The sequence below is a fragment of the Cygnus atratus genome, chromosome 1 (genome assembly GCF_013377495.2).
Source record: "Cygnus atratus isolate AKBS03 ecotype Queensland, Australia chromosome 1, CAtr_DNAZoo_HiC_assembly, whole genome shotgun sequence".
NCBI classification, from domain to species: Eukaryota; Metazoa; Chordata; class Aves; order Anseriformes; family Anatidae; genus Cygnus; species Cygnus atratus.
Genome location: NC_066362.1, coordinates 128,360,014 through 128,599,370, shown reverse-complemented (window position 1 = coordinate 128,599,370; position 239,357 = coordinate 128,360,014). Strand labels below are relative to the sequence as shown.

At 40.4% G+C, this 239,357-nt stretch overlaps 5 protein-coding genes across 13 annotated transcripts; 2 read left to right on the top strand and 3 right to left on the bottom strand.

The window, feature by feature from the left end:
• Positions 1 to 62,362: 62,362 nt before the first annotated feature.
• On the top strand, positions 62,363 to 90,410 carry BMX (BMX non-receptor tyrosine kinase). 2 transcript variants are annotated; one of them, XM_035542115.2, is made up of 17 exons: positions 62,363 to 62,500; positions 63,528 to 63,632; positions 65,776 to 65,857; positions 67,618 to 67,737; positions 69,531 to 69,592; positions 74,270 to 74,448; positions 77,625 to 77,684; positions 78,235 to 78,289; positions 79,828 to 79,910; positions 80,686 to 80,813; positions 81,224 to 81,298; positions 82,065 to 82,236; positions 83,153 to 83,369; positions 84,958 to 85,022; positions 86,042 to 86,160; positions 88,099 to 88,256; positions 89,273 to 90,390. In XM_035542115.2, exons 1-17 carry the CDS (start codon positions 62,363 to 62,365, stop codon positions 89,345 to 89,347), a joined length of 1,893 nt encoding a protein of 630 aa, XP_035398008.1. In that variant the 3' UTR covers positions 89,348 to 90,390. The 2 variants fall into 2 exon arrangements, with proteins under 2 accessions (XP_035398008.1, XP_035398009.1); XM_035542116.2 differs by lacking the exons at positions 62,363 to 62,500; positions 63,528 to 63,632; positions 65,776 to 65,857; positions 67,618 to 67,737; positions 69,531 to 69,592 and adding exons at positions 72,967 to 73,202; positions 76,507 to 76,569 and having other exon boundaries at positions 89,273 to 90,410.
• Positions 90,411 to 94,745: 4,335 nt separating this feature from the next.
• Positions 94,746 to 118,274, bottom strand: ACE2 (angiotensin converting enzyme 2). The gene is made up of 18 exons (XM_035542223.1): positions 118,092 to 118,274; positions 115,328 to 115,486; positions 113,369 to 113,462; positions 112,621 to 112,764; positions 111,462 to 111,574; positions 110,854 to 110,962; positions 110,005 to 110,102; positions 108,343 to 108,512; positions 107,079 to 107,305; positions 106,118 to 106,262; positions 104,417 to 104,515; positions 103,632 to 103,754; positions 103,083 to 103,255; positions 102,292 to 102,350; positions 98,111 to 98,211; positions 96,991 to 97,107; positions 95,551 to 95,745; positions 94,746 to 94,893 (listed from the first exon to the last, which is right to left on the bottom strand). Exons 1-18 carry the CDS (start codon positions 118,272 to 118,274, stop codon positions 94,776 to 94,778), a joined length of 2,427 nt encoding a protein of 808 aa, XP_035398116.1. The 3' UTR covers positions 94,746 to 94,775.
• Positions 118,275 to 127,892: 9,618 nt separating this feature from the next.
• Positions 127,893 to 148,266, bottom strand: CLTRN (collectrin, amino acid transport regulator). The gene is made up of 6 exons (XM_035542208.2): positions 148,200 to 148,266; positions 147,749 to 147,807; positions 142,867 to 142,952; positions 136,634 to 136,750; positions 133,674 to 133,868; positions 127,893 to 129,495 (listed from the first exon to the last, which is right to left on the bottom strand). Exons 1-6 carry the CDS (start codon positions 148,264 to 148,266, stop codon positions 129,339 to 129,341), a joined length of 681 nt encoding a protein of 226 aa, XP_035398101.1. The 3' UTR covers positions 127,893 to 129,338.
• A 6,137-nt stretch (positions 148,267 to 154,403) lies between these two features.
• ZRSR2 (zinc finger CCCH-type, RNA binding motif and serine/arginine rich 2) lies at positions 154,404 to 168,455 on the top strand. Of its 2 annotated transcripts, none has more exons than XM_035542024.2 (11): positions 154,404 to 154,492; positions 155,965 to 156,044; positions 156,132 to 156,228; positions 156,513 to 156,621; positions 156,965 to 157,051; positions 159,175 to 159,213; positions 161,034 to 161,149; positions 164,088 to 164,301; positions 166,644 to 166,699; positions 166,885 to 166,994; positions 167,666 to 168,455. In XM_035542024.2, the coding sequence occupies exons 1-11, from the start codon at positions 154,446 to 154,448 to the stop codon at positions 168,145 to 168,147; spliced, it is 1,437 nt and encodes a 478-aa protein (XP_035397917.1). In that variant the 5' UTR covers positions 154,404 to 154,445; the 3' UTR covers positions 168,148 to 168,455. The 2 variants fall into 2 exon arrangements, with proteins under 2 accessions (XP_035397917.1, XP_035397916.1); XM_035542023.2 differs by having other exon boundaries at positions 161,019 to 161,149.
• A 4,624-nt stretch (positions 168,456 to 173,079) lies between these two features.
• On the bottom strand, positions 173,080 to 203,461 carry AP1S2 (adaptor related protein complex 1 subunit sigma 2). Of its 7 annotated transcripts, none has more exons than XM_035542029.2 (6): positions 203,283 to 203,434; positions 202,101 to 202,279; positions 194,776 to 194,884; positions 193,695 to 193,832; positions 185,412 to 185,506; positions 173,080 to 175,100 (listed from the first exon to the last, which is right to left on the bottom strand). In XM_035542029.2, exons 2-5 carry the CDS (start codon positions 202,277 to 202,279, stop codon positions 185,462 to 185,464), a joined length of 471 nt encoding a protein of 156 aa, XP_035397922.1. In that variant the 5' UTR covers positions 203,283 to 203,434; the 3' UTR covers positions 173,080 to 175,100; positions 185,412 to 185,461. The 7 variants fall into 7 exon arrangements, with proteins under 7 accessions (XP_035397922.1, XP_035397925.1, XP_035397926.1 ...); XM_035542032.2 differs by lacking the exon at positions 185,412 to 185,506 and adding an exon at positions 178,709 to 178,824; XM_035542033.2 differs by lacking the exon at positions 185,412 to 185,506 and adding an exon at positions 178,709 to 178,824 and having other exon boundaries at positions 202,911 to 203,410.
• Between the last annotated feature and the right edge of the window lie 35,896 nt (positions 203,462 to 239,357).

Sequence of the window (239,357 nt, the reverse complement as noted above, 5' to 3'; positions counted from 1 at the left end):
TATAAAGATATAAAAGGAATAAATCTTTTTTTTTTCCCCATTTTCAGCAAAATAGAATCTCTCTTTCTGCCCCAAGATAAAAAGATCTGCTTGAATTCTCTCTGCACTTTTCCACAGTTTAAAACCAAAATAGATAACAAGCAATTAAACTTATAACATAGACAAAGGCTCTGATAATTACACATGTTAAATCTTTATTTCTGTACTCATGTAATATTTTATATTCAGGAGACTAGCTCCACTCTCACAGAGCTTAGGGTTTGCAGAGCTACAGTTGTTACCATAAAACAGTCTCATAGCTAATACTTCACAGCACTGCTTTCCTACCTTTGACTTCCAAGCAGTAGCTCTCTTAAATACAAGCCACATTTCTGTTGCTATCAGTAAGGTTGCAAAATTTCTTCCTAAGTGTTCATCACAAATGGATATCTTAGAGAAAATTATTTGAATCTGTTTTCTCCAGTTGTTGCCAGTCAACTGTGCCATTATATTTTAAAAACATATATGTGACTGTGTAATTTTTAGCGTTGTCTTTCACCATTTGTTTTGTGAAAGCAATTTATTCTCCCTTTTTTCTAGCTGGTGGCTTCCTCCCCCACCTACCCCGCACTGGTTCGTGTAAGGACAGCAGGAGTTTCACTCTCTGAGCTATGTGAGAAAGCTCCTGTGCTCTGCGGACCTGCTTCTCCCCCTCCCATCTTGCCCCCCACCACACTTCCAGCTGTGTTCATGCAGTTTCACTGGCCCCATGCCACTGGGGACATTCTGTGTCAATGCTGTAGTTTGCCATTGAAAGACATCAACTATTTCATTCATCATTTCAAAGGAGCATGTTATGTTTTGCTTATGTACGGTCACTCTGACCTCATTTAGTTTCCCCATTTCCCTTCTGATGCTGATAGCTATCTGCTTGCAGGAACTGAAACCCTGCGGAACAAAATGAATGCTCCTTAGCCTTGAGCGCACTGCTTCAGTGCAAGGGACCAAACCCAGAATAGTCACTACAAGGTCAGGACTGCATGATAATAACTCTCTATTGACCTGTAGTTATCTGGAGGGGGTATCTGCCTACAAGCTTCTCTCATTTATGGGGATCATTAATTGAACACAGACCCAGATTCACAACACAGGCAAGAAGCAATATATCCTTTGTGCCCTGAAGCCTGGTCACCAGGGTATTACTTACACAGTCTGTCTCCACCATGGTTCATGGATGAGCGTCTCCGTTCCCCTGGAAGGGCTGATGAAAAATTTCACCTTTTCTTCAGCTAGACCAGGTACCTGGAGCAAGCTTTCCTTCCAGCCACTAGTCAGGCTGCTTCTGGCTGGTGCCCTCACACAACGTCACTACTCTGCTTCGTAAGGGGGCAGAAGCAAGGGACAACCCAGCAACAGCACAGAGGGTCTTGAACACCAGCTGTGGAATTCCTCCTGCAACCCAGTGGAGGTTTAACTGCTTATAGGAGGTGAAAGGGCTTGGAGGGATGGAGAGTGAAAAGGCCTTGTGGTGATATGTTCTGCAAACCAGTAAGGAAAACACGTCTGAGAATGAGAGCGCAGCTCTTCAAAATGGGAAGAGATACAAACCCAAGGGCTCTCACACCCTCAGCCTCACGGTGAGAATGGCAGCGGCCTTTCCGCCCTTGTGGGACCCACAAAACCTACTTCAGGGACTATTAAGAAACTAGCACTAGAAAATCAAGGCTGTTTGTTTTGGAAACACTGGAAGGAAACACCTCAATAATGTTTTGTTTGTGTTTTAGTTCGTCACTGCTATTTACCAAATTCAATTCTGAATCACAAAAACATTTGGAAAGACCAAAATTACGTCTTTCTGGAAGCAAAATGTTCATCACAACTGTCTGCCCAGCTCTGGCTTCAGTGGACTTCTTGGCAGGAATACCGAACTGAACCTCTGGCAGTGAATCAAATCCATTTAAAAGAGCAAGTTAGATGCTGCAGGCAGAAGATACACAATACTTAATCTCTCCCTCAGGGCTCAGACACAAAGACTTGAAAAGGAAGAAAAACACCTTTTTTAAACTGCCTGGACTTCAAATCTAGCTCAAAGCTGTTAGTGAAAGCACAGGCAAAGCAAGAGAAAACAGTTGTTAGGACAGCAGAGCAACTCTGATGATGGACTTTTGGGAACAGCTTCCTTTCACTATCTGCCCTGCAGTCCCTATGACTTCCCCTATTCCTCTTGTCTCTCCTCTCCAATGTGGGATGTGAATAGGGGCTCTCTCCAGCAGGGCAACCAGGCAATCAGGCCCAGTCAGCATGAGTTTATGAAAGGCAGGTCCTGCTTGATGAACCTGATCTCCTTCTATGACAAAGTGACGCGCTTGGTGGATGAGGGAAAGGCTGTGGATGTGGTCTACCTTGACTTCAGTAAGGCTTTTGACACCGTTTCCCACAGCATTCTCCTCAAGAAACTGGCTGCTCTTGGCTTGGACTGGCGTACACTTCATTAGGTTAGAAACTGGCTGGGTAGCTCGACCCAAAGAGTTGTGGTGAATGGAGTTAAATCCAGTTGGAGGCCGGTCACTAGTGGAGTCCCCCAGGGCTCAGTGCTGGGGCCAGTTCTCTTTATTATCTTTATCAATGATCTGGATGAGGGGATCGAGTGCACCCTCAGTAAGTTTGCAGATGACACCAAGTTAGGTGCGTGTGTCGATCTGCTCGAGGGTAGGAAGGTTCTGCAGGAGGATCTGGATAGGCTGGACCGATGGGCTGAGGCCAACTGTATGAAGTTCAACAAGGCCAAGCGCCGGGTCCTGCACCTGGGGCGCAACAACCCCAAGCAGAGCTACAGGCTGGGAGACGAGTGGTTGGAAAGCTGCCTGGCAGAGAAGGACATGGGAGTACTGGTTGATAGTCGGCTGAATATGAGCCAGCAGTGTGCTCAGGTGGCCAAGAAGGCCAACAGCATCCTGGCTTGCATAAGAAACAGTGTGGCCAGCAGGGCTAGGGAAGTGATTGTCCCCCTGTACTCGGCTCTGGTGAGGCCGCACCTCGAGTACTGTGTTCAGTTTTGGGCCCCTCGCTACAAGAAGGACATGGACGTGCTCGAGCGAGTCCAGAGAAGGGCAACGAAGCTGGTGAGGGGTCTGGAGAACAAGTCTTACGAGGAGCAGCTGAGGGAGCTGGGATTGTTCAGCCTGGAGAAGAGGAGGCTCAGGGGTGACCTTATCACTCTCTATAGGTACCTTAAAGGAGGCTGTAGGGAGGTGGGGGTTGGTCTATTCTCCCACATGCCCGGTGACAGAACAAGGGGGAAGGGGCTAAAGTTGTGCCAGGGGAGGTTTAGGTTGGATATTAGGAAGAACTTCTTCGCTGAAAGGGTTGTTAGGCATTGGAATAGGCTGCCCAGGGAAGTGGTTCAGTCACTATCCCTGGAGGTCTTTAAAAGACGTTTAGATGTAGAGCTTAGTGATACGGTTTAGTGGAGGACTTGTTAGTGTTAGGTCAGAGGTTGGACCCGGTGATCTTGGAGGTCTCTTCCAACCTAGATGACTCTGTGATTCTGTGATCATCTCAAGCCTACTCTTCACACACCTTTCTAACAATTTTTTCTGCCTACTGCTGCACTGATAACAGTGTAAATAGTTCTCTAATGCTAACTCAGAAGTATTTTGAGATTATACTGCAGGTTGCCTGCAAGAGCAGTGAACAAACTTGCTGTCCGACCGGATGCCTCCTACGACTATGACCTATGTTTTCTTTTACTATCTAAACACGAATTAACACTACTAGCTTTTGTTTTTATCTCCATTTGCTATTGTAAAACCACCTGCTTAGTTCTGTGCATGGCTCTGCTCTGCATTTTTTTAAAGCTAGCACTGTAGAATGAAGTACTTCAATAAATTTTACGTGACTATTTGCATTACGGCACTTTGGTAGCTGAATATACAGCTCCATTGACACCAACAAAGCTAAATTCTGTTAAATGAAATGAGACTTCATACTTTATCACTTGTGGCTAAGCAGTTGTTTCATACTATGGCAACGAGTAAGCTCTTTGCAGGAAAAACTTAAAATATTTGTTTTAGTCTATTTCAAATATTGACCAATGCTGAAGTCTCAAATGATGAACAATACTTATGAAAACAAGTTTAAATTTCTATCTATAAATATTATATATTATTTATTCAATATTATTGCATATGAGCATATGAGTCTTAATTCCAAAGTAACAGTTTCACATACATTGCACAGAAACCCCAGTTCACTGATTGTCATAAATTGTTTTTTTGATGGAAGAGAACATAAAAAAAATAAATAAATAATAAGGTACATATACCTAGAAACAGACTAATCATATTTTACTGATACTTTTCTCTAATTTGTAAGATAGAATATGCAGATCAAGTACAGCTTACTTACCAGGACTGCTTATTGAGTTGCATAGCAGGTTCGGCTTTAGAAAAAAAAAAAAATAACAATAATACTAGTGAATGGAAAAAAAAATAACACCATACTTAGCTTATAAATTTATTGCATGCTTGCATACCCAAAGAACAGAAGAATTTATTGGCAATACTGAACAGCCTATATTCTTTAAGCTGAAGTTCTTTCATCTGATAAAATAAATTCCTTTTGTTATCTGAAAATAGCATACCTGCAGATAGGTCCAGACCTGTGTCACTATTTGCCAGACAGAACTACTAGGGAAACACCCCCAAAAATGTCTTTACTGGGAGAAATGTAGCAAAACACACACACACACACAAAAAAAAAAAAGGTACTTCAGACCTTTTAACACAAGAGTAAACCATGAATCAATAGGAATACTCAGATAACATAACATTTGTGAGGATATGTCCTAAATAAACTCCAATTTAATTGATCAGTCTCAGATAGCAAAATTTAAATTGGAGATCAATAAAGGTAATTCATTGCCTTTACTTCAAATACTGTATTATTCCATTAGATACTTTGCACTTGAGAACTCCGCACAGCTTCAAGTCTCAGCATGGAGTAATGTTCGTGGAACTACTATAATTCCCAGTGAAGGTCATTAAGTAAGTATTTGTAAGATGATTCTATGAGCAGATCTGTAGATTCCCTCTAAATAATCCTTACACAGAGGAACTTTTGTTTTCTTGAAAATTACATAAAAAAAGAAAAAGTGGGTCAATTATCTCAAATACCGCAAGCAAGAATCTAACTTATACTTAATATAACACTCATGATGCAGCAATTTGAGGCCACTGACTTAGTACAAATTACTAAATTAATTATAAATTGGTAAGTAGTTATTAAAAACATGTTTAAATAACGCAAAGATTAATAAAACAGCTACTGGAATCAGAAATTTCTGCCAAATACCAGAGTGTTCAGAATATTGCACTAAATGCTAAGCTGGATTGATAGAATTAATTTAGAGAAACACGCAAAATCTAATAGCCAGATTCATGACTAGGTGCTGCTGAAGTTGTACTAGTGCGGTGGTGGGACAGCGCCCACCGGGCAGCCCCAGGACCAGCCCCACACACCATCCAGGTGGCTGTGGCACCCCATGAGGTTATGCTTTAGCTACTCTTCAGTAAGACAGCCTCGTCAGCTACTTGCTGCTGTGAACCTGGAGCTCAGTGCAGGCTGAAAAACCTGCCTGAAAAGTGGTCCGTGTAATTGGGCATTGGGCATCCACTGCGCCCCAGGCTGAGGTGGCTAAACCACTATCAATAGCCAATCTAGCTAGATTAAAAGTTGGTAGGGAATGCCTGCACAAGCTACAAACACACCCGCGACTAAAGGGTAGACACGCTCTCAGATTTAATGAAGGCAAACCACAATATCCATGGGTTCAGTTCTCCAATGCGCCGCACCGAGGCCTAGCTCGGAGGAGGGACTCTGCTGTTAACTGCGTGCAGCAGCACGAGAGCTGTCAACACCAGGCAGATGAAAACTACAGACATTTGGGGCTGAGCTTCTGAGTGACGAACACACCTTTAAACTGCTCTGTCTTTGAAAGGCTCTACCCCAGCCTCACGAAGGGCATGGCTGCCTTGTCACCCTTTTCTAGTTCACATTTCTAACTTCATAGTGGGCATGGCTGCAGTGATGAGTGACAGCTTTACCTAGGCACAGTATGAAGAAATCAGTGTTTCCTTGGTGTCTGTTTGTGTAACTCCAACTTCTAAGGAACCTAAACTACGTTGTCCCTAACCCAGAGAGCCTAATTTATCTCTGGATTCCTGCAACCCAGTATCTACAACAACGGGAGCTTGGCTTGTCTTCACCTCCATCTGTATTTACATAACTGTTAATGAGGGCACAACTGGAACAATAATCAGACTTTAATTACAGAAGCATGTAACACCCCTGATTTCACTTGTGACTTATTCTAAGTCCTCACTATTTTTTCTATAAAAGAGTGAGGCAAGCTAAACAGGAAGGTTAAAGAGTTCTCAAAGTTAAGGAGAAGAAAGGAAAAGAAAAGAAAAAGGAGCGAGGGGAGAAGGGAAGAAGAGGTAGAGCTCTAACCAGGGAGCAAATGCCATCCTTTACACCTATCGTAACAAGGGTTGTGACTCCAAATTGACTGTGAAATGCTCACTGACAGTGGGGGTTGAGTACATCAAAGGATCCCTAACTTTACAAGTAAGGTGCCTAAAAATGTTCGCAAAGCCAAGAAAGGAGGCAGATACCAAGAGGATGAATTCAAAGTCAATAGTTCAATATCTACCTTTAATCTGAAGCAATAGACAAGTGAGGTACAACTGCAAAACACAATGAGTATCTAGACAGATGAATTCTGGCTGGATTGTGAGCAAAAATAGATTAACACTTGTGTGCTTAGACAGAAGAAAATGGTAACAACAGTCATTTTCTCCAGTATGCATATCACTGTTGCTAAATCATTCTTGGTCTTCAGGGTATGCACAGCTTGCACCAACTTGTATAACTGAATAGACAATTGTTGTACTATACATATCAAGCCTAGAATTTCTCAAGAGAAAGATGTGACTACAGGTGACGTCAACATCTTTAACCTTTCAAACTCTGGGAAATGTCTTAGTGAGTGAAAGAACCTTATCTGCTCCTCCTGCACACCAGGAAAAAGTCTCTAGTGTGGCTGAGTACAAGGTAGCATCAGCTGACTCTTCAGTCAGAACAAAATGTTAGATATTTCCACACGGAATAGAAACAATGCAGCCTGTACTTTAAAACTTTCCATTTGCTCATCCAGCACAGTAGAGTTCTATGACAACAAAACTGAAGTGGCTGCAAGCTAGATGGTGGCAGCAGAGCATCTAGAAGACATCCTTCTTATGACCACAGTTGCATCATAATACATCAATTAGCTGAGAAAATGATCATTTAATCTAGTGACTGTTACATTCTCAGAGACTGAAGAAGAAATACATGTTACAGACCTTGTCAGTTGAAGCTAAATTCATACAAGGTTATTTTCTGAAGTGGTCTTACCACAGGAGTTATCCTTCAAGTCCTCCTGGAGATCTTCATCCAACACATCATGACACTTCTTTGAGGTAAGCAGGCTTTGTGAGAAAAGTAGAAAATGCAAGATTAATTTCATCTTTGCATTTCAGACAACAGGCTAGACTTTGCCAACATAAGCAGTCAGTGGAACTGTAGTCATGACTTAATCTATCATAATAGGGCCACAGGAAAAAAAAAAAAAAAAAGTTTCCGAACTGATCATATTTACCTAAAGAATAAATTAGCCATTGTCCTTTTTTCTGGACATTTTAATTTTATCCAGTCAAAAAGAAATGTTCTTAGTCAAAAGTAATATAAAATACCTCAAATTCAAGCACCTGCCTAATTCTGTTGTCCAGTCAAGAAGATGATGCCTTGGAATAAGCAGAAACAACCCCTTGGGAACATTTTCTGTGCACAAGTCCCAAACTCTTGACCCACTAGGTAAGGCCAGAGTATACTGTGACAACATGCCTACTTCTCAAGGCCAGCAAGAAACTCAGAGAAGTCTTAAAAGATGCCAAGTCATAAAAACAAATAGCTTAATGTTGCCTAATCCCCCTTCCCTGACTCTCCCTGTCTTCATCCAAAAAAAAAAAAAAAAGCAAAAAAAAAAAAAAAAGCATTTTTTCCAGGATCTTTTAGCAGTAAAAATCCATCAGAACAACTATTTTGACCCAGCATTTCTCCCAAATTAAGACTCCACTCCTAATACAGACATTTCCACAAATAAGAGCAACTAATAGATGAGAGAGAACATACAGAGAAGTAGAAGCTTGGAGGTTCAGAAGGAGAAAATTTTGCTACAAGTCCTAGACAAAATGAAGTTAGTTTGTGGGACGTATGACAGCAAGAAGGTGCCAATAGAAGGGTTTATACATTTATTTTCTACAAGTGATTTCCCTGCTTACTTTGTAACACCCTGAAGCAACATCCTTGAAGTAATATAAATACATATAATAGATGGTCTGAGAACAAGTACAAGGATCATCGTAACTGACCTTGCACCCTGAGAACATGACATAGTGGTTTACAATGACAGCTGAGTCCCCACAAGTTAATCTCAGGACTCGTATCCATTTGAGGGCACTTTACAGTCACACTCGGTAATCTGAAAATAAAGCCCATCTGGTGCAACTTAAAGTTTGGGGATTAAATATTTATTATTTACTTTTGGTTTAACTCCTTTAATATTCACAAACACTAGGCCTATAAAAGGATAAATCAGCTCCCTGACGTCAGCAGCAAAGAATTAATGATCTCTCTCTTGAGGATGTTTAGAGAAGTAAATGTATACTTTGAAGTGTATATATTACAAAGTTCATCTCTGGCTCTAACAGGATGATTTTTTTTTCACACTTAAAACACAAAAGTACTTCTACCCTTTTCCAAAAAAAAGTGCTTCCTGTCTTTATTACTTCCTATTGCTATCAATAATGTATACTGACATAAAAATAGTTTTTTAACCTCACCTTTCATTTCCTATTGAAAATGCAATAAAAGATGGTCTGCCAAGTGGCTTTTGTGAAGAGTTTTATACCCAAATTGATAGTTCTACTCCAGCTCAATCTGCCTGTTGAACCATGGTCAAATGAACACTTCATATCCATCATCATCTGTTCAGTGACCTACATGAAATGATCTATTTATCTCTAATTTCCCATTATTGACATCAGGATTCAGAAGACCAGGTACCATCAAGGCTTCTCAAAGGACAGGAAGAATCCTGAAGAGGCACAGAGGGTGCCCCAACTTTCTTTCACCTTTTTGTCTACTGTTTTCAGACCTAATTTAACATACACACACACTTTATTTGTTTATTTATTTATTTATTTATTTATTTATTGAGGATCAAACCCCTGACTGCTGTTACCCTGGTCTGCTACCAAGTGTAAGATTCTGCAGCTGTGTTCAGATAACACAAAAGGCCTGATGTATCACCTACCAGTCATGGTGTTCTGGAGTAGACGAGCTCACTTGGCCATACAAAATATGAGATTTTACAAAGAGTATTTTACAATGTCACAACAGCTCTGAGTGTTAAATTCAGACCTCCTCATCTGTTTGAGAAATACTTTGTTGGTGGCATTTGATGAATACGCTATGAACTTAAGCCTCTAGCACAGTCTTTTGGCAAGGCAGTTAATAACAAAATTGTCTAGGCTTAGGAGGGCTGTCAGGGAATTGGAAAGCAATTTTATGTTCTTTAAAAGAAAAAAAAAGGAAAAGACAAGAGACAAGTAAAATGATGAGATATTCTTAAATTCACATAAACTGCTAGGTTAATTTTTAAATGCAGTGAAGAAATTTGATAGGCAAATTTATAATATAAAAAGTGAACATAATTTAGATTCTGAAATAGTGCTTACAAAAAGTACAAAAGTGGAAAAAAAAAAAAAAAGACATAAGTCCAAAAGAAATTAAACCTAAAGAATCAAAAATCTCCCAGGAATGCGTCACTCCTGTAGCAGGCTAGATAAAGGTAGCTGAAAATATAATATTTTTGACAAGATTTAAAACACTGAAAAAAAAAATACGTGATCTTCTTTCTGTACCTAAATCTTCAAGTCTTGCTCTTGTGATGCTTTATGTTTGACGGAATATTCTTCAGGAATAAGATTGCTAAATATAAGAGAGAGATAGTAAAGAGGCTGTTGAGTATGGGACCTCTGCTCCTCTTCTCTGGTTCATGACTGCTTTGCTCCCTGGCCCTGTTTTAGATCACTCTGGTTAGCTCACTTCAAGGCAACACAGGCGTGGTTCTGGCAATAGTTCATTTCAGAGATCTCTTCATCAGTGAACAAGACCATAGCAAGAGGATTCTCTGGTTCCCCTCACCCAGAGCTTTACGACCTCTCCAAGAAGGGTTTGCTTCTTCAAACATGCACAAGTGTCTTCCTGCCATGGCCCATGTTATGCCATATACATAATTATGATCTAATAAATAAGTCATTAAAGTTAATGATGTTGAAAAAGTCATAAAAATGATTGTTAATTGTGACTTAAAAGCACAAGAACATCACGTGGAGCTCAGACAAGATGCCTGGCCAACTATTATATAGCTTGGTTTCAGCCAACTGCTCAAAAATATTAGTCTGATGTGTTGGCCTGAAGCAATCTGGGCATGAGTTTCTTGGACTCAGGGAGAGGTCCTGTCAGCGTTACACAGATAGTCCAAGCGACTACCAGAAACTTAGACAATGTATGCAATTAAGAATGTTTTTTGCAGACTGACATTTCCTATGACCTATGATGCAATCAACAGTGACTATGGATTTTAGTTGTCTTCTGACACTGAGGGACCAAAGCAAATACAGTAAATGTATTTCAACAGATAATTACTTATGAATCTTTCTTCCAAGCTGGACTCCATGTTAAGAATATTTATTTGGCATGCATACCACCCCACCCACCATTGTTCCAAATACAATAAAGGGCACTCAAGAGAAAGCAGGACACAGCAAAAGAGCAGATGATACAGAAAGGGAATGAGAGGATAACAACATGATGTAGATTCATCAAGACTCAAAGTGAGTTAGGGTCACTACTTTGCTTCTCCTAAGAAAGACTCTATCGTCTCACCAGTCTTGGGGTACAGGAAAAGTAGGCAATATACAAGGCAAACTCTTCTGGAAATCAGTTAGCTTGTTAAGTGTAACTGCAGGCCTATTATTGTTCTCCTATTATTCTATTTGGGGAACAAGAATAACTTTATTCTGGCTACTTAAATTTTCAGATTTTCAAAAGAGATTTAAAAGGAATGATCAGAGTTAATCTGTTCCTGCTGATGTACATGGAAAGGCCCCCTTTCCAGTGCTGACTTCAAAATTAATGAGGAGGTTGAGAGATCGATATGTATCATGAAAATTAAGAAAACAATGAGCAATTAGTAAAAGCACAGCAATTCAGGAATATTTAGGAAATTTTTGTTCCAAAAATTCTGAGAGCATGTTTATAAATGTATGTATTAAAGGTTGCAAGAAGATACATGGAAGGTGATGAGCCCACAGTTACGGCTTATGGCAACAATGTCAACAACTCTCATCTCAGTTTTATCAAGAAATGTCCTTCAGGCTGCAATTATTAGGGCAGAGCTACCTTGTTTTCAGAGTGAACAGTTACCATCAGTCAATACATTATGTGATGAAGTTCTGGTTTTTGTTTAGCATCATCAGGATCTTTGAAGAAAACAGACATTTAAATATGAAAATAAATTATAGGAACTGAGTTGTAAGTTATGAAACTATTTTTTCAAAAATCTGCAGAAAATGATTTTGCTCAGAAATATTATTTTTTATAATCAGTTTAAAATCTTAACAAGATTTTTTTTTCTCAAATATGTTCAAATTCACGGTTTCTCAAAGTCAACCCAAAATGTTTCAATAATGAAAGAAGGCCATTTTGCCTCTGCTTGCAAGCTAGCTCTGTGCAGCCAACATTTTTGTCCAAAACTGGAAATGAAGGATGACCCAAAATCTTTTGCTGTTTAATGGACTATGGGTAAGAAATGACTGAAATACTCTAATAAATACTTAAAAAGTCATGAGAAGATGATACAAATCAGAGGAGGTTGTAAAAAGTGTATAGTCTTACTCAAATAAGACCTTATGTTCTTAGGGCATACATTGTCAACACAGAACTGTTCACAAGGTCCTCATTGTTACTCTGGATTCATTTCATACCATTTGAATACCTTTTTCCAAAGTGGCGCATATGATTTTATGTGAAGTAATCTGCAATTTGGGTATATCAGCAGTTCCCTCTTAATAAAGAATATATATACTTCCTGGACATCTCATTTTCTCAGATCCTTCCAGAGAATTCTGAAACACCTAGCTATATAAACCCAGATAATACATGTAAAATGCATTACCATTCATACATAAAGTACTTACAAAAGACCACAGAGACCAAATCAAAACCAAATCAAAAGACCAAAAATCAAAAGACCAAAAAAAATCAAATCAAAAGACCAAATCAAAACAATTACAGAAATGTTCACAGGCAATTTTTATGATACTTTATGAATTTGATTATTTTTTGTAAATCAAAAATGTTTTGAAAGACATTTTACATGTCTTTCACTTATAGATACAGCCAAATCAGATAAGAAATATTTTCCATTGCTTGACCTGTGCCAAGAATGCTAACACTACAGTTCATAAGGGTCTCTACTGAAAATAGCTCTTCTAAATATGTGGTTAAATTACAACATCTAAACATCAGCAAAAGCATGCAGAAAGCTACCTGGAAAGGCTGCTTTTCATTTATAATTGTAATATTTTCATAGAGTATGACAATTATTGGTTAGTTCCCATTGGGTCTGCTTCCCTCCAAGGCTGAGGATTAAGCAGTAATTCACAACATTTTGAGGCATACAGACCAGATCAATTAAACAACAGCATATGTATTAAAACTCTGATGACTGTTTCTTGGTTGGAAGTACTGACCAGACTTAGAGATTGTCCTACATCTCTTAGCAAGAAATTTAGGATTAAATACACTAATAGGGAAAAAATAGAAATAAAAATAAAAACGTCCCTGTGTTTGAATCACCCTGGTTATTCATCTAGCGCATAGATAACCAAAGTTTTCATGAAGATGTTGCTTCCTTTCATGCATTTGTAGGTATGAAACAGGACCTCAGATATCCTTGCCATGGCCACATGCTGCCTTACTGTATGCTGGAGGGTATATCCCCAGAAGGAAACTGCAGCACCAAAATGGGCAGAAGACCATCCCTGTTCTCAAACAAGTCAGAAATGAGTCAGGAATTCTCCACCCTGATCTGATTTCCACCCTCTGAGATATCAGAAAGCTTACAGCACAGTGATCTACATCAGCAATGCTCTCCACAGCAGGCTGTGAAAACCACATAGTTAGTCACAATTTACAGCTGAAATCACCACCTGCAAGCGACTGATTTTTGTCAAATAGCAAAACAGTGGGATGCTGCAACACACTGCCGAGGCCATTCGGCTGGAAAGCTGCTTGCACGGCTTTTCTCCATCAGGTTGCTTGCCAGGGGTGGTCCTGCAACAGTGTGCAGGCAGGGGCACCCACTGAGATGAAAGGGTGTAGAGCGGTGGGTCCGAAACAGCTCCAGCATGTGGTAAAACAGATCTGATAGATGACATGGAGCATGTAAATAATGATCTCTTGACATAAGCCTGTTCTGTGCACATTTGTGTTTAAAACTCAGCAGTATCAACAATGTTCTGAGGCTGAGGAGGAAATGAAAGCAGTGAGCTGTCAATCCACCAACACATTTTTCTGCTCAGCCACAGACTGTTGTTATTTTTATTAAGAGCAGCATCTTACATATTTGTAAATCTTGTCATCTCATCTTTTGCCAGGAAGTCATGTTTGGAGAGCTGAACAGAAGCTCTGGGGAGAGTTCAATACAGAGATTTACCAACATACCCACCATCGGGTTTGGTATGAATAGAGGGTGTCAGCACTGAGATACAGTGAGATGCGAAAATCAAGGTTAGTGTACAGAGTTTTAAAAAGCTTACAGAGAGGTCAGCACTGGAGTGGGCTGACTTATTTCACAGGCTTGGACAGTGAGCTGCCCAGGCACAGGTGGTCTCTTTGGTTACTGTCTGCAAGCCTTTGGGTACTGCTGCCATGTGAGTGATGGGTAGTAAGAGCAGATTTGCAGAGGTGTCTTTTTTCCTAATTCCCAACATCACAGACACAAATGAGGCTATGTGACAGACTGAGGGAATTATTAATGCTACCTTATAACTTGCTTGCACTGAGCAAGATATTTTTTGCCAATGACCAGCTTCCCCAGGAGAGTCCAGCACCTCCCTCAAAGGCAGTGCTAAGGGTGCATTTGTGTGTGTGAGTAGACCCTATCAGACACATCTGTATATGCTGTTTCTCTCATCTTTGTGCATATTTGTGTTTGTGCACCTGTGAAGTCTAGCCTAACCTCTGAAACTCCTTGCACTGAGCCCAATCGTGCTGTGTCAAAGGGAATTATTGGTAGCCATGGCTGGGTTCATTTCATCTAACTTTAGACTTCTACAAACAAGTATGTAGACTTATATCCAATTTTGTCACTCTGAACTCCCTTTCTAATGGAGAGAAACAGAAAGTTTCAGGATGCTATTTACCTGACCAAGTACATGCACATCCTTTAAAATGAGGACTGTGCCCTCCACTTATTTCCCTCCACTGACTCTAAAGTGACTGTAGTAGGACCAGCTCAAGTGCTGTAAGCATCTCCTGCAGATGTATAGCCATGTAGTAGAATCAGGGTGTTTTCCAGAAGCATTTTTTCTTCTCCTCTTATACTGTCTGGAAAACGTCAGTTTCCTGGAAATATTTTAAATTATTTTTCCACATAACCCAAAAGATCACTTATCATTTCTTACAGAATTCGCAAAGTATCCCATCTGGGTTTGTTGCTTCATCTGAATAAAAATATTTCAGCCTCATGTCCTTCTTTCCCCAAAGGTGAAACGAGGTCTTCCAAAATTTTCTGCAGGTCCCTTAGGATTTTAGACATGTTGTCTGTTTCCTAAATATCTTTTAGTAACCCTACTTTTATTTTTATTGTTATTTTTTTTTAAATACAAAAATTCCATGTAACTCTCCTTGGGGTAAAAATGTTTAAATCTGCCCTGTTTCTCCTCATAGTAGATATTTATCAGTTTACTTTCCTGGCTGTAAAATATAATCACCACAATTCTATGCACTTTATCGCTCCCCTCACAGAGATTCTATTGTATTAGTGCCAGAGCTTGCTTGGTTTTCTCTTTTAGGAGCACATTTTTTCCCACCTATGGTGATACCTTCCTTTGTGAAATGCTTTACAACACCATGAGGCAGGTCTCCCGTTGATATAGTTTCAATATAGGTAACTTAATGCACCCTTGTTTTCCAAGAATTTCCACCCATGTCTGTCTCTTCTGAGATCTATCAGATAGCATTAACCTCTAGCAAAGGATTTCCCTGTAGATCATTTTACTCTCTGTTTGATTTGATCTCTTTCTTTTGGCAAGACATATTGCTTTCATCTTTAGAAGCTTAACCTCCATCGTTATTTCCCCTTGTTTCCCAGTCACAATTTAACCATGCAGGCTGTGGGGGGGACTACTTTAAACTGAGAAAACAATTTTGTTCTGTATTGAACTATGCTGCTGTACTGCTGGGAGAAGTGATTACATTTAATAGAAGCTGTGGCTTGCTATTTGAGATGTATAGTAGTCTCACTGGAGATATTATACTGGATCTTACACACATATCTGTTATATGCCAAAAGTCCACAACTGGTATATGTTTCCTAATGTTAAGAGGTGTTAGAAGGAACTTCTTTTTAATTATTAATCAAATTCTGAAATGTGGTGTGCCCTTTGCACATTGAACTATGCTTTACTCTTTAATGCAGCCAAGTTAATATTGCTATCAAAATTCTAACTTTGCACCAAAGGGATTTCTGATGTGTCAATTTTTCAATAGTACAAGAGTGAGAAACATTCATATGTCTATAATATGTAAACATTCACTAACTACTAACAAGCTAACAAACACCACCTTTTCTTTTTCAGGGCTACTACTGTATCAGAAGTAAATCTGCATTAAATCAGCTGATAGGAATCCCACTAAATTACACCGACCACATTTCCTGCATTCCCTCCATGTGCTGTGTACAAGGAATCATTTCAATCCCCGGTGAACAGCTCTGACAGTGGGATATGGAGGCAAAGAACGCAAGCTCTGAAGTTCTTAAAAATGTCATCTCTTTTATTCTATGCCTTCCAAGTCCCCATTTTCCTCTTCTCCCTATTCTTTTATGCTTCTATATTTTTTTATTATTATTTTTTATGAAGGGCATATCTTGGTAATTTTCTTTTGCCTTTTGCTCCATCTCCCATACTTTTATTTCTAGAAATACATACTTTTGGAAAACCCCTATGACCCTTTCAAAATAACTTATTTCCACCCACCATTAGCTCCCAAATCATGGTCTGATTCCTAAGTAACACTAGACTCCAAATTCCTCATCCGATCCTTCCTTTATGAACATCTGTTTACACCAGTTCTAACCCACTTCTGTTCTTACCTTGCAAATTGATTTTGGATGCCAGACAATCTGCTCCTCAAGCCAAATTACAGACTGTTGGTTTTGGCTCAGTACTGTTGCCTGATACAGTTCTCCAGAATGACCGAAAAGTGTTAAGTCAGTTCAGATCTCCAGAGATGGCATTACCACAGAGAACAATGCTGCATGCTCCTGAAGAATTTGTTCTTAGAAAGGCACTTCAGGTTAAAGAAACATCTTCCAGCTTCCCTGTCAGATGAACAGCCCTGTTGATTATGAAAACTGAAAGGATTTCACATACTTGTTTTGCAAGGGACTGGTTAATGGTTTTGAATTTCTCTTACATTAAGCAATAAAAATATATCAGCCTTATTTGATTTTCCTTATATCTGTGTTTTTGTCATTTGCAATTTTACATCATCACCATTTAACTAAACACTATGATATTTTGTCTGTGAAGATGTAGGAAAGTCTTCTCACCATATTTAAAAATAGATAAATAAATAAACATGGGAGCATTTTCTTTTTTCTTTTTTTTTTGGTTTTAGAAGTATTTTTAAAAACTCTCAAATGCTGGAACAAGATTTACAGGACATTGTTCACTGAAGGGTGCTCATGGCAAAGAGAAAGCTAAATGCTTCTCGCCTTCAGTACACCAAGTCCGCCATCAAAGCAACAAACATGCTGAAAGCACTGCAAGAGTGATAAAACACCCAGGGAAAACATAGACAAAATGAAACAAACAAACACTGTGCTGTGAATACAAATACAAAGAACAATTAGGATGAAATTTCTTTTTAAGACATTTGCAAACAAAATAACAATAGTTTTAGCTGGAATACGCAAAATAATTTCAAAAGAAACTATCATTTAAATTAAACCTTACTCTACTTTTAGGTCTCCCTAAGGATATCTCATTGCATTATTTCTCCTCCAGATTTTTTTTAAGCAATTATGTTTTGTGAATATGGGGATGGGCAGAGGAAAAAGCAACACAGGGTGGCTATTTTAAAAAATGGGGACTATCCATGTATTATTAAGTTCGCAGACATAATGATATTGAATTTATCTCAAAAGCAACAGGTCAAAAGTAACTTATTTTATGGCAACTAGAGTACTACTCTATTACCTCCACTTATTGCACTCATACATTCACAGAGAGCTGTGTTAGAAACTCCAATTCTGTATAAAAATGTGCATGGGAGCTTCATTATGCAAGAAGGAGAAAAGTGAGTATATTTGTGATCGAAGGGATCTGCCAAATCAGAGCCACCAACTCCTAACTCATCCATAACCAGGAGGTTATTCAAGAATAGCTAATTTATTCTGACCCTTTGCTAAATTTGTCATATTTGCTCACTAGGTTCCTGTTACTTCATGTGCCATGACCACCTGCAGTCATTCCGCTAGCAATTCAAAGCCAAGATCTGGTACGCTGATTACAGCAATTGAATATAGTCTTGACCACTCAACTACAAATCTATTCATATACACCTGTATGATGCATATAATGTATAATTTTGGGTGATTCACTTCCCAACTTTATTATTGTTCTAATACGTAATTTGTGATCTGTGCCCATAAAGGCAAAAGAGCTCACTGGTGGTGTTACACACTTGTAATACTTGATATAATCTTGTTCCTCCTCTGCTCTTTTTATGTGAAAGCAGCTAACAACTGTATCTTGTATGGCAAATAAGATCAATTTTTTATGCAAATCAAAACCACGGTAGTGGATAATAAAGAATTCCCTTTTATACAGCTAGCAGGGAAAAACGTGTTACAAATGTGAAAGAATTATGTGGTGCTGAGATTCTGCTAATCCTGAGGGCAATCTTTGACTGACATAACTAGTACATGGTCTGTGGAGACCTGTTCCCAAGAGGGAAGCTATCAGGCACATGAAGGCTGCAGAATGTGGCCCCGGCTTCTTTCCAAGCCATGTGGAATGCACTGCTTCCAAACCCACAGCCTTGCTTCAGCTGCCTTGTACCATGCAAAAACATCTGTTTTGTGTGACAGTACAGGCACTGACCAGCTGCTTAACTCTTATATGTGCCTGTTTTAAATGAATCACTCATGTAATTAAAGCAACTAGGTCCCTGAAAAGTCATCTCTAATGCGTCTGTGGTGTTCTTCTTTTTTTGTTTCCTTTCACTCCTGTGTGAATTCTCTGATGAGAATTGTGCATGAAATTTTCCCTGATTTTAAGCCACCTGCAGCACCCTCTCTCATGGGATAGTAAGAGTGGAGTTCATACTGCAGTCTTCCTCAGTAGAGGGCTCTAATAGGATCCCCATGCCTGTTTGCAGGAAATTTGCATTTCCACTTGTGTAATTGTTTGTGAGCAACCTCCTTCAGTCCCTCTATTTGAAACTAGCCAGTGTGTACTGTACTTCTGAAACTGATCCTGCGGGTGCTGCCCCCAGGCAGCAGCTCTTCAAGCACTGCTCCCACATGGCTCCGTACCACAGGGTCCATCCATCCCCCAGAAGCAAACTGCTCCAGCATAGGTCCCCCACGGACGGCAGCTCCCCCCACACCCCCTGCTCCTGCGTGGGCTCCTCTCCACGGGCTGCAGCTCCGGCCCGGGGCCTGCTCCTGCGGGGGCTCTCCGTGGGCCGCAGCCTCCTCCAGGCCACATCCACCTGCTCCACCGGGGGCTCCTCCACGGGGGGGCTGCAGCGTGGAGATCTGCTCCATGTGGGACCCATGGGCTGCAGGGGGACAGCCTGCTCCACCAGGGGCCTCTCCACAGGCCACAGGGGAACTGCTGCTGCCTGCCTGGAGCACCAGCTGCCCTCCTGCTGCACCAACCTTGGGGGCTGCAGGGCTGCTTCTCTCACATTTTCTCTCTCCTCTCTCCCAGAGTTGTCCAACAGTTTGTTCCTTTCCTTAAATCTGCTCTCCCAGAGGCCCAACCAGCATCACTCCCTGCCTCAGCTCTGGCCAGTGGTGGGTCCCTTTTGGAGCTGGCTCTGGTCTGACATGGGGCAGCTGCTGGGTTCTGCTCACAGAGGCCACCCCTGCACCACCCCAGCTACCAAAACTTTGCCACATAAACCCAATACACAAATGGAGATATTCAGTTCCCATCTACAGGAATCCAGCTCCCACCAAGCACTGTGCTACTCTGTACCTGAAGCAGAATTTGGCACAAGTAACTGCCTTTTTTGATTTGTTTTCAAACAATGGAGATGAAGAACATTGCAAAAATAAGGTGTTTCTCACCCCATAAAGTTGAAATTCTTCACCCTGCTATGACTCAAACCGAGGTCATTACATTCCTCTTCTTCTCCTACTTTCCTACTCCCAAAAAAGTATTAAGCTTCTTACCTTTTGGACAGCTGCACAACCTTAGCTTTTTTTTGTCCATCCTGAATCTCAGTTATGCATTTTGTGTTTGCATGTGGCTAAGGAAGAAGTAGGGAAGAAAGATGTTATTTACATTCATGGAAGCTATTTTTAACAAGGTATACTGATCAGGTAAGACACTAAATTATTTTTCAAAATGTACCATTTAATTGGAGAAGGAAAAAAAATACTAGTTATGTTCTACAAATATCATTCCTCAATGACAATATGAGTGAATTTTCATACGTAGTGTATTTTAAAGAGCTTGCGCGATATGAATTTTTTCATTACATAAGTAAAAGACAGATATATTAGAGAGAAAAGGGAGAGATCAAAAGGTACAAACAGAGCTCTACATCAGACTTGAAACACTTGTAGAGGTACAGGTTAGCTACTCCACCACATACAGTATCCACAGAGGAATGTCTTTTGCAGAGGGAAGGGTCAGTTTGGAAGAACGTAGAAGAGCTAGAAGGCACACTCTCTTAACTGTCATGTGCCTACTAAAATACACATACCAAAGAATATTACTGTGATACAAAGTGACTAGCTTGTAAGAGGAGGTGTAGGACAACTGTTCAAAAACATTTTGCTTTCCTTTGTTCCTCATAAGAATGCTCCAATATCCTAGATAGATGGAATAATAGTTGAAGAAGAATTTCACATTAGTATCATTACAGCTGTGGTAATAGTAACTACAATGGCAGCTGCATAAACATAATGTGGAAATGGAAAAAGAAAAATTCCTAGTAAAACCGGAAGCCAAGACATCAAACAAACAAACAAGCAAACAAATAAAACAGATGGGAAATTTGGCCGACATAGAAAATTTTTAGGTTAATATTTAGAACATTTCCTCACTCTGCATGTTTCAGAGGTGTCTCTTTTCCTTCAGATGGGTACACTGAGCAGAACTATGTAATGTCCCTCACAAAAGGAAAAAGTCATGGACAGCAGTTGCATCTCCTTTCTGCTCAACAGCTCCAGCACATCATTTTTCTCTATATTCTTGACCTATTTATGTATCTATGAACTCTTCAGAAAAGCAACAGGGAATTTGAAACAGGAGGGAAATTGATAGCATGTATAGAGACATGACTTGTTGCTGTCACCATTCACATAGTGAAGTAAATTAAGGGAAACTTAGAAGAAATGCAATTTTAAGCACCATTACTTTTCATGGGATATTCCACACTTGACTTCATAGATTACAGGCAAACTAGAGGAGTGACCACCCTTGGCCTGATACTCATTGGCAAATGCTGGTGGTGGTCAATGGTTTACCTCACATCGGTTGTCCTTTTAGAAATCAATAGTAACTATGACACCTCATCCATGCAAGTGATGTGACCAGAACTTGAATAAATAAAACCAATGAAAATATCCACTAGGAATAGCAAAGCAGTAAAAAAGTTTTTTCCAATGGGTGTTTACTTGGCTTACTCTTATTTGGAAGTATTTCTTGTTAAGAGGCAGTTCCAAATGTACATAAGAAAATCCTTTCATTTCCTCCTTCCCACTCCCCCCACCCAGCTAAATAAAAAGAGTGTGTAAGTCCATTTAAGTTAGATGCTTATGTTTTCCAAAATATACATCAGTCCTCCCAAAAAGAAAAGCAATGAAGATTCTTTGGAACTTCCTGAAGTATTGTATAACAGCCCTGAGGTGCTCCTAAATTCATCTCTCTACCACAGAATAAAAGAAGCCCAGCTTGTTCCTGTGAGGGACTGTCACATTATTAAGCCATTCAGCTGCAATGAAGAGGGTTAAGAGGTCAACAGAAGACTGCCCAGGTTTAAATGCTGACAGACATTTTCTACCACGTCAGTGGAATTCTGCTCTTGGATTTGATCACCTTGCAATTTTGGTAGAACTTCTTCTTTTCAAAATGAACAATTTAGGGATTATTCCTGGAAAAAAATGCTGCTGAGCTCATGTCCTTTTTTGCAGGCCAACTGAATTTAACAGACAAAGCAAAAGAAAAAAAAATTAAATCCTTGTGACAGGTTTAACTGATTTTAGTAGAGAACCACATTTCTTCTTCAGGAATCCTAAAAAAGTCTAAAAGTCTATTCAAAATTAATGCAGATTTTCAGGTGAAGTCATTGTGGCTAAGTCATTATTAAGTGTATTTTATTCATTGAATTCCTTAAAGACCACAGGAAGCTTTACAGTATTACATGATGTTCACATGCAGAACCAACCATAAACTGACACTGAACTGGCTACAAAAGCCTGGACAACAGTAAGAAGAAACACTTTCTTCCTCTTCCTCAGTGCTAACAGAGCCTATTCAAATACAACACATGATCATAGACATGATCTTTCCTGGTCTCTGAGGACTGATTTCAGCTACTTATGTTTGACAAATTGAGTACCCATAAAAAGACCAAATGTATCTCAATGTGTAATGAGCTGCATAGTGGTCACTGGACATTTACAAGAGACTATCAACAGAGACTCTGTGGTCTGCCTGGACAGAACATCATGGACTCTCTGGCCAAGCGGTGACAACTTTCAGAAGTGACATACATATTTGAAATTACCAAACCAAACCAACAAAACACGTCTTATAGATAACTTCTTGTAGGCCTTTGCAGCAGTACATTTTTTATTCATACACATAGAATAAGAATTAAGTAAATTGAGTCCAGTCAGGTTTTGAGTTTCTTCAAGAATGGAGACTCCATCGCCTCTCTGGGCAACCTGTTCCAGTTCATACAACGGTCATTTACATCAAGGCATCAAACTAAGACAAGACAGGATACAGAACAGTTCCTCACTCTGCGGAGAAAAGCATTAGAGATTACTCAAAAATATCAGGTTTGAAAAAGTGTCAGGAGAAGTAGTCTGATGTTTTCTTTTTCTTTTTTTTTTTTTCTTACAGAGAATTTCTAGAGTTTGTGATATTATTAATTTCTGTTTCCCATTACATGTGGCAATCATGAAATCAATATGCCTTTATCATTCATATTTAAAATAGACATAGCCTATTTTGAGTATTATTTAATGCACATGCAGCCTGCCTAGTCAGATCTAAACTGCTTGCTGGTTAACATATTTTAGTATACACCCTAAGATTTAATTCTAACTGTGGATCAAAGAAAGGCAGCTGTATTTTTTTAAGAGTGAAAGCTTCTATAGCAAAACCACCAAAAGTCTAAGCTGTAGTTTCATCAGTCTCTTTACATGCAGAGGGTCATATTTCCTTCTCCTGTGGCTCACACAAACTTCCCAGATCTTTTATTCTGGAATGGGGATGGTGGTCAGGATTTTCACTACTAATAAACCCCCTGGTCAGCCTTGGTCTTTGGCCACCAATCCAAAATGGTGAATCTGCCAGGGAACAGAGGAGTTCACAGATCACCCTGGGACCAGGTGGATAATGAGTGAGCTGTCTAACTCCTAATAAAGCATTAAATGAGATTAAAAATTGGAACTCTTTGATATTCCTTCTTTTTGTTCTTGCTATTTTACTCATACAATTGCTATCACCTCCACTAGATAGTTCCCTAACTAAGGACCGAACCATTTCAGGAAGGGGCCCTTAGAAAGCAGTCTCACATAGTAACCAAAAGCACACTCTCAATACAGAAAATGCACATATCAGAAATGGACTAAATATATAAATTCCCTTTCTGAAATGAAGAATTACCTATATTGTATTCCCTTCAAAGAGTTTCTTTTCAGAAGTCTTTAATTTTATCACCCCTAACAGTCTTTCCTTCCTTTCCTGGGTTTTATTTGTAAAGGTGTTCTTAATTATAAGAAGAAAGACATTGCCACACGTAAGCTCTGCAGCCTATTGAAATCACAGCTGCTCCAACAGAGAAACACTGGAGTTCCCAGCATAAATATGAGCACACTAAATTCCCCTTCTGGATATCAGAACTGATTTACAAACCTTTTTCAATATGTCCATTTTATTGCCAAACTGAACCAAAATAAAATTTAAAAAGTGAAGGAAAAAGAGATGATAAAATGTAGTGGGGTTTGCATACCAGAGCAGTCATAAATTTTTCAACATGTGGCTTCAAATGTACCCATAAGTATTTTACAATCATATTTTAAAGACATTTTTATTTAATTTGTTTTTTCTTTAAGCTTACTCCATTTTTAACTTATATAGCATATTGTGTTTAATTTCCTGACCTAATTATAATTTGCAACACCATGTCTTATGACATTATAAAAAAATGACTGTCTTCCTCTCAATTCTTTTTCTTCCTGTATTACTTACTTCCTGACAGACTCAATAAATTTAGTGATTTGCATCCAGATACCATATTAGATTCAGTTATCAATAATTCCACAAATACATAGACTCTGTATTCAAAGAGAAATTCAGGTGGAAATCAGCCAAAATTTTCTCTATGCTTGCTTCTGTAAATGCAGTGTATTGGGCAGATCCATTCTTCTAACAGCTGCTTCTATAGGCCTTATTCGGATCTAGCCACCAAATCTTCTAGAATACTTATTGTTTTAAGTAAACAATCTGTTGATAATCACCTGTGCTTTTGTTTTGATCCACATATTGGAGCACTAACTCTATTTTACCTGACCTCTTGCTTCACCTACATTTATTTTTCTGTTCTACATCTCCTCCTTCCAGTTTTTCCCCTTCTCCCCTTTGCCCTCCCCTCTCCTCAGTGTCAATGAATCATAACACAAAGATGGCATTCCACAACAATTTTCTCTTTTTAATTCATCTTTGCTTTCTCCCTAAATATTTGAAGTCTCAGACCCAACTTCACTCAGGCAGCTGTGCAGTAACCTAACATCTGGTTCCTCGCATATCAACCACATGCAATTTTGCCACGTTTCCTGTACATTTGCCACATTTCCTGTACAAATGCAAATGCAAATTCAAATGAACAACAACAACAGCAAACAAACTAACACATCTTTATGGGTCCTAGAGAGCTTACAGTATGACTTCATCTTACTTTAGGGCAAAGATCAGCATAGACAAATGGGGGAGTAAAGGAACCAGCAAGGCAGTCCTGTTATGCTAAACAGTGGGCTCACCACAACCTCAAGTTATTGTTGCAGAAAACCAGCAAGGCAAGCTCCTGTAGAGAGGTTTGGAAATACAGGTTTCCCTCCATGTCTGTCATAATAAACAAAGATAAATTTTAAAATGTCACACTCTTATGTATTTAAACATATAGCAGAAAAAGAAAGAAATGTGGGGAGAAGACAAAGATGGCCAAGACAATTCATAGTTTTATTCATATTCAATTTTACTTCACCTAACACAGGAAATAATTTTAACCATGATTTCCCTATCATTCTTCTATTGCTTACTGCTTAGTTCTTTTTCAACAGATATCATTTCTGTCACACTCACAGTCTATCAGTTGTATGTGAAAGACCAAAACTTCTCTTTGTATGTAGAACTCCCTTCAGTTAAACAGAATTTCATGACTTCAAGATTCTTCCTATGTAGATACAAATGCAAAATTGTAACCTTAAATTACAGACTTTCAGGTAGTGATCGTACTTGTCTGATTCTATCAAGTGCATAAAACATTTCGGACAGCTAAAAACTTCACAATCAATAAAAAAATGCTCATGGGAGACAGCATTTAAGGACTGCAAGCCAGTGGTATGATGGTGCAGAGACTGAGAAGGAAAAAAATATCTCTTTTTTTTTTTTTAAGAGTCCTAATGACCTCCAAGTCAATCATTTCCTGACAGTTAACGACCAGATGGATTAAGACCTCCTCCAGATGGCCATTAACTGCCAGGAAATAGCCGACTGATTGGCCATTAGTGCTTTAAACACCATTAGGATACTGCTCTTCATTAGTCCCATTCACATGATGTTGCTATGCACTGAGTATATGAATGCAGCAGAAAACCTTAGTTTCAAAAGACACCAGAACAGAGTGCACGTATGAAAACAGCATAAGCAGATGTGTTTAGCTTACACAGAGCTGTATTGCTGGTAGAACCATAAGAATGTGATGCTCATGGAAATCATTGAAGAGAGAGTCATCACTGCAAGCTTCCACACACTAATCCACTTATGTGCCGTCTCTTATGTCCTGACAGGACTACCCCAAGGGGTGAAAGGTTAGTCTCCATGCCAAATCAACTCATGGTTTTCCTGCTAAGATGTCCAAAAAAGTATGTGACTATTGAGATTAGGTTACACGATCAGTATTAACAGGACTAAGACAAAAATTCTAAAGCTCAAAAAACACAACCATTTAGTTTTAGGGTACACACACACATTAACATATTCAAAGAGAGACCAAAATATCTCTTCCAAGCAATCTCTAGAAACAGAGAACTATATATTTTTTAATCATGTGTGGTATATACACATAACTACTTTTAGCTATTGACACAAAAAAATGCACAGTAAAACTAACTGGACAACCCCTAATTAATCTGAGCCTGATTTATCGTAAAATCTCCAAAGTTAAAGATAGATCATTAATCTATATTCAAAAATATTTTTTTCTGATTCTCTTTATATATATATATACATATATATATCAATAAACATATGAACATTTATGAAGTGAAAATTGGACTATTTGTGAAATTATAGGTAAAACAGTTTTGGAAAAATAACCTGCCAATGTTATTATGTAATCTAAGGTAACTAAAGAGCAGTGGAGCTGAGAAGGACTACCTTCAAAAGAGCAGTGAGCACACCTAAAGCTATATTCCTTCTATTATTTTTGACAAAAGCTACAAATACTCCTGCTCAAAATCATCAGCCAATCCTTGGCAGAAAGAGATAGAAAAACACTCTCACTACGTTTGCCACATTTAGATATCATTTTTTGTAACATATTTTACACAAAGGGCATGTTAACCCTCAGCTTGGAAAGATAGAACTAGTGAAGAAATTGTTTGTTTGTTTCTGCAAAATTAATCAGTGATTTTGTACTTGGTGCTGGTGCTTTAAGGCCATACCATTACAATTTACAGGTCTGAAGATAAGCCCAAGTTTTTATGAGAAATCTACAAAACACAATATGAGCTAAAATTATTACAACACTTAGGTCCTCTGAAGGTCCTTGGTGCCAGCAAGGCCTTCATAACAAGCTCCCACATGCTGCATATTTCATTTTCCTGAGATTTGTGTCCCAAATATGCCAAAATTAGTTTCCATCACATGCTGCAGATGTGTTAAATTCTTGGAGAGGTCTTATTTGCACTGGGGCAAAGCTGTTTTCTTGGAAAAGAGAAGACGACTTTCTTATTACTTTCTTCCCCATTTTTTCTGCATTATTTTACTACAGTAGAATATATTTTTGATATGTTTGCTGAAGTCTTCATAGCAGGGAGATGCAATTAAAAATAAACCAATACATTTTTTTTTTTTAATTTAAGTTGATTAAATGAGTATCTCAAAAACTGCCAGAGGTTCTGTGGTGCTTTCTGAAATACAGAAAAACACAGAGAAATCCAGCACCCCCAGAAGGAACCATTCTAATTGTGCCTGAAAATAGATTATTTATAAAGGAGAGGAGAATAAATCTTTAGTAATGTCAACGTGTATACATTACTAATTCCATATATGACTATTGTGAGCTATTAAGCTAATCCATCAGTGAATTGGGGAGGTCTATTCAAAGAGTACATGAACAACTGGGGCTCGCAAGCAGGCTGGATAGTCATGAAGCATAATCCTAACACCTCTTCACAGACCTCCTGAAACACCCATACAACAGTGACAATGCACTATTGTAGACCAGAGCTCTACTGACACAACACTGCCTCTGACTGGCACTTACCAGTCTGTGGTGAATGATGGAGTCCGGGTTGCCTCCTCCACACATAGAGAGACGTTCCTTAGCACATGAGAGAAAAACCTGGATGATGTGCTAAAGGCAAAATGGCACAGTTGGAAGAGTTAGGATTCCTTTTAATCCATGCACTCATGCATTGGTATCAGAACTATTTCAGATAGCTGAAGCTCAGAACAGGCTTCCTATATAGCAATGACTTATCTATCCCAGATGTACTATATAATTTTTCATATAGTTACTTGTTCTAGTGACTTATAAGCTTTTCTTCTTTACGTTCCCTGCTAGGCCTGTTCTGGTGAGCAGTCAACTGGTTTACTCAGTTCTTGATTACCTCATCCCTTTTTTAGCAAACAAGAGTCCCTGCCAATTACAGGGTGCAGATGTCTTACAGAGTTTAATGCCAAAGAAGTAGAAAATGCTCCTCTGTGTACAGGCAAATAATTGCCAGAAACTTATTTATAATGAGGATCCATGACTTTATTTCCAAATTTGAACAAGTTAGACATAATGCAGTCAAGTTATATCTGAATCTCGCCTGGTTCTGGCAGACAGTATACACAGAATATTTTCTTACTTCACCTGGTGATGACAAAATAACTACTGACTTTAGTATGAATGTAATTTCACTCATGCTTTTCAGGTAAAGTAATCTATACCCTTAGGAATGCTAATATGGGGAAAACCTGACAATTATATTTTCCCAGTTAATTTTATTGACAATAACATAAGCACTGATTTGTGTCACTGTGTGATTGAATATATCTTCAGAAGGCTTGTGTGAGGATTTTTTATAAAACAGCAATCTGCAATAATAGTGCAATAAAAGAGTGGTTTTGAAGAGAGCATTGTGGAACAACAAACTGGGAGACTGGGCTCTATGTCCAGCCCTCCAGGTAAGTATCTGTGTTGGTAGACACTTCCTTATCTATAAACAGACCTAGTAATTGGTGGAGCGTCCCTTATTTTCCCCATTTTATGATATTTTCTAAACATCTTTCCCCATTTACTGGCTGAAGATATGCAAAAGCGAAAGACAAACAAATAGTAACAGGGGAAAAAAAAAAAGTAATTCTTTTTTGTTAAAGAGAAACAAAAAATCAAACCTACCACATGGACCTACTACGTTCCTGCTAGAGGGCAGTAAATGTCAACACTGTCATATACTTCCTGCTTCTAAAATGAACTGCTTTTAATTCAGAACCATTAAACTTCACAGCAGTGGTAACCCCTTCCTGTGTGTTGTCTTTGCTTTGGGCCAGTCTCTTAAATCATTCAACTCTGCTGCATGCTAGAGACTGAATCCTCAACAAATGAAACTGTCCTTGCAGTCAGATTTCTGCAATAAGGCAGTGCTTTGATCAGAGCCTTCCTTCTTTCCCCAAGGATGAGTTAACCTAATAAAAATGCATATCCTGCCCAAATGTTCATTTGCTCTCATTTATTCATTCCTTAATACTAATAGCAAGATCACTGAACAAACTAACAACTGAGCCTGGGTATAAATATCCACCCTTCAATGGCCATTTGTCAAAGATGATCAAGGCCATACCACAATTCATGCTGTACTTGTAGACTGGGCAGCTGCTGTTTTTCTTGCGTTGGTTCAAAGGCACCCATTAAGAACAAGCATCTGGTCTTAGAGAGGGAGCAAGGGCATGAAATCTGAGCAGTATGAGCAGATACAAGTCCAAGTTATTCTATCTAGCTACAGATTCTCTTGTGCTCTGTCCCAGTATAGATGGTAAAATCTTCATTGGAAATGTAGCTATGTTTGTAGCTACAACTGCCAACCACTAAAGCCTTTGTTCAACAGCCACTTGAATTAAGATCCAGTAGTGCAGGTTCTGATTTTCTTTTATACCCCACTCATCAACATCCAAGGGACTGTGGAACAAAATAGTGAAAGGTCATCCATAAATGAGCTTGGTACAAAATAAAGGTCTTATTCTCTATTTTATTATATAAAGCAATAGACAAAGTTAGATGCTGTCTAGAGAGGTAGGCAGCCACAGTGCTCTTCCTCAAAGTCAAAACAAGCAACCTAGTAGAGGGTACAGAAGACAGCCACTAAGTGTTTAACATACTGTAGCTGCACACAGGTACTTTCACCTGATGAAAGACCAAGAGAAAATGTACCTGACCACTATCTTGGGAAAAAAAAAAAAAAAAAGAAAAGAAAAAAAAAGGGAGGGTCATAGCTGTAAAAGCAAAGATATAAGGCAAATATAAGGCAAACAAATTCATGTTATCTTTGCATCCTAGCTTCTGGATTTACTTTTACCCTTAAAGTATCTCTAACACAGAGCTTATGTTTTCTTTCATAATAAGTGGTTTAGATTTACACTGGCTCAATCAGTGATGCTGGGATTTATTTATTTTTGTCTGTTTTGCTTGCATTTGATAACATATTTTTAAAAGATATTAAATCATAAAAGACAAAAGTTTAAAATCACTTTAAAGAATTATTTAAATTATTATTTAAAGAGCAGGGAACTTTCTTATTTTTATGTAATACCTGTTACACATGAACACTGAAATCTGTCCAAGGTTTCTATGCAGAAATCCAGCTAAAGTAATAACAAAAGACTACTAATGTTCTATCACCTTGGTCATAAAATGTTTCAAGTAACTTAAAAAATAGAACATTTGGGGTAATCAGAAGTCTCAGTCACAGCAGAAAAGGCCCCTATCGCAGCTGTGAATGGGCTGCCAGTTTGAAAAAGATGATCAAGAGGCTTGAGCTGTTCCCATACCCTATATGTTTTTCTCATAGATAAGGGAAGCATCACAGCTGCAGAGCAATGAAAAGCTTGTGTTCAAATTTCTTACGTAAGAGAACCCAAGGAAAACTGAAAGGCGTCTGATTGCAATGTTAGTAGTAGACTTGTTATTTCAGTATGCATTCATCTTCTCTTTCCCCTATAAAGGTTATTCGTAATAAAGACAATGAAGCCACAGAGCTGTATATCTCTGCAAAGCAGATAAACATGGATGAAAATGAAGGAGCTGTCTATGACTGCCTTTTGTCATGCAGCAAGGGTGCCAGGAATGAGCTTATGTCAAAGGTAATGCGATGTTCAATTTTAGGGAGTTATTAAATAGTGATGACTAGTTAATAAACATCAATTCAGTCCTTCCATTGAGTTGACAGTTTAAATTGCAATGGCCTTACCAAGTATGAAAAATGCAAAAAGCCACGTGCACTTGTATAAAGAGTCAAAGCAACAATTATCATCTGGCAAAGAAAGTCTCCCATGACACTTGTACTGAAAAAGATGACTACATTATTTTGGAAACAAATAGTTGACTCTTATCTCGATTTGATCAAATATTTATAACCTTCGGAACATTTCTCTGTGACCCAAAAAAAGCTGGCACAGCAGTCAGAAAGCAGTGAGATTTTGTTTTGGATGCGCAAAACAGCATCATAAGTTTGGCTTTAAAAGAAAAATCAGGTACTCTTCACTCCCATGTTAAACCTACAGGGCATGAAGTGAGGTGGCAACACTGTTTTCAGAAGGGAAGGGGCTGGAGAAGAAAATGGCATTCTCCTTGGTGATGATGCTGTCTTCAAACTCTTTTTAGTCCTGTCCAACAAATCAGTGAGGAATGGGAGTTCACAAGCTTATGTGAATATGCCATCCTCATGAGATATATTTTTAATTACGTTCATAGTAGGGGCAACTGCAGCTCCAGTTCTGTGTCAGGGCCTGCAAAAGAGTGTGGGAAGACAGGTTTCCAGCCTTATCTGAAACTCAGATGTGAAGAAGGAGATGGCAGCAGCAGCCCCTCCAGGCCATGCATCATTCATGAGCACAGGAAGAGGCATTTGACTGTAGTTCATCTCTCGCATGAAACATGACAGGATGAATTGGTTTGGGTAGCATTTTGAAGCAACTTCTGTAATATCACCAACAGAAATACCTAATGTGGAAAGTGACCTGTGGAAAGTTACACCTTGGCCCTAAGAGCTGAGAGCCTGCCTGTCCTCTCTGCTGTTCTGGCACAGCACAGGGTAAAAAAGGCTACTAAAGCTCCTCCTCTCTAATAACATCAGAAAGCAGCTTCATTTGATCAAAAGCAGACATCTGCATCTAAGCTACTTCCTGAGGTCAACAGGCCTGATTCAGCTTGAGATGAAGCGGAAATCTAAATACCAAAAAAAAAAATAAAAAAAAAAATCTTCTCCAGTGGCAGCTGTGACCTTTAAAGTCAGGTGAAATAATTTCACTTTCCACCTTTCCAAAAAACCTTTCATACAGCATCAAGTCCAGATTTATCCTAATCGACACCCATCTGTGATCTTTGAAAATTCAATTACATCATTTTCTTCCCCTTTCTGTAAACATATTCTTGCTCCATCTGGCAACGGGAACCATAAATCACCCCAGACTCTACTGGCTATTCTGGCATATTTGCGGTAGTTCACACTGACAGAGAGTATTTATACAAATGGCAAAAGGAAAACACTTCTGGATGCATTAAGTGGAAGCATCAGCTACGAACAGTGTTTCTACTGTATTACTCTGAGTTCCTGATTCTGTACATCTTGAACTCAGCTGCACCTTCTGTCCTCCAGCACTACGTTCATCGTATCTTCATGACGGCTTTCTGTCAGAAACGCAAGATTAGTGGATCAAGAGAATGCAGCAAATGTCAGCCTTGTGTTACAGCAAACCCTTCATTCTCCATCTTACGTCTCACTTGCAAAAATAATGTGAACCAGCTAGCATGAAAACAGTCATGGAGACTGAAAAACTCCATGAACATAAACAGAGGGCAGTGATAAATAGCTAAATACAGAGGTTAGGGGAGAAATCTAATGGAGGATTTAAGGATCAGAGTAAATTTGGTTTTATTTAAAATATGCATTTAGGATCAGGAAAAGTACCTGGATACCACATTCATGCAATTTTTAGATGTTCCTAAACTGGGAGGAATAACAACCACCAGTCAAAAGGGAGGAATAATGCAAAAAGCCTTTGATCAAAAGAAAATTATAATAGCTTGGTGAAACCATGTCACAGAGGATTATACATCTGGAGGAAAGGAAGTACTCTGAAACGCTGATGCATACAGTAAGAAGGAAACAGGGTAACCATGGTGCTGAATGGCACAAATTTGTAGTAGGAACAGCAAAGTAGAGAGCCCTTGACAGTACTATGTGGTACCCAAGATAACCAATTCAATTAAGAGCTCCATAAGCAGAAAGGTCACCTAACAAGGACACCTGCCCTCACCTTGATGACTGGGGTACTGCTGAGGGTCCCGAGGGCAGGGAGGGGGAGGGAGGTGAAGGAGGCTGGTTCCTGAAGTTTCCTTTCCCTCCACATCCAACAGCACCAGCACTATCATGCACATCCTGTCTCTGGATGGGACAAAAACCACAACGCTTTGTGGCCCAGGCTCATGCACGTGGCTTCCTTTGCTGCAGGCTGCCCTCAGTTCTGGGCCTCAGATTTCCTGAGCTACAGGTCAGAGTGTCCAGCAGGAAAAAGAACTGGGGACAGAAAGTGGACTGCACTGGTAGAAAAAGCATGGTGCTAAAACTGTTGAGTCTTTGTGTACATAACAAAGGAAGAAATATTTGTATTTGCTAGTAAGAGATGCATCATTTCAGTGCTGTTATCCCTCATAGCATTTTCAGCTTTCTAATGCTCTGGGTGCTGAAATCATAGTTATACAGCAATCTATCTTTTTTTGTTGTATTTTTTTTGTTTGTTTGTTTTGTTTTCATTTTAGGTAACTTTCTTTCAACACAATAACACAATTTAGGAGAAACATTTGTATGCAAACTGCAACTTTTTTTTGGGGGGTGGGGGTTAGGGGGTTGTTTGTTTGTTTGTTTTTAAAGAATCTGCCTGAAGGCCAGGTTCCAAATTTCTGTTGGCAATACTGTTATTTAAGTTCTTAAAACAGTTGTAGATGCTGGGACTAAGAGAACAAGATCAGAAAACAAATTGTAATGGTATTTGGAAGGTGAGAGTGTCTGCTTCATGAAGCTTATCTGATCAAGGATGTTGTCAGTACAAAAGGTGATAATACATATAGGGGAAAGCAGTGAATGAGAACACATAGAGACATAAACCTGGTAAACAAGGAATAACAGAGACAATGCCAAAGTCTCTTGTCAGTAATGGGCTACTAATGATGGGCTAATAAGAAACTGGAGGTACAGATTTGGAAAAGGCCAACGCAGACTTTGCAACCACCAAGAAGATAGAAACAAGAGGAACATACAGATTTGGGATATTCAAACAGGGTCAGTGGGACAATACCAGACATAAGGAATATTTAGGGAAGGAGTTTGGGGAGGAACAAAGAGGGACTGGACAGAAAGGTGTGTAGAATGGGCCAGCCAGTTAGGAGAATCAGTATGGCCAGATACCAGACTAGCATCTCGGGTCATACCGGGACCTTGCTGTTGCGCATGTCCTGGAAGTGTTATATGGGGTTATATGCCTGCATTATCTCATTATTTCTTAACAGATATCCTGTGAAAATATGTGAATTATACAACGTTAGAAAGCCCTTGGCACAGAAGACATGCAAACAAGAAGCAGTATATCCCACACTTCCTGCTCCCGTCAGCCTAATAGGCAGGCAATAATTTTGTATTTTTAATAATCCAGGACTGATGAAGTCTAAGCTTAATTTGAAAAATGGGCTGCAGAGGATGCTAACTACCCCACTGACACAGCTGATGTGGAGGTACAAATGTGTTATTAGAGTCCACAGAAGTGAAGCCTGCTTCAAATACATGAACTTGGGCACGGTTATTCATAGGATTTTAAAGCTATGAAAATGTTGAGAACAATTTGAAGGGTAAGCTTGCACCTGAGTCTTCAGTCAGAAATCTCCAGTCTTGGAAATCAAATCAATTATTAAAGCCTTTTATGCTCTTGGTCAAATTGTTCTCATCACTATTTTCATTACTGAGAAACTGCTTCAAATAACAGTTGGGGATCTACAAGATAATTGAATGCATACAATCAATTATCTCTCAGGAATATGGTAGAAGTGGAGACAAAAAAAATGAGAGGCTGAAGAAATTCAGACAGACATCTGGGTTTTGCACTGCTGTATGCTTTGTATTTGAGATGAGCTCTGCTTTTTGTTTTCCTGTGTCAGTGGTCTGGCAAAGAACAGTATGCTAACAGGAACACCACATGTTAGGCATTACATACTCATGTATAAATCCCCACAAAAGAAGAAGGACTTAGACCTTCTGCCTTGAACTGTTTTGGAGATCATTTTAAATAGATGTATGTGGGAATTATACAATGCGTAGAGACACAGGGAAAAAGAATTGTTAAATCAATTGGTCCAGTGTCTATCCAATTGGACAACATCATTTTTTTTCAAGCACCAACAAGCTTTACATACTTCAGAGGAAAAGTAAGAAATCCCACATCAGACAGAGGAAGTGTCTTTTTGTTTTATAATAGAGACTGTCTCAAATGCAGAAGGATTCAGTTTAATAGCATTCTCACTTTTGTAATATATTTTTCTAATCCAATATCATCTACAACCTTAAATATTTTTATTAACCCTCTAATTCTGTTAAATGGTTTATGAATCTTGTTGTATTCTGAACAAAACCAACCTTCTATGTCAATGAGTTCCAAAGACTAAATAAATTTTTGGTAGAAAAAGCATTAGCTTTCATCAATCTTTAATTAGCAAACTTTACACACGCATTTGAGTGCCCCCTTCTTGTCTGTTAACATCAGAAAAGCAATTGTTCCTGAATCTGCTTAGGTGTTATACTTTATTTTGAAAAACAAAAGTTTGCCCACTTCTAATAGTTCTGTATATGGTTTGTTAAGCCTCCATAATTCTTTTAATCTTTCATTTACTCTTTTCTGTTGAAATGAAACGAGACATTTAGTGAGACATCTGGGAGATGCCAGTGGTACTAAACAACAACCAAAAGGTGTACCTGAACAATCCTCTTTAAACAAAAACAACAAAAAACAACAACAAAAGGCTAAAATTTATCATGAATTAGATTATAATTTAAACACAGTGGCTTATCAGTTCCCAGGCTTCTGCCCTCACTCAGGGACACTCCCAGCAGTTGGAACTTCCCTTTCGTCAAAAAAAAAAAAAAAAAAGTTTTGGCAAGGAATCACTCATCTATCTCCCCAGCATTCTGAATGTATCTATAGATCCAAATCCTATAACTTGCCTTTTTAGCTACCATTTGTCTCTTGCCTCCACTAATGAGGTGATCTTTACATATTCCCTACATCTTTGCTAGAAGACATTTAACTGCTTAGAATTTTAAGCAATTACAATGCTGTCTTTAGCTTTTCTTACCTATCTTTAGAACTTAAAAACACTTTCACAGATTGTGTCAGTTAAAACTGTGGCAAACAATTGCCTTGTTTTGGTTATAACCATTTCCCTGTATCATATATGCTGTCCAGTCTATTCAATACCTCTTCTAGTGAAATTGTTGCTTCAGAAAGGGTGTCATCAAATGTGGTTTTGTAAGCACGAAGCCAGCAACAGCGAAACTTGTCTTGCAGAAAAAGTATAGGCATGGATTGGCAGCAGTTCTTAGGGCAGCAGTTCTCTGTCTGTTCCTAAAATCCTGGTCCTTTCTAAATGTTTTAGTTTCTCTGTGGTCAAGTCTTATGTTGTTAAAAGTATCCACACTAATTACCTACCCATAGAACAGAAGACATCAAATACTTCCTCTAGATAGCTTGATTATTTCTAAAGGCATCATTTTTGAAAAAAAAAAAAAATCAATCACAGCATTTCATATGACCTGCATATGTGCAAGTCACAGACTTGTTACGTACCCAGCTGAGGTTTTAAAATGAGGAGCCTTGTAACTTCAACCAGAGAACTCTAAATCTAGGCAAAAAAGAAATACTGCTCAGTGTGATCAAGGTTGCACTGCATCTTGGAGGTGCCTATTTCTCTTCATTGAGAAAGGCTATGATGAGTACAGCCTGGAAAGAATCCAAGCCTATCTTTTATTACATTTTAAGAGAAACTTTCAAATTCTTTCAGTTAGAAGTAATCCAACATCCACTACAACATCTCTCAAAAGTGTTCTGGCTTCTGCTGTTTTGATGGCTTGACCTTACTACAAATTCATATTTGTTGCAGCACCAGATACAAATGTCTCCACATTTGCAGCAGAGATAGGTCTATTTTCATTATTCCTAACATTTCTCAATATGCTGCAGGCAGGTAAATAATCTATTTGGGACTGAGGAAAAAAATCAGGATATAGTTCTCAGACAAAAGTTAAGTATCTTTGTATCTAGCAATTCTTCTGCACGTGAAGGAATTTCTAGCTGCATTGTTTTATAGTTGCAGAATGATGCTCTTTGGTCTTTTCTTAGGTAAGGCCAACCTCACTACAGGTGGAGATCATGGGATAGCATAAGCTCTGTGCTCTGAAGCAATGCTCTATATTTCTGAGTTCCTGTTTTTAGTGATTGCGCTAACATGTTGTTGAATTGGTATGAAACAACTGGACTTCAGGATAAAGTTGTGTTGTTGAGACAGCATCCACTAGCAGATAGAAAGAGGTCTACAGAAAGAAGAAATGTAAAACAAAACAAAACAAAAAGTAATAATTTGTAAAAGACAAACCAGGAGACACCTCATTCATAAGATGAATGTCCCTGATGGGATTCCTAACACTTTCTTTAAAGTTGTTCCAAAAATCTCTTCCATCATCCATAATACTCTTCATGTCCAATGGAAAAAGCCTGGTTTTTGTTGTTGTTGATATTGTCTTTGTTTTACTGTTTGTTTTTTTGTTTTGTTTTGTTTTTGCTTTGTTCACATTCTTACTATGCCTCACAGGGTGCTTGGAGAAGAAAAGATTTCCTGTGCCAAGCTATAGTTTGCAGCAGAAAAATTGGATCCCTTCTGATGCGCAGTCCCCAGCATACTAGTTCATATCTGCCTATCAGAAACAAATTAGAACAGCCAAAAAAAGCGAAACATTCCTGAAACTGTTGATGCTTTTTCTTCTCTTCATTTATCTGTCCTCAGCTCCAGATGGAACCCATTATCCCCTACTTCCGCAGTTAGGAAATGGTTCCTTTGTACATGCTGTACTGCTGCTCCGTTGCTCCGGGTGCATTCATGCAGCCAGCGATGAATGAACGCTGTCCCTGCTGCAAGTGAGTCAAATGTAAGCCAGTAAGAAACCAGATGCCTTATGAACAAAAAGGATAAAATGAAAAATAGCTTACCTGAGCGTAAGCATAGCACTGTGCTGCACAGGAAGGCTACCCTGTTCCTGACCTGATTTAACTCCCATGGACAAAGAAACCTGCACCAGTCTGCAACCACTATGTAGACCTGGCCCTCTATATCAATCACTTGTAAGCAGAGATTTGCTAGAAGACACAGTTAGGTTACCCTTTTACTTATATGTCCACAATTTTCTTCCTTCAGCACTGTTTTGTTTACAATGAGATGCAGTTAGCTTGCCTTGAGTGTAGTTTTTAACTACACATCAGGCATACACTTTGTGTAAAAGTTTTGCTGCCTAACTTTTTGTAAATGCAGTGAAGAAAATGAAACACCTGGACAGATAGTTAATCCTCTCTGAAGAACATCCATAAAGCAGAGGGAAATTCTTTTTCCATCAATTGACCTCAATCCCCAGATGTTCAGCTACTTTCTACAGAACCCTACAAGCTTTACAGGAAAAGTAGGAAAATACAAGTACAAAAGTACAAGCTTTCTGATTAAAAATGTTGCGTCCTAGAGAGAGTCATTATTTATCTGTCTAGTGCCTCTTATTCATCCTCACTGAACTGGAAGCAGAACAGTAAGATCTAGGTAGTAGTTTAGGGCACCAAAAGTTATCATAGGAAGTTTCAACTTGCTGCAGTGCAAAGGAGGAAAGCAAAGAGATTTACTAGAGAGAGTATTCATTATGCATATTGTCTGTTTTGCCCAGATCTTCTTTCTAACCCTGCAGGCTCTCTCCTCTAAAGCCATTCCTTGACTGGGCACGTGGACTGAACTCGCCTTGGACTGGGGACCACCACATAGGCATGAACGTCTGACAGAGGTGTTTACATGCTCTTGATTTGCTACAGAGCTGTCTGGCATGTTGAAAGAAGGAGATGAATGCCAAGGCTGATGTAGGGCTGAAGCTGAGAGCAGGAGGGTGTGCTCCCCAGATTCCTGCATGGACTCCTCAGATCCCTGTGTGGGCACCAGGAACCTGCCTTGCATGCTGTGCTGCTTCGTTGCCCCTTCTAACCTTCTCTGATGAAAACATCCTGCTGGTTCACAGCACAGACAAAAGCTCAGTCTTATTTGACAAGCCACATTCCTGTAGATGACAAAGGCGCTCTTATCTAAACCTTGTATCTGAGAAACCCACTCCTTTTTCCACTTACTTCTAGATCTGTTTGCAATCAAACCCTAATAAAAATTTACATTGTAATACCAAAATGGTGAGTGAAAATAAGCAGCTTGCCTCATACATGTTCAGAACCTCTTACTTGCCACAAAGACAGGAAAGATTGAATTATTTCTCTATTTATATTGTTCTGAAAGAGAAGGTAAAGAAGGCAAAATATGAAACAAAACAGTTTCATTGAACTGTCATTCTTACAAAGCAAGGCACAATTTGCTACAAAATAAATAAAATAAGTAAATAAATAAAATTAAATGCAATTACTAGGATAGAAAATTACATGTGGGAGAACTTAAATACTGTTTTAAAATATTTTTTATATTTAAATTTTACCATTTCATACTACAGTAAAACTCCATAAAAATTGTTCCAAAACAAGTTCTTATTCATCAGACATTTGGAAAAAAATGTGGTTTATACTTTTTTTTCCCCTCTTTTTAACGCTAATATCTTAACACTGTCTATAGAACAACTTTATACTTTCTAAAGAAACATTAGAGGAGTATTTGACACCAGAGGGTGGTGCTGCTGTTCAGGGGGACCTGGACAGGCTGGAGAAATGGGCTGGCAGAAACCTCACAAAGTTCAACAAGGGAAGGTGCAAAGTCCTGCATCTGGGGAGAAACAACCCCAGGCACCAGCATATGCTGGGGACTACCCAGAGGGAAAGCAGCTTTGCACGGAAAGATGTGGGGATCCTGGTGGACACCAGGTTGAATGTGAACCAGCAATGTGCCCTTGTGGCAAAGACAGCCCCAGTATCTTTGGGCTGCATTAAAAAAAAAAGCATTGCCCACAGGCCCCTCTGCTCAGCACCGGTGAGATATGTCTGAGTGCTGGGTCTACTTCTGGGCTCCCTGATACAAAAGACAGAGACGCATACTGGAGAGAGGCCAGGAAAAAGTGTCAAAGGTGATTAACGTATTGGAGCATCTGACATAGAAGAAGCTGAGAGAGCTAGAATCATTTAGCCTGGAGAAGTGAAAATTCAGAATCACACCAACGTGTACAAATACCTGACAAGAGCATGCAAAGACTAGTCAAAACCTTTTCACTGTTATATAGTGACAGGACGAGAAGCAATCGGCACAAACTGAAATGCAAGAAATACTGTTTAAACATAACAAAAAATGTTTTACTGTCAGGGTTATAGAACACTGGGGCAGGTTTTGTAGGGATGTTTTGGAGTCCCCGTCATTGGAGTTATTCAACCCCCCCCCCAGGACACAACCCTAGCAGCTTGCTGTACATGACTGTGTTTTGAGCATCAGGTTGTTCTCAACAGTCTTCAGTGAGGCCTTCCAACCTGAACCATTCTCCGACTGTAAGCGGCAGTGTGCTACCCTGCTATTAGTGCTAAAATATCAAATATAAAGTCACACCCATCTGGATTTTCATTAGTGTAAAAACTGTGGTGATCAGTTCTATCTTTACAAGCTGCAGAACAGCTTGCTTACCACAGGCAAAAAATGCATGTGTCAAGTTGAAGGTATTAAGGGCAGCATGCCTTAAAGTAGATTGAATGCAATGCTTCTCTTCATACAGCTATGCCAGCAGGCCAGAACCTTTGGTGTTACAGCACCAACAAGAGGTCACCTCCCTCTGGGCTTCCTAATGGTCTCTGCCATCAGCTCTCACACAAGGAGCAGGACTGAAAGACTGTTATTCTACCCCCTCTTGCTTGGATTTAAGTGCCAGAAGAACACAGCCACTCCAGGGCCAGCGACAGGCAAATGCCCAGCTTTGCTGTTCTGGCACTCAGTTCCTACAGCACAAACAATCTAGGATCAATGCTACAGGGTGGAAAGAATGAGTTTTCTAGGAACAAGTGCAGCACAAAGCCTTTTTCACCCTGCCTGTCTTGGCTTGGTAGTTCCTACTATTCTTTCCACAAACTATTAAGCATATCCTATAAAAGCTGTATCAAAGGACCCTCTGACAACAAGACTGGACACCCTCCCCCAACAGGATGTTTTGCTGTTTCAAAGAAACACTGGTAACCTTTTTAAAATATTACGTTTAAGGATTTGTAATCTGACAACTAGTCCTCAGACAGGCATCTACAGTGGATTTCAAATATTCTTGCAAGTCAGAGTTGTACAGACAAGCCCTGTGCAATGAAACGTTGATGATTTTCTTTCCCTAACACATATACATAATACTTTTTTCCTTCTGAGTGGAGAACTGTGCCACAAACATGATTTATACTGTATCATATGAAGGAATGATTGCAATAAAATGAGGCATTACAAGAAATATATCTTGCTAATTAGAAATGACAAGATGGAACATTTACTGTGTAACTGCAACCCTCAAAATTTATTTATAAAATCCAGAGAATCTTGACTCTTAAAGTATAAGGAAGATGAGAAAAGAGTTATGTTTGAACTTGTCTACAGACGTATGATAAATAAAGCTCCACAGCACACAATTCACTAGCATACACTTACCAACTGTCCCACTGCTCTGAAGAATTTACCTTTGCCCCCAGCATCTCTCCTGAAATGATGGATGGGATTGCACCATTCTTGCAGGGTTTTGGCATTTTCATTTCATGGCAATGAGTCCTCACTGTTTTCTCTGAACTTCTCACATTGATTCAGATTTGGAGGCCATGCTCTGGTTTCTCTGAGTAAGACATCTCTGCATGAAGACCTGTCCATCTCGTTCATTAAAGAAAAAGAAAAGGCTGACAAATTACATGAAAAAAAAAATCAGAAGTCAGACACCAAATTTTAGAAGCCAGGACCACAGAGGCAGAGCAAAACATTTCCCAGTGTAAGAAAGACCCAAAGCAAAAGACCAGAAGACAAAGTAAAAGGTGACACAGATGGAAAACATACAGCATGAAGGGCATCCTAAATATCCTGTGCTCCTTCAACAGGAGAAACCATGTTAGAGGAAGCATGGGTGGAGAAAAAAAAAATAGAATTGCATGTTATGGGATGAACTGATATGGCTGAAGCTTTCATCTGATTTGAAGATAAGTTAGGCAAAAAAAAATATATATATCTATTTTATCTGTTGATTTTCCTGTGTTGAAGTGTTGCATGGAAAAAATGCCACTAAAATGTTAATCAGCTTTAGCAGATCAAGAAAGCATGACCATTCACTGTTGGTGGAGATTCAAGCAGCTCCAATCTAAAGATTCTCAGTAAAGCATGGCATGTTCAGAATTCATCTGGAATGTGAACATGTTACATTTATGAAGGCAGAGTACAGTGCTTTGGCTGACTTCAACAGCTGGTTGCAAAATAACCAAGAGATGCAGTAATGAAGAAGTAGTAATTCTGGGCTGCAGAGTCTTCATCACTGCATATGAGAAGGCAGAAGGAGCTCTTAAAATATGAGTACTCTTTTTTGTGAAGATTGTCTTAGCTGTAAATGGCTTGGCTTCGGTTTACTTTCATGTCTACAGGAATCTTCATAAACCATAAAATCTCAATCTGCTGGATAAGTTACCTTGAAGAACAAGGGATACACACTAATTCAACAAGTGTTAGCTACATTTAAAATAAACACAAACCCAAAAACTTTACACTAAAAGTAAAAATACACACTCTAATAGGCAGTTGTGTAAGAAAAATATTTCATTCCACTACAGAAAACAGCTGTGTGGCTTTTATACCTGATGTGAAAATTACACTTTTTTGTTGTTGCTTTCTTCATTCCTCTCCTTTCCTCACTTTTTTTTTATTGAGCCTTTCCACCATTTCTGCCTTCTCCATTTTTGTTTTCTTTTGTTTCTAGGACAGAAGGAAGAGCAGAAGAAATAAGCTAAGACTTTAAACCTGCACACCACAGGTTTTGCTACAATGGTAACAGAAATAAACACATTTCACTAACATGATCATCAGTGAGGAAACCAGGAGGAAACACAGCAGCACAAGCCATGGTCAATTTTTCCTGCAATAACATATGGAGGAAAGCACTGCCAAGACATCTGCAGATGTCTTGTGCAGGTTTGGCCACTTCTACCAGCTCATAATACTTGCTTTGAGGCTTTCAAAGAACTGCAAATTAGACCTGGGTGAACCAGCTGCTGAACTCCCTGGCTAGCTGCGCTGCAAATGCTGAGGCCAGAAGGAATAACTTCCACTGGCTGAACACCTCTGTGTCTCAATCACTTTCAGCTGCCTTCAGGGCATAGGCTAGAGCATTTCTCCACCTGCTTTTGCTCACCTCAGATGAGCCTCCAGATCTGAAACTACAAAATGTTGCTGTGCTATCTTCTCTGTGGCTCAGCATTGCCAAAAGGAACTATAGTTTGAGCAGAACTTCAGCCAAGCCAGTTACAAGCCTGGGACAATAAAGCCAAGAATCCAGAAGGGCTAGGCGTGTATCACATGAGAGAGGGCTAGAAGTCAAATACAAAGCAGTGTTGGGGCATCTAAAATAAAATAATAATAATAATAAAATCAATCATATATGATATCCCACACAAGGACTGACAGAGACAGTTATTACCAAAAAGCCTCTACCTCCTACTCCAAGTTAAAGCCTCAGTATAGCCTAAGCATTTATAAATCACTAGTCAGCACTCCAGAAATCATGCTGCTTTATAAATATGTATTATTTTTTAAAGATTGCCTACTGTATCTGTGCTGTTTTATTTTTTGTTCCTCCTCCCTCCAAGGAAGCTTCCTAAATTCAGGATGTGACAAAGCTATTCAACTTTAACAGTTATTATGAAAGATTCAACTTTAATAGTTACCATGAAAGGGTGGCAGCAAATAGCAGCCTCCTTCCCTCTGCATGAAGGAGGCTCAATCTGTTGCATCAAAGTACCCTGCTCCAGGCAGGTGGGTGCTTTAGCCACCCCTTCCTGTCACTTCTAGTTTCTTCTGTACTACCCATCTCTTAGGCCTTCTTGGGCCTTTTTCCAGACCATCTCCTTTGTCTATGCACTGCACTGCACTGCACTGCACTGCACCGCACCGCACCGCACCGCACCGCACCGCACCGCACCGCACCAACCCCACCCCACCCCACCCCCCAATCCAGGCCCATTATATCTACACAAAACAGATTTTATTTATTTATTTATTTATTTAAGAAAACGGGTTGCACTTGTCTTTAAATGAGTAATAAAGATGGAAGTCATTTTGCTCCCTTTTGACTCCACTGAAAGTGATGGGAAACTACAGCTGTGGAAGTTAGGGGCTCATCACAGTATCACAAGAATAAACTCAGAGCTATATGAATTTATGAAGCTATTTCAAAATATTAAAAATCCTCTATTTTTTTTTTCCAGAATGTCTGCAGCCATGGATTTCCTAACATGCTACAGTGAGGCAGGATCTTATAAAGTTATGACTTTATTTCACCATTTGCATAAAAAGATTGCTGAAAATCAAATTTTAAGGACAGCTAATCCATCTCCAGAATTATACCTGCATTAATATTCTAACTCAACTCACGTATGAAGTTAAAGTGAAACGACCTCCCCTTTTCATCAAAAAGCTTCAAACTGAGTTTTTTCTAACATTTATTATGGATATATAACAAGTTACTTCAATGTATAACTCAATTACAGGGGCTTTGCTAACATTTTTAGCTTTTTATAGTTAGATTTTTTGTGGTTTATGATGTTTGTACTGCACTATGCATCAAGAGAAATGCAATCTCTGCAGGATATTTGTTATTTTACATAGAATCTGGTGATTTCCATCTAATCCTTCCACTGTTTTCAGTACAACCCAGTTATTCACCTTAAACTTCTGGAATTACATAGTAAGACCTAACAATATTTCAAAACAAAAACCTGTGGTTATAATTTTCCAGTTAAAACTTTCAATAACAATGACTTCTGATAACAATTATAATCCACAATGTTGCATCTTTATTTAATGCCACCCCAGTAATCCAAATGCAGCATTTGCCCACTGATTTTCCACCTCTTCATTCAGTAAACTTTGGGTGCCTTGTCTGCTCCTCTCTTTAAAAAACTTGTTTGCCCTTAAGTTTCCTGGCACTATAAGTTAATATATTCTTCCTCTGATGTTGGATGGCTTAATCATCAGCAGTTAACTAAAATCTACACCTCGTTTATTTGCCTTAATGCACAAAGAGAGCTATTCTTTTAAAAAGCAGGTTTAAACAAATACTTCCACACTTAGTTTTATGCCTCTTAAACTTCACAGGGAGAAAAAGTCAGCAGTGTTACATTGCTACAAAACTGATATTGTATCAAGCCCTGAGATCTACAAGAGAAAAGTTTTATGGATAAATACATGCTGAGTGCTTTTGTACAGATTACATTTCACCCTTTAATTCTGTTTTCTTGTGAAAAGGTCCAAAACAGTAAAAACTGCCTTAGGCTGTGTTACCACACCTCTATACAGCCTTTCCTCTAAAATACCTAGCTTGGATTTTGCTAAACCTATCTATCAATCTACAGATAATGTACATAAATTCAGGAGAAAGCAACCACCAGATATTTGAGCTTTGGGAAGAGGTAATACAGTTACCCTTGGATCATCTGGTTAAGGAGAGTTTCAAAGAGCTGCTGTTGGCAGAGAGACCTCTTATCTGAGTATGAAAGCCACCAAAAGTACAGAAAAGAGGAAAGTATCATGCTTACTATATCTAGGTGACTCTGGATCTCTTGCTGAAATGAAATGTTACTGAGATAAAACACTGGTGAAGACAACCAACAGTTAGAAGCAAGCACTACCTCTAATTTATCAGAGACCCTCAAAACTTATTTTTCTGAGGAGGAAGACATCAAGGACCCATTGCTCCTTCATTATTATTAACTCCACAGCAGCATTGATACTGGCTGTTCTTAGGTAATTTAAAATGCAATGTACAAATAGAACAATTTACGGATGTATTAATCATCACTTAGTCATGTTAATGAAGTATGTGTGAAGAATCTTCCATCTTTAAGGCAAGTGCCATATAAAGTTCATCACATAGAGCCAATTCTTCATCCAGAAACGGTATTTGTTTTTAATTTTAGTATTAACTGCAGTGAATGAAAGTTTCGTCTCAAAAGAGAGCTTACCACTCAAGAAATAGCTGGAGAAAGTTTTACATACAAAATGTGTTTCATAATAGCCAAATCTAAAACAAATAAGATAACAGTCTCTCCAGCAGCTTGGATACTGAGTGGTCTGCCCACATCAATATTTGTAGATTTAACTGGGTCATCATTTCCAGTCTAGGGGATTCTGCCAGGTTGAAAAAGGGGCAGAAGAGGGAACAAAAAACACTTTAACAGTAACTGAAGAACGAGGAGTGTTTTTGCCAGTGGAACATATTTGTTTGGGGCAATGTTAGGGAAAAAAAAAAAAAAAAAGGAAGAAAAAAAAAAAAGAAGCCCTAAGTTTTTCAATATAATTTGATACCAGATTCTCCTCAGAGGAATGGAAAGAAAAAAAGCTGTTGTCCTGAGGATAAGGATGAAGGCACACTGGGACATTTCTAGCTAAAGGTCACTGCCCCCAGAGCCACCCTCCTACATACACACATACTGCTATGCTGAAACAGCACAGGGCTCAGGCTACCAATGAAATGAGACTACTTTGTTATGTTTCTTTTTACATAGAGGAATCCAGTAAATGTGTCTAACACTAATGCTCTTTTGAAATTATTTTAAAAATTTTAATTTTTTCAAAATTAATCAAAACTTTCACTGAGAAGAGTAAGTTAAATCAGCAATTGAACCCAGGCAAAGAAGTTGGCCAGCACCGGGCAGAAGTGGCTTTCTATCAGCCCAGCACCTCAATTCCCAGTTTGCCCACTCTGTGCTTCCTGTAAGAAACGGGGGAAAGGAAGACAGGCAGGCAGCAACTAGTTACAAAGGTCTATTTCAGTTCCCTCCAAAATTTTTTTTATCTCTAAACCTTTGGTGGGTGTAGTTGAATTATTTGTTTTCTTTCGTGGCAATCCTGGCATTTGAAGATCCCATCTCATTCCCATCTCCTCCTTTCTTGGTTCTTTATTCCTGACCATGCATCCCAATTCCCTGTCCGCATAATGAAAATGTTCATTCTTTTTAACACATATCAATGAGTTTATAGCACAGACCACAAACAATTATGCTAGCACAACTGAGAGGGTTGCAGGAATAGGAAAGAGCAGCCAGGAGAATGGAAAGGGCAAGAACTTCTTGTCTCCAAAGAAAACAAGCTGCAGAACAGCCTCCCAAGAGCTCAGCTGGCTTCAGCCAGGCTTCTGGCTATCCAGAACTACTCCCCAGGCCTTGGCCCAGCACATCTGCTCCCTCTCAGTATCTGCTGCATTTGCCACATTAATGAGAATTTCACAATACTAGCTGTTTTCTGGTAGCCCTTCTGCTCTGGAGTCAAGAAAATATTAATTACATTTAAAAAAAAAAAAAAAACACTTTTTATTTGAAAGATAAATATGCTAATGTGAACCCCAACAACTCAACACATCTAGAAGGTAAAGAGTTGCATGAAATTAGTAATCTGCTAATGCCTTGATTTCATGACTTCCTGGTCTGCCTCATGAGTGTAAGGCTCAACACCTGCAACAGAGCATTCCCATACGCATCTGACAAAGTAGGACACAGGGTTGCTTTCCCTCAGTTTGTCCATGTTTCCTACAAAATCAAGTTCCCAATGCCTGTATAATACGAATGCAACTATAATTAGAAGTTATTTTCTCTATACATAAACATAAATGCCCACAATATAGCAAAAGATTACAAAATTCGAAGAGAAGACATTGGCTTTATCCATGTCCAGATGGAACAAACAAACTGTGGAAGGAAGGAAGGAAGGAAGGAAGGAAGGAAGGAAGGAAGGAAGGAGGGAAGGAAGGAGGGAAGGAAGGAAGGAAGTCCTAAATCATATTTTGAAGTTTGAGCTTTTTTGGTACATAAACCACTAACCAACTGCCTCAGCCAAGGAAAAAGCGTTGAGTGACCTTGATCATTTACTCCTTTACCTCAGCTTGCTCCTGTAAAAGAGAGACATGCAGAAAAAGGCATGCAGAAAAGGCATGCAGAAGAAGGAAATGGTGTTTATCTCCACAATGATCATGAACTTCATCCAACTGTTTTGGCCAGACTTGTTTCTGTTTTCTGAGATTTTGAGTTGTCCTGTAGTTAACCAGGAGCTAGTTATGTGGTAATTGGAGGATAAATAAACACAAAAATGTGTTTATCAGTCTCTTTCTAGCCTTGCACCCACTGTTCATAACTAGTAGTAAGCTACGCCAGTATTCAGGGCTCTAGCTAGTATCGCATAACCATGTGCTCTGGAGGCATATCAGCCTCAGCACAGCTAGCTTCAGTTCTTCCAAGACAGAGCTATGTCTCTGCTGCGGAAATACACAAAAGGCTTGGGTACAGCATTGCTTCAGGAGGCAGGAAGCTGACAACCAGCTTGGCATCCTTCAGTAGTTCATATTCAAGACCTTGACCTAGATTTTGAATGTAAATAAATTTTGCCTTTAAGCTGCCGTGTAAACAGACGTGTTGCCTACAGAACTGACACTTTGACAAAGATCTAAACTAGCATTCAGATCTTTGGTGATGGGATAGTTGTAGGAGAGGAATCCAGCTTCTGGCCTGGCATTCTGCACCTTCCTTGGGGTCCCCTTGCTTAAATTGAAAGCCTGATACACTGAGAAAATCCCCATTTGAAACAACCATTTCCTGAAAAATATAAAACCTTTCAGATTCTGGGAATTATTATCAATATCCTTGGTAGCTACAAACAAGGCTATTGCCTCCCTCCAGTATTTCTGTATATGTTCCCAGGAGGCATTGGCATCAGAAATTGTTTAGATACACCTACAATGAAGGCTTCTGTCTCCACAGACTCTTGATTTCATCTCGTAAGTGGAAAAAAAAAATCCATTTAAGTGAAATCTGAATTTAAGTGAAAATTTTAGATACAAAGGTATCAAGGAACTACAATTTTTGTTCTGTAAGAAGTGCAGTTTGAAAACTTACTAATAAGCTGGTCTTGTGAAGAGATCACAAAAGTCCAATACAGTTTCTGCTAGTTAAAAATAAACCCAAGCAACCCTTTCCAGAATTTTTCTTGCTCTTATCTCTGAATCTTGACATTTAACATTTAGCCTCACTGCAGCTCTTCTCATAAAGCAGACCTATTGGATAACAAAAGCTCTCTCAAGTACAAAGAATGCAAGGCCTGAAACATTAGTGGTTGGCCCCTTGCTCAGTATATCTGCTCACAGTTTCACTGTTCTGTGTCTTCAAGGTTCAGATTTATGGCACACAATATGCCATAAAGGTCCTTATTATCTTAAGCACTAACTCTGTACATTTAAGCATTTTGATTGGAACATCTGCAACACAGAATATGCCAGGAGTCCTTTCAGAGGATGATTTTACAAATGCAAACATAATTTTGGTTAGACAAAGCCATTATGCAACACAGTCTCAATTCACAAACACAATTCAAGTTCAGCTAGAGGGATGTTGCACTTTCTTTTAAACCTCGTCAACAAAAACAACAATGTGCAGCACTTTGTAATTTTAATTTGCATGAGATTCAGCACATTTTTTTGGTCTCAGCTTTATATGGGTTTGTACTTAACGAGTCTCATTTGGAGTTTAAGCCTAATGGCAGAACTGCTTCCCACATCAGCTGCACAGGCCGCAAAAATTGAACCCTATATAATATACAAACATACCCAGCATCTGGGTGTGAGGCAGACTTATGAAACCATCAACACCAACAAATGTCTACAAATAAACAAGAAGGCAGAAGTAAATCTTGTTCTTTTAAAACATTTATAAACCTCTGCATTTGGCACCCTGATAGAGAAAGGACATTGACATAGTCCAGAGAAGTAAACAAGAATGATAAAATTTGATTGCTAACATGCACAGAAAGTCTGGAAAAACAGGAATACAGTAAAACGAAATCTAAGCTTTTAAACTCTTGAAATGGTGTTTCATAAAGGAGTAGAGCAAAACCAGCAGAATCACCCAAGTAACAAGACAGTACATTTTATAGAGCAATATCAGAGTTCCTTAAATAGTATAAAACTGACTGTAGTTTTAGGAGTAAGAGCTCTGTTAGCCTGCCTCTGTGGTTATACAGTGTTTAGCACTTAAGGACCTCCAACACAACTCTGAGTTCCTTGGACATTTTTATTTAGAAAAAGTCAGTGTTCCATCATTTATTGCAGATTATTATACAGGTAATAATAATAAATAAAATAAATAAAATAATAATAAATAGTTATTATACAGATAATACCAATATCCCAACCTCTCCAAATCCAGATGCAAAGATCCTGTTCAGTAAACGGGGAGAACATCCAGGCTTGTCAACTGATTTGTTATTTCACACATTTTAAAGATCAAAAAACATAGGTAAGTGAAAGGCCAAATGACAATTTTAGTTCTTCTTCTAGAAAGTGTGGCTGTTGTGCACATGCATTTACATCTTTACACAAGGGCGAAAGGATGGACATTTATACCACAGGAAAAGCTTGTATATTTACAGTGAGTGTGTTTTCTGTGTATTGCATCACATTTCTGAGGATGTATGCTATTTCCCCTCCTATTTTTCTGTTCTCATGCTGGGAATTATTTGATGGCACTATTTTTATATGAAAGGGAATTAAGCTGAAAATAACCGTATGTTATTCTGCATGACTGGGTGCTGGTGTCAGAGTGCTCACGTTATCAGACTGAGGACAAACATACATCCTGAAATTCCAACACTCCTGGGGCAAAGAGCTCCATAGCTCAGGATATGCTTGTGAGTGACCTGACAGACCCCAGCCGCCTGATGAAGCTTTGCTGAAATGTTCTGTCTGTCTCTTTCTGGCCTTCTTTTCTGGATGCTGCACCACCTCCACGGCTGTAGATTTCCACCAACACATTTGACCGACCCCATTTTGAAACCACACCTTGTCTGCCTACTTCAGAATGTGCTCAACATTGAGAGGAAATGGAGTAGTGTTTTTTTTTTTTTTCAAAAAGTGAAAGCATGAGTGACACCTAAAGAAGAGATTAAGATGACTGAGGGCACCTTAACACTGTGCAGTGGATTATGGCACAGAGATCCCCAAACTATCCTGCAAAAAATGAGATACAGAATAAGCAGCAACTTAATTATACCAGCACTGCTCCATGAGCTATTTAATCTTGCTGAGAAGCACCCTACAAATGTTGGTTTCCAAGACTCAAGATCCCTGGTTTTGTGGCTAAATTGAAATAAAAGCTCATTTTTTCTAATCCGAAGATGAAAAACAGTGATTTTAGCAAAAAAAAAAAATAACATTCAAAAGAAAACAATCTGTTTAAGCAGCCATTGTGGGCATTTTTATAACACAGAAGACTAAACTCGTAAATGCAGAGAAACAGCCCCCAAATCCTTCTCCTGTCTTCCACAGCACAATCTTAGCACACTTGCAGAGAATGAAGCTCTTTTTTTTCTTCTCTGCTTCACTGTAAGCCAAAGTTTGATCTAAAGGTTTTGTCTCCTGCTCTAAGCAAGGGTGGAGACCCACTACATCTGTCCTTTTCCACTAGTTCCAGTACCCAAAAATATGTAGATAACTACTGACTGCAGAGAAAGAGATTGACACTGTGATGGTGATTAAGGAGTTCTTTGGGGAGGTTTCGATTTCATCTCTTAATCCAGTAAATATTTCAGAGGAGCAGTTTCAAAGACCAGAGCAAACCACCCTGAATCCCCTGCAGCCCACAGCAAAACAAATTCCCTTGGAAACAAAGGGCTACGGTTCAAATTCCTCTCCCAAATCTGGCAAAGAAACTACTTGAGGAAAGGTGTTCTTTCTCCTTCTCCACTTCAGAATGGATACTCTGACCTCTCTGCTGTAAGGGAAGGCTTCTGGGACTAGATCTAAATCCTGTGAGTATTGTTTCCGAGTCTGTTAAAACAAGTTTCATCAAATTCACCCACTATCACCAGACAGTCAAATGCCCCTTTCTGTCAATTCAGTCTGTCCCTGCAAACATTTATAAAAATATATTTCTAATACACCATATTAAGCATCTTCAAACCATTCAGTTTGGATCTACATGTTTATCCCGTAATTAGGAAAGAAGTGGCATTTCAGTGTTAAGTCTAATACTAAAAAGATAAGCAAGCTTTTACTCCAAGCACACAGTTAAAATCTCTAAACTGACAGTAATCACAAAGCTTTCAGATACAAGTAGCCATCAGCTTATAAAAACTGTTTATATTGTATAGCCTCTCATTTCCTTGTGCTTCTCCCTAAGGTTAAGGTAATGCACACGTACGAGGAAAACCTTTCAGCTGCACATTCACTTGTGCCAGATATACCTAAGCATAGTATATTAGAATTACTCACTTTCTCGTCCGTATATGTTTACCAATGCAAATATTACCTAACCAAAAGTCTTTTGCATCAACAGAAATAGTTTATTTTATATCTCTTTTTATATATTCATGGCTTGTGTCAGAGTACAGTATCACCAACAGCACAATAAATCAACAGTGGAATGAGACTGAGCCTAATCACCTCTAACAACCACTTCTGTTCACATGAAAGTGGTCACAAACACAGTGCAAACTGCTCCCTGACACTGTGTTCCCCAAGGACTCACATGCTCACCAGGAATGGTATACAGGCTAAAATGGTAAACAGCTAAACATGGCCTTGCTGCTGCCTGGCAATACATCTTCTGGGGGCTGAACTCTAATATCTTAGCTGTGTTGGAAGGTCCACGTCTGCCATTCATCCAACAAGTTTGTATATGAACATGAAGTCACGAGACTGCCTACCTGCAAAGCACCTATAAGATGCTCCTTTGCAGGTCAATGGTTTTTCCAGTCAGAAGGGGACAGCCAGGGGAGACCACCATTAATCTATGAGAATGACTTTACTCCAGGAAGGCATATTGGAACAGGTTAGTGTTACCTGGCTTGGAAACTACACCTTTAATACAAAAGCAAACACGAAATTAACTTTGATATTATTATTATTTACTATGTTGAAGACCTCTGCCTGAAGTAGCAGTGGTTCTTATTAAACCCTTTTTCCTAAATCGTCATGAATTTATCCCAGGAAGAAACACATTTTACTGCCTTTTTTTTTTTTTTTTTTTTTTTTCTCGCTGTTGAACCATGCCATCTACTGGCTTTCCGGACAAAGACAGACTGATGAGAGCTCAAAACACGGGCTGCTTCGGAAGTTGAAAGGGACATCCAGAGATTATTCCATCCACTGTCCTGAGGGAAAGGATGGCCTCAGATTAGGTAACCCAAAGCCCTACGTATGTCAGATTGAGTGACGATTAATTCCAGTAAAACAGATTCCACCATGTCTCTGGACAACTTATTTCAATATTTAACTGTTTTCTCAGTGAAGCATTTTTCCCTTCTATTCAGACAGAATTCCCCAGGGCAATTTGTCTGCTGCCATTTGCCCTCTCATTGTGCGTGCCTGTGAAGCGTGCCTCCATCTGCTCTAGAAATACCTTGTAAGTATTTAAAGAATGTGACTAGTTCCCACCAAGCCTTTTCTTCCCTAGGCTCTGCAAACCCAACGCCTCAGTCTTTGTACATCTAGTTCTTCCACACTCTAACCATCCTGGTGGTCCTGTCCCAGTTCTCAGTGTCTCTCACTGTCAGGGTCTGCTGCTGGTTCGTGTTCATCGCTGCCCACCAGGACCTCCAGGGCCCTGGTCATGGAGCTGCTTCCCAGCCAGCCCACCCCCAGGCTGTTCTGCTGCCCCTGGTCATGGAGCTGCTTCCCAGCCAGCCCACCCCCAGGCTGTTCTGCTGCCTGGGCTTGTTCCATCCCACACACAGCACTTCACGTCTCTCTGTGTTGAACATCATGCAATTCTTGTTGGCCCTGAGGTATGCTGACATCTCACTGTGTGGTGACTCTTCCTTCCTGGCTATTTATTTACCTCTCCTCCTTGTTTGGCTTCATACACCACCTTGCTGAGGGCACATTCAATCTCCTCACCTGGACTGTTACAGTAATATAAAAAATATACTATCAGACTCTGTATCAACCCTTGTGGAATTCCACATGTGACCAGCTCTATAAGTTCAACTTTGAGCCTTTTGCGCTCTATTGAACCAGTTTCCTACCAAATTTGTGGTCCATCTGCCCTGTCCATATCTTACCAGATCATCAGCAAGGCTGTTGGGGAGCACTGTGTCAAACACCTTGCTATGCATCAAGTTTTGGCACCCAAAGGTCTCCCTGTCTCCACCCAAAGGGCCCTCCCACCACAAAGAGCCCCTTGCTTCCACTAAAACTCTACCACAGGAGGCAGTAAGGTTAGTTATTCACATGTAAGCCAATAGTTTCCGTGAGGACATGTGACATTTTTTACAGGGTCTGCTGACTGGTCTACAGCTTCCCGTTTCTTTCTTTTTATAGTCACAGATAATACTTGTCTTTTTCCTGTTGTCTGGGATCTTCCTCTGATCTCTGTGACCTCTCAAAGATGATAGAGTAGCTTTGCAATGACACAGCAGGCTCTCTTAGCACCCTCATCCCAGAAATCCCACAGACTTATTTAAAAAAGTGTCTCTTATTTGTACAGATAGTCCCTACTTGACTTGATATTACTCTTGGTAGGGCACAGTTTCATTCTTTGATTTTGATGCAGAACCAGTGCTGGTGGCTACATGTGTATATGGGTCTATCATAAACACCTTATTTAAAAACTATGTAGAACGATGCCAGGTTATTTGCTTAAGTCTTCAACTACTGAAACCAAGCCTATATGTGAAAATAATCACTTCTGACTGAAGATAAAACTAGCTTCCAAGCTGGTGGTAAAAAAAGTGAGGAAGAGGTGAACCACCACCACTGCCTAAAAAAGACTTACAAACATACCATTTTTTAAAATCTCACAGTCATTTGGAACCTGACTGACACTTTTTGATTGCTTGGCAATATGAAACTATTATCTATATTATTTTATACTTGATACATATATTACAAACATATATAATTTACATTTTTAGTGTTATTTGTCTAGGAAAGTGATCACTGCTAAGAAAATACTGCAAACCCTCAGCTTTCTACAGATGTTGTTGGGCTAACAAACCATCCTCTTTACATATACTAACTCTATACATGCTTTCAGAGCAAGGTCACCAAAACAATAAAGTAGCATTCATAGGAGTCTAATAGAGGACTTCCTTTAAGGGACGTAATGCTAGTAAAGGCTCTGTAAGCCACGTCTTGCCCTCAGCTACAGCTTTATGCCAACGGTGCTCTGAAATCTGCAAAACACCAGTGCACACACTGGTGTGTGTGACCAGTGCACAGGGTTTATGAGAACTTCGCACCTCTTCCAGAGAGATGTACTGTTTGCATAATATTAGCAGCAATCAAAACCAGACACAGAATACTCCAGTTTGAAAGGGACCTTCAGGGGGTCCTACTCAAAGTATAGTTCAAGTATGACATCTGCATCATAATATGAACAATTAAAAACACTATTTGTCATCCTATGGAATAATCTTAGGTAAGGAAGATGTACCCTTGATGATCAGGAATTACTGAAGCAAACTGGTCACACGAGAGTCCATGGGTCCTGATGGGCTGCACCCGTGAGTGCTGAGGGAGCTGGCAGATGTCATTGTGAGGCCACTCAAAAATCTTTGATCAATGATGGTGACTGGGAGAAGTGCCCAAAGACTGGAGGAAAGCAAATGTCACTCCTGTCTTCAAGAGGGGCAGGAAGAAGGACCCAGGGAACTACAAGCCAAACAACCTTGTCTTGATCCCTGTGAAAGAAGATGGATCAGCTAATTCTGAAAACTATTTCTAAATATATGAAGGACATGAAAATCACCAGGACTAGTCAGCAAATAGCTGACTGCAGCTTCACAGAAAAGAACCTGGGAGGTCCTGGTAGACACCAAGTTGAACAATGAGGCAGCAGTGTGCCCTTGCCACAAAGAAGGCTGATTGTATTCTTGGCTGCACTAGGCAAAGTATCACCAGCAGGACAAGGGAGGTGATCCTTCTCTGCTACTGGGTGTTGGCGAGGCCACATCTGGAGTACTGGATCCAGTACAAGAGAGACATGGACATACGGGAGAGTCCAGCAAAGGTCTGTGAAAATGATGAAGTGTTTGGAGCGCCTTTCCTATGAAAAGATGCTGAGAGAGCTGGGACTGTTCAGCCTGGAGAAGAGGATTCTCAGGAGGGATCTCATCAATGTCTATAGATACCTCTAGGGAGGGTGCAGGATGAAGGCAGGCTGTCCTGGTTTCAGCTGGGGTAGAGTTAATTTTCTTCCTAGTAACTGGTATGGTGCTGTGTTTTAGACTTAGGATGAGAATAATGCTGGTAACACACTGACATTGTATTTGTTTCAGAGAAGCACTTACACAGAGCGAAGGACTTTTCTGCTCCTCACGCTGCCCTGCCAGTGAGGAGGCTGGGGATGCCCCAGGAGCTGGGGGGGACACAACCAGGACAGCTGGCCCAAATTGATCAAAGAGGTATCCCGCACCACATAGTGTCATGCTGAACAATAAAACTGGGAGGAAATTGGCCAGGGGTGGCAACAGCTCCTCAGGGTCTGGCTGTGCATCAGTCAGCGGGTGCAGAGCAGTTCCATTGTGCATCGCTTATTTTGTATATTCCTTTATCATAATTATTATCATTATTTTCCATTCCTTTTCTGTCCTACTAAGCTGTCTTTTTCTCAACCCGTGAGTTTTACCTTTTTTTTTTTTTTTTTTTCCCTGATTTTCTCCCCCATCCCACTGGTGGTGGGAGGGAGGAAGCGAATGGCTGTGTGGTGCTTAGCTGCCTGCCAGGTGAAACCACAACACAGGCTCCTTTCAGTGCTGCCCAGTGCCAGGACAAGAAGCACTGGGCACAGACTGGGGCACAGGAGCTCCCTCCGAGCACCAGGCAGCACTTCTGTGCTGTGTGGGTGACGGAGCCCTGGCACAGGCTGCCCAGAGAGGCTGTGGAGTCTCCTCCTTGGACGTCTTCAAAAGCTGCATGGACATGGGCCTGTGCAGCCTGCTCTGGGTGTCCCTGCTTGGGCAGGGCTTGGAGCAGGTGAGTCCAGAGGGCCCTGCCAGCCTCAGCCACACTGTGAGTCTGTGAATATATTATATTTAATACAAGTCAGCTGGTAAGTTATAAACAAATAGCTAATACTAAATAAGAATAAGTGAAATGCATATGTTTAAATATACATCTGTGATAATATTATAAGGGACTTGAGGCTGCAGCCCACTAATATCCCTTTTAATAATGGACAATTGTGACATGCCTCCCCAAAAGTAGCTTTGTTTGTATATCCTGCATACAAATTGTTCTGATCCTCAGTAATTTTCAACTATACAGCAAAAGTATTCAGGGAACAAGAGGTCTTCTGCTTAGGGCGGACAAGTTTGCTATATGTAGTGAAAGTAGACTGCTGCATAACATAAAAAGAAGTAAATATAACATTGGAAATATTTTACATGTCTTGTAATGTGAGGAAAAATACACAAGACCAAACAGTTCACTTTCACTGAAAAGTGAAGAATACATGAAGGATAATTAAACTGCCATGTTAAATTAACTTTTAAAATTAAAAGACAGGAAAGCTTAAGACTCGGGGCTATTTTCCATATGCACTTGAGTTGTCTCCTTCACCAGTTTTCATTACACCAGGATAAGGAAACAGTTCCATCCCTTACCCTAAATATGACTTGCTAAAATGAGTGCCTAGAGGATGCATCTCAAATATCTATATTTAAATAGCATCATGTCTTAATTGAATTCTGTTCTGTTTTTATGTTTACATTCTTATCTTATTAAAACTAAATTGCTTGTCTCACTACAGACAGCTTTTTATTCACTGTTTGTGTTAGACTCACCTTAATCATAAGTTGTCAACACCAAGGTAGTGTTTTTCAACCAGTTTAATTAACTAAAATGCATTTCAAGTGTGGTGGATTAGAAAAAGTTCAGTTTATCGAAATATGCAAATGTAAGAACTTGATGCTTCCCTAGCAAGGCTGACGTAATTCGTAAGAAACTAGAGATGATTGTTTTTGTATGTCTTCCCAGGTCTTGAAAGTTTTAGAATTAGTAGTTATAGTACTTTACATCTACTTTAATTGGAGGAACGGAATAAACTTTGTGTTATTCCAAACCCTTGGTTGTTTGCCTGCTTGCTCTGAGTGAACAGCTTACTGAGCTGAAGTAGTTAACTTGAAATGAAGGAAAGGACTCCCTCTGAACCTGCAGGACAGAACACCTGCAAAAGGTCCAGTATTTCTATGAAGTGGAGTGATGCTTTTCCACCTTTTGTATAGTAAACCTGCAAAACCTGCTGCCCTGTGGTGGGGATGAGGAGCAGATGCACAAGAAGTGCTGCTCATCATGTGCAGACACCAGGTTCCTTAGTGACCCAGCACCCCATGCAGTGGGTGTTCTTGTTCACGGAATCACAGACTCACAGCGTGGCTGAGGCTGGCAGGGACCTCTGGGCTCACCTGCTTCAACCCCTGCCCAAGCAGGGACACCCAGAGCAGTTTGCTCAGGCCTATCTCCAGCAGCTCTGGAGATCTCCAAGGAGGAGACCCCACAGCCTCTCTGTGCAGCCTGTGCCAGTTTTCTGTCTTATTCTGTCAAACATTGGAAACCAGAACCTGGGAAAAACACAGAATTACTTGACTATTAAGCTTTTAAGTAAGTCTGCTTACTTCATCCAGCGAAAAGGACACATTTCTACTTGGCTGGGAGTCAGGAACCTCACTTTGCCATCATTTCTGAGCCAGGAACCATGCTTCTAACGTGTCTGTTTCCCCAGCCAACATAGCTTAGCCAGCTTTTTCTCCAAGCTTGTCCTGTCACAATTGCTATTCCTTTGCCTCTTAGTTTTCCAGCTGCTCACTTGTCTCTTCTGAAGTTAAAGGATACCAAGAGGGAAAAAGCAGCAGCAGTGGCTGAGCCTGAGTACTCTGTGGCTTGCATATTGCATTAAAGCCTACCATTAGAAAATGCTTGTCAGTGACCACCATTTCCAAAACACTTCAACAGGAAAGAAAACAGAAAAAAAATGCTAGAGGACATCACTCCAGTATATCCTGGCCCCTTTTGCTTGATCGTTGCTGAGTCCAGTTCTTATAACGTCTTATAATGTCTCAAGACAGCAGTCTTCTTTCTTGAGAGAGTGTTGCTTCTAAGACTAAAAATATGTTGGTGGAACAAACCTGTTATCTTTGTCACTATGTAAAGCAAAGTACAGGCAAGTGCCCTCACATGCAAATGCAACTATCTTGAACTTAAACCACAAATTTCAAGCAAGAAAATAATTAAATAAATAAATAAAAATCCCCAAATCCTTCACATCTCTTCAAACCATACAGAACAAAGCTTTACATCTAATTCCATATAGCTTTTTATCTTATTCCACAGTGAAATTAGATTTCACAGTTCGAGGATATGAGCTCCATCCACCAAAGCAGGACGATGCCACACCTCGCAGCTCTCCAGGTAAGCAGACGTTTGGACACAGCACTGACCCCTCTGGGCACTTTCTGCACTGAAGCATCCTCCTTCAGCATGACGGAGTGGTTAGTGCAAGCGAGTTCTAACTCAGCACAAAAGAGTCTGTTCACAGAGGAGGGGCAGCCTGGAAAGGGAAAAGGCAGCACAACATAAACACATTTTATTTTTCCAGCCATACTCTTGTTTTAAAAAAGTATTGACTGTTTAATTTGGCATAATTTTAGCTATTGCAATTTGTCTTCTGTGAACAGAAAGAAGAGCATTGTGCAGTGAATCTGGGCAGGAAGTTGTTTAGCTGCCAAGACTTTCTGTTTAGAGTTTGAAATTGTTTTCTATTTCAAATTTTAATGAGAATTCAGAATCTGGAAATATTTATTTATTTATTTATTAATAGAGCCAATGCACTCCAATAAGGAAATGCCTTCCATATACTGCAACGTAAGGCTGAATACACAATGTTATTGTTTAGAGAAACCAGAGGATATAGAAATTTTATAGGCTTTTTCATGTCTTACAGGTGCTTTGCTCAACATATTCAAACTTTAATTCAAAAATTTTAACTTCAAACTTTAATTGCATTCTTAGAACTATGTCATGGGCTTGCTACAGGTCCACAGACAGCAAGGTGGAATTCATGTTATTGGATTACAAAGTGATCCATTGACTACGGGGACATACCCAGAGCTACTGAATTCTTAAATTTAACAGGTTGTTATTTTCAGCTAATTACTACAGGAAGAAGAGTGCTTTTTTCCATATCAAAAAAACAAAAATATAACTATTATAAATATTTTTGTTTAATTAATCTCTGTTTACTATTTAATAAATTGTATTTTATATATTTAATACATTATTTTTAACACTGCTTACAAATAAGTATACCAAAGGTACATTTTACTGAACATAAACTTCTAATATTTAAACCAAATTACATATGATAAATCCTTTTGCTTCTTCTCATTTCTTGGTGTTCAGACATGGGACAGCTTTTTCAAAACCAGAAGTAGTTTTGTTAGTGTTTCTACAAATAGCAATGTAGGTACTCAGGGTTTTTTTCTAAGCCACAGCAAGTCACTCCATGTGGCTACAGTCACCCTGTATGGTTTCAGATGACATTCTTGGGGCTCTCAGTGGTCATAGTGTTATAGCTAACCTGGATTGGACTTTTCTCACATAAGCAATGTTATCATTCCCGGTTGTTCAGGAAATTGTTCAGATTAATTCAAGCAGCAGTTACCTAAGAAATGTTGTAAAGACCACACAGCAGCAATTTCACAAAAATGATCTGCAAGTAAAGCTTTAAAAGAAAGTAGCTGAAATTCCATTTCACTGTTTTGTGGCCTCCAGTATCCTGTGGCTTCCTGTGACCTCCATGAACTTCTATGGGTCAGACTTGAATATTAGGTATTTCCCAGCATAAGGAAACACAACCAACATTTCCCAGCATAAGGAAACACGACCAACATAGTGTTACAAAAAGCAGAAGTTATTACTATACCACAGTAGGAATTACAAGATTTTTAGGTCTTCTATCAAACCTAATATTTTCATTGCAAAGAGCTTCTCTAAGCTATGTTGAACTAACTTCTAACTTTGAACTACTTACTCATTCAGTCAGGGCAAGTGCCTACACTTTAACACCAACAAAATCCCTAAAGTGGGTTGGATGCTCTCCCTCTCCCCTACATCAGAGCAGACATTTCTATCGAATCTTTTCAATAGAAAGATTTCAGCCCCAACTCCTCCTTTATCTAACCCAGCTCATATCTCCTTCCGATGTCACACATCATGGTAAGATTGCCATTAAACTGACCCACCAGTAGCACTAACATGCATAACCCCATCCAAAAGGGAGTTGATGAAGGTGTTTTTAGTCCTCCTCCCCACAGGGGGGTAGCCAGATGTACGGAGCAATGTCTAGTGAAGCTCCCCTTTTCCTCCTCAGAACGCTCCTGCTAGATATGTGTTGCTTTCTGGGCTCAGTTAGGATTCAGTGGAAATATCATGTGGGTGTGATGAACATCATGCAAATATTCTCTTTCTGCTGGGCTCTCTGTGGTGAACAGGAACATAACAAACTGCATAGCTTAGCAGAACACTTTCCTTTTGAGCTCCAGAACACACAGGGCAAAGGACATTCTGTCTTTACATCTTGGTAAGATAAGCTGAATCCATACTAAACTTGTAGAAATATTATGGACCTCATTCTTCTTAGCATTTGCTACTGTATGATTATCAGGGCTAAGAGAAAAATACATTGATATATGTATTTATAAGTGGTGCAAGAACATTTTTACTTTTTGATCTTCTCTACATGTCTTTGTTCCATAAATGTGTATTTGTTTCAGCTGAAAGAAAAAAATGGGAAATTTCCAGTTCAGGAAACACACTTGTTAACACTAGGTCTGTTTTTCTAGTCTGTAAATACAGTTTTCTATTTTGTTGTTGTTGTTCTCTTTGTTGCTGTAATGATTTCCGTATTATGCTGCAGATGTAATACATTTGTGCATAAAGTAGACTGTGCTCTTTGCCAGAAAGTGTGCATGGCTTTTAAAGAAGAGATACTCAGACAGTAAAGTCACAGAGGTGCCTTGTTTAGAACTACAGTAGATCTGTATCTTAATTTTCCTGTAATGTGACCTTTTTCCCTGAAAGAATAAGTTAATCAACTTCATTTGCTCATGCAATATTAAATGCACACTTTGTAACCATGTATTTCATAAAATTAAAAAAAAAAAAAGCCTTGAAATTTCAAAACATACAGAAGACTCAATATATTCGTGATTACAGTTTTTATAGTTGGTGTTGTTATGTTTGTTAACAGTATTAATAATAAAAGTTACTATGGTATTCTTTTAGGGAAACAAAATGGAGAATAAAACAATTCTAGAAGAACTTCTTCTAAAGAAGTCACAACAGAAGAAAAAAATATCACCAGTTAATTACAAGAAAAGGTTGTTCGTTCTGACAAAAGCAAGCCTTTCGTATTATGAATATGGCAAAGAGGTAAAAACTCATTTTCTAAAGTTAACTGTTCTGAGATATTCTGGTACCACCTAATTCTTCTGGTTTTCTTCTGTGAAACTTGATTAGATGCTAAGAATTAGAACAACAGGTGTACTTTGTTTTGAGTAGATCAAAAAATTACAGAATATCAAATTTTATTTTCATTTTGGGAAAGCACTTAGCCACAGGCTTAATAGTGTCTCTGTTCACAACATCTCTTACAGTTATGCTTGCCATTGAGCATCTGTTTGTGTCCTTCCAAAGACAACAAAACTTAAGCAAGTAATTAACAGTGGCATATGTTTACACTTTGTCTTGAATAGGGATGTTTTCCTTGTTCAGGCCTCCCTCTGAACTGACGTAAATAACTGTCTTCAGAAATTACTTGTTTGAGGCATAATTAGTTCACAATCTTATCCTTCAACTGCACAAAGCAGATGGTTAAGCCATCATTTTCTAAAGACTGACTGTGCGTCACACAAGGATAGCTTTTCACTCAGAAGATCTCCTATTGGCAATGCAAATATAGGTCCCAGGCAACTTATTTCAAAGTTTTTGCTCCTTCAGCACATTTAGACCCCTCCTGTGAGCTACATTCCATTAGGACCCTGTGTGGAAGCTCAGTGCGAACAAGCTCCACCACCCTAACAAAAATATGAATGCTGCAGCTGGGCTTCTGTTTTGCACTTAAGGTGTTTTTTTTTCCTCTTAATTCCTCCTTCTTCTTTCCTCCTCTCCCCATCTTCTGCCTTGTCCTCCTACAGCTGCATCAGATGTTTTCTCAGATATAGGGCTGTGTCCTGTAGCTCTTGCAACTGACTTAAAAAGGCATTTGATTGATAAATTGGATGTGGGTAGGGCACTGGGGAGGGTTGTTGTTTTTTATTACCTTTCTTTTAAACTTTAACAAAAACAAAGCAATGGCTTTTCCAGCTTGAAACATGGAATTGTGCAGAATAGTCAAACTGGAATAGTCCATACTGTGTTGACAATGGATTACAATCTGCTGTGTTTTTTTATCTCTTAGAAAAGAGGAAGAAAAAAGGGGTCTATTGAGATTGAGAAAATCCGATGTGTTGAGACAGTGAATCTTGAAGAATTAACGCCTGTTGCAAGACAATATCCTTTTCAGGTTAGTCACAAAATCTGTTAATATACATTTCATGTCAGCCATCCTAGGGTTACACTGATCATTCCTGCCCCAAGTGCTGATACCTGCTATTGCTAAGTTTATTACAGATATTTGTAAAAAGTAGAAAATTGGCCCCTATAAGTGATGTTGTGACTTTGCTAAAATGTTTTTACCTGACTGGGGTATAATTTGGATTAATTCTTGATTCCTTTATGTTTAAATTTCTATCAGATATTTGCTTAAATAGGGTCTGAAATATATAGATTAGTACACTTATGTGATTATCACTTTTTTAAGGCAGAATTAAACACTTAAAAATTCTTATTTTAATTCTCAATATCTCTTTCCACTTCTGCTTTTTTGCCTGAATACCGAGTTCAGAATTTGACCCCAGATTGCCCGATTACCATTCAAATGTGCCACAGTCAGGGAAACCAATGCTACACATACAGCTGCAAAATGCACAACACATGTTCAGGAATTAAATGGGATGAGAGAAACATAACTTCAAATGTTCTGCCTTCCATCTTTTTCAGTTCCCCAGCTCAGGTTCCTCCCTGAGCCTCCATCAGTCCCAATTCTATGAGCAGTGGGGCATGCAGGTCATAGATCCCCCTTGGAATGTCACCTCCAAACAGCGCAGGCTGCTCAAGGAAGTGACTAACAGCTGCTGAACAGTGTGTTAATCCATGACCCTGCAATAATTGCCATGGGCAAGGGCAACCTCATGAGAGATGCTTAGTATTTCACCACCTGCCTAATCCTAGGTGTCATTCCTAGCTTCCTTTCCCTTCTCCCTCCCCAGCATTGTGGCACTGAATGGCATGTTTACGTTAAATCGTTGTGTTTATCTCAGGAGTTCATGATTCAGTTAAGTGGAAAAAAGTACGTATGCATGTATGCTGCAGTCCCAGGAAGGGGAACTGTGTTCTGGGAAACAGTACCTCTAAAAAGGGCTTTAGGATCATGATAGCTGATTCCCATCAATTCCAGTGTGATGCTGTGGCCAAAGGAGCTAATGGCATCCTTGGACATGGAAGCAGGCACACATTCAGTAAAATCAGGAAGGCTGTGTTTGTTTTGACACTACTGTGATCAGCAGGAGAATATTGTCTCTAGTTCTGGTGACTATAATTCAAGAAAGATGTTGTAAACTGAAGAGGGGTCAGAGGAGAGACTTGAGAGTGCCTAATAGATTGGATAACATGCCTTAAAGAGAAAAGCTCGCAAAGCTCCACCATTTGACTAAATAAAGAGACGGGAAGCAGATTGATCAGTCACATATGCATACCAGTGGGAGTACACATTTAATAACAAGGGCTCTTCAGTGTAACAAACAAAGCAATAAAGTGATACTTGAAATTCATTGCAGATGACTGAAAAGCAATGTACACAAGGGAAACAAAGCCCTGGACTTAATACACACATGCAGTCAGCCCAGTATTAAGCATGATCCAAAAAGCAAAGCAGATGTTAGTAATTATTAGGTAGGCATCAGATGAAGCTTGCAGAAGATTGGTTGAAAACAAGAAAAAGAAGCTTGTTCACAATGTTTAATTTAGCTAAGCTGTAGGACTACTGACTGCAGGACGTTGTAGATACTAGTTATTTGCTTTAAAAGGCAGCTGAACTAATTTGCAGAAAAATATCTATCCAAGGTGATGAGGTAAGAATGCATCACCTTTGGACCAGGATTCCCTGATTACGGTGCAGCTCCCCTGAGCTTACACTCTGCCTCAATATTTGTTACTGAACACTGTTGGAGATGTGTTGTGGCCTGCGTAACAACAACAAAAAGCTGGAAGATGCATCTGGAAAAAAATGGAATGGAAAGAATGAGTTTACGTGTGGGCTATAAGGTGTTTTGTACCCAGAAGACAGTTATATCTAGAAATATTCTATGCTGTCCTTTGTTCCTGCAACTGTTCTTTCAGACACAAAACACTGCGGTCAAGGTACTACATGCAAGGCTTGTATTTATATAAGATGGCAGTGCTTACAGGTGACCTTGGCAAAACATTACTAAATTGTAGGAGTTTGATGTCAGTAGGTCTGTAAAACCTATTTTTTTGATTCCCAAGCTTTGGTATGAAACTTTTAGGCAGCACACTCTCACCATGCTGTCTTTCTCAACCTCTTCCAGATTGTGTACAAGGGTGGCCTACTTTATGTCTATGCAGCTAATGAAGAGAGACGGAAGCAGTGGCTTGCAGCTTTGCATAAAGGTAACACTAGACCTTTGTCTGCCAACGTATTCAAATAACTTGAGGGGGGTAGGAAAATGATCCTGCTCCCTCATTTTGTGCCATTCTTTGTCACCTGCTTTTAGTCTCATTCATACAGCTCTGACTGGTTGAAATGTATTGATATTTTCAAGAATGAATTAGAAAATGTAAAGGATGAAAAATGCAGTGAAAAATAAACCAAAATAAATCTTCTTTTTGTATTTTTCATGAGCATTTTCTAATTTTCTAATCTTTGTCATATGTTCGCCCTTTACCAATGCAAGTTAATAGAGAACAATAATTTATGGTTCAGCTAGTGTAGCACTTACCTTCCTAAAGCCACTTTGCTAACCCATACTGCTAGCTTTTGTCCCTATTTCCCCCTCCCGCCCCCCCTTTTTTTTCCAATGAAATTTCTGTTTTATTCAATGAAGCAAATTCATAGTTATGTAAATATTGAATTTTAGGCAGAAAATTTATTCTTCAGTGGAGGCAAAAACCTCACATTGAATAGGGCAACTCTCACACATGCTTGTCATTGTGGAAACAGTAGACAATCTATAGTTGGCTGTGAATAAATATCCTCTGCAATTTTACTTCTAAACCTGTGTATGAGATACCTCTTTGTTTGTGACTGTTTTCACACACAGAGTAAGAGTATGTCAATTACTTTAGCAGGGTTATGGAGAATGTTGACCAGGAGCAGAATAGGAAAGACTAACTACATTGGATCTTTTAGAAAGAAAGATATTGTCAAGAAATCATTAAGGAAAGTTTTGGTGTACTGCAAAATGACTTTGTGAATAAAAAGATTGCATTAATGATATAGTTTGTAATGGTAATCAGGTAAACAATAGCACAAATATTCTAGCTGCCTACAAGCCTCTTAAAAAGTGTATAAAAGTACTGGTCACCAAGGGATGTGCTGATCCTTTTGGCGCTCTCTTGTATGTTCAGGAGTCTTAGGCTTAGAATGGGTCATCTCAGAAGGTCTGAAACCCTGTCCTGAAGGAGTCAGCTTTTAAAGCCTCACACTATACATCCTACATTTCTTTTAGGTGCTTTGTGAATCCAAAAGTGCTATTATGGTTTGCAGAACTAATATATCACTAGCACAGTAATAGTACTGGGACCACTTAAAGCAGTTCTTTGAGTATAAAATGTGTCTGTGATAGTGTTCCTCTTTGCTATGCTTAAATAACAAATTTATTTTAGCAGACAAACATTAGTTTGGATTTGCCATATGAGGTATTAGGTATCTGTTCTGATATTGAGTATGAATTATTATCATTTTCTTGCAATATATAGTTCTAGGAAAATATTCAGCATATTTTGATATACAAAAATATTTTCTTTTAATTAGTTTCACTATTGCATGTGAAATCTTTATAACATACATGATTTTAAATCATAACTGTTGGATTCTACTTTGTTTGTTGATTGATAGGACTGTACTGTGTCGTTCTTGACACCCAGTTTTCTTTCTCAAAAAAGAGGTAACTGGTGGGTAGGGAATTCAGACTTGGTTTGTATAGAGAGATAAAATATAGACAAAATAGTATGGATGACAAAATGTGACCAAGATATTTGTCTACAGCTAGGAGTCAATAAACTCTCTGGGGTTCCACAGTTTACTGCAGCAACTATATTAATCATAAGGAACATTCCAGTTACGCAGTCTTTCATGTTCTTTTCTTTTTTTTTTTTACCTTTTTTTTTCTTTTTTTTTCTTTTTTCTTTTTTTTTTTTTATTTCCCCAGAAATTAAAGACAATAATGATTTACTAAGCAAGTATCATAGAAGATTCTTCACCAATGGGAGGTTTCTCTGTTGCAACCAGACTTGTAAAGCGGCCCCTGGATGTACAGTTTGGGAGAAATGTAATATCTTCTTTCACTTCTATTTGCTTAGTCTCAGTGATGCTTTTCACAATATTGCCAAATCCACATGGACATTTAAGGCAGTGTAATAAATATACAAGTTGATCTTCTAATACCTTTCTATGTATGTGCTAAGCTCCTTTTAACATCATAGCTACTATACATTGTATCTCATAGTATAGTTGAGGAGTATAATACCCCAAAATGATACCTGTTGAGTTTGAGCTAAAAGGATAGTGACATTTTTGAAATATTTTTCTCTTTATGCTTAAGAACTCCAGCTAAATTGTAGCATTGTGCTCTTAAGACCTTCTTAGTGATGAGGTCCCAATAGTTCAAGAGGTAGGAACAATAGAAGTTCAGCACAAGAGTGTATGAATGAGTGTAAAACAAACCATCTTCATAACTGAACAAAAGTAAAACTATTATATTAATATACAATTATGTACATATATGATGGAAATTTTTCTAAACAATGTGATTTAATTTGCAACATATATACATTTTTTTTTAACATGCTTTTCAAATGCATTTTTGTGGAACTTAGTTGGATTTTTTATTTTTGTTTTTTAACCTATAAAGACTGACAGGGGAAAATCTGTAAAATGGTACTCTCTCAGGTTTCACGTTTTTCAGAAGGGAATTCCCTCATGTCTGTGTACATGCTTAACAGAAAATCCCACATTAAGGAAAGGGAATAGCAGATTAAGAGTATTTGGATTTCTGCCTTTTAAAGCTTGATTACCTGGAAGTGTAGAGCACTGATAGAGATGCTGATTTCAATCATGATTGAAATTTGCTCTTGAGCATTTACTGTCACAGTCAAAAATCTAAGACCCCAAATTCAAAGAGAAATCAAGAAATGTAGGTGTGAGTAGTTGGGAACCTGATTTATATCTGTGAGACTCCTTGTAACAATGAAGCGTTTGCTTTTGAAAATTGAAATTAATGACCTAGGCTTATCTACTATTAATACAGGTTTCATGATTATAGAACACCAAATAATATAAAGAGTTGTCAGCTCTTTTGTAACAGTAATTTGAATAGCTTCATATAGCTTCACAACTATTTGTTACATGAGCCAATGAGTCTGTGAAACCCCTGGACAGCTGCAAGGGCAAGGAAATATCTCATTGTCAGCCATGGATGACCTAGCCAAAAGAAGAACTGCAAAGAGAAATTTGGTATATTGAATGCTTCATTTCTGCCCGATATAATAATGAATGCATGCAAGATATTGTGCTTTGTCTACACTATATTTGTTCCTAAATAAGTTCCTGAGGTTGCTAGTGGAGATGCGTGGAGCACAGGGACACGGCCTGCATAGGGAAGACTCCAGACAGCCTCAGTCTTGTAGCCACTGGGTAATTGAAAGCAGTATTTCTTAACTACTACTTCATAGACTATAAGCGTCCATGAAACTATTTAAAAAAAAAAAAAAGGAATAAAAATAAGTTCTCTGTCTCCCTTTGTATGCAACCAAATAAGCTAATACAGCTGAGAAAACTAAAGAGCTAAATACAACTTCAAATTTCCCTGAACCTTTATTTTGGCATAGATGAAAGCAATGATTGATGGACTTTTAAAATATATTGATATGGTGCTTGAATTAAGAGAAGGTCAGAAAATACAGAGATAAACAGGTCTATACCACAGTGAGGTGAAATGTCAGCTGTCACAAATATTTATGTTTACAATGCTGTTGCTGCCACTGTATAGATCTGCAAGTGAGAAAGCCTCAAGAGACAAATCCTTACTTAATTCATGGTATGTTTTTAATCCCTCTCTTTCAGATGTGACTCTATGTTGCACAACCTGGTCTGTGAAACCACTGCCTCCAGTTCCTCAAACACTGGTAGGTCAAAATTTCGAGTATCATCCTACAGAAAAAGACCCAGCATCCAGGTGATGGGAAGTGCTGTAGGGTGGGAGAGAGAATTGCAAACAGCATCTCACTGGAAGCTGGTCTCAGCTTCTCATGTGCAGTCAGACTACAGCATCCTTCTGTCCAGCAGCGCGGTGAAGGGAAGGACATAGCTCCCTCTTCAGTGTGTTGTAAATGGCAAACTGGGAAAGTCTCAGCCACTTTTAGTTCACTTAACAGGCTGGTGACAGTAGAGGCTACAGTCCTTGCAGTGACATCTTTAACTTTACACACATTTCTAGTGGGATCAGGGAATACCATCAAAACTAGCTCTCTAGTGTGTAGGAGGTCCTAGAGATGCCCAAAACTCCCCTCTACCATTGTCACCAGAGGAAAATGGTGCTCGCAGTGCTTGGAGAAGACATAGCAACTGAAGATGTGAACAAATATGCCACTGTTTGGGTGAGAAGTGGTGGATGGACTGCACTTTTCTCACTCAAATCCCAAGTTGTGCTGGTCTGAGGTTGGGTCAGGTGTAGAGGTGCCTCACTAGGAATGTCTGTTTAGTCCAGCTCTACAGAGACAACCTCTAAGTTAATGAATTTGGAAGAGCTTCTGGACACTCCTGCCTTTATCTTGACTTTATATCAGACAGAAACCCAGGAGTGAGTTGTCCCACCAGCACCTTCTGGGCCTTGCTGTCCATCTGAGAAAGCTAGGCATACAGACCCAAAAAGACAAACAGGACAACAGGACACCAAAAAAAAAAAAAAAAAGCTGCTTGCAGCAGTTTAGCAAGGTGCTTGATGAGAAAGGACAATAACTGGCAGAGATAAGAATAAAAGCAAAACTGGAAGAACTGCTTCTATGTTTATTTCCTCTTCTCTCTCCTCCTATACAAATGAAAGGGCAATAGTGCTATCTTTGACCTTAGTTTCACTGCCCAGCCTCATTATTGAGGTTTGTAGGTGGGAAGGAGGTAAAAATGGCAAGAGAATAGAACAGAATGAAGTTGCATGAGTTATGATGTTTTTATCTGTTTAAAAAAAAGACTAGCAGCATAGTCTGTGTATTCACAGATCGCTACTCCAGCCTTCTCCAAATTAAACTAGTTTGGGTTTTAAATCATGGGATATTAAAAACTGTTTCCTGCCTTATTTTCATTTGTCTTCTGTATCTTTAGGATACACTCTGGGTCCATTTCCTTGCTTTTCTTTGTTAATCAGAAAGTAATTTTAAAAAAGAATGGAATTCTTATGTACACAATTGACATGAACAACCAGGGCTTTAAGAAACACATAAGAGTATCAAGAGAGAAAAGATAAAAACACAAGCTGTAAAATGAAGCTCTATAATAATAATAATAATAATAATAATAATAATAATAATAATAAGCCTTGAAAATAGGCTTTATCAAAGAAGCTTTTGACATTTTTTTTTTTCTGATAATGAGATTTGAAAACAATGGCATTGTGAACATGCAGCAGTGTAACTTGTTTTGAATACTGTGGTCTGCTTTGCCTGGCTTCCATCAAGAGATGCTTTGTCTATCTGGAGAGAACATCAGTCATGCAAATCTGCTGCTGAACAGACTGGCTTCTGCTAGACCTTTACGATTTATTTTCATTGTCTGCTCAATTTCAGAGATGATATTTTGAAAAGAAAATTTAAAAAGCAGGATCATGACAGTATTTAGATTGATTCTTCCAAAACAGTTTCAGTAAACGCAGATATAACAACTACCACATCTACTTACAACTTGACTTAATTTCCCCAAAATGTATCATATAGATCAGGTTAAGAAGGCTGAATTCTCATGGCAAGAAACAGTCTATATTTAATTCCAGAGCTACTTCTATAAGTTTTAGCACATTTTTGCTTTGCCATCTCATCTACACAATTCAGTTGTTCAAGGTCCCACTTGAACCTCCAGCCTTCGTTCCATCTACCTCCTAGTTCATGTCCCTCACCTTTCCAGCCCCTGCAAGTCTTGCTCCCTTGCTCTCTCCTCAATTGACCAGAGGCACTTCTGTGTTTCCTTACATCTTTCACCTTTGATGTGTCTATCCCTTTCATCAGTTCAACATTGTACCACTAGTCTCCCACAGAGGAGCTGGTTCCTGAAGAGTGATGCCATTACAGAGATTAAAGGTCACAAACATGCCTTCATGGGGAGCACTGGGCACTTCCCCTGTGCTGTGATAACAGCAGGAAGCAGGAGCTTCCTGTCTTAGAAATACTTTCATCTCTGCTTGTGCCTGGCAGCCACTGTCTTTTCAATGGCAAATGTTTCATGTAGGTCAGATAGAAATTCACTGAGTGCACACGCATATCTTCTCATGCTAATGTATCGAACAAAGTTTATGGAAGCTTAAAGGATGCATCACATGCCTCCAGTTGCACAGTGGTAGCACAGTTTTTCAGACAGTAGCCATACCCCTGTACCTATCACACCTGAATCTCAGACTGTTACCTACAGCTCTCTCTAGATAGTGGTGGTAAAGTCCTCAATATGGAAATCACAATAATATCACTGCCAGCATAAAGGAAATAACAAAGTCCATTCAGTTACTACTAGAAAGTTACATGCTCTGGGTCTTTCAGCCAGTTCCAGAAATGGAAAGCTATATACAAGGACACAAACTAAGACATTAATCTGTACCAGGTTACAGATGAAGTCCATCCAGAATATTGCAACAGTCAAGTACACATCCAGCAGCAAAATACAAAGGGATACAAATCTGATGTGCTCATCTTTGGCTGGTTCTGTCCCCTGGCTGTTTGGACAAAACAAAACTCCTTGCTGTGATCATAATTCTTTCTGCCATTTACTCTGGCCAATGCCTTGCTCTTTCCTGGGATCACACAGCAAGATGAAATCTCCATCAAAGCATGACACCCTGATCATTCCATAAGCAAAAGAGAGGAAATGAAGAAAGAAAAAATTAATTTCTAAAGGTTACCAACTCCAAATCTCAGAGCTGCACATGAGTTTATAAGTACTTTTACTTGGTCTAAGCATCAGCTTGCTTTAACATCGCTACATGTTTTTATGGGAAAAAAAAAAAAGCAAACAAACAGTTAAATCTCTGTATTATAAATTTATCCATCTTTCTGACAGCTGCGGGCAATTCTAGTTCTGTCATTTTCCACAAAACCTACAGGAAGTCTAGGATTTGAGTCCTGCCTAACACAGGCCCTCAAGCTATAATCTCTGTTCCACTGAAGTCGGATATGACGAACAGGAGCCAGCTTTCCTGGGTTCAAGTAGTAGCACTTGATGAGTAATATATCTAAGTCTAGGCAAATGAGGAGGATTCTACTGTGAGTGATTCCTCTTTAAAAAAAAAAAAAAAAAAAAGATCACAGGAACTTAGTGAGATCAGACTGAGGCTCATTGTGTTTACAGGAAGAGGTACTTTGTGTCTTCTTGCTTAGTGGACTCAGTCATGCATTCACTTGGCTCTTTGGTTTCTTCTTGCTTAAATAAAGTAAAGAAATGTCAGTAAAGAGGAGACAAGCAAATATACGATGCCATGTTTTTTTGGACTTAACTTCAAAGAACCACAGCCTGCTTCAGGACATTTGGCATTCCTCCCTGGTATTGTATTACAGAGCTTTTCAATTCTAAAATAATAATATAAAATAAATAGTTGGCATCTGGAGTCCCTTCTAAGTCTTTGTTATTTTCCCCCATCCTTTTCTGTCAGTGTTCTGCATGTAGTTTTTCCTGCTCTTAAAGGGTTGTGATATCTGGATTTTCTCAGTTATGACATTTCTCCAATTTCTAAATGCATTTCAGTACCTAAATTTTATATGCTCCTTTGCCTATGGCTTTTAGATTGACATAACCTAACTTTAATGACCGTCTTCAAATCCAAGTTATTTGTGTAGACCTCCTGATGACAGAGACTTCTGTAGGAAGACACATTTCACCTGAAGACAAAGATGAATGAATCCCAAAGTTACATACCTACACTTGTTTAGCTTGCATAGGGAAAATTAGCCACCAAGAACTGGAGTTCCTTATGTCGAATGTGCTTAGCAGAGAAACATCCAAGCTAGTCAATAACGATGATAAGAAAAGGCAACAATTTATAATTCATATAGCTTTTTGTATTCATTGATTAGTAGTAACAATTGACTAATGCTTGTTGTGCTTCATGCTAAGATTACTATTGATCAACAGACATTTAAAAAAAAAAAAAGTTGTTTTATAATACTGTAATGGGATTTTCTGATTCAACAGGACATCATCTCACCTTGTTATAGGTAAACACAACTTAGTCACGTGGTTTCTAGCTCATGAATTGCAACTGTTCAATAAACATTATCAGCTTCAGATAGGTGGTAAGCTTTTGATATGAGTCCAGTCTATTATGTCATCATGTTAATTAGAGCTTCCTATTACAGCCGTGTCAGCCTCCACTCAATGTAATGCCTCTGGTGTCATGATGGAACTTGGCTCTCTTCTCACCTGTCTCACAAATGTGGACAATTAATGAGGGAAAAGGTGCTTGCCTGTGCCCACATTCTTAGTTTTGATTAATTTGCTTAATATCATTGTACATGCTGAAGATATAAGTGATAGCATACATGCTGTGTGGTATTTCTTACTGTACCCTGTGATGCATCTGCTTGTCTTTTTATTTCCTCTGTCTTCAAAAGTTGAGACGTAGAAGCCTGCCTCAGGTACTATCACCAAGCAAGTCAGTCCTGAATATGGCTGTGGCCCAATGCAACTATGAACCCTTAGGAGATTCAGCTATCCGGCTTGTCAAATGCAATAAATACCACGTATTGCAAGAGGAAGATTTTGCCTGGTGGAAAGTGAGAGATTTGGAAGGGTAAGTATGCACTGCAGAATACTTTTTTTTCGTGATCATGACCTTCCACATGCCTTATCCTCATTGGCAACACTTCAGGCAGTCCTGGTACCTTACAGGGTCTTTAAAATTAGCCTTAGGTTGGAACTATGTTAGTAGCTATTACACCTTTTTGGAGAAGCCTCATTTTCTCATGTACAACTCCATTTTCATTACCATCCTTGGCTACCAGACTGGGTGCAATTCACAATAGTCACTGCCTGTATACCAGCTAAAATAGTATCCTTAGTGGCACTAATTCTGATATGTGCCTGAAGAAGGGCTTGTGAACTCAGAAGCTGCCCATTTTAGTTTAGTTTAGTTTAGTGAATAAAAGATAAAAACTCTGCTCACAAACTTTGCCTCTTGAGTTTGCACAAATAAACCTTAGACCAGCACCATCACTGTTGTAATAGCAGTGAGAACACAGGAGACCAGTGAGAACTGCTGCAGCAGGAATAATTTCTCACTTCAGTCTCTCACCGGCTTTAGCAATACTTTCCCAAAGAGACAGAGCACCCCCATCCTGCACAGGACAGAAGCATTCAATTATTCCCTTTGAGGTTCACAAGTGGAGGAATCCCCTTCAACTACTTAAAATAAGACATTTTTCATTAATATCCAGCTAGTGTAGAAAAGAGAATCTCTTCCCAAGTCATTAAATAAGAAACAGCTTTCAGAGTACACTGGAGACAGAGGCAGTACAGCAAACAGGAGCTGCCTGGAAGAGATACGATTCCTTGTCTGTCTCATGATGGATACTAGCTGAGTTTGACTTTATGTACATGATAGAAATGTGGAAGAGAAGAATTTTGAGCTAGGGGATTTCCAAACTAGTTTGGAAGAAAATGAAATGACTTGATCCACTCATAATTCATTGATTAAGTTTACATTTGCAAGTAAGCAAACAAATAAATCAACATTAAGTAAAACTCACAGGATTGGCATACTGCTCTGGATGAAGAAAGCAGCACACAACTCTGGCAACACTAAGACAATAATAACTGAGTAATCTGAGACATGCTTTTAAAGGCCATCATTGGAATGATGATGATGATGGCTATGTAAAAGCATATGATACAGGCAGCTTTGCATATGGAGGTTGAACAAAGTGTTCTGAGATGAATGAAGGAGCAGAAAGAAATCAAGAGAAAGGAGGACATTTAAAGTTATAGATATATAGATTTATAGACATACACATTTTTCTCTTTGGCTTGAGAAACTGAGACTTGCAGTATTGATTCTGCAAGGACAAACCCCACCCATATATATCATAACAAAACCTTAAAGTTCTGCTTGGAAATACTGAAGATCTTGGTGTTTCAAATGTAGTATAAAAAAACAGAAGTTACCTGTTTCAGATTTCACACCCTCTCAGATTTCTTCTTGTTCTATTGAGATCTGTGGTGGAGAAACCCTTCTCTTCTGTCTTCACCCATGTTCAAATGTATATTAATTCCCCCTATTTATTTTTCTGATGAGCGCAGCATACAGTCCACCCTGTTACCACAGAGTGGATGACTACAGGTCCCCATAACTTAGTTCAACATGTCATGCCACCTGCTGCTTTAAGTGGTAGCTCAGCTGTCCACCTTCCCTTAGCTTAGCTTCTCAATTGCGTCTGGCATTGTGTGGGGAAGAGTGCTGAGCCTACCTATTGACTTTCTGTGTTTGACCTTGGATACTCTGATGGCACCCATTAGTCACTGGCATCTTTCATCACAGCAACTGAAATGGCATGTAATGATATTGTTGAACAGCTGCTCCAATCTTCCATATGATGAAGCCAATCACTGAGGAAGAAGCCTTTTCAGTGACTAGCAAAAAGGATAATTCATTGAAATGTAGCCTTCTAAAGTAAAATTACCTCTGCATTTTCCTCCATATCATACAAAAAGCATAAATGCTTTAACCATGAGCATTTCTGTTAGTGGCATTCTAGAGAGCAACTGTCTGATTAATCCCTTTTCTTATTTTAAGTGACCAATTTTAAGAAGCAATCATGTATGATAGCTGAACTGTGAACTGTTTATTTTGCAGGAATGAAGGTTTTGTACCGAGCACTTGCTTGAGAAAGTTATCCCTGAATGATGATGAGCCAAGGTGAATCAATATGCAGCCATCCACTGCTTAAATGTTCTCCTCACTACTCTAGAAAAGATCAGGCAACATTTTTGGAATATTTTTCTTCTCAAGTAACTTTCTGAGTACTAAGCATAACATTTACTGCAAGTTGTAGAATCAAGTACAATTTGTCTTCTTGACTCATACATTAATGCAAAAAACATCAGTTGAAAATCTTGGTTTCATTTAAATCAGGAGGATTTTGCCACTGTCTTCAATATGCTGGGATTTCAGTCTTTGTAGTCTTATTTCAGCATTAAAATGTCAGCTTTGCTAGCACTCTCGTGCGTCTATATATAAGGGAGCATTCCAGTACAGGGTAAAGTGACTCCAGGTCTGTCAAAGTGATATATCAGATCTGACTTTTTAGTAAGATGATATGACATTGTAAGTACTAAGTGTATGCCAAAATGTTTGAATGAAAGTCTTACAGTAGCTTAGCAGATTTTCTCGTAGTAAACCATACTGGAAAAGATTCAAAGGTTTCCTTTTTTTTAAAAAAAAATAAAAAATTAACAACAACAACAAAATGCAACCACTGTAATAGTAACCTGTAAAAATCCAGAATTAATTAGAATCACTATTATTTTTGCACAAAAGATTATTTTAGAGGCCTCTTTTTCTGTCACATTAACTCTATCTATTGTCTGTCATGCTAAGAATATTTATTTGGGAAGTATATGGTTGTACGGGTTTGGAAATCTTCCATGTAAATTTTGAAAAGGTAGATGCAATCTCTTCAAGAGGTCAGTGAAGGCATATGTAGTCTCATTGCCTGCTACAACATGCACAGAGCATATTTGTCTTTCCAACACATTGCATAGTGTGGAGAGGAAAGGCCATGCAAGTGTTTACCAAGTTGGGAAAAAAAAAAAAAAAGAGGAAAATTAAATATGTCTCAACATTTTAAATGTTCACTGTGGACCATGGCATAACAGCAGCAATTGCTCAAAAAATATATACAGTATGACCTGAGGAAAGCAATTTCCATAACTAGTTTTTCACAATTTCAGTATATTGTTTTGTCTTTGTAGGGAAAACTCAAGTGTCAATGAGCACACATCATCAGAAGAGCAGAGTATTGCACAGCACAAGTGAGTATGTAGGATATGTCTTTGTGAGAACTGAAAGATTCTTTGGGCAGAGACTCCACTTTATGCAACTTCCTAGAACAATGGAATTCTATACACTGATGTTATATTAATGGTAATAACTATATATATAGTCATCAGCTTTGAGGTCATCAGCAGCATCACTGCCCACAGACTTCCAAAAGCAGGAATGTATTTGGTTTTGGAAAAAAAAAAAAAAAAGGCATTTGACGTTTAGACAAATCAGTCTCCTACACTAGTAAGGAGTAAGGAGTTACTCTCCTACACTGTAACGAGTTACTGTAAAAAGTTGGAGTCACAGAGTAGGCCCAGATATTTCAGAATGAAGAGACACATCAGAAGCATGTGGGAACTAGCAGTTTCCTTCTTATAATGGCCCAAACTCACAAATGCGGGACAAGTCCCAACTCTAATCTCTGGCTTTTCAAAGCAGTTTTGAAAATGTTTACATTGTATGGCATTTTTCATGAATCTGCTGTGCCTTATCCAGAAATCAGCCTATCAATAACAAGCCCCATATTTCTCCTTGCAGTTGGTATGCTGGTGGTATCTCCCGTGCCCAGTCTGAGCAGCTGCTCCGTCAGAAGGTCCTGCATATCTTTTATTGCTTGTATATGAACAACCGTGTAAATGTTTCTGTGCCAGTTGTCTTTGCTATACTGTGTAGCTAGAGGATGCTGATGCTCTTCAAATAGCTGTCGTATTACACAGTGCTGGAAACTCTTGTGCTAATTTGGTACTGACAAACAGATCTCTAAAAATGTCCAGATGTGTTGACGGCTCTTACGCAGACAAACAAATGATACGCTTCAAAAATAGGCCTGGAGCAAAGCCATAATGCGTGCATTTTGCCCCAGGGCTCTGCGTATTGGTTTTAGCTCTAAGCCTGTGTTGTTTGCTCCAGTGTGGCTCTTCCTGCAGGTCAGTCTAGAGGAGTTCTTTGCGCTGGTTTTATAATACATGGATGTGAAGTAAAACTTCACCCAGACAAACAGGGAACCTGGAGCAAACCAGTGCTATGCCTGCTGATTGAGAGCAAAGACTAGAACTAGGGGTGACTCAGGTGTACCGGCCATCACAAAAGACAACTGCAGAAGGACTTGTCCATGCACCTTTCTGCAGGAGATCTAGCCTCAGCCATGCTTTGGTTTAGGTGTCCAGTGTAGACAAGTTATTGTCTTTTCCTGTGGCAGCTGGCTGCTTTCTCACAGCCTCACTAATTGGCACTCAACCCCTCACCACTTTGAGAAAACCCAACTCTTTGTGAGCCTTGTCTCAATGTCCTTTCCCTTAGGCCTGTGCCATTGGTTCAGGAATGAAATGCAAGAGTGGCAAATCAATGGGGAAAAGGGGCTATGTCTCAGTCCCAAGAGGTGCTGGTACTCCTGAATCCAGTTAACTTAAAGAAGTTTCCTTTAACATGAAGTTTCCTCTGAATTTTACAACAATGAAGCTTGGCCTCTATGTGAAGTTCTGGATGTCTTCTTTCCTCACTGCACTAGCCATTTCTAGCACATCAGAGGTGTAGCTGTAAGATGAACTCTGAAAACCAGAATATCCAGCCCAGTATGGTAAACTGTTAATAGATTAAAAAACAAACAAACAAAAAAAAAAAACTTTGGCAATAGAAAATGACAACAGTTTAATGCATTTAGTTTAATGTAAAGTTTACAGTTTAATGTGAAGGAACTGAGAGAGAGTTCTTACTCAGATAGGATGTACGTGGCTTTGCTTGGGTCACACAACACTCACTGCCTCTGGCGGTAACAGGAGGATTGAGAAGGTGTTAGAAATTTTTCATCTCCCCTGCAATAAATCTGTATCGACGCACCACACAAAAATGGCACACTACTTGCTTCACGTCTGGACTGAGGCACAACTCACCTGGTTTTAAACATCTACAGTGAAATACCACAGCCAGTTACCTAGATACCCTTTTTAGTGGATAGAAATACGTATTTCTAAGGCATAATTTATCTTGTCCTAATGTAGTACTTAAAGGATGTCATATGAGTTATGTCTCCTTCTCTTGTATGTGGACATTACAGTATAGAAATCTAAAGTTCACTGGGATGAATCCCAACTTCAATGTTTCTTGTATTATTATTATTTTTTTAATAATTAGGGAAAAGAAGGTGCTTTTATGGTGCGGAAATCTTCTAGCCAGGCAGGAACATTTACTGTGTCTGTATTCAGCAAATTTCATGAGTGAGTATCCAAAGAATGTATATCATTTCTGTGAGCATGCTATGGGCATATTACTTGGTATGACTGGTTATGAACAAAATCTCTGCAGCATTGTGTTAAAGGGGGAAGGGAAGGGAAGGGAAGGGAAGGGAAGGGAAGGGAAGGGAAGGGAAGGGAAGGGAAGGGAAGGGAAGGGAAGGGAAGGGAAGGGAAGGGAAGGGAAGGGAAGGGAAGGGAAGGGAAGGGAAGGGAAGGGAAGGGAAGGGAAGGGAAGGGAAGGGAAGGGAAGGGAAGGGAAGGGAAGGGAAGGGAAGGGAAGGGAAGGGAAAGGAAGGGAAGGGAAGGGAAGGGAAGGGAAGGGAAGGGAAGGGAAGGGAAGGGAAGGGAAGGGAAGGGAAGGGAAGGGAAGGGAAGGGAAGGGAAGGGAAGGGAAGGGAAGGGAAGGGAAGGGAAGGGAAGGGAAGGGAAGGGAAGGGAAGGGAAGGGAAGGGAAGGGAAGGGAAGGGAAGGGAAGGGAAGGGAAGGGAAGGGAAGGGAAGGGAAGGGAAGGGAAGGGAAGGGAAGGGAAGGGAAGGGAAGGGAAGGGAAGGGAAGGGAAGGGAAGGGAAGGGAAGGGAAGGGAAGGGAAGGGAAGGGAAGGGAAGGGAAGGGAAGGGAAGGGAAGGGAAGGGAAGGGAAGGGAAGGGAAGGGAGAGAGTGTTGCAGTTCATTCAGCAGCTAACTAATCTATTCATGCGTGGTCTGGAAGGCACTTTGTAACACTCGAACATACACAGCACTTTGTTTTGTTTTTCAGAAGTAAAAAAGGAACAGTCAAACATTACCATGTGCACAAAACCCCTCAGAACAAGTATTACCTTGCTGAAAATTACTGTTTTGAATCAATTCCCAAACTTATACACTATCACCAGCACAACTCAGCAGGTAATCCTGTGTGCTCTTTCTACTTGAATGGATTTGGCTTAGGCTTCTGGGCTTCTCAGAGTTATCATGAATCACTTCCAATACTGAATCTTCTAAATATCAAAACATCTTTTGGGAGAATTTAGGTGTAACTTGATCTACTATGTTCACAATCAAAATAGTTGCTTTGCTTTTCTGTACAGTGCTTTTGGGTATTGTACTACCTCTTCTTGCAATACCTCTGCTGGAATAGCTCTTAAGCACAGAAAATACTCAGTCTTGTGAAGTGATGCATCTGCTAAACATTGTCCTCTGTCATTACCTGGATGGTTGTAATATGGTGTGTGTGTGTTTGTGTTAATTCCCCTGTATTTTCTTTGATTCAGAGAAGTCATTTATATATTGTCAACTTTAAGAGGTTTTCTTTGTAGGTATGGTGACAAGGCTCCGGCATGCAGTATCTATGCAAGTAAATAAAGTCCCAGACACAGCTTCACTGGGAAATGGTAGGAAGATAACTTTCCTTTTTGAATCTGGTGTCAGTCTTGGCCACCAAGAAATGAATAACCAGAAAACTGTGACTCTTACTGTGTTCAGGCTTGTAAGAGGTTGCAGAATCCTTGAGCTCACTGTCTGGTGGCCCTTTAAGTTTGTCCATGCAGACAATGCAGAGCCTCCTACCCTGTGAGAATTTGGGAACAATGGTCTCTCAGTCACCCAGCCCCTTCCATAGCTTCCTCTTGTACAGAATAGCATTGAGACTCTATGGTTCTATGAAATAGGGTATCCCTTCCTTCATGTGTATCTTGTCTACGTCCAGGGCAAAGTGAATGCAAAGGTGTTTTATGTCAACTTTTATGTTGTGCCTTTTTAAGGGGCCCTAAGTCAAATTTTGTATCAACTGTGAAAGGCTTTGTGTGCTTTCTTCCCCAGTACATCTGAGTCAAGGCCATTTCTTCCCTCTGCCACATTACCTGGCACAGTAATACTTGTTTTCCAGTCCCCTACATAAATATATACCATCATTTGATACTTAAAACTGTCTCAAATCTGTTTATAAGGCAAAAATCCAGGTAGTAGCAAACAACACTTTTAGGAATTGTAGTGTCCTTCTATAACTCAAACACAAAGCTGAGATGAGAAACAGGTATGTTGCCTCAGTGCAGTGTGGTTCTGCAACCCTTCAGAGAAAACAAAACCATTGCATGTGGTAGATGCCATGCCTGCACTTGCCCATTTTTTTGTTAAAGGGAATTTCTTGTGTCCCAATAGGAATATGGGAGCTGAAGCGAGAAGAAATTGTCCTGTTGAGAGAGCTAGGAAGTGGTCAGTTTGGAGAGGTGCATCTGGGAAAGTGGAAGGGACGATATGATGTGGCTGTAAAGATGGTTAAAGAGGGAACAATGTCAGAAGATGAATTCACAGAAGAAGCTCAGACCATGATGTAAGCTGTGCCATTGCTTAATTATTTGGAAGCAATGATCTCTCCATTCATTAATCAGTAATACATAGCAGACACAGGAAAAAATAATTTCCTCTTAAAAATATAATTAAATAGTGTTGGGTACATTAGGCACAGGCTAAATATGTAGCCATGTAATATTACCAGAAGAAAAACACAGAGATTGATGGGGTCATCTACAAAAAAGTTTTCAATTAACATCTCTTCTACAAGTTAAGAGGTTCCACATACATCACTTAAAACTATGCTTCATTAGCATTTATACTGAAATGATTAGAAGGATGTTCCTGCCATCCTGCAGGTAGGAATGAGATGAATAACAGGAAAATGCCATCAATATGAACATGTGACTTGCAGCTTTAGTCTGTGACTCCAAAGAGGCAATCATGTTAGAATGTCCAATGAAATTTCATGAAATGATAATCGAAGTACATGAATTCAAGAATATTTCTGTTATCTCATATTTTAAATGTATGCACTACATTTCAGGCAGTCAACTAGCTGATAAAATCAGAATTCTAAGTCTTTAAATTTTGCAGCATGATTTTAGTAGAAATTTTTAAGGTAAAAGACCCACCATACCTGCTCATTTCTATTTTCTTCCACCAATAAGGCTGCACATTTGCACTGCTTAATCTTATTTCAGATTTCGACTATGAAGTTGTCATTTCATCTATTGAGTCTTTTTTTGGTTACCATCAATACTGAGTCTCCCAGTAATGAGCAGAAGGCGTCTCAGTTCTTCTTGAAAAGGAATAATTTACAGCCTGTGATAGGCCTGTACCCAGTCTCACAAATGTCTCAGAGTATGCTACATTAATATTTGAAGGACAAAACTTACAGAAATGCACAATCATAACTATTTATTCTTTAACTATTTTATTTTTATTTGTTTCAGGAAACTTAATCATCCCAAACTTGTTAGACTGTACGGTGTATGCTCAAAACTGTATCCCATCTATATAGTGATGGAATATATGTCAAACGGCAGTTTGCTTAGCTACTTACAGAGTCATGGGAAGGAGCTGCAACCCCTTCAGCTTCTGGAAATATGTTATGACGTTTGTGATGCTATGGCGTTTCTGGAGAGCTGCCAGTTCATACACAGAGACTTGGTAAGCTATCCCACAGGAGAACTGGAACAGGATAGGCAGAGGCAGTTCTGCCTTTAGGTTCAGCCACAGCTGCTCTGGCTCTGTAGGCATTCACCCCCAAAATCATCATAGTCTGCAGATCAGAGACACATAGTTGGCTCAGTACAAAGCAGCTCTGGCCTAGGGGCACTAAAGCCCCATGTAAACAGCACTGCCTACAAGCTGACCTGCTCTGTTTCAGAGCTGAGCTGGCAAGTCTACAGCACTGCATACTGTGCTGCCCACATTTATGGGTGCTAGCCTCAAGGGTTTATGCACCACTTGGCAGCAGAGATATCCAATTATAACATTAATAAAGCAAAGAGGTCTGTCCAGTGATAATTTAGTCCTCCAGGAGAAAGAGGTGAAGCGTTAAAGATGTGGGTTGTGTTTTAATGAGTTAAGGATTTGTTTAATTGGAAACTTTCTCTTATAAAACAGGTGTGACCACTATTAGGATAAACGGGAATTTACTCTGGTGCATTGCAAGCAGGAACAGAACTTGAAAGTCTGCAGTTGCCCTCTCCCTTAAATACATTTATCTGCCACTGCCTTCAAGCAATTTTTTCAAGTTCCTGCAAAACTTAGCTACCAAGAATGGTAGTATAAGTCTTTGGGGAAATAAGTGGTTATTTTATGGGCCTGTTAAAAGTGAACCTATCCAAATTTCTGGTATATTGTGCTTCACAGTCAATAGCAGCATTTTAAATTCTAATCCAGACAAAAATATGTTGGAATATTTGTGACAATATTTGTTATAGTCTTGCTTAACTTTCCAATAGGGATGCCATCTCCTCAGGTAGCATTTTAAATGCTGTCTTGTTGATGCTTTCAAAGATTTGTTTCTATTTGTAAACAAAGTTGTTAAATCCATAGCTCACTAATTTTCACACCTGATTCAGGAATCAGGAATGTCAGACAGTTTAGGTAGCAGAACTCAAGTTATAAATACAAAGTCAGATTCTGAAAACTGGCTCTACACCATGGGAAAACAGAAATAAATTTTGAGCTTGATTTCAGGTTGAGGACTGCAGATTCAAACTACATCACAAAAATTAATGAGCATGCAGGCAGAGAATATAGCCTTAGATAAGTGTTCTCTAGTGATCATTTGTAGAACTAGGTTCATGCTGAACTTTTCATAAAACAGACTGTTTATATCATCTTTTATTGTTCCACTCTGCTTATAATGCAATGCGAATAATCAAATCAATGTTTTCCTTCCTGCTTTTGATGCCTTGGTACATTCTGAGACTACACAAAAAGACCCTGGAGGATGGTGCAATTCTAAAGACAGGATTTAGTTTCTAGCTCTGTTGCTGTTTCTCCAAGTGAATGTGGGTTTCTCACCTCTGTTTACTCATCCCCCAATGTCATTATTACAGCCAAGGTAATGATAAGAGCTGCTTACCATTATCTTACAGTTCCCAACTTAATTGCTTTGATCAAAAAATATCATTATTTCTTGAAATGCTAGTGGACAGAAATGATGATTAGCAAACTACCAAGACATTATTTGCTCCTCTTTGGTCTTCTTCTACTCATCTATTTTCTCACTTTTCTACTAAAGGCTGCTAGAAACTGTTTGGTTGACAGCAATCTTACTGTGAAAGTATCTGACTTTGGAATGACAAGGTAAGTAAAAGAAATGGGAGCCTCGTGAAGCTATGTAGCTATAATTTACTGTCATAGTTCAGCTAGTAACTGGCTATTGGTAAATTTAAGCCACAACGTGTTACAGCTCTTTGTGTCTCCTATCCATTAATGACCATAAACCATCAGAATAAAGATAGTTTACTGTCTCAAAAAGTTATTGCTTAAAGCCCAGATGCAGCTGAGTGATTTCACATCTAATGCTTGTTAAGGAAATCTCATAGTTTGCTTTGTGTAGAGGATATGCAAATAATTTTGGGGGCTAAACATCTCCATCAGTGGCCTCAGTGGAGAGAAGTGGGAGAGGATGAGCATCCTAGAGTACACGTCCTCTGAGGAGAGCTGGGGGAGCATGGGCTGCTTAGTCTGGTGAAGAGGGGGAGGCTAAGAGGAAACCTGAAAGCTGCTTATGGCTACTTACAGTTATAAAGCTGATGGTGCCAAATTTGTCTCAGCAGTGCCAGGTGATATAACCACGAGCACTGGTCACATAGTGCAACTCAGGAAGTTCAGGTTTGGACAACAAGAAGCTTTTCACAAGGAGGTAGTGCAGCAGGCAACACGTTAGTTGGGGACACTATGAAATTGCCATTTCTGGAGGCTTTTAAGACTTGGCTACATAGAGCCATAGCTGACCTGATTTGGTGTAGGGAATAATCACATTTGAGCAGGGGACTGGACAAGATGGCCTGACAACATTCATCTTTTATTCTGCATTATTTATCTGATAAGTTGATAACAAGGACCTGGTCTATCAATTATAGATACCAGGTATCCTTTGGAAATTTGGAATTCTGTCCAGGGTGTTCCTAGGAACCCTCTGATGTGCAAGGAAGAAACAGTAAGCAGTATTTTACTGCAACTGAGAAACCTGTTCTCGTGGAAGGTGTCTCTGCCTATGGCAGGAGGTTGGAATTAGATGGTCTTTTCCAACCCAAACCATTCTGTGACTCTGTGATTCCATAACTCAGTCAGAACCAAGTTTGTTTCTTGCATTGTAGGTATGTTCTGGATGATCTGTATGTAAGCTCACTAGGAACCAAGTTTCCAGTGAAGTGGTCAGCACCAGAAGTTTTTCATTACACCAAATTTAGCAGCAAGTCAGATGTATGGGCCTTCGGTAAGTATGGAATTTGACATATAAATATGTATGCATATATGCAATCATGTTTGGCTTTCCTTAGCATACCACATGGAAATACTAGACATTTGCACACTGAAAGAATGTAAAAAGCAGTTACAGCTTATGATCTTGTTTATTAATTTTATGCATCAAAGCCTGTACTCTGGATTTTTTAGCTCGATTGTTTTTCTTATAGCCACACAGAAACCTTGGCCACTCCCCAGTTGCTTCATATGTGTTTAATAGGATGCACCAAATGGAACTGTTGGCAGTGGAGATCAAACAGTATCTTTGGCTGTAGACCATAAATCTGTGCTGCCCAACTCAAAAGAGTTTTTCTATTAGTCACAGAGGTCAGAACAGATTCTTTGCATGAGCCAGCTGTGGCAGAGAAACCGTGCTAATGGAGACTCTGTATCTTCGCAAAGAATACGATGCATTTGCAGACCACCTTCTACCCATGAATTTCAAACATTTGAACTTCTACTTCAGTGGTTCTCAAGCTATTATTTTAAAATCCCTGGAGTCTGTTCAGTGTTTCTGAAACTCTGCAAAAGGTAGCAAAGAAAGGGCAGCCTCTTGTGAATAGACTTAAATTCCACTTACACGGGTTTGCTCCTGCAGTAAGAAAATTTTAGCAGCTGTCAAATTGGTGAAAGATTGGCAACCTACTGTTCTTGACATTGAACAATGGTGAATAAAGCAGATGAAAGTGTTTCCAAATGCAGTGTTTCTTCTTATCTTTAACTTCAGCTAGTCTCCCAATATTGTTAATGACCTTTACAAGCTTTTTATAACATATACAATTCAATCAGAAGTTGGATTTTCTGGTGATAAATTTTCTTTTTGTTCTGATGGATGAAATCCTGACTCCAGGCATTATTGTCATTAACTTCAATATCGGCATTAACTTCAATGGGAAACACTATTTTTCCTTAGAAGGTCTTTTCTCATTTTACCACTATCCATTGATGCAGTGGAAGCAAAGGATGAGCTGAATCCATCAGTTCTTGTTTAGTTGTTTTAAACTCATGTGTCTTTGAAGGGCTAAAGAACTGAACTGATGCATTCATATCCCAAAAGTAGATGTCTGAGAACAAATAATCTTGGCTACTTAATGCTCTCATCAGGGAAAGCTGGAATTCAGATACAATTTTATTCTGATCTCACTGTGACACTACAATGCTTAAGTCTTCAAGCTGGAGGGAAGTTGAAAATCCAATAAATTTCTCAGTGGAAAAAAAAATCTTTACTGTCAGTCTTAATAATAAATATTGTGAATAAAATAAATATCTTCTTTTTTTATTTTATTTTACTGTTTGCATGATTATCAATCACACGTTTAGTTACAACAAAATAGTTCTAACAAAGCTGGCTGTTTTTATGAATTAATGATTATTCTATTATCCAGTGTTTGCATTGCTTCAGTAAAATCCAGTTTTTATAGGTATGTGGAGCAGAGACCTTAAAGCATTCAGAAATCTTTCTGTTACCAAACAAATATATGTCCCAATCCCTTCAAATGTATTTTTTTTATGATTTATTCTATAAAATATGGATAACTATAGCTGTCATTTTCTTTCTCCATTCTTCTTCCTCTCTCTGTGTACACACATATATATGAAAGGGGATGTTTTTATATATTTTGTAAAAAATAGACTCTGTGGATATATGTTTTGAGTTTTGTCCATTATTGTTCACATTAAATATATTTTATAGCTAACTTTTTCATCCAACTTCACCTTCTACTACAGTAGAAATTATTTTACATTTGAGTACAGAACCACAATTGTAAGTTATCTCTATACTTTTTTTTGGACAATATTCTCTGTGGAGTCGGTTACATGTTGCATGTGCATCTTGTTCTGGGAAAGGATTCCCTTGCCTTTCTTGACGTTCATTTCTTGTCTTCGATTGTTGTGAATATTTCGGCAGGTATCTTAATGTGGGAGGTGTTCACTTTGGGAAAGCAGCCATACGAGCTGTATGATAACATGCAGGTGATTGAGAAAGTTTCTCAGGGATACAGACTTTATAGACCACAACTGGTTTCAGACATCACCTACCAGATAATGTACAACTGCTGGCATGAGGTATGTATAACTGCATGTATTAACTGCAGAAAAAAAAGATTAGTAGGAGTTACTGGGATTCATAGTTGACAGGTGAACTAATGTTCTAAATGGTAAATCTCTCTTATAAAAGCCTTGCTTTGTATGTAGTACATTGCATATAACAGTCTAGTTCAGGACTTTGTTAGCAATAAGAGGAGAAAGCACAGGAAATAGGACATAAAGGAATATTCCTTCCCTTCTCCTCAGAACCACAAATTTAAGTAAATAACATTAAAATATGCTTGAATGTCAACATAATATGCAGGGTGAGATTATTCTCACCTAATTTTACTGTTTTAAAAATTGAGTCCTGAGCCAAGGTAATTGTCTAAATTCTTTCCATGATTACAGGACCATTACTGCTATACCTCCCTATGGTCATTTGTCCTTTCTATCTTAGCCATTATAGAATTAAATTATCTCTATTCATATACATGTGTCTTAAATAATTCAGATAGATCTCTACATTTTTAGATCACTAAAGCTGTGCAACCCCACTGGGGTTATTTTTTATGGAAAGGTTGTGTTATCCCATCTGTGATTCTTCTATGAGTTGTAAGTCAAATGCTGAACATGCTCATATTATTTTTAAGGATTTGTGTCTGCTATGCCAAGAATTAATCCTGATTTATTTTTCCTCCTCAACTAAATTTTAGTCTGTTCTCTATGAACCATGACTTGTTTATCACCAGCAACAAAGCACCATTTGGCATATTGTTGGTGATACCATGAAATGACAGTGATAATAGTTTTTTAAATATAACTGACAGAGAGAAAAAAAAAAAAAAAAAAGACAACTTATTTTGAGGACATGTTAATGCAAAGGAAGAATATTAACTATCACAACATAAGGAAAATATACAAAGTAACTTTAATTTTTTTTACCCTTTAAACATCATTGTCTCTCTGTTTTCTTCATGGAAAAAAAAGCAGAGTGCAGTTCCTGAATGATTTCAAAAGTAAATAACTGTATCTATCATCTTTGCTTCATTCAGCTACCAGAAAAGCGTCCTGCCTTTTTTCAGCTTCTATCGTTTTTCGAGGCACTGAGAGAAGACAGCAGGGCTTGAAAAAGAAGATTCATAGACTGATGACTGTGCATACTGGTTCCATATCACCTGTCTTCTGTGAGAGAATTAAATATGAACTCTTCCTGACATTAACCACCTCTATTATTCTGTATATTAGTCTTTTTCTGACTTAATCAGAGACCTGACCAAGAAGTGTATGGAGAAAGCTTTTATGATATGCTGCAGGTGATAGAATCTGGAAGGATGCTGTGGAAGAATATAATTCATTCTGTTAGCATTGTCTCAAAGGACTTCACAGACACTGAGGCATACAGCAACTGTGTATACACCTTCCTTGCTTCCAAGCTGTCATTGTTTGGCCTTAACTGGAAATGTAAATAGGGAAATTCATGCTTGTTAGGTTTTCTGATTATCATAACTCATCTGAATGTATTTTTTTCTTTGTAATCCCTTGAAGCTGACGCCTGAGGTCAAATTTAGAACTGCTGCAAGTAACAGTAACATAAGAAGTTATAGCCTCACTTTCAATTACTTAGAAATTTCTATTGGTAAAATATTTTATCAGTTTGTTTACTAGTAGTATTGATCTTAATTTTGGCCCTCAGGGTATGTGTTTGATTTGGAATTTATTCTAAACTACGTATCTAAGATATTTGCAGCTTAGCTACATACGAGGAGTTTTTTGGAGTGTTATTGCTTCCTGCTGCACTTAGAAAATGGAAAAAAAAATTTTTTTTTGCAGAATTTTGTAGTCATTACAATAGTAGGTGGTAAGTTACGCTGATCTCTATAAAACCTGAAGAGCCAAAATTTTAGAAGAACTGAAAATGTTATTAATATGATTGCTTAGCCAGATATTTTACTAGTGATGAGATGAAATGTGGTTCCTAATGTTAACACTGAGTTCTTAAATAAGAACACCCAACTTTCAAATGCTCATAGCACTATGCTAATTAACACTAACTTCATTCTGTCTAGAGATACCAAATACATCTGAAGTTACTTAACCATAACAGAGTAGTCTAAACTTAGACACTGACATTTGTAAAATGCTGATCTAATGTATATAAAAAGAAGGGTTATAAAATAAAGCAATTTCTGGAAAAAAAAAATAAAATAAAAAATCATCTCCTCTCTCCTTAGAGTTGAGCTAAGTCTTTGTGAGACCCCTCCAGGAGTCAGAGTGATTGCTGCCTACCAGCTGCCCTGGTGGAGCTGTCCCAGCCTTAATGGGGACACCTCTGCAGCTCAAGTCTGAGCTGGGGCCAGCACCTGTCCAGCTATAAACCGAGCCTAAGGAGTAAGAAATGCACGGTGCAGACATGTGGGGAGAGGGGAGAAAGAAATGAAGACCCAGGGCCTGTCTGGCTCTCTGGTGCCTGTGTTTCTTGTTGTTGCCTAGTCCCTCTGCTGGAAGCTCCCTTGCAGAGCATATGCCTGTCTACAATGGGAGCAGTGTGTCTTTCTGGGGAAATAGCATCTGGGAACATGAAAATGACGACGTGTGTGACTACACACAGCTGGGGGGGGTGTCATGGGAGGCTTGTATGGTCTGAGGGAGAGGTTGGGCATGGAATGATGTTGCCTGTGCCTCAAGTAAGAGGTGCAGACCCATTTAAAGGGCAGCATATGAGTGAAGGGTGGGTCCCAAGGACAGACAGGGTGAGGGAATGACATTGGGGCTGATGTATGGGGATGGTTTTTTAATATAAATGTCGTCTTTTTATTTCTGTCCTTCCAACATCCTGCTATATTTTTTAGTGGTTTTATATATTAACAATTCTGAATTGTGGTCTTTTGATTTATAGCACAGCTTTTAAAATTAATTGCTTTGAAATGAAAGCTTTGTCTTAATGGAAATGTTAATCTTAACAACAGATCTGAAGATGGCTGGCATGTCTAATTACATTATTTAATTTTTTTCAGATTTGTCATTCCCCATTTCTGTTGCTGCACTGTAAGTGAGAAAACCACATACAGTTGAATTATTAATCTTAAAGTTCAGCTAAAGTACTAAGGTTTAGGGATACTATGGCAATGAGATATGTGGTATAGACAACTCAAAGAAAAAAAAATATTTCCATTCCTTTAGATTCCTGTGTAATTTGCAGCTAACCAGTATCATCTGTCTACCATTTTGAATTGTCTTTAGTTGGTTCTTGTCTCTTAAATCAGTAGAGACCTACAAGGGACAGAATCGTGGAAATGCTGGCTGAAGGGACCTCTAGAGGTCATCTACCGAACTTCACACTCGGACTGGGACTGTCCCAACGACTGTCCCAACAAATCTTGTATCTACAGGAACCTTGAATGCTTTCCAGGAAGGTGATTCCACAGCCTTTCGTAGTATGGGATAGGCAACCTGTCCCAGCGCTGTACTACCCTCCTCATGAACAGCTTTTCCTTTCCAGGTGCAGACTGAACATCCTAAGCCTAAGCCTGCTGCCCCCCTGTTATATATATACACCCTGTCACTCCAGAGGACTGGGCCAAACGAGTAGCTGTAGGCAGTTACAAGGTTTCTCTGTAGCTTCTTCTTTGCCTTACTCAGCAAGGCCTGCTACCTCAGCCTCTCTTCATCGGACATGTACCGTAGGCCCTTTATCTTTGGGAGCTCTCTATAAAAGCTCTCTGGTTGCTCCATATCCTTCTTGAACTAGGAGCCCCCAAAACATTATTTCACTGTTGTCTCACTGGTGGCAAACAGAGGAAAATAATGACTTCCCTTGACAAGCTGGTCGTGCTCCTCCTAATGAATTCCAGTCTGCGATTTCCCTCACTCACAGCAGCCACACGCTGTTGGCTCATGTTCAGCCTGGTGTCATTCACAGTATTCGGACCCTTTTTGGCAGGGCTGCTACTCAGTCACTCAGCTCCCAGCCTGCATCAATACATAGGGTTATTCCACACCAAGTGCAGAACTTTGCACTTCCACTTCTTCATTTTCACGAGCTTTCTGCTGGCCCAGTGTCCTGGTTTCAGTTAGGACAGAGTTAATTTTCCTCCTAGTAGCTGGCAGGGTGCTATGTTTTGGATTAGGATGAGAAGAGCGCTGATAACATGCTGATGTTTTAATTGTTGTAGAGCAGTGCTTACACCAAGCCAAGGACTTTTCAGCTTCTCGCTCTGTCCTGCTAGCGAGCAGGCTAGGGGTGCAGCAGGAGCTGGGAGGGGACAGACCCAGGACAGCTGACCCAAACTGGCCAAAGGGGTATTCCATACCATCTGATGTCATGCTGAACAACATATAGGGGTGGCTAGCCGGGGTGGGGGGGCGGCTGCTCGGGGATAGGCTGGGCATCGGTCAACGGGTGGTGAGCAATTGCATTGTGCATCACTTATTTCGTACACATTATTATTATTAATACTATTATTATTATTATTGTTGTTGTTATTCTTTTCCCTGTCTTAATAAACTGTCTTTATCTCAACTCACAGACTTCACTTTCCCGTTTCTCTCCCCCATCCCGGAGAGGGAGGAGGGAGGGTGAGCGAACGGCTGTGTGGTGTTTGACTGCCAGCCGGGCTAAACCACAACACCCAGTCATCGAGTGTATTCATATCCCTTTGGACAGAAGCTCTGCCATTTGTCATATCAACACACCTGCTCCTTCTGCTGCCACTGCTCCAAGACAGCTGGAGACAGGGCAGTTTACCTTAGAGCATCTAAAGTGGTACTATGCATCTATCCTCAGGTATCTAAACTCCATCCAAGTTTCCACTGAAAATGCGTAGCAGAGGAGGGACGAATGGGTAGACCTTTTTCAGGATCTCACCATATAGCAGAAAGAGTCTGTATATAGGTTCTCAGAATTTAGTGATGTCATTTAATGGCCTAGCTTTTCGTCAATTTGGAGCTCTTATATTTAACATTAATAACATTTATTTTATGTGTGGTTACAGAGAGGTGCTGAGATTGCCTGTTTGCAATCTGCCAGTCTTAAAAATAACCCCATTGTTTTGTGAAGTGCATGCTACATGTCTGAGATTCTGCATAAAATATATCAGCTGATGAAAGTGAAGACTAGAGACAGATACAGGACAACAGTATTGGGTACAAAGATATCAAAAGGAGAATCTAGGGCAATTGACAAGGTCATGATACACTACTTCATAAAATACTACAGGGGATTCATCATATCTAACTTCAAGCATACAGAAACCAGGGCTTTTCCAAGTTCCCTATATAGTCAATGAAGGCAAGGAGAAGATGTCCTATTTTATTGGTTTGTTTTGTTATGCATTTTGAGAGCTCTGAGCTTTGTAACAGTGCAAACTGCTGAAATGTAGAAACTCTTCCATGAAATGGAGTTCTTATCTTCTGCACAGCTCCTGGCCTGGTTTCTTTTACTTTCATATATGTTTACATACATGAATGCATGCCTGCACATGCACACACACACACATTTAAGAAAATAAACTCCCAAAACTATGAAATAAAATTGTCAGAAATGGATCTGCAGACAGCAATTTATACACCCATGCATATACAGTGTAAATTCTTCTTGTGAGCTTACGACCATATCCATGAGATAATTATTTTTAATAATAATTACACAATGGTATGAATAATATATTATAGTATATAATAAATATAGTAAATTTACTATAGTAAGAAATATTATTTATGTAATAGTGCAATTTCTATTTGTAATATGCAGTATTTGTAATAGTGGAGGCAATGGCTGAAGTACTGATCATCTAGTATTAAAAATGTATTTCATGTTCAGATGACAATACAGAATGGATTTTTTCTTTTTATTTTTATTTTTTTGTTTTTGAGGGGTTATGTGCTAATTGGTCTCTACAATACATATCCATAAACCAGTTAGAAAAATAACTTATGTTACAGCTTCCTAAGTTCCAGTGCTGGTTAGTCTTCATTCTGTAACCATTTTACAATGATACAGATTTCCCGTAGGTGCAAAAAATGCATTTATTTCATATCAATTTGAGTACTTCATCACTAAGATTCTCGTGGTGGACAGTTGTTGTTTTTTCCTCACTGTCTATCAGATAGATTTCTGAGCTCTCCATCTGGAAAGATCATGATGTTCCTTATGGGCATCACAAGTATATGAGTTATTCTTGTCTGCCTTGATCTGTGTACAGCTCTACACTTCCAAGAGGTTATATCTCTTTACAGAGGAAACAAAGGCAAATTGGATGCAGCACATCTATGAAAAGCAGAAGAGAGAGTGTGTAATATGATGCACATATTTTGTAGAAAAGCCACAGGACATACACATCTTGCATTTTTGCATGTTTTTCAGTTACCACACAAATGGCAGAATTAGTTACTGTTGTCTAGGAACCAGTAGATTCAGGGTCTACCAGAAGTCATGATGTCTGACAACATCCATAGCGTTTTGGTCCTTGCTAGGCATCACTGCTACAAGTGAAGTGAAGAAAAAAGACACCAACCAAAACCAAACGAAAAACAGAAACCCTTATTGTCCCATGTCATCTAAAATGATGTTTGTGTCTCCTCAGATAACTCAAATCCCTTGTTGCTTTTTCCATCATCATCGTAAGGGTTCGCTTCACAGTTTGATTCTGCTTCTCTTGCTCTTCTTTTCGCTTGCCTGTAATAGAAATTATTTTTATATTACAAGACCCTGCTCTGTTCAAGTCCTTCTGGATCCACAGAATAAGCAATTGCAAATAATGTTGTTCTCAACTGGGAAAATTCATGCCAGAAGGAATTTTTCATTGTCTTTAAGGGGAACAGTAGCAAGCCCACTACATTCTCAGAAATCCCATTATCAGAGAGACATATAAGAACAACCCAACCATATTGGTGAAAATGCAATAATATTTAAGAGAAATGGCATTCCTGGACAACCCCCAACAAGACCACTGAAGACTGCAGGTGCTGACGAATGCGGGCAAATTCTTCCACTGACGAAGGCAGCACGCAACACACAGGCTGCTCCACCAGCCCTGCAGCAGGGCTGGCAGAAGCCTGGCTGTGCCACAGCTCTCTGCAGCCGCAGCATGTCCAGCTGCCTTGGCTAAACTGCTAATGAAAATGGACTTTCACTACGTTGCCAAAGCTGTCATGCACTGAAAGGCAGGGAGTTGAACCGTTAGCCACTACTGTTGAAGGGAGGGAGATGATAAGCAGTAATTCCCTGATTTGCTTCATTTAGATTTGGTGGCCCATCTGTAAGCACCCTGATGAGTCAACCATCGGGACTTCTCCCTCTAGTTGTGATTATAGTGTCAAAAATACTACTCACTTTTTTCGATCTCTCTGCCCACTGATGATCAAGACAATAACTCCAATGACAACCAGGCTAATGACCACTCCAAATATAATTAACCAGACGGTGACTGGTGGTTCATAAGGTGTGGCCAGGGTTGGAAGTATGCCCACAAACTCCAGCGTGTTATCGTCCAGCCTGAAAGCCTCACTGATTCGTCCCCGAGACATCCTGCCGTCAGGAGGAAATTAAAAGTTTCACACGTTTATTGGAAAGAAATAAACATTTCTCAGTTGCTTTGTAACTCTCCAGTATGCCAAGCTCCCACTGAACTGCTCAGTTGAACAGGCTGCACAGGAGGTACTGCTAAATCCATATTCCTTCTGTTACAGGGTGGCGGGTAACAAGCATGATAACTTAAGCCCTTAACATGTTGCAGCTTAAGTGACATGTTCAGACACTGTCTAAGCTCTTAAACCCAGTCTTAACAGGTTATCAAAATGCGGCAAGCAGACTTATGCCTTATGATCTCATTCTCTATTTGTGCTTTGCCTCTTATTCTCTTTATCCATAATTTTCTTGGTTATATGACAGAAAACCACAGCTTTGCCTTCTTCTCTTTCCCTCCTACAGCCTTCCACAACCTCGATTTGTGCTCTTTACTGCCCTGAAAATACCTTCCCTGTTGTCTTTTCTGTATCTTGTTTTCCTGAACCTCTGCTTCTGTCAGTTTGATCTGGACAATGACTTTCATAGTCATACCTCCCTCTTGGTTCACCAGTTTCTCTAACTGCTTTTTCAACCCCATCTCATGTTGCTGCTACTTTTAGATTTGTGCCCTCTTTTTTTCCCACTGCACATTATCCGTGACCATCTGCAGACTTGCAGTTTTACTTGCCATTTTTACAGTAATAACTGACAGTGGTTTCATACTGTGCTATAAAAGAGCTGTTCATTGACCCATAAGTGGGAATTAGCTCCTGCTCTGACTCCTTTTCTCTACAATCAAATACAACTGGCTTTCTTTCTAATGCATCATTCTGCAGTCGTCACTAACAATAATTCTCGCACTGAATTTTCTCTAATGAGAGAAAGAAAACACACGTGCTCTCATGCATGTACACACCATTACCATGCCTCGTATTTCAGAATATAGAATAGTTCCCGTTAAAGTTGAAGCAATGATATTTCCTGGCAAAGTATGATGCAATTAGGTGTGTTATGACAGTTTTACAAGCCCCCTGAAGCATTTTACATTGGCTGCTGTCCAAGACACCATCAGATAGATGGACTGTTTTCTTTCTATCATAACAGTTTCTCTCCTAGTATTTCCATTTTAACTGCAGAACTGACTTTCTTATCACCCTTTCTGTTTTAGCAGGCTTAAGCTCTGCTTTTCCTTCCATCCTTTCATACACTGTTTTTGTTTAGTTTTGTTTTGTTTTGTTTTGTTTTTCCCAGAAAGCAAAATCTCACCTGATGGCATCTTCCACGTCAGCTTTGGGCACAGTATTGCTGACATTACCTGGCATGCTGACAGTAATGTAGAAGGAGACCCTTTGCGTCTCTTCCCCAACATGAATGTCTGTCGCCCTGATTGAGAAACAGAAGAGAAAGGTTTCGTGGTTATTGAGATGACATTAGCTTTAAATTCAGGTAAGGGAATGGTTGCATTGAATAGCTAATGCTAGTCTGTGCTAAGAGAAAGCTTCCTAGTGACCTCAGCTTGGAAATTAAATTTATTATCCTGTTAGAAATTCTTTTTGTAAGTGCTAAGGAATAACCTCAGATGGAGAGGGTCTACTCTATACCTGGGACAATCCTTGGCATAATTTTCCAAAGCACATAATCAGCACACAGAACAAAGAGTGCTCAGGCTCTCTAAGGAGTGTTTAGGGCAATTCTCATGAGGGAAGTGATATATGAAATACCAAGTGGAAAAAAAAATAAAAAATCATTCTTATGCTCTGCTGGGAATAGGTCCTAGACGTTACATGACTGATGTTCTATAAAGTAATATCAAATATTTGAAATACATAGCTTCTGAAAATTTTCCAAGAGACCTAAAAAAATGGTGTTTCTTCTTACCAAAATCAATCTCAGATGATAGATTTTATGTTTGTAAGTAAACCCATATAAGATTAGTAAGTCTGCATGGAATTTTAGTGCATTATGATCAACAAGTTTATCTTTCCTGGGCTCAAAACCTCTTGGATATTCAGTATCGTACATGTATATAGTTGGAAATTTTTATTTCTAACCAATGTGTCTTCTCTGATATTTCCATGTATATATTGGGCAGAAATTCTCAAGGCTCACTTTCATCACTGATGAGCAGTGGGAGACAAAGCCTCTGCAGCCACTGAAGTTACCTAACTTTAGCACATTACTCCTGAACTTCGTGCTTCTTGGGGAAGAGAAAGAACGGCATGTAATGAAGCTGGCACCTTGCCTTTTACAACCAGCTGATGTTTAACATTGTTATCACCATTCCTCTTTGTATCTGACAGAAATCACAATTAATTCCACCAACCCATACCACTAGTGAGCAAGAAGTAATACAGGCATAGCCAGCACGGTTAGGCAAGCCACTCACTGGAAGTCAACGTTCTGTAGCTTCACCTCTGCGAAGTACTTCCTCATGGCATAGGCAATGGATGACTTGAACAAGAAGAGCTCACTTTTATCCCACTCATACTGCAAAAACAGCACAAGAGAGATTCACCGGAGGTGACAGATGTATGGCAAGTTAGCTGACACTAAGAAATCGTTCTAAAAAGAAATAGTAATTGCAATGCTTGGCATGCGCTTCTGTTTTATTTATTTGCACCATGACAGCACTTCAGGAACCTACTCAAACATTTTATCCCTGTTAATCTGGGCATTCTGCAGAAGAACAACCAAGCAGGCATCCCCACTGCCAGACAGCTCATCGTGCTATCCCTCTGCAATTATGTGGGGCTGCTGAAGATGTTGCAGTCCTGCCTTGCAGGATGCAAAGGCAGCAGAAGCAACATGTGCTCTGTCACAGTTACTGCAATTCATAGTCTGTGCTTTAGAGAGAGGATAATAAAGCAACCATAATGATGACAGCACTTCATGATTCAGATCAGCAGGTTAAGCTAGTAGTTGCATCTGCCAGGGCCAAAAGGGCTGAGCTGCTGGTGCTGATGCTTGTGGTACAGAAATGCAGCCCGAGTGGGAATTTCAAAAGCCCATGCTGGTTCCTATGCCCAGAGAGGTGGAAAGCTCTTTGCATCAGTATTTCTACTGTTCTTCCCTTAAGAACAAACAGGCAATATAAAAAATTCCTTGCTTATGTTCAGGCTCCTCCCAGCCTGCCTTATGAGTCCAAAGTTATCCTGGGGCACAGAAGTCAAACCCAGCTTCTCTGGAGCAGGAACTGGGAGCTTCACAGAGGGCAAAAACCTCCTCAAGAGCTGACAACGCACCCCGGCCCGTTACGCAATACCACGTGTGCACAAAGGGAAAATTCCTTTCAGAACTATCTGGTAATTTTTATTTTTTTTTTTTGTCCCCTGAAGGCTTGGATTTGATTGCATTGCAGGAATGCCTATAAATGCTGTCACTAATAGTTTTACACCGTTCCTGACTTTCTCAAGCATCATTCGGGAAGGTGCGGTAGAAGACAGCTCTGTTGTAACAGGGCTTTATAAAATCCAGCCACATTCTTCCACTCTGTCCTCCTGTCAACAGTGGCATAAAATGAAGACAAACACACCACAGGCAAGAACAGGAGGAGCCCACACGGCTACTGGTCCGTGCTGCATCATGCCCCAAGAAAGACACTGGTGACCCTGGCAGAGCAGCCCTCATTTCCCCCCATGGCAGGCTGGTTTCTCCTGCCAGCAAAGGCAGGAGCTGTTGTCTGCCCCTGCCCTGGCAAGGCACTGGTGTTCTCCTGTTCACCAGGAGCCAGGCGAAGCTCTGCCCTGGAGCGCTTCCCACTCGTTATTTCAGGCAGCTGGCAGCATTCACCATCACAGCTTGCCAGGCTGTTGGGGAGGGGTTCCTCTTATTTTTGTTTATCCCAATATCTTTAGGCTCCATAGTGATTTTATTATTATTATTATTATTTTTAACCAGGAGCTAATTGAGCTTGATTCCTCTACTGCTGCTTTCTGTACTTAGCACCTTTGCTTTTAATCATTTATTTTTTTTCTGTAGTATTTTGTCTTTTTAAGTCTAATGTACTTTAATTGCCAGTGTGCCTCTCAAGTGCCTTTATAAATAACATTACTGGCTGTGTGGAGGGAAGTACCTGGCTGGCTTCTGGTCTGTGTGTGAGCAATGACAGCCCGCACACTGTCCCTAGGCGTCTCAGAGATCTAGTCTGGTGCCTGCTGTTCGCCACAGGGGCTGCTTGGCTTTCAGAGTGAAGTGAATGTCCCGCGTTCCCTGCAGGACCCCCACATGTAGCTTGAAAGGCAGTGCGAGTCTGGCCTCTAATTCAAAAAGGCTTTTCCATGATAAAATACACGTAAATGCCTGCAGGATGACTGCTTTCCATTTCCAAACACCACCTTTGTGCCCACCTTTTACAACGTGACCACAGGTGTGACAGACACCCAGTGGAGAATTCTGAATTGATGTTTGAAGGCGAGTTTATTTTCAAATGGTGGTCAGGGGATTCCCATTCATGAAAGCCTTTATTTTAGATAAGACAGATGCAGAATGGTTTGGCAAGGGACTTTTAACGGTTTCCCTTGAGAGGGCCCTTGCTTAATGCCCCAGCTGGAACAAAGTTGTGGGTGTTTTCAGGCTCATCAGCTACACTGGTGATGCTGTGGCTGCAGCTTTAATCTCGTCAGCCTGAGAACAGTTAGCAGGGTAATTGCAGCCGAACACGCTCCGGCGTAGCTGGCATGGGCCCATCTGTGAGCCTGGGTGCTTAATTTGCCATCACTTTGTGCTATTGAACTTCCCTGCTGGTAACATCCAGGGTAGGTAGCTAAGGGCTGCAATACCGCCTGTGTGAGCCGTGGTTGCCTCCAGTGCCCCCATCCCCCAGTAGCACCCTCCCTCCCTCTGCCGAAGAGCAGGGGATCTCTCCTTTTGCATTCTAGCCAGTGCTAAAGAGCAGAAATGCAAAAAGATTTGCTGGCGTACTCAGAATGCCTTCTGCTGTCCTAATGGAGCAATATACCTCCAAATAATCTTAAACACTTGCGCCGTATTCCCGGCTTCTGTGTGCCGTGAGCTGCATAAAGCAGCCCAAACATATTGCTCTGTGTAGTGACAGTCCGTGTGTGTGGCACTGCCCACTTCTCCACACACCAGTGCCCAGAGACACGTCCCCAGGAGCCCCACAGAAGTGAAAATTGGGGCAAAGTATAAAGCTGCCGAATGGAGAAGGTTTCTTGCAAGTTGGTGATGTGGACTGGTTGTGAGAGGAAAATGCACGGCTTGTTCTTCAGAGCATAGGAACCTACTGTCCATACAATAATTCAAATTAAGTAATCTGTATGAGATTGTTTTACAGCTGCTCAATTGCACAACAAAAGGCTGTGATGGCAAAAGGCAGGCATAAAAATGGTATTAAGCTAAACATTAACCATAATGACTAATAAATGTGTTGTAATAGGGAACCTTTTCATGCTGCTGATATCAGTTTTGAATTGTATCTAACTCGACTCAGCGGTCTAGGAAGCAATAAAATTCCAGTGGGGCCTGCATGTGAGAGAGTGATAGAAGCGAGAGCATCAATTCATATGAAAAATGAGCCCAAGGTATTGCGTCCTTGCTAGTCCAATAGGCTCCGGCGTGCAGGTCTAAATGGCCTGCCTGATGACATGCTCCTTCTTGGAAAATTACTAACGCTCTGCAAGGTGAAAACAGCGATTAACAGGAGCAAAGTGTCTGCCCTGAAACCTTCTAGGATGCCTCCATGAGACTGGCACAAAGAGACACAGTGAGAATAAGGAGCAAATTTTCAGCCAGGTGTCTGGGTTAAACAAATGGGCCAAGCCAATGCTCTGCTTAAAATCTTGAAGAGCCCTCTTTTGCTTTGATGAGTTTTGTCAGTTGCTGTAATACATTTTATTGGGCCAGCTGGCGTAATCGGGGAGAGCAGACAACTCTCGTGGGAAGGAAAGCCCTTCTCTTCCCCTGAAACACAGCAGCTGCACTGCCCCTCCCAGTCTTTATAACAGAGCTTGTGCCTGCACAGGGGCAGCAGAATACCTCAGGGCTACAGCGAACAGGCAAACAAAGATCTACAAAGGAGCGGTGATAGGAGAGCTGCAGTGCGAAACCATTTGAGAATACAGGGTGGGATTTAACCCCTCTGTTTTAGTCTCATATTCAAATGTGAAGTAGCTATTCTGATAACTTTTGACTGTGGTCAAGATGATGGAAATTAGGAAAAAATGTGGGTAGAGGCTTTATCTTTTACTTAGCCACAGCAGCATAGCAGGGCAAAATATTGCAGTTTTTAGGTACGCAGGTCCCCCTATGCTAGCCGTCCAGGTAAAAAAAAAAAAAGATTGGTACCTCCATGGTGTAACTTAGCTCATCTAGCTGGGATGTCTTTCTTACTATGGGTGAGACCACTCCCAGTAGAGGTCCCACTGCTAACTGTAGAGGCAGTCTTGACCACAAACTCAGATAAGACATCTATGGAATAACCCCCCTTCTTAGCTGATGCCACTTTTCAGACCCAAAGCCAGGCAGACCCTGCCTTTCTTCCTGAGTGACCAGCACAGCATTCCTGTTGCCCAAGCAATACACAGAGCGTCCCAGTGCAAGCACACTTACCGCCTTGTCCCCCAGTGCTGCTTTCAGGCTGATGCGTACTTTGATGGCGTTTTCAGAATCTGATTGAAAAAGAAACAAGGACTGGGTCAGAGCTGCAGTGACATAAAGGTAGTCGCTGGGAAATGCTGGGATAGCTACAGTTTCCTTGCAGGTTCACCTGGCCAGCTTGGTGGGATTTATCTTGTTTCCCTTCAGCTGTCTCTAATGCCAACATCTGCATCTGAGCTGTCAGCCACCCGAGACTTGTTTTGTTGTAGATTGAAAGAAAGAGCACGTCTAGAGGACAGTCCTCCAGCCTTCTTTAGACATCTAATGAAGGAAACATGTCTTTCCCTCCACGGAGAATAGGCAGCTCAGAAGCAGGAACTGATGTTTGACTAGGTGAATCTCATCGCCAGAGACAGGCACAGCACTGTAAGAGTTACGGGGCTATCCAGTACTAGCGGTGATTACAGGTATACAGCATGGACTGTTCAACACTCAGTGTCATCACAACAGGCTGAAAAACACATTTTCCCACTCACTCCTCCTTTTCCTCCCCTTGAGCTCCCTTCTTTGAACAGCACATGACAGCAAACAAAATAGTAGCGTTTTGTACTGGTTTGTACAGAAATGGTAGCATTTCTGTACTGGTTTGCCTTGCTGTGAGTAAAACTTACTGCTCAGTGTATATTTCCCATAACCCTGTCTTCATATAACGAAGAGCCTTCAACAGCTACAATAGACAGGAACTTTGCTGGTCAAGGGCTGTGCGGACCAACTATTATCCTTAATTCGCAAGCAGTACGTACATGGAGTCCAGTCTGTATTCCAGCCAATGTATCTGCCAGAATTGTTTTTTTGCAGCCAGTTAAATAGAGGTTCGAAGTAATGGAGTAGAGGTGTTGCATTCATGTATTTCTCTCCTGTTAAGTTTTCCAGTGCTTGAGTCCAGGGCTTAGATCTGCCTAATTCAAGCAATCCTCTGTGTATGTGGAAGGAGAGACAATGTATGTTATTGCCACGTTCCGTCTAGGCACCTAGCAAAACAATCTGCAATCAATATCAAAGTTTTCTCTTTTTTTTTGGGGGAGGGGGCTTCTGAATCTTCTCCTTCCTCCCATCGTTCTTATTAACAAAAATAAATTATTTTTTCATTAACAGGAGATTAAATCTTTGAGGTTTGCTTCCTCAGCTGATATAAATTTAGCCAAATTGTCAAGATGAATTGACAAGATAAATGCTAAATTTTCAAGCTAAGTTCATTCTTGGTGTAACCTCAATGACTCTGGAAGCTTTCACGGGTGACTTAGGCTTTGCTATGCTCTGACTTATTACTTATGAGGAATTGTCTCTGTTACCTCAGATTCCCACCAGCTGCTGTGGAATTGGTGATGTCGCATGTGTGAAGCGGGCCGGTATGCTTGGCCGCTTTGCAAAGCGCCTCGTGGAACTGGAACTGGTAAATGGTCCGGGTGTAATACCTACAGGAAGGGCAGGGAGAAGGAAGGCACACTTTTTGTTAGTTGTCTGTCAAGAAAATCCCAAGTCCTTGGACTCTGTGAGGCTCTGCAGCTCCAGCTCTCTCTCCTGCTTGGGAAGAAGCACTGCAGTGATGGGAGGCCAGCTGGAATTTATAGGCTGTGCTAACTCTGATTTAACAAAATGCCAAGATCAAAGGTAGCAGAAATGCCCCAAACCTGTTTGCTGCCACATAGCTCAAGGTTTTTCCTTTCCCAGATCTCTGCTCCAGCTGAGCCTCTAGGATGAGGTGGCTGGGACACAGAGGGACCAGAGATAGTTTCTTCAGGGCTGCATGTGCATGGCCTGAGAGACAGTGGTATGAGGCAAGTCTCCCCATGAGACAGGCACATCATATAGATGTGATCCCACCAGTCTGATGGCAGCACAAAGCTGCTGTGCTTGGCAACACATCCAGCAGCTTCCCGGCCATTCAGAGACTGGCACAGTGAAGCTCCTGATGTCTACTGAAAAACCCCCACTGAAATCAGTTGCCTTCAGTCAGGATGTAAAACAAAATAAGATGGTGTCATAAAAATCTCCAGGATGTATTTTAGGTAATCAGAGCTTGTTCTGCACCCAAAACGTAAGTCATGAATTAAACATCGAGCAAGGTTGGAGCTACCTTATGAATGAGTAATCATTGGCCACGTGGAACAGTGCAGCAGGGTCGCAGTACGTCTCATCATGAGGGACTGGTTCGACAACACCAACTATGTCTCTCCTGGAGATGGAGGAAAGAAAAACCACGGGATTTTCATTAATAGTTAATAAGAAAGAAAAAAAAAAAAAAAAAAGATTCTTCTTTTCCTCTGTATTGTCAGATACCTACGGGTAGCTCTCTCCCTTCCAAACACAAGAGGTACGTACAGCTCTCAGTAACCCCAAAAGAATACTGCTCCACAGCTGGAGACCACAAAGAAGCTGCTTTGATACTGATGGCACAAGGAAAGGATTTGCAGAGTGTGCAGGGAGTAATTGGTGGTGTGAAATATCCTACAAGACATGCTTCACACACACCTCATACCCTGGGACACCCCAAGTTTTGTGCTGGGTAAGCGCATGCAGAGACTGGGTGGCCCAAAAGGTGAACGACCTGCTGTCCCACTGGGATGGAGGTGAGGGTTTTCTTCTTTTTTTCCTCTCCTGAGAGCATGCTTCCTGATCAGTACTATGGAAACAAGCCCATGCCCTAATTTCTGAAAATGGTAATAAACTTACACGGAAATATTTTATCTGTAAACCTGGATGACAAGGTCTTGTTTCAGCACAAAGCTTTGCAGTGTCATTACAACAGATGTGATAAGCTTCCCTGAACAATTTGTCACTCTCCATTTCTCTGACATCTCTGCTACTTTTGAATAAATCAAAGCTGATTGATTTTTTATGGTGGGTCAGGAGGCTTGCTGACATCAAGTTTTATTACAGATTTTGTTTGTTGATGAAGGCTCACTGTTTGTGTTCCTGTTAGAGTGTAGACTCCAATTTCAGTGTGGGGATTGTTTGGTTTCTTTGCAGTTTTCTGCCCCTATGTTAACCATCCTGGGAAATGATGGACTCCAGCCTGAATCAAGCCTCTTTTTAATCTTGAACTCCAGGGAGGTGGAAATAGATTGGCTGGTGGGGAACAACCTGAAAAGGCACCTCTGGCTGCTACTTACCAAGGGAAGTGTATTTTCTTGACTGAGAAAGGTGGTAGTTAGCAGGAATATCAATACATAGGAAAGAAGCAGTCTGGAGATTTTTGGACAATTTATATCCAAACACACTGTTAAGTGGGAAGGAAAAGCTAAGGAGAAAAGCATGCAGAGATGTTTGTTAGACTGATATCTGTATGCCTCTTGGATTGGCATGTGTGATGAACTTCACCTTCCACTTGTCCTTTGGGAGGTGGGGAGCAAACAGGAGCATGTGCCCAGTGAGACTCAGGGAAGAGAGCCGTACTTAAGCTAAGAAGATGTCCTGAGGTGTGTATCATGGGGAACAGCAATGCTGATCCTGGGATCTGGAACATCCCATGCAAAGGCCACAGGCTGTCTTTATCAGAGAAGCTGACATTAGAAATGAGGAGAAAGTCTGCTGAAAGGTAGGGAAGCTACCCAAAGCTGAGCACAGTGCGAATGGGGATAGACTGCTTGTGAGACCTTGCACCATGTTTTCACCACGTTGGGTGTTTCTACATGGCACTCTGCTGGGCTTTGTAGAAACATCCTGAGAAACAGATCCTGCACCGGGGGCTACAGGCATCTCAGTTGCGTTGAGTAACTGAGAAGGGATGGTTTTGCAGAGTCGATTGAAAAAAAAAATCCTCATTTCTCAAACTTACTTCATCTCCCACCACCGCTTCGTCCATTCCTGCTTTGTAATCTCGCCCCTAAAAACCATCCACCTCCACTTCTCCAGCATGTAAGTAAAAGGCATTGTTCCAACAATCGTTAGCGCTTGTTTGAGCAAAAAGTTGATTTCAGTTTCTGAAGAGAGAAGTATTTAAGGTAACGGTTATGTTAGCAGTTAGTATCCAATTAGGCAACTAAAGTTGCTTCCTATTACAGCTAATGCTTACAGATGTTTGAGTTAGAGGTTTTACTAAGAAAAAAGTGGAAGGAAGAATACTACTGGAAAAAAAAAACACATGAGGAAAGATCATTTAAATAATGTATACCATTCTGTATCTATTTGTCCACCACCATCACTTCTTAAATAATTTAACACCTTGGTATTTACATGCCATTCTCCGATGGGGAATTTTAAGTTGAAGATTTTAGTACATCTCCATCCTTATAATGCAATGCTCCAAGAAGGCAAACAAATTGCATTATAATGAGAGCTTACACCACCTATATTGTCCATTCAATATGCACATAAAAGAGGGATGTAAATCTCAAGGCTTCAGTTTCATTTTAACTGCTAAGTGCATACCTCTGTAGAGAAAGGTATGTCTTTATGCAATCAAGAAATTTTTTCAAGAAAATAGTCTTCGAGAAATTGAAAAGACTATTGGAGTCTCATCTAGGCGAGCTATGAAGATTTTGCAATTTGTTCAGTAATGAAGAGCTAGCTATTTGTTTCTAAATTATGTAGCTGCATTATAAAGTCATGTTCCTCGCTTCATGATGTGATCTGGGGGAAAAAATAGGATTGCTGATAAGTTGCTGGGGCAGAATCTGCAGAAGCCTCTGAGTTGCTCACTCAGCTTGCAGACAAAATACTTTGCTACAAAAAAAAAAAAAAAAAAAAGGTCTGTGAGTGTTTTCAGTTAAGTATATAGTTTTTATGCATTTATTTACCTTCATCCTCTTGGAAAGTTGGCTCTAGGAGGTCGAGGGATTTCAGGTGCTGTGGCGTAGCTGCAGAAAGTGACATAATTTCACCAACGGCTTCGTGGAAGCCCTCGTTGGCACCGTCCCGCAGCAGGAAGGGCTGTACAGAGTATGCCATGTCGTACTCGATGTGGCCCATCTCGTGGTGCGCTGTCAGGAAGTCATCCATGGTCACTTTGGTGCACATCTTGATCCTGCACACCAGGGCAAAGTGTTTGTGGTTAGAGATATGGTGGCTGGGCCACCGCTGCGGGGCAAAGCAGCCTCCAGAGCCAGCGAGCACCCCACGCCCCAAGCAATCCTAGCATGGCGTGAGGTTATCTTGCAAGGGTGAGGTCTGGAGAGGAACTCAGCAAAACACTTCCATCCATTCACCTAGTGAACCAGGAGTATGGGAAAATGGCTGCTTTGTAAGAAGCAGGTGTTCCCTGAAACTTGGCAATAAGTTTGCTGTGCATGTTGGAGTGAGCATCCGTCGTCAAATTTAAGCAGGTGGCAGCGTCAAAAAAAACTGTGTTGGTCACTCCTGCTTTCACTCATGGGGGTACCATTTAATAAAGGAAATTATTTCTTCCAAATGCAATTTCCTTTCTCCTCCCCCAGAGTGCTGAGGAGGGAGGCTGGCAGCTTTTATTACAGCCCTACTGGGGACCAGCCTCTTTCACCAGGGAGCTGCGGGGACTGCAAGAGGGGATGGATTTTGCTCCAGGACACTTCACTGTGTGGGAACTTGTAGTCTCTCTCCTTACCGGAATACAAAATTGACTGATGTTTTTCATGAAACTCTGGAAGTCTGCCTACCCATTCTGATCCATCAGCTAAAGGTAGCAGGTGGCGTCTCAGGAGGTTTTCTTTTGCTGCCCAGGGACCTGTGCCATTGCTGCAGAATGTGTAGGTGACCAGAAATCCCAATGGAACCAACAAGCACCTGCATTTGTGTTTATTCTTTAAGCCCTGGAACATAGTCATTATTTTTCTAGTTCATGTAAATAATAGTCACTTCCCTGCTTAAATTTGAGAGTAGTCCTTAGATCTTCACAGGAAAAGCTACACAGTAAGTTTTACAATCCCGCAGGCTCCCTGCTCCCTTGTTTTCCTTTCCTCTCTTATTAGACAGAATAAAAATAATGAATAAGGAACAATTAAATCTTAAAACAGCATGGTGCACCTTCAGTGAAAACATAAATGCTCTAGGAGATGGTATGAGAAAGGGCTACAGTAACTGCAGTACCTGTAGTCATTTTTGCCCATATCCCATGCCGTAGGATGGCAGACAACCTTCCTGTTGTCGGTCGGCTCTGTGAGCATGGAGTTTTTCCAGAAGCCCTCGGTCATGTTGTAGAGGCCAATGGAGCTGAAGAAGGCCTCAGCAGCTTTGAATATTTTCATTGCATCCCAGTTCTGAAAAAACAATGACACCATTGATCATTTCTTCTGCATGGAGCCCGTTCCCAACAGTCAACTTAAAACAGCACAGCTGACTTCACACTGGTCTGTCAGGGACTTCAGGTCAGCACCTGGCTTACTGAAAGTCAGGCAACAGTGTCCATCATTGGCACTTTCGTAAATTCTGCTGGGAACTGGAACTGTTTTCCCCACAAACAAAATAGGCTTCTGCACTCAGAGAGTCAGCAGATAGCACATGACCCAGACCAGAGAAGCCTTTAGTAAAAGATAAGGTGGTAGAGATAAAAAAGGTCAGAAGCACGACAGACCTGGGATCCATTTCTTCAGCCACTTCAGTCGGGAACAACTTGTTTGAGGGAGTGGAGCTGCGCTCGTAGCAAATGCGTGTGAGAGGGGGTCTTGGCCGGAACCATAAAACCTGGCAAATATATCTATGGGAGTTGTCTATCAGATTGTAACTGCACATTAATGACCAGACTATTTCCAAATGCCAGTCGGCAGTTTAATTATTCTCAATAGCAGGAGGTCTGCATTGGCTGGGATGGGTTTTTGCAGAGATTTACGTGGCAGATGGCTAAATTGGACAACAGTCCTAAATTAGGCATGAACAAGGATGAGTCCAGCCTTCATCCCTGAGTTTCTGTAAGCAATGCTTCTTTTCCTCATGGTGGTACTTTGGTATAAGTAATTTAAGACTACAGGGGGGGTCAGTTCTGTGAGATTCATACACACTTGTGCAAGCTGCTTATGAATCAAATGTAGCTATTCCTTCTCTTGCCAGTATAACATTTAAATGGAGCACTTCCTCTGTGAGGAGGGTAGAATTCAGGTAAATAATCACAATTCAAAAACTTCCATTTAACACCTTCATTTTCTATAAAAGGAACATGCTTTAGGCAAGCATACAGAGTTTTCTTCATCCACATTGTCGGTCTGGCAAAGGTGTCATGGTTGTTAACACTGCAGATCTCAAACACAGACCTTATGGTGCTATGCAGTTATCAAAAGATAACAGGCAGAATTGCAGTTTCCTAGCTGTACCCAAATAAACAAGAATGGCAAAAAAAAAAAAAAAAAAAAGAACTGCAACATACAAGCTATTTGATTATGGTAATGGCTGGCAAAGGTCATATTTGATAACAGCCAGTTCCATGAGTCCTAAAATATTTATATCAACAAAATATATCTCTTAATGGATAGGTGTCTCTGAGGAAAACAGACTCGGAGCCAAGATTAAGCCAGTCAAAGAGGGTGGGGAAGAAAGAGAGGAGAACAACTAAGGGAAAGAAAAAGTACAGTGGAAAATGAATGAACACATTAAGGTGAAGAGCAAAAAAGGATGCAGAAAGCAATTCTTTGCTGGTGGCATGGCTGCCTTTGGACAGCTATAGTTTTATAGACACCGGCTGACATGTTGTGTGTAATTTTTATGCTACCTAAACTCGTTACATAATGCATATTGCATAAAGAATTTATCATGTCTTACCTTTTGAACCATTGCATCAGTTACATCAATGTTTGGTTTGGCTGGATAGGGAACAGTCAAGGAATACAGATTTGTCCAAAATCTACCCCACATATCACCTTCAAAAGAGAAAGAAACATAGAAATACTTTAAATGGTTGACTATGTATTGTTTAAATTGTTAAAGACAGTTTTATAAATTGTGCGATATCATAAGACAGTTCTATAAATTGTGTGATATCGTAAGAAGGGACTCCTACATGCCTACATAGGTCTGATCCAGATGTGAAGTGGAGAGAAGCAGTTCTGGGAAGCCATGCATAAGTCAAAGTCAGATCAACAATCCTTTTATTTCCCAAAACTAGCTGTACAGTATAGTTTCAGGAATGATCACCTTCCAAAGGTCTGCTTAAAACTGAATGTCCATATTGTTTGCCCATGCGATTGCTGCTGTTGTGCTCGTATACATTACAATTACAGCAGCTTGATGCTGCTCACTTTGAAGGCAAAGTCATGAAATGCCACTGCTAAGGACAAGATTTGAAAGGAAAGAATACAAATCTCTCTGAAAGTCTCATTTCAGAGGAAGACAAGTGCCACCAAGGGGAGAGAAATGTCGCTGTGCTGTGCTGGAGTTTTGAGCTGGGTGCCCATGGCTCCAGCAGGCAGGATGCTTGCCTTCCCTACCTGCCTCTGCTGCTAAGCACCTCTGCCATCTCTCCCAGGGACTCCTTGTTTCTCCTCTCCCCTTCTCTTATCTGTACCCTGTTTGTTAATATTAAACAGGCAGATTACTCTGTTCCCATGTGCCTTGAAGATGGTCATCCTGTGTACAAGGCCAGGCTCACGCGACACAGCCGCGTTGTCATACCCAGCAAATGAGCGGGGAGGCATCCCGTGGAGCTGATGAACTGGGAGCCGTAGGCCTGCTCCAGACGGTGCCTCACGTAGGCATGTAGCTGCTGGTACAGAGGTTTTATCTGGAGGCAGAGAAGGAGAAGGAAGCACATTAATTTGTCTTGTCTCTACCCAATTTGTCCTTCCTGAGCAGAGAGCCTTGAAGGTGTCTCTGACAAAATTCTCCCCTCATGAACCTGCAGCCTTTGGCATGGAGCAGCAAAAAGGGACCAAGCTGCACTGTCCCTATGTGGTGTGTCTGTTTGGGGATGGTGGAAATGGGCGCCAGGCCCTAGTAGAGGCTGGCTGCAAAGTTTTTGCAACAAAAGGATCATGGGGAGAAGGACACTCCAGAAATTCATACAAGCCTATGTGCTCTCTGCGCCTTTCTTTTGGGCTTGTCCTGGCATGGCTGCAGAGGTAAAAATGGTCACCTATGACCCCCAACAGCTGTTAACCTCATGTAGACTGAGACCGGGCTGTCTACAGCAGGTCTAGTCTTCCTTCACAACATCAAAACGTGAGCCTACCCTCACAAAACACAATTCCCTGTACTTGGTAAAGGCATTTTCCTGCCCCTACCTGCTCAAATGTCTTCTCCACATCTTGAACAAGCTGGTCACGGCTGTATTTATACTCTTCTGGGTAATCTGCTTCATAATTTGCCCTCCAGTAATCTCCGTAGTCAGCATAACCTGTAAAGTGGGGAGGCGTTACTCCAGGACGCAGCACATGGCGTGGCTCAGCCAGCAGGAGCAACACAGCTCCCTGCTGACCCTGTGCAGGGCCACAGACTTTCCCCAAAACCAAAGCAACACCAGGACTGAAATTCAGCTTCCAGTGGCGCTACATCTTCCAGTCCACTGAGCTCCATCAAGCCTGGAGACAAAATGGTTCATAGCTGAGGTCTTTTCCCTAGTGATATAGGGGAAGGTCATAGTGATGCCTACGCCTGATTAAAATTTTCAATCTTTTTTTCCCCTGTCCAACTCTTTGGAGTATAATGTCTCAAAGCTGATCTCTAGCTGTAGATTAGCAGTTTTCAGGAAACAAGGTTTATAGGAAAGTAGGTGATCCAGCAGTAGTTTTGCCAAGAGGCAGATAATGTAACTGCTTCAGCAGCTATTTCAGAAGTCCTCCAAAGAAAAATAGCAGCAGCCTGCCATTGCTCCTTGAAAAGACAATACCCTGTGATTTGTGGGGAGATCTCTGACTGAAAGCACATTTCCCTTAGTGCAAAATCCTTTCAAAGCACCTGGCTGCATCTGCTGCCCCAGACCTGCAAAACCTGATCATTCCAATTGGGGCAGAACACTTTAAAATGTAACACTGCTTGTGGCTGGTGCAGGAAGGCCGAGAGGAAAGAAGAAAAATCACCAAGGACACACAGCAGCATTCAGAAGCCTTTTAAATTGAGCGTGTTTGCCCCCAAGTCACAAGCAGTGCAGTTCTGGAAAAGGCAGTGTCTAGTGAAGGGCTCTGATACATTATGGCATTTGGGAAAAGTGCCACTAAAGATATCCCCCTTTTGTTCCAGGCTAGTGACATAACTCTGATCTGGTCCTTGGCACCTGTCTGCACTACCTTTTATTTGGCATCATGCACACTCAGAGCAAAATATGCACAAAATGTTGATCATCAATGTGCAAAACAGGCTGGGCTGCGAATTCTGTGAAAAGTGTGCAAGATTGAGATATAATTCTTCATTTCTGGAAGCCATAAAAAAAAAAAAGCAACTTACTATTAAGCTTTGCAGCCTCATTTTTAAGTTCAACATACTCTTCATATAACGGTCTCATCATCCTGCCAACATCAGCTCTCCAGGCTTCCCATGCCCACAGTCTCTCGTGATAATCTATGCTGTAGGCCATAATAGAATCCAGACCTGTCAGAACAACAAATATATATATAAGTACTAGGCCTTGAAAAAGCAGAATCTCTTTATTTTCTTTCACAGCAGGCAAATGAGCCAAAGCCAAAGAAATTTCATGAGCTAAGAAGATAACGCTTTGTGTTTGATACATTAAAAAATCCCATTATTTTATTGCACCTTTTTTTGATTTAAGATTTTCCCCTTCTTATCTTTAAGAGACACAGAGCAGATCATGAGTCACTCAAATTAACCACGCTCTCTCCCTGCATCAGCTTCCCTTGCCTTGACAGTGTTCTTGAGACTGGCCTCAATGCGATGTTGAGCCCAGCAAGACTTGGATGCCAGGGGAGAAAATTATAGACTTTCCACAGCGTGGGCAAGCCCCGGGTGACAGGCAGGCTGTCACATAAGCTGAGCAGCCCTCTCCTGCTGCAGGCCTGCTGCAGGTCCCTGGACTCCAAGGTACAATGAAATTATGACTAAGCTTTAGATAGCAGGATATATCTGCGGGAACTACAGCCTGTTTTCTTGCAGTCAGGAGCCTTTCATGGGTTTCCTTCCTCTTTTTGAGATGGCGATATGAAGGGCACCATATGGGCAGCTGTTAATGCCATACCTGGCTCCAGCACCATGCAGTCGAATGGTTCGGTGGTTTTGCAGACGGTCCCAGTGCTGTAGATGGTACTCATTGTATTTAGCACGGTGCTCAGCTACAAATTAGATGTGAGACAGCCCATTAGAAACACACTCTGTGCAAAATAATAGCCATAATAATGCATAATAATGCTAATAATAGCCATAATAATGCTAATTCCTTAAGAGCTCGATTCAATGCCTCACCCACCAGCTTAACATTTAAGCTTATGTCTAAACTCAGCAGAGATTAATGAAAGAATTTGCCCGAATGTATTACTGAACCAGGACCTAACTGGAAAAGACAGATAATCTCTCGAATATATGATGTAATCTACAGGTCCTTAATATCCAGTCAGCAGATCTCTGCATTCGATGAACATGAACTGTCAATATACAGCAGCAATAAAGCAATAAAGTTTATCAACACGCTCCCATGAATGTGGACCCACCTAAAGCCTCCCAGTAGCTCATGTTCTGGAGCAAGAGCAAGAAGGGCCCCATCTGCAGAGGCTGTCAGGCTGACTGCTTGCCAGTGTGACATCACACCAATGCTTAAACTCCACCACAGAGAAGCTACTGCTTGTGTCTTGGGTCAGCTGAAGGCCAAGTGCATCTGAAATCACCCAGCTCAGAAGCTATGCTACACTGCTCTATCTTTTTTTTATTAATGTTTTCAAGTTTTCGTACCTCTTGAAAAGCACGCACCACTTTTAGCTTTTCCTTTAGGACTAGGCTTTTCTGCATTTAAAGCTTTAAACCAGAACCACTTAGAGCTGTCAGTGGGAGGGGTCGTTGACGACTAGCTCTAACTTTATCTCTGTCAGCTTTAAAATGAGTGGGGACCCTGGGAAATTTTTGTGTCAGTGAAAAATATTTAAATATTTCTGTGGAATCCCATCAGACTGTGCAAAAAGTCACTTTTCAAGTGAAAATCAATCATTTCAGCCCCAAACGCCATTTATCTAGGAACCTGCAAGTGTCTAAATGTGAAGAGTACTGAAGAAAATACCTCCTCAACAGAGACAACATTACCATCAGTGCACTGCTGTGCTCAAAAATAAAAACATATTTGTATGATCCTCCAGCATTTCCAGCAAGGCAATCTGTCTTTCCAGAGAGACATCTCATTTAGGCCAAACAGGATGTCCAGCCAGCCTGCTGCATTTCGTGTGCAGTGGTTAACACTGCTGATCTTAGCCAGAAAATCACAGGATCCTTCCATAATCAGGCCTGCAGGATCGCCTTTCTGAGCAATTTGTTTCAATTTGATCTCCAGCGATAAGAAACTAATTCAACCCTCAAGAGCTGGGCTATAGATCCCTTTTGAGTCTTCAGAGATGCTCAATCCAATTCCATGTATGCTCATTACCCATACACATGAGTTTTACGTGAACTTTACCGTGGAAATGTCAAACCTCATTCTGAATCTTGCTTAATGCTGGCCTTCAGCAGCTTGCTGTGGAAAGGGTCCATTGACCTTCACCAGTTTCAAGCATCCCAGGGCGCCTGCTGCATAGAAGCATCCCCGCTTCTTCACAGCCTGACAACGCAGCATGTGCAGGGAACAAAAGGTTGCCTCTGCCTCCACCTGTTTGGCTCGCTGAACATCCTTCCTCCCATCTCCTTCTGCTTATTGCCCTTGCTCTGGACTTGGCCATGCACTTGACACAGGTCCTCCTTTCCCTGTATGACTAACCTGGCCATTTGTGCAAGGGCAACTCTGAGGCGGGTGCGAGTTTGCAATTTATGGCATGGATTACACAGCAAGCTGATGACCTGAGAGGGAAGCAGCTTCCTAAGCCAGATGCCCCTCATATTGCTGAGGTCACCTAGCACAGGTACGTGCTCCTGTAAAAAGCATGATCCTCAGCCAAGCAGGGTGGTGACAGCACCGTGCCCTCGCTCACCTGGCGCAAACAAGCTGTGCTCAGCAACTTACCCTGCTGTATTTTTCCGGTGACAGCACAGAGGATCCCCTGTCCTGGAGAGACTGGATCTGGAGCCTGATGAGAGGATCCTGAATGTCAGATAGCAGGAAACTGCTGGCATTCCTGGAGGCCTCCTCATAAAACGCGGACCACTTGGCACCCGCCTCGTTCTGCAAGAGGTTCACATAAGCCCTGGGTTACTTCCCTGAAAGAGTGCAGAGCCTGATGTACTCAACAAGCAAAAGTATTTCTTCTGGGGAAGAGCTTTGTTTGTGGAGTCCACGTGTGGACTGTAGGTTTAGCACTTGCACTGTGCAGCTGGAGAACTTTCTGACTTCCATTTCCTGATAACAATTTTTCTTTGGTAATAGCAAAAAGCAGGACTGTCTCCTCATAACATATTTGTTATAATTGATCCTGCATCATCTAGCTGTGCTCCCTGCTAGTTTAAATCACCGTAAATTCTTCTTTTAGTGCTTCCTTTGGCTCACCTGGGCCTAACAAAGCACAGGTACAAGTCAGGGCGCAAAAGGGCTGTGACCTGATGTCATTGCCCATTTCTGCTTTAGTAGCAGTAACAGGCAGCAGCCAAGATATTGAGTCCTCTCATGCAAATATCACTTTCTCCTGAAGTTTTAATAAATAAAAAATTATACGTGGGCATGGGAGGCTCTAAACAGGTGCCTAAATCAGGCATGCAAAACCTGAATTTTCTACATGAGGTTGCTTTTTCCACTGTTGCAATTACATACATGTGAAATTCCCAAATTACAGTGCATGAAGCAACACCATACTGTTTGAACTTGAGACCATCTTTAAAAGGTCCATCTTATTCTTTTCATCTTTCTTTGTATATGTTTGTACATAGATTAGCACATCATCGCCTGTCCAAATTGGCAACTAGAGTAGTGCTAATCTGAGCCCTTGGGACAGTTTTATTAATTGTGCACATGACAGAACTTTCTGGGCTGTGAAGAGGGCATCTGCAATGCCTGTCCCACCCTGCTAAGGCATCAGGATGCAACAAATGAATGGTGAGGCCAACACTTTCTCCAGGGCTGTGCCCGAGTTGTCCAGCCCTGTGCAAGATGGACCAACCATTCCTGCTTCAGGCTCTGATGGAGAGAGGCAGCAACAGACATAACATGCCCATGCAGACTCCAGAAAGCTTTCCAAACACTCCTCCTTCACAGGAGCAAAGCAAACAGGTCCGCCCATTGCTCAGCAGCTTGCAAAACTCACTGGGCAAGAGCTTAATGAGCACCCAGAGGAAGAGCAGCGCTGTGCAAATCTGCATTTGAATTGCTCACTCGTCCTGAGCAGGGAAGGAGAGGTGCTCTAGGAGCAGTGGGGCAGGAGAGGGGGCTCTTTAGTTGCAAAAGCTGGGGGAAAACAGTTTGTGTCTGTTTTTTCCCTAATTAGAGAAACTGGTTGATAAGTCAGAGGAATAGTTATGAGGTTTGTGGCCCAATTTACAAGGAAAATGGATGGGAAGGAGCCAAAAGGGACAGTAGTCATTAACTCTGCTCCTCCAGCAGACAGGGAGGAGGGGAAGCAGTGGGTTTATTACCAGCACTACGAAAGAGATCAAGCGACAGAAAAACGTCCTCTCTGAGCACTGGACTAATTGGTTCTTATTGCTGGTATCTCCTCACGTATTTTATTATCATCTCATTAATGCTGAAAGTGCTGTATGGGGCTTTCATTTTACGTGTTTGGAAACGTTACAGTTTAAGTACCTGGTGCACTGGAAAACATTCCAGATTGACAATGATTAGTCATTAGGATTTCTTCCAGCAACCAGTCTCCTTGCTTTAATTAAGAAATACTATAATTAAACCATGCTTTAATTAAGCTATAAGACCAAGTGGAAGACTTGTACCGTTACACAAAAGTAGATGTAGGATGTTCACCTTCATTTTTATGCTCTGAATTGTTTTTCTCTAAAACTCAACTTAACTTTAAAATGTAAGTAGCTACAGAACTCAAGGTGGGTTTTTTTGTTTGGTTGGTTGGTTTTTTTTCTTCATTTTAGAGGTTCCAAGGTTATGAGATGCCAGGCTGCAGCACGGCTGTATTAGCAGCCAGTCAGATCATGGCTGAGTGCTCTAGACAAACACAGTACTTGCCAAAAGACCCAGTTGACTGGGACAGCAAGATGTTGGTGTTGGAAAGCAGGGCAAACTGTGCTGCAAGGTATTTCAAGTAAAAATGCTCTATTCCTTCCTCCAGATAGATATTTACTTTCAAAGCAATGTTCTAGAACACCATGGTGCAAACTCCACCGGTGGCTTTTCGAAATCTGTGATCTCACTTTTCCAGTTTAATACCCCCAGCCAGTCTACTAACAGCCAGGGCTATGAGATGAATGTGGTCAGAAGGTCTCCCACTCTATAAAGAATAGGGTCCCCTATACAAGACAGGGATAAGCTCAGGACAGCAGTGAATATGGAGGCAGGTGCCCCCCTCCATCCAGCTGATTTTGGGTCCAAACATTCAGCACTCCCTCACCTTTTCCCCCCACTTACTGGGGTGACTCAGGGTCATGGCTGAGGGCAAGTCCAGCCTCTGGCCATGCCCATGCAGTGTGAGGGCAGCCCTGTCACCAGCCCTAGGCTGCAGAGGCTGCTAATGGCCCAGGCACCTCCAGTGAGTGAAAGCAAGCTCCCAAAGCAGCACCCAAATTTCTGTCAACCATGGTGGAACCAAAACAAACTGTAAAGTAACCATCAGATTCCTAAAACACTATTAAAACCCGTAGAATGGAGCACTTACCATCTTCATGGCCGTCTCCTCGGTAATGTTGGTGTTGTAGTTCCATGAGGCAAGGGAGCTTTCATAGCTGATGTCTTCTGCCCTCACATTGAACTCTGCCAGAAACATTTGGGCTTGATTTGTGACATCCTGTGGGATCACAACAGCGCTCAGACCACAGAGAAGCAAGACGTGAGCCAACATGTTCGTGTCCAGGCTGAGAACCTCCGATGAAGTAGTTTTCCTCAGATGAGCTTCTCTACCTCCTTCTCATCAGCATTTATGCATGGCTAATGTGAACCAAAGAGGCTGAATCCAATTTTCCAGGCCTTTTATAGGTTTTATCCATTGAGGAGAGAAAGGAAAAAGTTTTTTATAAAAAGTCAAATAAACAGAAGTCAATGATTAACTTTGGAAAAACATAATTACTCCTACCATTTTATGGCCTTCTTATAAAAGGCTTTTACTTTTGGTTAATGTTTCCCAAATGCGCTGTCAATGATACAGCTGGTCACTTTATCTATAGCCTGCCAGTGTCTTTGGTAGCTCAGAATCTGTGAATCCTTTAACAGGTTGGTGATAAGCTGTAAAAATATTTAGAAACTTCACTGAAACACCAAGCCATGACCTTATTTCCCAGGCAGAAAGAAATTCCACTTAGCCCGACATAGGGTACGTGGTTAGATGTTCAGGCCCATGTTTTAAAAGTCTTTGCAAAGCCCAAGTAATTTGGAGACTCTTCCTCATTTTCAAAATGACTGGGGCATATAAAACTAGATTTTAAAGGTGTTTATGAACTATCAAAAAGGAGCAAGAGAAATGGTGGGATCACATCTTGTGCAGTGACCATAAATCAACTTGATTTAAGTACTAAGATAACTAAGACTACTAAGATGATTTCAGTTAAATATCTAAATACCTTTGCTAATCCAGCTAGGAACTGAGTGCTTACTGCAAATCAATGAGAAAATCAATGCGTGAATTAGCTCTGGAAATGCAGCTTGGGTTGAGTATTATTGATCAGACAATACCTTAGTACTTTTTAAATTAGCATATTTCTGCTTCAGGATCACTTGGACTGGGAGATGTGACTGTGCAGCCACATCCGTGGGGTTGATTTCCAGTTCCTAGAGGAGCTTCTCAGAAACCTTTACAAGCCTGTGTGGTGGTTTTATTCGGGTGGGCGGCTGAGCTCCACCACAACCGCTCTCTCACTCCCCCTCCTCAAAGAGGAACGGGGAGAAAATACGATGAAAAGGGCTCAACGGTTGAGATAAGGATGAGGAGATCGCACAGTAATTATCATGAAGGGCAAAATAAACTCAGCATAGGGAGATAGTAAGATTTATTACCTATTACTAACAAGCTAGAGAAGTGAAAAACAAAGGAAAGAAACCAAAAGCACCTTCCCCCCCATCCACCCTCTTCCACCTCCTCACCCCGAGTGGCACAGAGGAAGGGGGGAATGGGGGTTATGGTCAGTCTATAGTGCTTCTTTGCCGCCGCTCCTTCTCGGTCACTCTTGTCCCCTGTGCTGTGGGGTCCCTCCCACGGGACGCAGTCCTTGCTGAACTGATCCGGCGTGGGCTGCCCACAGGCAGCAGCTCTTCAAGAACTGCTCCAGATATGGGTCCATACCACAGGGTCCATCCCTCAGGAGCAAACTGCTCCAACTTGGGTCCCCCATGGGCAGCAGCTCCTGCCAGGTCACCTGCTCCTGTGTGGTCTCCTCTCCACGGGCTACAGCTCCGGCCCAGAATCTGCTCTGGCGGGGGGTCTTCCACAGGCCGCAGTCTCCATCGGTGCAGGTCCACCTGCTCCACCGTGGTCTCCTCCATGGGCTGCAGCGTGGAACCCTGCTCCACCGCGGTACTCCATGGGCTGCAGGGGGACAGCCTGCTTCACCACGGTCCTCACCACAGGGACTTCTGCTCCGGTGCCTGGAGCTCCTCTCCCCCTCCTTCTTCACTGACCTTGGCGCCTGCAAGGCTGTTCCTCACTCCTCTCACTCTCCCAGCTGCTGTGTGGCACAGCGTTTTTTTTTTTTTCCCCTGTCTTAAATATGCTCTTACAGAGGCGCAAAACAACATTGCTTATTGGCTCGGCTCTGGTCAGCAGTGGGGCCCTTACCAAACAAGTGGCAGCTTCTAGATCCTTCTCACAGAAGCCACCCCTATGGCCCCCTGCTACCGAAACCTTGCCACGTAAACCCACTACAGCCTGCCTACACAGGGGCAGCAGCGATCAGCCCCTTCATTGCCAAATCATGAGAGAGAAGCTGCAGCCCTCTTGTTTGTGAAGGGCAGAGCACAGCATGGCCACCACCAACAAGCAGCAGCTTGAAGGCCTCGAGAAGGCCTTGAGAAGACACCTCACCCAGGTGCTTGCTGGGAAGCAGCACCCATTACTCCTCAACTCTCCTTCCAGGCTGCTAGCTTAACCTGCTCTCACAGGCCTACACAAAGAGGAACTCATGGCCTCTCTTGGGCGGTGATTCTACATTCATGCAACCCTTCCTCTGAGGTCACATTCTCTAAATTGCATGTTATTCTTGCTGGTGCCATCCAGACTCTCCACAATTTGTGCTTCTTCAGAGATGACGTCCCAAACTGATCATACCTGACACCTTATCAATTATCAGTAATGCAGTCACTGCATCTGACACACTGTACCCACTGAGGTCCCTTCTGGTAGCACTGCTGCTTGTCCAGCCCTCCCTTTTTTGTCTCTGTACATCTGGCTCCAGGGTGGCACTAATTAGAGCATTTTGAATTTGTCTGGGCTGAAGTCCATCACACTTATTTCAGGCAATTTTTCCATTTTTTTAAGATGATTTGGAATTGTAATTCTTCAAAGGACTCACAGCTTGGCAATGACCATAAGCCTATTACCAGGTTTTCTATTCCTATTTCCAGATCATGCAGGATACAGCAGGGCCCAGGAGAGCTATCACTTTAAATAGCCCCTTTTCTTGATTGAGAACTATGGAGCCTGGTTTTTAAATAATTATGTGCATTTTGTGATTCTCCTCTGGTTCATTTTTCTTTAATTTGCCTATGAGAATGATCATGTGGTGAAATGTTGACAGATTTTTTTTGCCATTTTTTGCTGCAGCTTCTCCCTTAACCATGAGCTGTGTTGTCTTTCAAAGCAGAGAATTATATCTATTACCTTGATGTGATTTCTTCTTTTCCAGTAGAGAACAGGGACTATGATGATTATTTGCTTTAACCCTTTAATTTTCTCTTCTGTGCTGGTAAGGTAACCTTGCAATCATTGAGTCTGGTACCTTCTGGCATACTAAAACTAGGCTGACTGATTGAAAATTCCTGTTTTACATGCAGGTGCTATATTTTTTTTTTCCCTTTACAGTGCTCTAGCACCATCCTTGGAGCATCCCTTCTAGCCCGTATTTCCCTGACATGGTGCAGGAGTAACCCGTGCTCCTCACTCTGTCCTGGGCCTGCCACCTGCCCATTCATAGCCCAGAAATCCTGAGGGGTTCCTGCATGACCGAGGGGTCCCCCAGTAGTGGGATGCTTGGTAGGTACCTCAGGGGGGTTGAAGGGCATAATCTACTTTTGTATAGGGAGTGCACCTGCACCTGTGTTTAAGTGTCTGTAAATGTTGTGATGAGCCACCACTGAAATATGGAGAGTCATATTAAAATGCAGTGTGAAATTTCTGTCTTACTTCTAGATATGTTTTATTGTATGCCGGGTCCTGAGCTGGGATTGATTTGTGTAGCCTGAGATGGTAACAATAGGTCTATAGGCTGCCCATGTTGGGATGAGCTGGGAGCATGTCTTGGGGTGGGCCTTCTGGGTGCTCTGGAAAGCTGGCAAGAGCACCAAGACCATTTGTACCACAGTGAAAAGGAAACAACAAACTGAGAAAATGAAGTACCTGGAGCCTTTTCAGGACATCCAAGCCTTCATCAGAGGCGGTGAGGGAGCAGCCAGTGGGCTTCAGTGATACAAGAAGACCAACTGGGAGTTAAGTTCTGGTCTCAACCAAAGATGTTGTTACATGTGATTGTGGCTAGTCTGCTGGGCTCACTCTGAGACTATGACAGTTTGCTACCATTGTGGTGCAAAGGGTGAGGGTAACCTGACATGACAGCACAGGCTCATTCACCAGTTTGCCAGTTTTCCCCTCTGCCCCTTGGGTCTGCAGCACGAGCCGTGGCTCCCAGCTCCTCCCAGTCCCCTTGGTCTGTGTTGTCTGACATCTGCTTAAATAGCTGCCCACCGCTATGTTCAGCTGCATCCTGACTGTTAGAGCTGTTTCTGCCTCACCACTCGTGCTGCTGGCTGAGCTGTGCTGTGAAACTAGGGCTGACAACAGAAATGCATTTAGGGCATGCCTCAATAAGAAAGCACTGAGTTGCATATTGGGCAAAATAACATAAAATACCATTATCAGGCCATTTTTTTTTCCAGGCAGGAGTGCAGCTTAAGCTCTCTCCTATACTTCACCTTCTGCCTTTCTGCCCAATGCATAAGAGATGGACATAAGCATTACTCAGGGACTGATCTGCATAGAGGGGCTCTGAGGGTCTGGGTGCCTGGCCTGGAGCATCCCCTGGGAGGACGAGCAGCCATGGGAAAAGCTGTCCCACTGCCCACACAGGGCTGCAGCTGCCCTGCTTCTCTGCTGTTTGCCAAAGAGCAGTTCATGTCAGTTAAATACCTGGCAAATCCTTGCTCTGAGGAGTAAAGTAGCTTTGTAGAGGCAGAGATGGTCCGGATGCAGCAGCGGTGCTCGAAGAGGGGCTGTGCTGCCTCAGCGTCTCCTGGGCATTGCTCGGGAGCAATCCCACAGCCTATCCCTCATCCTCATGTTCCAACTTGGGGGCTGGGCAAATAGCCCTTTTAATCCCCAGAGCAGCCTGTTTCCCACATGAGTAACCCTTCTGCATGCATGGCATCAGACAGCTCTCAGACAAAAGCCCCTGCGGCCAAGCCAGGGGCAGGGTGCTGCATAGCCGAATCCCGGTGACTGCCTGAGGCTACACCTTGGATAACTGACTGTACCCCCGCAGCCTCCTGTCCCAAGACAGGCTGTTTCACTCCCTGGAGTTCAGACCTAAAGAAAAATTGTTGCTTCTGCCACTTCTCCTTCTTGTTCCAAGGGAGGCATGGGCTGATGGCTGTTTGAAGCGTGCTCAGCATCGCCAAGGAGGCAAGCACCTGGTGGGCAGGAGCACAGCCTGCATCTGAAAACATCAGGAGATGTGGAAAGATGCTGGCAGCTGCCTGAAGCATCAAGAAACTGAAGTGTTTTTGCAAGTTTTAGGACAAAGCATTGAAGCTGAGTGGCTTTCAGAAAGGCAGAGAATATCTTACAACTAGCCAGGTTGAATCAGGATGTTATGAAGTGTCCTGCTTTGTACTGGGAAAGGCCAGTCATATCGAGACCATACGTTAAGGAGACAGAGAAGCAACCATGAAGGATCACAGTATGCTGTAATCCTTACACCTTGCAATTACAGAAAGCCATCTTGCTGTAGCAATGAAGGGGAAGGTGTTGATCCTGTGATATGCAGCTTTCTCTCTAGGCAACCAGTGTTTCTCATTCCGTGCTCTCTAAGGAGGAGGTGAGTGGTCCCACTTCATTTTAAAATGCCCATGTGTCCATACATCAGCGTCTGCATTGTTGTTTAGATACAGCATTAGTCCAAAGTCTAAAAATCCCATTGGTCCACAACTGATAAAGGCTACATACGGTAATCAGTAGTAATTAAAATCTAAACGATAGGAGAGCAGCAGAAGCTGATGGAGGGATAATACCAGAACAGAAAGGAGCTCATGCCATTTCTCAGAATTAATGTTTTCTTTTTAACCATTGCTGAAGCTAATAAGATGCTTTGACAGCTTCATGTTGTCCTCTCTAAGGGAAAGGGAAACACAGCAGGAAGAAAGAGGACTGACTAGCAAAATCAAACTTTTCTGTATTATCTCAAGTCAAATCTGTTTACTACTAAAGCTGCTGACTTTGCTAAGAACAAGGTTGAACCCATATTGTAAAGATGTAAGTCCTCCACACCATTTTATCTTGGTCAGAAATGCAAACATCAATCCAGCCACAGAATATCAAGCTATAAATGCAAGTGCATTATGGTAAGTGCATCCACAGTGCTTAACATAATCACAAAACTGAGCATACCGACAAATTTCTGCTGGCAAGTGCGTGCCACTGATCGCTGTCGATGTACTTTAGCTTTATATAATTTGAAATCTGCCAAGTTTAGTCCTTCAAACTGGACATATCTAACAGTGCAAGTTTTCATTAGCAACTGTCCAGTAGCTTAGGAAGCTGCAGTGTCATTCTATTGCATACATCTCTTCTTGCATGCCACATTAAAAGGAAACAAAAACAATGAGAGGCCAAAAGAAACTGCTCATAGAAAACCAAGCACAGATTGCTCATTGCTAATGGATTGCTGACAGTTGGTCAATTTTCTATAAAAACCTGGCACATTTAAAAGAGGTAATTTCATAAGTCACAGGTTACTGTGTTGGTGAAATGACCAAATGTCTGAGGGCATCTGAGATGTGTTTTTAAGAGTATCTAGAAAAATAGACACCCACTTTTTATTTGGAGCAATTTTAGACCTGTTTCACTTCTGCCCTAAACTTTAAAGTAAGTCTTTTCTTCTTTCCTTTTTTCTTTTCTTTTCTTTTTTTCTCTTTTCTTTTTTCTTTTCTTTTCTTTTCTTTTCTTTTTTCTTTTCTTTTCTTTTCTTTTCTTTTCTTTTCTTTTCTTTTCTTTTCTTTTCTTTTCTTTTTCTTTTCTTTTTTCTTTTCTTTTCTTTTCTTTTCTTTTCTTTTCTTTTCTTTTCTTTTCTTTTCTTTTCTTTTTTCTCTTTTCTTTTCTTTTCTTTTCTTTTCTTTTCTTTTCTTTTCTTTTCTTTTCTTTTCTTTTCTTTTCTCTTTTCTTTTCTTTTCTTTTCTTTTCTTTTCTTTTCTTTTCTTTTCTTTTTTCTTCTTTACCTTTTTCTTCTTTTCTTTTTTCTTTTTCTTTTTCTTTTTCTTTTCTTTTTTTCTTTTTTTTCTTTTCATTTTTCCTTTCCTTTCCTTTCCTTTCCTTTCCTTTCCTTTCCTTTCCTTTCCTTTCCTTTCCTTTCCTTTCCTTTCCTTTCCTTTCTTCACTTTTACTTTCCTTTCTTTTCTTTGAAAAACTTTTATTTGAAAAAGAGTTTTTCATGGAAAACTCTTCCTGTCAAGATGTGATAATCTTGCTTGGTCAAAACAGACACACAAGTTGTCAAACGAGAAGCTCTAATGCTAATGCAGTCATTTGCATTCATTGTGGAAATATTTTATTCCAACAGTGATGAAGGAACAAGATCTGAGTCTTGCCCTGAGGCTCCTTGTGCCCACATCACCCTTCTTTTTCATGAACAGTGTCAGAAACAGTGAACTAGCTTCAGCTGTCTCCCCTCAAAATGCAGAACAAATGAGGCCCTTTGTGAAGGCATAGTCAGGAAAGTGTTCTTCATGGAGGCCAGTGTGACAGAAGCAAATGTCACACCTGGAAGAATAAATAGGAGCATACAGTCTGCAAGAGGGACATGAGGGAACCCCTCCAGGATCTTCAACACCAGCAGAGCCTCAGGAGGAATACTGCATCCAGGCTTGAGTACCAGAGTGCAAAGTGGGCTAGTAGGGAAACATTTAGAGAGGAGTGCTGCAGACAGGCCACACCTCCAAGGACTTTGTGGAGGATGAGAAGCAAATGCTGAGGTGGCAGGACAGGCTTCAACCTGTTTTTGTCCAACGCAGAGTGAGTGTCAGCTTGTGGGATAGAGTTAGATTTCCTTAAAGCAAGTGGCAGAATGGATCTGGTAAGGTATTTAGCACAGCTTGCACACAGCTTGTCATCTTCCCTAAATAACTGAGTAGATGAATAAGGACACTACTAATTTCATTCACACAGCCAGTCCATGGTCGATGCAATGCTCAAAGTTCTGCACAGGAAACAGACGTGTCTAAATTTACCCAGTCCCCAGTCTACGGGCAGCATTTTAGAGTTCCTGATGTCTCCAGTGCTCCAAGCATGTAGCTAATGAGTGGCAGTGCAAACAACTTACTTGTGCATGGTTTGTGTTTCTTCTAACCCACACATCAATACTGTCTCATAAGTAAGCTGAACAGAACTGCAACGTCTTTCCTAAAATGTCGACTCACTGGGGATGTGGAGCTAGTGATAAACATTGCAGATCTTCTTCAAACAGAACTTCTCTGCCTTTACTGCCTAATTTAACTGAATTTTCATTTTTTCTCTCCCTCTCTTCTCAAATGCAGCTCTTGAAAATAAAACAGTTCTGTCTGGGGCACACCACGTCCCTTTGAGGAAATTCATTGGCTCAGCACAAATGTAACTGAAAGCAGACTGACTCATTGCTTTCAGGAAGTATTTTACCATGTATTCTATGTTGCTTGTTTCTCACTTTTCTGTTTATTATCGGGCCTTTCGATGGCAGGTGATTTAGAGAAAAAAGCAAAACTTACAAACAGTGAAAGTTACATAAAACCTCTGGGCCAGATCCTCAGTGGATATAAATTGTCTTTGTACCATTTGCAGGTTCAGGAGAACAGGCTTTACCAAATCAAAGTGCTCTTTGTTTTCTAATAGGTTTCTGCTGCACAGGGAGAGTAGAAAAGAGATTTGTTTCTTCTGTAGCACTGTGCCCTTGATTAACCTCATTTGCAGGAGCTATTTCAGTTAAAAAGCTAATACCAACACTGACTTCTAAGTGTTGCTGTGTGATACCTGCCTGTTCATGTATCATTTACTTCTCTCAAGCCATTTTCTGTCAGCACAGATGCAAGCAAGATGTATGCTGTAGCTGAATTCCATACCATCATTAGCAGAAAATTACACCAAACTGCTATAAAGTAATTACACTCCTAAGAGGTGAGCCAGGAGGAAGTCAGTGATTAACTGTGTACCACCAGAGTCAGCCTACACCACTTGGTATTTTGTTCAGAGGCTTTCAATCTATTTTCCAATTGCTGGCTAGTGCCACGGGCTGAATCAAACCTTCAGTCGGGCCCTTCTTCATACCGAGTGAATTTTATTCCGGTCCCGTATAGCACAGCACAGGATAATAGTAATTTTTAAACGGTAGCTTGAGGTTGCTCTTGCACCACTAAGCTCTTCTTACTGAAATCTTTCAGAGGCTCTTGCAGAGGTGCTGCAGTTACAGCCATCCATTGTGGTCAGGCTGCAGCCTAGCTATCTGTCATACAAAGAATGTGAAAAGCGCAAAGGTTTAGAAATGATGTGATCTGAATTACCTACATAAAACTCTGCCTGAGTGAAAGACCTTGGAGCAATGACTGAGGAAGCAATAATAATACCATACTCTGTATCTTCCCTCCAAATGATCTCAAACACCGGTAAACTTAACCTTTGGCATTCCTGTGAGAAATACATCTCCATGTTGTTGACGGTAATTTGAAGCACCGAGATGTTACCATTAATAACTGAGGAGTGAGCGGCATACCCTCTGGGACACAGAGAAGGCATGGTCCTCGTCCAGAGGGGCCCGCTATCAGGACACTGAAGACAACAATCAGAAAGGAGACCAGGTGAGGCAATTGATCTGTGGGCTCCATAGTTTTATTTCACATTTTGCCCTCCTCTCCCCCTCCCTCTCCCAGCTTTGAGTTCCACCCTCTCAGTCTCCTCCCTTCTGCTCGCGGTTTCCCCGATCTCCTCCCCATTCCTCCCGTTCTGCTCACCCCGTTCCCAAGAGCCAGAGACAGGTCAAATGGACAAACAAAGATGATACAGCCAAAATGCCAAAGAATTTGAACCATGGGAGATGAAAAACCTTCTCACCCTTCAGGACACTGGAGGGTCCTTTACGAGGAGCTTTTACCCAGTTTTACCCTGTTCCTGCGGGTGAAGGATCCAGATGCACAGAATAACCTGAATAAATAAGTGGGCTTTCTAATATTGCCTCCAAACTTGACACTGAAAATGAGATGGTCAGATCCTACCTACAGTGGTGCGGGCAGCTCTTTGGTGACTGCAGATACCATATTTTTCTTAACACACTTCCATTCTTTGTGCAGTTACCCACACAGACAACTCTCCTTCACTCAGGCCTAATATTTCTGAAATCAGTAAGAAATTTATTACTGGTTTCAATGGGAACAGGCTTAGGGCACAGACAGCCTATTTTGCGTGCGTGACTGATGTCAAAGTAATCCAGCAATGCAATTTAAGGGCTGGTATTTGGTGCCTTCAGCTTCCAGCCACATAGGAAATCCAGGTCCGAATGCTCTCTGCTGACTTACCACAGCCTACACATTATCATCTGGGTAGGACGCATGAAGACCAGTAGCCGGTGTTACAGGTGCTGGACCTTTTCAAAAGCTACCCAGCTACCACATGAAGTGTTCAGCTGACCCTGGGTTCACTACGTCCCTTGGAAATCTGCTCTAGTTTTATTATTAAAAAGCTTAAAAAATTTTCAAAGAATTGCAACATGCCCTCATAAATTTAATGAGAGCCGGACCACTAACTACAGGCTACAACTTTGGAAAATCTCCCCTTTCTTCCAACTTTTAAGCTCAACAAATTTTAAACTTTTGCAACTTTTAATTTCCAGGTCATGTAATCTGTGACTTTGTAAAGTGAAAAACCTGTTTAGTACCAGATCTTTGCTAGTCCTAATGCTGTAGTTGACCCCACCGCTTTTTAACCTGCTCTTATGGAGGCTGTGAAAGCTTACTTTTTTGTCCCCAATAAACTTAAACTTTCATGCACTGATCACTATTCAATCCAAAAGCATACTGTGGATGAGCAAACAGAAGTCAGCTTACAGAGAAACTTTTGCATATGGCTTAAAAGAAAGCCCAGCAAGGATTGACAATGATAGATGATCTCCCCTGTGACATTCAAGAATAATGTAGTTTCACATTTACATTAGGGAAAAACAACTAACAGACACACTTAAATAATCATTAAAAATTAAACGCTTGACATAACGCAGATTTCAACCCTGTTTTGCCACACATCTTTTAGAAATCATTAATGGATATCATTTGAGGTCTTCTCATTTGCTTCGCTCATGAACAAAAGCTTTGTAATGGAGGTTCCTGTGTATCTGTTATCAGCAAAAGGTTCTCTCGAGGGAAATTAAGTGAAAGGACATTTTTCTTGTCTTCATGTTTGACATTCAGGAGTAGTGACGAGATAAGGTAGGCACGGGAGTCTTTCAAAAGAGCGCCAGATAGCAATGGCAGCATTTCATAAGGATGTGAACCGTTCATCATCTGCTGAAAAGACTCCGTTAATGTGGCCTGCTTTTAAATCCAGTGTTTCGCAAGGAATCCCATTTTCTATTGTTATTGTTACTTCGCCTTTCTCTTCTAAATTTTCTGTCTCTGTTGACTCTTTATTCTTTCTAAAAACAAGGAAGAGAAAATTGTCTTATTCTATTGACCTGCAGCACTCCACCAAGCTTTCACAGACAGAAAACAGCACATTTAGTTAGAAGGTCATTGTAGGTTACGTACTGAAAGGCATCGTCTGGCGCAGAGGCTCCCCAGTGTCATTTGCTCTTACATCAACTTTAGCTGTGTTAGCTCACAACCACTTTTACGTGCGAAAGCAGGCAGCTACCTGCACAGCCTCTGCTGCTGTAAATACACCACTGAAGGGGGGAGGCCTTCCCTTCCTGGGACTGGAAACTTTGGTTTAGTGGTTCAAGGTCAGGACTGGGAATCAGAAAACCTAGGGTAAATGCGTTTTAAATATGTTATACATATCACTTGGGCTCCTTGTTCTGTAAAATGACTGGAGGTTGCAGGAGCAAAAGCTGGTGCAAGAGAAAAATAGAAAAAAAAACAAACCTCTGAATCTGTTTTTTGCTTGAAGTCAGGAAGGACTGCGCTACACATCTACTCTGGCCCTGTTGTACATGTCATAGATTTCACCCAATGATGTGGATAAATTAAAATATACTTTAAGAAACAGATCAGCTTCTGACTAAAGCCTCTGCTGGTGGAGACTTGAGTGCCTTCAGACTCCTTGACAATCTTCTCCAGAAGTTAGGCACTCTTCCAACCTAGTGTCTTTTTATACTTTTGTTTTCTAGACTAAACAATTTCATGGGTTTCACTTTCCTGGCTACAGTTCTCATGACAACCATATTAAAATAATTAAATAAAATTATCTTAAAAAAAAAAAAGAAGAAGAAGATGTAATAGAGAAGTATCAGTCAACATGTCACAGTGTTCCTTCAATTCCAGATTTATTCTGACCTTGAAATCTACTAGTTCATAGTTGAAAAACCTGCTGTACTTTACAGCCTGCAGCATCAGCGGTTTCAGAGGATAAGAAACTCAAAGGTCAGCTCCACCACTTCTTCCTATCCCACAACACATACTGTAACAATCTGACTCAGGACAATCATAGCAGCCTGACTCAGTATAATTTCGAATAATAGTGATATTAAGAATAATAAAATGTTATTGGCCTTTGGCAGATTGTTGGCGTTACAGGCTTGCTAGAAATAAATGTAGGGATGGTACTGGAAGCCTCTGACCTCTGACTGACTTACCTGCTCTTACAGGGATGAGAGTTCTTTAATTCAAAAAGTGTGGGCACAGAACATAAAGAAAGATGGTTACTAGGGTGCACATTCAAAAGAAAAGAGAGGAATAGAAGAGGTGTGTAACTTGTTGCCATAGAAATTCAGAGAAGCTAAGAATTTCTTAGTCCAAGGAGAGACTCAACAAGTCAAGGGAAGATAAAACATTGTGGGTTACTCAGGACATGAAGACCAAATCCATCGCAGGAAGGCCCCCAGCTGCAAAATAGGTGCTGGGTGAGTAACAGAGGGAAGCGTTTGTGTGCTCACTCTGTCCTTACTCTTCCCAAGGCAAATGTTTTTGGTCTTTGCTGAAGATGGGATTTTGGAGGTAGGGCTGTCCTTCAGTCTAACACACCATACACAGTAAAGGATGAATAGAATAAAATAGAATAGAATAGAATAGAATAGAATAGAATAGAATAGAATAGAATAGAATAGAATAGAATAGAATAGAATAGTTCAGTTGGAAGGGACCTACAAAGACCATCAAGTCCAACTGCCTGACCACTTTGGGGCTGACCCAAAGTAGGGTCCTGCCCTGAGTAGACACCAAATCTATACTAGTAGAGAGGGAGGCGTCTTACTGCTATGATGACAGGAGAACAAACATAAAGTTGCAAGATAACGTGTCTGATCCAGTTCACTGTAAAGTAAATGGCTACAGTCACATGGAGCTCTGCTAATGATTGGAAACTGCAGGCAGCTGTGTGGCTTGGATTTTTACATGTTGGCAGTGATGCACAGTGAAAACCTAATTAAGAAAATCTTCCAGTTCAAGAAATGACACGTGAGTCTAACTCATTAAGGAAGCTCCATTAGAGGCCAATCATGTGCTTCCTTGATACCCTGTGTGTGAGCAGGCTGAAGCACTCCCTTTTGTGCTTATTTGAATTAAGGTATTTAACTGGTACTTTAAAGGCCAGTAAAGACAAAATGCCAGGTTTATGAGAAGTCAACATTGTCCTTGGGGCCAGATTTCCAACATAGCTTACTAGGCAACATAGCTGTCACTGTGTCAGGTCTGGTCAGGTTTCCAGGAAAACTCATTACTGGTTTTGCTGAAGTCTTTTCACGACTTATCACATACTTCAGTGCCTGAAGAAGAGATGAGCACTTTTGAAATTCTCTTCTCTAATGTCTGGCTCTTCTATCACGAAGCCAAATAGCTCAGACCATCCATTTTACCTCTCCAGTCTTTCCAACAGTAGACAGAAAAAATACATACTTGTTTTACTCTCTCACTCCCTCAGCTCTGCCTGCAGATGCCATTGAGTTGAAAGGAGGGTTAGAATTCAACCATGGATAACTCTGCTCTCAGGAAAGGCTATGCATAAAGACAAGGTAGGGAAACAGAGGAGGGAGTGAAAAGGCGCCTAACAGAACTGTTCAAGCTCAGCTGAGCTATTCTGTAAACAGGAGGGAAAAATGTTGTCTTTTAGCCTGATATAAAGTACAAAGGATTATTTTAGCTAGAAAAATCATGGCTATTTAGCATAATTTATTTATATTACACTCATCTGAAATGTTCAGTGACCCCCTTTGAGCTAGGTGTTTTATAGACTCACAGAGCCATGATACTACACAGATACACTGAGGGTAAGTATGGGCTTCAGGAACAAACAGTCCTCCAGTTTTACAGATGAGGTTGCCTAGGTTCAGGGGATAAAGTAACCTGAAGGTTATGGAAGGTTGTGACAAGGTTCAAACTACATGATCTCAAAGTGTCTGCCCTAACTCAAAGTACTGTTTGTTGAATTTTGCTTTTTGATAATAGAAAGGGGGGGGTCACAAATTCGTGCAACTTTTCTGAATGCAAAATATAACCGAAGGGATTCAGACTACCCATCTCTCTATGAAAACCACTTATCCCTCACAAAAAGTGCTGTTCCTCTGAGGTCTTTTAACGTTGCTTTTTGAGGTGATAAGGAGGCAGAAAGGAAAAAATCTCTGCAACATACTGCTTTTCACATGTGAATCCATTGCCCTGATATATCTGGGGATATAGTCCACCATACATTCAATAAGTTTAATATCATCTAGTTGTCAAAACAATTTACCTTTTTTCAGCTCATCTCCTGTTCCAGTATGATCCTCTTGCTGATGTCAGAACTTTACATTAACCTAACCTTCATGGCAGCCTAAGTCATGGTAGAAGCTCAACTATTTCTTACTTCCATGGCAGGATCTCAGCTCAGATGAGAAATTTCCATTCCTCATGCCCAGCTCTGAGCTAACAGCGATGGTGGGATCAAAACCTCAACTAATCTCTGACCCACTTCAACCCACTCGCACTAGGAAAGCATGAATAACCTTCTCTGTTTCACCACTGCTGCCAGAGGGCAGAAAATGAGTGACAAAGGGAGTATCTCTCTCTCTTACCCTACTGCCAAAGTTTAGGCACCTAGGCTGGTGAGATGTGGTCATGAACCTCTGAAGGGTTAGGTTGCTCAGACTCATCAGGATGTGAACAGAAGGTGAGATGAGGCACCATCTCATTGGGCAGGCCTTCTTCAGCCATACCTTAACCATTACTGTGTCCTCTACTTAGGCTTCTCAAATTGCAGCAGCACTTTTTCTACCCTTGTCAGTTTTTGACACTATGGCCTTGGAGGGGGCACAGTCACTGGCGGGCTTCTCTCCCTTGGTAGCTATTTGGCTACTCTGTGAGAGGAGATTCACCTACAGCACACTAAATCTTGAGAAAAATGACAACAAAAGTCTGTGTAAAGCTATTGTCTCTACTTAGATGACCTCCAGGATCAGGCTGTTGTCCTCCCTGTTTCCCATACCCCAGCATTACTAAGGCATTTAGTTCACAGTTAAAAAAATTTAAACCCTACCCTCAGAAAAGGACACAAAGGCTACCTTTACCTATGGATGGAGCAAGGACACAGCTATAATTTCTCTGAGGCAGATTTGAAAAGCACAACCAACCCAGCTAACTTAATTTGCCAGTATGTAGTTAGAAGAAAAGCTAAGCTGCTTACTTCTTGCGCTGTCGAATCCCTGCAACAACGAGGAAAACAATTCCAGCCACAATGAGACAAAGAACAACACCAAATACTATAAGCCAGACAGGTGTGGAGGGCTCAACAGGAGGTGCTAAAGTGGAGGATATCTTCAGGAACTGCAGCGTTTTGTCACTCAGTAGGAAGGCATTGTTGATTCTGTTCCGGTTCATCCTTCATAAAAACAAAAAGCATCACAGCTCTTTAAAAAGGTATTTTATAAATAAAGAGGATAGAAGAAAAAAAATATTTTCATGTGTGTGCTGCAAGTCTGTCAGGGTTGAATTTGATCCAGCATGATGTTGGTAGGATTACACAACCTTCACTTTAGCACAGATCCTGTCAGTAATCTATAGATACCCACATGCTTACAGGGTTTTGAATACCAGACTTCCTTATTTATTTATCTGAAAAATTGGAAAATACAGATGAGACTTGAAGTACAGTATTATTAATTGTTTCTGGTTTGGACCACATGCTGAAGATTTGGCAATCTAAAATGGTGGCTCTGTTGTCTTGTTTATGAGACATTCAAGGATAGCGTGGGACTGGTGGAGCCACTCTGCAATGCTCAGACGATTTTCTTATCAGAGCCCCTTGGTTCCACAAACTGAACTATCTTACATGTTATAGGCATGTACATCTGCTCTTGCTGCTGTAGATTTTCTTAGATCCACAAGGCACTGGTTATTATTTGGTCCAGAAGAATTCACCCCCATTGCCAATATACCTTTCTTCCCTGTAGGATGTATCTAATGAATTGGTACTTTGCACATGTTTTCTATTATGAGAAACAGTAAGTCTGAGAAATACATTTTTTCAAATGAATAGTACAACTGCTACCCTTGAATGGATATCTTCACCCACATTCATTACTTTTGAGCATTTGCAGTAATTTATGGATCTGAATCTAAGCAGTCTCAAAAGTATTTAGCAGTATCTTTCATTAGCTTTTGCAAAATATTTGAAAATGTTGAGAAAATTTATTACACATACTGGTGTTCAGAGATTTTGATTGCAGTTGTATGATTCACATCATCTCTTTCTTTCATACAATTAAATTAATTTACCATAGAGCAAGTATTTCCTAAGTAATATTTCCCATAAGATATATGGGAAACAAAGGTAAAATTTTGAAAACTACTCTTCTTGGAAATCATCATGTTGACTATCTCTTAAGCAGGAAGTTCTTACCCTTAACGGAAAGCTAGCATTCCTGGAGAGGACTGAAAGCCATGGCATATTATAAGACTCATTATATGGTAAGCCACCTGTGATTTAAAGAGATTTTCACCCTTATTGATATAAATGGTTCATTGCGAGCAGCTAAAGTAAGCATTGTTCTCCCTCCTCTAATGGCTGGAGTTACAGACTTATGTGCTGAAAGACATGTGGGTAACTACAGGTGCTTATTGTGTTATATATCCATGTATATTTGTGCAAGATCTTGGGAACCATACAGAGCTCTGAGAAGGTTTGCCTTCCTCTTTGTTCTTAGGTTCTGGAGAACCTCATACAATAAAATCCTGGTCCTCAGTAGCATTCTTACATGATGCTGTACTATACAAAGAATTAGAATAATGGTTTAGAATGGAAGCCTTCAATCAGAAGCAATTGAATTTTCAAATATGAAGCTTTATAGAACACTTTAATTCTTGTTTCTGTGTTAGGTAGGAATTACAACTTTTTAAAAATAGCATACTCTTTTTTGGGTGAGAGACAACAGCTAAAAAAACAAACATGCTAGAATAGTATCCAATTTCTCCTGCAAAGAGGGCATATAAAAGACTTAAGTAAACCAGCTTATGCTACTGAATGATTCAAAGAATAACAGAAATGAAAAGGAAAAAAAAAATCTGCATTCCAGCACTCTTAGAGAGCTTCAGTGAATAAATAATCTGCTTCCTCCACTAATGCTATGAAACTATTGTTTGGTGTCTCTGTAGGAAACAGTTTAATCTACTCATAAGCTTAAAAGTTAATCTTTCCAAAAGAATGCATACTCATTCATCAGGAATTAGGCATTACACCTCCATAGAGATAACGTGAATTTTCAAGACAAAGTACAGAATGTCTAAAAACAAAGAGGTCTGTTTTCCACTCAGTGCTTGAGAAAGATATGTGAGTTATGCTGCCTGTGGGAGTCATCCCCATAAACCCCTTTCGTAGTTTTAATAGACCATTGAAGTCAGTTTTTTCCCTCTTCAACTCCACACTCTTGCTTTTATTGGCTACAGAATGTGATATTGAGTAGAAAGTGAACTGATTTGTACCACACGGTATTTGTACAAGTAATGCTCAACTACTGTAGCAACTAGCATTCCAAAAAGAGCTGGAATGAGAATAATGTGAGTACAAGGTTACTTAAGCCAAGCTGGGACACAGCCAGCTCTTCTCATGAATAGCTCACATGAGCTCTTCTCATGTGAACATTGACTTCTACAGGAAGCCTGAAAAACTGTACTTGATGAGAACCTAAAGGGAGCCTGTGGTCACTAGTCCTGGTGCATGCAGATGGACGTATGACATGCAATGAGCATGAAATGATATAAATCCCTCACAAAAAGGATGGAATTCTGTCATCTGAGGAAGAAGGCTTTCTCACAAATGTAGCAGCCGGATGCCAGCAGTGCTTCTGCCATGCACGGGATACGAAATTACAGTTTGGGCTCTGGGAAGGGGTCTAGCTTTCATCCAAAGCTCCAGCATTAAGAGAGACTCCTTCCACAGTTATAATCCCAAGGTTCACATGCTTTGAATTCTGTGGGCCTTTTAAAAATCCTGCTAATCTTACACGCCTGAAAGAGTACTGACCCCTTGGTGTTTTAACTACTTCAATTAGTTCGTCCTTAAAGAGGCAGAGTGCTTATTCATGGCCCTGAGAGAGAAAGCATCCTCAGTCAGCAAGAAAGGAGAGACTGCAGAAGCAGTGACTGTACCTGATGGCTGCCTCTATCTCGCTTCCTGGAACAGTTGTTGTATTTTTGGAAGAATCCGTGACCACAAACCAAAATGACACCCGATCCGTCACATTGCAGAGCAGCACATTGGAAATTCTACAGATGGTTAAAAAAAAAAATTAAAGAAACATGGGATTAATTATTGAAATATTTCAGATTTTCCTGAAATATTGCTTTCATCTAAGGGGGAATAATCTTCTAAAAAATGTAACGGTTAATGCCCAAGGAAGAAACACCACCCACTGCATTTCCCATTTCCCGATATGATTGAAAATATGTAAGCTTATTGAAACCAAAGTTGAACCCGCAAATGAATTTCTGAATCTACTACAGACCTGTCTGGTCTTGGACATACATTTAGTGTAATAAAACAGAAAAATAAATATTTGTGTCTTAATCATCTGGGCTGTGAAAAAAAAAAAAAGCCATATAATGACATAAACACATTGATGAAATAAGAATTTTATTTTTGACAGCCAGTGCTACAGGAGCCAGACATGGGCGATTCCCCATACAATCTTCAAGTGTGTGCAGTCCTTCTACAGGGTACACTTTCAGGAGAGAGGAGAGGAGGTCAACAGGGAGGAAAGAGCAAAGAAATTGGTGTTATTCTTTTTAACATCTTTCTGCACTGTCAAGCACAGAGTGGAGGCAAAAAGCTGAATATAAACATCATACTGGCACTGATCTATGCCCTCTAGGATGTGCTACGGCATATTTACTTCATCTGTTTCAAAAGAAGATTACTTGGTTTTATGTGAAGTTAATAGTAGAAGGCTATAGGCATGCAGCTTCTCACAGCATACTATGTAAAAAGTGGGTGAAATGTCTTTAAAATGTCCTTTTTTCAGAACCTTATGAACTTGTAATCTACCACTGATACTAGTAAATGTACTAAATGAACTATAATTAGAAATACCTCGCAGAATGATATCATCATGAGTATTAAAAATAAAGAATTGAAGGCTAATACATGTATAACATAGGGACTGAGAATAGATGGTGCCCTCATGTTCTTCCATTTGTTCCTATTTTATTCACACAACTGAGAAACCAGCCAAACACGCATGCAATATACAGCAATTGCTGTAAATGTAGCATTTATTACAGCATGGCAAGGAATATGATATGCATCATAGAAGTACATCCAAAAACTTGAAAGACAGAGAGCTGGAGAAAGAAAAATAGAAAACAACAACAACAACAAAACATTCTGTATCATTAATAAATAACCCTTTGGCTCAGGATTCAGCTTTCCTGGTCATGCCCAAGCAGTGAGCAGATATTCCAAAAGCCCACGAGCAAGAGTTAGGACTACTTTTATTGCCAGGGAGCAGCCCAGCCTTGGTTCACCTTTGCATAAGGTCTGCCTGGCCACAAGCATAACAAAGCTGCCCTGTCCCTGTCTTGTTGGACCCCACTTGGGGCAACTGGACTTCAAATACTACCTGCTGTTCCGGAGAAGGAGACCCTGCTGTGGGCCAGCAAAGACGAACGCAGCCTCTCTCTTAATTAACTACACTGATGCCCATTATTATCACTGCTTTCAAGGTTTGGAGTGTCCATCATCAAAATGCAAATTTTAACATTTTCTTTCCAGCTTCTGCAATTTCCCAGGGTGACAAATCCCCCGCTGCAAGCAATGACCTGCCACAGAGCTCTGTTTTGTAGTGCCATCTTCTGGCTAATTACAAACTTAATTAAATGACTGCTAACAAGACTTCAGCAGTGGTCTGAGGAGCAGAAAGCACAAAGTAGGAAAGAATGTAAGGTAACAAATGCTGCCCTTAAGTGCATAGTCGCCAGCCAGAAAAAGAAAAAAAAAATAATTTAAAAAAAAAAACTGTTAAAGCAGGCATTGGCTTGTTCACAACAGTTTACTTTGGATATTTTGTAGAAATACTTATTGCTAAAAGCTTTTTTGGGTGGTGGGTGCTTTTTTGGTTCAGGTGCCAGACTGTTTGGATAGGGCAACCTTTAATTTTACAGAGAAGGTATATATTCCACAGAGACATGCAATAAAGTGGAAAGCAATGATTTTGCAGAGCTGGAATACCCACTTTTACCTCTCAGGAACAATGTCAATTTTGCAAATACAGAGAATTTTCTTGGATAAAAGAGGAAAGCCATCCTCTGGGATTTTAAAAGATGTTCACATCAGTTTGCTGGCAACAGTCAGAAGATGAAAGTAGATTTATTCCACTCAAAACAAAAGCAAAGCACAAAAATTACAGGAGGGGGAAAGAAAGTGTCTACTTTTGGCTGGTGGATGACAAACTCTTGCTGACTTCACAGAATATCTAAAAACGTATCTGTGGAGGAAGTTTTCCATCAGGAGAATTTATAACAGTAGGACCTAAATCTTCACGCTGCTGCAGTTCTTAAAACCAGAATTTCTGTGGTGCACTCAGAAACTGGTCCAGGCAGAAAATCTGAGTTCATATGGCTCTACAAATGTTCTCAAAATTTGGTGAGTGAGCAAAGCTCATTCCCCCAACAGAAAGACACATTTGGTGGGCAAAGACTGGCAGAACACCCTGGCATTCTCTACATCCTCAGAGACTCAAACGGACTCTTCATGCTGGGGTCTTCCGTACGTTGCCAAGGCTTTCAGCAGGAGATAGGGCAGTCAGACATCGCTGGGGGCAGTGTCTCCATCTCTGGATGGAACAGCACTGAATCAGTTGGGCAGCAAGACTCATGCTAAGTTACGGAAATTTTGCCTCCTTAATGCCCCCTGTTGTGTCTAAAATCCTTGCCTGATTATCAGCATCTAAAACCCAGCTTCACTGCTGCTTTTCACCAGCGGAATCTGAATGATGCAAATCCTTTCAGGCTCCAAAAAGAATAACACTGTTCACAAGAAGGTCAAAGAGGATTTCATAAACACCAAAATGGACTAGTTCAACAAGCACCAATGTGATCATTCCCTTGCAGCAGGTATGCCCTTTTTTTTTTCCAGCGCTATTTGCACATAGGTTTGATTTGCAGCATGCTGAAGTGTTCAAATCTCCTTATGGGGATTTAGAGGATTATTTAGGGATAAGAAGATCCATCAGAGACTCAAAGGGTGCTGGGTGCCTACAGTGGCTGTAAACTAGTGGGAGAAGCATGGGCCCTGAGTCCCAACTGTCTGTATCTGGCTATCTCTACAAGTTTATTTTGTTGTTCTAAGTGGTCAGAATATTTTTTAGTATCAAAAATGCCTGTCTTAAGAGGACAGATAATGTTGATGAATGTTTTCTGATTAGTTTGTTAGGAAAACTGTATCTTCCTTACATAGAAGTTGGGGGAAGATGTACCAAAAGTAGATCCTTTAATTTGAACATAGGCAAATGTGATCACATTCTTTCTACTCTAAAGATTAACCAGTGTCAGGCCAAAAATAAATGCATATTATTTCAAATGAGTGACAGATTAGGGAAAGCAGGATTGCTAACACAGGCTGTGGACAATTATCTTCTAACACTGGCAGATCAAAGGTTGGCTTATGTAATTCATGAATGTATGTATTGAGAATTAATCAAAAAGCTATACAGAGAGCAAGAAAAAAATTACTTGTGTTTCTCCACTGAACATTAAACCTTTATTTTATCTGTATTAATAATTACTGAGTAATTCCATGGATTGTGTTTTTTTTTTTCCTGTTTCACACAACCTTGACAATTTGTCAAGTCTTTCAAACATTAAACACAGCTCCACGATTTATTAAATTTTAGTTTAGATATTAACTTTAGAGAAACTGAGATACAATGTGCCATCCTGTCCACTCTGAGTGGGACCACTTGGTGGTTACACAAGGGCAGCAGCACCAGCACCAGCTGCTCTTTCCAGCGGCACATTCAGATGCTTGCCATCACAGGCTGGCTTTAATCCAGCTACAGAGCCTAACAAAAGATGACTTTGAATCTCAGACATGATGGGCAGGCTGCAACAATGGTTATGCTGATCCACCAGAAAATTATATGGGGCCTGATCCAGATTGCTGAAGTTAATGACGTTCAGTCTCATGTGGGAGTCAGTTGTGGCTGCTGCTGCAGCGTCGTGGCTTAGAAATTAATGGGATGTTAAAGGGGAGGTTTGTCACATTCTGGTTATGTCCCCGTGCAGAAATTATACTCTGTCAGAAACAGTGTTTGGTTGTAAAAGAGCAGTGGATTTTTCATAAAATTTTCTTTTGTCAAAAATGTTTAACTGACTGGATGCAAAATTTGGGTAAATTTAGATGCTACCAGAATGCAGTCATTGGCAACTTGTTTCTTCTTTTATCGCAGAATAATTGATCATCTTTTACATCTCATGAAGAAAACCTGCTGGCATTTACCTGTAAATGTGCCCATAGTGTAATGTAATTTATTTGCCACAAGTTCCCTCAGTAGATTAAAAATTCTACCTAACATGCAAAGTAGCAGAAAAAACTGCTTTGTGACAAAAGGTATAAGATTTCACTCAGTCTAAAGCTCAGTGAGACTCTTTGGGATCGAGGTTGGGTGCAGCCTGGCACTTACCTAACTTGTAACTATGTGGGGTCCTTGCCTCTGCCCCAGCAAGTTATACTCATGAGGAAGTCCTATACTGTCTTAGAAACAGGAAAAGATGTCCACACCTAGCTGTTTATAAATACTGTACTGACTTCTCCTTTGACAAACTGAATAGCAGGAAATTGTTGACGTGTGCAAGCCCACCTCCAAACTGGAGTAACACTGCCATTACCATATTTGTCCATAGGAAAAGCTGTCTTGGTAGGAAATTGAGCTAAGTGAGCACAAATGCTGTGGTTTTTCAGAGTGGATAAACACAGCTTCCATTAAAATTTTAAGTCCTTTCATACTGAATTTTTCCCATTCCTATACCAGACTTTCTAATATTAGTTGAGCCTGCAGACAGCCACGGTACTTGAAGAGAATAAAGTTCACTGGTGTCTGACACAGGCTTTTTGCCATGTGAAAGCACCATGGATTTGAAGGAAGAGAATAATTTAAAAAGGGGACCTGGGACTAAAATAAATATATGGAAGCAAATCCTTATGGGTCAGAGACTGAATTAAAATTCTCCTTATTTGAAAACCTGAGAAAAAGCCCTGCATAATCACCTTTAATTAGCTTGAATCTTAAATTCATTTTTTGTAAGTGTCATGTTCATTGTGTGCAGTGGGAACATACTTGACTGTTTTTGTTAAGCTCAGCGTAATGGCTCCTTTGCTCACACAAGGCACCTTCTGAGGAACACGAATAAAACAGTAAGGAACCAAACAATCCCATGACGTGGAGGGGGAGCACATCTTCTATTTACGAGAAAGTGCATCAACCACAATAGTCATCATATGACTAAAGATAACTAATGTTTTTGCAATTGTGCACTATGCTTCATCTGATGCAATGACGGCCTAAAGCAGGTTTTTTTTTTGGAAAGTAAATTGAAAACCTTATCCTCATTAGCATACCAGAGCCATAAATCTTTCCTTTAAGATTGAAAAACAATGAAAAAAAAAAAAGGGCCTATAGAAATGCACTCACAAGGTTTCTTGTTTAAGAAAGGGAAGAACACACACACAGAAGATACAGCCTGCTAAATGGTCTGTCTGATCTGGCATCTAATTTCATAAGTAGCAATGATCAGAAGCCTGAGAAGAATATTCAATGCCTTAGGGTAGATTTAATCCCAAAACCAATTAATGGCTGATTTATGTCTGAACAGCAACATCTGAAAATTCTTGATGCTAGGTAATTCAGCAGCTGTAATATTAGGGAGAGAGCACCAGCACAGCAATCCACCTTCCAGTTCTCTGGCTCCGCTCATCTTCAGCACAGCGCTGAAGCTACACGCTGAGCAAATGTGCACCAAAGCTGCTTATTCAAGGATCCACACCGCATTTCTTGACCTTGCCGATGGGCCCCTTCACCTCTTCCCAGTACGGCCTCCAGAAGGTATCATGTCTTACTGCCAGAGTCTGCTAGAGAAAATTGGCACGGCCCCACTGAGAGTGACAGCTGTGCCACTCCACATCAGTGGGGACACTGGTCCAAGGACTGCATGCTGCTTAAGACAGAGAGAGTGATATTTAACATGTATGTGGGTGTCAAAAAAACATACTGGAACAGTCTGCTTTTGGAGGCTGTATATAATGATTTCTACACGTCAGTACAGCAGAGAATGGCCCACTAGGTGCAGCATTGTTAATAGGTATAAGGCAAATCAGAGTAGATGCTTACTGAGTCGTAGTCTTGCTGGAATATCTTCTCATTGTAAAAGCCACCATTGCTTTGAAGAGGTACTCTTCATTTGCATCCCAGGCATACTGTAAAGGAAGACGGAAAATCATCAGTTTCAGCTTCAGTGCTTGCGGTACGGAGGGGGAAAAGAGTCACTGAACTTGGAATGCTATACTGATCAAGAAAATGAATAAATTTACTGGTTGTGCTATGAAAATAAATTCCTGCCTCTTATTTAGTGTGCAAAGATGACTTCTAATGGCTACCGCGAAATGCAATACAAAGTGAAATGAACTTTTCCAAAAACTGAATGAATGGAATGTTTCTGGAAACTGGCCAAACTGGAAATGTAAAACACCTCATGTCAAAGACCAGGCATATTACCAGAATTCTCCCAACACAGCTGCACCAATTGCCTTGACTCTTTTGTTGGATCATCCATGTTAAAGGAGGTTTAAATTCACTCTTAAAGACCAGGCGGTTCTGCCAGAAAATAAAAAAGCTAATGTTGAAGGTAGTCTGTGGGAGCTGGATGCCAGGACACCAGGAAAAAAAAAAAAAAAAAAGAGATTGTGTCCTTATTGCTGCACACTGTTCTTACAACATGAAGATAGACTCAACTGCAAGCTGAAGATAGACTCAGCTACAGGGAAAAATACTACATCACATTTGAGATAAAAGAAAGAGAACAGCACTGTTACTACTTCAATAAAAAGTAAAAATGGTCTCCAAAAACTTTTCTCTGTTGTCTTGATGAAAAATCAAGCTTCTGTAATTTCAGGTTTCTGAGAAAGCTTCCCTAGGTTCCCCTGGGCTTTCATTCCCACATGCAATTCTAATGACCAGCAAGAACTGCACCTATTACATTTTTATAACAAAAGACGTGACAGAGGCATACTGATTGAATTTCCCCTTTCAGCAGATTATAAAGATTAATAGTTTCTTGGAATGATATTAGTGGAGGTTAGAGGCAGCTTTCCTCAGTCAATCAGAACACAAATCTAATCTTTAACTTTCAGCATTAAAAAAATCCTCCCTGTAATCATCCAAAACAGAAAACCAGTGGAGTGGATACTTAATCCTGCTGACAACCTAGACCTACTTTTTCATGGGCCTTTATAACACACTCAAAAAGCATCAATACACGTCAAAAAACAGTAGACAGAACACCACTGAAAATGCCAAATCTTAATTCTGTTTTTTAAATTCTGATTTTGGATGCATGCAGCTGCAACCTCTCTGTAAAAAGGAGGAATCCAACTTCCAGACACCATCCCTCATTTTGCTCTGACATACTGCGGACTGGGAGCCTGAATAGGGAAGGAGGCAGACAGTTAAAGGGCAGAAAGTCACACTGATCATATTTATCATCCCTAAACGAATGACGAGTGGTGAAATGGGCTGAGATACAGTTGGACGGGGACAACAAAGCTGAGAAACAGACAGCCTGAGCAGCATTAAAAGCCAGATGCAGCACTGAGAATCAGGTTTCTGACTCACCACTCTTGCTTTGTGAATGAAGGGAGGTGTAAACCCACTATGATAATGCATGCCAGTCGGGGAACTTAAAGTGAAAACAAAAGAGGGACTGTTTGCATAAAAATATTTAAAAGCCCATAGTTTGAGCCCACTGCACTGATGGAAATGTAACAGTAATGTCAGCTATAGTATTAAAAGAAAAGGAGACAATGTAGTAGAGGAAGGAATACAGATGAGAACCATAAAACTATTTACCATGATTTTAAAGACATCTGTATTTAAACCACAGAGCACAATTTGCAGCAGTAAAAGGGCAGATCATCCTCTTTTTTGTGTGTGGCACTATTGACTGAATCCCTACGTGCCATCTGTAGTCTTTGAGAGCAGGTCCAAAAGGACAGAAAAAGATCATTTGTTATCCAGTGGATTAAACCAGCTGTAGAGGTAATTCCCTCAGATGTATAATGGATAATGATGAAACTCCATTTCATGCTTACATGGACACAAATGCAATACCTGTCCTACATACTATATGTACTTGATATGTTTATGTTTAGTGCACTATATGTATACATGCACAATGCATCATTATGAAGTAGATGGTTTTAGTAGATGAAAAAAAATAATGATGCAGTAGCCTAGAGCTTCTTTAAGACAAAGTAACAAAAAGGGTACCAGCTGAAAGAGTAAGCACTTTAAAACAGACAGAATAAACTGCGAAAAATGGGAGAGGAGACTGGCAGAGAAAACCAAGAAGCACTCAGGGGTCTGCTCTAGTGAGGAGAGGGAGCTGCAGAGTGCCTTCTGGGCAGAAGGGTGAGAAGCCCCAGGAAAACAGGGATGCGACAGGAGGCAGAGGAGATGGAGATGGCTGTGGGCTCCATGTGAACAAGAACCTCTGAACATGACTGCTTGCAGGAATATGTGTGGTGGGAAGGCAACATAATTAGGAGGAAGAGGGCGGCAAGAATGCCTTTAAGGTAATAAATGGTACAGACATAGCTGACTGTCAAAGCCAGTCTTTATTGCTTGCTAGTGAAAGAGAAGGCTGTTGAGACAATGGGAAAAAAAAAAAAAAGAGTGTAGATTATAAAATGCTACAGTAGTTCTCTAAGGAAGACAAAATGTAAGTTAGTAGAACAAAATTATAATCTTATAAACTTGCCCTGTGCAACCTGATCCAAATGCAGTGTTGATTTGGCCTTGAGCAGCAGAGGACTAGGGACAACTGAAGGTCTCTTCCCTCCTGAGTGGCTCTACACTTTAATTACCTGGTCCTTGCCTTCAGTATAGCTACACACAAATGGAACATGCTTTCTGGGCCCCATTTGGTGGCAAGACGCTGCACGTACAGCAGCCTTTCTCCCCCTTACCCTCTGCTGTGGAAGCATCCTGAATACGTGAGCCGGAAGGGAAGTGCACCTTCTGTTTCACCTGGCTGCAGCCCCTGATGCGCTAGCTCTTTGACTCTTCTGGTTGAACTAAGAGGCGACACAGAGTTACGCAGGCTTTTCTGTGGACATCACACCTGCACACTCTGGGTGACTCTGGCCCTTTTGAGCTAACTCTCTATGGCTTTTCTAACTCCATGACCAGGAAGCAACCACTGACTCCAGAAGCTACTCATAAAGTTAACACCATCCTCAGAGAGACTCTGTCCGTAAATCACCTTCCTTCTGTTTAGGTTTCCTCCCAATAGTTAGCCAGCAGCGTCTCTGTCTCTGACATTGTTTTCAAGTAACGTGAAAACAGCTAGATACTTACTATATCTTAGCTGCTATTTCCAATCCACTGTGACAAGAACAACATTAAGACACTAAACAGCATTAAACAATAAAAGACTCCCCACTTACTGTTTTTTTCTTGTAATATAAAGTACCTTTAAGATTAATGGTTTGCGTCATACTTTTTTGGGGATGAAAAATAGAAAAATTACAAATGGTCAGACAAATCTCCCTTATTTTACTATAATTTCAGAACTAAAAAACCACTGATAAAGAGCACTGCTGGGAGCTGCAGTTTTTATTCTTTGTTTTGAGCCTAATGTTTTGAACCAAGATTAAATCAAAATATTTGCAGTTATTATCACAAGGTGTTTCAATAATGATTTTGACATATTTTCAACGATAGGATTGCACTATTCCACTAATTTTTAAAACAATCTAGGTTTGCACAACTGTTTAATTAGTCTCTCACCCAAGAGGATTGACTTCAATACCAATTTCCACAGACAAATACTTTAGCATATATCTTGAACGTTTCTTCTAAATGTGTCCGGTTTATGAAGTGCCCGGTGGAATTGGTCCCTGCTACTGTTAAAGTTACCTAATAGTCCAGGGTAGTTTCAGAATGGCTTTTAAGGTCACAGGGAGATTCTCATACCTCCAGTCTCTTCTAGCACGTAATTTATGGTGTTTTGTTTCCCAGGGCTCCTAACAATCAGACATTAGACTTCCAGTGGAGATGACTGTCCAAGACATTTCATATCTAATTTTATTCAGAGCCCTGTAGCACTGCAGATTTGCTGTAAGCATTCAAAACCGAAAATGAATATTGCATTCGGCCATATCTCATAGCTTTTTAGATCAGGAAGGACCATTTGGTCATCTAATTTCCCAAACTCTTGCATATTACAGACCATTATTGCTCACACCAGCACTCGTACATTAAGTCCAAGGACCTGAATTAAGCCAAAGCATTTCAGTCCTCATGAGACTAACCTGTGCACCACAGGCAGAGAAGAAAGGGCACTATCCAAAGCCTACATTAATAGGGAATTGATGAGATATGCTTGAATGATCTCTACAGATCATGGTTGTCTGAGAGCCTGACATAAAATCCCATTTCATAAAGATCTAACTATCTTTTCTTGCTTATCATCTCTGACATGCTTGACTTTACAATTAGCACTCTCAAGAAGAAATGCTTTTCCCAAAATACAGACTTAGATTTATGCAGCGTCTCTCATGCATGAAGTGCAACATCTCTACTGTTTTGTTTTGTTTTGTTTTTTTCAAGAAAAAGAGAAAGAAGAAAAAGGAAAAGGAAAACAGAAAAGAAAAAGAAAAAGAAAAAGAAAAAGAAAAAGAAAAAGAAAAAGAAAAAGAAAAAGAAAAAGAAAAAGAAAAAGAAAAAGAAAAAGAAAAAGAAAAAGAAAAAGAAAAAGAAAAAAGAAAAAATACTTTGACAGAAAATTATCTTTATGAAAAGGGAAGCTTTACACCTCACTTACAGGATGTCATTTTAAGGAGTGGGCTAGCCAAATGCCATGACTTGAGAAAGCTATTACAATTAACACTTCAGAACAAATTGCTTGTGCTGCCTTCAGAAATTTTACAGTGTGTATTAGTTCTTTTTTGGCAGATGTTTAGTTAGGAAGAATATGTGAAGATACTTTACTTACTGCATTATCTCCCAAAGCTGTTTTGATACTAAGGCGTACTTTGAAAGCATTCTGTGCATCTGACACAAAGAGAAGAAAGGCAAACATATATTGATAGTCACCAAGATAGGATTTTAAATCATTTACTTCTCTAATTATTTTACAGATCACAGTTTCTAAATTTGCCCTAATGGATTACCTTGTCAGGAGAACCAGAAGTTACTAGCATGAATAAACGCATCAGCCTTATAGATTTTCAGTCAGGTTTACCATGACCTCTTTAAAATAGGTAAGATCAACTTCTGTACTTAATTTGCAAACTCAGCAAAGAAGTGAATGCTCAGAGTTACCATACTCAACCTGGATGCAACCAGCTAAAATAAAAAACATAAGAAGCTGACAGCTATGTAGGCATAATCTCGTAGCTAAATTTCCCCGAGGAAGAGTGGGAAGCAGCAGCTCCAAAACTTACCTGGCTTGCAGAGCTCAGCACGAGCAACAGTAACTACAGAGAAAGTAAGCAGCAAAACCTGTAACATCCTTTCAGTGTGGAAAAGTTGAGGCAAAAAGAAGTAAGTCTCTGGTGTAAAGCACTCTTAAACTTTCTGTGACCCAGGATTAAAGCATCAGCAGCACAAGTGAGCAACCAAGTAAAAGGTTTAATAATTAACCCCCGTTATTTTAGCTAAAACGGGCACTAGAAACAACTGTCTTCTGTTAGTTATTTACTACCTTTATCTGTAGTAAATGGAAAAAAAAAAAAGCTGTTATAAGGTTTTAATTTTCCTTCTTCCTGTACAGAATAATGCAAAGCATTACACAGTGTTTTTTTGTTTTGTTTTGTTTTTTTTCCCCGCATGTGATTTTAGACACATATACACAGGATGTCTGAGACACCTAATGCCAGACCAGACTGCAACTCTGGTGGCCAGATGCTGTGCTGTTACCCACAGCGCGTGAGGTTCACCTGCACCGATGCTGTGCCAACAAAATCAACTTCTGAGACATTGCTTTGAACTAAGAAAAGTTATAAAGGTGGAGAAGTACTTTCTTGCTGTTGGAGGGTCGCTACAGTAGAAACTGGAATGAGAGAACGTGCAATAGAAGGACTTGATGGGGAAGCATGCATGAATATTGAATAAAGATGTATTCCAGTTTTGTTTGCACAAGACACTGTGTATACACACATGCATACATGTATGGAAATATGTTAATGAGGTACTCTATGCTCTTAGCCAAACATTTTCAAAGACAAAGAAATAAATGCAGAGGAGAATGAATTCAGCAACTGAAATGTCTCATGGAGAGGTGAACAGTCTTTGCAATCTAGGCAGCAAGACAGGATTATTTTATTGCACTCTGCTGCTGTATTCCCCCTGAAGCCATTCTGATTAATGGTTAGTTCCTAAATTGAAGATTTCTTCAAAATTACTTTCAGTCGGCCCTTTAGCACTGAGAAGTGTGTCTTGAGACTGCAGACCCAAAGACCTTTGGTGAAAATATTTTATGTAACTATGGGACTGAATTTATGAAGGACAGTAATCAGTATTTACTACATAAGGATACTTGGACGTTCAGGTAATTGAGAATTTACTGATTCACTAATTTAATCTTTTTTTTAGAAGCCACTGTTAAAGGAATTGATACCCCATCTTTAAAAGTCATTAAACCAAGCCGATTCCTGGCCGTCTGTTTACTCTCTCTAGGCAACCGGTTCCGAGTATAAAACTGTTGGATTTGTTATCTGCTTAGATGTTCAATCTATGCCTATGAAAACAAAAAAGTGACCTATTCATTCCTAATGATGGCTCAAACTAACACACTCTGTCTACGTGCATCAAAAGGAGAGCACTAAAAATGTACAGATGCATGAAAAACTACCATTTTTCTGTAGAATGTGTAATTTCAAAAAATCTAAAAAGACTCTGAGCCTTGTTAGCCTCATGCTAAATTCATGTGCATTGCTTCAATAAAAAGAGCTTGAACTCTGCTCTCCCTGTGGAGGACATACTGCAGTACACGGGAAGATGGTGGAAAAAAAAAGCATTGTTTTCCCACACGCAGATGGAGCTGATTGCCACTGTGATGTGTCGTCACCTCTCCCTGCTGTTGGCCACTGGAAATCAGTTCTTTCCTCAGAAAAACATGGAGCCAGTGTCAAAGTACATTGCAGGCACGCAGCGCCCAGCGGGAACAGCCTCGGAGGGTAAGGCTGGATTCCCTGATCACAGCTGCTGACTTCCAGCCAGGATGGCTGATTTTACTGATTTGTCACGCTGGCAAGCAGCAAGATAGACGATTTTCCTGGTGGTGAGGGGAGGAGGCCAGGAGAAGGAGTGGTGTGATAAATGCCCCAGCTCAGAGCTCACGGAGAGTGACCTGGATGCGTGCCAGATGCACCCAACTGATGCCCCATGCGCTTATTCAGCTGTGCATACACAGACCACTGCACATAAACCACTGATTGCTGCACATCTATAAATCTTTTTCCAAAGCTGGCATGGTTTTCATTTATTTATTTATTTATTTATTTATTTATTTTATTTTTATTAAACAAGGCAGGTGGACACACCTAGACTGGATATTAGCGAGAAACTAACTTCTCTTCAAACCCACCATATTTTTTAACGCTGCCATAAAAAGCACTGTAACTTTTCAGGTTACAAATACCAGCATAATGTAGGAAGACACACATTTTGCCACTTTACATCCCTCTAATAAACCTACTTGTATGGGCTACTTTCTGCCCAGCCTCTTTTCTTCCATTTTGGCCAGATAATGTAGCACTGTTAAAGCACATCTGCCTTTGCTTGCTACTGATTAATCAGGCAGACATCAGTTTGCTTGAACAAACAACAATCTACATGCAAACAGAGCATGCTTTTAATTCAGTATTTTGATGTACTTGATCATTTAATAGTTCCTCTTTTGTATTAACTTTGTTTTTCCAACTATGGCTGAGCTACGGGTGACAGCCATGCAGAATCCCATGTGCAATCTGCAACTTGAAAATAAAACTGAACTAGTGCAAGGAACTAGTTCCCTTCTTGCACTAAGTGAATTTGTCTGCTTCGCTGAAAATAGCAGTATCATTTTTTTCCGTCCTTGTGACCTGCAGAAGTTCATGCATTATCTGTATGTATATACTTAACAGTATACCGTAATTCAGACTTCGAAACAAATGAAGAAAGGACTGAAATTTCTAGAAGGCATATGACTTGGTAAAACAAATAAAACCCTTCCATCCTCTCAATGTGATTAGCAAGGTACTTTTCTGCTTCTTTCAATGCCTTTGAAATGGAAAAATCCCAGGAAAGTAAAATATTGATAGCCATCATATAAGTTAATTAACAGCTATGGCCAAACTTAACCTCAGTTTTCAAATTTGACAAATTAACAGTTTTAAACTCTGTGGAAGTTAATCTTTAGTCTTAAATAGTTGTGTTCAACTCTTATGAGGAAAGAGTCAATGTGCTACTGTCAGCATTAGTCACTCATGGAAATGTACCTAGAGCACTGCAGGCTGGCTGTACACGGTGCTGTGCAGTTCCCTGAGCGCAATGCTGCACATCCCCTGCAGTCTTCGGAAGCTGGTGAGATGAGGATCTACCTGAATGCCAGCAGCATCAAATAGACCAGTGCCAGCTTTTATAGGTCCAGCCTAAGTCTCACTGAATGGGAGTTTTTCTATTAATGTTTTTGGGAACTGTGTGTGGAATGGGGCCCATAATCACAGTCATCATTATAATATTGGAGAAGTAGCTTACATTGTCACAGAGTTTTTATCAGGGCTCACAGAAGTAGACAGTGTCTGAGAAATCATTTACCCCTTGAGACAGCAGTGCAGCCATCAGGCAGCAGGTGTGGGAAAGATGTGCTCTCTAGATTTTGCATATATCACCTTGAAACATGCACTTTGCAGTGAAAAGCACAGATGGTCACCCATCTAGCATTGGGAATGAGCATCAGCAACTTCCAGCGTGGTGGGGAATGACGGTGCTGCTGCTGTCACTTCGCCAACCACTGTACAGTACAAGCCATGGCCCTAAAACTTCCTGAGTGTCTCCTTATAAAAATACATTTTCTCAATCAACCAAATTCACACTGGTGATTTACTGCCACTTCCCACATATTCGCCTAGTTCCATTTTCTTCAGACACGAAAATAAAAGCTGTATACTTCCATAAAATAGGTACTGTTGTTCTACAGAAGTGTATGTCAAAAAATAGTATGTAGACTATTTTAAAATAAACTGCATGACTATTAAGTGTTTGTTTGTTTGTTTGTTTCCTTATTTTCCCATGAGGCTTGGGCATACAACAAAAAAAAAAATGATGAAACCTTTGTATCTGCCTGCACTGGTGGGAAATATGAGGAAAATGGAAGCCAGAGAGATCACGTGGCCAGTAAGCACAAATGTGTGCTAAATGGGATACCTGTACTGTGGTTTAGAGCTGGCCTACTGTATGTATATATTTCTGTGCATATATCTTACAAGGCATGTAGATTTATAATGGAATATGGTATGTAGTTTCAGGTTGTATGAGAAACGTTCTCTGTTCTGCAAAATACAATCAGAGCAGCTCATATCTACCTTCTTGTGATGGGACATGTATATAGCCATACAGTGTATGTATATGTATCTTTGGGAAACATGCAAGAGTGAGTTATGCAAACTTCTTGAAGGTCTCCACAAAAATAAACCATATCTGAAGAGGCCTCTGTTCTCCAAACCCAGTGTAAGGGCTAAGAATTACCTACTGGAAGGCTGCGTTATCTTGGATACTTGCCAAGCTGGAACGGTCATATTTGTTTCTTTCTGACATGAATACTTTCACAGCACTGCGACAATTAAATTACATGGAACTCTGCACCTGTGCTTGAATAGCAGGTGGTTGCTACATACATAATACATAAGAATAAACAAAATGGAGAAAAATGCAATTATTTTATTTCTGTTGCAGAAGCATTTCCAGAATTATGAATGTCTGTTATAGCTGATGTTTTTTTGTGTTGTCTTATAAAGAGATCCTCCTTTTCACTATTCAAATTTATAATCTTAAGACAGTTATTTCCACAAATATATTGGGAAAATGCCATAATGAAATGTACAATACTAATGAAAGAAATGAGTGAATTTCTCAACATTGACTTACAGACAATTTAAAGGAGAGTTGTTATGGTATTTACTCTGTTAAAGGGAGGATAAAAAGTTATAGCTGTAGCTCCTTAACAAAATCAGATTTATGAAACATTTGTGCTTTTTCACAACTTTCATGAATGTGTATGGTTCATCAGTTCTAAAATGCACAATACTGCCATCTTCTGTATCGAATGCAGCAAATTGTGTGTTTTACATGTTTGTTCTGCACAAGCAAACAGTAAAAGTAATAGTGATGTCAACTCCATTTTAAAAGACAATCTATAATCTGAAACATGGTAAAGTACTAGTAGAAAGGTCATCATCTGAATATTCATTGATCAACTGGCAAACATAGCTGCTGACTATAGTAGTCACAATTGCTCTGAATAACTTCACTGAGGTTCAGAATAAATACGACACTCATTATGCTATTGATGAACAGCACAGTCAATTAGTCTGATTTTTACAAAGCCTGCTCTGGTACGCTTCACTGCCAGCAGCTTGGACTATTTATGCAGTTTAACACCTCTAGGATATACAAAGTAAACTCCTGCGTTGGGGTTTATGCCGATAATTTAGGTATTAATCAATAATATACATTATTAATGACTACGTAAAACATGGCCAGATGAAGCCTACATATACTTTACCTTCAAATGCTGCCGTCTCTAATGCTTGTTGCCAAAAACTGATTACTGACAACTTGCAAATTTTGGCCCATCTAATCTGTGCTGGTCTGCACGTTGTAGCTCATATCTTGCCGTGAAATGTGTACATAATCATGAGAGATAGGATTCCTCAGACGGGATGATGAGAACGTATCGGTTTTGTCAGCTAAATTCACAAACATACCTGCTTGGTGTGCCCCAGCTACACAGCTCTGACTTCCCCCAGCTCTTTGAGAAGCCATTAGGCCATAGCAGCCATCTATCAGCCAAGAGATTTTTTAAAAAAAAAGGCTCTAAAAAAAGCATACCTAGCGGTGGGCATTGCCCACATCACCTTTCCAGGCATATTTCACCAAGTAGCTGGTGCAACACAGGCAGTTAACTGGCAAATTACCACAGCTGTGGACTACCTGCACAGCACAACCCACTGTGCATGGAAAGAGCCCAGCCGCGATGCTGGGCACCACATGCAGTGCTTTACTCGGTTGGGTTGGGAAATTGGTGTATTACAGTGAAGGACTTAATTGTGACATGTACCAGTGAGGGACTGAGTGGAGTGCACTTTTTTACTTTTTAAACTTAAGGGAACTGGAATTTGCAGTGCTTCCTAAGGCGTTCCCCCTGAATAACAAACGGTTTTGAAGGGGATGAGCAACGGCTGCACTCTCCATCCCGCTTTTTAGGGCGTGCAGGAATAGTTTCAGCCTTGTTTTGTGAACTTTACAGACGTTATAGTTCTAACAGTGTACTAATATCGGCGGAAGCAGCCGCACGAGGAACACAACCACCTCAGGCTGCCTCCCCCGCCCCCACTCCCTCCCCCGGCCGCCGCCATCCCCGCGGGCGCCGGAAGGGATTTGGCGCCCTTCCGCCGCGGGGTCACGTGACGTCCCGTCGGCCTCGCAAGATGGCGGCGCCCATGTTGCTGCCCGAGTCCCCCCTGGGGAAGCTGAGGTGAGGCCGGGCCGCGCCCCCCCCGCCGCCGCCGCCGCGAAGGGAGGAGGCCCCGGGGGGTGCCCCAGGGGGGCCGCGGCCCGCTCCCGGTCCCGGCCGGGGCTCGGCGGTGCCGCCGTGCGGCGGGCCCGGCGCTGAGGCCGCCTCGCGGCCGGGCCCGGGAGTGGCGCAGCTACGTGCCGCCATGGCCGCCCCGCTACCGGGGCCCTGAGGGTCGGGGGGGGCCGAGGGGGTCGGGGGAGGCTGCCTCCGCCGGCAGGGAGCCCCCGGGCACCGGGGGGGCGCCGGGAGGTGGGGGGGGGTGGCCGGGAGGGGGCTGCGGGGGCTGCTGCGCTGCCCCGGGGTTGAGACCCGCGCTGCAGGAGCTGAGAAAAGCTGGGCGCTGGGCAGGAGGGGTGCTCTGGTCAGTGCCAGGCATCAGCCGAGAGGGTGAGGTGGCTCCCAGGCGGTTGGCGTGACGGGAGGTGACGCCGGGCTTGTGTAGCCAAAGGCTGGCCGTGCAGCGAGGCGTTGGTGTTTGAGGGCAGGCGCTCCGCTTCCTGGAAACCGCCGCGGTGCTATGAGTGGCACGCGCTGTTGTGCGGGCGGCGAGGGTGTAAATAGCCACGAACTTAGAGATGCAGGTGAGTTTGGGGCTCTCTGAGGTGCGCCTCTGGAATCTTGTAAAATTGCACCTTCTGAAGCGGCAGGATTTTGATCTGCAGACAACACTCTGAGTGGCGGGACGGGAAGCGTTGAAGATCATCCCTGCTGTTCTTCTGTTATGAACTGGCCAGAAACAGTGGAGCTAGAAGGAAAACAAAAAGAAGGGTTTGGTATGAAAGGATCATTAGATACTTGGAGGGATTTTAAGCATAATGAAAACAAGATGCTGTTTCCAAACAGACTTGCAGAGCTATCAGACAAGTTTTCAGGCAAAACACGAGTGTGGCCAAGATTCAGTGGTGGAGAAATGGACCTGACAATTATCTGTGGTAACTGTTATGTGTGCTTTTCATATCCATGCATTAAAACTGCTATTTGTGGAGAATATCTAGGTAGAAGTGTAGAGGCTTAAAATTTCATACCACGTAAAAAGAGAGGAAGACTAAAATATTCTGAAAGGGGTATCACAACTTCAGGGCAGGATATGCCCAATTTCTTCTCCCAGATCTTACCTAATGACCAAAGTTCAGGCTCTAGGGGAGATTTCATGAAGTCGGTGATAATGCTAAGCCCTGCAGAGTTCAAGAAGGATGAGACTCTGTGTGTTGGTTCCCAGTGAGGTCGTTACTGCTGGCAACGTGCAGTTCTAACGGCATAGTTGCAGATTTCATTACTGTGCCAGATATTCCTGTGAAATTACTGTTTCATATGAATACTCATTAATTTTGCAGTTGTGAGATTTTATGCTGCTGATGTAATTGAGTGTATGTATGACAGCAAAACTTATTTGTTTGGGTGTAGTAACGTAAATAATTTCTCATCTTCAGCCATCAAAAATACAGAGCTATTCTGAAAAAAGAAAAGCGGAAAAAAAAGCGGCAGGCACTTGCCAAACTGAGAGACTCTGGTAAGTGCGAAGAGTTTCATATTTTGTGTATTTTTGCTGACTGTGACATCTGATTATTTAGATGCATTGTTTTGTGTCTTTTCTCAGAAGCTACAGAAAAAGATGAATCGGTGTCTGAGGAGGAAGAGGAGGAACTGGAAGAAGAGGAAGAAGAAGAAGAGGAAAAAAAGCTCGAGGCAGAAAGGTGAAACAGCTAGAAACTAGTATATGCTTAGCAGATAGGTTTTTAGTCAATTACATTTTGATAATTTGAAAAGTCTCAATATACTTTATAAAATAGAATTCTTAATCTGTGTTTTATGCTACACAGGATTTTTCTAATGCATGAATGACTTTCATGGGATTTTCTATTTTAAAGAGTATTAGATAAACTGGAGTTAATGCTGAACTAATAAATTTGAATTATATGCATATCAATTGCAGGAAGTCAGTAAAATTTGTCTAAGTGGCATCTGGTTTCATTGGTAGACAAAAACTGCATGAGCAGTGGTTGCTGAGAGAAGAAAAGGCCCAAGAAGAGTTCAAGCTTAAGAAAGAAAAAGAAGAGGCTGCAAGAAAACGTCAAGAAGAAGAAGAGGTGATGTATAATCTGAGTGTTATAGGTGGGCCTGGTAATAAGGAAAACTTAAGTCTTTGTTTAATATCTTCTACTGTTCTGTAGTGTGTGCAATTTTGTTGATGTTGGTAAGTCTGAAAGTGTAAGCTCTATAGTTTCTTTCATTCTAGATAGGAAAATTGAAAAGACAAAAATACTCTTTAAATGGATTCTTGTTCAGAGATTTAGTGGCTTATGACTGACTGAGACCTTTATGGTCAAGGAGTTACAATACAGCATGATAGTTTTGAATTTGACTGTAGTGATTATAAAGTATTTATTTGTTTCCTTAAATAACTTTTTAAAATATTTTTTTATCATAAAGAGAAAGATCAAAGAAGAATGGGAAGAGCAGCAAAGAAAAGAGAGAGAAGTCGCGCAGCAGAAGCAACAGGAGAAGAGAGAAAGAGAGGTGATTCCTGGCAGTGGGAGGATAAACGTGTTACATATCCTCTCGCATTATTTGATGCACGAGTCTATGCATGTTGAAGGCGGATTTTATTCTAATTGCAAGTGTATAAATGTCTCAGTTACTTTCTCAGTTCTAAGTTGCTGAAATTATTCTTCATTGTTAAAGAGGAGCTAGCAACTCTGTTTACCTGGGAGAATAACTAATTCTAAATCATCAGGTTGTTTGTAATATGTACTCTTTTACATCAGTTAAACATGAAGGCACACTGTGAATGCAGGTTCTGGTATGTGCGCTTCTTTACATCTTTATGTTAAAGGTGATCCTTATTTAATGTCCCAGTTAAACGTGATCAGTATTGAAGAAAATTCCCAGGGAGGACATGGAATTACATTGCTGCTGTTCCTTAACAGAGTTCTTAATCAAAAGATACATTACAGCTCTTCTTTACCTGACTCATCCAACAGGACGTATCTTTTTTTCAGAGTTCCCTGAGTGGAGGAAAAAAGTTATACTGAAAATAATCATTTATAACACTTCATTTATAACACTAAGTGTACATTCTTCTTAAGTTTTAGGAGTCGAATAAACTGGATGTAAGATGCCCTGTATGGAAATCCAACGGGAGGACTGGCCTATCACCAGTAAAGGGTGATTGCAGCTTCCCAGGATCTGTGACACATCAGCTTCTCCACATTAGCAAAAGACTCTAGTTTAGCACAACTCCTGGGAGGTGCCTTGATACTGTGTGTCTGGTAGCCGCACTAGGAGAGGAGACATGAGCACGTGGTGTTGTCTCCTGCACTTAATCGTTGCACTTAATGTCACGAGTTACATAACACTTCCATGACGAATGAAAAAAACACAGCAGTTGTGTTTCCTGCCAGTCTTCCTCTTCTGCTATGTATCCATTCCTTTCTTTGCAGAGTAGGGAGAGAAAATGTTGGTCTCATCCCCTGTGGGAGGTTGAGGTAGAGTTCCCAGAACTATACCATGGTAACAGCAGGATTTTGTTCCTTCCCTTTCTTTGTGTCTGGGTTTGCCCAAGCTTCCAGCGGACTAATTTTGTCTCCTGAACTAGATGGAAGCTGTTTTCTGGGTTTTGTTCTGTTGTTTGTTTTTCTGGATTACTAATTTACTGGTCTAGTGAGCTAAATTGGCTCATAGAGGGCATTGACATGCGCTCAGAGGGATACTGCGAGTGCTCAGCTGGGAGTGGAGCCACCCATTTCAGCAACAGAAAGTTAGTAAATTGATTAGACCTGTCTCTTCAAACTGCAGTTTATTCAAATTCTGACTCACTGATTGAAAGAAAAGGTTTATTGTTTTCCCCCTTAAGTTGGGAAAATAGTTATTCTGGGTTTGTGTCTTTTTCTTCCTCACATTGAATTGTATTTTCTTTTAACTTGCTCCTCCTCTTTTTAGATCTAATTCATTCTCTTCCAAATCAGAACAATAATAATGTATTTTCTTGCATTGGCTACCTTTAAATGTCTTTATTCTTGAAATTTCCTAGAATAATTTGTGAGAGCTAATTTCCAGCTAGTCTTGGAGTGTGTCTATTGCTTTGCTCATCCCACTTAGAGGAGGGAAGGGAAAGAATATCCTCATTGTTTTGCTCTGTTTGAAAGACTAGATACAGCAAGGCTTGCCAGGTTTCTGATATTAAGATTTCTTAGCAGTTATAAACTTGGGTTTAACAGAGGCTTACTAAGCAATGTGTTTTTCTGTGGTACGTAGGATGTTCCAAGTCAAAAAGTTTAGCACAACTAAATGATTACAAATTTAACTGTGACTAGATTGAGTACTAGATCAAGAGATGCATTTAAGTATTCAGTAGTTCAATGATTATCTTTTTGAAACTATGAAATTTTTGAGTTTAGAATGTCTAGCATTTAGGTTAGAAAATTGTCCACATGAAAGTCTAGTCTGATGTATCCTTTAACAGCTTTGTATCATGTGAAATGCTACAAAGCAAAGTAAAACGTCTGTTTTTAAAGCAAACCCCATGAAACTTCCATTATGCATAATCATTGAGTATTGTAAATTAGGTTCTTAACTAAAGAAACCAGATGTTTTGTGTGTCCTTGGGATTTTCACTAGTCCTGTGTTTGCACCATTTATAGGCAGCTGTGCAGAAGATGCTGGACCAAGCTGAAAGCCAGGTACGCTCAGCGTCTTTTTGAAAAAAGAACTGAAAAATAATTTAATTGCCATCCGGTGTTTGCCTTGTAGCGTGTTGTCCGTCTGCTCTCAAGAACCTAATGGCCTGAATAAATTTAATATGTAGTGGTTTGCGTGAGCAGTAAACAATTATTTACTGGGTGGAACATAATTAAGTGTGTTTCTGGCTGGTTGATGGCAGTGCATTTGTGCATGCTCGTTCCTGTTCAGGAGGTCTGAGTCAAAAATGAATCTGAAAATACTGCTGTGTGCTGTATTTAAAACAAAACAACAAAACGCCCGACCCACGAACCTAGGAACAGTGGATTTTTGAATTAGAATTCTAAATAAATCTGTCAGTCCTTCTGGGTAGCAAGACAAAGTTTTTTAAGCAGATGGGGGATTCTAAATAAGACATTCAGCAGCATAGGAGAGCACAGATCCTTAAGGAGAGAAAACAGCGTGGGGGAAGCTAACTGCTGGAGCGCCTTGAAGAACGTGGTTCTCAAGCTGTGTATAGTAAGGAAAACTGCAGTCTTCCTTTGATACTTAGAGAAGATGAATTCAGTTTTTCCCGTTTCCTTAGAGAACAACCTGATACGGTTAAATTTGTGAATACTCGTACTCTGCATAAGTTGGAAAATTAAATTTTAACCTAGTTACCTGTTGAGGGTTGATTGCTATTGGCTACATTCGGTTCTGAATTGCATTTAAAGAGTTTTCTTAGGCAGGGAATCTAAACCTTTATTTTGCAATATGGGTAGAAAAATGCTCAGAGCTATTACCCGACTGGTGCTGAAGATGTATTAGCAGCCACTTCTGCAAGGGCAGAGACAGAAATACTGCATGTTGGTCTTCATGTGGTATCAGTTCAGGGTTCAGTTACTTCGGCAGCATGAACAGTGATAATGCTGTTTTGTTGAGGGGAAATTATGGCTGAGAGTCATGAGCAGAACTGGTGGCAGAATCAAATGCTGCTCATAAATAAACAGTTTTCAATTAATTTAAAAGGAGAACTTAGGCTAGTTAGCTTTACAGATCTTTTGGCTAATGAAAATTACCTTCTTAAAACCTGTTTTGTTCATGGTCAACCAATGCTTGCAACTTGATAATCCCGATTTGAATTTTAGAAATCTTAATGTGATGGCCTGAGTTGAGCAGTATGGATGTTTTTCATTCCACTGCTAACTGTGAATTTAATTGCTTTTTAATTATGGCCTTTGGCAGGTTACTTTTATTTAGCCTTTCCTAACAGCATAAAAAGTGATAATATTACTGAGCTTTAAGCTTTTGCAAGGACAGATAAGTAAATAGTCCTAGGCTTTTACCTGCCACGTGTAAAAAGTGCTGCTCAGTGTGTGCTGGCATGAAGGAGCTAACTGGTTTAGCTGAATGAAAATAAACTGTCCCAACATTTGTAATTCTTGTGGATGACAAATGAAATTGTTGTTTCAGGAGCAAATATCACAGCTCTTTTTTTTTTTTTTTTTTTCTTCAGCAAAAGAAAAGACACGGTTTGGTTATATTTTATTGTTAATATGTAATTACAAATATAGACTTGCTCGTAAAACTGCACAATTATCAAGAAAAGGGGCTTCCATCACCAAAGACCCAAGGCACTGGGTAGCTTTGGGTTTGTTTGGTTGGTTTTTGTTTAAAAAAATAAAAGCTTAAATAGGTTCAAGCTTGCATTTGTACTAATGCAGTGCTCATAATTGCCTGTGAATTTAATTGGCAGCTTCATTTTGATACTAAATCTTTCTTCTTTTTTTTTTTTTTATTTTTTTAACTTATATGTATTTTAAAGTTTTTTTTTCCACAGCTGGAGAATGGTGTGTCCTGGCATAACCCAGAGCCCCCAGAGAACATAGGAACAGAGAAGGACAGAGCAAATTGCCCGTTCTATATCAAAACAGGTTCCTGCCGATTCGGAGACAGGTAATCAGTTGAATATTTACCAGCAGGAATGTTTTGGAGAGGTGAGAGGCAAGCAACTTCATTAGCTTATGTGCAAACTGAAGAAATCTTGCTTCATAAATCACTTCTATTTATTTGGATGGGGTTCTGTTATTCATGGTGGAACTAGACATTGAGAACAAAACTGTTGACTGCCTGGAACTGAAGCGTTTATTGTTAAGGCATATTATTGATGGTACATTCTGGTTCCACTGGCCAGACTGCCTTTACCTTAGATCTGGCAGATGCACAGATCCATTCAGACAGAGTACATTTGATTTCTGCTATTAGCACAGGCCTGACATGTCAGATGTTGATTTTTATCTTGATTAGTTTGCATACGCTGCATCTTTTAATAAATAAATAAATAGGAGGATGTCAACTAAAGCAAAACTGTGGTACATCTGCACAGTTGGGAAAGATGTTGTAGTAGCTTCCAGAATTCTCCTGTTTGTATACTGTTAAATGTGTGATACACTCATTCTTGGTTCTTGTATACTGCTGTGGGTGCCCTGTCTGGGAAAGGAACTACAGTAAAAGGTGAGAACAGAGGAAGGACGACAAGGTGATGAGAGATGAGGAGCAACTTCTGTAGGAGGACTGGCTAATGCATCTAGGCTCTTCACTTTCAAAGAGTTGAGGGAAGAGGGCTGTGGTAGGTGAACACTGAAGTCATGAGCAGGACGGGAAGGATTATTTGCTTTTAGTATGAAACAGCTTAATTAGGTGTCCCCAAGCATTTACCAGCTTAAAACAACAAAAAACCATCTTCCTCATAGGAAACAGATTGTGAAATTTGTTGCCAGAGGACGCAGAGGAAGTCAAGAGCGTAAATGGGTCCGGGAGTACAGGTCCATCAGTGATCATTGAAATTGGTGTCCCAAATGAAGGGTCTGGCTAGAAAATCCCTTCCTTTCTGTGCGTGTTAAGGAGGAACGATAGATCAGCAGGGAAAAACTCTGATACTTATTACATGAATGTTCAGCATAAACGAGTAAGGCCATTTAACTAACTTGTATCACTGAAATGTGTCTGATCCATGTCCTGTAGTTCTCTTTCTCCTAAAAGTAATTTGTTTTAGAGTGATGCATATTGTGGACAATTATGTGATTACTGAACTCTACAGAAATTTCAATCCCATGTATCTTTTTCTATTCTGAAATATGTGTTGAATGCCTAAATAAAACTTTGGGCAGCTATTTCACCGCAAATAGCATTATTGCTGTTGAAATTTTAATGCTCAGTTCTTTGTAATCTTTGCAGTCTAATTTTTGTTTTGGAGGTGCTTAATGGAGGTAACCTCCTTGGGTTAACTATGAATTGGCTATAAATCAGTTTTGCTGCAAACTATGCATAAGCTTTGTAACCAAGTACTGAGAAACATTGTATGCTGCCCTTCTCTCGCCTATAGTTGTTTCCTCTCCTTCCTTCTTTGTCTTCACATAACATACTGCCTTCATATTCTGGTCATTTCATCCTCTGCTGCTAGCCATAAGTAGAAGGACCGAGATACAGGCAGGATAAGGAGCGAACAAATAGGGTAGAAGCTGAAATGGGCCACAGTGGTGAAAACTTGAGAATTGATATTATTAATAAAATAATGACTGACTTGTCAAAGCTCACTATGTCTTGAAGACAAAACTTTTTCAGTCGATCTTAGACTCATATCATAGAATCGTCAAGGTTGGAAAAGACCTCCAAAATCATCTGGTCCATCCCTTACCACCAAATAATCACAGTAATTTAAATACTAATTATTTTCTAGCAATACTAAATTTTGGGTCATTTGTTTTCCTTGGGGTTGCTTTTGTTCTGTCATGTGCTATCTTTGTACAGGCAATACTGGTTGGGTATAATATTTCGTGTTCCATAATACAAACACCAGTGAAATGAGGTCGCTTTTCAAATCAAAAAAGATCAAATTCATTGTCTTATTTGTTTGTGTTTTTTTTTGTTTGTTCGTTTGGTTGGTTTCTAAGTTGTAAATCAGAACGTGTGAGTCAATTTCTAGCTGGCAAGATGCAGAAGGAAACTTTCTGTCTTAAGTCTAGGTTGTAATTGCTGGTTTTAGACCCGACCTCCCCCAGTTTGTCTGTGCTTTGCCATTGCTAGATAAGAGAGCAGATTAGTCTGACTGTTGCTCTGATCATGTCATGAAAAGCAGAAATGTGTTGGAGAGCGTATGACCCAGTTACTCTGTGAAGTGTTTGAAACAGATCATAAAGCACAGTGAAATAAACATGGGGGCTAGCATCCGTGCTCTTACCAAATCTAAAGGTTTGTGGGGGAGAACTGTATTTCGTGAGGGAGGTAGCCTGAAGATGATAGGCAGTGTGGGAGAGCTTAATAGTTTTATGGCTGCCCAGAAGGTGCAGATTAAGCTATGACTTGTTTATAATAAGCATTTTTTTAAATGGAAGAAAAACAATAAGGTATTCTTCCAACTACAGGACCAGACGTGCTTTCTTTTCCTCAGCCCCCTCCCACCTCACAAACCCCCTCTTCCCTGTGTGCTGAGAACATTACCAGTAAAAGTTCTTCAGTTTGCAAAAAGAAGAGCAGGGACTTTTTTTTTTTTAATATTGTAAAGACTTGTCAGTATTTCTGTAAAGCCATTGAGAAATGGGGAATGCATTTAAGCCTTGCAACTTCGGCTTTTAATACGTTATGGGTATCTATATCTTCTGCAGACTTTTTTTTTAAATGTAAGAATATATTTGTGATTGACAGAAAGCATTAAGATTATTCGCAAACTCACTTCCAAACTTCACTGTTTTAATAACAGTGTAACTTGGTTTTCCAGTAGTGGGTTTTCTTTTGTAGGAGCTTTCTCAAAATGGCAGCTGTTTGAAGCTTCAACAGGTCCATCTTCTGCCGAAAGCACAGATCCTCTTTGTTCTTCTTCTCTGTAACTATCCAGGTGTTCTCGCAAGCATAACTACCCAACGTCTAGTAAGACACTGCTTGTCCGAGGGATGTTCATTACTTTTGGCATGGAGCAGTGCCGGCGGGATGACTACGACACCGATGCGAGCCTCGAGTACAGTGATGAGGAAACCTACCAGCAGTTCCTGGAGTTCTACGAGGACGTGCTCCCTGAGTTTCAGAATGTGGGGAAGGTTGTTCAATTCAAGGTATGCATAGGAGTGTAATAGCTTGTCTTTTTTTTTTTTCAATTTTTAACATATACCACATCAGCTGTGTTTTACTAGCCTTTGGAGAATTCTGTGCAGCATGCTCTAGCTAAATCCCATATACTTGAGAGAACTGTCTGGTGTCTGCTGCAAACTGTGCATCTCTCACGGCACCTGTAAACTTCCCAACTGCTGCTACAGAGCATTCTGGGTGAATCTTCTCTGCTAGTCTCCTGAACTGTCATAAAAGCTTGTGCTTTTATATTGCCAGGTGTTCATACAGAACAACAGTCCGCTTAACCTCACAGTCCCTTCTCAGCCTGTGATAAGCCCCAGAGGGCCCATGAATTAAAACTGCTAGGCAATATTAAAGATATCTGGGCTAGTGCATTTGTGCCACTTCAAGCTGCACCAAAGGAATGATCCTGTGGAGATACAAAAAGTACTTGGAGTATACACCCAAATAATGTCATTTTAGAACTGGTTAGATAAAATAAACTCAAGTGGCAATGAACTGAAAAGGTAGCAGATATTTCAGTAGCAGGAAATAATTTGAAATGGCTGTATAACAAAGAAGTATGTTGTGTAAATGGTGTTGAGATTTGTCATCCAGCCTTAGTTTCTGCATCCGGTTTCCTGATTTTTTTTCCTATTTATATTATGATTTCTCAGGGGGACAAATGAGGGTCCTGTAGATGAATGCTGCATTTTGACAGTCCCTTGTTGTCATAAAACATGTAGCTTGGATGGTGAAAGCTCCTTGTAACAAAACCTATTGCAGCATCCCTTTCTGCTTGCCATTCCTAAGTGTTTTTCTGTAGTCACCAGGAGGCATGCTGTGCCTTTTCTCCTTTTGTTTCTCTGTACTGACAGCTGCCTTAGAACAGAAATTAGCATTTCAAGCAAGAGGAAAGTTGTTTAAAAAAAAAAAAAAAGTGAATTTTCAGTAGCTGTATAACGAGGTTGTAAGAAAGAAACCTTTACTTGTTTGGATGAGTATCCCACCTTATTTTGACTCAAGGGATATTAGCCAGCAATACTCCATCATAGAAGATGGGATGTAGATTCCCACTGGAGCGTGGGTTGAAACGCTGTCTTATCATCAAACTCGGATCCTTAAGGTAGTATCTTTGTTGTGTTGCTAAAGTTGCACATACTTGGATCCCCGTGGCTAGTAATGGGGTAAGAGCTTCTAGTGTGGGGTTTTGTAGCTTCTCAAGTAATTGTGCAACTGTAATTTGATTTTCAAAGGCATTTTCATGTTATTAGAGATGCTTTGGAATTATGTGTTGGCAGCTGGAATCTCAACCGTGGTTGAGTCTCTCCTACCATTTATAATCATATTATACTCATCCCTGTTTCAATTGACTTCCATTTCCAACGTGGCACGGGGTTTTATTCTTACTGTTCTTTCTGGGAAGCTACTCCTGAATCTGGCAGATTCTGACAAAATGCCCTTCTTTTCTTTTCCCACCCGAACATGTTGAAGGTGAGGTCATTCTCACTTGTTCTTACATTGTCGTTGCTATTTATCTCAAATACTGTGACTGTTTACTCTGTAATATTTAATTACATAACTGCTCCTTGTTGCCTCTGAAGCCCTTGCCTAATCCAGAGGTCTATTCTCTTGAGGGTCAGGCAGGGTCCAGCGATGAAAGAAGCTGCTTGCCTCATTTGGTGCCGATACTGGAAGAGGCCTGGGGGCAGAAGAGGCTGGGCTCACAGTTCTGCTCTGGAGAACTAACTAGGTCCTAACCGGCTTGCGCCTGCCCGACTCAGCATCCCTAGTAACCAGTAACAAGGTTTTTGGACGTTAAATTGTGTATTTTTGTGAGGTCCAGATAGACTTTGAATGCTAAATTATTGTGAAAAATGGTGTATCGGAACTGTCCAGTGAAAGCTAGTGACTTCAGCTTTTCTAACTTATCTGACAGGGCTGCTGTGAAGGTAAATTGTTCTAAAGATTATTTTTCCATAATGAATCCCACATTTCCTCATGGGGATACTACCGAATGTTTTCAGAGCGGGACTTGGCAGTCACGTAGTAGGGTTGGCCCAGACTTAAGTGCAAGACAATGGAGTACAAGCTGCCTTTTGGACTAACTGAAGCAGAGGACCTAGTGTTAATCAAAGCAAAATGCTGGAAACGTACAAACGTAAACCAGAAGGTCTTTTTGTTGTCTGAACATCGTATTTGACTAAAACTATGTTTAGAAGAAAATAATATACAAGTTCATATTGATGTGCTGTCATAAATCAGAATGGCTGCCACCTTCACGTGCGTGACTTGCTGTACAGCATCAGCCTTCAGGTGTCCTAACTTAATGTTTCGATCTCCATAGGTCAGTTGCAACTATGAGCCTCACCTGCGAGGAAATGTGTATGTCCAGTACCAGTCGTAAGTATTCACAATCTTACCAAGTTTTAGAACTAAACTCCAAAGCCTAGTAATCAAAACTGTTTGTATAATCCAAATATTTGTTCCCATACTGCAATGGGAGCCTGAAATTGGTAACTAACATCCTAAATGCTTGTACAGTGATAATGTTACATGTTTGTTTTGTTTCTTTCTTCTTTTTAAAGGGAGAAGGACTGCCAGGCAGCTCTTGCTCTATTCAGTGGCCGATGGTATGCAGGCCGGCAGCTTCATTGTGAATTTTGTCCTGTGACAAGATGGAAGACTGCCATTTGTGGTGAGTTATATAAACGCTTGTAAAAGAGAATGTGTGTTAATGAAAGAGTTAATGTAGAAGTGAAAAAGATGGAGTTAATCTGTCACTTTAATTCAGCCAGTGCTTCAGATCGAGTTCATTTCTATTTGGAAGACAAATATGCTTACTTGTTTGTGTAGCTCTAGGAAGGAAAGGGAATATTTGTCCTGTGTCACTTAAGTGTTTGAGTCATCCTAGTGGATTTGCTTGGACTGGAAGAGAAAACGTAGATCCCAGCTTTGGAAATAATAACAACACTAAAGCGGAAGTGCAGAAAATACAAATTTATCTCTTTCAAAAGCAACAATAGTTTCTCAACCATCAACAGTTCTTAGCAGTAACTTACATTTGACTTCTCGATATTTACATTCTTAGAAAGTTTAGAGTACTAAAATTATTTATGAAAATAGTTTTAAGCTAAAGCTGTAATAGCCGTCTTAAATACATGTTAGAAGGTTAATTCCAAGAAAAGTACATATCGTAAAAATAATCTTGGATGAATTAAATTGGTAGGTGTTCAGATACTTGTTTTTCTGTTGGAGGAGGCAAAATTAAGTTCAGAAAGTTTCTTTTCCAGTAGGTCCATAATGAAAGTTTAACAGGTCTGGTTCATTTAAAAAAAAAAAAAAAAAGCAAACCCTAATCTGTTGCAGGCTTATTTGAAAGGCAGAAGTGTCCAAGAGGGAAACACTGCAACTTTCTTCATGTATTCAAAAATCCGAACAATGAGTTCTGGGAGGCCAATAGAGACATACGTATTTCTCCTGAACGGACTAATCAGTTGTCTAAAAACTCTGAGAGGAGAAACAGATCAAGCCATCGTGATGACTATTACAGCCGGTCAAGGCGAAGGGGCAGCCCAAGCTCAGATCATTCTTACCGCAGAAACGGAGAATCTGAGAGAAAAAAGAATCGCCGCAAAAACAAGAGGAGGCGCCGGTCTGGCAGGTCAAGGAGTCGAGAAAGGAGGAGGTCTCGCAGCAGAGGGAGGAAGAGGAGAGGACGCAGCCGCAGCAGAAGTTACAGTCGAACACGTAGTCGGAGCAGAAGTCGGAGCTCTTCTCGATCCAGGAGCAGGGGTAAAAAGAGATCAAGCAGCAGAGGAAAAAATAGTGAAACTCCCAAAACAAAGTGAGAGTTAATCTTAGAAGTTGCTAATTGATCAAATGTTGATCAAATGTAGAGCTGACAAAAATCTTTCCAGTAGGGCACCAGATACGTTTGAGTTTCAAATAAAGTGTTCTTGCACATTAAAATGTTTCTTCCTAATAAAGGAACCTAGTTTACTGTGTGCTAAGCTTCAGAAAATTAAAAGTTTAAGTCCTATATAAGGTGTAAATGTCAAGTACTCTAGCTACTCTGTCCCTCTGAACTACTGCAACATCTGGATGCATACTGAATACAAAATAGGAAAAGAAGTAAAGCTTTTTTGGTATATGCTTATTTCCGTGTAATGTGTGTGTTAAATGTTTACTGTCCCTGTAAGGAGTTAGTACAGAACAGCTAGTGTGCTGTGAATTCACACAACAGCACACTGCCAGTTGAAGTCTGTGTAAAAGACAGCCATTTATGTTTACCGTATGTTTATGGGATATCTCGTTCTAGACAAAGTACTATAATCGTGTTATGCATCGGAGAAAAGGGATCTGAAAGGCTTCACTGTTTGCTTGTACAATACTTGCCCAGTAGGAGCTTTGTGGTCATAAGTGTTGGATTTTTCTCTCTCCTGTGACTGAGCTGCTGAGCTAATTGCCTGTAGGGATTGCAGTAGACTAAAACCAAGTAGGAATTACACAGGAAAACAATCAATTTATTCAGTACCTTAATCGCCAAGTAAGTGTGGAGACCAATCACTTGTAATCCCTGGATTGAAGGCAGAAAATACTTTGCATACTTCTTGGTTGCATACCGTTTGCAGTTCAAAACAACCTGCCTAACCTATTATGGAGCGGGTGGAAAAGTGTAAATCTGGTAACTAAAGATGGGAGTGTAGCTGTAAAGGCTCGAGATGTTGCAGAGTGGCTAAAGAAACTCAGTATTATTTTATACCTGAAGTAATATTTCGTTTTTTTTTGTGAGAGGAGGACTTGATATCAAGCCTTTTTTTAGGCTTATATTACAGTTTAAGGCACCCTACTGCCTAGCTTCCCTACGGTCAAGGTGGAGAGGGGTACTTAAAAATGAGGTTATCGGGACGAAGCTTTTTAGAAATGACAGCTGTGTTAGCAGAGTACCTGCAATTAGCAAAGTTCTTATAGCTATTTCTTCAGTTTTAAATGAAAGATTTGTGCTGTTAAGTGGACTGTACTTCACACTGTTTAACTTTACGTTTTTAACTTGGGCACTTCGATGTCTGTTTACGCTTGGAGAGAGCAGTTTGTGGCCCTGAAGCTGCGGGTGCCCCAGGTGTCTGCTGTCTGCAGAGATAGTTCTCTCTCTCTTCAGCCTCTCCAAAGAACTTGGGACTCCTGCCTTTGAGTACAGTTCAGACCACTTGCTAAGTTAGAAGCCTCTGAAGTAGGCATGAAATGCTCCCAAATAGGTGTTTGTTATGACTCAACAACATAGCATCAAGTTCTTTAGAAAATCTGCACATCCAAACTCCAGTGTAGCGTTCCTCATAGCAAAAGCATTTTTTTTTTCCCCCGGGATAGTTAAGAGTGAATGACCATTGCTTCTGGATATAATATATATATATATTTTTGCTTTTCTAAATGCATACTGCACCTAGCATGCTGATTATACATTTTCCTTCTTTCATGTGTAACTGTTGTCCAATTTGGAGTAATGCAACAGAAGTGCTATATATTGTTGTTCAGTTCAAACCCGACTTTCACTATATATTGTTATAACTGTAGGCAGAACTGTAGCTTAGTTAATTTGATTAAATGTTTTAGTTATTAACAGACGTAGGGACTGTAATAGCATAACTTTTGAAATAATAACTTCATTTGAAAGGCAAATTTCGCTGGATAGACAGCACCCTTTTAAATTGTATTTGAGAAATTTGTGACAACTGCTTTCTCATAATGTATCTTTCCTGACTAGATCTTACAGGCACATTTTCCCCAGGGTTTCCATTTTCTTCATAGATGCTCACTTGTCTAGTTGGGGCACTTGTGCAGAACGCGGCAAACCGGTACAGTTGAACTGGCCTTCCCCACTTGCTGGGCTGCATCACCAGCAGGCCAGTAAGATCACTTCACTGGTGCTGCCTCGCGTCCCACAGCCCGCGTTCTGGTGAACTAGCCTGCTGGTTAAGGTTCTCGGGTAGAAAAGTTGATTTGTGCCACCTGCAGTGTGTTGCACATCCCCTGCCGTGCGGCGTGCTGCTCGTGCTGTTGTTGAGCGTTGTCTGAGGGAAGTAAATCACCGAGCTCGACCAGAAGTGAAAGGGGTGGTAGGATGCCGATTTTGTGAAGATCTGTGACAAGCAGGGTGAAATAAATGAAACAGACCTCTCTAGGACTAGAAACCAAGCACCAACTAAGACCCATGTGAGAATTCCACAGGTAATTAGGCTCCTTGTCCCCACGGTTTTGTAATGGGATCGGGGAAGCTGAGCTACTGTATTTTATCTTTTTTTTTTTAAAAAAAGTTCTTAATAATAATTAAAAACGTTGCTCAGAGATGCATGTAAAACTTAAATATACTTTATTTCTGCTATTCTAATGGCTGAGGCTTCAGCTTTTTTTCTTGAGGTCTGGATCCAACGTGTTGGCTGCACCTGTGTGCTGTAGAACTGGTAGCTATAATTATCATTGTTTCACATGCAGTCTGCTTATTACACAGAAATTGAGTGCTGTAGATCTGACATTTCGTTTGCATTTGTTAGCATGAAACCTGGCCTCCAACCAGTTTTCGAAATTAAGAGTTCATGTATTTCAGTAGTTTCCCTACTTCATAATCTTAAGTAGTGTCATATGCATGGTTGTGTTTCCTTATTAGCTGAGTGAGCTATTTATTCTGAAGAGACAAAGAGACTAGAAGTTCTTAAATGTTAAGCTCCTTTCTTTTTTTCCAAAGGGGAAAAGCCCAGAAACCACAGAAGGGATTTAAATTTGCAAGGAATAGCTTGTTCTCACCATGTACTATTCTGCATAATCCACATAAGAGGACCTTATAAAGTGAATTCCTAGTGGTTAGTGAATTCCTACTTTTTTTTAAAGACTGCATAAGGCAGTTGCTTTCAGACTTTTTTTTTTAATTTAATTGTGCAAGGATCACTAAGAGGCTTTGGATTGATTATGAAAGCAGGTATTGACACAGAGCTGCAAGAAGAGGGTTAGGGCAGCAGCAGGGGCTGGCCAGCCAGCTAATGGAGTCAGGGCAGGGAGCAGGTGCTGCTCTGATCCTTTATCTGTGGAACAAGTTATGTACCTGAGCAGGAAGCTGAACGTGGAAGTCCAACTACTTCATGAAAACCATCCTGCTTGAGGTGATTACCTGAAGTGTTTCATGACAGTAAGCTAGCACACTTCCTGTGGCAGAAGGCGAATACTGACAGAGGGGTAGGAGCTACTCCTGTAAGCACCAGTAGTATCCCTGCCTGTTTAGGCACCTGGGAAATAGGTTTGCCTTCTGCCAGCAGCACACCCTCATGTTTTCACTGGTGCCTGCTTTGAGGTGATTTCCCTTTCCCTGATGCTTGCTGTGCTTGATGAGTAGCCAGCTACCATGACACAGCTCTGAGAAGGGCTCACGTGTTCACATGCCGAATGCAAGACTTGCATTTTCACAAGGAGGGAACAAGCATACAGGAAGGCCTTCCCTCTCTGGCACTTTCCATTAATGATGGAATGAGTGGTCAGAAAACATTCTGAGTAACGTTTCAGCTTTAAACCCTTCAGGAGGACAATCCTTGATTCAGTTGCATATTACCACATGTTGCATATTACCACATTATCAGTAATTACCCCGATGTTTACTGGTTATATATCTGTACCAGTAGCAGCATCTTTGGGATGTGCAAAGTAATAGTTTTCAGAAGAAATACAGGAGTCTGCTCAGAGATGCTGTTGCTTCCGGTCCTGTAACAGCACTTTAAAAATGTGAAAGTTAAACACTAGTTAAAAACTTTAAAGCTCAATTTAGTTTCTTATATCACTTAAAGAATGCAGCTGATTGTGCTGTCACTGTAAGCTTGTTGTAATTAAAAAAACACTTATTCCACCCATCCTTCTATTCAGCTCTGATGTATCAGCTGAATACAGCATCTATCACATTTAAAAAAAATGTATCTGACAAATACCATTCAGAAAGCTACTAGACTGAGTAGAAAGCAAGCTGTACAAGCATAACCCATAAACATGGTAATTCAGCAAAGAGGCAGCCACAGCCTGACCATCACCACAGTGTTAACTCAAAAGGAACAGCAGATGTTTAAGAAGGTCTCTTCAACTTGAAGATTCAGTGATCACAGTGAAGGCACTCAGGCCAACAATCCCTTGCCTCAACAATTCAGAAATTCTACAGGATTCCTTAGCTTTTTTTTCCCCCCCCTTCTCTAGCTAAGATAGGAAATTTAAGAAAAAATCTTACGTCCACATTAAAGAATGCCCTAAAGATGGGCAGTTTTCCCTATGCTTTTGCTGGTAACATCAGGCAGTTCAGTTGCTTCAGAAAGCTGGAAAGCAGATGAGTCAAGAGAAACTTTTGGTTGAGACTAGGACTTAGGACTGTGAATCCTGCATTGACATGTTCGTAATCCCATGTATGGAACTGAACAGCGAGCTTGTATTATCTAGAACCCTCTCTCAAGCAACGTGATTTGTTTTAACTTCAAGTGAAGTGGCACTACCGCAACAATTTACCATACACTTTAATAAATTCCATGTTTAATGTGATAAGCCTTCCAAAAACTTGCTAATTTATTGCTTTCTGTAGAATTTAAATGGATGTAAATAACTAATCTTGGACACAGTATTCTCTCACATTTTTTTTTAATAAAGTGCTCAAGAGCAGGTTAAGCACTGTAATAAAATTTCCCTTTTTTTTTTTAAGGTGGCACTGAGTAGCCTTTTTTTTCTCTGCAAAAAAAGGAACTAATTACATATAAACACAAAGCAACGGTGTAAAAATGGACATTTATTACAACTAAACCAATGTGACAGTACGACGGAGGTCAAACAATTTATTCATCACAATCACAACAAAGCTTAACCCAGCCAAGCACATACAAGTAACAGTGTAAACTTTAAAAACGCTGAATACGTAGGAAATTGCTTCAGGTTTGACTAAAGGTAATTTCACTGCTTCCATCTCACACTGAGGGGTATTCTAACACCACTTCAACCTCATCTATCCCTGCACATCTTGCACAGAGGAAATGCAACCCACTGCTTGTGTGTGCCTAAAGTTAACCACGGTCTCTAGCAATGCGGTATGTTCAAATCCCAGAAATGATGGCTTAAGCAGACAAAGTTGAACGGTGCGAGTTCACAGGCTCTGCTCCAGCACCGCCACTGAGGCATGCAGACCCACCCCTGCCTTCTGCTGCCACCCACACTGGGACCTGGGTCAGGGAACCCAAGCCTGTCACCACCAACCCTCTTCTGGTGGGTTACATTTAGCCCCCATCAGGCCAGGCCCACAGCCTGGCTCTCCCCCGGCTGTGTAACTGCTCGTGCTAGCACTGCACAACTGCCTCCACCAGCCATGCCAAAGCTCAGTTTGGTGAGAACATACATGGCACTACGTACTTAACTGACCCAGCCCAAACATGGACTTCTACAGTGAAATTGCTGGGAAGGGAAGAGAGGGAAACAAAGCCTGGCATTCTCAGGGACCATGCACGCACACAGAACTTTGCTACTCCCAGGTGTGCCGATACCCTCTCAGAACGCGCAAAGCATACATGAACCACATCTCCTCAAGTGAAACAGTTCGAATGTACAATTAAAAAGCCTGCGAGAAGTGTCAAACTATCACCTGATATCACTTTGCCCCATTTGCAGTGAATCTCGTATACAAATCTGGCTTTAAAAGTTCTCACTGCAAATCAGTTGGTTATACCACTGTATACCAGGTAGGAGTTTTATAAGGGATGCATCACACATGAAAGATATAAGTCAAGAAAAGTATTCAAACATGAAGCTGACACTGTTTTTCCTAAAGGTGCTTAAACACCCATTAAAGCGTAACTATAAAACACCAATAAATACAAATTAAGTTGTAGAGTTCAGAAGAAAATCATAAAAACTCCCTTTTGTAAAGCTCCCTCTTTCCATGTTCAAAAGTACCCCATTTTCATTACATACCTCTATAGTGTCAAAAAGGCTACTTTTTTGTGTTTATATTCAGAGCAAGCTAATACTGATTTAAAAAATAGTTTCCCTGTTTGGATTTTTAACTACATGCATTCCCTTTTTAATATAGTAACTTGCACAGTTTTGCTCAGATAACTACATGTAAATACATTTTCACTGCTAGTAAATGATCAGTTTGCAGCTTTCTTGCAAAAAGCATTACCACCTTAACAGTTTTTAACCAGTTTGATATGCAGATCCTAAGAGGATTCTTTGGTATAATGGCAAATTCAGTAGTAAACAGTTATTTCCAATCTTAATGCATCAACTGAAAGAAAGCAGAATTATCACACCTGTTGACTAAAAACATAGATGAACGAAAGTCTTTGGTTGCATAAACACAATTTCTACAATATAACATTTCATACTTGAAGTTGTCCATGTAGTTTCCGTTCATTTAGATATGCTATGGCAATGATACATTTATTTCCTGAAGTCAAGTTTGCTTATAAAAACAGTACACTTACTGAAATCAAATGCAATTTTTCTATAAATGCAGAGAAGACAGACATTGAGTCAATTTAAATCTAATTCCCTTTCGTTTATCGTGTTTGGACTTCAGTTTCCTGTTCCCTTTTCAAAAGGAGAATTTCTCTTGTAGGCCTGAATGAAGCAGCTTAGCAAAACAGTAATACTGACAAACAGCATCTTACACCATTAGCTAAACATTACAATGAAGGCAGTGAACATTTACAGTATGAAACACTGAGATGTCATCAGCAGAACTGAAGATTTATGTCAATCCAATTTCTTCAAGTACACTACGTGGGGTCTCTGCTTCCTACGGAGGGAAAATTTGAGACAGTGGTAAATGGATCCTGTGCTTCTACTGAACAGTACACCATACATGAGAGTTAGTATGAAAGATGCTTAATTAAAGAAAAGCTGAAAGACATGAAAATATAAAAGCACTGCAGTTTGCAAACATGGCATTAGCTGCACTTTTCAAAGAGCTGTTAATTAGATTGTCATGGTTCACAGGAAGAGCTGGTAGATTTTATTGCCCTTAAGCATAATAAAAAAAAAGCAATTCAAGTGTACCAGCAGGGAACAAACCACAACCCAGTAATAGAGATACGAACTGGGGAGGGACAGGGAAGCATCTTGCAATGGAGTCTGCCAGTTATTTTTGTGGTAAATTGTTTCATGGGTCTCTGCTAGGCTGGAAGGAATGCATGGATGAAAAGACTGAAGCTACTTAGATACAGTATCCCTCATGCTCTTCATGAAGAGCCTAGACATTTAACACAGGTAACATACTTAGCTTAAAGAAAACAAGTCCAGGTTCCTGGGTACAGCTGGTGTCAATAAATTTACTGTTCTGACAGTGGAGGAATTGCCAGGATTGGAATTGAATTATTCTACAGCAGGTAGAATACAAAGTTTTAGGTTAATTCTATTCTTACAAAGCTTTGTTTATAGTCAGAGCAAGTTGTTTTATACAAAACTCCAAAGGGTTATCATCAGTTCCGTATTCATTATTGCTATAGCATCTGAAAAACATATTAGTCTTATTAGAAACATTAAGCAGTACTTTGCCATAATTATTAACAATATGATAGTAAATAAAAAGGGATACTGTATCTTTATGGAAACATAAGCATTTTTAATATCCAGAGTATGAATAAACTTACTTTAGCATCCTAAAGCAAGACATGTCATGAAGCAGGAAAAAGGCAGATAACAGTTAAAGCAGCAAACAAATGTTTCCTAAACAAATTGTTACCTAAACATTTTTTAGAAAAATATTTTTTTTTGGTAAAGTACAAAATTAAAAGCCTTAAATCTTGCAAGCAACACCAGAACTTCATTTCTATGGACTTCAACTATGGAGCACAAAATGATCACATCTAGAATCTTCAATCAATTCAATTCACATGTAAGACTATTTAACACTAAACTAAAAGTTATAATATTTTAAAGGCAAATTCACTTGAAAGTCAGCATTTGGAAAAGTCCCCTGCTGAGCACTTTCAGATGGCTTCCAAAATCCAAAAAGAAAAAAACAAGTTAAAACTGGAAGCAAGATACGCAGGGAATTAAGGATGTAGTGTTTTCTCACTGATGCAATATTTAAATATTCTTAGAACTGCAGTGACCTTGATAAAGCAAGGCAGTATGGTAGGCTTAAAGACTTACTTGTGTATTTAATATGCCCCCCCACCAAAAAGAGACGCTGCTTGAAGAGGAAGCTATACCATGTTTTTAATATAACCTGTAGCATTAAATTCCCAGATGATTTTGTTGCATTCATTTTAGAGGATATGCCTCTCCCCTATCCAATAACTTGATGCATTTTACTCCAAAAAATCCTATACTTTTAACCAACTATAGCAACAGAACTCAAGTGGAAAAAAAAACCTTGAGGAAAACATGAAATCATGAAACTTCTCACAGATTTCTGGGTCTTGAAAATATCTTTGGTAGAACAATCATTTAAAGTTTTAAATTGACTCAACAGCAGTAGACGTTTACAGCAGTGAAGCAGTGTGTTTACTAAACCTAAAAAAAAGGTTGCTCTAACTGAAGACAGTGCACTGCTGCTATCTTTAGAGCAGTTTACTATTGCCATCTTCACTGCCTATTCAAAGCTGCAGATAATTTTCACTAGGCATATACTTAAAGATTAAATTTCTTCAAATAAATCAAGGTCATTGGCTGATAATGAATTTAAAGCAAATTATTTCAAGGACATTTGCTACTTGCCCACAGGTAGACCTCACCAGTTAAAACTCAGTAAGATGTTAACGTTTTAATACTACAGCAGTAGCCTTGAGGCAAACATGCTTTCTCACATGCATATCAACAATATAATCTCAACAGGAACACCTAAAAGCTAATGTGTTTTGCTAGAATAATTTCACCAATTATGACTTTTAAGAAACAAATGGAATGGATTATGTTTTGTTCATGTTATTTGTTTTAGGAAGTGTCAAACATTTTATGCAATTATGGAATACATTCTGCTTTATTATACGCTACCTGCGGCTCAGAATCACCCAAGGCAAACAATGCGAATTTGAAATATATCAGAACACAGATGAGGAAAAGAGCCATTCACATGAGACAAAAGTGCATGCAATACTTTTATTTCAAACATGCCAGGGAAGCTAATTCATTACCTAGTCATTTAGAAGCAAGCAGCTGTATACAGATAACAAGAAAAACAGCATCTCATTACAGCTCAATGCACAGCATTTTAAGCCAACAGGCATGAAATAATGCAGGCTAAAGCAGCATTAACCAGACATTCAGAAATACATTGTTAATGTCTTACAGAAAAAGGCAAACTTGGAAATGGAAAACCACTCCTATGATCTTGTCTTTATGATTTCAGAATGCTGCAAGTCTAACCCAAATCTTTTGTCCCATCCCCTAAGTCTCTTATCTTTATGTCAGTTTAACACTTGAAATGTAGTGCATTACCACATATAAAATGTGGAACTAGCTACTTGTAAGCTACTAGCTACTTTTAAGTAGCTAGTTAACCTCTCTAACCACCTCTTTGCTAATTATATTTCAACAATTTTCAAAGACAGCATTGGTTTTATGTTACAAAATACACTTCTGGTAGGCTAACAGAGGACACAATGAGTGCCCTCTCATTCTGCCCACTCTTTCTAACTGAAAGTTACTCATCATATTTGTGTGTGGCAGTTTGCTGATGCACACTGCAGTCTGCACTTAAAACTGTAAATATCAATTGAAGGAGACACATTTCAAGTATGCTATTAATGAACTTAAAGTCTTTCCCATCCTAATCATGTGGGAAACAATGAACTTGTTCTCTCCTTCAGTAGCAGCAATTGTTTAACTCACACCAGTCTTTTGAACATTGAAATACAAATGTTTTAACTTCCAGATTTACGTAAGTCATTCTCATTGCCCTCATCAATTCTGTCTTCCTTCTCTTTGTAAGGTAAGGCACACTATTGTACCAGATTCAGCAAAGGATACTGGTATGAGCATCTTTAATTAAGATGCAAGATCTATGTAGAATTATGTGCAATATTTAATACTTCTGTGTATATGTGTGTGGAACTACTACATTACTACCACACTAATATCTCAGTAAATATTAACAGTCTACTGATTTTAACTCTGTTTAAATACCACCAAAACACAGTTAAAAGATAACAGGTCAAGTAATGTTACAGTACAGGTGCTGCAGCAAATAGATGTTTAGCTCAGAAAATTCTGCAGAACTTTTAAGCATAAAGCTTCAAGCTTACACACAATAAAAAAAGTTAAACCATATGCCAAGAAGCACAAGTTTTGTTGAAATGAGACATGTGAAGAGACAACACTGTAAAACATAGGGGGAAGAGGAAAGTACAACAGCAGAGAATGGTTGTGGTATTCTATTAGATTCAAGATGACTGGATTCACCAAGCTGATGATAATGTTGTCATGAGTAAGTCACAGGTCTATCTCCTCTGAAATTCTGCATGCATGATGAATGAAGCCATTTAGTACACTGGGACATTAAAGTATTCATGACGTGGCTACAAAAGAAATGTACATATTCTTACACATAATAAAAAGGTGGACATATATGCAAGGAAAAAAAAGATTCTCACTTTTGTATCCCTGACATGGAAGAACATTTTATACATAAAATACTGCATTTTTGACTACTCTAGGTTTCCTAGGGAAAAATCATGGTTTTACCCCCCTGTACTTGCATGCTGGCAGCATCAACATACAGGAGAGTTTCACATCATAATTACTCTAGAAAGTTCAGAGTTTCTTCTGAGCCAAAAATTGTTTGGAGCTGAGTAACTGTTCCAGAGATGGCTCACCCTATGTATCTGTTACATGCTAGCCTCTTTGGCAGGCATCAACTTTTGGCTGCTGTGAGAGACATAGCAGTGTGCTAGGTGAACTCCTGACACCACCTACCATATCCACTCTCACAGACACACACTGGTAACAGGCCCCCAGAATGCAACTGCGAAGAGCACAACACACCAGGGTAATGCAGCAGGGGGGTTACTTGATAGAGAAATTACCATTCTTTTAAAGAGCTCCTGTCTCAAAAATGGGAGGAATCTGAGACACCTCTCACAGCAGGCCAAGCTCTTTGCTTTTGAATTATGCCACGGAACTTAATAACCCAGCTCTTTATTCTATCAGCATGAAAGTTAGTACACAATTTGTTGAAAGATGAGTTAGAAATCAAGCAACACTCAACTTTTTTTTTTAAACCCCCATAAAAAACAATGCCTTGAAGACAGATAAAGTTTTTAAACAGAGCAATAGTGATTTAGGAGCATACGCCCCAGATATGCCAATTAAGCACTGTCTGGGAGAAAAACCTCTCTGCATACTAGTTAGCATCTTTCATTTTATACCCATTAAAACCTTCAAAGTATTTTAGCACCCTATCCCCCCTCCAATCATTGAAGTCTTGGAACAGAACTGAGAAAGTTCCGATGACTTCTAAACCTAACATTTCTTCTGTCCCGTATTATTTCACAGCAGTATTGCCATCTAATTCACAAAGTGTTCAAGGTTTAATATTTTTTAAATTCTTATCTCCACTTAGTAGAAGTCCCAACAAAAATATCTTAGAGGCTTTACAGGATTTACATTGCTTTTTAAGAATCGGTAACCTGACCATTATTTCATACCAGTTACTTAAAATTATCAGGAACAAATCCAGTAGTTCTCAAACAACAGCTCAGTGGCAGTTGCAAAGTGAAGTCTGCCGTGATTTTTGGCAGAACTGGGAAGAATTGGCGTATAGCAGTGAATTATAACTGGAATTTTAACTCTTAAAATTCTTACTAAAGTCAAGTGTCAGTGTACGTTTAAAAATGAGAGTATATGAGAGTTAAGGCATATTTTTAACTGGAAAAGGAAACAAACTGACAGCATACAATACTAGCCCCCAGGAGTAGGAGCCTTGACTAAGAGTAATTCTAGAAGCCTCCACAGACAAAACATTTCCAGAGAATTATGGAGAACTTCTGCTTTACTTACACTGCTGGCATGACATTCATTCATGAAGACAACTAAAAAACAGGCATATTTGTAACAATCTAAAACACCTAATTTTTTACATTTTTGTATTTTCACTTTTTACCTGTTATCTTTTAGTTTTACACTACCTGATATCAACAAATAAGGACATGGAAGTGTTCCTTTTTTGTTTACTTGTTACCTTTCGGTAATTTCCAAACTATCCCAGTTTACAACTGAATATTCTATTCTCCCCAACTCCGCCCTCCAGGTATTCCCCACCTCTTTCTTGAGGCCATAAACCACTGAAAAGAGGAATTAAGTATCTCTGGTGTGAAAATACTGGTACACAAAATTAGATGACTGACTCAAATAGATTAATTACGGGATTAGGGTCTCATCTTGACAGAAACGTATTACCTACTGATAAGGCAAGGTAGAGTGTCAGATAACAGGAAGAAAGTGGTAATTTCACTCCTGGCAGCATTTTAGCTTATGGAACATGTAAACACCACCTGCAACTAGCCTAGCAATAAACTGACACTGTAGAGGTGAATCTAAAAGATGAAAGGGAAGATAACAGTAACAGAGATGAAGCGATAGGAGCAGAATTGTGAGATGGAAACTGCTGCAGTTTCAGTGAGCCCTCTGTACCGAGGACATCCTAGAATATCACGCGCAGAAGGTCCGGCACTGTGGTAGCCTGACAACCAACAGGAAAAAAAATTTTGACAAATTGTATCTGGTCAGAGAACTATGGTACCTCACATGCTTCAACTATGAACTGCTAAATTTCTCCGTGTTCCCTGCCACACTGCCTGCAGAGAAGTGAGCCTGCAGGTCTGAATACCAGAAAACATACTTGGGAGGGGAAAGGACAGATGTCAACTTTTACAACCAGCATCTAGACTACCTTGCCTTCCTTCCTTCTATGGGACTCTGCAGACCTCAGACATCTGAGCCTGTGAAGCATGTGCTTAAGACAGCTAACTAGCTGTGAGTTTATAAGTTCATCTAGCAGCTAGGGAAGAGGTAATGGTGTTCTTACAGAACAATACAGCGTCAAACTAACATGAAACACTGCCCCTGAAAAATCACCACTTATTTTAAAAATGTGTATGTCAACTGTTTATCTGACTTTAACATGTAGATCCTAGTTAGTAGAATCTATTTTTTTCAAACTGACATTTGTTTTTGCAGCTCATTTTTAGAAGCTGGTAACACTGGGATTTTCAGTCCAAGTCATTAGAGATTAAGTTAAAAAATGGTAGAATTTGGGTCACAGAACTACTTAGCCAGCCCAAGCAACATTTTCCTCAGTCAGCTTTGTAATGACTCAGCCTAATTAAATATCATAGTCATACAAAAATTAGAAGGGACTTCATTTAATACAGTCCTCCAAACAGCATACCTGTAACATTACTGATATATATATATATATTTAATCTGTTAAAGGCATCCAGTGATGGAAACATTTTAACATCCCCCAGGCAACCTACTCAAATGCTTCATTATCATCGCTACTAAAATTTTTCTAAACATCTACTTGGAATTTATTTTCTTGCTGCAATTTTTGTCTGCAGTGGACAAGAAAACAGTCTACTTCTTTCAGGCATTAAAGAGACAAGAAATAATTTATGCCTAAACCAAGCTGACTCAAGCTCAGTGTTTTGCCCTGCTGACAGTTCAACAGTGAGAAACATACTTCAGCAACACCTGGCATACCTCCTTTGTCAGGTAAAATTTGCTTAGGTTTTTGTTTCAACTTTCCGTCAAAACCAGCACAAACCCCTATGAATGTAAGCCATGCTAAACTGCAGACAGAAATATGGTGGCTACCTTATGATAAAGACCTGGTGTTTTGTTGCTCATTTGTTCTTCCCCAGCATCTAAACAAACCCCAAGTGAAAACAGACGAAATGCAGGGCCATGAAGCGCACAGCAGTTTAGGAATGATTCTACTGAAAAAAACTTATGTGGAAAAGAGAGGGGAAGGATGAGGGTTTGTTTAAAAACATGAAGCTCTTACAGTAGAGATTAACATTTAACAAGCACTTCTTCAGTAATTCTTCAGAAGCAATTACTTTTACACTCTACTTCTGAATCTTTATTAGGAAATATTTCTAATGAGAGGCTGCTTTAGGAAACTGCTACTGTTCACTTGAAGTTTCAAGGACGTTAAAATAGTAGGGTAACTGTTTCCCAATCTTTGCTTAGCTAAGTACTCAAACTACAATTACAGGGTTATTGGGAAAAGTCTACTTTACTTACAAGGGAAAGCAATGTGTTTTGTTTCCTCAGAGAGCCTAGAAATACCCATGAGGTCTTCACTGTGTTCAAATACAACTATTAACTATGATATTGTTTAAAAAAAAATCTGTAGTGATGCTAACTCCAAGTCAAGATCTTGTCTGCAATTTCCTATGCACAGAGGACAACAAAGCCTTCAAGATTGGTGCAAATCAGTCAACACGATTCTCTGAAACAGCAGTTGTTGTCATGGATGTGTTTCTCAGCAAAATGTTCCAGCATATGTGCACGATTAGGGTCTAAAACATTACCATTACCTCAGCAGACCAGAGCAGGAGGACGTGACACACAAACAGCAGTGACCTGCCTACCTCCCTCTCAAAAGCAGGAGTAAAAATACCAGTGGAAACTTTACGTACTGTAACCGGATAACAGTGGGTGGTCCTGCTTCCTGCTATTTCTGACCTGCTGGATCGGGGGTGATAATCACCCTGGGAGGCAGTGCTTTCTACCTGCCCGTCAGTTGCTACAAAGTGAGCTAGGAAGAATTAACGGGGTCTGAGCTTTCATGGCGAGGGTGGTTCTGAACAGCCACTGGAGGCTTTGCTTTCCCACCACAAGAACACAAAAAGCTTTAGGGAAATACTACTGCAGAATGCTCTGTAGTACGAAGCCAGAGCCGAAGTTATAAAACAAATCACCGAGTTCTCCTCTCCCAGACAATACCACGGTGTCTGCATGTTTGGCATGTTGCCAAACAATGCATAAAAGGATTCATTTATGTTTTCTTCCATTCTCTTCCAGTCCTGCACTGCGGCTAGAGGTTTACATTACTTATTCCCCTTTGCTTAAGGAACCATTACTTAAACTGCTGGGCTGTGTTTCTGAAGGGATGACCAGAATATGCTGTTGTAACAGCCATGTCACATCCAGTATCATTCAGCTTCCATGGCAATGGTATTTAAGCAGTCCCACTCCTTCCTGTTCTGCAGCACTTTGCCTTCCTATAGTTGATTGGACAAATGTTTGCAGGGCCAGTTTGCTAACAAGAAAGTGAAAAGTCGCTGACTATGGGTTTTTATAAATGAATATTGAAATACAAACATGTATCATTTAAACACAATACATGAGGAACACTGGCTTTTTAAAACACACATACACTAGCAATTGTTGAAAATAAAATGTAACTTAAGTTACATTATTACCTTTAGCACATGAATCCAACTCCCCCTTTGCCCACAGCCAACCTTCTTTACCACTGATGACCTTCATTCCTATACATGAGCAGCAGTTACTTCCAGGAGGCAAACTATCCCTCTCACTTTGTGCAGCCATCTGTCTGTCCCTCTCCACTCACCCCAGCAGACATCATCCCCTGTTCTGCAAATTCTGCAGAGTCACAACGAGCAGAAGTTATGCTCTGTACACAGTGACTATTCTTTCACTCCTTTCAGGGAAAAGCGCAGCCCAGGAAGAAGCATCCCATAGGCAACTGATAACACCACTGTTTAAATCAATGGGGACAAAGCACATTTGTTCAGCTAAAACCATGCCCCCAAAGAATTAATGGACATACTGTAGATAAACTCAAGTCACCCAGAATTCTCTAAGCTTGAGCTCGCATGTTCCTGTATCAGTCTTTGTAGCAGTCTAAGACAACAAGATTAACACTCCTAAATAAAAACTCTATGCTTAACATAGGTCTGAACTAACACAGATATCCTTTTTAAAGTTCTAATCACAAGAAAATGTTTACAGTCACAGTATTAACACTAACCTCACCATGAAAACCACACTTTGTGAATAAGCTTACTATTATGAAGAGAAAAAAAAGCAATAGATGTGAAGAAAAAATGTGGAAAAAAATCAAGTTGGAACATTTAGGTTCTCTTTCAGTTGTTTTAGTATATGACTAGATTCATGTAAGCAATTCAATTTTGAACAAACGACTCTTGTTGGCTGCTCTTATTCTACAGATCTAATATGCAAACATATTAGTTACTCCCCACTCCCCGATACCAATCAACTGCCATATCATGTACTAGGTAACTTCTAAGTGGTAAAACGATACATAACAGTATATTTGATTTTGAACTTGTTACAAAACTTTTTTTCCTATTTTAATAATTTTCTTTGGTCTGGAAACTAATTCCTGATCTTTATAAAGCTGCATACGAAATTACATTTATTACCGCAGTTCCACATTACAAGAGCCAATTTGTCGACTGAAATACTTGTGTATCCTGATATCAAATAAGCAGCAGGCTAATTAAGTTTTCTCTAGCAAATCATTTTCATGTGCGTTTTAAACTTGCCTTATTTAAGACAAAATCTTACCTTTATTAGTAGGACTGCCACAATGTACTCCACTTAACACTTTGGACAAAAATATGTTGCAATGCACTATATATGCAAATAAGCTTTGTTCTGTCATGCAGCATCCGGCATTTGATATACAGTCAATTGCAGCAGCACCCAGTCTTTTTAGGGCCCATCTTCCTTGCACAGCAGATGTAAACAGCCCATTTTCCAGTAAATACACATTTACATGGGTTGATTGTAAGTAAACAAAGCCAAACATCTGTTTAGTTATTAGTTTTGGTATCCATTTCTCTAACTTGCATTATCCCACTTAATTATCGACACCAAAAGAAAGCTAGTAGAAGTCAGACACTTTGAGTTGATGCGGTTAGTACAACAAAGGAAAATAAAAGGGAACACTCAAAGCACTCTTCAAAGACCATCATGCAAGTGTTGCAGAAGGTTAAGCCCATCACCCATTTTTGTTTACCCTTGCAAGGATTTAATTACACGTGCAACAGTCTTTGCATAGCACCCATTTAATCCATGCCACCAAAATGGTAAACTTGGTAGTTACCAATCACTTAGATGGGGGTCAAAAGGGCTAATGTCTTAGATTGCTCTTAATCATAAGATATCCTCAGACAAACCTCCCCAGTCTTCATTCTGGCTCTATAAACACAAAATCAAGCAGCAGTGAAAATGTAGTATCAACTATGTAAAAAAAAAACAAATTAAAACACTATTTACAGCTTATTTCTATTTAAGATAACTTAGAAAATATTCTCCATTTTATATAAAAGTTATTTCACTTAAAAATATTCAGCTATTGTTATTCATTAACACAATTTTATGAGGTCCTACTACAAGTCCACCGTTAGGAAAGCAAACAAATGCATCAGTAAAGAACATCTGTTCGAAGATTCCATATAGATGCATTGAAGAATGCATTAGTTTTTCACTTCTTAACAAGCTAAGGATATCAATTCCTTAAAAGAATAAGCTCTAATCAGAAAGCTTCACCTATGCTTGAAGAGAACTTAAAATCAGTTGTTTGTTATTGTAACCTTAATAGACTGAGAGAGTAGTAGCACAGGCTGGTATCAAATTTACCAATTTTTCAATTTTATCAATTTAATCCAGTGACCATTTCACACAGTGCTATTACTAACATTGATATTTGAGTAAGTTTTGTTCCATAAAGGGAGATGAGTAACATTCAACTTATCCCTTAAGTAATCTAAACAATTTAATTCAAGAGCTATGTAATATTTACTCCTCCAATAGTTACCATTGTTACTTGCTGAGCTGTATGTGACAAACCAGTTGTTTTCATGTAGTAATGCCTGGTACAAGAAGTTGAACATTTTCGCTTTAATCCGTACATTAATCATCCATACTTAGATCTCTCTCAAAAAAAAGTGGATAGGCCTTCTCAGACATTTATTGCCTTTTCAAACCAAACTTTCAACATAAGATTAAAATACACACACTTCCAATGTATAGCCAGCACCAGAACTATTACTCCTGTTAGACAGACTGGCAATAAAAAAAATAGAGCTTCTTCCTTTAAAATAGTATCTAAAAGCTCCCAAACATACCAGCAACACGCCTGACATTTGTACAGATACAAGCACAAAGAAATCAGAATCCAAAACCTGAACACAATGGGATCCCTCCTGAGGGCATTCATTTTTTTTTCATCTACTGTTCTGTGGAGCTCTACACACATCTTCACCAGTAATGAGAGTTTTAAGGAAGGACAGTACTACTGCAACATGACACATCATCTCACACAATTCTCAGACACCGGAGGGAAATGGAATTTTCTCCTCACTATCTCAAGGTTCAAACATCTAACACTGCTCTTTTCAGCATTCTGCCAGATTTAGGGAATGCGTTCTATTAAAATGTAGATTTATGTGCTCTTTCTGAATGAGCATCTAATTCTGAAGATAAGATACTCCTTACTGTCAAGCAGTCTTCTGCAATTGTTCATTGGATTTTCTATGTTTATTGACCAAAAGCATGCGACTAAGCTCCTGGAAACAACTATGGATTATGCAGCAGAGCTAAAATTTTCATCCTATCACCCTGATGCAGTACTTCTACAGACAGAAACAGAAGAGTATCTCTGGAGAAAATCTATCAGGAGTTCAGTATTGTTAATATACCCTTCACAGTTCTGTAAGGATCACTTGAATAAAAGAATAATCAATTCCACAGTTAGTTTTGTGATGTAAACATTGATTATTAGTATTGCAATTTATATCAGAGAGGGTACTGAATAGTTGCCAGGAACAGCAAGGACTTAACTTGTACTAATTGCCTTACTTGTAATTGTTTATAGTGTTTCAATTCGCAGAACAAATTGAACATTTAACGCAACACTTATATGGTAGATGCCTTCCTCATAACTTGTTGATTCTTAGGACCTTCTAATCAGTTTCTGATTTGAGAGAATAAAATTACTCGCATCTTACATGCACACCCTGAACAAAACTGTCAAGAAAAAACATTATGGGGACAGACTTATTAAAATGAGATTCTAAAGGTCTGCACAGAAGTTGCACAGGTGAAGAACAGACTGATTTCTATCATTTTCAATTCAAAGTGAAGGATAGGTTAATATCTGACCATGTGTTTCTGGAAAGACAACTGGATTTCTAAAACATTTAGAAACCAGTGCGCAAGCCTATGATAACGAGGTCCTAAGAATCATGAAATCTAGAAAAGCAAGAAATTTCAAAGAATATTAGCATAACTACTAACTACGTCTCTCCAAATACAGAATAAAGAATAAAAGACTCACATATAGACCAATTATTAAGTTATCAGGGAAAAAGTCTTAGAATGGGAAGTGGGTGAAGTGTGATATGACGACATCCTGGATACTCAAAGCCACTTTTTTTTAGGATGACTTTTAGGTCTGAAAAGATTAACTTCCCCTCCTCCTCTCATTTCTACCTGGGAGAAAAAACTGAGATGCAGGTTCTACTTCTCATTTTCTGGACAAACTGATTGCTTTAAACAAAAGAGTATGATCTGGTATTTGCAGGAAAGCCTATTCCATAGCAGAGAGGTCAGTTGAAAAACATGTATTAAAAATACAGAAGTACTTTTGCATTCAAGGATTACAGACCTGTCTGCTACCGCTAAAGTGACAACTAGTTGTAGTTAGAGGTTTGTTCCAAAGAAGTGATATTCCTATGATTTCTGATGATGTATATTCTTAGAGTTCATTCCATCTGAAGTTCAGCTACATTTGTATTAGATATGTCAGAAACTATGAACACATCTTCAAAAACAGCTGGCAGGTTTTATCAGTACTTTTAAACTTAGAGAGCTGATGACAAGCAAGATAGCCATAAACAGATCTAGATATGAAGTCAGTAATGCAGTTCTGCAGAGATTTTAAGTCACTTCACTTGAGCAGAATGCTATGAAGAGTGAAATAGTTAACTAAACATACGCACAAAAAAGACAGTGTAAAAGGGCGGGAAGTTAACTGACGTATTTGGAAACACCAGATTTAAGCAGTTCCACACAATTAAAAACTTTGTAACTCTAATCTCCTTGCTTTGCATCGTGTGAATGCTGAATTTAAGAAGCAGGCTAGTTTTTACCACCAGAACAATAATTCGTATCATATTAGCGCAAATTGACAAGTGTACTTCCCTAAGACAAAGTGCAAATGAGTTCTTCCAAAGTGAAGCATATTATATATACAGTAACATCACTCTAGTCAAGTTATGTATACAAGGTTTACTTCATTCAAAAAATAACCATCTGTTCAGCTCACGTGGGAAAATGAACAAAAAAGCAACTGACCACTAACACATGCTTTATCTTGGTTTTAAGTAATGTTTTCTGATCAACTATGCTAGTCTTTAAGAATAAGCAATGCAACTTTTTATTCCCAAGACTGGAAAGAAAAAAATCTACCCATCAAGTCCAAAGGATATGAAAAAAACTATTTCCACATGCATTTATTTCTTCACCTAATACTGTATTAGCACTTACATTTTAAACAGCACAATTAAGAAAGCATGCAATACTTCAAAAAGGAAGTCAATATGTTGAATGCACATTCCAAATTGGACTTCTTTATTCTATATACATATAGGCTCTTCTATGACACTTGCCAAACTATTTCACATGTCTCATGAATAACTATGGTTATGCTTTCTCACATCTATCACATGAAGACAGAAGTAGTTTCATTCCAGGTTCTTAACATCTCCAATCAGCACCATAAGAACTCTCTTCTTTTTTTTGATCTATATATGAAAGTTGTTGACTGATATAACTGGACAAGACATACACTTCGTATGTAAACCAAACAGTCAAAATCTAACTGCAATACAACCTCTGCCACACATCTAACACCCTTCTGGGACTGATGCCTGAACAGCATTAAAAAATGTCAGCTACCAAAACACTACCACAACTTACTGCATCTTGTAAGAGTTGAAAGAGATTACCAAGCAACATAGGCCTTAGGTATTCCCTAATCCTTGAATAATTAACTAATAGCATATGCCTTTCTCCATCACGGTAACTCTCATACAGGTCCCCACAAGTATCTTCTAAAATGTAATTAGAGGCCATTATCTGTTTATAATATCAAGCATATAGATGTCTTCAGAACTGCAGCCTTAAGCTGACCAAGCTATCTACTTGAAACTGAGTCAGAGGTTACACATCGCAGTCAAGGCAGTCAGCTCTCCCTAAAAGGGAGATTACAACGAAGATTTCATTGTTGGTTCCTGTTTCACACTGAGAGGCACACAGCCAGGTATAGCCAAAGCACAGAACGTCACAGCCAACTTCAGAAGGCAGTCTACTGCAGTAGTCCATATTTAAGAGCTAACGTGAAGTGAAGCTAAGTGAAGACCGAATTCGTGGCATTACAGTAAGTTTCTCAGAAGACTAGTAAGAAACAGGTGCTTACAGGGGCTCTTTCCTAAACCAGACATAGAAATCTCATGTTCTCACCCACTGTAGGTTTTCAAAGATGTTCTTTTGTCACCGCTAATGCTAACATTCCTCTATTTTCTCATATTCCAAGAACAACCTAATGCCATCTCCCCACTATTACACATACCTTCAAACCTACTGTTTACAAAGCACACATTTCATCTCCAAGAGAATTTTCACAGCCAAATTCTCATTTTCAAAGATACTCATTCTAAAACTACATCTATATAGCAACCTTAACCATCTTGCACAAGTCAGCTGGTATTAACAATTTAACCACCCTTCTGTATATAGGATGAGGTAAGGACTTGAAATAGCAAAGTAAATGAGGGTGATTCATAGCATAACTATTATTTTTCATGTGGAAGAACTAGTAGATAGTACTAGAGGACAAACTGCAAGAGCCTATGAAAAACATTACACAACTTCTACATTTTTGATCATTAGTAGAACAGTGATGGAAAAAATGTGATTTGTGAATACATCCACTTTTTGAGATCTTCCAAAAAATGTAACTTAAAGTCTTTTAGATGTTCTGCGATCAACTACTGAAAGCATACACAACCTGTAAGAATAACGGTGAACAAAATGGGGACAGTTTCTGAAATAATTTTATAAAAATAACAGATAAAAATACCAAGAAGAATTTTCACTTGAAACTAGTGTTTAGAAATTTGCTCCAACCTCAAATGAAGACCAGCAATTCTGTATAAATTTGGTTTTCAAATATATACGTAACCACCTCTTTTAGATATTAGAATTAACTCCTTAAATTTACATTTTCATCACAGTGAATAACCATGAACTTCCAAGGAGCATACTAGCTTTCTTGGACCATCAAATAAAAACACAGCAAACTTAAATGGAAAAATGGATCCTCTCCTTTCCATAAAGCACATTGTGTTGTGAGTTTCATGCATTAAAAAAATATCACAGAATCATGCATGTTTTAGATCTTCCACAGACCACATGTATGCAGCCATGCACAAACACACGGTGCCTGCAAATTTGCCTCCCTCAGTATAATTGAGTGGATTGCACAAAATACTACCTTTTCAGAAAGGCATGCCTCTGTAGTCACTACTTAAGTATCTAAAATTTCTACAGCAAGAGCTATAAATAAAATTTCTATAGCAAAACTATCAAACAAGACGCACAACAGCATTTTCAACAGACATTTCTAGCAATAGACTTACAGTGAAGCATGGAAGCATTAGAATAGTTAGTTTTTACTATCTAGATAATGGATAATACTGCCAGTTTTGATAACTGGCTATTGATAAGTTTTCAGATGGTAATAAATGGGAGGTAGGGAACAAATATTTGATCTGAGAGCAATTTTAAGAGCTAGAAGAAATGGATGAAAAAGGCTTTAAAAGTTTGCATATTTCAGTCCCACGAACTCTAGCAGTAAGTGAACTGCACCACACCAAGACCTTAAGGACACAAGTGGGTGCTCAGAAACAGAAGCACATCCTGGAAAACTGCCACAAGACTATAGAAGTAGACAAGACTATTAAGAACGGATTCATTATTCAGCAGTTTATGCCTCTGCGTTTTCTTTTAACATTACCCAAACAGCCACTTAATGTATTTGTAATTATTTCCCTTTGTGCAAGCATTCTGTACAGCTTTTAAGGTGCTTCATACATTAATGTATGTATTATTAATAATGTATATTTAAGACTGATTAGTAATTTTTAAATTAGGCAATGCAAGTTTCCAGGTCCATATAAAAGTCCCTTTGTTGCACATTATTACAGTGTGACAGTCAAAAACAAACAAACCATAACCCTGCAAGAAATGGTTTGCATTTGGAATCACAACATATTGCACTCCAGTAGCTTTCAGGTATTCTGGGAAGCAAAAATAAACTAGAGGTACAAAAAGTTCCTATTTGTGACAAACTATTATTTTAACAACCTTCTTCTTTAAGCTCAGAATGCACATGGTAGTAGTTAATACAAAATACCATCCAGAGAAAAAGTCAAACCTTTTTGGAAGCTCAATTTAAATATAAAATCAGACCTTTACAGTTCTTATAAATTAAAAAGCATACATATGGAGTAGTTTTATACTTGACTGACAATTGATATAATTCTACTAACAGTGAAAAAAACAATTAGCTTATAAAAACAAACACATAACTACAGTGGAGCCATGATCAAGAGTTGAATTCCAATTTAATCAGAAAAGCATTAATAAACCTTGACAGAACAAAGAAAATCTCAGGTGGCAAAGGGAAGGGTATCAAGTAAAATGCATCAGGGTAAAGCTATCACAGCAAGGGAAAAGTCTCCAACTGAAAGAGTCAGACTTCTTTTTACATTCACATTTTTAACTTGAATTTACATGATGTAAGTGTAAAAAGAGGATGCTAACTGTTTAGAAAGACTGTCATTAATCCCTATTTTTTGCTTTAGAAGAGCCTTAAAAATGGTGAAAATTAAATTAAAATCCCATGACAAGGAGAATACAGTAACTTCATCTAATATATAAATTAACTCTGCATTTGCAGGAGACAGACTGGAATAGGGAACTAATTTGTTATATCCGTTTTTATATAAAGAACAGCATAAGGTTTTAAGAGAAACTGGATAGATTTTTCCCCTTTGTAAACTGCAACAGGACTTCCAGTTAAGATAATTACTTCCAAGTGTAAAGGAGGAACTGACAAACTTCTTCAGAATACAAGCAGAAAATACTTCTTTTTTAGGGAGGAAATACTTGCATGTATCTAATCTGTGTGTAATGCTGACCCTAATCATAACACTAACTAGCTGCTGACAGACAAGAACTTCAATGTGTTGTGGATTTGTCTGTGCTCTGAAAGAACTACAAACACGATCACAAGGAAAAGAATAGAATGATGTGCATCTGCATCCTATTAATACCACAAACAAAGGAGTATCACATGGAACACAGAACACTCATATCAGAACTAAGCAGTTAACTGACTGAACAAATTAACAAACCAAAGGTTCACTTAAGCATAAAAATAGAGCAGCTAACATGTATATACGAGTGAAACCTGGTACATTTTAAAAAAATAAGGTTCATCATCCCTGCTAAACCATGCATTTCACTGACACACACACAAGACCAATGATATTCTCAGCCTACCAGAATTTTGTGAATTTCACTTAAACATTCAAGAACCTTAATGCTGACCTCAAGACTACAGCAATTACAAAGAAACGCACAGAACTGAGTAACAACAGGGAAATGTTATCAAGTTTTTTCTACACCATTGAACCCCTCCCCATCAAATACTTTCCAAGTAAGAAGTCTAAAATGCAATCTAGATTTTTCAGAGTTAGTAATGAACAAAGGCATTCAAAGTGAAAAAACAGATGTTTGTACACTTCATTCTGTGTGGTTTTGTGGCAATACTATTAGTGCTTTTCCAACTTAAAAAGATAGAAACCAGAGTAAGCAACCTATAGCAGAAAAGCATGTCTTTATAATCTAAAGAACTATACCTGAAGGAGTCTCAAAGAAGAGAGTCTAGCTTCTGGATTTCAGCAACGAAACAGTAAAGAAGTGAACATGCATCAGGTATGACAAAAAACTAAGTGCTGATTAATAAAAAGAATGAAAGACACGTGAACAAAACTAAAGCTGCATGATCTATAATCATCTAGGTATACACACAGAACAGACACTTACATACACAAAATCACAGTAGGTTACAATACTCATGCCAAACAAGATGAGAAGAGCAGATAATGTTGTAGTATTGCACAATTAGAACAACTAAGCAGACACTACATGCTAGGCATGCTAGACAGCACTTTCTACAAGCTCAAAGAAACAGGAACTTTTTCTAATCACAGTCTAGCATGCCCATACCTTGGCCAGAGAAGTTTAATTTGCTTACCTCCTGTAAAAGATCTGCCTGCTCAATGGCTTTGAGAACATTTTTCTTGGACGTCTCCTGAACTTCCCCTCCCAAAAGGAACTCATCCAGAATAAAATAGGCTTTTTCAAAATTGAAGATAATATCAAGTTCACATACCTACAAAGAACATCAAGCATTACTGCAAAGTGGAAGTATATATACCCTCTTGAGGTGTCCTCTCACAAAACTTAACTTGCTCACAGCTTCACCAGACGAAGATGTTAGCTTCAGGATATAACTTTTCAAATTGGGCAACAGTAACAACAACAAAAAAAGCAGTTCCAGGCCAAAAGGAATGAATTTTTTTTTTGCTGAAGTTAAAGAAAGGATTAAAGCAGCTTCTTTTAAAAGCCTTTTCATTGTTTAAAAAGTTCGATTCACAGCTGTCAGTCTGACATGTCTTTCACGAGGCAGAAGATCACCACTATAGTTCTCTTCTTCCCTGCACTATCCAGAGGCAGCTCATGCAATTGGACAGAGAAGTTTTGAAAGAGTCACAATTTTATTCATCCTGTGCATGCCCTAGTCAGAAGGGCTAGAAGGATGAGCAGCAGTGTTCCTAAGTGCAAATGCACACTACTTCTGTTCTGTTTGGTTTTGGTATCTGGGAAAGCAGATGCCTTGTCTTTTCTTCTCTTCCCCCTCCTGCTAGCTCACAACCAACTGCCTTATTTGAAAGCACATGTAGAGATGTGTTGGAGCATGGCTGAAAGTATATACACAAGAGCAGCACCAGGGAGAAGAGAAGCTGGAAGCCTGGACAGAAAGCTAAGGATTCATAAGATTTTATCTGACCACAAATGAAACTAAGAAATAAAAAATACAGGCAATTAACACCAAACTAGCAACTGTTCTTCTCCAAAATCATAATTTTTATATTTTAGCAGTTACATAGGCTCTTATCTGTTTAGTTTAACCAAGCAACAGAAAAACTGTTAGATAAACCATTTAAACAGCCAGTTGATCGTATTTTAAAGAAAAACACTGTGGAAATAAAACAGTGATGTAATATAAAGAGACTGTGAATCCACAAAAATTAACTGAAAAGAAGTTAACTCACACTTCCAAAATACTTGTCAAGAAGTTCTACGTAACGATGAATTATTTCCAGAGTTATTAGTTCGTTGTCCTGATCTTCAATAGCACAGCAGAAATAGAGGCTTGCATATCTGTAAGAACAAAATAATCCTCATGTTAGCAAAAGATGAGCAAAATGAATACACTTGGGAGTTATTAAATTCTCAGTAGTCCTTAAACTTAACTTTACACTGCTGTTAGTTTGTACAAATAGCCACGCAAGCTCTACCAGAAAATGGCTTGGAGACCAACAGACATGCACATGGACCCAAAGGGATCTGCCTCCCAGAGTCAAGCAAGACTTCAGTTTTTATCATCTTTTACCTGATGGAATTAAATTAGCCTCATTAGTGTTTGGAAAAGGAGATATATTTGATTCTCTGGCCTCCTGGCAGAGTTTTGAGGCAAGATGTTTTCTCTACTAACTGTAACATCCGAACACTGGTATACTAATCAACAGATTAAATGTTAAAGTTATAGCACACAAGCTACACATATAACAGCTAATTAAAATGCCCTGGGTTAAATAAATGGAACTAGCAATTTAGGATTTGGTCTTTAGAGAATTTAACTAATGCCAAAAAATTCCAGGACTAACACTAATGTCATATACCCCGAGCACTATTAAGTCAACAACTCGATCACTACCAACTGTTCTGGTGTCAGGAGATGCCATCAACTAGTTTCCAGCAATCCACTTCCACCTTGGAATACAGGCAATTATTTCCTTGAATATGATCTTACGTTCCACTCTAACAAAAAGACTATCCAATTCTACCATACAACACCACAAAGTTGTTTAATTCATGTTTTAAAAAAACAGCTGAGGCAAAACCAAAACGGGAGTGAAAGCTGAAAAACCCATTTGCTCTTTTGTAAAGTGCCAAAACCATATGGCATACAGATACACATGGCAGAAACGAGATTTCAAGTAACACCTGTTGTAGCCACTAATTTACGTGAACCAGGAGCTGCTTTTGTTTGCCCATTTAGAGAGAACTGGCAGCATTAAGCACTGAGTGGCCAACCCCATTAAAAAAAAGTCATTAGGATGTAAACACCAAGTTTAAGATGCACATTCTTTTCCCACACACTGAAATGTGTGAAACGCACCTTTGTAACATCACAGAAGTTTTTATCACTATCGTATTATCTGGGACTCTGTAAGGCCTAAGAGAAACTGACTTTTTTTTGCTAGAAATCAAAGAAAAATTATTTTGTAGTATGTTGAAATATATCTCCCAAGCACTTAGCTAGCATCATTCATGATGATGCTGAAAGTCTCACTCCCACTCTGCTCTAGTTGATTCAAATCACTGTGACTTTATCACGAACAACTGATCAGATACACTTTTATTCAAATGTTCTAAACGGTTATAAAAAAAACTGTCCACCACTTCTTTCCACCCTATCACAAAACCAGACTTGGGGGATAGGGAAGGGCTGGGGAAGAGAGAGGGAAGGTACCTCCAATGAAGCACACAACACTAATTCCCTTGCTCTTTTATCTCTTTACCATGGTGACTTGTCAGCTCATCAGAAGTCCTATCTGAGAACAGTTCTTTTGATTTTACACTGCTGTGCTGGTCCCTCACTTTAGTGCTTCAAGGACATTTACAGCTATTGTAGTAGCTTGCAAGATGTTATCTGTATATGGCATCTTTAAATAAAGCTGCTTAAAAACAGTAAAGGAAGGAAGAAGGTATGATGAAAAAATGTTTTCAAACCTCCTGATTTTTGTTTATTTATTTTTAAGTCTAGTGCCAAGTTAGACTATTTGCTTGTAGAAAAGAGAGCTTTGTACATTAGTTGACATTTATGGTGGTTACCAGCACCTAAGTCAAATACATCTAAACAAAGTGTCCTTCATATACAGATGAGCAGAATTGATTATGAAGCACAGGTAAACCATTCCCATAGTGCTTAAACACAAGTTGAATCACACACCAGTAAAACTTATCAAATCAAATTTGACTTAAATATTTGAAACGTAACCACACGGGACAGTCCTTTTGTGTTTCTCTATTACTTAAGAGTCTCTTTTGATACTCAGAATTATTTTATGCAAGTACAAAAAGAAAAGAGAGGGAGAGAGATTTTACCTAACATAGAACACTTTCCAGGAAAGCTGTCTGCTCTCAGTGTCCTCATTTAAAAGAAAATGTAGCGTACTTTTGAAAGACTTTATTTGGCAGCTATTAAGCAGAGTACACTTTCAAGCTCTGCCAACTGCAGTCTTGGAGAAGGAATACCAAAAAATGAAAACTACTCGTCATAAGACGAAATGAAGGCCTAGGTATCTATCCCTATATGCAGAGAACATTACTTTTTTTTCCTTTCCTTTTTTTTTTCCTACAAGTAGTAACCAAGTGCAGATTCACTATGCCTACTTTGCAAACAGTGTAAGATTATACACGTCAGCCATCATTGCAAAGGGCATGTCAATACGGGAAACAAAGGTATACATTTCTTAAGACCCAAATTATCAACAGCAGTAGTTGTCATTTTTTCCCTCTGCAGTCCATGGCTTCAGAAAAGCGTCCACAAATAGTCTCGAGCAGATGGAGTGTCTACACAAAGATGAGTAAATTTCTGTAGTCAGGCTGGAAAAGTTATTTGACCTACAGAAATGTTGTTTCTTACTAATGAACCTGAGAGAAAGCACTTAAAAGGCTCAATGAAGAGGAAAATCTTGAAATAAAACAAACCACACCGCAATGAAATACAAACACAGCCCAGCCTGTAAGAAACATTCTGCCATTTTCATTCCTACTGCAGTTTGAGATCTCCAGCCCACCTCCCACCCCATAGGATCCTTAGCCCTAAATCAGCCGTTTACACTCAGCTAGGGAAATATTTTATCATAAACATTGTCTGCTTATCAGAAAGGGGGACCAGCTCCAGGGAGACCAAGAACAGTAAGGAAAAATCACCTAAGAATGCAATAACGAATAGAGCAAAAAAGGAACTACAGGCAACACAAACACTAAAATTCATGCCTTCAGGTAGGTGACCTTACAAAGGTGTGGGTTTTTTTGTGGAAGGAAAGAAATTTATGAACCTCCCTCCAGCAGCTGCACTAGTCCTATAGTGAGAAGCCTCACAACCAGCACGTAGTCCTTCAGCCACATTCTCCCCTAACTCTGCCCACAGCCAGGCTCCCCAATTCTGCTGAGTGATCAGGTCACTGGGGGCAGAGCACAACTTGCAAACCCTATCCATTCAATGGTCTTCTACACGATGAGAGAACACCTGCTTAAAGTCATCACTGACAGTTTGTCACCAGGTAAAGCTGCAGGCCTGAAGACCTTCAGCATCGAAGTTGCTTTGCATGTAAATTGTGTGTGTAGAAACCTAAAGCATACAGAGCTCAGAAAGAGCAGAGCTCAACTCAAAGCCACCACCACGCTGCCTCTCAGAGGCACAGGTACTTCAGGCAGCCCAAGAGTTTGGGACTTGGTGACAGGTTATCACAGTTGACCCAGTGAAAACTGCAGCCATTAAAATTGTCCTTGGCAGATTTGTTCTTCCTGCAAAGGAGCTGCATGTTTCTTTAATAAGTTCCAGGACTCTAGGACAGGCAGAATAGTCACTATTTAATTAGGACACAGAAATAAACAACAGTAATAAAGCTATCTAAAACAGGCATTTGTTCCACAGTTTATTTCAGCAAGGCTATAACCCCCCAGTAGTTTATAAATGAACAAAATCTTGGTACTGGTAATGCTCTGTAAGATAAAGCTGCTGCTTCTGCCTGGATATACACAGAGGCCCTCCTAGTACCACAAGAACCAGAACAGTGTACAGAGAACCTAAGCTAGTTAAAACAACCAAACTTCAGTACCTAATTAGCATTACATTCAGTTTTACAGAGACACCTACTCATCACTGGGGTTACATTTTCAACAGATACAACTGGCAGTTAGATGCACATAAGGAACGATACTGATCAGGTCAACTACTGGCCCTTAGCACTTGCCACATGACTACCAATGGGATCAAAATACTGAGTGGAGACGCACACTGCTTGCAGAATGGGCTCTTTTCTTTGGAGGTAGAAGGAGAGTTTTAAAACTCCCTCCCCTCCCCCCCCGGTTATCAACAATAACCGGGTCCCACGACCTCGGTATACCAAATGCTAACAAGCTAACAAGTAAAATTTACATCAAAATCAGTTATTCTGCAATTTCTGATTTGGAGTGCTATATACTACACAATGAAAATAACTAATACCACCAGAAGCTAAAGCAGTGAATAGCTGAGATCTTAAAAGAAAAAAAAAAACGCACAACCTATCTTAAGTTTCTTTTTCAGAAAAATTTTAGAATTTTTAACATTTAACGATTTCTCTGTCAAAAAGGGAAAAGCTGCACAAACTACTACCCAATATTGTATGCTCCAATACTACTAGTCAAAAAACAAAAGAAGAGCAAAATGAATTGTATTTGCTAAGTTTCTAATCAGCTGTCTGCAGACAGCTCCCTCTCAATTGTTAATGGATTCCCATTCTTTATTTTTTTTTTCCCCCAGGAAGTCACTTCAAAACTCTGTGTCTTTTGGAGTCAGAAGTTCGTATCCTTTGTCAGTCTTTGGGTGCCTACCAGCCTGAAAAACTCTTCCAAACGAGCTACAGAACACATCCGTCCCAATTCATGAGCTATGTCAAAAACAGGGCACCTTACCATCTGCATTTTGGGATCTCTAAAGAATTTGTTTCTCTAATGACAAAATAAGGCAACAATGACTGACCCAGTTTTGCAAGCATAACAATGCTACATATATGAAACTAAGGAGAACAAAAGTAATCACATATTCAGATGGATTTTAAGGACATACAGTTCTATCTCCTTGAAGTTTCATCTAGAAAGCATTTTATATGAATGATAAGGATGAAATACCACAGAACTAAGGAGGCTAATCAAAGTAGTCCAGCTTTCTTGACAAATGTGAAATATCAGAAGGCAGCAAAAGCTACCAGCTTGTTAATTTTGCATTTGAGTTGGTTTTATTCTTGCAAAAACGTACATCAATGAGAGCCTAGAGTATACTTCTAATAATGCCAACCATTCTTTGGGTTGCAATATGTAGGTCAACTCTTACACCTGAAATGTTGACAGTTAATATGCTCTAACAACAATTATAGCACAAATCAGCAATTTCAGACTCATAATAGCAATATGTACATACAGCATGCACAACAGCAATACAAACATTTGTAGCTTTTATTTTAAAAAAATATTTTAGAAAACATTTGTGCCGGAAGGTTATGATCCTTCCCAGTAAGAGACCAGACAAGAACAGACCTTAGTAGTGACGTGCAGGAGTCTTGTCTGCAAGCAAATGTGAGCGCCTTCTGCAATTTCATAAACCACATAGCTTCTGTTAGATGTCTTGCTCTTTTAGCTACCCACTGTTCAGGAAGTACTGGACCTTGACTATTTTAGTTGTCTTCTCGGTATAATCTGCTTCTGAGCTAACAGATCTGCCTTTTCAAAGAGATCACAGTAGTTGACACACTAATTATGGTATGTTGATTGGGAAGAAGTCTTTCCCCCAAAAACCTAAAAGTAGTTGCTGTTTTCAGATACAGGATTTTAAACTATCACCTCTTACACCCAGTCCTTTTGGTGATGTTTTAGCCTAACGCAACTGCCAAAAAAAACAAAGTAGAACAGAAATTGAGATGTTAACTAGCTTGATACAAAATAATCTTAAGCAATTTCATAGGCTAACTGTGCCAGATTGGTTTGCAGGCAGTGAAAAAAGCTACTGCAGTCAGCTGTGCACACCAGCAGTCTAGCAGATGGACTGCAGTCTACACACACATAGCAGCCAACTTCTGTATTCTCCTTGACCACAGACCCCACTGCATGTTACTGAGATGCAAAAACACCACAACTGCCAGCAACTCAAAAAGCCATACACAGATTTCCACCAGTTACCTGAGCAGAAAAGGACATGACAAATAGTTGACGACCATTGTGAAGAGACCAGGAGAGAGAATAGCACTGGAATGAACTCACTACCAGAACAGCTACCACTGTTAGAGACCGGCCAAGGAGTAGAACAGACTGGCTTACTCATGCCCCATTTTTCTGATCTAGCCCCATAAAAGCCCAGCTGAAAGCACACTTGCGTGTATCATCGCTTACTGGAGCACACAAAGTATTTGAGCAAGCTTGTCTACATGTATGTTGAAGAAGTTTTGTAAGAAATCAGAAGGAAGAAAAACCATTGTTTTCTTTAAGAACAGCCTTATTGTTTTTCCTCCTGACGTTGGAGAGCTACGCACATCAGATACACTGGTAGCTTTCATGTGCACGATGCTACATGCACTGATGTACATATGAAAGCAGGACTGAGAACATCTATTCCTTTTTTATTCTACTCAGTTGGTACGCTGGAGGAGAGTCAGAAACTCTCAGTTTCAGTGCCAATTCTCTCTGTCATTCCTACTGACAGAACACAACAATATTGTAAGGCATTGAAATTATTTATCACCTCAAAGAAAATAAGAATGCATAAACCTTTTGAAGTTTATAAATAACTAGAGAAGGGAGTTAACTCGAGGTTTAATAGCACCAGCTTTAGCTGGAAGAGATGTAGCCTCCCAAATCACAATGATAATTACTGTTATTTGTGAGGAAAATTATTTCTACACCTCTACATTGTAATACATTCTAAAGATCAGAATAAAGCTAAAAAAAATTCTTGCCACACACTCTAGCAAGTTAATGAACAATTGAGACAGGAAACTATTGCTAAAGAAAATTATACAGTAGTTGTACCAAAAAAAGAGCTAGTCATGATTTCTTAAGTTAGGAGAAATACCTTTGCGTGTTCATAGCAAAAAAAAAACCCTACGTACTCTGAAACAAGAGAATGCTTTCCTTATTTCCATGAGCTTTCAGAAGCAAGTTACATTTACATGTGGTTTACGAAGCCACTGCCTAAGGTAAATGTTTATGGAATTTAGTATTTATTACCTATTACATCTAACATGCTTCCTATTTGCATGCATTTATTTATTGTAGGCATCTAACCAGAGAACTAAAACCCACCACTCCTTATGAAAATAGAAGGGAACCTCATCTCTTCAGCACATTTCGAAACGCATGAATGACTTTCTACACATGAATGATTCCTACTTGGCTATCAAATTAGATTCAAAGGAAAAGTCAGTCTCCTCCATAGCCAGTAGAGGGAAGAAAAAAAGATAAATTAAAAAAAAGTCAACCATCATTATGTTCTCACTTATTACACTGTTTGTGACATATAGTAATTACAAGGTTAGTGAGAAAGAATAACCTTTTGTAGACAATCTTCAGGTCTCTCCACTCCAGGAAGCTGCACATTTTCGGTTTGCGGGCTAATACTGTTTGAACAAGTTCCCTTGTGATTTTCTTCTTCTCTTTGTCAGATAACGGGACATACCACTTCTGGAGTCTCAGCTTCCCCTGGCGACTAAAAAGCAACATAAACTGCATCTGTTGAATTAGAAGGGGAAAAAAAAAGGATTAATCTCAGTCTCTTAGTTTAATATTAGATAGCTTTGAGAAAAACCAAGCAGGAAGCAAGATAGGCTTTTGGATGGCTATCTAGATTATGCATTTCTACAGCGGTGGCAGATGTAACACAAGATTTGAGAGTACCAATAACACAAAGGATTCAGCTGAGCAAGGTCAGTCAAAGCAAAGATAGCAGAAAGCACGCACAAGTTTCAGAAACACAAGTCAGAGCCGCCAGGCAGCGAATACACCCAAAATCCTGACAAACTGTGTCCAGCCAGCCTCGGTACGGCTGCATATGAATATACGACAGAAAAATAACTAAAAAACGACACAACCACCTCGTCCAACACCCAACCTCCTTTTCAATTCACCGGCTTAGAGCCTTACAGCAGGAGCAATTTGCACTTAAGATCTCTCCGAAAAGCCTCAGAATACTTTAAGAGGCATTAAACCTCCCAGCGGAGCGTCCTGTGGCACAGCAGAGCCTTGCCTCGCCTCGCATTACACAAAAGGAGCCGAGATTAAGCGTTTTCCCTGCGGTCCTATGTTCCAGGGCTCGTTTCCTCTCAAGGAGTGATGTTGCAATTATATTTTAAGAGCAACTTGCCGGCTGGGCTTCCCGGCGGCCGCAACACCAAAGGAAACGGATGGCTTTTTTTTTTTTTTTTTCCTTTCCTCCTTTCTGCTCCAAGTTGAGAACCGGGCTGAGGAAGTTTCCCGGGCAGCCGCGGAACACGACGGGAAAAATAGTAATAAAATAAAATAAATTAAAAAAAAAAAAAAAAGGCTAGTCCTGGGTGCCGAGCCCTCGCAGCCCCCCTCAGCCGCCTTCCCGGCCCCGGCTCCCCCCCCTCGCAGCCGCCGCGTCCCAACGGAGAGGGGAGCAGCCGTTAACGGTCGCTGCCCTATGGAGATATGAGGTGATGGGGGGGGGGCCCGGGGCTCAGCGAGCCGTGCCCGCAGACGCGGCGGTGCTCACCGTGCCCCGGGGACGGGAGGAGGAGGAGGAGGAGGAGGAGGAGGAGGAGGAGGAGGAGGAGGAGGAGGAGGACGCGGCGCTGCTGCTGCTGCTGCCGCCGCGGCTGCCGAGCGGCACTGAGGGGAGGGGGCACCAGCGCGCGCGCACCCCAACGGCCGCCCCGCCCCGCCCCTCCCTGCTCGGGCAGGGGCGGGGCCACGGGGAGGTGGGGAGGAGCAGAAGGAAACTTTACCGGCTCGGAGCATGCGCGCTGAGGGTGGAGGGGGGGGTAAGGGGGAGCTCGCCGCCATCCAATCGGAGGGGTCCGTCATGGCCAATGGGAGGGAGGGGGCGGAGCTGGCGGCGGAGGTGGGAGGGGGCGGTGTTAAGGATCCCCGCCTCGCGCGGCCCGCGTTAGGATAGGGCAGCGACCGGCGCGGCAACAGCCAATCAGAGGGCGCGGTGCGGATAGCGGTTCGCCAGCCGCCAATGGGACGGCGAGGCACGGCGCCGGGGTAGTGACAGCAGTCAATCAGCCGCCCGGAGACAGAGGCTCCGCCTCCCCGGCCCCGGGGGCTCCCATTGGGGGGTGGCGGATGGAGCGCGCATGCGCAGCGCCGTGTTTCCCCTAGCACGTGCGTGCCCCGCGTGGGGGGGGGAGCAGAGGCGCGCAGGGCGGGGCGGGGCGCGTGCCGCAAGGCGACCGTTACCCGGCGGCTGGGCGACCGTTACCAGCAGGGGGCTGCGCCGCCGCCTTGCCTCTTATTTTTTTCCCTCATAACGCTTTTTTTTTTCCCCAAAGTCACCTTGATTAAATTCGCTAATTAGATATCCTGGATTAGTCACAGTCTTTTTTTTTGTTTTTTTTTTTTGTTTTGTTTGTTTGTTTTTTTTGTTGTTGTTGTTGTTTTTTTGGGGGGTGGGGAGTTTGGCAGGGGATAATTTTTACAAATTGTGCATTAAAACAGCTAAACCTGTATTTTTTTTTTTATTTGTAGGGATTTTTGTGTGTGTGTGTGTGTGTGTGTGTGTGGTTTTTTTCTCAGTTCTGATGAAGGTTGGCTAAAATTCCATGGTGTAAACACACTCTGAAAGAAATGCAGAGAAGCATCTCTTTAGGCCAAAATTGGAACACCTTAAAAAAAGAATTTTCTAGGTTTAGGTTATAAATTAGCAGACATTTCTTCTCAGAAAGAGTAGTCAGGTGTTGGAACAGGTTGCCCAGGGAGGTGGTGGCGTCACCGTCCCTGGGGGTGTTCAAGGCAAGGCTGGACGTGGTGCTTAGGGACATGGTTCAGTGGGTGACATTGGTGGTAGGGGGATGGTTGGACCAGGTGAGCTTGGAGGTCTCTTCCAACCTTACTGATTCTCTGAATTCACCATTCACTCTTCCACCCCACCACCAACATTAAGGTTGGAAGTAATCAGAAAAGGTTATTTCTACCAGGTGGTTGTTTAGTGGCATAACACGCTGATTGACAGCAAGGGAAAAAGCATCCTCCCCTCTGCACCTTTCTGGTAGCAGCCGCTCCAATTGCTTTGGGATGTGTTGTGCTTTTATTACTTTTTATTATTGATGCTTTAAAAAAAATCTATTCTTCTGGCTACAAAACAGCTGCGGCAGCAGAAACCAGTGCTGGAAATGCTTTTGTGTAGAAACGTGGGTAGTCAGGAAAACCAGTTTTCTGGCATTTCAGGGAATGCTATAATCAATTGTACTTGAGGAAAACTGCAGATACATTACTTTACCATTTTACAATATATGTTAGAGCTGTAAGAGAAAAGTGATACCAGGGAGAACGAGGCACGCATGAAACCAAACTGGGTGGAAAAGGCAGTTGCAACATCTCTTAGGAAGTGGGAACTACAATTGGAGGTGCTCGTTCTCATCCTGTTTAATGTTGACTTAGCAAGCATCCTGTTCTCATTTGAACTTGCCTTCCATCACGTGCAAGGACAGATGCATGTGGATTTGGTAGCTCACAGAACCTGCCATTTCACTGGTGTGGTATCGTTCTGCTCTGTGTATTATTTTGTCCTCAATAATTTTGCAGCTCTGCTTGTTCCTTTTGAGGCTATTTCATGGTCTCAAGCACCCTTTTGTTCAGTAAGCATTCTTAAGTGTCTCTTTCCTAACCTGCGCTTTTCTATCTGTCCTTGAATTTAGCATCCTATATCCCATGAATTCTCCATTAGGAGTGCATGCACGCTTCAAGTGTTTCTAGATCACCAAAATCATTATTTAAGCCAGCAACCAACTTGTGTTTCTCTTCATCTTGGCTACTTCCAGTGTATTAACATCATTATAGTAATGAGAGCTCAGAAATGAATTTCTGAAGTAGTCACTCCAGACCTGTATTTTGATTTGTTGCTTCCTAGCTCGGTGAAATATTTCTGTGTACAGATGAAAGCACACATTCTGCAAATGCTTTGTTAGTGAAATTCAGCCGGACTACATAGATGATTCAAGAAATAGATGTATTTTGGTGCTTTAAAAGCAAAGTCTTAAAAACTCAGATTCTTTCTGGATCCTGTGTCACCTTTTTCAGTTTTTGTTAGATTTCCTGTTCATTTTTATGGTTTCATCCAATGATACAAGTGCATTTTTCTCCTGTATTTCCCCCTCCTGTCTGTTACGTGACTGGATTTCTACAGGCTTTAACCTGGATTTTCTTAGTTAAATCCCCTCCTGGTCAGAATCTCTCTGCTACATGCAGTTTCAGGTGATGTGCATGCGTGACCAACCAGTAGTATGTCAGGCATGGTGGGAGCAGCATCCAGCCCTGTCAATTTCAGCTGAAATTTGTCCTCCTCACCGTGTTCCTGCCTCCTCATCACTGTTTAATCTGGAGGATGCGATGTTCTCAGGCCTGCATGGTATTGCCACTTGTGTGATCATCCTTTAACTCATTTCTCTCAAAGTGAGCCTGCTTATTTTAAGCAATTTAAGGTGTGATTCCATCGCAGTTTCGGATGATCTAAATCCCAGTTTCTCCCACCCCCTCTTCCCATTCCCACTTCCATGTTCCCATCTCTTTTCCTGTGCTGCCGTAAGTGCTTGTGCTACCTCTCGCTGTTGCAGCAGGGAATTGCCAACGAGGCTTATTTTGGCTCTACAGGTGAGGAGAAAACAACTGAGTGAGCCAGTCTCGGGATCCAGTACCTCTGGCAGGGCAGTGACAAGAAGAGGTAATACTCTCCTTTCTGTTTGTGCTGTTTCTTTCGGGAACTTCAGATGACGTTCTCTTTGCATTTTTTTTCCCAGTGTTGTGGTTTGTACTAATTACCCCTCTTTATACCTACTCCATTGTTTGTTCCTGTAAGAAATTATCCTGTCACTTACCTATTGAACTAGCAATATACTAAACTAGCTGTAATTAGCAAATTGATAAAGATGCATATGATGCTTAAAACAATAATACAATAGCCTCCGTGTATTCCACAAACCCATGACAATGCAAATGTCATGCAGTCTAATTTTAGACATGACACTGAGTCTTCTGTTCATTAGCCTTTGTTTATTGCCTTACAGCCAGCTTTAACAAGACAGATTTTAAAGAACGAACTCAGAATTTTGATCTCTAAGCCGTGAATGATAACCTCCTGTTTTATTAATGGATTTTTTTTTTTTAACTGCTGTAGTTATAAAGTCCTTTGTACTCCATTTCAGATGTAAGGCAAGTCTTCAGGGGATACATCCATTGACCATAAGACATTTGGGGTCCCCCGCCAAGAGCTTCTCCCTAGATTATTTCCAGCATGACTACAGACACAGAAGAGAACTGCCTGGAGCTGGGAAGAGAAGCAGGGAGGGAGGGAGGGAGGAAGCTTACACAAAATAAGATTAAATTTGCTTGGCTTTCCCTGGTATGGTTTATGTCAGTTCTTGGGTTTTGATTTTTTTTTAATTAATTAGAATGTAGTAGTTTTGTCTGGAATATGGGTCTTGTACGAATGTTATTGAGGCCGACATCTTGGCATTTGGCACTTCATGCACTGTTTCAGTGCCAAGACTAAAGCCCCTAATAACATTTTGTTGTGTTTTCTTTGTTACACAAAATGATGGGTAAACTGAGAGGCTTTTGAAAAACAAACCGTTTATTAATTCTAATGGAAAACTTGTTTATTAAATTTTAATGTTTTTTTTTTTTTCCCCAGAAATGCCATCCAATATTTGGTAAAGAAGGACTTTACTTCAGCCTACCTTTCCACTGTCTTCACCTTCCTAAAGCAGAGGCAGCATACTTTAAAAGTGCATACTGTATCTTTGCAGGTCTACATTAAAGTAGTCAGTGGATGTATCAGTGAGACTCATTTTATTGTTAATTTATCTTCTTGATGCACAATATCAGACTCCATTTTCATTGACTGAATAACCGTGGAGTCATTATGAAAGCAATAAGAACTGAGTTACTAGCCTTGGAAGTGATTACTGCTAGATTTTTGCCTCTTAAGCCTCCAAACAGGATGTTGCATTATTATATGCAATTCTCTTCCCTGATGTACTGTCTGAGCATTGGCTAGACTATCATGTACCACTCTGATTCATGCAGAACACTTAATCTCAGTGGAGCCAAAGTAAGTATACATGAGATCGTAAATGACAGTTTTCATTGCCATGCTCTTTTTTTTTTTTTTTTTTAATGTGGAGCTCTCTGTCTTGATGAAATACTATTTATTGCAAACCAGGGCCCTGATTGCTAGATGCTACTAAGTCATCAGATCCTACCTGGAACCCCTACCTGCCTGTTTTTTCAGGGTAGGTGTTACAGGTCATTGAAATCCTGTTAAATATGATTGGTTTCTAACAGTTGTATATGCCTCTCCCTCAGGAACATGAATGTCAGGCCTCATGTGTGATAGGCACAGCCACAAATTGAGCATCAGGGGTGTTCATTCCCGAAGTTCACTTTTCACAGCTGGTTTGAAGCTGAGGCATTGGTCTTTTGGACAGTTCTGTGAATTACAGAACCTATATCGTGGCTTACACGTATAATTTCCCTTGGAAAATAAATACCTACTTCTGAAAATACCTTGTTTCTGCATATTCAGGTAAGGGAATGTGGTAGCTGACAGTCAGCCAGGGCTTCCCCTTGCTTACCACGTTCCTCAGCCTGAGCCTCATGCGAGACACAGCAGCCATCTGAACGCGGCAGCACAAAGCCAGCTGGCAGCATTTTGTGCGTTGGGCTAGTGAGCAGCAGGATTCTCTTTCCTTGTGTGATGCTCTTATCTTTCTTGTTTCAATGTTTATATTGGAGCAGCGTGCAGAGGAACGAAGAAGAAATGAGCTGCTCCACAGAGATTTATGAAGAAATTGTCACAACTCTTAATGCCCTTTCCTGCTCCACTGGTACAAACTGTGCCACAGTGCAGCAAAGAACTGAGTGTTTTCAAAAGCAAGTGCACAAGGAAACCTGGCTTTTCAGCCTCACAGAGTGCTTGCTTGGGAGGGAGGGAGAGGGAGAAAAGGAAAGCAAGGAGGATTTCTAAGGCTGTGTCAGTACTGTACTTTAAGGAATCATTGAATAAAGCACCTCACATACATCTTGCTCATCCTCTGGCACTCCTAAGAAAGCAGCAGCTGCGACTGCAGTTTGTGAAGTGGCTGATGCTGCAGGTTAAGCAGTAAGTACTTACTGGATCCATCCCCTCAGATGAAGAAGTACTTGGGCAGCCTTGTGCGGAGCTACTCAGTTTTGCCCGTGATGAGGAATTTCTCTTATATATCAGAGCAGTGCTCTGATGTATAAAATGCAGCATGTGGGTTTTCTGAGCACACTTTGATCACCCTAAATCCTCTCAAGCCCTCATTTAGGCATGTACGTCCTCCTCCATCATCCCTGTGAGACACACCCAGCTGACGATCCCACAAGCCCTCTTGATCCTGTTCTGCAGGGAACCTGGTCCGATATAGCTCAAAAGATGCTGTGTTTTGCACGGAGGAGATGGTCCAGTTGCTGGCTTCTGATGTCCCCAGATTGGCATGTTGCTTTCTATAACCAGGACAGAAGATACACGGTTGCACAGCCTATGTCCTAATTATGCAGCAGATAGAAACTTTTCAGGGGAACTTGGAAACTAGTATGAATCTGAAATGGTAACCCAAACCTAAAATGTTTCATGTTATAATCAAACTCCTAAGTCTTCCAAGCTACCACACTGATCCTACAGTATTACACTAAGCTTTCATTTCAAATCCTTTTGGGTAACTCAGTTCAACTTCCTCCATCTTTCTGAAGAAAATATATTGCATGATCTGCCTAGTTCTTGCCAGTAACACAAGGGGACGGCATACACCGTAAGGCCTTCGTTTATTGCCGTTTTCTTTTTGGCTGAACTGTGTAAAGAGTATGGAACCAGGGCAGCTGAAGGCCTGTAAACCATTTACTTCCATATTTTGAAGGCTCAGGAAGGATTTAAACGATGCATAGATTTTGTGCTGGCTGTGTCCGCATGTGAGGAAATTTTATCCACATGGATTATGGTTCATCAAGCTATCTAGACTCCCTCTGTCACTAAAGCCTATCCTTGCGGTGCCACATTTGTCCTACCTTAGAGCTGCTGAACAGCCATTGCAGTAAATGTCTTTGCCAGGGGGTGTGTACTTGGGGTCTCTAGGTTTGGAGGGATTTTGAAAAACTAAAGGGCATAGGGAACAAGTGTAATAAAGCTCACTGTGAGATTTTATAGAAGGGGGATGTGGCTTTATAAAAAAAAAAAAAAATCTCTGTAAACAGTTGACTGTGCCTATTTACATTCTCGAACCCCCATACCCAGAAGCACCAAAATAAATCTGTCCGAATGGTCTAGCCAGGGTCCCATGTGTGATCACACACAGGACAAGGAAGCTGTCTGTTAGGCCCTCATTGTTCCTCTGAGTTTCTTCTTGATTGGAAACTTGAATTGATTTTGGACTTGTTTTTGTTTTTTAACAAAAGATGATGCTTGGGGTCTTTTGCCTTCACAAATTTGATATATCTTGTATTTTTATCTGGGTATTTTATGTCTCTGGACTTGATTTTCTTGCCTGATGCTTTATGTCTGTTTGTTCCTTCTCTTCATTTGCATACCTGTGTTTTTACTGCATGTTCTGCTTCTGGTGCTTCCACACACGTATATGCACACATTTCCACCCACACTCCATCAATACCAATCTTACTATTTGTTACAAATTACTGCAAGATAATTGAGTAGCTCCTCATTTTTCCTTGAACACTTTGTTCCTCAAGTGCAAGCTTCTCTTTTTATTTCCATCTATGCAGTAGCATATCAAATACAGCTGGAAGCATGTCCCCGTAAGAAGACCCCACTTAGTCTCTGACTTTAGGATTCTGCCTTGTTCCAGTGGGTCATTAGTGGAACAAAGCTAGAAGGAGGTTCAGTCGTTTGCTCAAGTCTGAAAGGCCAGTGTTTCAGAACCGCAGAGTGTGCTATTAACAAGGATGAATCCTTTGGCAATGCATCCTTTCTGCTGCAAAATACTTGCTGTGTGGAACCTAAGACCCTTATTACAAATTCATGAATGATTTTAATCCATTCTGGCAGCTTTCATAAGCATTGCAGTCATCTGGAAGCAAAAAAGATCATTAGTTTGTGCAAAATAATACAGCTATGCTCATATTTGATCTAGTTCTCTAGTGGGAAAGGAATACTTAAACTTTTTTTAAAAATTAATCAAGATAGGTTTCTACTATATTATATCTAACAAATCTATTTAGAAGTCATGTTCAATAAGACATAATAACACAATGCAGAACATCAAAAAAAAAAAACACGTCTAAAGTGTGCACAGCCACCCTCGATGTGCTAGAGGAGTTGTAAAATCATGTTGTAAAACTTAACTACCACTTGTCAGAAAGTGACAATCTAATAGGAAAATCTGGCTATCAAGAATTCCTTCCTTTCCTCATCATCATTTTTAAACAGTTGCCCCAAAAATGTGAGTTTCTCTTTGAGCACTCTTAACTTTTGGGGCACTGCTTGTTGCAGGCACAAAATTATCAGGAAGGAAATCAGATCTGAGAGTCAGCAGCATTTACTTCCCTGGGGCACTATGGTGCAAAATGATAGCAACAGTCAAGAAGTAACATTTATTTGTTGTGGTAGGTGCCTGAAGAAGTACCCAACAGCTGATTTTTAGTACAATTTTCATAATATTTTTTTTGCCAGTAAGCAACTGTCAAGATACTTTATGATTGCAAGTCAGAGAGGAAGCATGTGTGGGAGAGGATGCATTGAATGGAGTATTCCAGAGCTGCTGTGAAGTTTTCTGTAATACAATCAACCCCGATGTAAGACCAAAAGTAAAGATCTGACTTTCAAAATTCCAGCTCTTATTTCTATAGAGCACCAAGCACAGCTGAGCTTTATTCTAGGCTCCTAAATGCCATGAAATCTCTAACTTCTGTCAGTAGAGCAGGTTTGTCCCACTTGCTCAGATTTGCAAAAGTAATAAAAGTTTGTAAAAAAGTCATGTAAAAAAAGTTTATAATTCATCTCTCTTCCCAGTCTGCCATGAAGAATTTGTGGTTTTACAGCTCGTTTTGCCACTGAATAATCAGAATCAGGCATCCTTCCTCTCTGCTCAGTCATGAATAATTTGCATGGAGGGGTACCAAAGAAGAGTGTAGTGAAATCAGCCCCAGGCAGCTAAACAGTCTGAAGAAATTAAGCCTGTGCATAAACTACATGTAGACTTAAAAAAGAACAAGAGACCCATGCCTGAAACAGAGCAACAAGACAGCGAATATTTAGGTTGGTTTATATTTATTTACAAATGTTGGTAGCAGATGGTTACCAACATTTCATCAGTATGTCTGCTTAAGCAAACTTAAAAGCTGTAACAAACAGCACAATTTATGTAGCAACTCACCTTCTTTAGCCCACTCTTAACTTGCATTACCCAGAACAACTCCCATTACAATTCATCACACAGCTAAGTAGCTAAAAAAGGGAAGAGATGCAAGGGGAAAACCAGGAAAGCAGCATGGCTGTCCAACGCTAGGGATCAGTGGTTTCTCCACCATGGATTGCCTGCTTTGACTGATAGTTCTGTGCACAAAGAATTTTTTTCAGAAGATTTCTTCCTCTCCCACATACGGAGTGTACTTTGGTTTTTAAAGCTTATAGAGGTTACAGAAGCAGACACTATCTGAGCAACCAGATAGGCATAAGTTATCTCACTGCTCTCTTTGTAAGGGAGTATATTTAGCAGACGATCTGAGCTAGTCTGCTTTTTTTCCCACATTACCCTTTTATTTTCATGCAACACACAAGCTGCCTGAGATAAGGTGATGACTGACAGATGAGGGTGGCTAGTCCAATGGATGCCTCTGATAGATATTTGTTAAAAAATTGCTGTCTAAATGAAATAAATTAATAGGAAGGGGGACTCTCAACTGAAATTCCCCAAAAGAATGCTTCACACCTAAGAGTACCTCCCACTGAAACTGTTTAATTCAGCTGGGCTCCCCTCTCTCTTGAATACCCAATTTACTCATGAGTTCAGGAAGAAAGATTATGTTTTTGCAAGCAACTGGAAGAAAATACTTGTGATACCAAAGTGGAGATGGAAGAAAACATCAATTATATCACCACAAATGGGATGGGCAATATAATGAACAAACAATGATTTAAAAATGGAAACATGAATGCTTGCTCTGTAAATATTTGGACTGGAGCTGACTTTCCTGTTCCTGTTCTAGCTAGTGGCAAGGAACAGGGTCATGCCCTGTCAAAGGATGTCACTCTAGATGGTGCAGATGAAGGTAACACCATCATTTCCCTGTCTGACTTAGCCTCATAGTCTGCCTGGTATCAGAAACCTCCATTCAGCAGGAGCCCAAAGTGCGTGTGTCCATGTGTGTGTGGGCTTCTGTCTGAGAAAGAATTACCGACTATACACTTATAAATCAAAAGAATTACCAACTATAGTCTTTTGTTCCTTTCTGGGAAAATCCTGTACACAGGGGCTGTGCAGCCTCATAAAAAGCAGGTGGAGTCTTAACTGATTTAGAATATGCTGATTTAATTGATTACATTAAAAATATTAAGAGACTGAGAAAAAATATTCCTTTCCTGTCTCATTTATATGTAGCAAATGCTCAAAACAACTTTTTATGAGAGTGAGCATCGACTTAATTAGAAGTGGCGTGCTTTCAAAAGATTTCTTCTATGTGATTCAACACATCACAGAGCAAGTTTCACTTAAGACGAGGACATGCATATTTAGATCCAAGGCTTGCAGGACGTGCCTGCTCTGTACAGTTCACCGAGGTCCACCCTCAGAGTTAAGCAGGTCTGAGCTTACACATTAGCCCAACTAGTGAGCATTTCCATGCCAAGATTTGAGTGATACTCTTGTTCCCTCATTGTTTCTGTACCTCATTGTTTTGGTACGTTCATGCGCAGTGGAGCACAGAGCTGGCTCTGTGTGCTGGGACCCATCTGTGTGCCACCCGAGGCAGCCCTGGCACAGCCGGGGGTGGCAGGGATGGGACAGGGATGCAGGGCCACCAGCGCTCTGGTTTGCCTCTGCCCTCGCTGCCCAGTCCTAGAACCAGACTAAGTCCTTTTGGGGCTTTAAAGCAGCGCCAGCCTGAAAACACCAGACTGAAGAGTGGATGATGGATGGGGGCAGGCTAGGAACTGGCTGGGAGCCCTGAATCACTCTGCAGTTCAGGCATCACCACACTGGAGGAGACTTTGGCAGAGTCCATGCTTACCTTCCAGCTGAATCATCCCGCTGGGCTGGGCTGAGCTGCACCTGGCCAGGGACAGGACGCCAGAGAAGGAGGCTGCCCTGCCAAAGGACTGTGCGTGGCTGGGACTGGGGCGAGCTCTGGGGCTGGGGCTGCTGCTGGTTCCCAAGCACGGGCACAGCCACCCTCCTGCCTGCTGAAGGCAGATGCGTCTGGTCCGTCTCTGAGAAAAAAGCAGATTGACCAGACACAGGGTCAGCAGGTTTATGGGGTCACTCTTTTCCCCTCCGTGTCGCGGAGTGGAGCCAGTGCCCTGCCATCCCTCGGGAAGCAGAAGCTCAGAGCCCGGCCATCAGTGGGTGCAACTGCTGCCATTGGGCTCATCTTAGAAGTCGCAGGTAAATGACATATTTAGGCTACAGCAGATCACATTTTCATTAGTGGTGCTGCTTCTGGAGAGGAGCGCTGAGTAGTAATCATTACTATTGCTTTAGCAGATTGTATCTGTGCGCTGCTGCCACCTGCCACTCTCCATACCACGCTGCAGAGACAGCCCTGGCTTTAAATCCTAGTGGGTGACCTTATTATCAGCTCCATGTTTTCGAAGCCCACAGAAGGCTGGCCCCGAATTATACAATTTAGAAATAAATACACTGGAGACTTCCTCTTCCTTGCTGCTTAGCTTCTGGGTCTTTAGCATCCATACAGGCCACTTTTCATTTTTCTCTCTGCAGCAGGCTAAGATATTAGGTGAGGGAAGGAAGGAGGGGAGAAGGGAGGGAAGGGCAGAAAGAAGGAAGGAAAGGAAAGAGGGAAGGGAAGAGGAAGAGGGAGGGAAAGGAAAGGAAAAAGGAGAAAAACAGCAAGCAAGAAGAAGAGAAAAATAATTTCTACAAAATCACATATAAACAGAGATAATGGCATTGCCAAGACCTGGTTCACTGAACAAAAGCAAAAAGCAAAGTAAGTAAATATGTTTTATCTAGCAACAGCTTACCAGCTGAAAATTATCCACACCAGCACAGAAGTTATCAGGGTTCGCAAGCCACCCCATTCCCTTCCCATAATTTGTCCAGCTGGTGGTAGTGAACTTAAGATTTCTTGTCCCCTCAGTGCTCATGATTCCTGGGCTCTAACCCACAGCAGTCCAGGTGATGAACTGCCTGGGTGCTGAATTTTATTTTATTTTTTTGCTTATTTATTTTTGAAGTGAGAGAGCTGGGATTTCAGGCTTTTCACTTGAGTGCTATGTTTACTTTCTGGGCTATTGAATACGCAAGTGCAGAAGGCCAGAGTAATTCGGGACCTCTGGCTTCCCTACCTGGCTGAGTGTCACAGAGATGATGTATCAGAAGGGGAAGACAGTGGGGGATCCAGCAATAATTGCTTGGGTGGTGCTACAAAAGCACAAAATGATGGCGGTGGAAACACAATGTTCCCAGCTCTGTCCGGATGGCCAGTCTCCCCACGACCTGTCCAGGCACTCACCTGGGTCAGCACGAAGTACGGCACAGATTGTTTGGAAGGCAATACTTTGTTTGGATCCTTATGCTGTATAAATCCCTGTGTTCACTGATTCAATAGAGGTGCACAAGTTTACACCACTGGCGAGTCTGGCCATATCTTTAATTTATAATTCAAACTCCTTGTCACAAATCTGGAGAAAATGATTCCAAAATGTGATTCTCTGCGCTGGGAACAGTGTCATTTAAATGCAAACTGTGGCTTGGCCACGGTCAAAGGTTTATGGCATGCATTGTTTCCATTTTAAATGTGTAGAAAGAATGAAATTTGTAGCTGAAAGCCTGATAATGTGGTTATCCTTGTTCAATTTTTTAGCACCATCTGTTCTTCCCAAGTAAGAATTCCTGACAAATCATATGAGCGAAAACTTACTTTATTTCTCCATGCAGCAGACAAACCATTAGAGTTACGGAAATCTGGTTGGGCAAAGAAATATGTTTATAAAATGATTGGTTTAAGTCTTTGTTGTCTGAGAAAATGACTTTTTAATGTACTGACAGCTGTCTCCCTCTGGCATGTTTTCAGTTTAACAGTTTATGTTGGAGCCAGATCATTTGTTTCATAACTGGCTGCAGCATAACAAACAGCACTTTTAAATCTCCAATCAGCCCACGTGTCACATAAATGTTATTTGTCCCAATTGGAATACCTTTCCGATAACTACTTTTTCTTAATCGTGCCTGAAAAATGCATAAGTAATATGACCATACAAAAATCCTCTTTTAAGTCACGTCGATAAAAAGGTTACATGCCTGAAACGTTTGGGTATTTTAATAGGTTGTCTTAATTTAGAGCTGAGGCAGCTACCCAGCACATTAATGCATACTTATTTATTTGCTAAAATACTTCTATAGTGCTTATTTAAATCCTATCTAGAAAACAAATATTATTTTCTGCTCCCTAAAGCCTGTTTCTAAAACACAGCATGCTGGACATGGTGCAGACACAGTCTGCATGCTTACAGGCTGAGCCAGGGGGTTAAGTGTCTTCACCGGGCTTCATCTCTCCATCTGTATCCAGTGGTGTCCAGATGGATCCAGGCTGGTTTTGCATGGGTGAGTACAGAAGTCTGGCCAGAGTCTGGTGTTCGCCCTCCCATCCTTTGTGCACCACAGCGGACATCTTCACCTCCGCTTTGGAGTAGCACCTGTCCCTTCGGTTGAAAACTGCAGTCTGAACACAGAGATCAATTCGTATTAGGGGCAGCTGGAAGTGGCACAGAGGGAACTTTTCCTCATTTCCATCTAAAGTGGTGTTTTGACATCACTGTAGCTCCTTAAAGGGTCCTATAAACATGGTATTTGATGGACATGGCACGGAAAGGACAACAGCAGACTATTATGTCTGGTTTTGGCAATGTGATGCTACCTTTCCCTGTTCCATGGGGAGAAGAGAAACTTGTAGATCAGTTTGATCTTTTTTGGCATAACACATTCTGTGCACTACAGTGCCACCCATGCTCATTTGGTAAGGCTACCTTCACATCATTTTGAAGAGATGTTACTGATTTTATTAATGATTAGATCAACTCATCATGCAACGAGAGCAGTGTTCAGGCATCTCCTCGAGACTGGAATATGTTCTTTGATCCTGAACCATAGCATTTGTGCCCTCTTCTAAATCCTGTCTTTCAAATAAATCTTGCAACCAAGGTGGGAAGGATCTACTGCGGGTAGAAGATTGTCTTGCTAACCAAACAGTGAATGACACCATTCCTGGGTGTATTTCTGTGGCGCATTCCGTGTCTGTGATCTATCCCTAGGCTATATGCACTCTGAACTGTAGCATTTATTTCGTGTCAAAATAGTCTGCTTATGGACCATATGGAAACAGAACAAATGTTAAAACCTTTGTGAGCTTTACACCAGCAATGAATAGATTCATAAGGAAGGAAAAATACAAGCTCCCTGTAGAAATAAGCATCTAGATAAAGCATCTGCAAGGGAAAATGTGTCTGGAGAATGGCTTTTTAGAGGAAAGAAAGAAGCCCCATTAAATAAGCAATCATTTGTCAGCTGACTGCCAGAGATTGCAGCTGTAGGTAGGAAAGCAACTTCTGACCTGTGGCTCTCTAGATTCTCACCCTAACCTGCAACAGTAGCGGTGTGACACAAAGGTGAAACCTGGAGCTGCACAGGCAGCACTACTGTGGTTGTATTGACATGTGCATCGTATGGCATTGACTGTCCTCTTTCCCTACGGTGACTGGGGAACCTGCATTAACTCTGCTTCAAGCTAAGGCTTGCTTTTAAGCAGAGGACTTGCCATGTCAGGTAGGCTGACCTTCAATGGCAAATGAAGCTTCATGGTGAGAAGGGGAGCGATGGGGGTTATGTGGATATCTTGGATGATATGACATGGACTCCTAATGTTGAAACTCTGGGAGAATCTGCATTTATGCTATTTAAGCTGAAGCTGCACCTGTACTGACCTGCAAATGTCATAGCTTTCATTTGATCATTCTGCCTGTGGGAACCCGAGTGGAGAAGAGGAAAAGAAGGCAGTTCATATTTGGTTCTAGCTCTATTTCAGGTCCCAGAACTCCAGAGTGCTCCCAGATTTATGAAGAGTTTTATTCTGAAAGTCTTATCTCTCACATGCAAGCAGAGGACCTCGTCCCAAAACTATGTGGAAATATCTCAAATCTGGGTCAGTCTTGCTCCCTCTCTGCCTCAGGAAGCTCTTTGGGGCTGCTAGCACATGGCATTCAAGTTGGGCTTTTCTCCAGGTGCATAAGAAGATGGAGCAATGGCTCTCCTGGGTAAAAACAGTGCAGAGTAAAAATAATGAAATTGCTGCAATAGTACAAAGAAAATATTAATAATTCTGAATATAGATTTATTAGCAAAGTTTATAAAAAAAATCTCAGTTCTGTGTTTAAAATTGTGGATGCTCTTGCAAGATACTCTCAGCTCTGACGTGTGCCCTATAGTATATTTTTTTGCAGCTATCCAGATGGCAATGGAGTGTCAGGAATGTCACATTGGGTGTGCGTGGATATGTAATAGCATTCATGAGCTTCTGTGATGACACAAGCTTTGTAGAAGCTCTCCGACTATAGCAGACCTCAAATAAGTGATTGTTCTGAATAAATTGTCTACGCTATTGTTTTCCCACTGCAAACAGAACAGAGCCATTTTTAAACAGGCTGGATAAAAAATGACATCGAATTCACTGTGTGAAACGAAAGGACAATTTCAATTATATTTTCCCCGATATTTTCTGAACACTTCTCTTTTTTTTTTTTTTTTTTTTTTTAACTATTGCACAATTCTTTTGGTTCAAACCCAGACAAGGCTTTGGAAAGTGTTATCTCCAACTAATAAACATGGGATTTGCACACAGTCATTCACTTAATGTTTTGGAACAAGGAGTCGCTTATGCAGCTAGACAAGGGGCAGAGCTTGGGAAAACTTTGCTATGGCACTTCTCCAAGCCACAGCTGAAGAGGGCTGTGCTTTTGTTTCTTAGATTTCAGATGCTAATTGCAGCAGGATACTTGTACAGCACATTAGTGAAAGCCTTCAGTAAGACAAAGGTGCTATGGCAGTCAATATTCATGGTTCAGCAAACAAGCTGAAGCCTCAGTATTTTGCTGGGGAAGGCGGGGCTGTCTTCCTGATGAGCCCGTGCAGTGGGTTCGTGACCCCTCACGGTCATTACAGACCTCATGTCAAATTTTGTGAGAGGGTTGCTGTCGAGCCAATACAGCAGCCCGTCTTCTGAAACTCTCGCTGCAGTTTCAGCTGGATGCGGCATTTTCGCTGTCTCACGTTGTGATTTACAGAACATTTACAAGATATTTCACTTTGGAGTGAGCAGAGCAGCAGCAGCGAACCGGCAGAGAGCCGGGCAGCGTGCCCGAGCGCGGGCTGATGCGCACACGCGCCCTGAGAGGGACAGCCTTCGGAAAGACCGTGATTTACAACCCCTCACCCATCCAAACGCATTACTGTTTTGGGGGATGTCACGGGCCATTCCACCCTCCCTGCAGCACATTTTTCAGCCTCCTCACCACACTGCCCTGTGCTCCGGGCTGCCTGTAACCCCAGCTGGAACGGGGAGGCACAACTCAGGCCAAGAGGGAGATTTTGAGCATCTTCCAGCTAGCAGGCAAAATGTTTTTCCCTACCGCATCCCTCACATCGAGTTTAAACCCTAGCTGAGAAGCCAGGGCACTGCCACACACCCCAGGGCACTCAGGGAACGGGCACCTCTGAGGCTGGAGAAGGTCCTCGCTCCTGTGTCAGGTCCTCCATTAATGCAGAAGTATGGTAGCAATAGAGGATAACTGAGACTGGAAAGGTGCTACCTAATAGGGCACACAAGAAATAAGGGAACTTTCATTTCTAAAGCCTGCTGTTTTAAACAGCGGTGTCAGCTAAAATGGGTGTATTTTTTAATTTAGCTTTCATACTATATCAGTTCCAGAGATGGTCACATTTTCTCCGCGGTGATATTACCAAAGTAATTCTCAGCTGAGTCCGTAGCATTATTTTGTGTCACATCACTCTTAGATAACTGGAAACATACCATAAATATTAGGCATCTACTGGAAATGAAGAATTATAGAAAACACTTGCCTCATCCTTGAAAATGACAAAATATTTTACTGTCAACAAAATCAGCCACAGACTGTCTTTTAGTGTAATTCGCAACCAGGAGGTTCTCAGGTTGTAATGATCAGCCTCCCCATTAAAAGCCTCAAAGCGCCTGCATTATACTCTTGATGGATTGTGATTTTGCTGTTGTTGTTGTTGTTTGTTGTTGCTGTTGTTGTTGTTGTTTAATTACTGCAATTAAAAACATTAGCACAAGATTTTCAGCAGGAGCCAGGAACAGGAGGAACCGCAGCTTTGGTTGGGGTGAGGGGAAGACAAGCTCCTTGCTCTGCAGTTTGCTGCGGCCATCCCGCTCCCCTCTGGGCAGTGCTATGAGCACTGCTCTGCCTGGAATGGTTTGGATTTATTGAAATGCCCACCGCTGCTTCGTTTTCAGAAATATTTCTGCCCATTGCTAAAGGTTACCGTGAGAACAAGATGCCATCTGGTGGTCGGATTTTCATCTCGCAGGTCTGAGCTTGCTTTCCTGAGAAGCTAGTTAAATGGTCCCTCCAGCTTAAAACTAACCAAATAACTAAACCAGCATTTTCAGATTTCATTATAAACCCAGGTCCCCCACTAATACCTGAAGGCTTTTAAAGTAGAATGTTCTGCTATTAATCATAACCCAGAAGTGCATTTGGAGATAACAATCATTTACGAAGTTATGAAAGCAAAATGCTGATATGTGCGATTTATTTTTCCAAAGTCGAGCAAACATATTAATTTTGCAAAGTGTAATGATTTTGTGCAACTGCTCGGAAAAAGGTAGCGCAAGCCTTATTCAAGGGAAAGCCTATGATTCCCATAATTTAGGTTGATGTAAATAGCTGGTAGGACTACCTCATCTGTTTTCTATATTTCCTTATTTCTGAACCTCAGGTACAAAGCTGAGTGATAAGAATACCAACACACAAAATCTGCCTGAAGTACAAAGCTTATAGGCTTTGGGAGCACTTCCTAAATGCGGATTTTTTTCCAGTCACTTATTCAGGAGTAACTTGTGAAATTAAGAATCAAAGAGTTGCATTTTATACACCATTCCCAATGTTCAGATATGTTTTATGCAACATAAAGCTCCACTTTCTTGTCTAAGCCTCTCAGGAAATAAAGTAAAAGTCAAGGGTGTGATTGCAGAAGTATGTTAGCATTACAGGATAACTGCTGTCAAGGTTTTGTCACTAGGGCTGCCTCACAAGCTCTGGAAGGGGAACCAGGACTGGGGACCACTGGAAGTTGGAGCATCAAGTTTCTCATAGAACCCTGTGTTCCCCATTGTTTTTCCTTGACACTCACGTACCTTTCCCTCTGGTGTCGAGATCGATTTTCCATCCTTTTTTCTCATGTCCTCTCCATGGTCACGTAGGTAAAAGCACAGGGTGGCACAGGCATTATATTGCCTTCCTTGCACAGAATGACACTTATCCCCAATAGCTGAGACACTGCTTTGTACAGGTGGGGAGGAAGATAAATTCTCTTTAAGTTGGTGGACCTCTTCAGAAAGTTTCTCCACAGCCGAGACACAGCCTGTAGGGAAGAGGAGAGACTTTCTTCGTACTGCTGGAGTTGTTCAGCCAATTCATCCACTGTGGGTTCCTCATCATCTTTCTAGTGGAGGTGCCCCCTGCTCTAGATGCCTGCCCATATCCTCCCACTCTCCCTGCCACTCCTAACTATCCTGCCTCAGGACAGATCTCTGGATGACACTCTTAAGTAGCTGTTTTTTTCTTAGACAAAACATGAAGTGCGTTCAGGAGACATAACGATAAGAATTTGCTGATCTGAACATCCCAAGGATAGTCGAAGTTTTGGAAAGCTACCATAACTCTCCTGGAGGAGAAGAAATGGAGAGTGAAAGAGTGGGAAAAAACATCTTCACTTGACCCTACCTCAGAAGCTATTAACAATTACACCTTTCACGCTTTTTCATCAGGGAGCCAACCTATGGAGTGGTCAGGGGGAGATGTCCAACAATAATTTCTTTCTTTAAAGTTATCTCCTTGAAGCTATAACGTCTGGTAATTTCAAGGCTTTTGACTTGCCTATTGGGAAAACAGCATTTCTTTTATGAACAGAACATTCTCACAACTTCCACTTAGTGAAAGTAATGATAATGCCACCAATATCTATCCAAATCTGTTTCTACTTACCACAAGGCAAAATTTGAATTCACATTAAGTCACCTTACTATTTTGCAACTCCTTCAGGTGTCCACAAGGAATTATGCCCCTCCTTTCACCCCCCCCCCCCAAAAAAAAAAAAAAAAAAAGACATTGAGCGTAGAGGTATAATTTCAGTTCACACCAGAAGACATTCTTCTCACTGCAGTACAGTTAAGCCCCACAAAGTGCCAAAAAACACCTGCCAAAAAGTAATGTATTTACAAGTTAGTTTTACATGTTGGCATTATTTACTTGTCTGATCTTGCATTCAGGGCTTGATCTGTCCGGAGGGAACATGTCATGCCGTGCAAGGTTGTTTGGTTGTATTACTGAAAAGATGACTTTAAAAATTTTTGAACTGTTTGTATAGAAGCAAAATACAGAAGAGTATACTATCCCCAAGGCAAACGTAGAAACTATCTGTTGCTTCTCAGGTTCAAAGTTTTCCCTTAAAAGGTGTAAGCATCTGTTAAGGTGTAAGAAAGGGTGTAATCAGCTGCTTGAGTACAATTCTTATGGATACATGAACATTTTCCTCCCCAATTTCCAACTTGGAGTGCAACATTTTTCATCATACTCTTAGATCAGGATTCTAACAATGGTTCCTAGCGCAAATTTCCAGAGAAGAGAGAAGCAAACCAGTTCTGACTGCTAGGGAGGTGATTGTCCCCCTGTACTCGGCTCTGGTGAGGCTGCACCTCGAGTACTGTGTTCAGTTTTGGGCCCCTCGCTACAAGAAGGACATCGAGGTGCTTGAGAAAGTCCAGAGAAGGGTGACGAAGCTGGTGAGGGGTCTGGAGAACAAGGCTTATGAGGAGCGGCTGAGGGAGCTGGGGTTGTTCAGCCTGGAGAAGAGGAGGCTCAGGGGCAACCTTATTGCTCTCTACAGGTACCTTAAAGGAGGCTGTAGCGAGGTGGGGGTTGGTCTATTCTCCCACGTGCCCTGTGACAGAATGAGGGGGAAGGGGCTAAAGTTGTGCCAGGGGAGGTTTAGGTTGGATATTAGGAAGAACTTCTTTACTGAAAGGGTTGTTAGGCATTGGAATGGGCTGCCCAGGGAAGTGGTTGAGTCACCATCCCTGGAGGTCTTTAAAAGACGTTTAGATGTAGAGCTTAGTGATATGGTTTAGTGGAGGACTTGTTAGTGTTAGGTCAGAGGTTGGACTCGGTGACCTTGGAGGTCTCTTCCAACCTAGATGATTCTGTGAATGAGATGGAGATAGCAAACAAATGTAAATGAAGAAAATAAAGCTTTTGGACAATGACAATTATTTGAAAACATTCCCACAGGTTTAAATTGGTTGAATCCTTGAAAGTTAATTAATGTAAACTCAGGTTGCATCACTGAATTTGAAATAGTAAGATAGACTTGCACCATTGCAGAGCCTCAGTCACAGTTTAAATTGGCACTGCCTCTAATTTCACAAGAATGCACATCTTTCTACCTTGTCAGCTACTGGCAGACCTGGACGAAAAAAAAAAAAAGTTGTTAAATTTAAAAAGTAATGTTGTTTTTAGGACATTTTGCCACATACGTAATATTTAGTAGTAACCAGACAACAAATGAAAGGGAAGATTAAACAGCGTAAGGTACTTGCATGCCCTTAATTTACATGGCAATTGACAACAAGCACAATCTGCAATGATTTATAAGTGCCTTACACCATTCACCCTTGAGACAGAAAAATGGGATTCCCATCTATTTTAAGAGGAGTGCAATCCCTCTCAAAAAATGAGTCTGGGTTACGCGACTGAGTACTGAAAATCTTAAGGCTAGACAGCACCGAAATCAACTGAGAAGGGAGGATGAGTCTCTTTGGATCTACATGTAACTGAAAGGAAACTCAAATTTTAGCCCTAAGCAACTATTTCTGGGGACAGGCTGGGAACTGGTACTTTTTAACTCAGGGTCCATTTCAGCATCTTCAAAGCTAAATAAATGGTTGACTGCTATGTTGAATCGTGTTCCTAGCAGAAAAATGGCTGTGCATTGCCTGCATGCAGGCCATGGCTCTGGTCTTTGCTATATGGCCTCACAGGCATGCTGGCAGTGGCTGTACGTCTATGGTCATAAACTGTGCATGCCCAGAAACACTCCTGGGCATTAGGACTGACACTATGGGGCGGCTGATGTCCACGCCAGGTCACCATCTGGCCTTCAGATGGAGGCAGCTGTGTGCACATGGCCACATGCTGCTGTTGGTGCCTGGAAATAGCTCTGGGGGAGCACCCAATGTGGCACAAGGAGCAGTTTAAGGTAGGTGCTTTGCCATGTTCCCAGGAACCTGCTTGGCTTGACCAGCACAGGTGAGCACAGAGCAGCGCAGGGGCTGTGCATGCAGCCAAGGATGAGGGAGGGGAGGAAAGTGAAGGTGCAGTGATGGGAAATGCCTGGCTCGAGTCAGCCCTGACAGCACTGTGGGCTCTGGCCTGATGCCCCAGCAGGAGGGGAGGTGCAGCCAGCCCTGAGCCTGTCTCCATGCCTGTGCTGCAAGGAAGGTGACGACAGCCAGGTGCGAGACGAGAGGAGCATGGAGCTCTGCCGGGCCAGCCCCGTGGCAGCTCCATTTGGCAGGTGTTGCCGTGTCTTAACTGGTGTCGATTTGTGGGAAAGCATAACAGAGCAAAGGTGTGAGTGCAAGCAGAGGATACAGGGAAAAGAGAGCTACTGTACTGCTGCCAATTGATTATTTTTTTTTTTCTTTTTTGGCAGCAGAGAGGCTTTTATTCTCACTGCATAACAATGAGGGCTTCAAAGCCCATATAAGTGCCTGTTTGCCTTTCATTTTACTCTGCATTGCAGCTGGCATGCCCAAGTAAGCCAGCTTGCTCTGAACGCACACTAGAGATTGCCCAACATCATCAAAGCAGAAGTGGTACTTCCATGTGCTCCTTCACGGCAAGCAGGCATCAGGGTCAGAGAAGAAAGCCGAGGGTGTGTTTGTGTTCCCATTCCTTCCAGATGTGTCCTCACCTGTGGCAGCTGAGGCACAGCAACCAGAGTGGGCTTCGCTCAGACCTGCCAAAATGGAGAGGAGCTGAGTGAAATGCAAACTGCCAGAGCTGGTCACTGAGCTCCAAGGGGCCTCTTTCCTTATAGGTTCTTCTGCCTGCAGAGGCAGAATTTCTCTGCAGCTGCACACTAATCTGAAAATTTAAGCAAGCTATCATGTAATTTTGTACTAGATGTTTGCTCTTTTCTTTCTGTCCTTTTTTTTTTCTGTAACACTGATAGGCATTAAAAGACAAAAGGCAAAGAAAAATTCAGTGAAAGTGATTAATTCCCTTCCACCCTCTATCTGCCAGATATATGACAGGTAGCAAATAGAGCAGCACTGCATCCTGCCTTGGGTCAGGTCAGGACCACCTGCTGCTGTGAAGTCAGCATGATCGGGAACCAAAATATCCATAAATGTCAGGTGTATCTTCCATAGGTGGTAAAGGTGAAAGGAGCCCTTGTGCTCACACACACTGCTCTTCTGCACAAACAGGGCATAGAGCTGTTCTCTGCTGCTGGATGACAGCCAGTTTAGAAAGACACAATTTCATTTTATGTGCCTGTGCAATTCCCCTGGTAAATCATTCCAGCTGTTAATTTCCTTACTTCAAGGAAACTGTGTCCTATGTTGAGGCTGAGTTTATCTACACAAAGTTTTGCTTCCAGCTACTAAACGTTGGTCAGCTGCTGGCTGCAGGATGGAGAGCCAGGGCTGGAGGCAGCTCTGCAGGTTTCAGGGGAAGAAGGGAGAATGTGTTCCTCTTTCACTCCCCAACAAAGCAAATTCACAGCTCTGGCCATTGATGGCAGTAGTTTGCAACCATACTCATGTCCTCCTCCTCCCCCTTCCCCATGAATTCACTCATGGCCGTAAAAGCAACTGTCATGCCAGCACTTTTTAACGTGTCTATCTAAAAAATGATTGTAAGACCCTTTCTTGAGCAAGGTGAATGACTCAATCCCTCTATACAAGCTGAATAAGTTGATCCCCCTGCATCACTGGAATCCCCTGCCCATTCTGGATCATTTTCAGTGTTCCTCCTGCAAGTTCCCTCCTTCCTGCATGCTCCCTGGAGGCACGTTATTCTAGCAGCACTCTTACCATTGCTGCATACAGAGGCAAGATCACTTTCCTGCCTTAGCCCTCTTTAGGTGTTGATTTTCCCATACTATCACAATAACCAAGGCAAGGTGAAGGACTCATGGTTTTCTGTGACAAGTAGACCATTTCCTCAGCTGCCACAAACACATGAAGGTGTTTCCAACAGGATGGCTGAAAAGTCTCCCAAAACCAGATTTGCCCTCAGCAGGGTGACTAACTACAGGCCAGGCCTGGGGCTTGTCTTCTGCTGTGACCTCTTCCACCCTCCTTTGGCTGGTCATCCAGCACTGTCAGCGCAGGTCTTAGCCCCAGATTTTCCTAATCCAGCAGGTCAAACCCCTCAGATGTTCCTCCTAAAGTTCAAGTTTCTGGTTATTTCTGAATCCCAATAATGCTTTGCTGACTAACAGTTCAACAGTTCATACTTATTTATCTATGCAAACTTACGTGACCCGTATTTTGTTACTGAGGAAGCTTTTAGCAGCCTAAAATCAGAGAGAAATACTTAAATCTGGGTGCCACCAGGGCATAGCAGCGTGGAGAAACTCCAGTCTCTGGCACCCAGCCACAAACCACCATTCCAAATGTGGATTTCTGTGGCAAAATAATCTTCCTGAATACAGTCAATAAGCTCTTACCAGATCCAGCCCCAGTTACAGTTTATTTTGTACAAGTTTGTTATGATTATTTTGCCACTCTAACAATGTGGGTGATGCTAATGAGACACAGTTACAGCATCTCGGTAACTCTGCTTGAAATGACACTCAGAAAGATCAAAACAGAAGACAAAGGTTAATTGAAAACTCGCAAGGTCATCATCATCCTCCCATATGCTAGAACTTGCTTCTTGTTCATACTAGCTGGATTTCCTGAGTATACAGCCAGCAGACACTAGTTTTCAGGATTTATGGCCAAGTAAAATGAAAAATGTTTATTAAAAAAAAAAAAAAGATATCCAATAATATTTATCTGCAATATTTCATAACTACCAAATGTGGGAACAATGTTAAGAACTCGGAAAAAAAAAATCCTCTTATTTCAACTTACTTTATGTTCTGGCAATAAAAAAATAAAAAATAAAAAAATCTGTTGATTTAGAATATCAAATAGACATCTATATCAAATAGACATCCACTTTCCTGCCTTCACCTTGGAGGTATCGAAAAATATTACCTTGTCAGTTCTACTCAGACCCAACAAGAAAGGATTGCCTCTCACAGTATCTGCTCACAGCCCAAGCTAATCCTTCTGTAGCACTTGCCTCTTAATATTTAACAGGCTCCAACGTGCTCAGATTCAGTGGCCAAAAACCTCGTTTATGAAGTAATCCTGTAGTAGAATTCCTATTTGGTTTCTAACACTTAATCTTTACCTTTGTGAAATACTTTTGATTACTTAGAAATTCCGACATGACCTTAATACATGTCTCATAAAGAATTATGGCAGAAGTGACAAGTTAATTTCATAGTGCAAAATATGAGGACAGCAGTAATGGATTATTGGTAGAATTTAGTCACAAATAGGAGATAATTTTTCTACTAATATCAACATAATTTTATCTCTTCAGTTAGTATTAATTTCTTTAATTTCCAGTTATTCTGATTCTTTATGTGTATTTAATTATTCCATTCCCCTGACTCCGGAATAAATATAATATATATTTATCTATACATAAAATATTGTCTATATTCAACAATTAAGGGAAAGCAACACCATTAGGATTGTAAATAATTGAACAGTAAAATTTATGTCTTACAATAAACCAAGAACTAAAACTTAGTTAAAGAATGTCTCAGGTTCCCTTTCTAATTTTAAATAGATTTAAACAGTATATTCCTATCAAGCACATAATTTAAATGCATCATCTTTATTAATTCTTCAGTCATCCATTGTAAAAATGGTAATCTCAGTAAATTCACTTGGTAATAGTACGGAATCTCCTGCATAGGAATTGCACAGTATTCAAAATGTAACAATGAAAGCAGAATCGCTTAGCTCTTCAATGCGGTTTTTTTTTTTTTTTTTTTTGAAAAACAAAAGACAGTTTAGTTTATCTCTTTGTCATTTGTGTGTCTTATGTGGGGAAAAAAAAAATAAAAAAAAATCTCATTAACTATGTGAAACAACTGTCCACAAGCTTTTTATGGAACCAGCAACTGTGAAATCTGGTCTCCAAATCTACACCAATTTCTTTCTCCAATTTTGGAAGCAAATGAATAGAACAGGAAATATCGATACCTAAATGACCTTAAAGGTAATAGAACAACCAAAGACTTCAGTGAAAGAATCCATTCCCCCACCTGCTGTTGTCATGGAGGGTGAGTTACCAGTCTAGCACGTAAGATGGAGGCCATACACAATACTGACGCATTCCCCTTTCTTCTACCCTCCTTTCTTCTACCCAAGGTGTTTATGGACCTTGCACAAGGCCTGGCTGGGAGAGGTTCCCATTGCAGGATAACTGGGCAAGAGAAAAAAGCCCATTAGATTGCTTTGGTTGTGAAGCCTTCCTGACCCCCTGTAGGCTGCACTGTGGGAAACCTCTGTAACTTGGAGATCTGGCCTGTGAGCTGTCAACATGTCAACCTTGATACACGTCAATTCAGTGACACAGAGCACTGTAGGGCCGGGTTTTGCTGGGAAAATTGAAGGGATGGAGATGCTTCAGGACTGCAATGCATGCATCACAGCCACAAACAGGTGTTTGGCTTGCAAGACTGGGCTATAGCTGGGATGTATGTCCCAAGCAGGATGGGCATCATGCCCTGCACACCAACTGTTTTGCTCTACGGACCTGCTCCTATTCACCTATGTTACTTGCTAATTAATGCAAAACCTCATTGAAGGGTGCCACCCTTTCAGCTTCCTGCAGGCCCACCCCAGCCTTTGCTGTGTGTGTTCATTTACCTCAGCTCCACCAACCAAGGTGTTTGGTGGCTGGATCACTAAAATTATCTGTGTCAAGGATGAAAAGAAAGTTTCTATTTTGCCAGGAGCTGAATGTGGTGGTTGGCACAACCAAGAGCACAGTGTGCTGCAGTTCAGCACGGGAGTCAACAGGCCAAGACTGGGGAAAGATGCTCATCGTACTAGTGTTGATGAGGGTTTGAGGAAACATCATTTTCCTTGCGATCTGACAAGAAGCTACAGACTTCTTTCAAAACACCTTTCCCACACCATCCTCTCTTTCCTTATTTAGAGAGGTTAGTAGGAGTTTTTGAGGTGAAGTTGGTCAGTTTAGTAAAAATACAAACACCACTGACAGCTGACACTTGAAACTCAACAGCTGTGCAAAGGTTTCTCAGTAAGAGTAGATATTATATTGCTCATTATTCTTCCATGGCCTGGCCCCCTGATCTATTCACGAGGGCAAAAGTTACTTAATACATTAACTGGAACCTCTGCCAGGTTTTGGACTGATATAATTCGTGGACGATGAACTCTTGTAGTCCATCATTAAATTCCCTAATAGGTTCTTTAACAAGCTGCTGTGGAGGAAACCTTGCCAAGTCTGAACAATTTTTGCTCAGGGCTTTTCCACACGCTTCTAAAGCCCTGGATAAAGCCTGAGAGGTTAACAGAAAGACCTCACAAAATACTTATTATTTCTCAATAGATGCCTTTCACATAACATCTTCCTGATTTACCTGTGCTCTCTTGCTCAGTGAAACTATTGAATGTGCAAGGTCCAGATGATCTGAAATAACTCATAGAGTAGAAGATTCTATATGCTAAAATTATGAACTGAGGTAAAAAAAAAAAAAAAGAAAAGAATAGTTGCAGTAGTGAACCTGCCAAGTTGACTGAAGCTACTTATTTTCTTCTAAATTAATCTTTGATTATTAAACCTATTTGATGTCAGAATTGAGATTGAAATATTTCTGCATCGACCTTATGAATCAGGCAAACCTGCATCTTGCTGGCATAGCTAGAGGCAAAATGACAGAAGTAAACATTTTTTCTAGAAAGATTTTGTAGAAATAAAGGGCTATTTACCAAGTGATGTTTGTCTGGATATCTCACTAGAAGTGGCAGCAAGAATAATTAGAGGAAACTAAGGTTTCCCAGCACTCCAGCTATTTGTAGATACATAAGCAATCTTTCAATGCCTCGCTCTCTCTTTTTTTTTTTTTTCCTAAGGAAGAGAGTGATAGTATTTTTGTTGTTGTTCCTATAACTCTCATCATATCACACAGTGTTCATGAGACTGTGGTTCACTGGTCCCTCACTGATTAACGTCTGTCAGAATGGACTTAATCTTGTCTTGATAACAGATAAACTTAATAGCAAAACAGCAAGTTTATTCTAGAAATTCAAATGATTATGATATTTTATTACAGAAATTGGAACTGGAAAAAAAAAAAGAGAAAAATAAATCCCTGAAGTACAATTCTCCACGATGCTTAACCATTAGAGCTGGTCCCACATCTCAGATATCATGAGGACCTGGCAATGTAGTCCCCCCACATCAATAAGCATGCTCTGTGACTTTATTTTCTCTTTCTTTTTCCAAAATACAGTCTTCTCCCTACCTGTCTTGTCAGTCTGCAGGGTGCCCATCCCATCTTTTCTTGTTTGGCAGCACAGATTTAGCATTGCTGGGCTCTTTTATCCCACTTGGCTGTGATCATTTATGGTTTTTCCATCCCCTCTCCTCAGCAGAGAGCCCCATCCTCTTCTACTCACCCCTGGAACTGGGTTCTTATATCCTAGCTACAAAGGCCTTAAATGGGACACATCCCGGTCCCAGAAGCTCCTGTGCACATGCACAGATGTCGCAGTTCTTACCAAGCAGAGATTTTTTAGCTTAAAAAGCCTTTTTGCTATTCATATCATTTTCAGGATTGCCATAGAGCTTTATAAACCCTGTGCTGTAAGGTTCACAGTGCTGATACCTGTTTATACCCACTGCTTCTTGCCCAGTGGTGATGCTTTGCCAAGACTACAGGTGACAAATTAGTGACCAATGTGACAGACTTGGAACTGAAATGGAAGTGTCCTATTTTGCCAGTATGTCCCTTTTCCCTCTTCCCCTTTTATTGTTTTCTAAATGCCTGCTTATGTTTTATAAACAGATCACACAAGCTCAGCTGCAGTGGCTGGGCAGAATGGGAGAGCTGTTTATGCATTGAAACTTCTGCCTGCTGCCAAAATCTCTGCTGAGCAGAAGCTTCCTGGAGGTGTAAATTCCTGCACTGTGAGAAACGGGAGCTCTCCTGCCAGATCCTGCCATCAGTCTTGTCCCCACACAGAGAAGTTTTGCGCCATGCATAGCTCTGAGTGAGGTGCACTGGAAAAACCGAGCCCTGACAGAGGGAAGGCATCAGGGACTCTCCAGATTGTGATACCCTGCTGCCATGAGAAACAAGAAGACTTCTTGGCCAAGTTTTGCCATGGTACTTGCAAGAAGCCTGGTGGACCATCAAAGTTCCTGGAGGCTTTCTGAAAATGTGACTGTGGATATTGTTCATGCAGGTTACAGTTTATATCCAGCATATGCTAGCTAACTTGAGTCTTTCTCAGCCTCTGTCCTTGGGTGTCCTCTTCATTTGCCTTCAGTACTAGCTGGTGCTCTGGGGAGAGGTTGGCATCTACCTCCTTTTCAAATGTTCGATTCACAAAGACTAATAAAGATGAAAGATGCTCCATCTAGCAGCCACCTATGAAAAGCTGACGACAAGTTGGTGCAAATCTGGTGTCTCCTAGCAAATGCAGATCAGCCAAGAGGATAGCAGCTGGAAAATCAGTTGGCCTCACATTGTCAAGATGTCCTGGCAAGAGCTACCAGGGAATACGGTGGCTGCAGAGCAGTAATGAAGCTTCATCAAGCGTGGAGGAGAGTGCTGTGATGGAAGAATATGTAATTCCAACAGGGGTTAGAAAACCAGTTCTCAGGGGAGGCAGGAATTCCCTCTGCCCTCAGTGAATAATTCAACTAGGGAGTTTTGCTCTGGGAAATTTGTGAAAGCAGCAGAGCTTCATGTATGAAATGGTATTTCTGAAAGCTTTACCCATTAATTTAACATGCCTTAGCTCAATTTCAGCCTGCCTTATACCGTGTGGTCCGTCTTCTGCTTTGCTAGTCAGGACTGATGTACTCAGTGGTGTGAAGTGTACCAACTACAGCAGGTCTCAATAGCTCTCTTCCATGGCAAAGCAAAAGGGGAGCTTTGGAACAGCAAAGGAAGTCACACCGAATTTCCAGTGTACTCAGCAATTTCTTATTCATTCTGTGCTATGCAGTATTCATTTATGGATAAAGCTTTTATAAGAGCCATTTAAATATATGATTGTAATAAATATTCATAACGCCTTTTGCAAGGTTTTTTTTAGAAATGTACAGAAAACCAGCAAAGGTATTTCAGGACTTCCTTTCTCCATGCAGTTCTAGAGATATTAATGCTTGTGAAAAGCAAAGTTCAAAAGGGAGTCTGTAATCATGAGTGACAGGCATGTAATATAATGCTAGTTCAAATTGGACTTTATAGCCACTCTTCTAGAATGCAGAACACGTGCACAGATATATCAAGTAAACTGGGGCTTGTATTTCAAGATGTACAATTTTTTTTTTTTTAAACTAGGTTCCAAATATCATTGGCAAGTATACTTTAAATACAACAACCTAATTCCACTGGTTAATACTGAGATGTTCAATATCAAAATAACAGACTCATATAGGAATCTAATGGAAGGGTAATTCGGTAATTCTAGGAAAAGGATAATGGATACTGTAAGATCCAGGGCCTATTGAAGCTTTACAACTGTCATGGATATTATGTTGTTACCCTGCTGCTCTGTACATATATCTTCAGTGTACCCACTGAATGTTTTGTATGCTGGTGAAGTGTGTAGGCTTGGTGTACTCCAGGAATGCAGGAGTGAGACCCTGGAAGAAAGAAAGTTTCAGTAAAAGTGAAAAAGTGACCTGGACATTTTCAGGACTGAAATTAGAAGAGAACACACTCCTCTACCAAGTCAAAACAGTTTGACAGGCTATTTCATCTAGCAATGTCAGCAGGTATCTTCCTGTCTTGCAGCAGGAACATGAACCATTTCAGGAGAAGAGAACTCACCCTGGATTTGGAGGCATACCTTTCTCTTTGATAAGCAGCCCACATTTGCTGAGTTACAACACTGAAACTAGTATAAAAGTGCAAATGTGCCAGACTTGTCAAAGATACCTGGAAAAGCTGCCCAGCCCACATGTGGCCCAGTTGCCCAGAGCTGGAACTGGCCACAGGTCACAAGAGCAGCCCTGGTCATTCCACAGTACAAGAGTTTCCCCCTTTTTTTTTTCTTTTCTTTTTTTTTTTTTTTTTGTCTCCTAGCAAAGAGACTTTTGGAAGCAGGACAATGTAGCAAGACAGGCTGGAGACGAGAAAGCAATGGAAAAGACAGGGGTGGAAAAAGTGCAGAAGTACTGAGGGTCTTGGTGACTGTGGTGTAATGAGAGGTTTAAATCTTTCAGCCTATTTATTTTATCTAAAAGTAAGTTCAGAGTGATGTGATTTCTGTCAGTATTTTCACAAGAAGAAAATGCTAGGTACTAAAGTGCTTTTTGATCCATGAGAGAAAGATTCAATGGTGTTCTGTAACAATGTCTAAGGAAGCTGGACTCAAAAAAAAAAAAACAAATAAAAATAAACGGTGTTGAGAAATGAAGTTAAAACACTACAACAAATTCCTAAGGGATGCCATCAGTTTACCCTACTTGGCATCTTAGCTAGGCTTGCTATCTCTAAAGAGTCTGCTTTTAACCACTACGATATTTTGTGCTTAATACATATATGTTTGTTTGTTTGTTTTTTTTTGGGGGGGGGGTGGGGGAGGAGTTGGTTTTCTTTCCTTTCAGGTGATGGCCTATAGGTAGTTTTATTTAGTGAATAAGTTTAGATGCAAAATTTCCTTTTAGTCCTTTTAGACCTAAACTCTTTGGACATATAATGTTGAGAAGTGGCAAGGATAAGAAGAACATTGGAGCTGAGTAAGAGGAAAGGACCAAGAAGTAAAAAAATGGATAGAGAAGGGGAGGGAGAATATGGGAAAGAGGGAGCAGGAGCTCAGCTGTGCAGCTGAAATATTAGATCATAAACCAGAGGGGACCCAGCTAGACCACACAGCCTGAGACTTCCCAGAATTCATCATTATTTAAGCTGGTGCTTCTTGTTTTAGGAATAGAAAGACCCCACAAATGAACTTGGTTTTATCATTATCAGCAATTGAGTAGCACCACGTCTATTGACAGATGTTACCATGACTGAGTACATTATTTCTTAAGAGAAAATGATACAGTTTCTCATCAAACATGCTTAATCATTTGTTATATGAAGTAAAAAAGAACAGAGACATTATCTGTGAAAATGATGAGTGGAATGTTAAATTTTCAGTCTATTTGCTAAGTTATTCTATTTTCTTATCTAAAACATTCTTTTCATGATTTAGTGAAGCGAAGAATACTTAAACAGCAAACCTTGACTTCAGTTTTACTGCCTCAAGCTTCCTATTAAAAAAAAATCAGCAATAGCTTCTTCAGTTTCTTCTAAGTGTGATTCCCTTTCTTGAGGGTCTGTTTCTGTAGAGAAGGTTTTCATATTCTTTCTCATGTATGAAGACCCCATTAAAGAAATTGCCTAAGAAATTCAGTTCCCTAGCACTTCATTTATGAACATCATCATTTCTGGACAACTAAGCACATGACATTTCATCCTACCAGTACCAATGTGCAAATCTTTCTTTCCTTTAAAATATCATTTTCACTGTCAGGGAATGGCAAATAAACGATGAGACAAATGGTAGACAAGTCAGCTTTGAAACATCAAATTTAGGGATGATACCAGCAGAGGGCAATAAATAGGCACCATCCCTGACAGGAAGCATTACAACAGCCTGGAAGCTGGAAGCTCAAAGCCTTCTGGTTTGCCCATCACTTTCAAAAAGCAGTCTTGGATTCCTTCAATACGCTACAAAAAAAAAAAAAAAAAAAAAAAAAAAAAAAAAAAAAAGGAGTCAAAGGAAAGTGGCATTCCTTCTCAAAATTTGTTTAACTGACACACGGAACTTTGATAAAAAGTACTTTCTAAGTACTCATAACCAGCCACAGTAAAGAATATCAATTAATAAGTGGAGTGAAAGTCATAAACCATAGCATGCCTGGTTGAAGGCATTCTCCCACAGCCTGTATGTGTGAAGCAGTCCAGTAAGTGCTGCATCGACAGCTTTAGAAAAGTTACTTGTTAATTTGATTTACAGCACCTCCTTTTCCTTTTAGTAATAGGGAATACAATTTTAGAATCAACGCAATAAACAGAAATGGAGGCTGAATAAAACTCAGTAATTTCCATCCACTGAGATGCAAAATACTTCATGGCCTTCAGTGTGTTTTCTTTAAAATATTAACTTTCAGGTTGAAATACCTTTTTTTTTATGTACACAACATAGGCTGGTTTCACTCTTTTTCACTTCAGTATGATCATGTCAAGGGACCATTAACCAATCTTTAACTTCCAGCTTGCACATTTTATTGTTTGTTGAGAAGATGTTTGCTAAAACAGGGTAGAAAAAAAAAATGTACTTCTGTTGTAAGGAGACAGAAAATGCTATTTGAGTTCCCTAGGAATCTTGTTAGATAATTAAGTGCCTTAGGCCTACTCAACATCTCCAAACTTTTCAGCAGTTAAATTATTTACAGGTAGTTAAGACCAAATGTTCCACTTTCCATCAACTAGGATGCAGTTTTGCGTGTCTCAAGGCTATTTTAAGGCAGACCCATTAATCTAAGAAGCCTTGCAAAGAGAAAAAAAATATTTTTTTTCCCTGTTCTGGGCCATGCAACCCCTGTGGCTGATTTCAACTTTGATAATGCAGATAGGACCCAAGGCTGATATTCAGGGATGTCAGATGATAGAAAAAAAAATCTACTCTAAGCATCTTCCATGAAAATATTGTCATCCTAAAACTGATGTTTTAACAATGCATTTTATTTCACTGATCTGTACCCTGACAGTAGAAATAGTTTCAGAGGGTGTGTCTGAACGGCTTTATTGGGTCTCCATTGGGGAGTTTTATAAGGTAAAAAAACTTTTGTGTTGTTACACCTTCCATAATGTTGATAGTGCTCTTCTTTTAATGGATACAGTTGATACAGTTGCCGCTATTAGATGAAAATCTAACAGATTTATTACAAAGTTCTTGTCTAATGAGTATATTACAGATACACACATGAAATTAAACAGCACATTATCCTCCCTGCACAGTAGCTACCTCTGCTACTGAATGCACATCATCCCCGCTGTGACCATACAGACAGGTATACTTCCTTCAGAACTTATTTCCTCCATTGGTCCTCACAAATAACTGCACTTTGGAGCCTGTCATTGAGGTCAGAAGAAAAAGTAGTGTCCAGTTAGCAACCGAGCTCAAGAGGAACATACTATGGGACTCACCCAACATCATGGATATGAACCGCGGCTCTTCTGCTCCAGATTCTCTAATATAACACATGCACCCTGCCTAGCCCTACAGACAGTCTCGGGTGATGTGAAGAAGGAAGGGTCTTTACCCAAGTATAAGAGAAAACATTTCCCCAGATCAGGCTACGTGATCTGCTGCAAAGATGCAAGGCTTGGACCCAACTGATGACCCACTAGATCATCGGGAACAACCCTCCAGAATTCAAGCAGAATGAACAAGAATATCTCCAGTTCCAGAAAAGAAAATGAGCCTCATGTACTCTCTTCACCCCGCACCCCCCACCCAAAAAAAAAAAAAAACAAAGTGGGTAGGCAAGGTCCAGGGCTGCCAGAGAGAGGTGCCAAGTCACCCTCACTTTGACTGCTCTGCATGAGGAAAGGTCTGCCAGGGGCCTGGGCCTGGGCCTGGCCACAAGCAGCTCTGTTCTCCATGGCTGGGGTGGTTCTCGACAGCAGGGCGACAGACCCTCCTGAGGAGCAATTTAGCAGTGATGTACAATTCTGAATGGGAATCAGACTCTTTGGGAAATTGAAGGTCTATGCATGTTACTTGGAAAGAAAAGATCCGCAGTGCTGTTCTGTAGTAGTCATAGGGCCATGTGCGACTTGCCAAGGCCATTGCTAAAGACTGTAGCAGTGGGGTTATACTGAGTTGAACCCTCACTCTGTCTAATCCAGTAATTTGGAGCTAGAAATAGCCAACTGATGCACTCTATGCTCTAAAAATACAAGGGCAGGATATGGTACATGTCTATAAGAAACACAGTGGCTTACGGAGAAAAAGGAAAGATATTTTCTCCCTGACACTTAAATTTGTGTACATCCCAATGGATTATAAAAAGTGTGAGAGACAGGGGAAGGATGTCCTAGCAGCTAATTGGTATTCATCTGTCTCTTTCTTAAGCTAGAGGAAGTATTAGCCCCGTCTGCCTCTCTAAAGGATTGTGCACAGTGCTTTGTGCCCATAAAGGTACAGGGAATGAGGTCTTGCAAGGAGGAACCATTCCACCTCCTGCTTTAAAGATAAAAAGAAAGCATATCATTTGAGAGTTGAAAAAAAGAAAAAAAAAGTCATTTGTGAATCAGCTGAAATTATTTGCAAATTTCAGCCAAATTGACAGAATCATTTAGAGTACTGAAAAAGTGAAAAGTAGAAATATTAGAAGCATTTTTGACAATTAAACAAAATACTGATTTTTCTTGTCAAAGTGAAATTTTATTTCAACTAAAATGTGATTACATTGTCACTACACCAAAATGTGATTTTATAATGTCTATAGCATCCTGGCTGCTAAAATAATATTTTTTGTCTTTCTTTGTGGATCTGTAGATCAGAAGCCCTTTGATTACAGACAGGGTAATGCATGTTTTGGCAGCTTTTCTTTATTCTCACAATCCAAAGACTTCTTATTTTTCAGTGCTTGACAGCTCTCTTCATGTTTTGTCCCAGAGAGAAACAGAGATCTGTGTTACTGGACAGGTGATGGGAGAAGTAGAAAAGCAAGACAGTCTAGGGAGCAACTCCAGGTCTCTCTTTGAATTAAGAGTTCATGGCTTTAATCACGGAGTGTACAAATTGCCTTCTCTTCTGGCAGCAAAAATCTACAGAAGTCGATGGTGGGATAGCTCTGCCTGTGTGAGACTGATTAAGTCCGGAGCAAGTTAACGCAGAAGAAACAGGAAATATTATGAAGGTCTCATCGTCTCAAAGGTTAAATGAAGCTCTCCTGTCTTTATAGGTAAATATGAAGTAGTATAAAGGAGACAGAGGTGGCGGCGGGCAGCCTGGTGCTGCCAGCTACCTGAACTGTCTGAGCTGCCTGTCCCAGGCAGCACATCCGTCTTTATCTAAACCTGGGCTAGGGTCTGGCTGTCAATCAGGGACAGGCCTAGGCTGTTTACGCTGCCAGTCTTTTCATACAGTGAGCCTCATCTTTAAGAAGCAATCGCGCTGCTGCAGGTAAGAGTGATTTTTTCAGCTTCTTAAGAGCTAGCCTGTGCTAGCCTTTCCAGGTGAACAAAGGGTTAGACCAGCTATCAATTTATACTACATCGCTGAATTCAAGTGTCAGGTTTGCAGAGACAAATTAATGAGAGTTTGGCATCACACACATTTCTGAAACACTCGGGAAAGGCTGCTTCTTGCTTTTAGATATCTACACACCTGTAACAGTCTCATTGTTGGATGTTACTGCATACCTTTATACCTTCTTCTCTTTTTCCAGGCATGTCATTTCTCTTTTTATTTTTGGAAGAAAGTTCTTTACATCTGCTTCCAGTGCTGGTAGCTCGTTATATCCTACAGGTTCGAGAGCTGCTTAACTAAGTTTTATTCTCATTTGGGTTCTTAGAAATTTTGTTCAAACCCTCAGCTCTCTGTTGTATAAGCTGTGTGAGCTTTCCAAATAAAGCACGTTTTCCACATCTCGGATTTTCCTTTTTGCTCCTCTTTGACACCTGCTTTGATTTTTATTTTTTATTTTTTCATTTTTATTCTTTTGGTACCCTGGGAAGCCAGGGGCAACAGAACAGTGTGG

What these genes read in the sequence shown, in the direction of transcription:
- BMX (XM_035542115.2), top strand. Translation starts at nt 62,363, where the DNA reads ATGGAGAATAAAACAATTCTAGAAGAACTTCTTCTAAAGAAGTCACAA. An exon ending in ATTATGAATATGGCAAAGAG is followed by an intron (nt 62,501 to 63,527) that starts GTAAAAACTCAT and finishes TTTATCTCTTAG; the next exon opens with AAAAGAGGAAGAAAAAAGGG. An exon ending in GTATTCAGCAAATTTCATGA is followed by an intron (nt 79,911 to 80,685) that starts GTGAGTATCCAA and finishes TTTGTTTTTCAG; the next exon opens with AAGTAAAAAAGGAACAGTCA.
- ACE2 (XM_035542223.1), bottom strand. Translation starts at nt 118,274, where the DNA reads ATGTTGGCTCACGTCTTGCTTCTCTGTGGTCTGAGCGCTGTTGTGATC. An exon ending in TGGAGAAGACATTTGAGCAG is followed by an intron (nt 110,963 to 111,461) that starts GTAGGGGCAGGA and finishes CTCTGCCTCCAG; the next exon opens with ATAAAACCTCTGTACCAGCA. An exon ending in CTACAGAACGTTGACTTCCA is followed by an intron (nt 97,108 to 98,110) that starts GTGAGTGGCTTG and finishes TTTCTCAATCAG; the next exon opens with GGCGACAGACATTCATGTTG.
- CLTRN (XM_035542208.2), bottom strand. Translation starts at nt 148,266, where the DNA reads ATGTTACAGGTTTTGCTGCTTACTTTCTCTGTAGTTACTGTTGCTCGT. An exon ending in CAGCTTTGGGAGATAATGCA is followed by an intron (nt 142,953 to 147,748) that starts GTAAGTAAAGTA and finishes CTTCCTTTACAG; the next exon opens with TATGCCTGGGATGCAAATGA. An exon ending in GGGATTCGACAGCGCAAGAA is followed by an intron (nt 129,496 to 133,673) that starts GTAAGCAGCTTA and finishes CCTTGTTTTTAG; the next exon opens with AAAGAATAAAGAGTCAACAG.
- ZRSR2 (XM_035542023.2), top strand. Translation starts at nt 154,446, where the DNA reads ATGGCGGCGCCCATGTTGCTGCCCGAGTCCCCCCTGGGGAAGCTGAG. An exon ending in AGGAGAAGAGAGAAAGAGAG is followed by an intron (nt 157,052 to 159,174) that starts GTGATTCCTGGC and finishes CACCATTTATAG; the next exon opens with GCAGCTGTGCAGAAGATGCT. An exon ending in GGAAGGTTGTTCAATTCAAG is followed by an intron (nt 164,302 to 166,643) that starts GTATGCATAGGA and finishes CGATCTCCATAG; the next exon opens with GTCAGTTGCAACTATGAGCC.
- AP1S2 (XM_035542025.2), bottom strand. Translation starts at nt 202,279, where the DNA reads ATGCAGTTTATGTTGCTTTTTAGTCGCCAGGGGAAGCTGAGACTCCAG. An exon ending in TTGACAAGTATTTTGGAAGT is followed by an intron (nt 193,833 to 194,775) that starts GTGAGTTAACTT and finishes TGTTCTTTGTAG; the next exon opens with GTATGTGAACTTGATATTAT. An exon ending in AGGCAGATCTTTTACAGGAG is followed by an intron (nt 175,101 to 193,694) that starts GTAAGCAAATTA and finishes TTCCCTCCGTAG; the next exon opens with GAAGCAGAGACCCCACGTAG.